The sequence below is a fragment of the Pecten maximus genome, chromosome 6, assembly GCF_902652985.1.
Source record: "Pecten maximus chromosome 6, xPecMax1.1, whole genome shotgun sequence".
NCBI classification, from domain to species: Eukaryota; Metazoa; Mollusca; class Bivalvia; order Pectinida; family Pectinidae; genus Pecten; species Pecten maximus.
Genome location: NC_047020.1, coordinates 46,437,331 through 46,720,648, shown reverse-complemented (window position 1 = coordinate 46,720,648; position 283,318 = coordinate 46,437,331). Strand labels below are relative to the sequence as shown.

The 283,318-nt window shown below is 39.2% G+C and overlaps 5 protein-coding genes and 1 long non-coding RNA gene across 17 annotated transcripts; 2 read left to right on the top strand and 4 right to left on the bottom strand.

Moving 5' to 3' along the window:
- The first annotated feature begins 3,067 nt into the window (after positions 1-3,067).
- LOC117329910 lies at positions 3,068-4,859 on the top strand. The gene is made up of 2 exons (XR_004533287.1): positions 3,068-3,226; positions 3,307-4,859. It is a non-coding gene; the product is annotated as an uncharacterized LOC117329910 (long non-coding RNA).
- An 18,121-nt stretch (positions 4,860-22,980) lies between these two features.
- On the bottom strand, positions 22,981-48,341 carry LOC117329909 (laccase-2-like). Its single transcript, XM_033888139.1, has 15 exons — positions 48,080-48,341; positions 43,499-43,599; positions 40,611-40,756; positions 38,250-38,358; positions 37,987-38,093; positions 37,254-37,360; positions 36,172-36,311; positions 35,684-35,851; positions 33,127-33,251; positions 32,530-32,672; positions 31,640-31,710; positions 31,366-31,492; positions 24,737-25,021; positions 23,761-23,928; positions 22,981-23,496 (listed from the first exon to the last, which is right to left on the bottom strand). Exons 1-15 carry the CDS (start codon positions 48,324-48,326, stop codon positions 23,192-23,194), a joined length of 2,349 nt encoding a protein of 782 aa, XP_033744030.1. The 5' UTR covers positions 48,327-48,341; the 3' UTR covers positions 22,981-23,191.
- A 15,392-nt stretch (positions 48,342-63,733) lies between these two features.
- LOC117329908 (fatty acid hydroxylase domain-containing protein 2-like) lies at positions 63,734-115,257 on the bottom strand. The gene is made up of 7 exons (XM_033888138.1): positions 115,115-115,257; positions 96,048-96,245; positions 93,803-93,906; positions 85,651-85,772; positions 84,455-84,660; positions 82,048-82,320; positions 63,734-64,973 (listed from the first exon to the last, which is right to left on the bottom strand). Exons 2-7 carry the CDS (start codon positions 96,233-96,235, stop codon positions 64,814-64,816), a joined length of 1,053 nt encoding a protein of 350 aa, XP_033744029.1. The 5' UTR covers positions 96,236-96,245; positions 115,115-115,257; the 3' UTR covers positions 63,734-64,813.
- Positions 115,258-124,522: 9,265 nt separating this feature from the next.
- Positions 124,523-199,975, top strand: LOC117329905 (protein WWC2-like). 12 transcript variants are annotated; one of them, XM_033888132.1, is made up of 27 exons: positions 124,523-124,725; positions 135,475-135,584; positions 140,360-140,454; positions 140,784-140,892; positions 142,566-142,725; positions 143,126-143,255; positions 145,206-145,328; positions 146,702-146,853; positions 147,249-147,413; positions 148,619-148,708; positions 149,009-149,848; positions 150,067-150,129; positions 157,612-157,698; positions 158,134-158,320; positions 163,128-163,331; positions 163,815-163,900; positions 165,453-165,598; positions 173,543-173,625; positions 174,676-174,933; positions 175,454-175,549; positions 176,722-176,881; positions 178,011-178,084; positions 178,924-178,953; positions 189,755-189,879; positions 191,200-195,156; positions 195,684-195,719; positions 195,844-199,975. In XM_033888132.1, exons 1-25 carry the CDS (start codon positions 124,598-124,600, stop codon positions 191,387-191,389), a joined length of 3,891 nt encoding a protein of 1,296 aa, XP_033744023.1. In that variant the 5' UTR covers positions 124,523-124,597; the 3' UTR covers positions 191,390-195,156; positions 195,684-195,719; positions 195,844-199,975. The 12 variants fall into 12 exon arrangements, with proteins under 12 accessions (XP_033744023.1, XP_033744024.1, XP_033744020.1 ...); XM_033888133.1 differs by having other exon boundaries at positions 191,200-194,960; positions 195,333-199,975; XM_033888129.1 differs by having other exon boundaries at positions 191,200-194,991; positions 195,054-199,975.
- Positions 196,381-197,064, bottom strand: LOC117330223 (RE1-silencing transcription factor A-like). The gene has a single exon (XM_033888445.1). It carries the CDS (start codon positions 197,062-197,064, stop codon positions 196,381-196,383), a length of 684 nt encoding a protein of 227 aa, XP_033744336.1.
- A 7,683-nt stretch (positions 199,976-207,658) lies between the features above and the next one.
- On the bottom strand, positions 207,659-278,266 carry LOC117329904 (sodium- and chloride-dependent GABA transporter 2-like). The gene is made up of 13 exons (XM_033888124.1): positions 277,994-278,266; positions 253,623-253,754; positions 252,610-252,865; positions 247,639-247,771; positions 242,696-242,830; positions 241,964-242,037; positions 239,753-239,895; positions 230,174-230,286; positions 228,361-228,498; positions 222,641-222,740; positions 221,422-221,522; positions 210,342-210,527; positions 207,659-209,877 (listed from the first exon to the last, which is right to left on the bottom strand). The coding sequence occupies exons 1-13, from the start codon at positions 278,181-278,183 to the stop codon at positions 209,614-209,616; spliced, it is 1,965 nt and encodes a 654-aa protein (XP_033744015.1). The 5' UTR covers positions 278,184-278,266; the 3' UTR covers positions 207,659-209,613.
- Between the last annotated feature and the right edge of the window lie 5,052 nt (positions 278,267-283,318).

Sequence of the window (283,318 nt, the reverse complement as noted above, 5' to 3'; positions counted from 1 at the left end):
TTTCAGTTACTCCGTTAAACCTGTACATCAATCAATCAAACAAAAAACGATGGTCTATTATAATCTGAAATTCTAATCTGAAAGCAGCGCACACGATGTTTTGTCAGTGAACATATTAAATAAAACAGTCAATTGGTCATATATCTATAAGCCTGATCGTCAGAAGAATTGATCTCGTAGCATTACAGCAGTGCTGCTACTGAAACATGTGCACAACATGTGTGTAAGGCTACCTCACGAAAAGTGGGTCCACACACCAAAAGTTGACTGACCCCGTCAGGCACAAGCTTTTCACCGAAGACCTCATCCCCGGGGCATTAATTAGAATATAATTAGCGGCAGTATACCGAACTCGATGAATTTCGTAAATACCTGTTTACCTGGGAAGTGTCCAGTTGACCTGCTGACCTAGCGGTGTCCTGGGGCGTTGATTAATTAGTCGTTGACATGCCTGACTTGCCTATGATTTGTTGCATTGGCCAGTTTACCTGGGTATCTCACCTGTGCACAATATTATCGGTTTCATGAATAAAACAGATCACATGACACGTTAGTCTCTCTGTACTGACACTATGCAGACGAATCTGTAATGGTTTACTTGAGTAATTAATAGCCGTTGATATCGATATTTTAAAAACATGTCAAAGTTATTATCAAAATACATGTCACCAAAGTTAAGTTCTTTATTACTTTAAGCCTTTCGGCTCATCCGTAGACATGTGAATATACCTAATATAACAAAAGCATTGATTACTTTCGCACCACACCCACACCGACAAAAGACCTGTCCAAGTACCAGGCAGTCTTCATCCAGGCCGGAGAGAATGATGTAATGGACAGTACATCGGCTGAAATCAAAACAACCACCATTCGAATCTATGACGTTTTGATTGCCCAGGGAGTTAACCAAGTATGTTTCCACGTCATGATCGGACCTTCAACAAACGGGTTATTACACACCTGACTCTAAAGATGGAATTTGCCTTCTCCAACAGCGGATACTGCAGTAACAATGGAAGGAAGATAGAAGTCAGTCGCTTTGATTCGTCTATAGCTACACTATAATGACGGCCCTTTTCAGGACCACCAAAAACACTCGAAAAACATCCAGCACTCGAATTTATGCAATAAAAACAACTATTATATATTTATTGCAAATGTTTATATATATAAAAACAATATATCAATTACCGAGTCGGTATCTATAATTGGGATAATTACGTCCACACATTACAGTTTCTGTAATGGCCGCCTTCCATAACATGATGCGCAGGGATTCGAAATTCTATCAATACTCAAGGTTCATATTTGAAATTTCTTAAAACGTATGAGTTTTCTTCTGCTTGGGGATATAATGAAATATATGAGATATGTTCAGTGGCAAATGTTGTTGTGAACGTGAATTTTGGCGACTTTGAAAATTGACATAAATTCCACACATAGTTTCTGTAATAGCCGCCTTCCATAACATGATGCGCGGGGTTCGAAATTCTATCAATACTCGAGGTTCATATTTGAAATTTGTTTAAACGTCTGAATTTTCTTCTGCTTGAGAGTATAATGAAAATCAAGTATGTAACTGTTGTATTTGTACTTATATTTGGGAACGTTATTTCAACACTGAAGCTCGTACTTTGGAACGACTTCCTAAAAACAGGTTGTTGTGTCAAATTCGAATAATTCAAAGTTGTGATAAACGTTGTCCCGAATCCCTTTTGCCAACACCAAATCTTGATATTCTATATAAAAAGTGTTGCGTTGACAATTAAATACAAGTCCCCGTGGGGTTTACACAGGTCGACAAAGAGACACGACCGCCCATCTTACAAATTCTATGGTACGATTAAATACATTGGATACAAAATATCCGGGTTAGTAGTTGGACACTTATTTCTTTGTATATATATTGTTTGATAACATATACAACAAATGGAAGGGTTTTGCTTTAATAGCTGTTAAACGCAGTGTGTTGATAGGATATATCTTACCTGAAGACACCCGTTAATGGATAGGATCGTCGATCTGCTCCAGGTAAGCTAATGAATATAACTGCATATAGATATACTGCTGATGACTATTTTATTGATTAATGAGATGTACGTTTCTATTCTCGAACCCACTTGAAAATATGATGAAGAACAACGTCATTCTACCTGGGTCATGGAATACCTGAAAGAGAAGATTGAAACAGTTAATATAAACGTTGAATACTTTACCTGCTACTGTACGTACGTCATCTCCGATACGTCCCGGGTAAGTATAAATAACAAAATGCAATATACTGGCGATATAACAATTTAATTGTATCATTAAACATGTTTATCAATCATCACATGTGGTGACGGTTTCTTGAACACGTAATACAGCAACGGCGATACTTCTCAGTTATGGATATCTGAAACAGGAAGATTGACACAGTTAATACACAGTGATTACATATGGATCCCGCCCGGGTCAAGTATTATAAATAAATAACAAAATACGATGTACAGTAGTCAACGTAACCGGTTTATTGCTTCAATACACTTTCTCATATGAACACTTCACATTATACGGGGTAAATCATAACATGGGTATTTTTTGGCAACACCACCGCCGTATTACCGAAAACAAGTACATCAAATATCACGACAATATCAGTCGATCTCGGAGCAAGTAAACGGAATAGGTGGGTTGTGATTAATTACAGGCGTAATTACAATAGATAACGATTGATCAGGGGTAAAGAATAACGTCCAAATCCGAGAGCAATAAATGTTGCTTCCAGTAATATTTCCCGTTTGCAAGAACACGTATTTCTACCGTACGATACACGAGGTCGCGCGCGGTGTTGGACGTTTCATCGATCGATCGGTACAGGTAATCCTATACTACTTGTCGAGTGCGCTGATGCGTAACGATCCACGGCACTCTGAATTTAAAAACGGCATACTGAATTTAAAAACGACACACTGAGAATACTCAATTATACTTAAAATACTCACGCCACGTTGAAAACGCTCACTTTCACTGAAAAATTCAAACTCGCGCGAGTAAATTCAAGGTTTTAGGGTTACCAGTGATTAGGTCAGTGACTTTGTGGAGTACGACACTGTAATGACACTAGGTCGGTGACTTTGGGGAGTACGACACTATAATGACATTAGGTCGGTGACTTTGAGGAGTACGACACTATAATGACATTAGGTCAGTGACTTTGAGGAGTACGACACTATAATGACATTAGGTCGGTGACTTTGAGGAGTAATACGCTATAGTGGCATTAGTTCGGTGACTTTGAGGAGTACGACACTATAATGACATTAGGTCGGTGACTTTGAGGAGTACGACACTATAATGACATTAGGTCAGTGACTTTGAGGAGTAAGACGCTATAATGACATTAGGTCAGTGACTTTGAGGAGTACGACACTGTAATGACATTAGGTCGGTGACTTTGAGGAGTACGACACTGTAATGACATTAGGTCGGTGACTTTGAGGAGTACGACACTATAATGACATTAGGTCGGTGACTTTGAGGAGTACGACACTATAATGACATTAGGTCGGTGACTTTGAGGAGTAAGACACTGTAATGACATTAGGTCGGTGACTTTGAGGAGTACGACACTATAATGACATTAGGTCGGTGACTTTGAGGAGTACGACACTATAATGACATTAGGTCGGTGACTTTGAGGAGTACGACACTGTAATGACATTAGGTCGGTGACTTTGAGGAGTACGACACTGTAATGACATTAGGTCGGTGACTTTGAGGAGTACGACACTATAATGACATTAGTTCGGTGACTTTGAGGAGTACGACACTATAATGACATTAGGTCGGTGACTTTGAGGAGTACGACACTGTAATGACATTAGGTCAGTGACTTTGAGGAGTACGACACTGTAATGACATTAGGTCGGTGACTTTGAGGAGTAAGATGCTATAATGACATTAGGTCGGTGACTTTGAGGAGTACGACACTGTTATGACACTAGATCAGTGACTTTGAGGAGTACGACACTATAATGACATTAGGTCGGTGACTTTGAGGAGTACGACACTGTTATGACACTAGGTCAGTGACTTTGGGGAGTATGACACTATAATGACATTAGGTCGGTGACTTTGAGGAGTACGACACTGTAATGACATTAGGTCGGTGACTTTGAGGAGTACGACACTATAATGACATCAGGTCGGTGACTTTGAGGAGTACGACACTGTAATGACATTAGGTCAGTGACTTTGAGGAGTACGACACTAAAATGACATTAGGTCGGTGACTTTGAGGAGTACAACACTATAATGACATTAGGTCGGTGACTTTGAGGAGTACGACACTATAATGACATTAGGTCGGTGACTTTGAGGAGTACGACACTAAAATGACACTAGGTCAGTGACTTTGAGGAGTACGACACTATAATGGCATTAGTTCGGTGACTTTGAGGAGTACGACACTATAATGACATTAGGTCAGTGACTTTGAGGAGTACGACACTGTAATGACATTAGGTCAGTGACTTTGAGGAGTACGACACTGTAATGACATTAGGTCAGTGACTTTGAGGAGTACGACACTGTAATGACATTAGGTCGGTGACTTTGAGGAGTACGACACTATAATGACATTAGGTCAGTGACTTTGAGGAGTACGACACTATAATGACATTAGGTCACTGACTGAGTACGGTATGACAATGTTATGTAGGTCACTACATTTTCCCCAACTTCCCAAATTTTAGCTACAGGTCGAGGTTTTGTATCAGTTGAACAAAAATATGGAGATGTATATAGTGTTTGAAATGTGATTATCAGGAATGTGACATTAAGCAATGTAACATTAAATGGAATATTTTAAATGTAAATTGTATAGTTTTCTTAGATGCAGTTCAGGTTTAAGTTACAAATATATTGGGCCCTGTATCAGAGATACAGGTTCCCTATAGTAATCACTCTGTTTGTCCTTTTTCACTGATAACCATTTTGTTGTGACATTATGAATCAAAATCGGTCCGAGTTAAAGTTAAAGGTTTAAGTCAGCTGACCAAAGGTCAAGGTCACTGGTTTATAGTTTGTTGAGTTTATTGTCCTGGGACAGGAGAGGGGAGGCCGTCTCCGACCATTCAGAGCCATTAGGGTAATATGTCTTATTGAAGTTACCATTTCTTAGCTTCTCAAAAAACAAAAAAACCACCACAGGTAGGAAACACCGAACCACTCGCCTCAGATCTTTAACCGAGGTTATATGTGGCCGACTCACCTCAGATCTTTAACCGAGGTTATATGTGGCCGACTCACCTCAGATCTTTAACCGAGGTTATATGTGGCCGACTCACCTCAGATCTTTAACCGAGGTTATATGTGGCCGACTCACCTCAGATCTTTAACCGAGGTTATATGTGGCAGACTCACCTCAGATCTTTAACCAAGGTTATATGTGGCTGACGCTTTAACCAACTGAGCTATTACAGCCCCTGACTTGACTAAGGTCAAGGTCATTTGGGTCAAAAAGTAAAAAACAGTGGGTCTCTGACTACGAGTGTGGCTCTCGATTCGTGTGGTCTTCAAATAAAACAAATCAAAATTAACAAATGAATATTGCGCCAGAATTTACATTTCTGTTAACATGTTAGCCCAGTAAATATGGAGGTGGAAGGAAACAAGAGTCACATCATAGTATAATAATTGCTTCCTTGCCATTGTTTTTAGCCGACCATCATCAGATGGTGGGCTATTCAAATCGCCCTGCGTCCGTGGTCCCTCCGTCCGTAAACAATTCTTGTTATTGCTATTTCTCAGAAAGTACTGAAGGGATCTTTCTCAAATTTCATATGGAGGTTCCTCTTGGTGCCTAGTTATGCATATATTGCATTTTGAGACCAATCGGAAAACAACATGGCCGACAGGCAGCCATCTTGGATTTTGACAATTCGCTATTTCTCAGAAAGTACTGAAGGGATCTTTCTTAAATTTCATATGTAGGTTCCCCTTGGTGCCTAGTTATGCATATTGCATTTTGAGACTAATCGGAAAACAACATGGCCGACAGGCAGCCATCTTGGATTTTGACAATTGAAGTTTGTTATCGCTATTTCTCAGAAAGTACTGAAGGGATCTTTCTCAAATTTCATATGTAGGTTCCCCTTGGTCTGTAGTTATGCATATTGCATTTTGAGACCAATCGGAAAACAACATGGCCGACAGGCAGCCATCTTGGATTTTGACAATTGAAGTTTGTTATCGCTTTTCCTCAGAATGTATGGAAGGGATCTTTCTCAAATCTTTTTTTGTAGGTTCCCCTTGGTCTGTAGTTATGCATATTGCATCTTGGGACCAATAGCAAAACAACATGGCCGACAGGCAGCCATCTTGGATTTTGACAATTGAAGTTTGTTATCGCTATTTCTCAGAAAATACTAAAGGGATCTTTCTCAAATCTCATTTGTAGGTTCCTCTTAGTTTCTTGACAATTTTTTTGACAATGTACGTTAATTGTAAATGAATTGTTTCATTTGTAGGTTCATCTTGGTTTCTTATTATGCATATTGCATTTTGGGACTGATCGGAAAACAACATGGCCGACAGGCAGCCATCTTGGATTTTGACAATTGAAGTTTGTTATCGCTATTTCTCGGAAATTGCTGAAAGGATCTTTCTGAAATTTCATTTGTAGGTTGGTCCCTGGTATTGCATTTTGGGACCAATCCGAAATCAACATGGCCAACAGACAGCCATTATCGCTAAATCTTAATTTTTAAACGAACATTAATGTTCGGTTATTGCCATCAAGAACTGGACTGAGAAATATGACCATATTTGGTAACCACATTCACCAATACGCCATCAACTGTCTGTTTCAATGAAATATGGCTGCCCCCATTGCCTTACGCTTCAAATAATTTACTTGCAAAAACATCTTCGTTTTATGTAGTAGTTTTACCGAAAATGTTGAAATGTATTCAGTAGATGTTTTCAAGATGCATACGATTTGAGAAATACATAATGCTAGCGAAATGTGAAGACTAAATGAACCTGAACTTTGCGAATAACTCCAGGTCAATATATTTATGTAAACAAATATTGCGCAGGCGCATTCGTCTCCGAATGTTTAGAAAGTTTTGCTCTTCCGTGTTCATTCCAATACGGCTTACATTGTAGCATCGGTCTGCAAATATGTCCGCGATTTACTTAAATGTGTATTATATATATTCTAGAATGTTACATCATTATCAACTAGATGAGTATTTCTATAATTTAGAGAAAGAAATATATCAATAACGGCATACGAGACGATACATTGTATCATACTATAGGTTACTGTACAGTACATGTTTGCGAGAAAGGTAGATACTAGGTGGCATTTGTGGTCAGGGTGACTGGTCATAGCGTTAACATTGTCATCGATTTCCATATTCCATTTTCCTTTGACGAAAACGACCAATAAATCAAATGCAAATGATAATATCTTGTTGCCATGTGCACGGGATTGGTTGTTGTAGGCGATACTTAGAACGTATTTACTGTTGTAAGGGAGGTAACTGCAAGATTACGGAAATCAAACGTTAAACCAATTTGATTGGTCGATTCTTCCATGACTTTGGCAATGGGTTTACAATCGAAGTGACAGATAACTACGGCAATATTCAGAAGATATCAACAATAACACTTTTAGATACGTGTGGTCGGCAGTTGTCATGTTTAAAATGAACAATTATATAGCTTGTTTTTATTTCGGCAAAGTCGAGAATATTTACTGAAACGGACCACAGGTGAAGCAGACTTGGAAATACCGAAACGAAGAAAAATGGGGCTTAATTATAATATAAATTGGCATTATTTTCATAGAATTGACCCACATATATGTTTTTCAATGCCTAATTGTATCATATGTAAAATATTAGAGGTTTACGAATTTTAAATTAATTTTTCATTTGCGAATCGCGGCCCGATTGTCGTTAGAGTTGAATTACCGAAATGGCCGATAGTGGACCCAAATCGATATTTTTACGAGAGAATGGACCCAATATAGGATCTATTAATCTTTGGTGTGTGTATAGAGACCATATGCATTTTTTTCCTTTACCTGGAAGTATTTTGAAAGAATTTGCAAAATACCGAATTCACGATCAAATTTTCGATTGTGACGAACTACTGAGACGGTGTTAAGTTCATGTTAAGTCCATCTGATTGAAATCAGCTGTTACATATGTACACATGGCTACGTTTACTATGCAATACGCCTACGTAATTTTTTTTCAAAGACGGAAAACGGAAATCCGGATTATCTAAAAACAAATGCAAAAAGACTTGTGATATTCACTTAATTTGACATTACTTGTGTGAACTATAAATCAATAACAAAAATGGTTCATATATTTCTATATATGACTTCACAAATTATGCGGTGTCTGAAGATCTGAATGAAGTGAATAAACGATGTATTACATTATTTTTATGAAATGTTCAAGTCATAGATCTTTTTCTTTTTTTAAATACTGATTTCAGGTCCATTTTGGTAATTCAACTATAACGGCAATTAAAATACTTCTCGTTTTTTTTTAAAGCCGGAGAACCGAAATCCGGATTATCTAAAAACAAATGCAAAAAGACTTGTAATATTCACTTAATTTGATATTCAGCCGTTAATTGTTATTTGTAGTTTTATAACTTTTGATATATTGTGATTGATTCTCTATATAATATTGCTGTGGAACTTGTGTTATTTTTCAAACAAATTCATTTCAATAATTTGTTAATTTAAAATTTTCATCAAGTCATGATCAAGACTTGCAATTCTCACTACACCATACTTCAAACACGGAGTAATCAATGAATTGATAAACTGAAAATTTACCTTAAATAATTTTTCAATATACAACACATGTTCAGATGACTATTTGTGCCATGCTGTTACAAGATTTCAGTTACAATTCTAAAATTGAATTAGTATGTAAATATATGTTATCCTGTCAATATCCACAAAGCGAGTGTAGTTTACTGTACTCAAAGTCATGCCAGTAGATAGAAGTACATATACTTACTGCTTACATCTAGTGCTTACTTGTGTGAACTATAAATTAATAACAAAATGGTTCATATATTTCTATATATGACTTCACAAATTATGTGGTGTCTGAAGATCTGAATGAAGTGAATAAACGATGTATCACATTATTTTTATGAAATGTTCAAGTCATAGATCATTCTCTTAAAAATATTGATTTCAAGTCCATTTTGGTAATTTTACTATGACGGCAATCAGGCCTAGAATGGCGAATAAACCCCTAATATTTTACATATGATTAATTTTGACATTGGGAGAACATAAAATTGTGTCCATTCTCTAAGCACTGGTAGAATGTACAGAATGGAGCTTCATAAATATATTCTCAAAATTACTAATTACCCCGGTGAATATAACATTTTACATAAACCTCCCACGACTGATGGTGAACTTAAACTTGCAAATCTCCAGTGTCATTCCAATTTTGATATGTGTAAATATATACACGTACTGTATATATATATATAGTTATAAATATGGAATGCTTCACAATTTGCATACAGTTATGGAATCTTATAACACCCCCAAAAATGTTCTCACCACATAAAGGTGTGATTTGTGCAATTACATTGCTGAATTGTGTGGTTCAGTATGATTGGATGATCAACATTGGAAAAGGACAATAAATAGGGAATGTGTCGTCCCATCGAATGGACTGTAATCTTTGTGATCAGGTTTGAAGTTGAAAATGAATCTTGAAGTTTTCTTTTCCTGTTTGCTGAATTATTCGATGAAGATAGTCTTTATCTGGTTGTTATTCTTTATCACATTGTTTACAATACTGTAATTATAACAGAAGTTTATCTTCTCATATACAGATTTATTAACGTCAAATGATTCCTGAACAAAAGGAGTCAGTTTTTTTTGTTTTGAAGTACCATACATGCTTGAGTACAGTTTCAATAGGATACATTCCTAATTCGGGCCTTGATTAGCAGCTCTGGTTTTGGTTTTCAGTAATTCTTTATGTGTGTTTCGTCATATTTAGTTGAACATCAACTATGCATGCTAAACTAACGATGGAACTAGCCTAAATTTAGGGCATATTAGAAGTTTGCATCAATAAGGTCATAGAGTCCTGACTGTATTATAACTGATGATGCCTTCCCGAAAGAAAGAAGACATATTTTATTTTCATCGATCCAAGATAGATCAACAAACTTCCAATTTCAATTAGGACCTTACAGAAACCTGCATGTGTACAATCAAATCAGAACAGCTGCAAACATTTCAAATTATTTGCAATTAATTCCTTAAACCGATATCAGTAAATTTATCAACTTAAAACTAAGAAGATTACTGATTTTGCATTAAACAATAATGTTCGTTTACAGTACTTCCAGTACTTTGATTAGCTATTCAAATCGCCTTGCGTCTGTGGTCAGTGGTCGGTCCGTCCCTCAGTCCGTAAACAATTCTTGTTATCACTATTTCTGAAAAAGTACTGAAGGAATCTTTCTCAAATTTCATATGTAGGTTGCCCTTGGTCCCTAGTAATGCATAATGCATTTTGGGACGGATCGGAAAACAACATGGCCGACAGGCAGCCATCTTGGATTTTGACAATTGAAGTTTGTTATCGCTATTTCTCAGAAAGTGCTGAAGGTATATTTCTCAAATTTCAGATGTAGGTTGCCCTTGGTCCCTAGTTATGCATATTGCATTTTGGAACCGATCGGAAAACAACATGGCCGACAGGCAGCCATCTTGGATTTTGACAATTGGAGTTTGTTATCGCTATTTCTGAAAAAGTACAGAAGGGATCTTTCTCAAATTTGATATATCGGTTGCCCTTGGTCCCTAGTTATGCATATTGCATTTTGGGACCGATCGGAAAATAACATGGCCGACAGGCAGCCATCTTGGATTTTGACAATTGAAGTTTGTTATCGCTATTCTGAGAAAGTACTGAAGGGATCTTTCTCAAATTTCATATGTAAGTTCCCCTTGGTTTGTAATTATGCATATTGCATTTTGGGACCGATCGGAAAACAACATGGCCGACAGGCAGCCATCTTGGATTTTGACAATTGAAGTTTGTTATCACTATTTCTGAGAAAGTACTGAAGGGATCTTTCTCAAATTTCATATGTAGGTTCCCCTTGGTCTGTAGTTATGCATATTGCATTTTGTTGCATTTTGGGACCGATCAGAAAACAATATGGTCGACAGGCAGCCATCTTGGATTTTGACAATTGAAGTTTGTTATCGCTATTTCTGAGAAAGTACAGAAGGGATCTTTCTCAAATTTGATATATCGGTTGCCCTTGGTCCCTAGTTATGCATATTGCATTTTGGGACCGATCGGAAAATAACATGGCCGACAGGCAGCCATCTTGGATTTTGACAATTGAAGTTTATTATCGCTATTTCTCAGAAAGTACTGAAAGGATCTTTCTCAAATTTCATATGTTGGTTCCCCTTGGCCTCTTGTTATGTATATTTCATTTTGGGACCAGTCGGATAACAACATGGCCAACAGACAGTCATCTTGAAATTTGGCAACCTAAGTTTGTTATCGCTATTTTACAGAAGGTACTGAAGGGATCTTTCTCAAATTTCATATGTAGGTTCCCCTTGGTCCGTCGTATTGCATTTTTGGACCAATCTGAAAACATTGTCGACAGACAGCCATTATCGCTAAATCTCAAATTTCATATATAAGTCCCCCTTGTTTAAAAAGTACTGGAGGGATGTTTCTCAATTTACACAGATTAGTAAGAGGAAGGGAAAAATAGAGAAAAGATCAATCTGACACGGAACCTATAAAGATCATTCAATGGTGGGCGCCAAGATCCCTCTGGGATCTCTTGTTTTATATAGGTTCCCCTTGTTTGAAAAGTACTAGAGGGCTGTTTCTGAATTTACACAGATTAGTAAGACTTAGAGGAAGGGAAAAGTAGAGAACCTACAGTAATCTCTCTGTCCGTCCATAACCTACAGTAATCTCTCTGTCCGTCCATAACCTACAGTAATCACTCTGTCCGTCCACAACCTACAGTAATCACTCTGTCCGTCCACAACCTACAGTAATCTCTCTGACCGTCCACAACCTACAGTAATCTCTCTGTCCGTCCATAACCTACAGTAATCACTCTGTCCGTCCATAACCTACAGTAATCACTCTGTCCGTCCACAACCTACAGTAATCTCTCTCTGTCCGTCCATAACCTACAGTAATCACTCTGTCCGTCCACAACCTACAGTAATCTCTCTATGTCCGTCCACAATCTACAGTAACCACTCTGTCCGTCCACAACCTACAGTAATCACTCTGTCCGTCCACAACCTACAGTAATCTCTCTCTGTCCGTCCACAACCTACAGTAATCACTCTGTCCGTCCACAACCTACAGTAATCTCTCTGTCCGTCCACAACCTACAGTAATCTCTCTCTGTCCGTCCACAACCTACAGTAATCACTCTGTCCGTCCACAGCCTATAGTAATCACTGTCTGTCCGTCCACAACCTACAGTAATATCTCTGTCCTTCCACAACCTACAGTAATATCTCTGTCCGTCCACAGCCTACAGTAATCACTGTCTGTCCGTCCATAACCTACAGTAATCACTGTCTGTCCGTACACCACCTACAGTAATATCTCTGTCCGTCCACAACCTACAGTAATCAGTCTGTCCGTCCACAACCTACAGTAATCACTGTCTGTCCGTCCACAACCTACAGTAATCTCTCTGTCCGTCCACAACCTACAGTAATCACTCTGTCTGTCCACAACCTACAGTAATATCTCTCTGTCCATCCACAACCTACAGTAATATCTCTGTCCGTCCACAACCTACAGTAATCACTCTGTCCGTCCACAACCTACAGTAATATCTCTCTGTCCGTCCACAACCTACAGTAATCTCTCTGTCCGTCCACAACCTACAGTTATCTCTGTCCGTCTACAACCTACAGTAATATCTCTCTGTATTTATCTCGATAGTAATTTTGAATGGTGCAATTGTTTGGTATCTTTATTTTCATTATTAAATCGTGAAAAAGAAATATATTTGATTTTACATCGACTTTGAATGACATCAGGACCTATTATAGATTATAACCATATATTCCACTTAGGCACACATACCCAGTTGACAGACGATCGAATATTTTACGTTTATAAATCTGATTGTAAGAAGAAACCAACGACATATATGAATGGGAAAAATAATAATTGAAAGCAAAGATAATAATTCAATCACCATACAATGTGTTTATATTTTAATCGATTCGTTTACGCCTGCTATCACCTACGAGATGTTACGTCACAGCCTTTCGCTTTCATCTTCATTATATTTCCTTTCACAGTTTATTTTGGTTGGAGATATATTTCTCTCCCGCGGAAGAAGTCTGGTGTTCTGTTTGGCTAGTCTGCTAAAAACTCATCGCGGAGTTCAAAGTGCAAGTAGGCCTAATAGGCACCCGGCTCGGTACCAGTACCGTACCGACACTCGTTTTACAAAATACAGGTATTTGCAAGAAAAAACCATTAAAATCTGACGTAAAAAACAGACAAAACAGTTATTTTGTTCTATAAATATTTCAAACACTTCCCAAAATGATATAAACATCGATCCTAGCTTTACTTGTAGTTTCGTATGCAAATGTTTCATGTTTGTTGTGCGTGTTTGAAAGTCGAAATCAGAAATCAATAACTGACTTAAGATTTAATTCTTTTTAGATGGCCTTTATATATTTTCGTATCAAAACTATGAAAATTTTAGATCACATGATCCGTCTGTTCACGTGATCACTCTATCAAAATTTGGTGATATCGATTTAACGACTTCATCTCTGAAACTTAAACAATGTATCACATTGATATTTCATTGTGGTAACATCCCTAGGAGTCTGGAATTCAAAATACAAATGATCGGACTAACTCCCTAGTAGCCTGAGGGGCGGGGCCCTAAGTGGTCCATTTGGCAATATTGATATTAACGACTTCTTCTCTGAAAATATGCAATGTAAGACATTGATATCGCAGTGGTAACATCCCTAGGTGGTTGGGATTCAAATTTATGTAAATAATAGGGCTGACCCCCAGGAGCCTCAGGAGCTGGACAAGAGAGCAATTTGACTATTATTGCTATAAAGAACTTCTTGTTTTTTTGGAAACTATTGATATCCCCACCCCATAACCATATATTGATAATATTGCTGGGCATCAAGAGATAAACACAATCTTGATGTAAAAATCGGGGTCTTTCCCGACCTCCGAGGGTTTTCAGGTTTCTTTAAACACGATCATGTTGAGTGTTGACTTTATTTCTGGGTTATTTCTTTGAAGTAGTTGAGATCCCCACCCCATAATCATACATATAGCATTATTAGACATCAACAAATAAAGCTATTAACAAATTGAACATGAACATTATTTTGATGTTTTCTCAAATAAACCAGGTGAGCGATACAGGCCCTCTGGGCCTCTTGTCATTGTGTTTGGTATTTTCATTGTTCTCTAATTCATACTCAAAAGTTGTAACTGTGACTATATTTACCTCATCTTTTCAACATATCAACAATTGTCTATGTTCTTGTTAGTTCTGTTTCAAATTGAATCATACTGAAATGCACAGATTACATCTTCAATGTAAAAAATACTTTGTAAATGATTCATAACAGGTAACCTGTCATGTAAAACAATATTAACTGAACCCTGTGAATAACAATACTATTCTATTACACAAAAGTATGCTTGGAATATGTTTGTAGATCAGTATAATGATTAGTCTTTGATAAATAAATTAAATAGTAACTTATCAGTGTGCGTTAACTGGTTAAATAAGTAGAAGTTTGTTTGAAACTTAGACAATTAAAACCATTCTGTTCACCTGGACGGTTAAAAGCAATATGTTCATCAGGACGTTAAAACCATTATTTTCATCATATTTGTTTGAAACACTTGCGTTTGAATGTTAACTACTTCAGTAGAAATTTGTTTGAAAGACTTCAGTAGAAATGTTTAACTGTTCTAGTGGAAGTTGGCTTTAAACAATAAGTAGAAATGTTAAACAACCTAAGTAAAAGTTGACTTTAAACACTTTAACTACTTAAAACCTCACTCTTGAATGTATATCATTGAATGTATGTCGACAATCATGTTGACATCAGATTATTTTCTATTCTTGCTTTATTTCAAACATCCCCTTTTAATCTGACTAACGCCTCCCTCAGTACTTTCAGTACTTTGATTTCTATCTTGGCTCCTGGCTTTATGGGTGAATGTGGTCAGTATTTATACGGAATCCAGCACATTTATATAGGAGATATTTAAAAGGTCAAGGACAAAGTGGATCTCTGACAATGACCCTTGCTGTTAGTTGGGGAGATGTTTAAGGTTTAACTAATAAACTAATAAAACTAATAGATGACAACTAGTATTTATCCGTAGTTAAATTTCCGTAAGTCCAGTAGTCACATATGGATACGAAGTACATATATCATTAATATTTTGCGAGTCAACGGAGTGGACAGCAGCGAGTCAACGGAGTGGACAACAGCGAGTCAGTGGAGTGGACAACAGTGAGTCAAGGGAGTGGACAACAGTGAGTCAACGGAGTGGAAAACAGCGAGCCAACGGAGTGGACAGCAGCGAGTCAACGGAGTGGACAACAGCGAGTCAACGGAGTGGACAACAGCGAGTCAACGGAGTGGACAACAGCGAGTCAGTGGAGTGGACAACAGTGAGTCAACGGAGTGGACAACAGCGAGTCAGTGGAGTGGACAACAGCGAGTCAGTGAAGTGGACAGCAGCGAGTCAACGAAGTGGACAACAGCGAGTCAACGGAGTAGACAGCATCGAGTCAAGGGAGTGGACAACAGCGAGTCAAGGGAGTGGACAGCAGCGAGTCAGTGGAGTGGACAACAGTGAGTCAACGGAGTGGACAACAGCGAGTCAACGGAGTGGACAGCGGTGAGTCAACGGAGTGGACAGCAGTGAGTCAACGGAGTGGACAACAGCAAGTCAGTGGAGTGGATAACAGTGAGTCAAGGGAGTGGACAACAGAGAGTCAAGGGAGTGGACAGCAGCGAGTCAACGGAGTGGACAGCAGCGAGTCAACGGAGTGGACAACAGCGAGTCAGTGGAGTGGACAACAGTGAGTCAACGGAGTGGACAACAGCGAGTCAACGGAGTGGACAACAGCGAGTCAACGGAGTGGACAACAGCGAGTCAACGGAGTGGACAACAGTGAGTCAACGGAGTGGACAACAGTGAGTCAACGGAGTGGACAACAGTGAGCCAATGTAGTTAGACAGCAGTGAGTCAACGGAGTGGACAGCAGTGAGTCAACGGAGTGGACAGCAGTGAATCAACGGAGTGGACAGCAGTGAGCCAATGTAGTTAGACAGCAGTGAGTCAACGGAGTGGACAACAGTGAGTCAACGGAGTGGACAGCAGTGAGTCAACGGAGTGGACAGCAGTGAGTCAACGGAGTGGACAGCAGTGAGTGAACGGAGTGGACAACAGCGAGTCAACGGAGTGGACAACAGCGAGTCAGTGGAGTGGACAACAGTGAGTCAACGGAGTGGACAACAGCGAGTCAGTGGAGTGGACAACAGCGAGTCAGTGAAGTGGACAGCAGCGAGTCAACGGAGTGGACAACAGCGAGTCAACGGAGTAGACAGCATCGAGTCAAGGGAGTGGACAACAGCGAGTCAAGGGAGTGGACAACAGCGAGTCAGTGGAGTGGACAACAGTGAGTCAACGGAGTGGACAACAGCGAGTCAACGGAGTGGACAGCGGTGAGTCAACGGAGTGGACAGCAGTGAGTCAACGGAGTGGACAACAGCAAGTCAGTGGAGTGGACAACAGTGAGTCAAGGGAGTGGACAACAGAGAGTCAAGGGAGTGGACAGCAGCGAGTCAACGGAGTGGACAGCAGCGAGTCAACGGAGTGGACAACAGCGAGTCAGTGGAGTGGAAAACAATGAGTCAACGGAGTGGACAACAGCGAGTCAACGGAGTGGACAATAGCGAGTCAACGGAGTGGACAACAGTGAGTCAACGGAGTGGACAACAGTGAGTCAACGGAGTGGACAGCAGTGAGCCAATGTAGTTAGACAGCAGTGAGTCAACGGGGTGGACAGCAGTGAGTCAACGGAGTGGACAGCAGTGAATCAACGGAGTGGACATCAGTGAGCCAATGTAGTTAGACAGCAGTGAGTCAACGGAGTGGACAACAGTGAGTCAACGGAGTGGACAGCAGTGAGTCAACGGAGTGGACATCAGTGAGCCAATGTAGTTAGACAGCAGTGAGTCAACGGAGTGGACAACAGTGAGTCAACGGCGTGGACAGCAGTGAGTCAACGGAGTGGACAGCAGTGAGTCAACGGAGTGGACAGCAGTGAGTCAACGGAGTGGACAACAGTGAGTCAACGGAGTGGACAGCAGTGAGTCAGTGTAGTTAGACAACAGTGAGTCAACAGAGTGGACAACAGTGAGCCAACGGAGTCAGAGTGGGGGCCGCGGTGGCCGAATGGTTAAGGTGTCCCGACACTTTAACACTAGCCCTCCACCTCTGGGTTGCGAGTTCGAAACCTACGTGGGGAAGTTGCCAGGTTGTTGTGTACATGTATATGGTAGTATGGGTGTGATGAGATTACATAATTGTAACGGTGTGGTCTAGGGGGAGATAATTTGTAACTCGTATTGTATGAGTTATTCCCCTTTCTCGAATTCTCTTCATGTAAAAGATATATTTGTCAGTCAATACACAGGTGCCTGACTCGTTTTATAAAATAATAACATATAGAGTACATATAAATGAGAAAGGTTCTGAACTCCCTCAGGCTTGAAATCTGATGTATTTATTTCTAAGTACCGTAGCTTCGGTTGTATTGGGTGGATTTTTTCGAAGTAGGACTTAAATTGAAGAGAAATGGTCAATCTTTAAAATAAGCCATAACATGTTGTCGATTTCTCGATATTAGTTTACGAAATCGGGCGTGAAACTTCAAAATCCCCTCGATTTTGTTTAGTCGGACAAGTTGACGTATCGGGGTCACCACACTTTGACTCTATTGGACATAGCTTTAAATACGAAGTCCACGGGTTTTATCAAGAGGTACGCTTCATCAGATCACCGAATACAACTATTACATACACTTACTTTATGTATACGAGCACCCTATCGACGGCCCCGGGACTTTTTATGCATACTGATAGCAGATTTTCCCCTTGAGTAGCCATGTTGTGTCAGTCGCGGTAAATTTGAACAAGCATTCTGATTGGTTATAGAAATATTGTTTAACCAATCAGAATGCTTGTTCAAATTTACCGCGACTAACATGGAACTGGAAACATGTGTTTGCGTTTTATGATGTGATTCATAAGCGAGTTCCCCACTCACCTCGCACATTGACATAACATGGTGGAGAATCCAAATCCGGTGACTATTTATTTCAAAATGTAACTTTTATATTGTGTATTCGCCTGTGTGGCCGGCGAGTCTTACTCGTCGGTCATGTCTCGCCGGCCAGACGTCAGACATTTTATATACGCCATGTGCTTTTTGGCGGGAATATTTTAACATGCTGTTTGTATTGAACTATATCATTTATTGACTTTTGTGTATTATATCAAAGCACAATGCATTGAAATTTCATGACTATAACTATTTTTCGTCATTTTTGCATACCATGTCTACTGATGTGTGATGGCGTCATCGATATTTTAATTCACTATAGCTAGTGAAGTGTGTCGTAGATTATTATATGGCGAAGGATGGGCTTCAATGGGCTTCCCAACGATGTATGAGTGACACTCGAAACTGCAGAATATTTTACCTGTTGTCTTTTACTTTCAACGGAAAAGAATTCCTTCATGTTTGCAGTCTACATTTTCATCAGAATATTTGGTGTTTTACATGTGAATTATCCTGACATTGCCTACGTCAGACGTCAGTACGTGACAACCGGCATATATATGAAGATGCTGATTCGACATGTTTCTAAATAATCCTGGCATGATCTTTCCTGTATGCGGCTTTTATAGGATGTGTTTGCTGTTTGATTTATTAACTATAAACAATACAGTTCCAGTCTGACAACTTGAATTTTACTTGTCCCCATACAGATATTTGAACTCTCCATTCAGATGTTGAACTCTCCATACATAAATGCAGTCTGTCTAGTAATTTACTATCAGCGACTTTATTAACAACATGTGAAGACTGTTTAAACTTCGATACAACTAATTATCAATATAATGATATATATATACCTTTTATCGAGCCTTTGATTTATTGTTATAGATTATTATTGCTCTTTTGCCATTTCTCGATTATATTGCACAACATCATTGTTTTCCGAATGCTAGTGAATGTTTTTCTCAGTTATATTATATCAGAAATATACTAATAATTAAGAGCGAAATATCTGCTGATATTACTGTTGATTACATGTCATATTCGGTTTACATTTTTAAGGATGAGCATATATATAATTCATAAATCATACCAACTTTATACTGTTGATGAATGGCTAAGGGTAATATTATATTTTAGTACATTATAATGTTTTTGGAACTGTTGTGATGTTACGCTTGTAGTACTTTATGATAATTGATATATGTAGAATATTATGGTATGATATTGTGATTTTTTATTGAAGAACCATAAGGCCATGCTGAGGTATTTTTCAGCACGTATATAAAGCTACGATAAGGCTGATAGGGATAGATATAAAGCTGGCAGGTTAATGTATATTTTGTTGAATTATTGTAGGTTTTATTATGGTTCATTACTCTATAACTTTTAATCACATGGTCTTATGACACAACATGATGATACTGCGAATGATAGTAGCAGTTAGTTGAGTATTAACAAGGTACTGACCGTAGGCCGGTGGTTTTTCTCCGGGTACTCCGGCTTTCCTCCACCTTTAAAACCAGGCACGTCCTTAAATGACCCTGGCTGTTAATAGGACGTTAAACAAAACAAACCAAAGTCAACGGAGTGGGCAGCAGGGAGTCAACGGAGTGGACAGCAACGAGTCAGTGGAGGAGACAAAGGACGGTGAGAACGAAACTGTTATACCCCGACATATCATTCCGGCACGACTCGGATCAAATCATTCACCTGCTAGGAAATTTACGGAAAAAAAAGACTTTGAAATTGGGTTCAACAACTTGTTGGTCAGAGCAACTTGTCTGAGAACGAGGAGATATTTATGTAAATAGGCTTTCTGTAGTACATCGGTACTAGAGTATTTGATGTTTCATTTAAGTGACAATGTTGACGTTTTAAGTACATTTTGTATTTTGCTGTTTCTTTTTCAGGGGAGCAGGCATATACATTTATATCTAGTTATATGTACAGATATGGTAAAGTAGATTTCTATATGGGACACTGGATCTCACAACTCCTTAATTGAACTTACTAGTGTTCGGTTGATGTATAGATTTTTCCTTTTCAGCATAGTGACTAGGAATCTACTATACTTAGTTGGATTAACTTGAGTTCACCCTTGCTATGTGACGACACTAATTGTCAATTCTAACGAATTCCCCTTTTTCATTTACAGGATGTGTTTGTTAATAATAGTATTAATGACAGTTCTTTATTTTCGTTTCAGAGCCAGTAAAGTCTTAATAATTCAATCCAATTAAGCATTTATTTCAGTATAGAATGCGCGTGTCGGGTGTGTGTTGTGTGTAGTGACCCGTGTCTATACATTGTATATAGTGTATGTGATGTGTGTGTACAGTGTCATGTCACAGTCTTGTCACAGTGTCCAGTCTTAGGTGTGACCCGTGTCTATATATAGTGTATGTGGTCCTGTCACAGTCTTGTCACATTGTTCAGTCTTAGGTGTGACCCGTGTCTATACATTGTATATAGTGTATGTGATGTGTGTGTACAGTGTCTTGTCACAGACTTGTCACATTGTTCAGTCTTAGGTGTGACCCGTGTCTATATATATTGTATGTGATGTGTGTGTACAGTGACCTGTCACAGTCTTGTCACATACTTGTCACATTGTTTAGTCTTAGGTGTGACCCGTGTCTATATATAGTGTATGTGATGTGTGTGTACAGTGACCTGTCACATACTTGTCACATTGTTTAGTCTTAGGTGTGACCCGTGTCTATATATAGTGTATGTGATGTGTGTGTACATTGACCTGTCACAGTCTTGTCACAGACTTCAGTCTTAGGTGTGACCCGTGTCTATATATAGTGTTGTGATGTGTGTGCACAGTGACCTGTCACAGTCTTGTCACAGACTTGTCACATTGTTCAGTCTTAGGTGTGACCCGTGTCTATATATATTGTATGTGATGTGTGTGTACAGTGTCTTGTCACAGACTTGTCACATTGTTCAGTCTTAGGTGTGACCCGTGTCTATATATAGTGTATGTGATGTGTGTGTACAGTGTTCTGTCACAGTCTTGTCACATTGTCCAGTCTTGGGTGTGACCCGTGTCTATATTAGTGTATGTGATGTGTGTGTACAGTGACCTGTCACAGTCTTGTCACAGTGTCCAGTCTTAGGTGTGAAGTGTGTCCAGGTAAGAGTGACGGTTGGGTGTGGTTATCGGGAATGAGTTTTGATTGGTTGTCGGTGTGACGTGTATCAAGATAAGAGTGGTGATTGGGTGTGGTTATCGGAAATGAGTTTTGATTGGCTGTCGATGTGAATGTGCGTGCATACTTGTTACCATGTTACCTGTCCTGTCCGTGTCACTCGCAGGCCTGGGACTGTCCTGTACAGACGGTCAACTGTCATATCAACATGTTTACGATTATCCAGCTGTGTTAGGGTAATTTATAATTGTTACAATATAGTACATTGTGCATCATTTCTCAATTCCATTGGTGAAACGTTTCGTTGTCGTGCTGTAAGTTGTTAAAACTATACCCACAAGAAGTTGTACCACGATATACTTGTTCTAGTGTCGTCGTTATAAACGTATGTAATTATGTATGTATAATTTGTCATTGTCTTTTCATATTTGTATCAATGCTATAGGTTATCGTTGGAATGGAAAAAAATAATCAAAAAACGTACATCTCCAAAAGATATCAAGACTTTGTCGTGAATACCCCACGGAGAGTCACGTGACACTATAGTACGCCATTTTGTATAGGTTTCTTTTGTGGGTTTTGTGTGAAACTGTAGTAGTAGTAGTACGCCGATTTTTACGCCATTTCGTACTTTTTTGTAGATTTTGTCTGAAACTATAGTACGCCATTTTGTACAATTTTCTTTTGTTGATTGTGTGTGAAACTACAGTACAGGTTTGTACAGATTTCTTGTGCGCATTTTATGTTAAACTATTGCACACTATTTTGTACAATTTTCCTTTGTGGATTTTGTTTGAGGCTATAGTACGCCACTTGGTACAATTTTTGTGTGGATTTTGTATGAAATTGGTACGCCATTTTGTACAGTTTTCTTTTGAAGATTTTGTGTTACACTTTAGTACGCTACTTTATACAGATTTCTTGTGCATTTTGTGTGAAACTACAGTACGCCTTTTTGTAAAGATTACTTGTAATTTTGTGTGAAATTATAGCGCGCAATTTTGTACAACTTACTTTTGTGAATTTTGTATGAACTACAGTACGCCACTTTGTAAAGATTACAAGTGTACTTGTAATTTTGTGTGACACTATAGTATTTTGTATAGCCTTCTTTTGTGGATTTTGTTTGAGGCCACATTACGCCATTTTGTACACTTTTTTTGAGTTGTTTTTGGTGAAATGATAGCACGCAATTTTTTCATGGTTCAATTTTCTTTTGTAGATTTTGTGTAAAACTATAGCAAGTCATTTTGTACAGTTTTTTTGTTTGTTTTGCTTGATGCAAACATTGTGTGCTATTTGGAGCAATTCAACGATTTTGTCGAAGTTGACATTGATATGTGATATCAATACCAAGTTATCAGATGTAAATTAGAAAGACAAACCGTACATGCCATATTGAACTTTTTTAATTTTTCATTATCTAAAAAGTTGTAATGTAAATACTAGATCTGAGCTGACCATACTGTTAAGACTCTCCACTGGAAATCTTGGTTCATCTTATTTTCTTGGACATTTTACTAATCATAATATGAATCATTAGGTTAATTTTCTTTTAAAGACTATTGTTTGTATTGTACACGTTTCTACAACAGACATGATTCACGCCAGTAGCTTTTGTTTCGATACACTGGAACCAAAGCTTTTGTTGGGATGTTCCATGGAATCAAATACCAACGCCTTGTTTATCTCCTCGCGTTTGTGAGGCAGTGACTCCTGCTTTTGAGACAGTTTTCGTTTGAGCATTCCGATAATTATAAGTGTAGCGATATTCACAGCCAAAAGTACACAGATAATGATGACGTATACTCTCCTATGATGTAGATATTTCCTCCAGTGCGCATGACGGAACCAGTGATGGTGACGATGTTTTCCGTCTGAAGTTTTATTGTGCCTCGGACTAATCTCTGAAATCGAAGAACCATCCGGTGTTTAACTTTTATCTGGCATATTTATAGATATTGAATTATTTTTAACTTTGTCAAAATACATCCCTATTATTTTGATAGCAAATGTTATTTTGAACGATCAATACGCAGAGTAAAAACCATACAATGGCTGGTACTGAAATATTCCAAACACTTTAATGTTTATCATATCATATAGATAAATAGATAGATAAATCATCTTATGTTCTGACGTCACCAATTTATATATTAACCAATCCTTACTTCTATTAGCCGTTAACCTGGCGAACTCTTCTTCAGAGAATTGAAAGTCCCCACATGTTGGGAATCCTTCAGGGGTCGGAGTCATTTCGGAGATTTCCCCTTCTTGGAACAGGACAGCCATTCCCGAGATCTGGTGCATCTCGATGTGGCAGTGCATGAACCAGTACCCTTAAAACGAGAGGTAAACCTGTGTAGGTAGACTGTCCTGGTCTCCGGAGGGCAGATCAATTCATGTGTAAAAGATTTGTCGTATAAATGCGCATACCATATACCGTATCTAATAAATCACAAACGATGATGGATTACCACTAACTTTGGTTATAACTAACCTGGATTATAAATAACCTGGATTATCACTAATCTGGATTATAACTAACCTGGATTATCACTAACCTTGATTATATAACTAACCTGGATTATCACTAACCTGGATTATCACTAACCTGGATTATCACTAACCTGGATTATATAACTAACCTGGATTATCACTAACCTGGATTATCACTAACCTTGATTATATAACTAACCTTGATTATCACTAACCTGGATTATATAACTAACCTGGATTATCACTAACCTGGATTATATAACTAACCTGGATTAATTATCACTAATTTTGGTTAGCACTAACATGGATTATCACTACCTTGCATTATCACTAACCTGGGTTACCACTAACTTTGGTTAGCACTAACATGGATTATCACTAACCTGGGTTATCTCTAACCTGGCTTGTCACTAACTTTGGTTATCACTAACATGGATTATCACTAACCTGGGTTATAACTAACCTGGCATGTCACTAACTTTGGTTATCACTAACCTGGATTATAACTAACTTGGCTTGTCACTAACCTGGGTTATCAGTACTTATCACTAACCTGGGTTATAAATAGCCTGGCTTTCACTAAATTGGATTATCACTAACCTGGGTTATAACTAACCTGGCTTGTCACTAACTTGGATTATCACTAACCTGGGTTATCTGATCGGATGCGCGCGACGACGTATCCCTTCCTTGGCACTATAATCGTGTCTTTCATTGGTGGGTTGTCGAGGTTCAGCCCCGGTACGTTTCCTTGTTCCCACGAGCTGTTTCTCCAGTGTGGATTGTTACAGCTTTGAGTGTTACACTGAATATCCTGATTATCCGCCTCGACCCTTCCCGTCTCTGGGTCGTACGTAGGATAAACAGTTTTCAACACGTGGAAGTGATGGCCGTGCATGTGAACAGGATGTGCCATTCCGAAAACTGCATCATCTGAAATTAAAACATAAAATATTCTCAACATGTGTTCTTTTACAAACACTGGAAAGTATTCCAGTATTAAGAGAATAAAAGTAACGCTAGAAAAATAAAAGTACATTTACAATTGTTATCATTCATGAAAAGGTTAAACAAAATATTAATAGATAATTAAGCAATGCACGTAAAAACAAAGAAAAACCAAACAGTATTAACAGATCATGTTCTGAATATCTTATATAGTTTGATAAATTACGAATGTAACTAAGGTAAAGTAACAAGATTTAACAATTAAGAGCCTTTATAACTAAGCATCAAAAATTAGACTGAAACAATATTTCCCTGTAAAAAAATCCCAGCTTTTGACGAGGAACGAGTTGTATAGTTTAGGGAGGTAAACCTTGATTGAGGAGTTGTATAGTTTAGGGAGGTAAACCTTGATTGAGGAGGAGTTGTATAGTTTAGGGAGATAAACCTTGATTGAGGACGAGTTGTATAGTTTAGGGAGGTAAACCTTGATTGAGGACGAGTTGTATAGTTTAGGGAGGTAAACCTTGATTGAGGACGAGTTGTATAGTTTAGGGAGGTAAACCTTGATTGAGGACGAGTTGTATAGTTTAGGGAGGTAAACCTTGATTGAGGACGAGTTGTATAGTTTAGGGAGGTAAACCTTGATTGAGGACGAGTTGTATAGTTTAGGGAGGTAAACCTTGATTGAGGACGAGTTGTATAGTTTAGGGAGGTAAACCTTGATTGAGGACGAGTTGTATAGTTTAGGGAGGTAAACCTTGATTGAGGACGAGTTGTATAGTTTAGGGAGGTAAACCTTGATTGAGGACGAGTTGTATAGTTTAGGGAGGTAAACCTTGATTGAGGACGAGTTGTATAGTTTAGGGAGATAAACCTTGATTGAGGAGGACGAGTTGTATAGTTTAGGGAGGTAAACCTTGATTGAGGACGAGTTGTATAGTTTAGGGAGGTAAACCTTGATTGAGGACGAGTTGTATAGTTTAGGGAGGTAAACCTTGATTGAGGACGAGTTGTATAGTTTAGGGAGATAAACCTTGATTGAGGAGGACGAGCTGTATAGTTTAGGGAGGTAAACCTTGATTGGGGAGGACAAGTTGTATAGTTTAGGGAGGTAAACCTTGATTGAGGAGGACGAGCTGTATAGTTTAGTAGTCCGGTTGCCAAACCCCGATTTCTCTCTTAACCTTGTATTTTCGTCCACATAATGTCTTTCAGTGATTTTTGCATGTTGGAGGGGTGCTGATCCCAGAACTGCTTAGTGCCACTCTGGCACCCTTGAGCATTTTGAAATATTCAAGATGGCGGCCAAGATGGCTGAAAAATCTAAAAATGGCAATAAGTTACTCATTTATTACTCTAGAGTTACATTTTTTGTGTGTACACTGGGGTTTTTAGGGTCATAGATACCACTAAAATCATGTTAAATACAATGCAATAATCAATACTTTAATTCAATCTAAAATAGTCTCCAAAATGGCCGCCGAAACCTCAAAATTGCAATAAGTCATGTATTGTTTCTTTAAAATGGTTATTGGTGTTTATGATTTGATATGGAGATTGCTCTATAGTAACACAATCACAATCAAAATATTGTTCAGTATGAATGGAAATTATGTTATGATTAAATGTTATGCCAGGTATTGATTATATTATATGCGACCCATAGAAGCCCTTCCATATGCAGTTCTCTAAAGCATTCTTGGAGGTCAGCATGTGAAGCGTCATTAACCTTGATTGTGGAATAAAATGTGGTTAGACATGTTTATCATAACATTCATGCGGTATGGCAATGGTCCTGGATGACTTGTCGGAATAATTGTTAACCAATCTGCTCTAAATGATGGGCACTGAGCCTTCATGTCTGCAGTCGCCTAATCAAAGACATAGCAGACATGCGCAAGGAAGACACAAAACCATAAGTTATTTCACACAGGGAGGATATGCCAGCTCGTATACGTACCTTAGGTTCGACAGACATTACAAGTATAGCATCAAGAGTGGCACTTGAAATTTGTGTGCAGGGGAAAGGGCAACAAGATGTCACATGATTGCGCTCATTACTCCCTTACCTTTTCAACAAGTTATCTGTACAGTCACAGAAAACAGATTGCAGGTCACAGACCTTATTTGTCTGCAGAAGTTAGAACGGGTGCGTAATCTTCAGCCTACAGACATTGCGTTCAATCACAGACTAGTGGTAACTGGACTTGACCCTGCGCCACATGAGGTCCATATGATTGTCTTGAAAGAACTGGCATGAGAATAACTCACGAGGAGGCAGACGCGACTATTCCACATCAAATGACGTGCCTTGCAACACAATGGCGCAAATGCATCAAAGTGCAGTAGGACGATTCATCTTACTGGTTTACCTGTACCACATCCAGAATCCGACATGCTCTGTCATAATGGAAGCAACCAGTCCACAATGGTAATCAGTAGATGAACGAGCACCGGCAAAGAAACATGCTAATATAGTACAACATCTTTTGTGCAGCACATGCTTTGTCAGGATGTGACACTATTGCCAACATGTTTTGCAAAAGGGACAGTACTGAAGGTTCTTAAAAAAGAACACACACTCAGATAGCTTGGGGAGCAGGCAGCAGATATAAAAGAAGTAATTTCAGAGCTCACATCATTTGTTGCAACATGTTATGGCAGCAAAATTATAGATAGCATCTCCAAACCTCACTTTCAAAATTAATATTGATATCTTAACTGACGAAGAATCAAGAAATTAAAGTCACTGTCACCAACACTAAGTCATTTGCTGAAAACGTAAAACGTGCTCATATACAGGTGTGCATTTAGAAGGCAGTACTAAAGAAAGGCCCATCTGATCTTGATGCGAGAGGCATTGGCTGGATCCGGGATGAAGCGTCAAAAACTCGTTCACCCGTTACACTGCCTTCCAACGTACCCCCAACACCCCCTGGAATTCTTTTTTTGTTTTTTGTTTTTTAATTTTTTAAGATTTTTTTCATAAATACAAAACATTTGAAACATATATGCACACACATTCTCACACTTACACCCACAGTAACTATAGTCCAGACTCATGATTCAATAACATCATCATCATCATCATATCATCATCATCATCGTACATAATCAAACATCATCCTCATCATCATATCAGCATCATCATCATCATCATCCTACTCCTCCTCATCATCATCGGTTCATCACCATCATCATTATCATCACCACCTTCATCACCCTCATCACCATCCATTCATCATCATCATCATCATCATCAAAAGAATCACACTTAACCATCATCATCTTCTATCATGATATCATCATCCATACTTAAATTATTATCATTTTTTTCTTCACAATAAAACATCATCATCCTTATCATCACACAAAAAACATCATCTTCATCACGATTATTTTAAGCTTGAACCACAAGCCTCACATCTACTTACATCATTTACATATTAACACACATACATAACCTAACCTGAATTTATACCGAGTGAGAAAGAAGCAGACAGACATACCATCACACAGACAAGACAGACAGATAGACACAGACAGACGCACCATTACAGACAAACACACACACACACACACACACACACACACAGACACCGACAGACACACACATAGACACACCATCACACAAGACAAAACAGACACACACACACAGACAGACGCATAATCGGACACACCATCACACAGATAATGCACACACACACAGACAGACAAAAATAAACACGACAGAAGCATGGGAGAAAATTTCTTTAAATGGTAAAAATAAAAAGTATTGGAAAGGAGCTAGAACAGGCGATGTCAGTCTTTGGGGACCCCCTGGAATTCTGAAGATGATCAGATGTGGTTGCACTAGTGATCATCCGTATGCAACAGCCTAGGTTTTCGCTGTCAGAAGGCTCAGTTGACATGCACAGTTTTCTGTGACTGCGCCATGGAACACATCTGTGAGAATCAGTGGACAACATATACAGATCAGCTGAGTGATACTGGAAATGGAACTGAGGATGGATGAGGACAGAGCTGAGTGAATATTATATAATGCAATTAAAGTGGATGTTATTATTCGCACAGTGTGTGCATTCGAACAATAGTCGTGAAAAAGGATGAAGTAACACAGATAGTTTCTTTTGTACTGGTGTGGTTGGGTGTCATTGGTACGCCTATACCCCAACACATCTGAAGTCTATGTATATGGGCTGTGGTTGGTGTCATTGGTACGCCTAAACCCCCCTACAATTGAAGTTTATATGTATGGGCCGTGGTTGGTGTCATTGGTACGCCTATATCCCATACATTTGAAGTTTATATGTATGGGCTGTGGATGGTGTCATTGGTACGCCTAATATAAACCCCCCTACAATTGAAGTTTATATGTATGGGCCGTGGTTGCTGTCATAGGTACGCCTATACCCCCATACAACTGTATGTGTATGGGCTGTGGATGGTGTCATTGGTACGCCTATACCCCATACATTTTAAGTTTGTATATTGGCTGTGGTTGGTGTCATTGGAACGCCTATACCCCCATACAACTGTATGTGTATGGGTTGTGGTTGGTGTCATTGGTACGCCTATACCCCCATACAACTGTATGTGTATGGGTTGTGGTTGGTGTCATTGGAACGCCTATACCCCCATACAACTGTATGTGTATGGGTTGTGGTTGGTGTCATTGGAACGCCTATACCCCCATACAACTGTATGTGTATGGGCTGTGGATGGTGTCATTGGTACGCCTATACCCCCATACATCTGAAGTCTATGTATATGGGCTGTGGTTGGTGTCATTGGAACGCCTATACCCCCATACAACTGTATGTGTATGGGTTGTGGTTGGTGTCATTGGTGCGCCTATACCCCATACATTTTAAGTTTATGTATATGGGCTGTTGTTGGTGTCATTAGTACGCTTATACGGCAACATCTTTAACGCTTAAAAACAAATCATTTGACTGATAAACATGATTATGATTTCGACAACCATCGTCATTGCGAGCTCTGAGTTCGTATATTGTAATTTTGGTAATTTGATTTTCATGATGGTCATTAAAATTCTTGGATTTGACTAAACACTCTAGGGAAACAATAACTTATTGCAATTTTGAGGTTTCGGCGGCCATTTTGGCGGCTTTTTTTAGATTTTAGATTCAGTTAAAGAATTGATTACTGCTTTGTACTTTACATGATTTTAATGGTATCTATGACCCTAAAACCCCCAGTATACACACAAACAATGTAACTCTAGAGTAATAAATGAGTAACTTATTGCCATTTTTAGATTTTTCAGCCATCTTGGCGACCATCTTGAATATTTCAAAATGCTCAAGGGTGCCAAAGTGGCACCAAGCAGTTTTGGAATCAGCACTCATCCAACATACAAAAAACACTAAAAACTATTATGTGGACGCTACTGCAAGGTTTAGTGGGCTGCTGCTGGACTATAGGGAGGTAAACCTTGATTGAGGACGAGTTGTATAGTTTAGGGAGGTAAACCTTGATTGAGGAGGACGAGTTGTATAGTTTAGGGAGGTAAACCTTGATTGAGGAGGACGAGTTGTATAGTTTAGGCAGGTAAACCTTGATTGAGGACGAGTTGTATAGTTTAGGGAGATAAACCTTGATTGAGGACGAGTTGTATAGCTTAGGGAGATAAACCTTGATTGAGGACGAGTTGTATAGTTTAAGGAGGTAAACCTTGATTGAGGACGAGTTGTATAGTTTAGGGAGGTAAACCTTGATTGAGGACGAGTTGTATAGTTTAGGGAGGTAAACCTTGATTGAGGACGAGTTGTATAGTTTAGGGAGGTAAACCTTGATTGAGGAGGACGAGTTGTATAGTTTAGGGAGGTAAACCTTGATTGAGGACGAGTTGTATAGTTTAGGGAGGTAAACCTTGATTGAGGACGAGTTGTATAGTTTAGGGAGGTAAACCTTGATTGAGGACGAGTTGTATAGTTTAGGGAGGTAAACCTTGATTGAGGACGAGTTGTATAGTTTAGGGAGGTAAACCTTGATTGAGGACGAGTTGTATAGTTTAGGGAGGTAAACCTTGATTGAGGACGAGTTGTATAGTTTAGGGAGGTAAACCTTGATTGAGGACGAGTTGTATAGTTTAGGGAGGTAAACCTTGATTGGGGACGAGTTGTATAGTTTAGGGAGATAAACCTTGATTGAGGAGGAGTTGTATAGTTTAGGGAGATAAACCTTGATTGAGGACGAGTTGTATAGTTTAGGGAGATAAACCTTGATTGAGGAGGACGAGCTGTATAGTTTAAGGAGGTAAAGTTTGATTTCAGAAGACGATTGTACGGTTTTAGAAAACAAACCTTGATTGAGGAAGACAAGCTGTATAGTTTTCCCGAGATCTAACTTGATTTTATAAGAACAATGACAGTTATCGCTGCAATCCTGGTCTTCACACGACGCATGCGTGTCATTTCCGGCGGGGTAAATCTGCAAAGAGGCACTACTTCAGTTAAATAACCATGAGAAAACAGTTCTGTGGTTTTGTTTTTAATTGATATTGATTTACCTAATTCTCACTGTAGTTAGAATACTAATACGAGGTTTTAAAGATAACCAATACAAGGATTACGTTACCTGTGGAGGGGCGGAGAAGGGAATGAACTTATGTCCATTGACAGAAGCCGTAAATGGAACTTCCGCTCCAGCTGTAAATATACAAGATATCTATTCATCAGGGAATGAATAAATACACAAAAATGCTGTTATTATCATTTGAATATTACCTCTACAATAAAAATACTGAATGTCACTCACATCTAAGAATTCACGTTCAATCTTATTTTTTTTTTTTTTTTTTTTTTGGTGTGTGTGTTTTTTTTTGTAATGGAATGAATGGACAGAAGTTTAAGGTTTTCGTTAATATTTGAAATCATTTTGAAACCACCAACATCTGACAACATGAAGCTGATAAAAGTAAGCAAATGATGACATTGAAATGTCTTGATAATAAAAAAAATCGGAGTTGTTTTAATGAGTTCCGAGAAGAACATTCTTTTTCACATATTTTGTTTCATCAAGATTCGTTCATGTAAATAAGTACATGTTGATTACTAAAACAAATTGCTCTACAAGACAGAAGCGTAATCGACAATTCTAATAATTGTTTGTAAAAACGTAGTTATTTTACAACAATTACGAAACAAGTTAATTTACTTTATACTTATCATGCTTGTTGTCCTGGATGGAAGCTCATGAGGAATCTTACAGTTTCTGTAGTACCCGGATAAACCCATGTAGTCGGATAGGTGACCTAATACATGTACCTTTTCACGTCCGATCGGGGAATCGAGCCCCGGCCGCCTAAGTGACAGGCGTGTGTTATCACTGCGCCACCCGACCACCCATGTGTCCCGATACAGACACCGTAATAGAAGTATCCACATTCTGGCGACTATATTTATAAGGAAACATTTGTAAAAAGAACGGCTCATTCAACGTTTGTTGATTTACAATTTAGTACTAACACGAAAAATGAAAATTGACGAATATTTCGTCAAAATCCTCTTCAGGTTCCGCTGATGGTACTGGGTAAATTGCCATTTGTTCCGTAGTAGATTTCAGGTCAGAAATAGGCGTACACTGGCGGTTATAACTTTCCGGATATTGTCTGAAAACGACAGTTTCACAATAAGTCACAATAATGGACTGACCCAAAAAGAGAGCTCATGGACTGACCCAAAAGGAGAGTTGATGGACTGACCCAAAAAGAGAGTTGATGGACTGACCTAAAAAGAGAGTTGATGACCCTGCCACCAAATTATACAGTTGAGGTCCCTACCTAAGTGGTCTGTCAATGACTCCACAAAATACGATAGTTGATGGACCTACCTAATCATTATACCCAAATGGACAGTTGATCTTACCCAAATGGACAGTTTATCTTACCCAAATAGACATTTTATCTTACCCAAATGGACAATTTATCTTACCCAAATAGACAGTTTATCTTACCCAAATAGACAGTTGATCTTACCCAAATAGACAGTTGATCTTACCCAAATAGACAGTTGATCTTACCCAAATAGACAATTTATCTTACCCAAATAGACAGTTTATCTTACCCGAATGGACAGTTGATAATCCTACATGGATCCTCGTTTGTACAGTTAACTCTGTCAGTTGTTGGGAGGTCATCGTTAACACCTGAGTAATGGAGGACAGCGACTGCCTTACCAGGGACCACGTCCTTTAAAACATGATGGCGGTGTGATAGTCAACGTAAAACGACAAATTAGTATTACACAATATAGATAGGAATGAAATAAACATCTCTCGTTTCCCTGGTAACGGGATCAGTATTTGTTATCACCTTGATAGTATCGATATAATTGTTCATCCTTCCATTAACAGTGCACACTTTTGTTCTCTTGTAGTATCCTTATTAAAATTGATAGCGGTCATTCTCGTTTCCATGGTAACGTTTTGACAACACACAAAATATATAAACAGTTTGTATTCTCGTTTCCTAGGTGGAACTTTAATACATATGACAACAGTTGACAGTCAACAGTTCTACATGAACAAAGTAACTAATTATCCCCATTAAAGGTGACAATCTCCTTTATCATGAACTAGGTAACTGATTCATCCCCATTAAAGGTGACAATCTCTTATATCATGAACTAGGTAACTGATTCATCCCCATTAAAGGTGACAATCTCTTATATCATGAACTAGGTAACTAATTATCCCCATTAAAGGTGACAATCTCCTTTATCATGAACTAGGTAACTGATTCATCCCCATTAAAGGTGACAATCTCTTTTATCATGAACTAGGTAACTGATTCATCCCCATTAAAGGTGACAATCTCTTATATCATGAACTAGGTAACTGATTCATCCCCATTAAAGGTGACAATCTCTTTTATCATGAACTAGGTAACTGATTCATCCCCATTAAAGGTGACAATCTCTTATATCATGAACTAGGTAACTAATTATCCCCATTAAAGGTGACAATCTCCTTTATCATGAACTAGGTAACTAATTATCCCCATTGAAAGTGGACATTCTCGTTTCCCTACACATCCATTTATTAGGAAACAACACGAAACCTTTAGGTCATCCTTCACTACAGAAAGTAAAAGTACGTAGTGTTAACTACTTATATAGTCACATGATCTGTGTCATTAGAGTACTATGTGTTGGGGGGGGGGGGGGGGGGGGGGGGGGGGGGGTGTTGTTGTTGTGATTCTTGCTATTGTTGGCGACGTGTTGCACCCGAAAGCTCATCGGTCCGGAGATCGGTTGCTGTGTATCAGGGAGAGAAATGTTCCTTGAGTTCGCCCGCAACGGGTCAAGTATCTGGTACAGATAGGCCTTCATGTTCTCTCGGGAAGCTGTTACTTAGGCTTGTGTGGATCTTAAGTTGGTGGAAATGACATTTCGTGTTGGCAAGATTTTCGCGTCTCTTATGAAGACCTAGCTGGGTTTAATTCTAACATGAGTATGTTGGTGAGGGGAGGTAAGTCCGCGATGTAGACTGGATACTCAGATTCTGTACAGTTGCTGAGTGGAATGACAACCCTAGGGTTTGAAGCTAAAAGGGAAGGTCATATCACTATGTTTATCTTGAGAGTGGCGGGAGAGATCGGTCATGGTTCCTTTGATGTAAAGGTGTGCCGTTACTGATTGCTGGTTGGGTGCGATGGTCGTCCACGGCCTCCGCGGGGCAGTCGTCATGGCTGGAGGTGTTCGGTTGGTTTTCCGGTTTCTGATATGCTTCACACCTGATCAGATGGTCGAGGATCCACTTTACTGGGTGTGACGTTTATGGAGCCCTGCCTGCGGTCGTTGTTTTTAAGTCTATTGCGGCTCTACCATTGGGGAAACATTGGTTCAGTGATGATAGGGAAGGGAAGGGTAACCATGTAGTCATTAAAACCAAGGAGTAATGCCAATTCTTATGTGAATGTTGCCGATAAAATCCAAACAAATGGCTGGTATCGTATAATATAAGGTTGATTATCGACATGGAAGGAAACACCCTTGGAAAACGTATAAATGTCCTAATTAGGTATCATTATGATTGTCTAACAATCGTATAAATGTCCTAATAAGGTATCATTATGATTGCCTAACAATCGTATAAATATCCTAATAAGGTATCATTATGATTGTCTAACAATCGTATAAATATCCTAATAAGGTATCATTATGATTGTCTAACAATCGTATAAATATCCTAATAAGGTATCATTATGATTGTCTAACAATCGTATAAATATCCTAATAAGGTATCATTATGATTGTCTAACAATCGTATAAATATCCTAATAAGGTATCATTATGATTGTCTAACAATCGTATAAATATCCTAATAAGGTATCATTATGATTGTCTAACAATCGTATAAATGTCCTAATTAGGTATCATTATGATTGTCTAACAATCGTATAAATATCCTAATAAGGTATCATTATGATTGTCTAACAATCGTATAAATGTCCTAATAAGGTATCATTATGATTGCCTAACAATCGTATAAATATCCTAATAAGGTATCATTATGATTGTCTAACAATCGTATAAATATCCTAATAAGGTATCATTATGATTGTCTAACAATCGTATAAATGTCCTAATAAGGTATAATTATGATTGTCTAATAACTTACCTCCCCGTTAGCAGTGGCCTCTAGTGTCTCTCCTCGAATCCAGTAATTTTGCTGATGTGCGCCTGCGTAAAGAACGATGTCGACTCTTTCTCCGGTGTTGACAATGATCGACTCTGCCGCCATTGTGATGACGTCATTTCCGTCCACCGCTATAACTTGTACGTCGTGCTGGGGAGAGGATTGAATGAGAATCAGGAATGCTTCATTGTGTATTCAATACCCTAAATCATCAGATAATTGCAAAACTGGGAAATATTTGTTTTTAATCGCCACATTATAATTTTGGGAATATCTGTCACCGACTCTCTTTTCATCACCAGATAAGCGTTAAGTGAATTGAAGTCTTTATTGATGTTAAAGATATATTTCATAAGATTTACCGGAAGATTCCCACATCCCAGTCAGCAAACATCATTCCGTTCCGTGACGTTCCTCAGTTAAAACTGATAGATATACGCTCAACGTGATCTGACATTGTGTCTACGTACCTGATCTATTGAAAACCGGAAGGCAAACAACATCCCGGCATTTATCAACCGGAACCGGTAGTAGGAGTTTCGTTTGACCTCGAATCTCTCTAGGGGTAGAGCCTCGATGTCGCCAGTGTCTGAATTGTGGAAAGTGTGGCCTAAACAGAAAACGGCGAGGTGTAAAGTGATTAATCTGACAGTAACGACTACATAGAAACCGTACCTATTGTCATAGTAGTTTGTCGATATCAGGATAATAAATAATTTTCATTCATAAACAAAAAATATCTTTAAAAAAGATAAACGGCATAGTTTTAATGCTGGTAGTTATAATGTAAAACTGCTGTAAAACTGTGTTGAAATTAATTAACGAACTAAAGCGTTTCAGCACGTGTAACAAAATTATATCAGTTTGAATCATTTTTGGTGATAATAAGACTGCATTTGAATCAGGAATATGATTTTATTAATGTGTCATTTGATAAGATACATCCACTTATTTAGCTTGCATTCAATCTTAACTTTGTTTCGTTTTTAACTGCATATCTGCATTTTGCATTTACCGCTACATTGACCGATCACATACTTCATATTGACCAGTAACGCCACCTGTTGCGTCATATCCGGGGCCAAAAGAATATTATACGGAAATGCAGAAAAAATTACCATGTGACTTAGTAAAATGTCACATAATGCATTACGGAGTTTGGAAGAAGAAACGCTATCTGGCTTCTTTAGAGCCGGTAATAAAGTCAATGAATGTGACAGAGCGCATGATTAATTAAATCTCCGCTAGGTATCGAACCTGGGACCTCTGGCTTACTAGACTTACGCTAATCCGATCAGGGTAAAAAGAAGCCGAGCGTTATATTGCTACTAGTACTTACCAGGGTTACATCGAAACAATAAATATGGTATATAAAACACAGAAAGAACAGTGGGATGCCGAGAGGTGGTCTCTATTTAGTATAGTTATGTATCATGATGTATTAGTCAGTTGAACTTTGTAATTTTCGGCTTAGGACGCGTTCTCCTTCAGATGATCGGACACAAACAGAACCTTTTCCACCTCACTAGTAAGGTACCATGTAGGATCCTACCTTTTCCATTGATGAGCCCTGATTCGAAAGGTGTGAACCCCACACCTCCCCCGTCTGTGCTGGACGTTGTGGTGTAGCACTGCGATTCATTCAAACCGTAAGAATAGCTGGAAATGAACACTTGAATTAACTTCCAACATATGTTTCACACATTTTATTTTCATTTTTATCTGTTTTTCTTACGAACTATATAAACATGTTGACTGTTGACAGTATACTAACAAACAACACTGGTGTACTTTTATGTTTCTCTGCAGATAAAATATCGTTTTTGAGCTAAATAGAAGGTATTTACCAGGGTAACATTGAAACAACAAATAAGCTAAAAAAAACCCCACAAACACACACACTCACAGACACACCCACACACACACAGAGAAAGATTGAACATAGAGCAAAATGCAAAATAAGAAAATGATGAAAACAATACACATTATTATGCTTCTCTGAAGAAAAGATAACCCCTAAGACGTCGTTTAAATTTCGTTTGATTGTTTCTCTATTCGGATTGAAATACTTTTATAAAAAATTAAGTGAGTTACGAGTATTTATCCAGAGAGAGAAGTTGTGAAATCTGCCAGTGTGTTCTTCTTTCCACTCCTGCATCAACTGTACAGCTGCTGGAAAAGTCAGTGACGTCACACGGATATCTGTGACGTCACAATGGGCAGAGTAACTGGGAATATTAATTTAGGAAATATTGATTTATATTCTTGATTATATATAGACTTACCTCGTGAGACCCCAGTCCAACTCCCGGTTGATTTCAATGGATTGGAACGGAAACCAGTCATGCAGAAACACAATGTAGTCCTTATCAAACGTGTACTCATCCACTTTCTACGGAAAATATGACATTTGTTGATGATTTCATTTTATCATATACAGATTTGAGTGGCTTAATTAACTTTTCAAAGAACAATAGTTAGTGTTAAAGAGTTATTGAAGACCTAGTTACCTCCCTTGAAATATGAAAATAATGACGTAGAAACTAACCTCCAGTTTGGGCCTTGGGAGGACAATTAGGGCCCCGGCCAGGCCATCAGTGCGCTCCACTCCGAGATGAGAATGATACCAATGAGTACCTTGAGGATCAGCCATCCACCTACGTCACATATGATAAATACGTCAGAGACAAAAATACGTCACAGACACAAATACGTCACAGACACAAATACGTCACAGACACAAATACATAACAGACTCAAATACGTCACAGACACAAATACGCCACAGACACAAATACATCATAGACACATAGTATACACTGCTAGGGAGTGTGACAAGGTCACTACAGTATGACACACTGCTATGAAGTGTAACAAGGTCACTACAGTATGACACACTGCTATGAAGTGTAACAAGGTCACTACAGTACAGACGGACTCTATGCTTAGCTGGCTATCCTTCCTTTATCTTTCCTATCTATGAGACTGGCATGATTACATGGTGATAACAGTACCCGGATGATAGATAATAAGCTACTTTGTATGTATACATGTGTATTAGACATATCCCCTTCCGTTCAACTCCTACAAGGTCAGGGGTACAGATGGACAACAACAGGTCGTGATTTTAATGTCCACCCAGTTTCACTAAAGGTCGTGAGTGTACACGTAGACGTTAACGTAGACGTTAACGTAGACGTTGGTGTATCTCTCGTCTAAAACGAGTTTCACTAAAAGTCGTAACTCCGTAAGGCGTAAAGTTACCCTTAAATCTACACGTAGGTCTATGTCTGCTCTTGAGTACACTTAAAATAAAACGTAAGTGAATACAGGAACTTTTTAAAAGAAATACTACTAGATGAAATTACTGGAAAGACCATTCTTCAACCATGATCTATGAACACTTAATTGAACCATTCAATTGAAATGATAAGTTAAAACTGTTCCTGTCGTAAAGTCTAATTACGGAATTTAAAAAAAAAGAAAGAAGATAAATCAATGAAATATGAATAGACTGATATTATAACGATTTGTTTCTCTACCAGCATCTGAAAACATCGATTCTTTTAAAGCTGATAAAATAGTGTACCACATAACAGCCACAGGGACATTAATATATTTTTGTTACGTGTTCTTTGTTCTTAACGTGAATAACAATTCCGAAATGAGAAAATGCATGTTTTATTTCAGTAGAATCAAATAGTTAGTTTAAATGACTTACTATCGTAATAAATGAAGGAATGTGTAAGAAACTGACTGGGTTACGCCCTGGAAATCACGGCTGATTCAACGCCATTGATGTTAGCACCAACGTTGTTAACGGGATCTATGTAATTACCATTCATTAACGGGATCTATGTAATTACCATTCATTAACGGGATCTATGTAATTACCATTCATTAACGGGATCTATGTAATTACCATTCATTAACGGGATCTATGTAATTACCATTCATTAACGGGTTCTATGTAATTACCATTCATTAACGGGATCTATGTAATTTCCATTCATTAACGGGATCTATGTAATTACCATTCATTAACGGGATCTATGTAATTACCATTCATTAACGGGATCTATGTAATTACCATTCATTATTCATGCACAAAATTGTTTAAATGGAAATCGAACTCCCATTAATATGTATTAGAAATAACGCGCTCTTTTCATTCTTAGTATTTCCGTTGTTTCCTCTAAATTTTAAGAGTAAGAGGAATAAAGTACAATACAAATACATCTCAAACAACATCAAAAGAAAAGACAATACATTCAGACTCATGATCACACCCTTACATTGTGACACACACATGGACAGACACACAGGTGGACACACACACACATGGACAGACAAGAATTTATGACAACCCAATCCGGTATAATATTTGTGACAACCCAATCCGGTATAATATTTGTGACAACCCAATCTGGTGTAATATTTGTGACAACCCAATTCGGTATAATATTTGTGACAACATAGGTTTAAATTCAACGATACACACTTGGATAAGTTAATTAATTTTGATATATCTTTTGAAAAGGTACATGCTTTTACATCCATTGTAACCACTCACCTATGTGTTACTAATTATAGCCACTCACCTATGTGTTACTAATTATAGCCACTCACCTATGTGTTACTAATTATAACCACTCACCTATATGTTACTAATTATAGCCACTCACCTATATGTTACTAATTATAACCACTCACCTATGTGTTACTAATTATAACCACTCACCTATATGTTACTAATTATAGCCACTCACCTATGTGTTACTAATTATAACCACTCACCTATATGTTACTAATTATAGCCACTCACCTATATGTTACTAATTATAGCCACTCACCTATATGTTACTAATTATAACCACTCACCTATATGTTACTAATTATAGCCACTCACCTGTACGTAAAACTCTCCCCGGGGTTGATCGGACAATGAGACACTGTCCCTACCCCGTCCATCCAGGGGGTCAGCCACTGGACCATTCCGTGCCAATGTATCGTGATACCTTCATATAAAAGGTTGTTCTGTATCTTCACAGCAACCTACAGCAACAAAAACAGTGTCACAAAATTCACAGTAAGTCCTAATTCTATACAGCCTCCTACAACACGGTCGACGTCACAAAGTTTCCATCTAGTGATTGGCTACAGATTAGATGGAAATTCGGGACGTTTTGTATTTCATAGACGGCAGTGATTGGCCACAGACCAGATGAGCATTTCGGGACGTTTTGTGTGTTATAGACGGCAGTGATTGGCTACAGATTAGATGGAATTTCGGGACGTTTTGTGTGTTATAGACGGCAGTGATTGGCTACAGACTAGATTGGAATTTCGGGACGTTTTGTATGTTATAGACAGCAGTGATTGGCTATAGACTAGATTGGAATTTCGGGACGTTTTGTGTGTTATAGACGGCAGTGATTGGCTACAGACTAGATTGGAATTTCGGGACGTTTTGTATGTTATAGACGGCAGTGGTTGACTACAGACTAGATTGGAATTTCGGGACGTTTTGTGTGTTATAGACGGCAGTGATTGGCTACAGATTAGATGGAATTTCGGGACGTTTTGTATGTTATAGACGGCAGTGATTGGCTACAGATTAGACGGAATTTCGGGACGTTTTGTGTGTTATAGACGGCAGTGATTGGCTACAGACTAGATTGGAATTTCGGGACGTTTTGTGTTATAGACGGCAGTGATTGGCTACAGATAAGATTGGAATTTCGGGACGTTTTGTGTGTTATAGACGGCAGTGATTGGCTACAGACTAGATGAGAATTTCGGGACGTTTTGTGTGTTATAGACGGCAGTGATTGGCTACAGATTAGATGGAATTTCGGGACGTTTTGTATTTCATAGACGGCAGTGATTGGCCACAGACCAGATGAGCATTTCGGGACGTTTTGTGTGTTATAGACGGCAGTGATTGGCTACAGATTAGATGGAATTTCGGGACGTTTTGTGTGTTATAGACGGCAGTGATTGGCTACAGATAAGATTGGAATTTCGGGACGTTTTGTATGTTATAGACGGCAGTGATTGGCTATAGACTAAATTGGAATTTCGGGACGTTTTGTGTGTTATAGACGGCAGTGATTGGCTACAGACTAGATTGGAATTTCGGGACGTTTTGTATGTTATAGACGGCAGTGATTGACTACAGACTAGATTGGAATTTCGGGACGTTTTGTGTGTTATAGACGGCAGTGATTGGCTACAGATTAGATGGAATTTCGGGACGTTTTGTATGTTATAGACGGCAGTGATTGGCTACAGATTAGACGGAATTTCGGGACGTTTTGTGTGTTATAGACGGCAGTGATTGGCTACAGACTAGATTGGAATTTCGGGACGTTTTGTGTTATAGACGGCAGTGATTGGCTACAGATAAGATTGGAATTTCGGGACGTTTTGTGTGTTATAGACGGCAGTGATTGGCTACAGACTAGATGAGAATTTCGGGACGTTTTGTGTGTTATAGACGGCAGTGATTGGCTACAGACTAGATTGGAATTTCGGGACGTTCTGTGTGTTATAGACGGCAGTGATTGGCTACAGACTAGATGAGAATTTCGGGACGTTTTGTGTGTTATAGACGGCAGTGATCGGCTACAGACTAGATTGGAATTTCGGGACGTTTTGTGTGTTATAGACGGCAGTGATTGGCTACAGACTAGATTGGAATTTCGGGACGTTTTGTGTGTTATAGACGGCAGTGATTGGCTTCAGATCTAGACTAGATTGGAATTTCGGGACGTTTTGTGTGTTATAGACGGCAGTGATTGGCTACAGACTAGATGAGAATTTCGGGACGTTTTGTGTGTTATAGACGGCAGTGATCGGCTACAGACTAGATGAGAATTTCGGGACGTTTTGTGTGTTATAGACGGCAGTGATTGGCTACAGACTAGATGGGAATTTCGGGACGTTTTGTATGTTATAGACGGCAGTCAGTGATTGGCTACAGATTAGATGGAATTTCGGGACGTTTTGTATGTTATAGACGGCAGTGATTGGCTACAGATTAGACGGAATTTCGGGACGTTTTGTGTGTTATAGACGGCAGTGATTGGCTACAGACTAGATTGGAATTTCGGGACGTTTTGTGTGTTATAGACGGCAGTGATCGGCTACAGACTAGATGAGAATTTCGGGACGTTTTGTGTGTTATAGACGGCAGTGATCGGCTACAGACTAGATTGGAATTTCGGGACGTTTTGTGTGTTATAGACGGCAGTGATTGGCTACAGACTAGATTGGAATTTCGGGACGTTTTGTGTGTTATAGACGGCAGTGATCGGCTACAGACTAGATGAGAATTTCGGGACGTTTTGTGTGTTATAGACGGCAGTGATTGGCTACAGACTAGATGAGCCTAATCACATCCATTTATAACACGAAAAATGTCACAAAGTTCCCGTAAAGTCGGACTGTTGATGTATATTATCAAAGTGTTTATTTTGAAACCCTCAAACTTATAAATGAATTTTTACATATTGGTGAATTGGCCTAACTGTAGAACTTGTCATTGAAGCCATCTATAGGACTAAAATTAAAACAATATTTTAAGCGGAAAGTTTTCAACACGAATATCGATAAGATTTCGGTAATAATATTTTACAGTACTGGAATACCATCTTGTATTAGTGAGGCCGGAATACACGCAATTCTTCAATCCAACCACCAAAGAAGATTTTATGTTTTAATTCCAGGACGGTTGGTTTTGGTTTTGAATTACATCTACATGTTGTAAGACCATGGTCAGTGAGCAAATGTTACCTGTTGACCCTCGTAAACAACGATGGACGGGCCGGGCACTTGACCATTTATGGCATACACGATCTTGTAATGTCCGTCAGCCATGATAGTATTGTCCATTTCTGAAAAAAAGAATTGAATACATTATAAGTACCACCTCGTACACTTACGTACCACATCGTCCACTTCCGTACCACATCGTCCACTTCCGTACCACATCGTACACTTCCGTACCACATCGTACACTTACGTACCACATCGTACACGTCCGTACCACATCGTACACTTACGTACCACATCGTACACTTACGTACCACATCGTACACTTCCGTACCACATCGTACACTTACGTACCACATCGTACACTTCCGTACCACATCGTACACTTACGTACCACATCGTACACGTCCGTACCACATCGTCCACTTCCATACCACATCGTACACTTCCGTACCACCTCGTTCACTTCCGTACCACATCGTCCACTTCCGTACCACATAAACTTTCGTAACTAGGCGTTTTACAAGAATTCCTCTGGAATCGACTTGAATTTTGCCTAATAATTTCAACATGTTTCAGGTTTTAAGCTTCTACGAACTATAGAAACATTAATATAACAAAATGGAGAGGTAATTTGCAAAGCAAAATATAATAACATTCCATAAAAACTATTTAGCTTTTGTACGTGGCGTGGTACAGTGTCTCTGTAGTTAACCAGACAGGTTAATGGATCAGACAACTCGTTAACTACACAAACCAGACAGGTTAATGGATCAGACAACTCGTTAACTACATCCAAACCGGACAGGTTAATGGATCAGACAACTAGTTAACTACATCCAAACCAGACAGGTTAATGGATCAGACAACTAGTTAACGACATCCAAACCGGACAGGTTAATGGATCAGACAACTAGTTAACTACATCCAAACCGGACAGGTTAATGGATCACACAACTAGTTAACTACATCCAAACCGGACAGGTTAATGGATCACACAACTAGTTAACTACACACAAACCAGGCAGGTTATTGGATCACACAACTAGTTAACCACACAAACCAGACAGGTTAATGGATCAGACAACTAGTTAACTACATCCAAACCGGACAGGTTAATTGATCACACAACTAGTTAACTACATCCAAACCGGACAGGTTAATGGATCACACAACTAGTTAACCACACAAACCAGACAGGTTAATGGATCAGAAAACTAGCTAACAACACATAACCAGGCAGGTTAATGGATCAGACAACTAGTTTACCACACACAAACCAGGCAGGTTAATGGATCAGACAACTAGTTTACCACACACAAACCAGACAGGTTATTGGATCACACAACTAGTTAACCACACACAAACCTGACAGGTTAATGAATCAGAAAACTAGTTAACTACATCCAAACCAGGCAGATTAATTGATCAGACAACTAGTTAACTACACCCAAACCAGGCAGGTTAATGGATCAGACAACTAGTTAACTACACAAACCAGACAAGTTAATGGATCAGACAACTAGTTAACCACACACAAACCAGACAGGTTAATGGATCACACAACTAGTTAACTACACACAAACCAGACAGGTTAATGTATCAGACAACTAGTTAACTACACCCAAACCAGACAGGTTAATGGATCGGACAACTAGTTAACCACACAAACCTGACAGGTTAATGGATCAGAAAACTAGTTAACGACATCCAAATCTGACAGGTTAATGGATCAGACAACTAGTTAACTACACCCAAACCAGACAGGTCAATGGATCGGACAACTAGTTAACCACACAAACCTGACAGGTTAATGGATCAGACAACTAGTTAACGACATCCAAATCTGACAGGTTAATGGATCAGACAACTAGTTAACTACACCCAAACTAGGCAGGTTAATGGATAGAGACCAGAAAACTAGTTAACTACACAAACCAGGCAGGTTAATGGATCAGACAACTAGTTAACCACACACAAACCAGACAGGTTAATGGATCAGACAACTAGTTAACCACACACAAACCAGGCAGGTTAATGGATCAGACAACTAGTTAACCTCACCCAAACTAGGCAGGTTAATGGATCGAACAACTAGTTAACTACACACAAACCAGGTAAGTTAATGGATCAGACAACTAGTTAACTACACACAAACCAGGTAGGTTAATGGATCAGACAACTAGTTAACCTCACCCAAACTAGGCAGGTTAATGGATCGAACAACTAGTTAACCACACACAAACCAGACAGGTTAATGGATCAGACAACTAGTTAACCACACAAACCAGGCAGGGTAATGGATCGCACAACTAGTTAACTACATCCAAATATCGGCAGCTTTGCTTTTGATATTGACTGACAAAATATCAGAAACATGCACAATTTCTATTGATGAAATCTATACAGAACGATGATTATACGAGTGTCGTTGCCTACAAATAATGTAATTAACACCGAAATGTACAGGGAAAAGGTGTATCATATACAAATACCGTATATTTTAGAGGTAATTAGTGATATTTCGGGTCGAATTTCAGGACTTATTACTCGAAGAACTTTGGTTTATCTTGAGAGTAAAACTGCCTGATCAATGTAAAGATCATAACCTTTACTATTTAAAAAAAAAAACATATTTCTCAGAGAACATTATATTGTATGCGAATACTTCAAACAGTGTCGCTTTATGACATATTACCAGGTATGACCTATTACCAGGTATGACCTATTACCAGGTATGACATATTACCAGGTATGACCTATTACCAGGTATGACCTATAACCAGGTATGATCTATTACCAGGTATGACCTATTACCAGGTATGACCTATTACCATGTATGACCTATTACAAGGTATGACCTATTACCAGGTATGATCTATTACCAGGTATGACCTATTACCAGGTATGACCTATTACCAGTTATGACCTATCACCAGGTATGACCTATTACCAGGTATGACCTATCACCAGGTATGACTGTATTACCAGGTATGACCTATTACCAGGTATGACCTATTACAAGGTATGACCTATTACCAGGTATGACCTATTACCAGGTATGACATATTACCAGGTTTGACATATTACAAAGTATGACATATTACCAGGTATGACCTATCACCAGGTATGACCTATTACCAGGTATGACCTATCACCAGGTATGACCTACTACCAGGTATGACCTATTACCAGGTATGACCTATTACCAGGTAGGACCTATTACCAGGTATGACCTATCACCAGGTATGACCTATCACCACGATGACCTATTACCAGTTATGACCTATTACCAGGTTTTATTGTTGAAGTCAATGTACATCATTCAGTTTTATTTTTCATTGTAAAAACTTTGAAAATGTCGACATCCTTTCATGTTTTCTGATCGAGAAAGCATAAAACCTGTTTGTGAAATGATTCAAGATGGCGGATAACGTGTGATGACTTAAAATTGAGATTTGATAAAAGACATTTTACAGGAACAATGGAATTTTGTCCACGAACAAATTTTACCAAAACAAATGTGGACAACCCGTTTAAATTTGTTTAAATGTCCCAGAGAACTGCGCTATGATGTGCATAGTGTGGTCATCTGAGGTGTACGACATGGTTCACTTTTTAATAAAACAAACAAACAACAACAACAAAAAATCAATGTCGTATGCTGTAAAATGATGTTAAATTCTCTAGAGTATGATTTGCTGTAAATTATGAGGTAAATGTTTTGCCATGTCAATATCTTATGGAAGTTATACACCCACTTCTGGTTCTTTTTAGAGAGTTCCAATAATTACCGGCCTATGTTCGTGTTTGATAACTAAACACAAAAATCACTCAAAGTTATCATTCCAAAATGATAATTATTGATATTAAATGATTTAACAAATGTCTTCATCAAATCTGTACAATTCCTTTATTATCAATCAAAACTTGAGAAAGTCAACTCTTATCAGAGTTATCTCCCCCGAGGGAAATAGGTAGTCCGAACCATCTTCAGCATCATGCAATTTTTCTTTCATGGATTTTGCATTAATCTCCTCCAGGTGCCTTTGTCATTTGTCTAGCACTTGATCAAAATGTTTTGCCAACAATTTACCAAGATATAATCACAACTTTTAGATGAGAATTTGGCTAAATATCAGATGAAAGGATCGTTTTTTGGAGGTCGCTGTAAAATAATTATCATGATTGATTTCTCAGACTTTCACTCTGTACTTTAATCACTCCTAGGATCATTGTCATTCCAACTGTACAATATTTTGTGGTACAGCCGAGCCCTCAATTTCTAACACAAACGATGTGCAGAGTTTAAGTGTGCTAGATCAACGTGTGTTCGTGTTTATGTCTCAAAATGTAGACATCGAATTGTTTGCCTAACTTTATATATTAAGCGTTAAAAAGGTAATTTACAGGCCCTGTAGACCTTTTACATTTTACATATTCAGGTATGTTTCAGTAAACACCAAAATACTGCAAAGTTGTTTTTTATAATCGGATGATGGGAACCCCACCTTTTCAAGCGGGTCATATATCAATTAGTTTTATTTTTCTAATCGAACAAATTTTTAGCTTTTGTCAGCTATTGAATGGGAATATTTTTACCTTCTTGCGTCAATTCTTCGTAGTCATCACAACCAGTCCGTTTGTACAGAGAGCCATTCCTGTTAACAACTGGGTTGCCGTTTCCGCCTTCTTCATAAACAACCATCGTTTCCAAATAATCAATCGTCCACTCAAATTCACAAACTTCTACTTCCGGTGGACATTTTGGAACAACCTCCTGTTCAAAAGCTGCAGTAAAAGTTAACAAAACACAGAGTAGAGAAACACAGCTGACTGGGCCCTTCATTTTGAATATTAACGAGTTAATATGACTTTGTTTATATATATACGTGCACCATCAGCGTCCTAGCTTTCTTATCTGTGCCCCCGGTATCACTTGTCACCAGATTAACAAAACATGCAGATAAATAAATTGATCGGCTCATTCAGGGTGAATTAAAGTACAAAAGTGTAATATATTGGCATTCCACGTGCTGTAAATGATTTGTCGACGGACCATAAAGAAACAAGAAAACACTCAATTCTATTTTACTATTGATCAACATTCCAGATCTCACCTAGGCATGATGACGTCATGTGGTTACGATACCATTTCAGTTGTTTCACGTTTCGTCAAACGCTTCACATGTCATACATAGATATTTAACACAAACCTGTGATAGGTCATACCTGGTGATAGGTCATACCTGGTAATAGGTCATACCTGGTGATAGGTCATACCTGGTAATAGGTCATACCTGGTAATAGGTCATACCTGGTAATACGTTATACCTGGTAATACGTCATACCTGGTAATACGTCATACCTGGAAATAGGTCATACTAGGTCATACCTGGTTATAGGTCTCATCTGGTAATATGACATATGTGTTTACACCAAAATCTTAGTGACACCAAACGGTGTCGGAGAATTCCACGTTTTCATATAGTAGTGCGCTCTGGTCCTACACCAGACATGGTGTCAGGGCCAGAGGAAACTCATTTGAACATTCATTATGCTTTCGAAATAACAATGGCGATCACACATTATCAAGTTACAAGTTTAAACCTTTCCCTTCCAATCTGACTATTAGTCAGTTATTGTTTTACAATCAAAGGATGATGAAACTGTCAGACTCTAGGCGTACGTGACAAGTTAGCCCATCGGACCATATCACCCATCGCTTATCTCCTTACATCACGTAGTGGAGGTGTGACGAGTTATCGTCCCTCTGATTACAAAGTTTATTGCACAACTTGCACCTCATGTGACTCAGTAATATACAGTATTTAAAAAGGACACGGAAGAGCATATCTTCTCATATCTGGTTATTAAATATAGAAGTTGATATCATAGGTATTAAATTTCATAAGCAACCAATGTTTGTTTCCCCGAAACAGAACTGACATCACAGGATGATTAATTTGTCCCCGATATTTAATCATTCCCCGTTTCCAATTAAACCCTGATCAGAATGAAATACCAAAATGTAGATGTTTGTTTGTTTTGTTTGTTTGTTTTTGTTTAACGTCCTACTAACAGCCAGGGTCATTTAAGGACGTGCCAGGTTTGGAGGTGGAGGAAAGCCGGAGTACCCGGAGAAAAACCACCGACCTACGGTCAGTACCTGGCAACTGCCCCACGTAGGTTTCGAACTCGCAACCCAGAGGTGGAGGGCTAGTGATAAAGTGTCGGGAAACCTTAACCACTCGGCCACCGCGGCCCCTTAAATGTAGATGTAATTAGTTGAACAGCTTTGTCACATTTATAGCATCGTTTTTAAGAAGCCATTGAAAACCGATCTATTTTAGATTTCTCCTGGAGAAAAGTTCTCAGCATATCCGTAATAAAACGTTAAAATCTCAACGCCTATATTATTTACGATACATATGGTATTGATATCAATACATAAAAGTAAGAATTAAATACCCGTTAACACATTTATGATAATTTTCAAAACTTATTTAAAACATAACATAATTGGAATTATGTAAACATCTGGGGCCAGCTAAGGTAATTAGGCTAATCACAGTATAAAACCAATTTTAAAATTCTGATTAAATCATTTCTGATCGAACTGGGGGAAAAAATCACACGCGACAGTCTTTTCCTACCTGCCTTTTTAAAGGAATAGACACACCCACACAATCAGGTTTTGAAGTAAATGAGATGTTCACTAATTAAGTGAATAAGGTGATAATCTTTTTAACAACATAGTTTTATATACATGGATACTTGGTAAAAAGATATAGATTTTGTTCAGTGAAAAATGATGTTATTGTACTTAATGGGAAGGAAATGGTAAGTCAAAGTGTTTCAAACTGTATCAAACAGTTCTGTATCTCCTAACATTCAAATATGTGTTGTGTCCTTCTTAATTGAACAAGAATAAAGTCCGGTAATGTAGAAATGATAATTAGCTTTTAAATTATGGTGAAATTATGACAAGTTTGCGTCATATTAACATCATAATGGTTTTAATGGAGAAAGTCTGGAGTTAGCTCATGTTATATTGATACAATATATTGTAATGGTTGAAATTATCTGTTCATAAAATTACACCGACAGGTACAGTGTGCACAGGTAATAAGCGGTGATCTGTTAATCAAATCCGTTAACGATTTGTAAAATAATTAAACCAAAAGTACATGTTTTGGACTTTTAATGTTTAATCTGAATGTTTCTGATGTTTAATCGACATTTTAAAAATCTGATATGGGCCGACTAACATCAAAACCCCGACCATAGTGAAAACAGGGGGAATACCGACACGCACACATCTTATAATACAAATCCGAGATCTGGCGAGATCTCGCGTTATAATTCCATGTGAGACTCTAATCACGTGATTCACATTACAAATATGGCCGCGAAATATTTTGAAACTCGTAGTTGGATTATAAAATGATTTGATTTAAACATATAACTTATATAAAGCCCTTTCCCGATATAATTACACATAATCATTACAACAAGATGGCATATTTACATATTTACAATATCTAAATTGAGAGAGAGAGAGAGAGAGAGAGAGAGAGAGAGAGAGAGAGAGAGATACCCACCCAAGCATTTAGATAAGAGCTAATATACACTCCTTGTGCTGTGGAAGGAAGGAAGGAAGGAAGGAAGGAAGGAAGGAAGGAAGGTGTTTGATGAGTATGCATTCTATAAAAAAGATGTAGCTTTTTTCCCTTCTGGCAGATATGTTTCTCAAACGGAAATCAAAAGTCACGGCTGCAGAATCAAGAAATCTAAACCAATGAACTCACAAACTGGCGCTAGATGGCGTTGTGTTTCAGTATACCTCATCGATACAGGTTCGTGTGATTTCGTGTACGCCGCACCCGGACCCGGACCTGATCCCCGTACTAGGAATATTGATTTTTTTCTCAACAACGACTCCATGATTAAATCTCATATCTTTCTTATAAATCCTGATTAATTTCGTTGCGAAAATGTTGTGTGTTTGAGGGTATGCACTACGACTGAAACCAGCTACAACAGCACAGAGACGTGTGATAAACTTGTACACATCAGCAGCAGCACAAATCCGTCATACAGGTGATGACCATTGAGTGGTGTCGGTTATAGAGGTAGATGGTAACGAAGTATATATACATGTACTTGATAGTTTGATAAGTAAATCTAAACATAAGGGCCATTTGTCAGCGATCACAAAAAAGGTAGGATTTGAAATTAATTGAATAGTTTTTGTATTTAAAACTTCTATTTGTATCAACATCTATGTTTACTTGAAACGTGGAATAAAAAAAATCATGAAAATAAACCGTTTTTTTTACGAATAAATAGCCAAAAACCGTAAATTTTCACTGTTTAGTGCGGGGTACACAAAATCACGCTCTGAAAAATGTCGATTGACGATTACAAAAATTCTAGGAATCGCTTCCTTTTTGTTTAAAATGTCCAATTTTTTAAATCGAATTCAAGGAGACCTGAATCGATGACGTATACTGAAACACAACGCCATCTAGCGTCAGTTTGTGAGTTAATTGATGTGTTTAAGTACCTACGTCAATTAAGTATGAAAATGTGAGTTATGTGTTTAACTACCTACGTCAATTAAGTATGAAAATGTGAGTTATGTGTTTAACTACCTACGTCAATTAAGTATGAAAATGTGAGCGATGTGTTTAACTACCTACGTCAATTAAGTATGTAAATATGAGCGTTGTGTTTAACTATCTACATCAATTAAGTATGAAAATGTGAGTGATGTGTTTAACTATCTACATCAATTAAGTATGAAAATGTGTTTAACTACAAACGTCAATTAAGTATGAAAATGTGAGTTATGTGTTTAACTATCTACATCAATTAAGTATGAAAATGTGAGCGATGTGTTTAACTACCTACGTCAATTAAGTATGTAAATGTGAGTTATGTGTTTAACTACCTACGTCAATTAAGTATGTAAATATGAGTTATGTGTTTAACTATCTACATCAATTAAGTATGAAAATGTGGGCGATGTGTTTAACTACCTACGTCAATTAAGTATGTAAATATGAGCGTTGTGTTTAACTATCTACATCAATTAAGTATGAAAATGTGAGTGATGTGTTTAACTATCTACATCAATTAAGTATGAAAATGTGTTTAACTACAAACGTCAATTAAGTCTGAAAATGTGAGTTATGTGTTTAACTATCTACATCAATTAAGTATGAAAATGTGAGCGATGTGTTTAACTACCTACGTCAATTAAGTATGTAAATGTGAGCGTTGTGTTTAACTATCTACATCAATTAAGTATGAAAATGTGAGTGATGTGTTTAACTATCTACATCAATTAAGTATGAAAATGTGTTTAACTACAAACGTCAATTAAGCATGAAAATTTGAGTTATGTGTTTAACTATCTACATCAATTAAGTATGAAAATGTGAGTGATGTGTTTAACTATCTACGTCAATTAAGCATGAAAATGTGTTTAACTACAAACGTCAATTAAGTATGAAAATGTGAGCGTTGTGTTTAACTACCTGCGTCAATTAAGTATGAAAATGTGAGCGATGTGTTTAACTATCTACATCAATTAAGCATGAAAATGTGAGCGATATGTTTAACTACAGACGTCAACTAAGTATGAAAATGTGGTTGATAAGATTAACTACCAACGTCAATTAAGTATGAAAATGTGAGTGATGTGTTTAACTACCTACGTCAATTAAGTATGAAAATGTGAGTTATGTGTTTAACTACCTACATCAATTAAGTATGTAAATATGAGCGTTGTGTTTAACTATCTACATCAATTAAGTATGAAAATGTAAGTGATGTGTTTAACTATCTACGTCAATTAAGCATGAAAATGTGTTTAACTACAAACGTCAATTAAGTATGAAAATGTGAGTTATGTGTTTAACTACTTACGTCAATTAAGTATGAAAATGTGAGTGATGTGTTTAACTACCTACATCAATTAAGTATGAACATGTGTTTAACTACCTACGTCAATTAAGTATAAAAAAAATGTGAGCGTTGTGTTTAACTACCTACGTCAATTAGGTATGAAAATGTGTTTAACTACAAACGTCAATTAAGTATGAAAATGTGAGCTATGTGTTTAACTATCTACGTCAATTAAGTATGAAAATGTGTTTAACTACAAACGTCAATTAAGTATGAAAATGTGAGCGTTGTGTTTAACTACCTACGTCAATTAAGTATGAAAATGTGAGTGATGTTTAACTACCTACATCAATTAAGCATGAAAATGTGAGCGATATGTTTAACTACAGACGTCAACTAAGTATGAAAATGCGGTTGATAAGATTAACTACCAACGTCAATTAAGTACGAAAATGTGAGTGATGTGTTTAACTACAAATGTCAATTAAGTATGAAAATGTGAGTTATGTGTTAAACTACAAACGTCAATTAAGTATGAAAATGTGAGCAATGTGTTTAATTACAAACGTCAACTAAGTATGAAAATGTGGTTGATGTGATTAACTACCAACGTCGATTAAGTATGAAAATGTGGGTGGTGTGTTTAACTATCTACATATATTAAGTATGAAAATGTGAGCGTTGTGTTTAACTACCTACGTCAATTAGGTATGAAAATGAGGTTGATGTGTTTAATTACAAACGTCAATTAAGTATGAAAATGTAAGTTAAGTGTTTAACTACAAACGTCAATAAGAATGAAAATGTGAGCGTTGTGTTTAACTACCTACGTCAATTAAGTATGAAAATGTGAGCATTCGGTTTAACTACCTACGTCAATTAAGTATGAAAATGTAAATTAACTGTTTAACTACAAACGTCAATTAAGTATGAAAATGTGGGTGATGTGTTTAACTACCTACGTCAATTAAGCATGAAAATGTGAGCGATGTGTTTAACTACCTACGTCAATTAAGTATGTAAATATGAGCGTTGTGTTTAACTATCTACATCAATTAAGTATGAAAATGTGAGTGATGTGTTTAACTATCTACATCAATTAAGTATGAAAATGTGTTTAACTACAAACGTCAATTAAGTCTGAAAATGTGGGTTATGTGTTTAACTATCTACATCAATTAAGTATGAAAATGTGAGCGATGTGTTTAACTACCTACGTCAATTAAGTATGTAAATGTGTTTAACTACAAACGTCAATTAAGTATGAAAATGTGAGTTATGTGTTTAACTACTTACGTCAATTAAGTATGAAAATGTGGGTGATGTGTTTAACTACCTACGTCAATTAAGCATGAAAATGTGAGCGATGTGTTTAACTACCTACGTCAATTAAGTATGTAAATATGAGCGTTGTGTTTAACTATCTACATCAATTAAGTATGAAAATGTGAGTGATGTGTTTAACTATCTACATCAATTAAGTATGAAAATGTGTTTAACTACAAACGTCAATTAAGTCTGAAAATGTGGGTTATGTGTTTAACTATCTACATCAATTAAGTATGAAAATGTGAGCGATGTGTTTAACTACCTACGTCAATTAAGTATGTAAATGTGTTTAACTACAAACGTCAATTAAGTATGAAAATGTGAGTTATGTGTTTAACTACTTACGTCAATTAAGTATGAAAATGTGTATAACTACCTACGGCAATTAAGTATGAAAATGTGAGTGATGTGTTTAACTACCTATATCAATTAAGTATGAAAATGTGTTTAACTACCTACGTCAATTAAGTATAAAAAAATGTGAGCGTTGTGTTTAACTACCTACGTCAATTAGGTATGAAAATGTGTTTAACTACAAACGTCAATTCAGTATGAAAATGTGAGCTATGTGTTAACCTACCTACGTCAATTAGGTATGAACATGTGTTTAACTACAAACGTCAATTAAGTATGAAAATGTGAGCGATGTTTAACTACCTACATCAATTAAGCATGAAAATGTGAGTGATATGTTTAACTACAGACGTCAACTAAGTATGAAAATGCGGTTGATAAGATTAACTACCAACGTCAATTAAGTACGAAAATGTGAGTGATGTGTTTAACTACAAATGTCAATTAAGTATGAAAAGGTGAGTTATGTGTTAAACTACAAACGTCAATTAAGTATGAAAATGTGAGCAATGTGTTTAATTACAAACGTCAACTAAGTATGAAAATGTGGTTGATGTGATTAACTATCAACGTCGATTAAGTATGAAAATGTGGGTGGTGTGTTTAACTATCTACATATATTAAGTATGAAAATGTGAGCGTTGTGTTTAACTACCTACGTCAATTAGGTATGAAAATGAGGTTGATGTGTTTAATTACAAACGTCAATTAAGTATGAAAATGTAAGTTAAGTGTTTAACTACAAACGTCAATAAGAATGAAAATGTGAGCGTTGTGTTTAACTACAAACGTCAATTAAGTATGAAAATGTGAGCGATGTGTTTAACTACCTACGTCAATTAAGTATGTAAATGTGAGTTATGTGTTTAACTACCTACGTCAATTAAGTATGTAAATATGAGTTATGTGTTTAACTATCTACATCAATTAAGTATGAAAATGTGAGTGATGTGTTTAACTATATTCATCAATTAAGTATGAAAATGTGTTTAACTACAAACGTCAATTAAGTATCAAAATGTGAGTTATGTGTTTAACTATCTACATCAATTAAGTATGAAAATGTGAGTGATGTGTTTAACTATCTACGTCAATTAAGCATGAAAATGCGGTTGATAAGATTAACTACCAACGTCAATTAAGTACGAAAATGTGAGTGATGTGTTTAACTACAAATGTCAATTAAGTATGAAAAGGTGAGTTATGTGTTTAACTACAAACGTCAATTAAGTATGAAAATGTGAGCGTTGTGTTTAACTACCTGCGTCAATTAAGTATGAAAATGTGAGCGATGTGTTTAACTATCTACATCAATTAAGCATGAAAATGTGAGCGATATGTTTAACTACAGACGTCAACTAAGTATGAAAATGTGGTTGATAAGATTAACTACCAACGTCAATTAAGTATGAAAATGTGAGTGATGTGTTTAACTACCTACGTCAATTAAGTATGAAAATGTGAGTTATGTGTTTAACTACCTACATCAATTAAGTATGTAAATATGAGCGTTGTGTTTAACTATCTACATCAATTAAGTATGAAAATGTAAGTGATGTGTTTAACTATCTACGTCAATTAAGCATGAAAATGTGTTTAACTACAAACGTCAATTAAGTATGAAAATGTGAGTTATGTGTTTAACTACTTACGTCAATTAAGTATGAAAATGTGAGTGATGTGTTTAACTACCTACATCAATTAAGTATGAACATGTGTTTAACTACCTACGTCAATTAAGTATAAAAAAAATGTGAGCGTTGTGTTTAACTACCTACGTCAATTAGGTATGAAAATGTGTTTAACTACAAACGTCAATTAAGTATGAAAATGTGAGCTATGTGTTTAACTATCTACGTCAATTAAGTATGAAAATGTGTTTAACTACAAACGTCAATTAAGTATGAAAATGTGAGCGTTGTGTTTAACTACCTACGTCAATTAAGTATGAAAATGTGAGTGATGTTTAACTACCTACATCAATTAAGCATGAAAATGTGAGCGATATGTTTAACTACAGACGTCAACTAAGTATGAAAATGCGGTTGATAAGATTAACTACCAACGTCAATTAAGTACGAAAATGTGAGTGATGTGTTTAACTACAAATGTCAATTAAGTATGAAAATGTGAGTTATGTGTTAAACTACAAACGTCAATTAAGTATGAAAATGTGAGCAATGTGTTTAATTACAAACGTCAACTAAGTATGAAAATGTGGTTGATGTGATTAACTACCAACGTCGATTAAGTATGAAAATGTGGGTGGTGTGTTTAACTATCTACATATATTAAGTATGAAAATGTGAGCGTTGTGTTTAACTACCTACGTCAATTAGGTATGAAAATGAGGTTGATGTGTTTAATTACAAACGTCAATTAAGTATGAAAATGTAAGTTAAGTGTTTAACTACAAACGTCAATAAGAATGAAAATGTGAGCGTTGTGTTTAACTACCTACGTCAATTAAGTATGAAAATGTGAGCATTCGGTTTAACTACCTACGTCAATTAAGTATGAAAATGTAAATTAACTGTTTAACTACAAACGTCAATTAAGTATGAAAATGTGGGTGATGTGTTTAACTACCTACGTCAATTAAGCATGAAAATGTGAGCGATGTGTTTAACTACCTACGTCAATTAAGTATGTAAATATGAGCGTTGTGTTTAACTATCTACATCAATTAAGTATGAAAATGTGAGTGATGTGTTTAACTATCTACATCAATTAAGTATGAAAATGTGTTTAACTACAAACGTCAATTAAGTCTGAAAATGTGGGTTATGTGTTTAACTATCTACATCAATTAAGTATGAAAATGTGAGCGATGTGTTTAACTACCTACGTCAATTAAGTATGTAAATGTGTTTAACTACAAACGTCAATTAAGTATGAAAATGTGAGTTATGTGTTTAACTACTTACGTCAATTAAGTATGAAAATGTGTATAACTACCTACGGCAATTAAGTATGAAAATGTGAGTGATGTGTTTAACTACCTATATCAATTAAGTATGAAAATGTGTTTAACTACCTACGTCAATTAAGTATAAAAAAATGTGAGCGTTGTGTTTAACTACCTACGTCAATTAGGTATGAAAATGTGTTTAACTACAAACGTCAATTCAGTATGAAAATGTGAGCTATGTGTTAACCTACCTACGTCAATTAGGTATGAACATGTGTTTAACTACAAACGTCAATTAAGTATGAAAATGTGAGCGATGTTTAACTACCTACATCAATTAAGCATGAAAATGTGAGTGATATGTTTAACTACAGACGTCAACTAAGTATGAAAATGCGGTTGATAAGATTAACTACCAACGTCAATTAAGTACGAAAATGTGAGTGATGTGTTTAACTACAAATGTCAATTAAGTATGAAAAGGTGAGTTATGTGTTAAACTACAAACGTCAATTAAGTATGAAAATGTGAGCAATGTGTTTAATTACAAACGTCAACTAAGTATGAAAATGTGGTTGATGTGATTAACTATCAACGTCGATTAAGTATGAAAATGTGGGTGGTGTGTTTAACTATCTACATATATTAAGTATGAAAATGTGAGCGTTGTGTTTAACTACCTACGTCAATTAGGTATGAAAATGAGGTTGATGTGTTTAATTACAAACGTCAATTAAGTATGAAAATGTAAGTTAAGTGTTTAACTACAAACGTCAATAAGAATGAAAATGTGAGCGTTGTGTTTAACTACAAACGTCAATTAAGTATGAAAATGTGAGCGATGTGTTTAACTACCTACGTCAATTAAGTATGTAAATGTGAGTTATGTGTTTAACTACCTACGTCAATTAAGTATGTAAATATGAGTTATGTGTTTAACTATCTACATCAATTAAGTATGAAAATGTGAGTGATGTGTTTAACTATATTCATCAATTAAGTATGAAAATGTGTTTAACTACAAACGTCAATTAAGTATCAAAATGTGAGTTATGTGTTTAACTATCTACATCAATTAAGTATGAAAATGTGAGTGATGTGTTTAACTATCTACGTCAATTAAGCATGAAAATGTGTTTAACTACAAACGTCAATTAAGTATGAAAATGTGAGTTATGTGTTTAACTACTTACGTCAATTAAGTATGAAAATGTGTATAACTACCTACGTCAATTAAGTATGAAAATGTGAGTGATGTGTTTAACTACCTATATCAATTAAGTATGAAAATGGGTTTAACTACCTACGTCAATTAAGTATAAAAAAAATGTGAGCGTTGTGTTTAACTACATACGTCAATTAGGTATGAAAATGTGTTTAACTACAAACGTCAATTAAGTATGAAAATGTGAGCGATGTTTAACTACCTACATCAATTAAGCATGAAAATGTGAGTGATATGTTTAACTACAGACGTCAACTAAGTATGAAAATGCGGTTGATAAGATTAACTACCAACGTCAATTAAGTACGAAAATGTGAGTGATGTGTTTAACTACAAATGTCAATTAAGTATGAAAAGGTGAGTTATGTGTTAAACTACAAACGTCAATTAAGTATGAAAATGTGAGCAATGTGTTTAATTACAAACGTCAACTAAGTATGAAAATGTGGTTGATGTGATTAACTACCAACGTCGATTAAGTATGAAAATGTGGGTGGTGTGTTTAACTATCTACATATATTAAGTATGAAAATGTGAGCGTTGTGTTTAACTACCTACGTCAATTAGGTATGAAAATGAGGTTGATGTGTTTAATTACAAACGTCAATTAAGTATGAAAATGTAAGTTAAGTGTTTAACTACAAACGTCAATAAGAATGAAAATGTGAGCGTTGTGTTTAACTACCTACGTCAATTAAGTATGAAAATGTAAATTAACTGTTTAACTACAAACGTCAATTAAGTATGAAAATGTGGGTGATGTGTTTAACTACCTACGTCAATTAAGCATGAAAATGTGAGCGATTTGTTTAACTATCTACATCAATTAAGTATGTAAATGTGAGTTAAGCGTTTAACTATCTATATCAATTAAGTATGAAAATGTGAGCGATGTGTTTAACTATCTACGTCAATTAAGCATGAAAATGTGAGCGATTTGTTTAACTATCTACATCAATTAAGTATGAAAATGTGAGCGATGTATTTAACTATCTACATCAATTAAGTATGAAAATGTGAGTGATGTGTTTAACTACAAACGTCAATTAAGTATGAAAATGTGAGCGATGTGTTTAAGTACCTACATCAATTAAGTATGAAAATGTGAGTGATGTGTTTAACTACCTACGTCAATTAAGTATGAAAATGTGAGCGTTGTGTTTAACTACCTACGTCAATTAAGCATGAAAATGTGAGCGATTTGTTTAACTATCTACATCAATTAAGTATGAAAATGTGAGCGATGTGTTTAACTATCTACATCAATTAAGTATGAAAATGTGAGTGATGTGTTTAACTACAAACGTCAATTAAGTATGAAAATGTGAGCGATGTGTTTAACTACCTACGTCAATTAAGTATGTAAATGTGAGCGTTGTGTTTAACTACCTACGTCAATTAAGTATGAAAATGTGAGTGATGTGTTTAACTACAAACGTCAATTAAGTATGTAAATGTGAGCGATGTGTTTAACTACCTACGTCAATTAAGTATGAAAATGTGAGCGATGTGTTTAACTACCTACGTCAATTAAGTATGTAAAGGTGAGATTTGTGTTTAACTATCTACATCAATTAAGTATGAAAATGTGAGTTATGTGTTTAACTACCTACGTCAATTAAGTATGAAAATGTGAGTGATATGTTTAACTATCTACATCAATTAAGTATGAAAATGTGAGTGATGTGTTTAACTATCTACATCAATTAAGTATGAAAATGTGAGTGATGTGTTTAACTACCTACATCAATTAAGTATGACAAGAGATCCCAGAGGGATCTTGGCGCCCACCATTGAATGATCTTGATAGGTTCTATGTCAGATTGATCTTCTCTCTACTTTTTCCTTCATTTTACTAATCTGTGCAAATTGAGAAACATCCCTCCAGTACTTTTCAAACAAGGGAATCCTAGCTATATAAGAAATTTGAGATTTTGCGATAATGGCTGTTTGTTTGCCAGGTTGTTTTCAGGACAGACTGGTCCAAAAATGCAACACAAGGGACCAAGGGGAACCTACTTATGAAATTTGAGAAAGATCCCTTCAGTACTTTCTCAGAAATAGTGATAACAAACATCAATTGTCAAAATCCAAGTGGCTGCCTGTCAGCCATGTTGTTTTCAGATTGGTCTCAAAACGCAATAAGCATTACTAGGCACCAAGGGAAACTTACATATGAAATTTCAGAAAGATCCATTCAGTACTTTCTCAGAAATAGTGATAACAAACTTCAATTGTCAAAATCCAAGATGGCTGCCTGTCGGCCATGTTGTTTTCTGATTAACCTCAAAACGCAATATGCATAACTAGGCACCAAGGGAAAATTACATATGAAATTTCAGTAAGATCCATTCAGTACATTCTCAGAAATAGCGATAACAAACTTCAATTGTAAAAATCCAAGATGGCTGCCTGTCGGCCATGTTGTTATCCGATTGGTCTCAAAACGCAACATGCATATCTAGGCACCAAGGGGAACCTGCATATGAAATTTGAGAAAGATCCCTTCAGTACTTTCTCAGAAATAGTGATAACAAACTTCAATTGTCAAAATCCAAGATGGCTGCCTGTCGGCCATGTTGTTTTCTGATTGGTCTCAAAACGCAATATGCATAACTAGGCACCAAGGGAAACCTACATAATAAATTTTAGAAAGATCCCCTATATTCTTTCTCAGAAATAGTGATAACAAACTTCAATTGTCAAAATACAAGATGGCTGCCTGTCGGCCATGTTGTTTTCTGATTGGTCTCAAAACGCAATATGCATAACTAGGCACCAAGGGAAAATTACATATGAAATTTCAGTAAGATCCATTCAGTACATTCTCAGAAATAGCGATAACAAACTTCAATTGTCAAAATCCAAGATGGCTGCCTGTCGGCCATGTTGTTATCTGATTGGTCTCAAAACGCAATATACATAACAAGGCACCAAGGGAAACCTACATATGAAATTTCAGAAAGATCCCCTATATACTTTCTCAGAAATAGTGATAACAAACTTCAATTGTCAAAATCCAAGATGGCTGCCTGTCGGCCATGTTGTTTTCTTATTGGTCTCAAAACGCAATATGCATAACTAGGCACCAAGGGAAACTTACATATGAAATTTCAGAAAGATCCATTCAGTACATTCTCAGAAATAGCGATAACAAACTTCAATTGTCAAAATCCAAGATGGCTGCCTGTCGGCCATGTTGTTTTCCTATTGGTCTCAAAACGCAATATGCATAACTAGTCACCAAGGGGAAACTTACATATGAAATTTCAGAAAGATCCATTCAGTACTTTCTCAGAAATAGCGATAACAAACTTCAATTGTCAAAATCCAAGATGGCTGCCTGTCGGCCATGTTGTTTTCTGATTGGTCTCAAAACGCAATATGCATAACTAGGCACCAAAGGGAACCTACATATGAAATTTCAGAAAGATCCCCTATATACTTTCTCAGAAATAGTGATAACAAACTTCAATTGTCAAAATCCAAGATGGCTGCCTGTCGGCCATGTTGTTTTCTTATTGGTCTCAAAACGCAATATGCATAACTAGGCACCAAGGGGAACCTACATATGAAATTTCAGAAAGATCCCCTATATACTTTCTCAGAAATAGTGATAACAAACTTCAATTGTCAAAATCCAAGATGGCTGCCTGTCGGCCATGTTGTTTTCTTATTGGTCTCAAAACGCAACATGCATAACTAGTCACCAAGGGAAACTTACATATGAAATTTCAGAAAGATCCATTCAGTACATTCTCAGAAATAGCGATAACAAACTTCAATTGTCAAAATCCAAGATGGCTGCCTGTCGGCCATGTTGTTTTCTGATTGGTCTCAAAACGCAATATGCATAACTAGGCACCAAGGGGAACCTGCATATGAAATTTGAGAAAGATCCCTTCAGTACTTTCTCAGAAATAGCGATAACAAACTTCAATTGTCAAAATCCAAGATGGCTGCCTGTCGGCCATGTTGTTTTCTGATTGGTCTCAAAACGCAATATGCATTACTAGGCACCAAAGGGAACCTACATATGAAATTTGAGAAAGATCCCTTCAGTACTTTCTCAGAAATAGCGATAACAAGAATTGTTTACAGACGGAGGGACGGACGGACCACGGACCACGGACGCAGGGCGATTTGAATAGCCCACCATCTGATGATGGTGGGCTAAAAATGTGAGCGATGTGTTTAACTACCTACGTCAATTAAATATGAAAATGTGAGTTATGTGTTTAAGTACCTACATCAAAGTCATTGTAACTTGACCGGCTAGCTGTATCAGGACTATTGTAAGGACCAACCAAGAGAACAGTGAATGTCGCACATTACACAATGGCTATCGCTCAAATCAGTCTTAAATCTGAAACCTAGTTGTTCTCCCTGAAACAAATGAGCATACTGTAGAGCTGATAAAAAAGACACCAGAGAATTCTGATATTAATTAGGTACAGTATCTGATAACATGGGCAGTTGGATTCGGTTTTTATAGCAAAATCAAAAATGACAAACTCCAGTATTATGTCAATTTTCTTTTTTTATTTGCAACCATATTACAATTTCTAATAACACATATATGCAATTTTGAGAGAAATAATATAGAGTTCAATCATTTTAATTACATATGTTACCATAAAATATTGTTTTGTCGCCAGCTGTAAATCCCAGTAGAGTTGACATAAAAATAAACATGACTAAATTTTATGTCTACATTTGTACCAGCTGCATATGATTATACAAAATAAATATGATCTTGTTCCAAATATATAACTAGAATATTGTTTCATAGCTTTGAGACAGGAATATTGTACCCAAGACACAAGAAATCTGAAGGATCTGGCGCCCATCATTAAAACACGGGGTCTAAGTAAGACTAGTAATTTCTCTGTTCCTCTTAACGATGAAATCCGACGAAGATCCATGGAGAATTTTCCAGGTATAGTAGATAAGAAAGAACATACAAATTATCACAACTTTAAAACCAACAAAGCCTTGCCTAGCCGGCACTTTTTCTACCCTCTCTTCTATAAAACATTATCTGATCTAACCTCTCTTCTATAAAATATTACCTGATCTATGTTGTATTTACAAAGTATTACTTCTGATCGGTCCCAAAATTGTAAAATGCACAAAAGAATATTAAGAGATCCTAGAGGGATCATGTCACCAACCATTGAATGATTGGTACTCAATCTATGTAAGACACATATTTCTCTACTTTTCTCATCTTTTTCTCTTAACTTGAGAACTTACACCAGAAATCTGATAAATATCAATCAAGAACTAGCGGTAATATATTTCAACTAACATCCAAGATGGCTGCAGGTCGGCCATTTTATTTTCCAAATATGAGTAAAAATTCAAGATTGAGATATATCCCTCCGTTACATCTAACGAAATAGGGATAACAAGCAATAATCATGATATCAAACATGGCTCGAAATTAAATGAGGACACAAGCGACCAAGCGACACTTACAAATCAAGTTTGAGAAGTATTAATTCAGTACTTTTCAAGAAATAGCAATAACACGAACCACAAACGTAGAGTGATTTGAATAACACATCTGATGATCGTGGCTTGAGAAGCTTCCTCAGAATTACTTGCCCTTGACATGTGTGGGATTTGGGAACTGCTGTGACATGGGAACTGAGCTCAGAGACAGGATGTGACGTTTGTATGCGATGTGCTCACGGAACTGGTTGTCGGTGCCGTGAAGACGATCAAGGACTCCCAAGACGCCAAAGTTGTTTGTAAACCTGAATAACAATTCATGATTTAAAGTCATAGTATCTACCATATTCAAGTAAAAATGACGTCCAAGTTTTAAGGGAAAAGACAAGTTAAATAAATTAATAAAATAACACATTAAAATATATTTTCACTTTCATAATTAATGACATATTGACTGCTGTTTTCCACTAACTGAAAACTGAAGCTTTATATACTGATGGTCGATCGATCAGAATGTGAAATAATCTACAAAAATCTGCCTTTAAATTGTATACAACAATATGCATACTAGATATCCATCTGATTTCTGAAAGAAAGACCCCGAGGTGATCCGGATGTGTGATTTCAGGTTTGATTGTATCATTAGAATGGGTGAAATAAAACAAGTTTGATGTGTAATTAGAATGAGTGAAATACTACAGGTTTGATGTATAATTAGAATGGGTGAAATACTAAAGGTTTGATATATAATTAGAATGGGTGAAATATTACAGGTTTGATGTATAATTAGAATGGGTGAAATACTAAAGGTTTAATTGTGTAATTAGAATGGGTGAAATACTAAAGGTTTGATATATAATTAGAATGGGTGAAATACTAAAGGTTTGATATATAATTAGAATGGGTGAAATACTAAAGGTTTAATTGTGTAATTAGAATGGGTGAAATACTAAAGGTTTAATTGTGTAATTAGAATGGGTGAAATACTACAGGTTTGATATATAATTAGAATGGGTGAAATACTACAGGTTGGTGTATCATTAGAATGGGTGAAATACTAAAGGTTTAATTGTGTAATTAGAATGGGTGAAATACTAAAGGTTTAATTGTGTAATTAGAATGGGTGAAATACTAAAGGTTTGATATATAATTAGAATGGGTGAAATACTAAAGGTTTGATATATAATTAGAATGGGTGAAATACTAAAGGTTTAATTGTGTAATTAGAATGGGTGAAATACTAAAGGTTTAATTGTGTAATTAGAATGGGTGAAATACTACAGGTTTAATTGTATAATTAGAATGGGTGAAATACTACAGGTTTGATGTATAATTAGAATGGGTGAAATACTAAAGGTTTAATGTATAATTAGAATGGGTGAAATACTACAGATTTGATGTATAATTAGAATGGGTGAAATACTACAGGTTTGATGTATAATTAGAATGGGTGAAATACTAAAGGTTTGATTGTGTAATTAGAATGGGTGAAATACTACAGGTTTGATGTATAATTAGAATGGGTGAAATACTACAGGTTTGATGTATAATTAGAATGGGTGAAATACTACAGGTTTGATGTATAATTAGAATGGGTGAAATACTACAGGTTTGATGTATAATTAGAATGGGTGAAATACTAAAGGTTTGATTGTGTAATTAGAATGGGTGAAATACTACAGGTTTGATTGTATAATTAGAATGGGTGAAATACTATAGGTTTGATGTATAATTAGAATGGGTGAAATACTAAAGGTTTAATGTATAATTAGAATGGGTGAAATACTACAGGTTTGATGTATAATTAGAATGGGTGAAATACTAAAGGTTTAATTGTGTAATTAGAATGGGTGAAATACTACAGGTTTGATTGTATAATTAGAATGGGTGAAATACTAAAGGTTTGATGTATAATTAGAATGGGTGAAATACTACAGGTTTGATGTATAATTAGAATGGCTGAAATACTACAGGTTTGATGTATAATTAGAATGGGTGAAATACTAAAGGTTTGATTGTGTAATTAGAATGGGTGAAATACTACAGGTTTGATTGTGTAATTAGAATGGGTGAAATACTAAAGGTTTGATGTATAATTAGAATGGGTGAAATACTAAAGGTTTGATATATAATTAGAATGGGTGAAATACTACAGGTTGGTGTATAATTAGAATGGGTGAAATACTACAGGTTTGATGTATAATTAGAATGGGTGAAATACTAAAGGTTTAATGTATAATTAGAATGGGTGAAATACTACAGGTTTGATGTATAATTAGAATGGGTGAAATACTAAAGGTTTAATGTATAATTAGAATGGGTGAAATACTAAAGGTTTAATTGTGTAATTAGAATGGGTGAAATACTAAAGGTTTAATTGTGTAATTAGAATGGGTGAAATACTACAGGTTTGATTGTATAATTAGAATGGGTGAAATACTACAGGTTTGATGTATAATTAGAATGGGTGAAATACTAAAGGTTTAATGTATAATTAGAATGGGTGAAATACTACAGGTTTGATGTATAATTAGAATGGGTGAAATATTACAGGTTTGACTGTATAATTAGAATGGGTGAAATACTAAAGGTTTAATTGTGTAATTAGAATGGGTGAAATACTACAGGTTTGATGTATAATTAGAATGGGTGAAATACTAAACGTTTGATGTGTAATTAGAATGGGTGAAATACTAAAGGTTTGGTGTATAATTAGAATGGGTGAAATACTACAGGTTTGAAGTATAATTAGAATGGGTGAAATACTAAAGGTTTGATATATAATTAGAATGGGTGAAATACTAAAGGTTTAATTGTGTAATTAGAATGGGTGAAATACTACAGGTTTAATTGTATAATTAGAATGGGTGAAATACTACAGGTTTGATGTATAATTAGAATGGGTGAAATACTAAAGGTTTAATGTATAATTAGAATGGGTGAAATACTACAGATTTGATGTATAATTAGAATGGGTGAAATACTACAGGTTTGATGTATAATTAGAATGGGTGAAATACTAAAGGTTTGATTGTGTAATTAGAATGGGTGAAATACTACAGGTTTGATGTATAATTAGAATGGGTGAAATACTACAGGTTTGATGTATAATTAGAATGGGTGAAATACTACAGGTTTGATGTATAATTAGAATGGGTGAAATACTACAGGTTTGATGTATAATTAGAATGGGTGAAATACTAAAGGTTTGATTGTGTAATTAGAATGGGTGAAATACTACAGGTTTGATTGTATAATTAGAATGGGTGAAATACTACAGGTTTGATGTATAATTAGAATGGGTGAAATACTAAAGGTTTAATGTATAATTAGAATGGGTGAAATACTACAGGTTTGATGTATAATTAGAATGGGTGAAATACTAAAGGTTTAATTGTGTAATTAGAATGGGTGAAATACTACAGGTTTGATTGTATAATTAGAATGGGTGAAATACTAAAGGTTTGATGTATAATTAGAATGGGTGAAATACTACAGGTTTGATGTATAATTAGAATGGGTGAAATACTAAAGGTTTAATGTATAATTAGAATGGGTGAAATACTACAGGTTTGATGTATAATTAGAATGGGTGAAATATTACAGGTTTGACTGTATAATTAGAATGGGTGAAATACTAAAGGTTTAATTGTGTAATTAGAATGGGTGAAATACTACAGGTTTGATGTATAATTAGAATGGGTGAAATACTAAAGGTTTGATGTGTAATTAGAATGGGTGAAATACTAAAGGTTTGGTGTATAATTAGAATGGCTGAAATACTACAGGTTTGAAGTATAATTAGAATGGGTGAAATACTAAAGGTTTGATATATAATTAGAATGGGTGAAATACTAAAGGTTTGACTGTATAATTAGAATGGGCGAAATACTAAAGGTTTGATATATAATTAGAATGGGTGAAATACTACAGGTTTGACTGTATAATTAGAATGGGTGAAATACTAAAGGTTTGATATATAATTAGAATGGGTGAAATACTAAAGGTTTGATGTGTAATTAGAATGGGTGAAATACTACAGGTTTGATGTATAATTAGAATGGGTGAAATACTAAAGGTTTGATGTATAATTAGAATGGGTGAAATACTAAAGGTTTGATGTATAATTAGAATGGGTGAAATACTACAGGTTTGATGTATAATTAGAATGGGTAAAATACTAAAGGTTTGATTGTGTAATTAGAATGGGTGAAATACTAAAGGTTTAATTGTGTAATTAGAATGGGTGAAATACTACAGGTTTGATGTATACTTAGAATGGGTGAAATACTAAAGGTTTAATGTATAATTAGAATGGGTGAAATACTAAAGGTTTGATATATAATTAGAATGGGTGAAATACTACAGGTTGGTGTATAATTAGAATGGGTGAAATACTAATGGTTTGATGTATAATTAGAATGGGTGAAATACTAAAGGTTTGATGTTTAATTAGAATGGGTGAAATACTACAGGTTTGATGTATAATTAGAATGGGTGAAATACTACAGGTTTGACTGTATAATTAGAATGGGTGAAATACTAAAGGTTTGATATATAATTAGAATGGGTGAAATACTACAGGTTTGATGTATAATTAGAATGGGTGAAATACTACAGGTTTGATGTATAATTAGAATGGGTGAAATACTAAAGGTTTGATTGTGTAATTAGAATGGGTGAAATACTACAGGTTTGATTGTGTAATTAGAATGGGTGAAATACTAAAGGTTTGATGTATAATTAGAATGGGTGAAATACTAAAGGTTTGATATATAATTAGAATGGGTGAAATACTACAGGTTGGTGTATAATTAGAATGGGTGAAATACTACAGGTTTGATGTATAATTAGAATGGGTGAAATACTAAAGGTTTAATGTATAATTAGAATGGGTGAAATACTACAGGTTTGATGTATAATTAGAATGGGTGAAATACTAAAGGTTTAATGTATAATTAGAATGGGTGAAATACTAAAGGTTTAATTGTGTAATTAGAATGGGTGAAATACTAAAGGTTTAATTGTGTAATTAGAATGGGTGAAATACTACAGGTTTGATTGTATAATTAGAATGGGTGAAATACTACAGGTTTGATGTATAATTAGAATGGGTGAAATACTAAAGGTTTAATGTATAATTAGAATGGGTGAAATACTACAGGTTTGATGTATAATTAGAATGGGTGAAATATTACAGGTTTGACTGTATAATTAGAATGGGTGAAATACTAAAGGTTTAATTGTGTAATTAGAATGGGTGAAATACTACAGGTTTGATGTATAATTAGAATGGGTGAAATACTAAACGTTTGATGTGTAATTAGAATGGGTGAAATACTAAAGGTTTGGTGTATAATTAGAATGGGTGAAATACTACAGGTTTGAAGTATAATTAGAATGGGTGAAATACTAAAGGTTTGATATATAATTAGAATGGGTGAAATACTAAAGGTTTAATTGTGTAATTAGAATGGGTGAAATACTACAGGTTTAATTGTATAATTAGAATGGGTGAAATACTACAGGTTTGATGTATAATTAGAATGGGTGAAATACTAAAGGTTTAATGTATAATTAGAATGGGTGAAATACTACAGATTTGATGTATAATTAGAATGGGTGAAATACTACAGGTTTGATGTATAATTAGAATGGGTGAAATACTAAAGGTTTGATTGTGTAATTAGAATGGGTGAAATACTACAGGTTTGATGTATAATTAGAATGGGTGAAATACTACAGGTTTGATGTATAATTAGAATGGGTGAAATACTACAGGTTTGATGTATAATTAGAATGGGTGAAATACTACAGGTTTGATGTATAATTAGAATGGGTGAAATACTAAAGGTTTGATTGTGTAATTAGAATGGGTGAAATACTACAGGTTTGATTGTATAATTAGAATGGGTGAAATACTACAGGTTTGATGTATAATTAGAATGGGTGAAATACTAAAGGTTTAATGTATAATTAGAATGGGTGAAATACTACAGGTTTGATGTATAATTAGAATGGGTGAAATACTAAAGGTTTAATTGTGTAATTAGAATGGGTGAAATACTACAGGTTTGATTGTATAATTAGAATGGGTGAAATACTAAAGGTTTGATGTATAATTAGAATGGGTGAAATACTACAGGTTTGATGTATAATTAGAATGGGTGAAATACTAAAGGTTTAATGTATAATTAGAATGGGTGAAATACTACAGGTTTGATGTATAATTAGAATGGGTGAAATATTACAGGTTTGACTGTATAATTAGAATGGGTGAAATACTAAAGGTTTGATGTATAATTAGAATGGGTGAAATACTACAGGTTTGATGTATAATTAGAATGGGTAAAATACTAAAGGTTTGATTGTGTAATTAGAATGGGTGAAAAACTAAAGGTTTAATTGTGTAATTAGAATGGGTGAAATACTACAGGTTTGATGTATACTTAGAATGGGTGAAATACTAAAGGTTTAATGTATAATTAGAATGGGTGAAATACTAAAGGTTTGATATATAATTAGAATGGGTGAAATACTACAGGTTGGTGTATAATTAGAATGGGTGAAATACTAATGGTTTGATGTATAATTAGAATGGGTGAAATACTAAAGGTTTGATGTTTAATTAGAATGGGTGAAATACTACAGGTTTGATGTATAATTAGAATGGGTGAAATACTACAGGTTTGACTGTATAATTAGAATGGGTGAAATACTAAAGGTTTGATATATAATTAGAATGGGTGAAATACTACAGGTTTGATGTATAATTAGAATGGGTGAAATACTACAGGTTTGATGTATAATTAGAATGGGTGAAATACTACAGGTTTGATGTGTAATTAGAATGGGTGAAATAATAAAGGTTTGATGTATAATTAGAATGGGTGAAATACTACAGGTTTGATGTATAATTAGAATGGGTGAAATACTCCAGGTTTGATTGTATAATTAGAATGGGTGAAATATTAAAGGTTTGATTGTGTAATTAGAATGGGTGAAATACTAAAGGTTTGATGTATAATTAGAATGGGTGAAATACTACAGGTTTGATGTATAATTAGAATGGGTGAAATACTAAAGGTTTAATTGTGTAATTAGAATGGGTGAAATACTAAAGGTTTGATGTATAATTAGAATGGGTGAAATACTACAGGTTTGATGTATAATTAGAATGGGTGAAATACTAAAGGTTTAATGCATAATTAGAATGGGTGAAATACTAAAGGTTTGATGTATAATTAGAATGACTGAAATACTACAGGTTTGATGTATAATTAGAATGGGTGAAATACTACAGGTTTGATGTGTAATTAGAATGGGTGAAATAATAAAGGTTTGATGTATAATTAGAATGGGTGAAATACTACAGGTTTGATGTATAATTAGAATGGGTGAAATACTCCAGGTTTGATTGTATAATTAGAATGGGTGAAATACTAAAGGTTTGATTGTGTAATTAGAATGGGTGAAATACTAAAGGTTTGATGTATAATTAGAATGGGTGAAATACTACAGGTTTGACTGTATAATTAGAATGGGTGAAATACTACAGGTTTGATTGTATAATTAGAATGGGTGAAATACTAAAGGTTTGACTGTATAATTAGAATGGGTGAAATACTGCAAGTTTGACGTATAATTAGAATGGGTGAAATACTAAAGGTTTAATTGTGTAATTAGAATGGGTGAAATACTACAGGTTTGATGTGTAATTAGAATGGGTGAAATACTACAGGTTTTACTGTATAATTAGAATGGGTGAAATACTGCAAGTTTGATGTATAATTAGAATGGGTGAAATACTAAAGGTTTGATATATAATTAGAATGGGTGAAATACTACAGGTTTGATGTATAATTAGAATGGGTGAAATACTAAAAGTTTAATTGTGTAATTAGAATGGGTGAAATACTAAAGGTTTGATATATAATTAGAATGGGTGAAATACTAAAGGTTTGATATACAAGAGGCCCAGGGGCCTTAACGGTCATCTGACTCTAAATCAAAACCCTGATATTATTGTAGTATGCATTCTCTGTAGCAAGTATATAGTGGCACTGTTGGCCATGGTGGCCATCTTGGATTTCTGACCGACCCAATAAATAACAACACTTGATAAGGACCATCTCAGGATCATTTCTGGTAAGTTAGAGCTGAATCCCGCCGGTGGAATAAGTTTGAAATAGATGTTGTTTAGGAAAACCATGATTGTGCAATCATGTTACAAAATGGCTGCCATTGCTGCCATGTCAAAGTTTTTACGAGGCTGAAAAATAACAACACTATGTCAGCTCGCCGTCCTTGAGATCCTCACCCATTTCCAGCTCAATGGCACCAATGGAACTTGAGAAGAAGTTTAAAATGTGTTTTTGCAGATGGTGGTTATGGCGGCCATCTTGGATTTCGGATCGGCCCGAAAAATAACAACACTTGGTGGGGATCATCTCAGGATCATTTCAGGCAAGTTTCAGCTCAATTGCACTGGTGGAACTTGAAAAGTTTAAAACATGTTTTTCAAGATGGCGGCTATGGCAGCCATCTTGGATTACGGACCGACCCGAAAAATAACTACACTTGGTCGGGATCATATCAGGATCATTTCAGGCAAGTTTCAGCTCAATAGCACTGGTGAAACTTGAGTAGAAGTTCTAAATGTGTTTTTCAAGATGGCGGCTATGGCGGCCATCTTGGATTTCGGACCGACCCGAAAAATAACAACACTTGGTCGGGTTCATATCAGGATCATTTCAGGCAAGTTTCAGCCCAACAGCACTGGTGGAACTTAAGAAGAAGTTTAAAATGTGTTTTTCAAGATGGCGGCTATGGCGGCCATCTTGGATTTCGGACTGACCCGAAAAATAACAACACTTGGTCAGGATCATCTCAGGATCATTTCTGGCAAGTTTCAGCCCAACAGCACTGGTGGAACTTGAGAAGAAGTTTAAAATGTGTTTTTCAAGGTGGCGGCTATGGCGGCCATCTTGGATTTCAGACCGACCCGAAAAATAACAACACTTGGTCGGGATCATCTCAGGATCATTTCTGGCAAGTTTCAGCCCAACAGCACTGGTAGAACTTGAGAAGTTTGAAATATGTTTTCAAAATGGCGGCTATGGCGGCCATCTTGGATTTCGGACTGACCCGAAAAATAACAACACTTGGTCAGGACCATCTCAGGATCATTTCAGGCAAGTTTTAGCTTAATCCCACTGGTGGAACTTGAGAAGAAGATTGAAATGTGAAAAGTTTACGCACGGCGCACGGCGGACGGCGGACAGCGGACGACGCACGGCGGACGGCGCACGACGACGGACGAAGCATGATGACTATAGGTCATCCTGACCCTTCGGGTCAGATGACCTAATAATTAGAATGGGTGAAATACTAAAGGTTTAATTGTGTAATTAGAATGGGTGAAATACTAAAGGTTTAATTGTGTAATTAGAATGGGTGAAATACTAAAGGTTTGATGTATAATTAGAATGGGTGAAATACTAAAGGTTTGATATATAATTAGAATGGGTGAAATACTACAGGTTGGTGTATAATTAGAATGGGTGAAATACTACAGGTTTGATGTATAATTAGAATGGGTGAAATACTAAAGGTTTAATGTATAATTAGAATGGGTGAAATACTACAGGTTTGATGTATAATTAGAATGGGTGAAATACTAAAGGTTTAATGTATAATTAGAATGGGTGAAATACTAAAGGTTTAATTGTGTAATTAGAATGGGTGAAATACTAAAGGTTTAATTGTGTAATTAGAATGGGTGAAATACTACAGGTTTGATTGTATAATTAGAATGGGTGAAATACTACAGGTTTGATGTATAATTAGAATGGGTGAAATACTAAAGGTTTAATGTATAATTAGAATGGGTGAAATACTACAGGTTTGATGTATAATTAGAATGGGTGAAATATTACAGGTTTGACTGTATAATTAGAATGGGTGAAATACTAAAGGTTTAATTGTGTAATTAGAATGGGTGAAATACTACAGGTTTGATGTATAATTAGAATGGGTGAAATACTACAGGTTTGATGTATAATTAGAATGGGTGAAATACTCCAGGTTTGATTGTATAATTAGAATGGGTGAAATACTAAAGGTTTGATTGTGTAATTAGAATGGGTGAAATACTAAAGGTTTGATTGTGTAATTAGAATGGGTGAAATACTAAAGGTTTGATGTATAATTAGAATGGGTGAAATACTAAAGGTTTAATTGTGTAATTAGAATGGGTGAAATACTAAAGGTTTAATTGTGTAATTAGAATGGGTGAAATACTACAGGTTTGATGTATAATTAGAATGGGTGAAATACTACAGGTTTGACTGTATAATTAGAATGGGTGAAATACTAAAGGTTTGATATATAATTAGAATGGGTGAAATACTACAGGTTTGATGTATAATTAGAATGGGTGAAATACTACAGGTTTGATGTATAATTAGAATGGGTGAAATACTACAGGTTTGATGTGTAATTAGAATGGGTGAAATAATAAAGGTTTGATGTATAATTAGAATGGGTGAAATACTACAGGTTTGATGTATAATTAGAATGGGTGAAATACTCCAGGTTTGATTGTATAATTAGAATGGGTGAAATATTAAAGGTTTGATTGTGTAATTAGAATGGGTGAAATACTAAAGGTTTGATGTATAATTAGAATGGGTGAAATACTACAGGTTTGATGTATAATTAGAATGGGTGAAATACTAAAGGTTTAATTGTGTAATTAGAATGGGTGAAATACTAAAGGTTTGATGTATAATTAGAATGGGTGAAATACTAAAGGTTTGATGTATAATTAGAATGGGTGAAATACTAAAGGTTTAATGTATAATTAGAATGGGTGAAATACTAAAGGTTTGATGTATAATTAGAATGACTGAAATACTACAGGTTTGATGTATAATTAGAATGGGTGAAATACTACAGGTTTGATGTGTAATTAGAATGGGTGAAATAATAAAGGTTTGATGTATAATTAGAATGGGTGAAATACTACAGGTTTGATGTATAATTAGAATGGGTGAAATACTCCAGGTTTGATTGTATAATTAGAATGGGTGAAATACTAAAGGTTTGATTGTGTAATTAGAATGGGTGAAATACTAAAGGTTTGATGTATAATTAGAATGGGTGAAATACTACAGGTTTGACTGTATAATTAGAATGGGTGAAATACTACAGGTTTGATTGTATAATTAGAATGGGTGAAATACTAAAGGTTTGACTGTATAATTAGAATGGGTGAAATACTGCAAGTTTGATGTATAATTAGAATGGGTGAAATACTAAAGGTTTAATTGTGTAATTAGAATGGGTGAAATACTACAGGTTTGATGTGTAATTAGAATGGGTGAAATACTACAGGTTTTACTGTATAATTAGAATGGGTGAAATACTGCAAGTTTGATGTATAATTAGAATGGGTGAAATACTAAAGGTTTGATATATAATTAGAATGGGTGAAATACTACAGGTTTGATGTATAATTAGAATGGGTGAAATACTAAAGGTTTAATTGTGTAATTAGAATGGGTGAAATACTAAAGGTTTGATATATAATTAGAATGGGTGAAATACTAAAGGTTTGATATATAATTAGAATGGGTGAAATACTAAAGGTTTAATTGTGTAATTAGAATGGGTGAAATACTAAAGGTTTAATTGTGTAATTAGAATGGGTGAAATACTAAAGGTTTGATGTATAATTAGAATGGGTGAAATACTAAAGGTTTGATATATAATTAGAATGGTTGAAATACTACAGGTTGGTGTATAATTAGAATGGGTGAAATACTACAGGTTTGATGTATAATTAGAATGGGTGAAATACTAAAGGTTTGATATATAATTAGAATGGTTGAAATACTACAGGTTGGTGTATAATTAGAATGGGTGAAATACTACAGGTTTGATGTATAATTAGAATGGGTGAAATACTACAGGTTTGATGTATAATTAGAATGGGTGAAATACTAAAGGTTTAATGTATAATTAGAATGGGTGAAATACTAAAGGTTTAATTGTATAATTAGAATGGGTGAAATACTAAAGGTTTAATGTATAATTAGAATGGGTGAAATACTAAAGGTTTAATTGTGTAATTAGAATGGGTGAAATACTAAAGGTTTAATTGTGTAATTAGAATGGGTGAAATACTACAGGTTTGATTGTATAATTAGAATGGGTGAAATACTACAGGTTTGATGTATAATTAGAATGGGTGAAATACTAAAGGTTTAATGTATAATTAGAATGGGTGAAATACTACAGGTTTGATGTATAATTAGAATGGGTGAAATATTACAGGTTTGACTGTATAATTAGAATGGGTGAAATACTAAAGGTTTAATTGTGTAATTAGAATGGGTGAAATACTACAGGTTTGATGTATAACTAGAATGAGTGAAATACTAAAGGTTTGATGTGTAATTAGAATGGGTGAAATACTAAAGGTTTGGTGTATAATTAGAATGGGTGAAATACTACAGGTTTGATGTATAATTAGAATGGGTGAAATACTACAGGTTTGATATATAATTAGAATGGGTGAAATACTAAAGGTTTGACTGTATAATTAGAATGGGTGAAATACTAAAGGTTTGATATATAATTAGAATGGGTGAAATACTACAGGTTTGATGTGTAATTAGAATGGGTGAAATAATAAAGGTTTGATGTATAATTAGAATGGGTGAAATACTACAGGTTTGATGTATAATTAGAATGGGTGAAATACTCCAGGTTTGATTGTATAATTAGAATGGGTGAAATACTAAAGGTTTGATTGTGTAATTAGAATGGGTGAAATACTAAAGGTTTGATGTATAATTAGAATGGGTGAAATACTACAGGTTTGATGTATAATTAGAATGGGTGAAATACTAAAGGTTTAATTGTGTAATTAGAATGGGTGAAATACTAAAGGTTTGATGTATAATTAGAATGGGTGAAATACTAAAGGTTTGATGTATAATTAGAATGGGTGAAATACTAAAGGTTTAATGTATAATTAGAATGGGTGAAATACTAAAGGTTTGATGTATAATTAGAATGGGTGAAATACTAAAGGTTTGATGTATAATTAGAATGGGTGAAATACTACAGGTTTGATGTGTAATTAGAATGGGTGAAATAACAAGGGCCCAATGGGCCCAAATCGCTCACCTGCAATGCAGTGATCTTTTCATATATGGATCCTGCAGTTATTTGAAAGCATGCTACAGGACCAATATAATGTCTCTCTGCACTTTGGCTTTTCACTAAAAGTCATTTAAAGATTTAAGCATACTTGATCGACGTGACCTTGAATGAAGGTCAAGGTCATTCATTTGAACAAACTTGGTAGCCCTTTACCCCAGCATGCTACAGACCCAATATCAACTCCCTGGGACTCTTGGTTATTGAGAAGAAGTTGTTTAAAGATTTTAGCCTTTTTGACCCCTGTGACCTTGAATGAAGGTCAAGGTCATTCATTTGAACAAACTTTGTAACCCTTTACCCCAGCATGCTACAGACCCAATATCAACTCTCTGGGACTCTTGGTTATTGAGAAGAAGTCGTTTAAAGATTTTAGCCTTTTTGACTCCTGTGACCTTGAATGAAAGTCAAGGTCATTCATTTGAACAAACTTGGTAGCCCTTCACCCCAGCATGCTACAGGCCAAATATTAGGTCTCTGGGACTCTTGGTTATTGAGAAGAAGTCGTTTAAAGATTTTAGCCTTTTTGACTCCTGTGACCTTGAATGAAAGTCAAGGTCATTCAGTTGAACAAACTTGGTAGCCCTTTACCCCAGCATGCTACAGGCCAAATATTAGGTCTCTGGGACTGTTGGTTATCGAGAAGAAGTCGTTTAAAGATTTTAGCCTTTTTGGCCCCTGTGACCTTGAATGAAGGTCAAGGCCATTCATTTGAACAAAATTGGTAGCCCTTTACCGCAGCATGCTACAGACCCAATATCAACTCCCTGGGACTCTTGGTTATTGAGAAGAAGTCGTTTAAAGATTTTAGCCTTTTTGACTCCTGTGACCTTGAATGAAAGTCGAGGTCATTCATTTGAACAAACTTGGGAGCCCTTCACCCCAGCATGCTACAGGCCAAATATTAGGCCTCTGGGACTCTTGGTTATTGAGAAGTCGTTTAAAGATTTTAGCCTTTTTGACTCCTGTGCCCTTGAATGACGGTCAAGGTCATTCATTTGAACAAACTTGGTAGCCCTTCACCCCAGCATGCTACAGACCCAATATCAACTCCCTGGGACTCTTGGTTATTGAGAAGAAGTCGTTTAAAGATTTTAGCCTTTTTGACCCCTGTGACCTTGAATGAAAGTCAAGGTCATTCATTTGAACAAACTTGGTAGCCCTTCACCCGAGCATGCTACAGACCCAATATCAACTCCCTGGGACTCTTGGTTATTGAGAAAAAGTCGTTTAAAGATTTTAGCCTTTTTGACTCCTGTGACCTTGAATGAAAGTCAAGGTCATTCATTTGAACAAACTTGGTAGCCCTTCACCCCAGCATGCTACAGACCCAATATCAAGTCCCTGGGACTCTTGGCTATTGAGAAGAAGTCGTTTAAAGATTTTAGCCTTTTTGACTCCTGTGACCTTGAATGAAGGTCAAGGTCATTCATTTGAACAAACTTGGTAGCCCTTCACCCCAGCATGCTACAGACCCAATATCAAGTCCCTGGGTCTTTTGGCTATTTAGAAGAAGTCGTCTAATTTTTTTTTAGCCTTTTTGACTCCTGTGACCTTGAATGAAAGTCAAGGTCATTCATTTGAACAAACTTGGTAGCCCTTTACCCCAGCATGCTACAGACCCAATATCAACTCCCTGGGACTGTTGGTTGTTGAGAAGAAGTTGTTTGAAGATTTTAGCCTTTTTGACTCCTGTGACCTTGAATGAAGGTCAAGGTCATTCATTTGAACAAACTTGGTAGCCCTTCACCCCAGCATGCTACAGGCCCAATATTAGGTCTCTAGGCCTTTTGGTTATTGAGAAGAAGTTGCTTGAATGGAAAGTTGACGCCGGACGGACGGCCGGACGGCCGGACGGCCGGACGGACGACGGACGGACGACGGACGCCGCGCCACGGCATAAGCTCACTTGCCCTTCGGGCAGGTGAGCTAATAAAGGTTTGATGTATAATTAGAATGGGTGAAATATTACAGGTTTGATGTATAATTAGAATGGGTGAAATACTCCAGGTTTGATTGTATAATTAGAATGGGTGAAATACTAAAGGTTTGATTGTGTAATTAGAATGGGTGAAATACTAAAGGTTTGATTGTGTAATTAGAATGGGTGAAATACTAAAGGTTTGATGTATAATTAGAATGGGTGAAATACTAAAGGTTTAATTGTGTAATTAGAATGGGTGAAATACTAAAGGTTTAATTGTGTAATTAGAATGGGTGAAATACTAAAGGTTTGATGTATAATTAGAATGGGTGAAATACTACAGGTTTGATGTATAATTAGAATGGGTGAAATACTAAAGGTTTAATTGTGTAATTAGAATGGGTGAAATACTAAAGGTTTGATGTATAATTAGAATGGGTGAAATACAACAGGTTTGATTGATAATTAGAATGGGTGAAATACTGCAGGTTTGATATTTAATTAGAATGGGTGATTACTAAAGGTTTGATGTATAATTAGAATGGGTGATATAAAACAGGTTTGATTGATAATTAGAATGGGTGAAATACTACAGGTTTGATGTATAATTAGAATGGGTGAAATACTACAGGTTGGTGTATAATTAGAATGGGTGAAATACTAAAGGTTTGATGTATAATTAGAATGGGTGAAATACTACAGGTTTGATGTATAATTAGAATGGGTGAAATACTACAGGTTTGGTTGTATAATTAGAATGGGTGAAATACTAAAGGTTTGATGTATAATTAGAATGGGTGAAATACAACAGGTTTGATTGATAATTAGAATGGGTGAAATACTGCAGGTTTGATATTTAATTAGAATGGGTGATTACTAAAGGTTTGATGTATAATTAGAATGGGTGATATAAAACAGGTTTGATTGATAATTAGAATGGGTGAAATACTACAGGTTTGATGTATAATTAGAATGGGTGAAATACTACAGGTTGGTGTATAATTAGAATGGGTGAAATACTAAAGGTTTGATGTATAATTAGAATGGGTGAAATACTACAGGTTTGATGTATAATTAGAATGGGTGAAATACTACAGGTTTGGTTGTATAATTAGAATGGGTGAAATATTACAGGTTTGATTGTATAATTAGAATGGGTGAAATACTACAGGTTTGATGTATAATTAGAATGGGTGAAATACTAAAGGTTTGATGTATAATTAGAATGGGTGAAATACTAAAGGTTTGATGTATAATTAGAATGGGTGAAATACTACAGGTTTGATTGTATAATTAGAATGGGTGAAATACTACAGGTTTGACTGTATAATAAGAATGAGTGAAATACTAAAGGTTTAATGTATAATTAGAATGGGTGAAATACTAAAGGTTTAATTGTGTAATTAGAATGGGTGAAATACTACAGGTTTGACTGTATAATTAGAATGAGTGAAATACTACAGGTTTGATGTGTTATTAGAATGGGTGAAATACTACAGGTTTGATGTGTAATTAGAATGGGTGAAATACTAAAGGTTTGATTGTATAATTAGAATGGGTGAAATACTAAAGGTTTAATTGTGTAATTAGAATGGGTGAAATACTACAGGTTTGGTGTATAATTAGAATGGGTGAAATACTAAAGGTTTGATGTATAATTAGAATGGGTGAAATACTACAGGTTTGATGTATAATTAGAATGGGTGAAATACTCCAGGTTTGATTGTATAATTAGAATGGGTGAAATACTAAAGGCTTGATTGTGTAATTAGAATGGGTGAAATACTACAGGTTTGATGTATAATTAGAATGGGTGAAATACTACAGGTTTGATGTATAATTAGAATGGGTGAAATACAACAGGTTTGATTGTATAATTAGAATGGGTGAAATACTACAGGTTTGACTGTATAATTAGAATGGGTGAAATACTCCAGGTTTGATTGTATAATTAGAATGGGTGAAATACTAAAGGTTTAATTGTGTAATTAGAATGGTTGAAATACTACAGGTTTGATGTATAATTAGAATGGGTGAAATACTAAAGGTTGGTGTATAATTAGAATGGGTGAAATACTAAAGGTTTGATGTGTAATTAGAATGGGTGAAATGCTACAGGTTTAATTGTGTAATTAGAATGGGTGAAATGTTACAGGTTTGATTGCATAATTAAAATGGATGAAATACTACAGATTTGACCTTATAATTAACTGATTGATCCTTACTTTAAGTGATGGAAGTCATGAGCCTCAGGTGATGGTAGTCCAGGGAAATGATACCCACTGTGTGATACTGTAGTAGACCAAAGAGCAAGGGCAAACCACATCCAGGCTGTAGCTACGTGAGAGCCCATCAGAAGAGGGCCAAGTGCGATGGGGGCAAGGTTGCTGAGGCAGTGCTCCACAGGGTGGGAATACAGTGCTATGATCCCAATAGGGGCGGTCCACTCATGGTGGCGTTTGTGGATGAAGCGGTACAGCTTTGGGTGGTGGAACAGCCTGGAGGAGGAGTGGAAATAATGTTATTATTACATTTGATATACTTGTTAGCCACTAAACCATGCTACAATATCAGGTCTCTAGGCATCTAGTTATTATTTTAACCATGTGACCTTGACTGAATATCAAGGTCATCATTCATTTGAACAAATTTGGAAGTCCTTCACCCCAGCATGCTACAGACCCAATATCAAGTACGTGGGCCTCTTGGTGATTGAGAAGAAGTTGTTTGAAAATTTTAGACTATTTGACCCATGTGACCTTGAATGAAGGTCAAGGTCATTCATTTGAACAATCTAGGGAGACCTTCAACCCAGCATGTAACAGGCCCAATATCAAGTCCCTAGGCCTCTTGGTTATTAAGAAGTAGTTTAAAGAATTCAGCATATTTGACCCCTGTGACCATGAATGAGGGTCAAGGTCATTCATTTGAACAAATTTGGTAGCCCTTTATCCCAGTATGACACATGACCAATATCAGGTCTCTAGGCCTCTTGAAGAAGTTGTTTAAAGGAAAAAGTTGACGCTTGATGGCAGGACAGACGGACGATGGACGCCACCCCACGGCATAAGCTTACTTGCCCTTCGGGCAGGCGAGATAACTACCGGTAGTTTATGTGACTTGGTTACCATGATAAGAATTTCTGGAAAAATTAAAAAAAAAAAAAATGAAAATTTAACATAAACAGATTCAAATAATTCGTCTATCATTAGGTAGATATTTATAGGTGGATTTTAAATCATTATTAGACAGAGCCTAGAGTATCATTTCCCGATAATAAACTTAAAGATTCCTTACATGATTTGTTCTTGATTCTACAGTATAACTTGGCCTTGATTCTACAGTATAACTTGGCCTTGATTCTACAGTATAACTTGGTCTTGATTCTACAGTATAACTTGGTCTTGATTCTACAGTATAACTTGGTCTAGATTCTACAGTATAACTTGGTCTAGATTCTACAGTATAACTTGGTCTTGATTCTACAGTATAACTTGGTCTAGATTCTACAGTATAACTTGGTCTAGATTTTACAGTATAACTTGGCCTTGATTCTACAGTATAACTTGGTCTTGATTCTACAGTAAAACTTGGTCTTGATTCTACAGTAGCTTGGTCTTGATTCTACAGTAGCTTGGTCTTGATTCTACAGTATAACTTGGCCTTGATTCTACAGTATAACTTGGTCTTGATTCTACAGTATAACTTGGTCTTGATTCTACAGTATAACTTGGTCTAGATTCTACAGTATAACTTGGTCTAGATTCTACAGTATAACTTGGTCTTGATTCTACAGTATAACTTGGTCTAGATTCTACAGTATAACTTGGTCTAGATTTTACAGTATAACTTGGCCTTGATTCTACAGTATAACTTGGTCTTGATTCTACAGTAAAACTTGGTCTTGATTCTACAGTAGCTTGGTCTTGATTCTTCAGTAGCTTGGTCTTGATTCTACAGTATAACTTGGCCTTGATTCTACAGTATAACTTGGTCTTGATTCTACAGTATAACTTGGTCTTGATTCTACGGTATAACTTGGTCTTTGCTTCTACAGTATAACTTGGTCCTGGTTCTACAGTATAACTTGGTCTTGATTCTACAGTATAACTTGGTCTTGATTCTACAGTATAACTTGGTCTTGATTCTACAGTATAACTTGGTCTTCAGGAAATATTTCTAATTGCCATTAGGGTACTGAAAGTTAAGCCATTTTGGGACCTGTTTATGTATCACTATGACCTCTGAGTAACTACCAAGAGAGCGGTAACCATTCCCACTAATACCTCTGAGTAACTACCAAGACAGCGGTAACCATTTCCACTAATACCTCTGAGTAACTACCGAGACAGCGGTAACCATTCCCACTATGACCTCTGAGTAACTACCAAGAGAGTGGTAACCATTCCCACTATGACCTCTGAGTAACTACCGAGACAGCGGTAACCATTCCCACTATGACCTCTGAGTAACTACCAAGAGAGTGGTAACCATTCCCACTATGACCTCTGAGTAACTACCGAGACAGCGGTAACCATTCCCACTATGACCTCTGAGTAACAACCAAGACAGCGGTAACCATTCCCACTATGACCTCTGAGTAACTACCAAGAGAGCGGTAACCATTCCTACCTGTGACTGTAGTAGAAGCCGACTTCTTCTACGAGGGAGAAGATGATGAGCTCCATAATGACCCAGGTGAAGGTTGGGAGTCCTCCGTGGAATTGACAACCCCGCCATATCATGAAGCGAGTGAACGTGTAGCAGAATGGTATCCCCACAATGATTTGATTAAAGAGCACAACCTTCACAGCTTTCATCAGCTTCTTTCTATCAACCTGATCAAGCAACAATTGTCACAAAAATAATGCAATATGAAAACAAGTTTTCATTAAAATTAGGGTTATTTTGCATACAAAATACAGATATAAGCAAGTAATATTTTCTTTCATTCATGTCAGTTTCAAATTCTTATAAAAGAAAATTACAAAGGGGCCACAAATAACTGAAACAGTTCTTTAAATATATATTCAAGACCCACTATGTATATGTAAAGGAAAATACAAATTAATGAACTGATTCTGTATTTACTGCAGATAACAGAAACTCATATAGTGATATGTACTCACGGTGACATGTACTCACGGTGACGTGTACTCACAGTGACGTGTACTCACAGTGACGTGTACTCACGGTGACATGTACTCACAGTGACGTGTACTCACAGTTACATGTATGCGGTGACATGTACTCACAGTGACGTGTACTTACGGTTACATGTATGCGGTGACATGTACTCACAGTGACGTGTACTCACAGTGACGTGTACTCACGGTGACATGTACTCACGGTGACATGTACTCACAGTGATGTGTACTCACGGTACATGCACTCACAATAACATGTACTCACGGTGACGTGTACTCACGGTGACATGTACTCACGGTGACATGTACTCACGGTGACGTGTACTCACGGTGACATGTACTCACGGTGACATGTACTCACGGTGACGTATACTCACCGTGACGTGTACTCACAATAACATGTACTCACGGTGACGTGTACTCACGGTGACATGTACTCACAGTGACATGTACTCACGGTGACATGTACTCGCGGTGACATGTACTCACAGTGACGTGTACTCACAATAACATGTACTCACGGTGACGTGTACTCACGGTGACATGTACTCACAGTGACATGTACTCGCGGTGACATGTACTCACAGTGACATGTACTCACAATAACATGTACTCATGGTTATGTGTACTCACAGTGACATGTACTCACAGTGACATGTACTCACAATAACATGTACTCACGGGGACATTCTGATCCTCCTGTATTTTGTACTTCAGCAGAAATCCAGGCCAGCCTGTTGTGTCCAGTATCAGCAGCAAAATGTTTCCGGCCCAGAAAACAACGAAGGTGAATACGGTAGTCCCTATCCAAGTGAAAAAGAGGACATGGAAAGAATGTGGTGCCTAACACAACATTGACAGACATTAACAGTAGCACAAGTCATCTGATCAATGGGTAACAGAAGTGAGATAATGTAACTATGATTGAACCTCTCACAGGACAAAATACAATGTTACTACAATGGAACCTCTCTCACAGGACAAAATACAACGTTACTACAATGGAACCTCTCACAGGACAAAATACAACGTTACTACAATGGAACCTCTCTCACAGGACAAAATACAATGTTACTACAATGGAACCTCTCTCACAGGACAAAATACAATGTTACTACAATGGAACCTCTCACAGGACAAAATACAACGTTACAACAATGGAACTTCTCTCACAGGACAAAATACAACGTTACTATAATGGAACCTCTCTCACAGGACAAAATACAACGTTACTACAACGGAACCTGTCACAGGACAAAATACAACGTTACTACAATGGAATCTCTCTCACAGGACAAAATACAATGTTCCTACAATGGAACCTCTCTCACAGGACAAAATACAATGTTACTACAATGGAACCTCTCTCACAGGACAAAATACAATGTTCCTACAATGGACCTCTCTCACAGGACAAAATACAATGTTACTACAATGGAACCTCTCTCACAGGACAAAATACAATGTTCCTACAATGGAACCTCTCTCACAGGACAAAATACAAAGTTACTACAATGGAACCTCTCTCACAGGACAAAATACAATGTTTCTACAATGGAACCTCTCTCACAGGACAAAATACAACGTTACTACAATGGAACCTCTCTCACAGGACAAAATACAACGTTACTACAATGGAACCTCTCTCACAGGACAAAATACAATGTTACTACAATGGAACCTCTCTCACAGGACAAAATACAATGTTACTACAATGGAACCTCTCTCACAGGACAAAATACAACGTTACTACAATGGAACCTCTCTCACAGGACAAAATACAATGTTACTACAATGGAACCTCTCTCACAGGACAAAATACAACGTTACTACAATGGAACCTCTCTCACAGGACAAAATACAATGTTACTACAATGGAACCTCTCTCACAGGACAAAATACGTTACTACAATGGAACCTCTCTCACAGGACAAAACACAACGTTACTACAATGGAACCTCTCACAGGACAAAATACAATGTTACTACAATGGAACCTCTCTCACAGGACAAAATACAATGTTCCTACAATGGAACCTCTCTCACAGGACAAAACACAACGTTACTATAATGGAACCTCTCTCACAGGACAAAATACAACGTTACTACAATGGAACCTCTCTCACAGGACAAAATACAATGTTACTACAATGGAACCTCTCTCACAGGACAAAATACAACGTTACTACAATGGAACCTCTCTAACAGGACAAAATACAATGTTCCTACAATGGAACCTCTCTCACAGGACAAAATACAATGTTACTACAATGGAACCTCTCTCACAGGACAAAACACAACGTTACTACAATGGAACCTCTCTCACAGGACAAAATACAATGTTACGACAATGGAACCTCTCTCACAGGACAAAATACAATGTTACTACAATGGAACCTCACTCACAGGACAAAAAACAATGTTACTACAATGGAACCTCTCTCACAGGACAAAATACAATGTTACTACAATGGAACTTCTCTCACAGGACAAAATACAACGTTACTACAATGGAACCTCTCTCACAGGACAAAATACAACGTTACTACAATGGAACCTTTCTCACAGGACAACATACAACGTTACTACAATGGAACCTCTCTCACAGGACAAAATACAATGTTACTACAATGGAACCTGTCACAGGACAAAATACAATGTTACTACACTGGAACCTCTCTCACAGGACAAAAAACAATGTTACTACAATGGAACCTCTCTCACAGGACAAAATACAATGTTACTACAATGGAACCTCTCTCACAGGACAAAATACAACGTTACTACAATGGAACCTCTCTCACAGGACAAAATACAACGTTACTACAATGGAACCTTTCTCACAGGACAACATACAACGTTACTACAATGGAACCTCTCTCACAGGACAAAATACAATGTTACTACAATGGAACCTGTCACAGGACAAAATACAATGTTACTACACTGGAACCTCTCTCACAGGACAAAATACAGTCAAACCTCGATGATTCGAACTTCGTTGATTCGAATTTCTCGCTGTATCGAACTTTTTGCTTGGTCCCGAATTTTCTCACTATATAACACTACTAACAAAACTATGTATGATTCAAATTTTTATAAATCGAAGTTTTCGATGTATCGAACTTTTTTCGTGACCCGTTAGCTATGATATTATAGGTAATTGACATCTCATGATTCGAACAAAAAATTCACCTGTACTGACCACTGGACAGGTGTTTGTCGTGACCCCCGCGGCAAGATTTCACACCTCTCCCCCAAATGCCCTGACTGACAATAGGGATAACGATAGCGTGTGTTGTCACTCCCGGTCATGGGGTTAATTAATAATCAGACCAAATTGATAGATAAAAGGTGTATTTAGGAGCCATGACATTTAATCACTCCGGTAAAACATTTCGGTAGTCGCCTCTGATAATCTCCGCCGCCATTGAAATCAGCGGTCGGTGAGTAAATTTTACGGAACTGTAAAACAACCGGACCAATTTTAAACACAAACAGTTAGCGATGGCTTCACTCATATTCAAAGTGTCACGTTTCAAACTTATACATAAATATCCAAGTAAATCGATTATTTGTCATTCAATCATGCATTCTCCAACCGATCGGCATTCCGTATTTTATACGCACATAACGTAAACGCACGTGTCTTTAGCAGAAAAGCCTAACGACTTACGTAAGTGTGCATTGTACTTCTTTTGCTTTATCTGTTAAACGCGATATAAGTGTTTTGTAACCAATACATATTTTGTTTAATTAATAAAATGCTTAGGTATAATTAATGAAAAGAATTTATATTTTGTTTTGTTTGAGGTATACATTAACTAAACTTTTCGATGTGAGCCTGACAGGCGACGATCAACGTGAAGACACTGAGGACATGTAACGTTAACAGATATGGTCATTATCAAGAAAACATCGATCTATTGTCAACTATGAATAATTCGAAGTCCCGCTGTTTCGAAGTTTTTCTGTTAGTCCCTTGAACTTCGAAACATCGAAGTTTGACTGTACAACGTTTCTACAATGGAACCTCTCTCACAGGACAAAATACAACGTTACTACAATGGAACCTCTCTCACAGGACAAAATACAATGTTACTACAATGGAACCTCTCACAGGACAAAATACAATGTTTCTACAATGGAACCTCTCTCACAGGACAAAATACAACGTTACTACAATGGAACCTCTCTCACAGGACAAAATACAATGTTACTACAATGGAACCTCTCTCACAGGACAAAATACAACGTTACTACAATGGAACCTCTCTCACAGGACAAAATACAATGTTACTACAATGGAACCTCTCTCACAGGACAAAATACAATGTTACTACAATGGAACCTCTCACAGGACAAAATACAACGTTACTACAATGGAACCTCTCTCACAGGACAAAACACAACGTTACTACAATGGAACCTCTCTCACAGGACAAAATACAATGTTACTACAATGGAACCTCTCTCACAGGACAAAATACAACGTTACTACAATGGAACCTGTCACAGGACAAAATACAACGTTACTACAATGGAATCTCTCTCACAGGACAAAATACAATGTTCCTACAATGGAACCTCTCTCACAGGACAAAATACAATGTTACTACAATGGAACCTCTCTCACAGGACAAAATACAATGTTCCTACAATGGACCTCTCTCACAGGACAAAATACAATGTTACTACAATGGAACCTCTCTCACAGGACAAAATACAATGTTCCTACAATGGAACCTCTCTCACAGGACAAAATACAAAGTTACTACAATGGAACCTCTCTCACAGGACAAAATACAATGTTTCTACAATGGAACCTCTCTCACAGGACAAAATACAACGTTACTACAATGGAACCTCTCTCACAGGACAAAATACAACGTTACTACAATGGAACCTCTCTCACAGGACAAAATACAATGTTACTACAATGGAACCTCTCTCACAGGACAAAATACAATGTTACTACAATGGAACCTCTCTCACAGGACAAAATACAACGTTACTACAATGGAACCTCTCTCACAGGACAAAATACAATGTTACTACAATGGAACCTCTCTCACAGGACAAAATACAACGTTACTACAATGGAACCTCTCTCACAGGACAAAATACAATGTTACTACAATGGAACCTCTCTCACAGGACAAAATACGTTACTACAATGGAACCTCTCTCACAGGACAAAACACAACGTTACTACAATGGAACCTCTCACAGGACAAAATACAATGTTACTACAATGGAACCTCTCTCACAGGACAAAATACAATGTTCCTACAATGGAACCTCTCTCACAGGACAAAACACAACGTTACTATAATGGAACCTCTCTCACAGGACAAAATACAACGTTACTACAATGGAACCTCTCTCACAGGACAAAATACAATGTTACTACAATGGAACCTCTCTCACAGGACAAAATACAACGTTACTACAATGGAACCTCTCTAACAGGACAAAATACAATGTTCCTACAATGGAACCTCTCTCACAGGACAAAATACAATGTTACTACAATGGAACCTCTCTCACAGGACAAAACACAACGTTACTACAATGGAACCTCTCTCACAGGACAAAATACAATGTTACGACAATGGAACCTCTCTCACAGGACAAAATACAATGTTACTACAATGGAACCTCACTCACAGGACAAAAAACAATGTTACTACAATGGAACCTCTCTCACAGGACAAAATACAATGTTACTACAATGGAACTTCTCTCACAGGACAAAATACAACGTTACTACAATGGAACCTCTCTCACAGGACAAAATACAACGTTACTACAATGGAACCTTTCTCACAGGACAACATACAACGTTACTACAATGGAACCTCTCTCACAGGACAAAATACAATGTTACTACAATGGAACCTGTCACAGGACAAAATACAATGTTACTACACTGGAACCTCTCTCACAGGACAAAAAACAATGTTACTACAATGGAACCTCTCTCACAGGACAAAATACAATGTTACTACAATGGAACTTCTCTCACAGGACAAAATACAACGTTACTACAATGGAACCTCTCTCACAGGACAAAATACAACGTTACTACAATGGAACCTTTCTCACAGGACAACATACAACGTTACTACAATGGAACCTCTCTCACAGGACAAAATACAATGTTACTACAATGGAACCTGTCACAGGACAAAATACAATGTTACTACACTGGAACCTCTCTCACAGGACAAAATACAGTCAAACCTCGATGATTCGAACTTCGTTGATTCGAATTTCTCGCTGTATCGAACTTTTTGCTTGGTCCCGAATTTTCTCACTATATAACACTACTAACAAAACTATGTATGATTCAAATTTTTATAAATCGAAGTTTTCGATGTATCGAACTTTTTTCGTGACCCGTTAGCTATGATATTATAGGTAATTGACATCTCATGATTCGAACAAAAAATTCACCTGTACTGACCACTGGACAGGTGTTTGTCGTGACCCCCGCGGCAAGATTTCACACCTCTCCCCCAAATGCCCTGACTGACAATAGGGATAACGATAGCGTGTGTTGTCACTCCCGGTCATGGGGTTAATTAATAATCAGACCAAATTGATAGATAAAAGGTGTATTTAGGAGCCATGACATTTAATCACTCCGGTAAAACATTTCGGTAGTCGCCTCTGATAATCTCCGCCGCCATTGAAATCAGCGGTCGGTGAGTAAATTTTACGGAACTGTAAAACAACCGGACCAATTTTAAACACAAACAGTTAGCGATGGCTTCACTCATATTCAAAGTGTCACGTTTCAAACTTATACATAAATATCCAAGTAAATCGATTATTTGTCATTCAATCATGCATTCTCCAACCGATCGGCATTCCGTATTTTATACGCACATAACGTAAACGCACGTGTCTTTAGCAGAAAAGCCTAACGACTTACGTAAGTGTGCATTGTACTTCTTTTGCTTTATCTGTTAAACGCGATATAAGTGTTTTGTAACCAATACATATTTTGTTTAATTAATAAAATGCTTAGGTATAATTAATGAAAAGAATTTATATTTTGTTTTGTTTGAGGTATACATTAACTAAACTTTTCGATGTGAGCCTGACAGGCGACGATCAACGTGAAGACACTGAGGACATGTAACGTTAACAGATATGGTCATTATCAAGAAAACATCGATCTATTGTCAACTATGAATAATTCGAAGTCCCGCTGTTTCGAAGTTTTTCTGTTAGTCCCTTGAACTTCGAAACATCGAAGTTTGACTGTACAACGTTTCTACAATGGAACCTCTCTCACAGGACAAAATACAACGTTACTACAATGGAACCTCTCTCACAGGACAAAATACAATGTTACTACAATGGAACCTCTCACAGGACAAAATACAATGTTTCTACAATGGAACCTCTCTCACAGGACAAAATACAATGTTACTACAATGGAACCTCTCTCACAGGACAAAATACAACGTTACTACAATGGAACCTCTCTCACAGGACAAAATACAACGTTACTACAATGGAACCTCTCACAAGACAAAATACATTGTTCCTACAATGGAACTTCTCTCACAGGACAAAATACAACGTTACTACAATGGAACCTCTCTCACAGGACAAAATACAATGTTACTACAATGGAACCTCTCTCACAGGACAAAATACAATGTTACTACAATGGAACCTCTCTCACAGGACAAAATACAACGTTACTACAATGGAACCTCTCTCACAGGACAAAATACAATGTTACTACAATGGAACCTCTCTCACAGGACAAAATACAATGTTACTACAATGGAACCTCTCTCACAGGACAAAATACAACGTTACTACAATGGAACCTCTCTCACAGGACAAAATACAATGTTACTACAATGGAACCTCTCTCACAGGACAAAATACAACGTTACTACAATGGAACCTCTCTCACAGGACAAAATACAATGTTACTACAATGGAACCTCTCTCACAGGACAAAATACAATGTTACTACAATGGAACCTCTCACAGGACAAAATACAACGTTACTACAATGGAACCTCTCTCACAGGACAAAACACAACGTTACTACAATGGAACCTCTCTCACAGGACAAAATACAATGTTACTACAATGGAACCTCTCTCACAGGACAAAATACAACGTTACTACAATGGAACCTCTCTCACAGGACAAAATACAATGTTACTACAATGGAACCTCTCACAGGACAAAATACAATGTTACTACAATGGAACCTCTCTCACAGGACAAAATACAACGGTACTACAATGGAACCTCTCTCACAGGACAAAATACAACGTTACTACAATGGAACCTCTCTCACAGGACAAAATACAACGTTACTACAATGGAACCTCTCTCACAGGACAAAATACAACGTTACTACAATGGAACCTCTCTCACAGGACAAAATACAACGTTACTACAATGGAACCTCTCTCACAGGACAAAATACAATGTTACTACAATGGAACCTCTCTCACAGGACAAAACACAATGTTACTACAATGGAACATCTCTCACAGGACAAAACACAATGTTACTACAATGGAACCTCTCTCACAGGACAAAATACAACGTTACTACAATGGAACCTCTCTCACAGGACAAAATACAACGTTACTACAATGGAACCTCTCTCACAGGACAAAATACAATGTTACTACAATGGAACCTCTCTCACAGGACAAAATACAATGTTACTACAATGGAACCTCTCTCACAGGACAAAATACAATGTTACTATGATTGAACCTCTCACAGGACAAAATACAACATTACTATGATTGAACCTCTCACAGGACAAAATACAATGTTACCTAAAGTTCCCAGCAATACGTTGTTATCACCAAACAGGTGATAGGTCGAGTCCCAGATACTCTGCCAGAAATGTCCTGATGCTCCCCACACGTTCTGCAGGTGCCTGCAAGTAACAACAAAAACAGTCAAACAAGATGCTCAGAGGGCCTGCATCATTTGCTTGAATATTTCAGTCATCATGGCAAAATACTCTCATTAAAGTTACATTACAAATATTTTCCTATGTCATAAGCTGTCTCTCGTAATAATGGTTCAGACAACCGCTAGACCAAATCCTGTCATTCTTTTTTCTTGCTAGACCAAATCCTGTCATTCTTTTTTCTTGCTATTTCTTGACAACTACCTGAAGGATTTTTCTGAAACTTCATTAGATTTCCCTTAGTCCCAAGCTGTGCCCATTTGATTTTGATTCTGATCCAAATGATTACAAGAGGCTCATTGGGCCTGTATCACTCACCTGGTTGGATTTGACCAAATGTCAAAATAATGTTCATGATCATTTCCTTAATAGCTTTATTTGTTGATTTCGAACAATGCTATATATGGTTATAGTGTGGGGATCTTAACTGCTTTAAAGAAATAACCCAGAAATGAAGTCTAGACTCTCTACCGTATATGACCTAATAAGGGCGCAGGGCGCGGGTAATTGACAGTTAGGGCGCCCTTATTAAGATTCGCTATTCTGAAGTTTTATGAAACAGACTATATCTTATAGCAGAATACTCAGGGCTGTGGAAACGGTAAAATATGCAGTCATAAAAATATTCCAGATGAATATATTTATTCGTTATCATATATTAGTTAAACATCACTTGAATATTCCTGTAAACTTGTAAACCATGCCAGCTGATCTTTAGAACAGAGAGCGTGTGTTCCACCATTTATGTTCAAATGGAACTCTTTTGTGTTTTCTGTTCTTAACAACATTTAGCTAACAACATGAATTAAGTCTGTTAAATGTACTTCATCTTCAAATAAATATGGTAGTTTATATATAGATAAGTAAATTGTAATGATTGAAATTGTATGTGTGTTTAGTATAAGGAAGTGTTGGGCACACTTTAATTAGTACTGACATCTGTATCAATAAACAAAATGTGGCAAAAACTTCTGTTCTAGTGACTTAATTTGCTAAAGAAAATAAAGGAGCAAAACATTTCACATGGATTATTACTTTTTAACACCATTTTATAAAAAAAATGACTTTTTTCTTTGAAATAAAGGTAGGGGCGCCCTTATTAGGTCATATACGGTAAATGAGTTTGAGCTAGTTTACAGTGAGGTAAACAATCAACGTCAAGGGTCAAGGTCAGCTTTCTAAGTAACTATCTAACAGGGATGACAAACTATCTAACAGGGATGACAAACTAACTGGATGACACAGGATAATGTTGGGAGAACTTGACCCGTGTTAAGAGAACTTGACTTGTGTTGGGAGAACTTGACCCATGTTTGGAGAACTTGACCCGTGTTGGGAGAACTTGACCGTGTTGGGAGAACTTTACCCAAGTTGGGAGAACTTTACCCAAGTTGGGAGAACTTAATTGATCCATGCTGGGAGAACTTGACCCGTGTTGGGAGAACTTGACCGTGTTGGGAGAACTTGACCCAAGTTGGGAGAACTTAATTGATCCATGCTGGGAGAACTTGACCCATGTTAGGAGAACTTGACCCGGGTTTGGAGAACTTGACCCGTGTTGGGAGAACTTGACCCGTATTCTTAATCACAGAGGTCACTTGTTACAGTACAATAGCTTAAAGAAGTGAATGACAGGAGATCTATGCAGGCACATTGGGCCTCTTGTTAGTAAGTGTGATCATGAACATCTTTGACATTCAGGCCAGCGCTTCAAACTGTAACACCATGTTAAACAGCACCAAATCACAACATAATGACCATACGATTTTAAGAGTTTTGACACCAAGGTAAATGTCAATGTACGTTTCTTGGGTAAATCAAATAAAACTTCATCATCATTCCAGCTGCGAAATATGTAAAAAAAATACCACACAGGCTAATCCAATGGATTACAGGCTGATTGTGTGATCAATTAAAATTGGTAAAACACTTAATTTATCTTGATTAGTTGATGGATAAGAGCTCTACATGATTCCATTATCATAAACTATATATTGATCAAAGTTTTAATATCTGTGATAGAAGACATCTCTAAACAGCTGTGATGATGAAGCCAATGTTTCTAATTACAGATAATAATTGTTGTCTATAGACTAAACACTCACCATGTTACAGAGTTTCTGAACGCAGAGAAAACTATGAGAGCACTGCCTACCACAAACAGACCCTTCTTGATGGAATCCATGAGAGTAACTCCTTGGGCCTTTATCCTGTCTGTACAAGACAGGCCCTGATTGGGGACATCCTTACTCCGGGAAGGCCCCGACACTGGATCCTCGCTCTTGGCAAGCATGATTTTCCCACTGAAACCAAACATGTATTTATAAGATATATGTATATATATTGACGATATAAGGACCTGTGGTTGAGTAAACCTCAAATCTGATCAATCAATACGATATTCACCTCCAACTATAGGACAACTGTTATCTGAATATGTAAAAGATCTATTAAGTCAACGACATCAAACATGTAACGATAAATAAATGTACATGTAAAGACAATCTATATATATGTAAACAAGCCAGAGACTTAAATACAAGTCATCAACAAAATCAGTATAATGGAATTCTTAAAAACAGTAGAAGACTCAAATGATTTTCTGTGGGACATCCACTACAGACTATTGGAAACATCCACTACAGACTATTGGAGACGTCCACTACAGACTATTGGAGACGTCCACTACAGACTATTGGAGACATCCACTACAGACTATTGGAGACGTCCACTACAGACTATTGGAGACGTCCACTACAGACTATTGGAGACGTCCACTACAGACTATTGGAGACATCCACTACAGACTATTGGAAACATCCACTACAGACTATTGGAGACGTCCACTACAGACTATTGGAGACGTCCACTACAGACTATTGGAGACATCCACTACAGACTATTGGAGACGTCCACTACAGACTATTGGAGACGTCCACTACAGACTATTGGAGACGTCCACTACAGACTATTGGAGACATCCACTACAGACTATTGGAAACATCCACTACAGACTATTGGAGACGTCCACTACAGACTATTGGAGACGTCCACTACAGACTATTGGAGACATCCACTACAGACTATTGGAGACGTCCACTACAGACTATTGGAGACGTCCACTACAGACTATTGGAGACATCCACTACAGACTATTGGAGACATCCACTACAGACTATTGGAGACGTCCACTACAGACTATTGGAGACATACACTACAGACTATTGGAGACGTCCACTACAGACTATTGGAGACGTCCACTACAGACTATTGGAGACATCCACTACAGACTATTGGAGACACTACAGACTATTGGAGACATCCACTACAGACTATTGGAGACATCCACTACAGACTATTGGAGACGTCCACTACAGACTATTGGAGACATCCATTACAGACTTATGATTGGAGAAACTATAGACTATTGGAGACGTCCACTACAGACTATTGGAGACATCCACTACAGACTATTGGAGACGTTCACTACAGACCATTGGAGACGTCCACTACAGACTATTGGAGACGTCCACTACAGACTATTGGAGACGTCCACTACAGACTATTGGAGACATCCATTACAGACTATTGGAGACATCCACTACAGACTATTGGAGATACTACAGACTATTGGAGACATCCACTACAGACTATTGGAGACATCCACTACAGACTATTGGAGACGTTACAGACTATTGGAGACGTCCACTACAGACTATTGGAGACGTTCACTACAGACTATTGGACTCGCCCAACTAATGACTATTGGAGACATCCACTACAGACTATTGGAGACATCCACTACAGACTATTGGAGACGTCCACTACAGACTATTGGAGACATCCATTACAGACTATTGGAGACGTTACAGACTATTGGAGACGTCCACTACAGACTATTGGAGACGTTCACTACAGACTATTGGACACGTCCACTACAGACTATTGGAGACATCCATTACAGACTTATGATTAAAGAAACTATAGACTATTGGAGACGTCCACTACAGACTATTGGAGAAATCCACTACAGACTATTGGAGACGTTCACTACAGACCATTGGAGACGTCCACTACAGACTATTGGAGACGTCCACTACAGACTATTGGAGACGTCCACTACAGACTATTGGAGACATCCATTACAGACTATTGGAGACATCCACTACAGACTATTGGAGATACTACAGACTATTGGAGACATCCACTACAGACTATTGGAGACATCCACTACAGACTATTGGAGACGTCCACTACAGACTATTGGAGACGTTCACTACAGACTATTGGACACGTCCACTACAGACTATTGGAGACGTCCACTACAGACTATTGGACACGTCCACTACAGACTATTGGAGACATCCACTACTGACTATTGTAGACGTCCACTACAGACTATTGGAGACACTACAGACTATTGGAGACGTCCACTACAGACTATTGGAGACGTTCACTACAGACTATTGGACACGTCCACTACAGACTATTGGAGACGTCCACTACAGACTATTGGAGACGTCCACTACAGACTATTGGAGACATCCACTACAGACTATTGGACACGTCCACTACAGACTATTGGACACGTCCACTACAGACTATTGGAGACATCCACTACTGACTATTGTAGACGTCCACTACAGACTATTGGAGACACTACAGACTATTGGAGACGTCCACTACAGACTATTGGAGACGTTCACTACAGACTATTGGACACGTCCACTACAGACTATTGGAGACGTCCACTACAGACTATTGGAGACGTCCACTACAGACTATTGGAGACATCCACTACAGACTATTGGAGACGTCCACTACAGACTATTGGAGACACTACAGACTATTGGAGACATCCACTACAGACTATTGGAGACGTCCACTACAGACTACTGGACACGTCCACTACAGACTATTGGAGACGTCCACTACAGACTATTGGAGACGTCCACTACAGACTATTGGAGACATCCACTACAGACTATTGGAGACGTCCACTACAGACTATTGGAGACGTCCACTACAGACTATTGGAGACGTCCACTACAGACTATTGGAGACGTCCACTACAGACTATTGGAAACATCCACTACAGACTATTGGAGACGTCCACTACAGACTATTGGAGACGTCCACTACAGACTATTGGAGACGTCCACTACAGACTATTGGAGACGTCCACTACAGACTATTGGAGACGTCCACTACAGACTATTGGAGACATCCACTACAGACTATTGGAGACATCCACTACAGACTATTGGAGACGTCCACTACAGACTATTGGAGACGTCCACTACAGACTATTGGAGACATCCACTACAGACTATTGGAGACGTCCACTACAGACTATTGGAGACGTCCACTACAGACTATTGGAGACGTCCACTACAGACTATTGGAGACATCCACTACAGACTATTGGAAACATCCACTACAGACTATTGGAGACGTCCACTACAGACTATTGGAGACGTCCACTACAGACTATTGGAGACATCCACTACAGACTATTGGAGACGTCCACTACAGACTATTGGAGACGTCCACTACAGACTATTGGAGACATCCACTACAGACTATTGGAGACTTCCACTACAGACTATTGGAGACGTCCACTACAGACTATTGGAGACATACACTACAGACTATTGGAGACGTCCACTACAGACTATTGGAGACGTCCACTACAGACTATTGGAGACATCCACTACAGACTATTGGAGACGTCCACTACAGACTATTGGAGACATCCACTACAGACTATTGGAGACATCCACTACAGACTATTGGAGACGTCCACTACAGACTATTGGAGACATCCATTACAGACTTATGATTGGAGAAACTATAGACTATTGGAGACGTCCACTACAGACTATTGGAGACATCCACTACAGACTATTGGAGACGTTCACTACAGACCATTGGAGACGTCCACTACAGACTATTGGAGACGTCCACTACAGACTATTGGAGACGTCCACTACAGACTATTGGAGACATCCATTACAGACTATTGGAGACATCCACTACAGACTATTGGAGATACTACAGACTATTGGAGACATCCACTACAGACTATTGGAGACATCCACTACAGACTATTTGAGACGTTACAGACTATTGGAGACGTCCACTACAGACTATTGGAGACGTTCACTACAGACTATTGGACACGTCCACTACAGACTATTGGAGACATCCACTACAGACTATTGGAGACATCCACTACAGACTATTGGAGACGTCCACTACAGACTATTGGAGACATCCATTACAGACTATTGGAGACGTTACAGACTATTGGAGACGTCCACTACAGACTATTGGAGACGTTCACTACAGACTATTGGACACGTCCACTACAGACTATTGGAGACATCCATTACAGACTTATGATTGGAGAAACTATAGACTATTGGAGACGTCCACTACAGACTATTGGAGACATCCACTACAGACTATTGGAGACGTTCACTACAGACCATTGGAGACGTCCACTACAGACTATTGGAGACGTCCACTACAGACTATTGGAGACTTCCACTACAGACTATTGGAGACATCCATTACAGACTATTGGAGACATCCACTACAGACTATTGGAGATACTACAGACTATTGGAGACATCCACTACAGACTATTGGAGACATCCACTACAGACTATTGGAGACGTCCACTACAGACTATTGGAGACGTTCACTACAGACTATTGGACACGTCCACTACAGACTATTGGAGACGTCCACTACAGACTATTGGACACGTCCACTACAGACTATTGGAGACATCCACTACTGACTATTGTAGACGTCCACTACAGACTATTGGAGACACTACAGACTATTGGAGACGTCCACTACAGACTATTGGAGACGTTCACTACAGACTATTGGACACGTCCACTACAGACTATTGGAGACGTCCACTACAGACTATTGGAGACGTCCACTACAGACTATTGGAGACATCCACTACAGACTATTGGAGACGTCCACTACAGACTATTGGACACGTCCACTACAGACTATTGGAGACATCCACTACTGACTATTGTAGACGTCCACTACAGACTATTGGAGACACTACAGACTATTGGAGACGTCCACTACAGACTATTGGAGACGTTCACTACAGACTATTGGACACGTCCACTACAGACTATTGGAGACGTCCACTACAGACTATTGGAGACGTCCACTACAGACTATTGGAGACATCCACTACAGACTATTGGAGACGTCCACTACAGACTATTGGAGACACTACAGACTATTGGAGACATCCACTACAGACTATTGGAGACGTCCACTACAGACTACTGGACACGTCCACTACAGACTATTGGAGACGTCCACTACAGACTATTGGAGACGTCCACTACAGACTATTGGAGACATCCACTACAGACTATTGGAGACGTCCACTACAGACTATTGGAGACGTCCACTACAGACTATTGGAGACGTCCACTACAGACTATTGGAGACGTCCACTACAGACTATTGGAAACATCCACTACAGACTATTGGAGACGTCCACTACAGACTATTGGAGACGTCCACTACAGACTATTGGAGACGTCCACTACAGACTATTGGAGACGTCCACTACAGACTATTGGAGACGTCCACTACAGACTATTGGAGACGTCCACTACAGACTATTGGAGACATCCACTACAGACTATTGGAAACATCCACTACAGACTATTGGAGACGTCCACTACAGACTATTGGAGACGTCCACTACAGACTATTGGAGACATCCACTACAGACTATTGGAGACGTCCACTACAGACTATTGGAGACATCCACTACAGACTATTGGAGACATCCACTACAGACTATTGGAGACGTCCACTACAGACTATTGGAGACATACACTACAGACTATTGGAGACGTCCACTACAGACTATTGGAGACGTCCACTACAGACTATTGGAGACATCCACTACAGACTATTGGAGACACTACAGACTATTGGAGACATCCACTACAGACTATTGGAGACGTCCACTACAGACTATTGGAGACATCCATTACAGACTTATGATTGGAGAAACTATAGACTATTGGAGACGTCCACTACAGACTATTGGAGACATCCACTACAGACTATTGGAGACGTTCACTACAGACCATTGGAGACGTCCACTACAGACTATTGGAGACGTCCACTACAGACTATTGGAGACGTCCACTACAGACTATTGGAGACATCCATTACAGACTATTGGAGACATCCACTACAGACTATTGGAGATACTACAGACTATTGGAGACATCCACTACAGACTATTGGAGACATCCACTACAGACTATTGGAGACGTTACAGACTATTGGAGACGTCCACTACAGAATATTGGAGACGTTCACTACAGACTATTGGACACGTCCACTACAGACTATTGGAGACATCCACTACAGACTATTGGAGACATCCACTACAGACTATTGGAGACGTCCACTACAGACTATTGGAGACATCCATTACAGACTATTGGAGACGTTACAGACTATTGGAGATGTCCACTACAGACTATTGGAGACGTTCACTACAGACTATTGGACACGTCCACTACAGACTATTGGAGACATCCATTACAGACTTATGATTGGAGAAACTACAGACTACTGGACACGTCCACTACAGACTATTGGAGACGTCCACTACAGACTATTGGAGACGTCCACTACAGACTATTGGAGACATCCACTACAGACTATTGGAGACATCCACTACAGACTATTGGAGACGTTCACTACAGACCATTGGAGACGTCCACTACAGACTATTGGAGACGTCCACTACAGACTATTGGAGACGTCCACTACAGACTATTGGAGACATCCATTACAGACTATTGGAGACATCCACTACAGACTATTGGAGATACTACAGACTATTGGAGACATCCACTACAGACTATTGGAGACATCCACTACAGACTATTGGACACGTCCACTACAGACTATTGGAGACGTCCACTACAGACTATTGGACACGTCCACTACAGACTATGGGAGACATCCACTACTGACTATTGTAGACGTCCACTACAGACTATTGGAGACACTACAGACTATTGGAGACGTCCACTACAGACTATTGGAGACGTTCACTACAGACTATTGGACACGTCCACTACAGACTATTGGAGACATCCACTACAGACTATTGGAGACGTCCACTACAGACTACTGGACACGTCCACTACAGACTATTGGAGACGTCCACTACAGACTATTGGAGACGTCCACTACAGACTATTGGAGACATCCACTACAGACTATTGGAGACGTCCACTACAGACTATTGGAGACGTCCACTACAGACTATTGGAGACGTCCACTACAGACTATTGGAGACGTCCACTACAGACTATTGGAGACATCCACTACAGACTTATGATTGGAGAAACTATAGACTATTGGAGACGTCCACTACAGACTATTGGAGACACTACAGACTATTGGAGACGTCCACTACAGACTATTGGACACGTCCACTACAGACTATTGGAGACATCCACTACAGACTATTGGAGACGTCCACTACAGACTACTGGACACGTCCACTACAGACTATTGGAGACGTCCACTACAGACTATTGGAGACGTCCACTACAGACTATTGGAGACATCCACTACAGACTATTGGAGACGTCCACTACAGACTATTGGAGACGTCCACTACAGACTATTGGAGACATCCACTACAGACTTATGATTGGAGAAACTATAGACTATTGGAGACGTCCACTACAGACTATTGGAGACACTACAGACTATTGGAGACGTCCACTACAGACTATTGGACACGTCCACTACAGACTATTGGAGACATCCACTACAGACTATTGGAGACATCCACTACAGACTATTGGAGACATCCACTACAGACTATTGGAGACGTCCACTACAGACTATTGGAGACGTCCACTACAGACTATTGGAGACATCCACTACAGACTATTGGAGACGTCCACTACAGACTATTGGAGACGTCCACTACAGACTATTGGAGACGTCCACTACAGACTATTGGAGACGTCCACTACAGACTATTGGAGACGTCCACTACAGACTATTGGAGACGTCCACTACAGACTATTGGAGACGTCCACTACAGACTATTGGAGACGTCCACTACAGACTATTGGAGACGTCCACTACAGACTATTGGAGACATCCACTACAGACTATTGGAGACATCCACTACAGACTATTGGAGACATCCACTACAGACTATTGGAGACAGTCCACTACAGACTATTGGAGACGTCCACTACAGACTATTGGAGACGTCCACTACAGACTATTGGAGACGTCCACTACAGACTATTGGAGACATCCACTACAGACTATTGGAGACATCCACTACAGACTATTGGAGACATCCACTACAGACTATTGGAGACATCCACTACAGACTATTGGAGACATCCATTACAGACTATTGGAGACATCCACTACAGACTATTGGAGACATCCACTACAGACTATTGGAGACGTCCACTACAGACTATTGGAGACATCCATTACAGACTATTGGAGACACTACAGACTATTGGAGACATCCACTACAGACTATTGGAGACGTCCACTACAGACTATTGGAGACGTCCACTACAGACTAATGGAGACGTCCACTACAGACTATTGGAGACGTCCACTACAGACTATTGGAGACATCCACTACAGACTATTGGAGACATCCACTACAGACTATTGGAGACATCCATTACAGACTATTGGAGACATCCACTACAGACTATTGGAGACATCCACTACAGACTATTGGACACGTCCACTACAGACTATTGGAGACATCCATTACAGACTATTGGAGACATCCATTACAGACTATTGGAGACATCCACTACAGACTATTGGAGACGTCCACTACAGACTATTGGAGACATCACTACAGACTATTGGAGACGTCCACTACAGACTATTGGAGACGTCCACTACAGACTATTGGAGACAGCCACTACAGACTATTGGAGACGTCCACTACAGACTATTGGAGACGACCACTACAGACTATTGGACACGTCCACTACAGACTATTGGAGACGTTCACTACAGACTATTGGAGACATCCACTACAGACTATTGGAGACGTCCACTACAGACTATTGGACACGTCCACTACAGACTATTGGAGACGTCCACTACAGACTATTGGAGACGTCCACTACAGACTATTGGAGACATCCACTACAGACTATTGGAGACATCCACTACAGACTATTGGAGACGTCCACTACAGACTATTGGAGACGTCCACTACAGACTATTGGAGACGTCCACTACAGACTATTGGAGACGTCCACTACAGACTATTGGAGACATCCACTACAGACTATTGGAGACATCCACTACAGACTATTGGAGACGTCCACTACAGACTATTGGAGACGTCCACTACAGACTATTGGAGACGTCCACTACAGACTATTGGAGACGTCCACTACAGACTATTGGAGACATCCACTACAGACTATTGGAGACAGTCCACTACAGACTATTGGAGACGTCCACTACAGACTATTGGAGACGTCCACTACAGACTATTGGAGACAGTCCACTACAGACTATTGGAGACATCCACTACAGACTATTGGAGACATCCACTACAGACTATTGGAGACGTCCACTACAGACTATTGGAGACGTCCACTACAGACTATTGGAGACGTCCACTACAGACTATTGGAGACGTCCACTACAGACTATTGGAGACATCCACTACAGACTATTGGAGACGTCCACTACAGACTATTGGAGACGTCCACTACAGACTATTGGAGACATCCACTACAGACTATTGGAGACATCCACTACAGACTATTGGAGACGTCCACTACAGACTATTGGAGACGACCACTACAGACTATTGGACACGTCCACTACAGACTATTGGAGACGTCCACTACAGACTATTGGATACATCCACTACAGACTATTGGAGACATCCACTACAGACTATTGGAGACGTCCACTACAGACTATTGGAGACGTCCACTACAGACTATTGGAGACATCCACTACAGACTATTGGAGACACTACAGACTATTGGAGACGTCCACTACAGACTATTGGAGACGTCCATTACAGACTATTGGAGACATCCACTACAGACTATTGGAGACATCCACTACAGACTATTGGAGACACTACAGACTATTGGAGACGTCCACTACAGACTATTGGAGACATCCAGTACAGACTATTGGAGACACTACAGACTATTGGAGACGTTCACTACAGACTATTGGAGACGTCCACTACAGACTATTGGAGACGTCCACTACAGACTATTGGAGACGTCCACTACAGACTATTGGAGACGTCCACTACAGACTATTGGAGACGTCCACTACAGACTATTGGAGACGTCCACTACAGACTATTGGAGACGTCCACTACAGACTATTGGAGACGTCCACTACAGACTATTGGAGACGTCCACTACAGACTATTGGAGACATCCACTACAGACTATTGGAGACGTCCACTACAGACTATTGGAGACGTCCACTACAGACTATTGGAGACGTCCACTACAGACTATTGGAGACGTCCACTACAGACTATTGGAGACATCCACTACAGACTATTGGAGACATCACTACAGACTATTGGAGACGTCCACTACAGACTATTGGAGACGTCCACTACAGACTATTGGAGACATCCACTACAGACTATTGGAGACGTTCACTACAGACTATTGGAGACGTCCACTACAGACTATTGGAGACATCCACTACAGACTATTGGAGACGTCCACTACAGACTATTGGAGACGTCCACTACAGACTATTGGAGACGTCCACTACAGACTATTGGAGACGTCCACTACAGACTATTGGAGACGTCCACTACAGACTATTGGAGACATCCACTACAGACTATTGGAGACACTACAGACTATTGGAGACATCCACTACAGACTATTGGAGACATCCACTACAGACTATTGGAGACGTCCACTACAGACTATTGGAGACGTCCACTACAGACTATTGGAGACGTTCACTACAGACTATTGGACACGTCCACTACAGACTATTGGAGACATCCACTACAGACTATTGGAGACATCCACTACAGACTATTGGAGACGTCCACTACAGACTATTGGAGACATCCACTACAGACTATTGGAGACATCCACTACAGACTATTGGAGACATTCCACTACAGACTATTGGAGACATTCCACTACAGACTATTGGAGACATCCACTACAGACTATTGGAGACATCCATTACAGACTATTGGAGAAACTATAGACTATTGGAGACATCTACTACAGACTATTGGAGACATCCACTACAGACTATTGGAGACGTCACTACAGACTATTGGAGACGTCCACTACAGACTATTGGAGACGTCCACTACAGACTATTGGAGACGTCCACTACAGACTATTGGAGACATCCATTACAGACTATTGGAGACATCCACTACAGACTATTGGAGACTCACTACAGACTATTGGAGACATCCACTACAGACTATTGGAGACATCCACTACAGACTATTGGAGACGTCCACTACAGACTATTGGAGACGTCCACTACAGACTATTGGACACGTCCACTACAGACTATTGGAGACGTCCACTACAGACTATTGGACACGTCCACTACAGACTATTGGAGACATCCACTACAGACTATTGGAGACGTCCACTACAGACTATTGGAGACACTACAGACTATTGGAGACGTCCACTACAGACTATTGGAGACGTCCACTACAGACTATTGGACACGTCCACTACAGACTATTGGAGACGTCCACTACAGACTATTGGAGACGTCCACTACAGACTATTGGAGACATCCACTACAGACTATTGGAGACGTCCACTACAGACTATTGGAGACACTACAGACTATTGGAGACATCCACTACAGACTATTGGAGACGTCCACTACAGACTACTGGACACGTCCACTACAGACTATTGGAGACGTCCACTACAGACTATGGGAGACGTCCACTACAGACTATTGGAGACATCCACTACAGACTATTGGAGACGTCCACTACAGACTATTGGAGACGTCCACTACAGACTATTGGAGACATCCACTACAGACTTATGATTGGAGAAACTATAGACTATTGGAGACGTCCACTACAGACTATTGGAGACACTACAGACTATTGGAGACGTCCACTACAGACTATTGGACACGTCCACTACAGACTATTGGAGACATCCACTACAGACTATTGGAGACGTCCACTACAGACTATTGGAGACATCCACTACAGACTATTGGAGACATCCACTACAGACTATTGGAGACATCCACTACAGACTATTGGAGACGTCCACTACAGACTATTGGAGACATCCACTACAGACTATTGGAGACGTCCACTACAGACTATTGGACACGTCCACTACAGACTATTGGAGACGTCCACTACAGACTATTGGAGACGTCCACTACAGACTATTGGAGACATCCACTACAGACTATTGGAGACGTCCACTACAGACTATTGGAGACGTCCACTACAGACTATTGGAGACGTCCACTACAGACTATTGGAGACATCCACTACAGACTATTGGAGACACTACAGACTATTGGAGACATCCACTACAGAATATTGGAGACATCCACTACAGACTATTGGAGACGTTCACTACAGACCACGTCCACTACAGACTATTGGAGACACTACAGACTATTGTAGACGTCCACTACAGACTATTGGAGACGTCCACTACAGACTATTGGAGACATCCACTACAGACTATTGGAGACATCCACTACAGACTATTGGAGACGTCCACTACAGACTATTGGAGACGACCACTACAGACTATTGGACACGTCCACTACAGACTATTGGAGACGTCCACTACAGACTATTGGATACATACACTACAGACTATTGGAGACATCCACTACAGACTATTGGAGACGTCCACTACAGACTATTGGAGACATCCACTACAGACTATTGGAGACATCCACTACAGACTATTGGAGACACTACAGACTATTGGAGACGTCCACTACAGACTATTGGAGACATCCAGTACAGACTATTGGAGACACTACAGACTATTGGAGACGTTCACTACAGACTATTGGAGACATCCACTAAAGACTATTGGAGACGTCCACTACAGACTATTGGAGACACTACAGACTATTGGAGACGTCCACTACAGACTATTGGAGACGTTCACTACAGACTATTGGAGACGTCCACTACAGACTATTGGAGACATCCACTACAGACTATTGGAGACGTTCACTACAGACTATTGGAGACGTTCACTACAGACTATTGGAGACGTCCACTACAGACTATTGGAGACGTTCACTACAGACTATTGGAGACGTCCACTACAGACTATTGGAGACGTCCACTACAGACTATTGGAGACGTTCACTACAGACTATTGGAGACGTCCACTACAGACTATTGGAGACGTCCATTACAGACTATTGGAGACATTCACTACAGACTATTGGAGACGTCCACTACAGACTATTGGAGACGTCCACTACAGACTATTGGAGACATCCACTACAGACTATTGGAGACATCCACTACAGACTATTGGAGACGTCCACTACAGACTATTGGAGACGTCCACTACTGACTATTGGAGACATCCACTACAGACTATTGGAGACGTCCACTACAGACTATTGGAGACGTCCACTACAGACTATTGGAGACGTCCACTACAGACTATTGGAGACATCCACTACAGACTATTGGAGTCGTCCACTACAGACTATTGGAGACGTCCACTACAGACTATTGGAGACATCCACTACAGACTATTGGAGACATCCACTACAGACTATTGGAGACGTCCACTACAGACTATTGGAGACGTTCAGTACAGACTTGGCGTATAGGTAAATCAATGTTAGAACTGTGCCAGAGGACTAAACAAGAGCACCAACGACACAGATGCTGTCAGGTGGTAATCACATGTCATTTGACAGATAACTTTGTGGTAAAGGTACTGGTATAGTAACTATTAAATATTCACCACAAAATGCTCAAACGGCATTAACTTATAATACTATACTGGATATCTGAATCGTTTAGCTGCTTTAATTTGTAGGCTTATATAAAGCTTAGATAGGGTCAATGCACTGAAACATCAGAAAGGCCAAAACAATATGGTGAAAAACTTGCCACATCATCAACGACCAATACACAGATCAAGACATCGCAATTTAAAGAAGTTACCTCTATTTCCCCTATTGAGCCCAACCCCTTTGGACCCTTTGGGGTTGGAGTCATCATTGATGCAAAATCTGTTCTCCTTCCCCAAGGATGCTTCGGACCAAATTGGGTTCAAATCCATCAATAACTTGGTGACTAGAAGAGATTTAAAGGCATTACCTCTAATTCCCCTATTGGGCCCTGCCCCTTTGGCCCCTTGGGGGTCAGAGTCACCAATTATGCAAAATCTGTTCCCCTACCCCAAGGATGCTTCAGACCAAATTTGGTTAAAATCTATTCAGTACTATATGACAAGTAACAATTTAAAGGACTTACCACTGTTTCCCCTATTGGGCCCTGCCCTACTTCTGTAAGTATTGGAGAAACATTGAAAACTGTGGAATAGTCAAGATAATGGATAGTTTGAGGCCCGTTTGCTGCTATCAAACATTTACTCAGTTAATTTTGCACTGTTTAACATGGAGGACATACAGTACTGTTGTATTGAAGTTCTCAACAAAACAAAAAAGAACATTTCGACTTCAGAAGTGATCTTCTTTTGGATATATATTGTGTGCAATCGATTCAGAACAAGAATATAATCAAGCAATGCAGGAAACAGAGCATAAATTGGAGAACAATGTTAACAATAACCGCCAGTTTCAGAAATATCGTGGCAAACTGGACAAACAGTCATTTGAGACCTAATTATAAAAAGACTGATAGAAACAACAAGGGCCCAATGGGCCCAAATCGCTCACCTGCAATGCCGTGATCTTTTCATATATGGATCCTGCAGTTATTTGAAAGCATGCTACAGGACCAATATAATGTCTCTCTGCACTTTGGCTTTTCACTAAAAGTCATTTAAAGATTTAAGCATACTTGATCTACGTGACCTTGAATGTGAGTCAGGGTCATTCATTTGAACAAACTTGGTAGCCCTTCACCCCAGCATGCTACAGAACCAATATTAACTCCATGGGACTCTTGGTTATCAAGAAGAAGTCATTTAAAGATTTTAGCCTTTTTGACTCCTGTGACCTTGAATGAAGGTCAAGGTCAAGGTCATTCATTTCAACAAACTTGGTAGCCCTTCACCCCAGCATGCTACAGACCCAATATCAACTCCCTGGGACTCTTGGTTATTGAAAAGAAGTCATTTAAAGATTTTAGCCTTTTTGACCCCTGTGACCTTGAATGAAAGTCAAGGTCATTCATTTGAACAAACTTGGTAGCCCTTCACCCCAGCATACTACAAACCCAATATCAACTCCCTGGGACTCTTGGTTATTGAGAAGAAGTCGTTTAAAGATTTTAGCCTTTTTGACTCCTGTGACCTTGAATGAAGGTCAAGGTCATTCATTTGAACAAATTTGGGAGCCCTTCACCCCAGCATGCTACAGGCCAAATATTAGGTCTCTGGGACTCTTAGTTATTGAGAAGAAGTCGTTTAAAGATTTTAGCCTTTTTGACTCCTGTGACCTTGAATGAAGGTCAAGGTAATTCATTTGAACAAAATTGGTAGCCCTTCACCCCAGCATGCTACACACCCAATATCAACTCCCTGGGACTCTTGGTTATTCAGAAGAAGTCGTTTAAAGATTTTAGCCGGTTTGATTCCTGTGACCTTGAATGAAGGTCAAGGTCATTCATTTGAACAAACTTGGTAGCCCTTCACCCCAGCATGCTACAGACTCAATATCAACTCCCTGGGACTGTTGGCTATTTAGAAGAAGTAGTTTAAATTTTTTTTAGCATATTTGACCCCTGTGACCTTGAATGAAAGTCAAGGTCATTCATTTGAACAAACTTGGTAGCCCTTCACCCCAGCATGCTACAGACCCAATATCAACTCCCTGGGACAGTTGGTTATTGAGAAGAAGTCGTTTAAAGATTTTAGCCTTTTTGACCCCTGTGACCTTGAATGAAGGTCAACATTATTCATTTGAACAAACTTGGTAGCCCTTCACCCCAGCATGCTACAGACCCAATATCAACTCCCTGGGACTCTTGGTTATTGAGAAGAAGTCGTTTAAAGATTTTAGCCTTTTTGACTCCTGTGACCTTGAATGAAGGTCAAGGTCATTCATTTGATCAAAATTAATAGCCCTTCACCCCAGCATGCTACACACCCAATATCAACTCCCTGGGACTGTTGGTTATTGAGAAGAAGTAGTTTAAAGATTTTAGCCTTTTTGACCCCTGTGACCTTGAATGAAGGTCAACATTATTCATTTGAACAAACTTGGTAGCCCTTCACCCCAGCATGCTACAGGTCCAATATTAGGTCTCTGGGCCTTTTGGTTATTGAGAAGAAGTTGTTTGAATGGAAAAGTTGACACCGGACGGACGGCCGGCCGGACGGACGGCCGGACGACGGACGCCGCGCCACGGCATAAGCTCACTTGCCCTTCGGGCAGGTGAGCTAAAAAGGCTTCAAACCGTCAAAAAGGGTTTATATGAAGTAAAAGGGAAAATGTTCTGTTTTTCTGACAAAGATCTTGATTTATAACAGAAATACACAAAAAGAACAAAGTATCAAGGGAGTATATACTTTATGAAATAATTACTGGAATTCAGTGGTATTCTCGTGAAATGTGTCGATACTAAGATGGAAAATGTTGAGCTTTTGTGATTTCTTTTGGGGAGAAAATGTTGTGTTATTGGAATTCTGGATTTATTAAATGTGAACTTCCTCAGGGATTATGGAGATGTTTTTATTATTAAATGTTATTTTTTCATTTTTTGTTTTTTTCAAAATCAAAACAATCTATTATTATAGCATAAAATAGAGTTGAGACAGATCTACTTTTATCACCTTCAACTGTGGAATAGTTCTTGGATTACTGGTGAATAGTTTCCAACTATTCCACAGCTGTAGGTGATAATAGAAGCCATGTCTCAACTTCATCGCTATAACAATAGATGATATCACTACCATGTTTTAACATAAGTTCTGTAAAAGTAGAGACTATAAGGTCACCTTACTAGCTCAGACTAGTGGGAAATTCCCTTTAGTCTAGTGGTAGGATGTTTGCCTTGAGAGCAAGAGGTCGCAATTTTTCTTAATTCCTTTCAGTATTTATAATGGCCAACACTCATTTTTGTTTACAACTTGGTAGTTTTTTTCCCACAAGATTTATCACATTGGGCTAAATTTAGCGATCATGTGATCTGTCCCTTCACTTGATCTCTCGGTCAAAATGGTGCCTTTTGGGCATGGGCTTCACACGACGCTCTGGTTATTAATTGTGATGTTTGTTGCTAGAATATCTATCAACATGAATAAATGGTTAGTTGCTTACAAACTTTAAATCTGTTTATTAACAGGCTTAAAATTATTCTTTTTTTTATTAAAGATGAAACTTTGTTTACGTTTATGATCAGTGATTCAGAGCCTGGATGGTCAGACTGAAAAATCCCATGTGCTTAATATAAAACATATAGATCAGTGATAGTTTGATGAAAACTAATCATTTATTAATAAAGCTTACAAAACTAATGTTGACTGTACTGTACAATGTATATATGCACTTGGTATTGTTTTTACACTGATTGTACTCTCCCTGACAGATATACAGAATCTGGAATTTCTGATGTAAGATTTACTACATTGGGTTACATTCAGTTCATGTCTTCTTTCACTTGGGATAGTTTTAGATCTAAATGGTGCATCATAATTAGGGACCCCACCAGAAAGACAATTTTTACAACTGATGTGTTTCCAAAGAGAAAAACATTTTAAGGAAAATTCAAACTGATAAATGAACAAGCTTGTCTTAGTCTCCAACCACATGTATTTTTTTCAAATCCTTTTATTCAATATGCACAAAACTGTGAAACTTTTTGTGTAAAATGAAAAAATGATTTTTTTTTAAATTATCATAATGTATACTTTTAAACTACATTATTACCCTATACAATTTTTTTGTTGTTTTCATATATAGAATATGATTTATGTCTCCAATAAAAATCAATATCGGCGTTATTTCAGGGAAAAAACCTTTAAAACAATCATTGATCTCCCTTATTGGTCTCCAAATAGTATAAATAACAAACAAATCCTTAACTTACAAATCTAATTCAGATGAGAGTTGAATCTGAACTAACCTAGTGACACAGGGTATCATTTTTAAGGAAGAGAAACCACTGCATAACATGACAGATGTATGGCATTTACTCTGCAATTTTTGAAGGCTTGCCATTACATTAAATAAAATAACATATATATGCTAAATTTCAAAAGATTTTTTTAAAATCAGCTATCTAAATTTAGGTAAAAATGGAATTATTATGTGAAAGTAACCACAGGTACTTGTGGACATGATTATGATGTTTCTATTAAGTTTAAATATATTGTACCATGGCCTTAGTATTCATAAGGCCAAGGTACGATATATTTTTTTTTACAAATTAAGCATGCGATTGCAATTGTAATACAGTAATTTACTCGTCTATAATATAACATTTAAATTAAAAACATCATAACCATGTCCACAAGTACCAGTGAATGTAACTGAATAAACAGGTATGGTACATGTTCATATTTCGCTTCAAGAACTAGGAATACTGTTTTGTATCAAATTTGACTGCAATATGACCAGATGTTGTTCATAAACATGCACATGCATTTGAGGATCGCATTTTACCCCCAAAACGGTTTTTTTCGTAAGTTTGGTGAAAATAGATATACAGCTAGATATCTATAATATAACGATAATTAATTTGTATCTAACAAGATAAATCACAATCGCAATATGTCTAATTTGCGATGTTGATATCGATCGTTGCTGCACTCAGCCTGCAGTGTGTCATTCATTTTGACAGATTTCAACGATTTTTTTATTATTTCGTTTTTCAACGTTTCTGCATACTTATGACATATTATTAGCATCTAAATAGATAATACTGACTCACCTTCACAACTCAGATAATTTGTCTTGCCCTTCTAACTGTCTTACGGACTTGAAGCAAGTGTGTAACCCGTAACCGTCTCGCTGTCAAAACGTAAACAAAACTTCTGACAGACGGAAGCGTCCAGTGGGTCTAGCAGACCAGCCTAGTAGACGGAACGCATTTATTAAAATTGTACAAAATTTAAAACAAAAAATCTTCATTAAAATTGGTATAGTCATTTTTAAGCGAACAATACAAGTTTTCATAATGTTTAATGATATAAAATTTGTTTTGGTTCAAGATCGGCTACTTTCGAATCTACTCCCACACAAGAAAAGCTAGCTTTATAGGAGAAGTGTAGAATTTTCTCACCTCCAGCGCATGAGAAGATTTTTTTTAGACTGGTTATCTCCCTTAGTTTCGCTTGTGTTGCATACCCAGTTTTCGAGTTAAAATAACTATTGCTTACCCAACTGTTTTGTGTATGGCAAACCAAACTGTCAAGTCAAATGATATGTACATAAAGTGAATAAGATTGTTCTTAAGGTCATTTATTTTGTCATTATGTGTTTTAGCGCTGAAGTCAAATGATTTGACCTTTAGTAAAAAATGGTTTATTTTACGTTAAGATCAAATCTAAACCTTATAGTGTACTCGAGTCTTGGTCTATACAGAGACTTGTATATCAGGTATATACGTCTCTGGTCTATGTATTATACCTGCAGATAAATACAATCAGAGACTTGTATATCAGGTATATACGTCTCTGGTCTATGTATTATACCTGCAGATAAATACAATCAGAGACTTGTATATCAGGTATATACGTCTCTGGTCTATGTATTATACCTGCAGATAAATACAATCAGAGACTTCTATATCAGGTATATACGTCTCTGGTCTATGTATTATACCTGCAGATAAATACAATCAGAGACTTGTATATCAGGTATATACGTCTCTGGTCTATGTATTATACCTGCAGATAAATACAATCAGAGACTTGTATATCAGGTATATACGTCTCTGGTCTATGTATTATACCTGCAGATAAATACAATCAGAGACTTGTATATCAGGTATATACGTCTCTGGTCTATGTATTATACCTGCAGATAAATACAATCAGAGACTTGTATATCAGGTATATACGTCTCTGGTCTATGTATTATACCTGCAGATAAATACAATCAGAGACTTGTATATCAGGTATATACGTTTTATTTAAATATCACAAACGTAGGTAAACCAACTGCTGAATCTTTCTCCCAACTTTTTTTTACCTATTTTTCTTGAAAAGTATAAAGTATAAAATGAATATTCAAATTATGTATATTCCAAGATCAATAGTTTTAATGAGTGACCAGGGGAGCCCTTAGCTGGGCACTCGTTAGATGCTGTTTTTGGTACTCTAGTACAATTAACGACTTAAACTATCATGAATATCATGACTCCGCCCACCTGCGGTGTTGTCTAAATTGGATTAGTTTACATAACTTTGGCGCCTGTCTAGCTGTCAACTAACCCGCGTTTCCGCCTACTTGTGTTCAATGGAAGATGATGACAGGTGACGAAATCTATCAATAGGCGGAGTCACGTAACTAACAAATTAGGGGTCGTGCTGTATTTCTATTCTAGTATAAAAAGAATATTCTGTTGCTACCAGAAACATAAAAAAAAATAAAGTCAGTTTAATACCAAATGTAATATTCTCCATCTTGTACTGCTGCAACAACACGTGCACAAAAATAGTAGTCACGTGGACAACGCAAGCAGCTTATGTGTGACGTAATAGCACCCGCTTCAGTTTGTTGCCCGAGTGAATAATCATCATTATCGATGTTACAAATGAATTCTGTATATACTAATAGGCTGTATGGCCTAAAGTGAATAAAAAATTGAATTGAATAGAAAATTGAATAGCATGTACGACACGTGTGTTCATTACACACACATCATTTATATTTGCCGGTATCCAAAAAGGACAACAAAGAAAACAACAATTGGTCATTGTTCATTTTGTCAGATTGAAATCATAGTTTTGAAAAAATACAAGCTGACTGGCTTCATGTAGTGCATGCTTATTCATAGAACGTATATGTACCTAAAACAATGAGATACATGCTGGGATAGATAAATAGATAAAAATAAAAACATTTTATACAAACTCAATTTTCAATTTCAATTTCTTTATTGACTGTAGGCCATATGGCCCATAAGTACATATTATAAACAAAACAATACATGATAATGGCATAGAACAGCAATGCTACACTACAAATACAAAGTGGAGTACGGATTAAAGATATAAAGATCGGATTTTGTTTGCTTTAAATATAAATTTGCCTAAGCGACTTAATTCTTTGATATTTTGTACACTTAATAACTGTATTAATTTAAACATTGAAGGCTTTTGCCAATAGTATTTCTTAATGAGGCGTTTTCTTAAATTGGTATACTTATTACATATTAATACAAAATGGTATTCATCTTCTATCTCAGTCGTTGATTTACAAATTAAACAGTGTCTCAAATTTCGATCAATATTGTTAAAGCGGCCAGTTTCGATTGCTAAGGAATGCGCAGACATGCGTAGTTTTGATAGACATATTCTGAATTTCATAGGTATATACTTAGTTAAATAAACCTGAATAGAAAAATTATCCACAATATGTTTATATAAAACACATTTCGAGGACTTTTCTAATGCATCTCTCAAATACTGTTGGGCTTGGTCAAAAATTCTTTGTCGTATACAAGGTAAAATAGTTTCAGAGTTATTTGGTGATTGACTGAACCATATTTCGCCGAAACCTAAAGAGCATAATAACTCCTTTACACCGTGTACCCAATTAAAACATAAACCAGTGTTTTTACTTAATAAAAAATCATATGCAGTATTCAAAATACAGTTTTTTGTGTCGAGTAGTTTGAACCAATATTTAATAATTCTATATCTGCGTGTATATTCTAAGGGCAAACACACCAGAGCTGTAATTTTATATGAATTATATATAAGTCTAAAAGACATGTCGAATGGTTGAGATGGTATAATTATATGATATAAAGTATATATCACTGTACTTCCTAGCTACCAATCAGTGGTCCTTATTAAGCTAATATGAACCAATTTTTAATTGAATATGTAAAATTCTATATAATCGCTAAACACTGGAATTAATGGTTAAGTACCAGTGTATAAACACTATGATTATCATTTAATATGAATGATATCATTTAAGGAAATGTACTGCGTTCTGCTATTATTTAATGATATACCATGCAATGTGTTTTTCTGTAGAAAGATGTAAATATATGTATAACATGTTGATTGATATAATGGTATGATTGTCCATCACTATCTGTACTATTGTATTATTGTATATGTATATGTCTACTCTCCAATGTGTCTTGTAACACAAGGAAATAAAAGAATCTGTAGAATCAAAATCTGTACTGGTATTGAAGATACATGTTTAAAGATTTGATACAAAACATTTTAAACCAATTCTGTTTAATGTATATGGAATTCACAGTTTCAAGGCAATTTGAACCCTCAATGGGTAAAAGTTAAAGTAAAGCAAACATTGTACGATCGTTTTTTACAATAATGGGAAAGTGATATTTTTAACACTTCGATGTCAGTTTGTTATAGAATATATATATAAAAAAAAAAGAATGCAATTTTGAAAAATACTTTGATATACTAAATGACAACGAAAGAAAGTTGCCCTGTAAATTTAGAACAAGTAACCATAAATTCATTGTAGAAACTGGAAGATGGCACAATGTAAATTATCAAATAGAATTTGTCCACACTGCGATACCAATGACATCGGTGATGAATTTTATTATTTATTAAAATGCACATTTTTGACTGTTGAACGAAAATTATATATTCAGAAATACTTTTATACTATACCTAATATTGTTAAGTTTCAAAGCTAATGAACTCTATACCAATATCAAAACTTTAAGGAATTTATGTAAATTTATCAACGTAACGTTTAAAAAAGTTATATGATTTGTCCTCCATATGTATTGTATTTGTTGAATGTTGTAAACATGTTCTTTCTATACATTATATTTTCGTAAAGAGAAGGAATAAACAAAGTTGAAAAGTTAGTTGTAGGTAAAATCTTCCATGGCCGGAGGAAGGGGGTGGTGGGGGATTAATACGATGATACGGTGTCTTCTCACTTAGCCAACATTCTGAATTTTGCTTCTGCAATGTAACAACTACTTCAAATCAATCAAATTCTTTATTGCATTTAGCTTTACAGCTCATTTGCATTGTACAGATGTAATAGTACAAAATTCAGTTGGCGTACATACGGGACACTGCACATATAATTATATCAATTAATTAGAGAATGGACAACATCATTACATCAGAGATTTTCTCAAATTATTTGCGTCGTACACAAATTTACTTAAAAGATTTAGTTCCTTTACATTTGTTGTGCTTAATAGTTGGAAAAGCTTAAATACACATGGCTTTTTCCAATAATATTTTTTGTATAAATTTCTGCCTTAGATATTGATAAACTGGACATACAAGGAAAAAATGGAATTCATCCTCAAGATCACGATTAGGATCACAACATTTACAGATACGTTCACTCCTAACTATATTAGAATAACGTCCTGACTCAATACACAAGTTATGTGCTGATAACCTCATTTTTGTCAATACAATACGATTTTTCTTTGGTATATATTTAGTCAAATAACTTTGTAATACAACATCACTTACCAAGTGTCGATATAAATGGCACTTAGGCGAATTTTCTAAAATAACAGAACTGGTACATAAACAATAAGCTGTTAAACAGGTGTTTGGTATGTTTTTCATTGGTGTTGTATTCTCCTGAAAAGAAATATATTAATTTCGTCCGGAGGGGATTTTGTCCCAGGGGCTAATGTCCGAGGGGGCTTTTGTCGTACACTCATACAGGTAAGGTATTCTGCTGGCCAAGTGAGACTAGGTGTTAAAGGTAGAGCAATAGGAGATAATTACAGGTAAGGCTATAGACTGCTTCATAAAACTTCTTACATTTTTGAGAATGTCATCATGATATATTAAGGGAAACAATTCAGTAATACATGTATTTTTATTTCACATAGAACATGTTTTCAGTAACAACACAAAATCAACCAGATTTTCAATATACAGTGTACATATATATGCAAGCATACATGAGAAAGGACACATAAAGTAACTAGATTTTTGAACATAGCCACTATTTTTCAATTATTTTGAATATAAATATATATTAACTAAACACTAAAAAACATATATAAGAAGAGTTGAACTAATTTCACTCAGCACTAGAATGTTTTTTCACGATGCATATTAAACAGTACATGAATGCACTCGCTTTTCGTGTGTAACATAGTTAATGAAACTAGTTCTTTCACTGTATATGCAGCATCAGCATAATTAAGTAAGCACATCAATTTTACCATTTCTGTACCGGTCCGACCCTTCAGATGACTTAACCGAGAGTCAATGTGGCGGTATTTCCTCTTATTTGGTCTTTGTTTACCTCCTGCCGAAAGCTGGATCATCTTGGCTTCATCGGTAGCTTGAATCTTCTCCAGCAGTTGAACAGCAACGAAGATGTTTGGGTGAGCATGCTGACAAAGCTTGTTGACCTTGCTGTACCATCCCTCAATATTATTTGTTGTTTGTGGGCCATCATTGTCGTAGTGGTTCCACAAATATGTGCTGTCCCTCAACCCAAGTTTCCTTAACATAGTCGTTAAATCGGGTAGTTACAGGGCTAATGTCTTCGTTGTCGTCAAGGGCAGAAACCCACACATCCTCTACTTTACCAAGGGACACCAATGGTAGCACAGCTACACGTCTAACAAGGGACACCAATGGTAGCACAGCTACACGTCTAACAAGGGACACCAATGGTAGCACAGCTACACGTCTAACAAGTGACACCAATGGTAGCACAGCTACACGTCTAACTAGAGTTTTTAGTTGATCATCCTGTCTATAGCGCCCAGCCAGCCCACATCCTCTACTTTATCAAGGGGCACCAATGGTAGCACAGCTACACGTCTAACTAGAGTTTTTAGTTGATCATCCTGTCTATAGCGCCCAGCCAGCCCACATCCTCTACTTTACCAAGGGGCACCAATGGTAGCACAGCTGTTCGTCTAACTCGAGTTTTTAGTTGATCATCCTGTCTATAGCGCCCAGCCAGCCCACATCCTCTACTTTATCAAGGGGCACCAATGGTAGCACAGCTGCTCGTCTAACTCGAGTTTATAGTTGATCATCCTGTCTATAGCGCCCAGCCAGCCCACATCCTCTACTTTACCAAGGGGCACCAATGGTAGCACAGCTGTTCGTCTAACTCGAGTTTATAGTTCATCATCCTGTCTGTAGCGCCCAGCCAGCCCACATCCTCTACTTGATCAAGGGGCACCAATGGTAGCACAGCTGCACGTCTAACCAGAGTTTTTAGTTGATCATCCTGTCTATAGCGCCCAGCCAGCCCACATCCTCCACTTGATCAAGGGACACCAATGGTAGCACAGCTACACGTATAACTAGAGTTTTTAATTGATCATCCTGTCTATAGCGCCCAGCCAGCCCACATCCTTGTACTTTCCTCCAGATCCACTGTGTGTAATGGAAAAAGCATGCTTTCACACTCACTGTAGGAAACAGTTTACACGGCATTCCTCAAATCCTGATATCTCAAAATCCTACATGACTGTCTCTGGAGCAAAAACTAAGTTCCTCTGAGCCACAGAATCTATATAAGTAAAGTCTCCTGAACGTCTGTTTGGTAGTACAGACAACAACAAGGGGAACCAAGTTTATAACTGGCTAAAATCTCCTGGGCAAAAATAAAATTCCGTCTCCAAACACAATAGAAGAATCACACAATTTTCTCAGACTGTCATCAGTAGCAAAAATCATGATTCGGTGACCATTATTGTCAGTATCATCACAGAGTCTCCTGCTAACGTTTCCGACCAGGCGCCCTGTATGTCCACTTCTGGTTGTGTAGAAGGAAGTGTTGGCAAAGTCTTGGAACGGGCTCTGTAGAGGGATGCTTTACAACTCTCAATGCATGGTGGAATCTTCGAAATCATCTCACCACGTACATACCACGTGACACAGGTAGACACATTTTCCATTAAGGTGTAAAATGCTGCAATTAATAAATTTTATGGTAAATCGGAAAGTATTCTGTTTAAAAGTGCACGTTTCCTATTAAACTCATGAACGGTTTAGTGTTGTATTGTTTATAACGTCCTATCAACATCTATGAGGACGTCCTATCAACATCTATGAGGACGTCCTATCAACATCTATGAGGACGGCCTATCAACATCTATGAGGACGGCCTATCAACATCTATGAGGACGGCCTATCAACATATATGAGGACGGCCTATCAACATCTATGAGGACGGCCTATCAACATCTATGAGGACGGCCTATCAACATCTATGAGGACGGCCTATCAACATCTATGAGGACGGTCTATCAACATCTATGAGGACGGCCTATCAACATCTATGAGGACGGTCTATCAACATCTATGAGGACGGCCTATCAACATCTATGAGGACGGCCTCTCAACATCTATGAGGACGGTCTATCAACATCTATGAGGACGGTTTAGTGTTGTATTGTTTATAACGTCCTATCAACATCTATGAGGACGGCCTATCAACATCTATGAGGACGGCCTATCAACATCTATGAGGACGGCCTATTAACATCTATGAGGACGGTCTATCAACATCTATGAGGACGGCCTATCAACATCTATGAGGACGGCCTAGTGTTGTATTGTTTATAACGGCCTATCAACATCTATGAGGACGGTCTATCAACATCTATGAGGACGGTCTATCAACATCTATGAGGACGGCCTATTAACATCTATGAGGACGGTCTATCAACATCTATGAGGACGGCCTATCAACATCTATGAGGACGGTCTATCAACATCTATGAGGACGGCCTATCAACATCTATGAGGACGGTCTATCAACATCTATGAGGACGGCCTAGTGTTGTATTGTTTATAACGGCCTATCAACATCTATGAGGACGGTCTATCAACATCTATGAGGACGGTCTATCAACATCTATGAGGACGGTCTATCAACATCTATGAGGACGGTCTAGTTTTGTCATCATCATCATCATCATCATCACCATCACCACCACCACCACCACCACCATCATCATCATCATCATCATCATCACCATCACCACCACCACCACCACCACCATCATCATCATCATCATCATCACCATCATCATCCAAATCGTTCATCATCGTTATAATCATTTTCAAAATAATTCCAAAAGTTATCATCACCATTATCGTAATAATTCTACTCACGGGGAAAATGAAAATGAACAGGACGTGAAATAAAGGAATATATATATTTTTTTGGTTTGTTTTTGTTTAACGTCCTATTAACAGCCAGGGTCATTTAAGGACGTGCCAGGTTTTGAACTCGCAACCCAGAGGTGGAGGGCTAGTGTTAAAGTGTCGGGACACCTTAACCACTCGGCCACCGCGGCCCCTGAACATATATATATTTGTCATCATGTAGAATTAATTTCTTTATTATTGTTTAATGGTTATGTCCGACCATGTTATCAAGCATTTATAAAGCATACAGCCAATGATACTCGGGTATTTTGTCTCTGTATACACACGGATAAGTCGAACCATCGGATAAGTCGAATATTTTGCTTGGTCCCGTCGACTTCGATTTATCAGAGTTTTACTGTATCAAAGAACTTATTCATCAATATCATAATTAATATAAAAAATAATTCATAATAATTAGAAATCATCCCTTAATATTAATTCAATTATTAAAACTAGAAATTAATTGATTAGATCTATTATATTATCTAAATATTTTTTTTTATTGACGCCGACAGAGGAATCTAATAGATTATTAAAATCTCTGATAATTAATTTATAATCAATTAATGCATCTGTTCCACAATGTATTGTCATATTGTATACATATCTATGCCTGATAGTGTAGTCCGTGTCGCGACGTTGTGTACCTGTAATAGTATATCTTATATAATTCCGAAACTGATGTCAATCCGACCAGAGACGTATAATAAAACATATAAACGTCTCTAGTAATATTGGTGATCAAAGTATATTATTAATTAAATGTCTGGCCAAGTCTTTATGGCCAGGACGTATAGGATAGCATACTGTGCAGTATATAGTTACATTGATTGACAGTTCATGCATAAATTATGCATAAATTGTAGGACGTATGTTCGTGGTTAATTCTTAATTTAAAACTTTGAAATAATATCTGGAAGGAATTCCAGGATCGCTCTGATTGGCTGACCCCGTGACGAAATGAATGGATTCTGTGACGTCACGCATGCTAATCAGGAATGGCAGAAAAGAAAAATGGAGGATCGGTTGAAAGAGATTACGATTCGGAGGTAAAACAAAACCGTTGTCGATGAAATATGCCAAGGAATCGTGCCGGGGTATTACCCCTGCCAGATGGATGGGAGGAATGCCGTGACTACGACGGAAAACTGTTCTTTATAGACCATTCCAATCGGCAAACAACCTGGATCGACCCGAGGGACAGGTGAGTGTTGTGTTTTAACATAACATGCAACAGGCTCGTGTGGTGAATTCGGCGGTTACAGACAAAGATTGGTGTATTTTATAATTCTGATGACTCTAACATGTAAAATGATACACATTGCGACTGTAAAACATCGAATCCCGGCCAGAAACAACACGGACAGCTTGAAAATAACTCGCATTCCAGCATGTGTTTTTGGTCTAAATGAGTAAGGGGAGATAACTTGTAGTTGTTATTGGTCAAATGTCAACAAAATGTTAGATTGTTTAAACACGTGTTGACATGTAAAATAGTACAATAACATGTGATATATTGTATTTAAATGTGTTGACATATAAGATAGTTAAACAACACAAAATATATTGTATTTAAACGTGTTGACATGTAAAATAGTTAAACAACACAAAATATATTGTATTGAAACATGTTGACATGTAAAATAGTAAAACGACATGTTATATATTAAATTTACACGTGTTGGCGTGTGAAATAGTAAAAGAACTATTTATAAATGCCGTTAGCAAGTGTCGGGTGTTGCTTTAGCAGAGCATTGTGAGAAAAATATTTTTGAAAGCACTCATCTAAGGGGACGAGTGCCTCATGAGAACTACTCGTGCCTTTGACTTCTAATTTTCAATTTAAAAAAAACACACAAAACCCATGTAAATATGTTTTCAATGTGTTAAATAAAGTTTAATCATATATTCGCCTGTGATACTTTTTTATATCAGGTATTAGAATACACAAAAACTTGATAGAATACACAAAAATGAGATATAAAAGTGTATAGAAGTGTGACTCGCTAGTGTTCAAATATTGTCATTCTGAGTGCCATTAGAAATTGTCGTATTTGATATGATATCGGGTCCGGATTTATTTGTCATTTACCTGTATTAGTCTCGCCCTTCTTGATCACATGAATGCATCAGTATCACGTAGACACTTCTGCAGAGCAATCACGGAGAGAGAGCTCACTGCTCGATGGCGCTTACTTTAAGTATGATTTAATCCTAAATTGTTTAGAAATTTGTCTAGATTTCGTGGAATAAAGACAGTATCTATAAACACGATATATTTATTATTTTCTTTTGAAATTTACTCGTCACCAGGGACAAGTGCACGACGACATTGATTCACTTGTCCCCAGCCAAATTTAACTCGTCCAGGACGAGTGGACCAGTGCTTTTTCGCACCCTTCAGAGCTTCAAATGATTTGACATTAACACGGGTCATTGGGCGTATCTAGACCAGAAAGTAGGGCTAATTTCCCAAACCATGGGCCAGCATTTTTTATGACTATATACTTCTGCACTTATCATGTTTTTACCTTTGACTGGATTTACTTCGCTTTTAGCTTGATCGGTTGAGCGTAAGACTAGTAAGCCAGAGGTCCCGGGTTCGATCCCTAGCGGAGGCAGTGATTTAAATTTAATTAATCCTGTGCTCTATTACATTGGCGCCCATGTAGGGACCCGGGGAAAATACTCAGGATTGCTCCAGAAGCATCGCTGTTACTCCTGGAAACTCCTGGACGAGTTCTTTCATGGAGGGGGAGTATGTAACCGTGGTAAATACTAGCCGCAATATACCGCTCAGGTAAAGAGAGATCTTCTCTTTAGCTCGACCAGTTCAGCGTAAGACTTGTAAGCAAGAGGTCCAAGGTTCGATCCCTAGCGGAGGCAGTGATTTAAATTTAATTAGTCCTGCACTCTGTTACAAAAAGTCCATATAAAAAATTATTCATTTGATATTAAATGAATAGAAAATATTAACAATCCATGATTGAAAGAAAAGATTATGTATTTTAATTCAAAATGCAGTTATATATTATTGTCTCTTTTTCTTATTTTTTGTTAATTCCTTAATTCTGCTACGGTTTCCACTCCGAATATTACAGGGTTAGCACTGGCCTTGAGAAAGTCTTGAATTTCACCTTAGGCCTTGAAAAGCCTTGAATTTCACCATAGGCCTTGAAAAGCCTTGAAAATTGGTTTACAGCCTTGAAAAAGCCTTGAATATTAAGGTTTCATTAGGATAAGTGAAACCCTGGCCACTGATCATTTGGATTCAACTTTGTCCATGTCGCCTCCCCTACAGACGTTAATAATTACCATGTCAAGTTGTATTTTTATCAAGTGGATAGTTATAAGTTTCCTTTTTGTTCTCGTTTCCTCTCAAGATGACTTAGATGATGGGTAAAATGGGCCTTGAATATTTAATTAAGACATTGAAAAAGCCTTGAAAAGGCCTTGAATTTGGTTTGACAAAATCCGTATGAACCCTGTATTAGTCACACAAATCAAACTTCTGTTTGATAAACAAAGATTGTTTTACAGATAAAAAATTATTGCCTTTGTCTAATAAGAACATTTGGTCAAGTATTACAGTAAGTAACCTCTTTCAAACATTATTTCATACTTCAGCTACAGTTTCTTTTATTTCATCAGTTTGAAAGTCATAAAAACGTTCGTGAAGTGGAGGCTCCAGAGTGCCACCAGCGACCTACTTTTCCCACCTCGAAAATTTGATCTATCAACAAGGAAAATAAAGATAATTCAACTAATAATTGTTTATTTTAATATGTTTAAGCATATTTCTACACTACTGTCATTCTGATAATTCCTAATCACACAGAATTCAGGAAATCAAACACAAAAATCATTTTAGAGATAGAAAAATCTTACTTGTCCCGGAGAAGTGTACAAACATTTTTGGCTTGCCCGAACTCAGATTTTGGTCGCCCGGGGCGTCAGGCAAGTGAAATTTTTACACCCCTGTATTTAATTTTGGCAAACAGATCAGACTGAATATAACTTTAGTGAGATAAATAGGGTTTTCTGATAATTCAATTGTCTACTTTAATTACTGACTGAATGTTGTTAAAATCGAACTTTTAAACATCAGGCGACAGCTGCAGATACCCCATTTAGGGGCTCCAAAAGACAGCTGCCAGACCGATATCGACAAATGTCTACAACTTTCAAATGAAATATTTGTGACCTAGATACTCCAGACTTTAATTCCGATACTGTAATATCGTTTAGATATAGTTTTCTTTGTGTTCACAGACCGTTTTCATTCAACACTTTCCATAATTGATCGTTCAAACACCAAACCCACTGACCCAAATAATGATGACCTGGCATGGTCAATTCGCTAAGAGCCAAAATAAATCTGATATAATGCAAATAGCCATTCCAGTTTATGTATCTTTTATAGTGATATGTTTTATCCCAGAGTATTCCGAACTGTTTTCTGTGCAAACTATTACGCTTGCATCCTGGAGTGTGCGAGGGGAGGTAACTCATATACACTCTAGTTTATGCGACATTGGAAAGTCACCTCAAGCTGTTGTGTTGATAAAAATTGCCCTCGACAATCAAATACCGTTTTTAGTCTCGGATTTTCGAAATGGAAATTGATAAATGAAATCTCAATATGTTTTTACATTCGATATTTAAAATGAAAGTAGAATACTTTCGATTAGTTTGTCATTGCTGAGATTTAGGTGACACAAAAATGGCCGAGCTGGTTGATAGTGTACATATGTTTGAAGTGATTATTAGGCGAAACCTAACGTGAGCTTGTTTCCACAACAAAGGACGAAAGGGAGCTTATGCCATACCATGGCGTCCAACATCCGGCGCCCGTTCGTCTGTCAACAATAACCTTGTGAACATGATAACTGGAGTGAATATCAACCAAGTTTGATGAAACTTTGAATGTAGCCAAATATCGACAACATCTCGGACGATTTTGAAAATGGGAATTTTCCGACTGTAATTTACACATTATAGGTATACGTAATTGCCTTTATAGTATATTATAACAATTTTTTACCTCACCTTGTCTGAAGGCTAAATATTTTTCAAATGCTACTAGTCCTGAACAACTTAATGGATTTTGATGAAATTTGTTCTGGAGAATTATTAAGCAATGTTGTATGTTATATAAATGAAGGATGTGACACCATTGGGGTGGGAGAAATTAGGGCCAAATAAGGGATATATAGCCAGAAAAAAAGAGAAAAAGAATGACAAGATTTAGTCCACCTGTAGTTTGAACTCTTGTTGGGAAAGCTGGAAAGGCAGTTCAAAAGTAGGAAAATATACTTCATTACTTGAAATATAACTGAGAATACAGTATTTTGCCATGATTACTGAAATATCCAGGTGGGCGATGCAGGCCCTGTAGGCCACTTGTCTTGATCTTTTTCACTTGATTATGAATTCGAACACTACAACTAAAAAGTTTACAATTTCAGTTGCTATCAAAACATGTTTCAGGCCTCTCCTGCAGATTTGTTTAAAGCTGACAGTGTAAGCTAAAAAGCTTCAAATTAAAATTTAAAAAAATACATACAGAATTTTAGTTTTCAGAAATCCATATTCCCCTATGATTAGTTGATTACAGTGTGTTCCGGGCATTGTATCTAAAGAATTGCCAACATTTTAGTTTGTGCTTCTGATCTCCTTGGAGATGCATGTATACCCGGATCCGACCCCTATATAAAGCCCATGAATAGTCAAATAAGTAGCACTCTTTCAATATATGTACAAAGCGCCTTCAACCACCTTCCATCCACATTACAATATCAACCACCTCCCACCAACATACCAAAGCAGAATATGGACAAGGAAATCAAACAAATAAAATTATTGTAATGAATTAAAAAAAAAATCACAATTTAGATTATATTAGAATATGAAATGTTCCACTGTGAAAGAAAAAACGATTAGTTGGAAAATGATAGCAAAACCGACACAAGTCCCTCCTAGCTTGGATGTTTCAGTATTATATCCTTACATGTTAGAATGTGTAAAAACGGGTTTAGTTTAGTTAAATCTATCAGAAAGCGAATTGCTAACATGTAGCCTGGTGGTCACTTTGCGTGTATTTTATAATTACAGGTAATTTAACGTGAATATGATGCAGATCATACTCATGAATGTGTTTTACAACAGGGGCTAGCAACAATTTAAATGGGATAAAAAAGATACAGATAGAAAAAATACAGAAAAAATACATAAAAGCTCAAAGCATAATACCATATATCTTGGTCTTGTTTTTAGGTCACCTGTGATGTTACAAGTCTCAAGTGGCCAAAATTTGCCTTTTGTCCGTCGTCCCTCAATAAACAATTTACACTTTTAACTTAAACTTCTCAATTACCATGATGCCCAGGGCTAGGATATTGTGCAATTAGCATGCTGGAATGAAAGACTATGAAGTTTGTTCAAATGAATGACCTTGACCTGATTTCAAGGTCACAGTGGTCAAATGGCTTAAAAACTTTGATGACTTCATTAATAACCAAGAGGCCCTGGGCTAGGATTTTGATATTGGGCTAGTAGCATGTTTGAATGAAGGGCTACCAAGATTGACATTGACCTTCTTTGAAGGTCTTAGGGGTCAAATGTGTTAAAACCTTTTAATGAATTCTTCTTCATAACCAGGAGGCCCATGATAATGATATTGGACCAATAGCATGCTGGGATGAAGGGTTACCAGTTTGTTCAAATGAATGACCTTGACCTACTTTCAAATAGGTCAGGCTGAGATGTATTTAATGGTGGTTTTATAGCAAAACATCTATCAGTGTGGCACAGTGTCTGCTGTCCATTTTTAGGTTTCAACCAAATTTAATGTGGAGCATCCTTGGGTGAAAAAAGACCTAGGGGTCTGAGGGGCAGGACTAAACAGGGGAAATTTACACCAACTTCTTCTGTATGAATGAAAGGATCCTTAATTGGGTGAATAAGAACCAATTTTGTATAAACGGTGGGTCTTGCTCCCTAGGGGTCTGAGGCTGAGGGACAGGACGTACGTCCCAATAGAGAAAATAAAGTAATTACTTTTAAATTGATCTTCTTCTGTAGGAATGAATGGATTTATTCTGAAGCACTCTTGAGTAGAGGAGAACCAATTACTTCTGTATTAATGGTGGGTCCTGGCCCTGCAAGGGGAACAGTTTGTTTGGTCCGACCAAGTTCATACTACATATTCTATGTAAAATAACCCCAGATTAGTTGTTACTCCTCGGATACCCTGTATTCCTCCCAACGAATATATCCCCTTCTCTTCATAATCATAGTATTAATCCTATTTATTTGTTGAAGAGCTTTCACCTGTTCTGTCAGACATATTTTTTTTACCAATTTACAATTTACAATCCTTCAGACAATATTAAATGAATCAAAATAAACAATATTCAAACAATAAATAAATTTATGAATTAAAAGAAATGACCATTTTGTACTATGATATATTTTACTGAAACTGTAAGATGTTCCATTTGTTTCAATAATAGAGATAATTTTTAACTAGTAGTGTACTAGGAAGACTTTAATGTGGGCACAAGGAAGGTAGACCAATTTAAGTATAATTCAAATAAATTGAACATTTTATGAGAATTTCATGGTAAATTGACAGGTAAGTTACCTATTAAAACACAGGGTCTCTTTGAATTCTGACGAGCCCTGCCCCTGTTCTGTACCCCCTGATATATATAATAGTGGTATCAGTGTCCTGTGTAGAGCCCTGCCCCTGTCCTGTACCCCCTGATATATGTATTAGTGGTATCAGTGTCCTGTGACGAGCCATGCCCCTGTTCTGTACCCCCTGATCTATGTATTAGTGGTGTCAGTGTCCTGTGTAGAGCCCTGCCCCTGTCCTGTACCCCCTGATATATGTATTAGTGGTATCAGTGTCCTGTGTAGAGCCCTGCCCCTGTTCTGTACTCCCTGATATATGTATTAGTGGTATCAGTGTCCTGTGACGAGCCCTGCCCCTATTCTGTACCCCCTGATATATGTATTAGTGGTATCAGTGTCCTGTGTAGAGCCCTGCCCCTGTTCTGTACCCCCTGTTATATGTACATGTATTAGTGGTGTCAGTGTCCTGTGACGAGCCATGCCCCTTTTCTGTACCCCCTGATATATGTATTAGTGGTATCAGTGTCCTGTGACGAGCCCTGCCCCTGTTCTGTACCCCCTGATATATGTATTAGTGGTGTCAGTGTCCTGTGACGAGCCCTGCCCCTGTCCTGTACCCCCTGATATATGTATTAGTGGTGTCAGTGTCCTGTGACGAGCCCTGCCCCTGTCCTGTACTCCCTGATATATATAATAGTGGTATCAGTGTCCTGTGACGAGCCATGCCCCTTTTCTGTACCCCCTGATATATGTATTAGTGGTGTCAGTGTCCTGTGACGAGCCCTGCCCCTGTTCTGTACTCCCTGATATATGTATTAGTGGTGTCAGTGTCCTGTGACGAGCCATGCCCCTGTTCTGTACCCCCTGATATATGTATTAGTGGTATCAGTGTCCTGTGACGAGCCCTGCCCCTGTTCTGTACTCCCTGATATATGTATTAGTGGTATCAGTGTCCTGTGACGAGCCCTGCCCCTTTTCTGTAGCCCCTGATATATGTATTAGTGGTGTCAGTGTCCTGTGACGAGCCATGCCCCTGTCCTGTACCCCCTGATATATGTATTAGTGGTGTCAGTGTCCTGTGACGAGCCCTGCCCCTGTTCTGTACTCCCTGATATATGTATTAGTGGTATCAGTGTCCTGTGACGAGCCCTGCCCCTGTTCTGTACTCCCTGATATATGTATTAGTGGTGTCAGTGTCCTGTGACGAGCCCTGCCCCTGTTCTGTACTCCCTGATATATGTACATGTATTAGTGGTGTCAGTGTCCTGTGACGAGCCATGCCCCTGTTCTGTACTCCCTGATATATATAATAGTGGTATCAGTGTCCTGTGACGAGCCCTGCCCCTGTTCTGTACTCCCTGATATATGTATTAGTGGTATCAGTGTCCTGTGTAGAGCCCTGCCCCTGTTCTGTACTCCCTGATATATGTATTAGTGGTGTCAGTGGCCTGTGACGAGCCCTGCCCCTGTTCTGTACCCCCTGATATATGTATTAGTGGTATCAGTGGCCTGTGTATCTCGGGATCGCTTCAGGCTGTGAGATAGTTACAGCTTATGGAATGCTATCTATGCGAGTCTACTATACTGTAGTATAGCAAGTAAATCTACAAGAGGCCAAGTCAAGGGAAAACAGGACAACATGTACACTCAAAGGGAAAAACAGGACAACATGTACACTCAAAGGGAAAAACAGGACAACATGTACACTCAAAGGGAAAAACAGGACAACATGTACACTCAAAAGGAAAAACAGGACAACATGTACACTCAAAGGGAAAAACAGGACAACATGTACACTCAAAGGGAAAAACAGGACAACATCGACCCCAACAATCTGTCTACTAATCAAAGCATAGTGTTATTTATTGTCGGCCATAGCTACATGTAACTATCTGTTGGTAGAGACTGTGGCAGTATTTGTTTAAACTCAGAGTTAAATAAAATCACTTGAGGTAAAATCTAAGCATGAGCATCTTAGCAAATTTCAATTATGATTTTTGACATTAATGGGTCTTTGTTAATTTTATAAAACTTTGTATAGCATTCAGGTCTGTTAATTTGGCAGGGAATTAAAAGTATCTTACATGGGTCTGTTCTGTGGACAAGCATTCCAACATTAAAGGCTTGACCAGAGTTTAAGAGTTTGGCTGGTCAGCATGAGGCTTGGCCAGAGTTTAAGAGTTTGGCTGGTCAGCACGAGGCTTGACCAGAGTTTAAGAGTTTGGTTGGTCAGCATGAGGCTTGGCCAGAGTTTAAGAGTTTGGCTGGTCAGCACGAGGCTTGACCAGAGTTTAAGAGTTTGGCTGGTCAGCATGAGGCTTGGCCAGAGTTTAAGAGTTTGGCTGGTCAGCACAAGGCTTGACCAGAGTTTAAGAGTTTGGCTGGTCAGCACGAGGCTTGACCAGAGTTTAAGAGTTTGGTTGGTCAGCATGCATGAGGCTTGGCCAGAGTTTAAGAGTTTGGCTGGTCAGCATGAGGCTTGGCCAGAGTTTATGAAGAGTTTGGCTGGTCAGCACGAGGCTTGACCCGAGTGTTCCCCTATATGAGACAGTGTGGCTACCCCTGTATGAGGTAGTGTGGCTCCCTGTGTGAGGTAGTGTGTCTCCCCCTGTATGAGGTAGTGTAGCTCCCCCTGTATGGGCCCCTATATGAGGTAGTGTGGCTCCCCCTGTATGAGGTAGTGTGGTTCCCCCTGTTTGAGGTAGTGTGGCTCCCCCTATATGAGGTAGTGTGGCTCCCCTGTATGAGGTAGTGTGGCTCCCCCTGTATGAGGTAGTGTGGCTCCCTCTGTATGAGGTAGTGTGGCTCCCCCTGTATGAGGTAGTGTGGCTCCCCCTATATGAGGTAGTGTGGCTCCCCTGTATGAGGTAGTGTGGCTCCCCCTGTATGAGGTAGTGTGGCTTCCCCTGTATGAGGTAGTGTGGCTCCCCTGTATGAGGTAGTGTGGCTCCCCCTGTATGAGGTAGTGTGGCTCCCCTGTATGAGGTAGTGTGGCTCCCCTGTATGAGGTAGTGTGGCTCCCCCTGTATGAGGTAGTGTGGCTCCCCCTGTATGAGGTAGAGTGGCTCCCCCTGTGTGAGGTAGTGTGGCTCCCCCTGTATGAAGTAGTGTGGCTCCCCCTGTATGAGGTAGTGTGGCGCCCCCTGTATGAGGTAGTGTGACTTCCCCTGTATGAGGTAGTGTGGCTCCCCTTGTATGAGGTAGTGTGGCTCCCCCTGTATGATGTAGTGTGGCTCCCCCTGTATGAGGTAGTGTGGCGCCCCCTGTATGAGGTAGTGTGGCTCCTCCTGTGTGAGTTAGTGTCGCTCCCCCTGTATGAGGTAGTGTGGCTCCCCCTGTATGAGATAGTGTGACTTCCCCTGTATGAGGTAGTGTAGCTCCCCCTGTATGAGGTAGTGTGGCTCGCCCATATGAGGTAGTGTGGCTCCCCCTGTATGAGGTAGTGTGGCGCCCCCTGTATGAGGTAGTGTGACTTCCTGTATGAGGTAGTGTGGCTCCCCCTGTACGAGATAGTGTGGCTCCCCCTGTGTGAGGTAGTGTGGCTCCCCCTGTATGAGGTAGTGTGGTTCCCCCTGTATGAGGTAGTGTGGCTCCCCCTGTATGAGGTAGTGTGGCTCCCCCTGTATGAGGTAGTGTGGCTCCCCCTGTACGAGATAGTGTGGCTCCCCCCATATGAGGTAGTGTGGCTCCCCCTGTATGAGGTAGTGTGGCGCCCCCTGTATGAGGTAGTGTGGCTCCCCCCATATGAGATAGTGTGGCTCCCCCCATATGAGGTAGTGTGGCTCCCCCTGTATGAGGTAGTGTGGCGCCCCCTGTATGAGGTAGTGTGACTTCCCCTGTGTGAGGTAGAGTGGCTCCCCCTGTATGAGGTAGTGTGGCTCCCCCATATGAGGTAGTGTGGCTCCCCCTGTGTGAGGTAGTGTGGCTCCCCTGTATGAGGTAGTGTGGCTCCCCCTGTATGAGATAGTGTGGCTCCCCCTGTATGAGGTAGTGTGGCTCCCCCTGTATGAGGTAGTGTGGCTCCCCCTGTCTGAGGTAGTGTGGCTCCCCCTGTATGAGGTTGTGTGGCTCCCCCTGTATGAGGTAGTGTGGCTCCCCCTGTATGAGGTAATGTGGCTCCCCCTGTATGAGGTAGTGTGGCTCCCCTGTATGAGGTAGTGTGGCGCCCCCTGTATGACGTATAGATGTCCTGTGTATTTAAAGCTATGTTACTCCGACTTGCAATTTAATCTTTGACCTATTTGCCCCTCCTTTTGATTTATGATAAATGTATGATATCTGTCACCATTTATAATACTGGCGTTTATTCCTTCAGATTTACCAAGCCCCAGACATTTGCAGACTGTGTCGGAGATCAGCTTCCCTATGGATGGGAACAGTGTGTTGATGAGCAGCTGGGGCCATACTTCATCAACCACCTAAATCGTAAGTCACATCAACCACCTAAATCGTAAGTCACATCAACCACCTAAATCATCATATCAACCACCTAAATCATGACATCAACCACCTAAATCATCATATCAACCAACTAAATAATCACATCAACCACCTAAATCATCACATAAACCACCTAAATCATCACATCAACCACCTAAATCATCACATAAACCACCTAAATCATCACATCAACAACCTAAATCATCACATCAACCACCTAAATCATCATATCAACCACCTAAATCATCACATCAACCACCTAAATCATCACATCAACCACCTAAATCATCACAACAACCACCTAAATCATCACATCAACCACCTTAATTATCACATCAACAACCTTAAATAGTAAGTCACATCAACCACCTAAATCATCACATCAACCACCTAAATCATCACATCAACCACTTAAATCATCATATCAACCAACTAAATCATCACATCAACCACCTAAATCATCACATCAACCAACTAAATCATCACATCAACCACCTAAATCATCACATCAACCACTTAAATCATCATATCAACCACTAAATCATCACATCAACCACCTAAATCATCATATCAACCACTAAATCATCACATCAACAACCTAAATCATCATATCAACAACCTAAGCAGACAGCAACCAACGAAACCCGCACAGCAACCAGAAAGCGCAGCAACCACCGGGAAAGCGAAAAGGGAAACCCACCGAAAGCAGCAGAGAAACCCAGAAAGCAGCAAGCAACCACCAAAAGAGAAAAACCCCCGAAAGCAGCGAGCAACCAAAAAAGAGCACAGCAACCACCGAAAGAGCACGCAACCCGAAAGAAAAAGCAACCCCCAAAAGAGCAGACAACGAAAAAGGAAGCGCGGGCCCCACAGAAAGAGAACAGCAACCACCGAAACAGCAAGAAACCCACCGGGAAGGAGAGAGGAAGGGAAACCACCAAAAGCAACAGCAACCCCCGGGAAACAGCACAGCAAACCGAAAGAGCAAAGAAACCCCACCAAAAGCAGCGAGAAACCACCGAAAAGCAGAAAGGCAAGCCCGAAACAGAGAGCAACCAAAAAGCAGACAGCAACCACCGAAAGAGCACGCAACCCCCGGAAAGGGCCAGAGCGCAGAAACCCCCGAAAAAGCACAGCAACCCCCGGGAAAAGAACACCAGCACCACCGAAAGAAGCACAGAAACCACCGAAAGAGCACAGCAACCACCAAACACAGAGAAAACCACCGAAAGCAGCAGAGCAACCACAAAAACCCACAGCAACCACCAAACACACAGCACCACCGAAAGCAGCAGAAAACCCACCGAAAGCAGCAGAGCAACGACCGAAAGCAGAGAGCAACCACCAAACACGTCAACAACCATCAAACACATCAACCACCAAATCAGCAAGCAACCACCGAAACAGCACACAACCACCAAAGCACACAGCAACCACCGGAAACAGAGACAGCAACCACCGAAACAGCAAGCAACCACCGAAGCAGCACAGCAACCCCCTAAACAGCACTAGCAACCACCGAAGCAGCAGCAAGCAACACCGAAAGCAGCACAGAACCACCGTAACAGCACAGCAACCACCGAAAGCAGCAAGCAACCACGAAAGCAGCAAGCAACCACCTAAATCATCACATCAACCACCTAAATCATCATATCAACCACCTAAATCATCACATCAACCACCTAAATCATCACATCAACCACCTAAATCATCACATCAACACCTAAATCATCACATCAACCACCTAAATCATCACATCAACCACCTAATCATCATATCAACCACCTAAATCATCACATCAACCACCTAAATCATCATATCAACCAACTAAATCATCATATCAACCACCTAAATCATCACATCAACCACCTAAATCATCACATCAACCACCTAATCATCATATCAACCACCTAAATCATCACATCAACCACCTAAATCATCATATCAACCACCTAAATCATCACATCAACCACCTAAATCATCACATCAACCACCTAAATCATCATATCAACCACCTAAATCATCACATCAACCACCTAAATCATCATATCAACCACCTAAATCATCACATCAACCACCTAAATCATCATATCAACCACCTAAATCATCATATCAACCACCTAAATCATCACATCAACCACTAAATCATCACATCAACCACCTAAATCATCACATCAACCACCTAAATCATCACATCAACCACCTAAATCAGCATATCAACCACCTAAATCATCACATCAACCACCTAAATCAGCATATCAACCACCTAAATCATCACATCAACCACCTAAATCATCACATCAACCACCTGAATCGTCACATCAACAACCTAAATCATCACATCAACCACCTTAATCATCACATCAACCACCTAAATCATCATATCAACCAACTAAATCATCACATCAACCACCTAAATCATCATATCAACCAACTAAATCATCACATCAACCACCTAAATCATCATATCAACCACCTAAATCATCATATCGACCAACTAAATCATCATATCAACCACCTAAATCATCATATCAACCAACTAAATCATCACATCAACCACCTAAATCATCATATCAACCACCTAAATCATCATATCAACCAACTAAATCATCACATCAACTACCTAAATCATCATATCAACCACCTAAATCATCATATCAACAACCTAAATCATCACATCAACCACCTAAATCATCACATCAACCACCTTAATCATCACATCAACCACCTAAATCATCATATCAACCACCTAAAATCATCACATCAACCACCTAAATCGTCATATCAACCACCTAAATCATCATATCAACCACCTAAATCATCACATCAACCACCTAAATCATCACATCAACCACCTAAATCATCATATCAACCACCTAAATCATCACATCAACCACCTAAATCATCATATCAACCACCTAAATCATCATATCAACCACCTAAATCATCACATCAACCACCTAAATCATCATATCAACCACCTAAATCATCATATCAACCACCTAAATCATCATATCAACCACCTAAATCATCATATCAACCACCTAAATCATCACATCAACCACCTAAATCATCACATCAACCATCTAAATCATCATATGAACCACCTAAATCATCACATCAACCACCTAAATCATCACATCAACCACCTAAATCATCACATCAACAACCTAAATCGTAAGTCACATCAACAACCTAAATCGTAAGTCACATCAACAACCTAAATTGTAAGTCACATCATCACATCAACCACCTAAATTGTAAGTCACATCAACCACCTTAATAAAAAAACACGTCAACCACCTAAATTGGAAGACTTATTTTAATCCCCTGCCCAACAAAGTTCGTGGGGTGGTATACAAATGGGTTCCGTCCGTGCAGCTGTCCAGGCCGTCCTTCCGTCCATCCGGATTTGCTTTCCGTACGATATCTTTTGAAGGAATGATCGGATTTTGATGAAACTTGTGTGGTAGGCTTATTACCTAAATTCCTTGCTCAAGTATAATTATCGGCATATTTTGCGTATATTTAATGGAATGCTTGGATTTTGATGAAACTTGCTTAGTACACTTATAACCTAAACTTCTCGCTCAAGTTCGATTGTCCACATGCCGCGCATATTTAATGAGGCTACTATGATCTGATTGGCTGAAATCTTTCCACACAATATCTTTTGAAGGAATTTTGATGAAACTCGCTCGGTAGACTTGTTACTAATTATGTTAATTACTTGATGACTGAACACAAATACATGTAATGATCCTAAATACTTTGTCATGTGTTTCATGGTTTTATGCATGTTGCCCTGCAGGGGGGTATTAGTCAGCCATCCTGGTGACAGTTCTAGTTTCACCCCCTATATAGTACAGGTCCATTGGGCCTCTTGTATATTTATTTATGTACTACTTGCTTTATTCTGTTGTTAAATGATCTTAATGCTTAGAGGGAGAAAATGCTCTGTAGTAAAGAAAATGTTTGATTTCGGAAGTAGAAAAAACGCTCTGAAGTAAAGAAAATGTTCGATTTCGGAAGTAGAGAAAACGCTCTGGAGTAGAGAAAATGCTTGGAAGTAGAGAAAACGCTCTGTAGTAGAGAAAACGCTCTGGAGTAGAGAAAATGCTTGGAAGTAGAGAAAACGCTCTGGAGTACAGAAAATGCTCTGGAGTAGAGAACACTCTGCAGTAGAGAACGCTCTGGAGTAGAGAAAACGCTCTGGAGTAGAGAACACTCTGGAGTAGAGAAAACGCTCTGGAGTAGAGAACACTCTGGAGTAGAGAAAACGCTCTGGAGTAGAGAACACTCTGGAGTAGAGAAAACGCTCTGGAGTAGAGAAAACGCTCTGGAGTAGAGAACACTCTGGAGTAGAGAAAACGCTCTGGAGTAGAGAACACTCTGGAGTAGAGAAAACGCTCTGGAGTAGAGAACACTCTGGAGTAGAGAAAACGCTCTGGAGTAGAGAACACTCTGGAGTAGAGAAAACACTCTGGAGTAGAGAACACTCTGGAGTAGAGAAAACGCTCTGGAGTAGAGAACACTCTGGAGTAGAGAAAACGCTCTGTAGTAGAGAAAACGCTCTGGAGTAGAGAAAACGCTCTGTAGTAGAGAAAACGCTCTGTAGTAGAGAAAACGCTCTGGAGTAGAGAAAACACTCTGGAGTAGAGAACACTCTGGAGTAGAGAAAACGCTCTGTAGTAGAGAAAACGCTCTGGAGTAGAGAAAACGCTCCCTTATAATTCTCAAAATATATGTCTCGGTTTCAGAAAGCAACCAGCTTGAGGACCCACGGGAACAATGGCGCAGTCAACAGGAAGTGATGCTCAAAGAGTATCTGGTCACGGCCCAGGAAGATCTCGCTGTACGTACCAACATTTATCTGTCAATCTCAAACCAAGATCTAGCTTTGTAATAATCCCCAACGTGTATGTTTTTACTTAATATAGGCGAGTGTTGATTACAGTTTAAGGTTAATATTGATTACAGTTTAATCAGATATTGATATTTCTCTGAGGTTAGTATTGATAACTCTATAGCCTGGATTTCCAGCTCAGCTTTGTAAGACATACTCAACTCAGCTGGTCAGTGATTCAATGAACTTTCTTACCTGTCCGTACATTTTCTATGTTTGGATATTTTTAGCCTACCATTTCAAAATGTGTCATTAATATTGTAACGTGTGGATTGTAGGCCAAGCGCGAGATTTATACAGTGAAGGAGCAGAGACTGATGCTGGCACAGGATGAATACCAACACCTCAACGACACACTCGCCAGTTGGAAGTCATCTCGTACAAGTTGTGAGTAGGACACCTGTATGCTGTAATGCCAGGCTTTCTTCTGTCTTTGTTTCATTTCCTAACAAATTTGATATTTATTATTTTAATTTTGTGAGAATTTGCTGCTATCAGAACACAGTTAATCTATTTCCTCATCCCTAATATTGGGAAATGATTAAAAAACTAAACCTCAGCTAAGGTACAGACAAAGTTAACTATGAAACAAAATGATTCTGTTTTAGTTAACTGGAGTGTGAATCATGTGACCCTGAATGTCCACATGTTTATCACGTGACCCTGAATGTCCACATGTTTATCATGTGACCCCGAATGTCGTCATGTTTATCATGTGACCCTGAATGTCGTCATGTTTATCATGTGACCCCGAATGTCGTCATGTTTATCATGTGACCCTGAATGTCCACATGTTTATCATGTGACCCCGAATGTCGTCATGTTTATCATGTGACCCCGAATGTCGTCATGTTTATCATGTGACCCTGAATGTCGTCATGTTTATCATGTGACCCTGAATGTCCTCATGTTTATCATGTGACCCTGAATGTCCACATGTTTATCATGTAACTCTGAATGTCCTCATGTTCATCATGTGACCCTGAATGTCCACATGTTTATCATGTGACCCTGAATGTCCACATGTTTATCATGTGACCCTGAATGTCGTCATGTTTTATCACGTGACCCTGAATGTCCTGTGACCCTGAATGTCCACATGTTTATCATGTGACCCTGAATGTCATGTGACCCTGAATGTCCTCATGTTTGTCATGTGACCCTGAATGTCCACATGTTTATCATGTGACCCTGAATGTCCACATGTTTATCATGTGACCCTGAATGTCCTCATGTTTTATCACGTGACCCTGAATGTCCTGTGACCCTGAATGTCCACATGTTTATCATGTGACCCTGAATGTCCACATGTTTATCATGTGACCCTAAATGTCGTCATGTTTATCATGTGACCCTGAATGTCCTCGTGTTTATCATGTGACCCCGAATGTCGTCATGTTTATCATGTGACCCCGAATGTCGTCATGTTTATCATGTGACCCTGAATGTCGTCATGTTTATCATGTGACCCTGAATGTCCTCATGTTTATCATGTGACCCTGAATGTCCACATGTTTATCATGTAACTCTGAATGTCCTCATGTTCATCATGTGACCCTGAATGTCCACATGTTTATCATGTGACCCTGAATGTCCACATGTTTATCATGTGACCCTGAATGTCGTCATGTTTTATCACGTGACCCTGAATGTCCTGTGACCCTGAATGTCCACATGTTTATCATGTGACCCTGAATGTCATGTGACCCTGAATGTCCACATGTTTATCATGTGACCCTGAATGTCCACATGTTTATCATGTGACCCTGAATGTCCTCATGTTTTATCACGTGACCCTGAATGTCCTGTGACCCTGAATGTCCACATGTTTATCATGTGACCCTGAATGTCCACATGTTTATCATGTGACCCTAAATGTCGTCATGTTTATCATGTGACCCTGAATGTCCTCGTGTTTATCATGTGACCCTGAATGTCCTCGTGTTTATCATGTGACCCTGAATGTCGTCATGTTTATCATGTGACCCTGAATGTCGTCATGTTTATCATGTGACCCTGAATGTCATGTGACCCTGAATGTCCTCATGTTTGTTTTCCAGTAAACTCCAACTCCAGCGTAGGTAGTACAAAGTATGACCCAGATTTGTTGAAAGCTGATGTCCATCATGCTAAGAATCGTGTATCAAGGCTGCGTCGGGAGTTGGAGCAGATCCGCACTGAAATGCATTACAAGGAACAGGGGGTGGAGACCCTCACGAGGTAAATATAGTAGATTGTATGTTAACAATATCTCCATCATGTATACAAAGTTCTCACCTCATTGAAAGAAGTGGCGGGATATTTCACAAAGTTTTAAAAGTATAGACTCCACTTGATTCCATTTTGGACCCATTCAATTTTGTGTCTGACAAACATGTATCCAATGGGTGACCATCTTGGATTTTGACAGATGAAGTTTGTTATAACTACTGGAAGGATTGTCAGGACGACCTCAACGCCAAAGAAAACCGTCTTTGGTCATGAAACTTGGAACACATGCTTTGAGGGCTTTGATTTTTCTCAAAGAATAATTGACTGGAAAAATCTAATGATTGACGTCATTTAATGAGGGAAAAAGTAGAATTCTGTGTCTAACAATGTGATACGGTTATGCTTGTAGAGTGGATCAGAAGCTGTCGGGACAGAACGGAACATACAATGTGTCGCAGGCCCACGCTATTGTACAGGAGATCAAACAGATACAAACCTCTATGTCTACAAAGGAACAAGAGAAACAGTCTCTGATTGCGGTAGGGCCGAATTTGTAGTTCCCCATTTCTATTCAAACATTGCTAGTTAAAAAAGAGCCAGTCTCTTATATCAACAAAGTTTATAAAAAGTTTGAAGTCGGACATCAAACGGAATCGGCCTGTACAACCGGCTGTACATTTTCTATGGAAAAAATCATTTCCATGAAAAACCATCTTTTATAATATACAGTGGAACTTCGTTAACTCAAAGTCAACGGGACCACGAAAAAACTTTGAGTTATCCGAGTGTTCGAATTAACCGAGTTGTCATTTTTGGTGAAAAGTTTGGTCAATATTTGCCCACATAATATAATCATTATAACTCCGCTCTGTCGCTCATCCGTTTAGTGTGAAGACTGGTCAATACATGTAAATATATATGTAATGTTTCGTTATGTTACTTGTAATTTGGTGTAGTTTTGCCGATATACAGTCACGATAAAGTTTCTTTCACTTAGTCACTTCAATAACGATCTGATGTGCAAAAGGAATAACGATAAAACGGAATTCGACAGAATAGCAATTTATTCATGTCAAATCAAATAACCGTTTATGTTTAACACAGATTGTATGTAAAACGTAACAGAACCATTACCTTAAATTGGACATATAAAATACTGTTTGATAGGCCTACTTACATTTTATTGATAACCACGCCATTTCCATGTGTATTAGCACCGGAAGTTGGGCTGCGCATGTGTGTATAAAATGTTACTGTTACTGAGTTGGCATGTTATCCGATTTAATAGACAGCGCTGACCGTTACAGTCGTACTCTGAATACCTCGGCAGTAATTACGCTATTGTTTCAGCAGTTTAAAGATTTAATAGGCACCGGTGACTGTTTCATTTCTACACCTGTAAAAACATCAGCCGAGTAGATCTGCCTGTGTGTCAGAGATTAGTTCCGCTTGAGCGAGCGGGTAGATGAAACGGAATTTCGCTGTTAAAACATGTCGGCGTTTACCAGATCGTTGTTGGACACGAAAATTATACTTCGAGTTATTCGATCATTTCAAATAGGATTTTTATTGTTGGGACCAAATTTTCACTTCGTATTATATGAGTTTTTCGAGTTTTCCGAGTTCGAGTTTTCTGAGTTTTCTTTACTAAGATAAAGAGAGAATTCGGCCGGGAATGACGAGGTACTTCGAGTTAAGCGGGGTATTCGAGTTTTCCGAGTTCGAGTTAACGAAGTTCCACTGTACAGCGGAATTTCATGAACTCGAAAAAATTTGAGTTATCCAAGTATTCAAATTAAGAGAGTTGTCATTTTTGGTCAAAAGTTTGATCAATATTTGTCAACATTATATAATCATTATAACTCCGCTCTGTCACTCATTAGTTTAGTGTAAAGACTGGTCAATACATGGAATGTATTGTTCTGTCACTTGTAGTTTGGTATAGTTTTGCCGGTATACAGTCATGATAAAGTTTTTTTTTTCACTTATGCACATCAATAACGTATTTTTTTTGTAAAATAATTAAATATTCAGTTTAGGCCCCACCACATGGCCAAGCTTCAGCCCGATGTAACAGAATGTAGGTCGATTGTGAAGTGCAGTTTGTGTACAAATACTGTACAAAAACTACAGTTATAAATATTTTTATTTTTTATATAATCTGCAATATATGCATTGATTGACTTTCGTGATATTCATATTCTTCAGACAAATCAAATTGTCTACAGGCCTAGTGCCGGTTTGTAATCGGGTACAAAATAACAAAACATCGCCCAACCAATTATATTCAAAACTCGACCGGTTATTTCGATCAACTTTTCGAAACCAAACCCTCTGTAAATCGAACAAATATCCATGTCCCATGCATGTTCAGTTTATAGAGGTTCCACTGTATAATCTAGGACCACCGGGGTATCTGTCATACACATTATAACTGGCAATACAGGAATTGTTGCATCGTTGATCTGCACTGAAATTCTTTGTTACAGTCTCTTGCCCGCCTTAAGGACGACTTCCTATTGTCTAAAAATGGTGGGTCGTCTCCGGATGTTTCCACGCTCTCCATACCACTCAAGTCTAACACAGCATCCCAAACAGACCTGCGAGGAGAGGTATACTTTAGTCTGTAGGACCAGTGAGCTTGTGTCATTGGGTACTAAGTCTGTAGGACCAGTAAGCTTGTGCCATTGGGTACTAAGTCTGTAGGACCAGTGAGCTTGTGCCATTGGGTACTAAGTCTGTAGGACCAGTGAGCTTGTGTCATTGGGTACTAAGTCTGTAGGACCAGTAAGCTTGTGTCATTGGGTACTTAGTCTGTAGGACCAGTGAGCTTGTGTCATTGGGTACTAAGTCTGTAGGACCAGTAAGCTTGTGTCATTGGGTACTAAGTCTGTAGGACCAGTGAGCTTGTGTCATTGGGTACTAAGTCTGTAGGACCAGTAAGCTTGTGTCATTGGGTACTAAGTCTGTAGGACCAGTGAGCTTGTGTCATTGGGTACTAAGTCTGTAGGACCAGTAAGCTTGTGTCATTGGGTACTTAGTCTGTAGGACCAGTGAGCTTGTGTCATTGGGCTCCGTCCTTCGTCTGTCATCCGTCAACATTTCCTTTAAATTACTACCAGTCCTGAACAGCTGAATAATTTTGTAAAAACTAGGTCCACATTCAGTTTGTACCATTATTGGGAGAGGCTGCTAAAAAATTAGGATAATATTTGTTACAAAACTATTTTGCCATCATTACTGAAATATTCTGGTGAGCGGTACAGGCCCTCTTTGCCTGTTTTTAAAAAGTGTTGGGGGCAGATTTGGAATCTTGGGGATTTAGGAACGGGATAATCCAGCCATCCTGGTGACTAGTTATGCCTTTTCCATTTTTGGTCAGGCCAGGAAATCAAAATGGTGGACAGTGGTTAAAGGAGGACACATCTAGTTAAAGTTGACTTAATGACAGAGAATTTTAACTCTGTTTAAAAAAATTTGGACTCCCAACTTCTGCTATGGAAGATAAAAGGAATTTAATGTTACATATTTAACATTACAGCTTGGTCCTGTTTGTAGTTCAGGAATTTAATGTTACATATTTAACATTACAGCTTGGTCCTGTTTGTAGTTCAGGATGTTACATATTTAACATTACAGCTTGGTCCTGTTTGTAGTTCAGGATGTTACATATTTAACATTACAGCTTGGTCCTGTTTGTAGTTCAGGAATTTAATGTTACATATTTAACATTACAGCTTGGTCCTGTTTGTAGTTCAGGATGTTACATATTTAACATTACAGCTTGGTCCTGTTTGTAGTTCAGGATGTTACATATTTAACATTACAGCTTGGTCCTGTTTGTAGTTCAGGAATTTAATGTTACATATTTAACATTACAGCTTGGTCCTGTTTGTAGTTCAGGAATTAAATGTTACATATTTAACATTACAGCTTGGTCCTGTTTGTAGTTCAGGAATTTAATGTTACATATTTAACATTACAGCTTGGTCCTGGTAGTAGTTCATATATCCAGGAGATTACACAGCTACGCCTACAGTACCAAGAATCCCGCAGCCGATTACTGGACCTGAAACACAAGTTGGCAAACGTAGAGGACCAAATGATTCCTGGGCAAAATGAGTCGGATAAAGACAGGTAAGGGGAGATGGTTCCAGGGTAAAACGAGTCAGATAAGGACGGGTAAGGGGAGATGGTTCCAGGGTAAAACGAGTCGGATAAAGACAGGTAAGGGGAGATGGTTCCAGGGTAAAACGAGTCAGATCAGGACAGGTAAGGGGAGATGGTTCCAGGGTAAAACGAGTCAGATCAGGACAGGTAAGGGGAGATGGTTCCAGGGTAAAACGAGTCAGATCAGGACAGGTAAGGGGAGGTGGTTCCTGGGTAAAACAAGTCAGATAAGGATGGGTAAGTCACATTTCTATATAAACAGACTTATGTTAAGTCACATTTTGATGTTAAGTGACATTTCTATATAAACAGACTGATGTTAAGTCACATTTTGATGTTAAGTGACATTTCTATGTAAACAGACTGATGTTACTACAAGAGAAGGAACAGCTTCTGAGAGAACTCAAGAGTATCGATCCAAAGGGTCGCAGTGAGGGCGAGATATTCTCCATCCGTACTCAGATACAGCAGCTGGAAAATGACCTTGTCATCGCCATAGATACGTCTAATAAACAGATAGCTGACAGGTAAAGGTCACAATGTCAAAGTTCAGGTATTGAATATTTTATGACATAAATCAGAATGATACAAATAGAATGTTTGAATGTATGATACAAGTTCGTTGTCAGAGGTCAAGGTCAAGTTTCAATCTTGTTAGCTTGTAAATATTTTCTGTTGCAACATAATTGATTGAAAATGATTTTAATAAAACAAATCACATGACCAAAACTCAAGGTTATGAATCAAATATCAAGGTCAAGTGTATGTCTAATGTCTGTGATGATTATATCCCCGCAACGAAGTTAGGGGGGGGGGGGGGGGGTATACTGGAATCTCCTAAACCGATGGGCCAATTCCGATGAAACTTCACACAAATATTAATGATCATGTGTAGATGTGCATGCCACTTTATTTTTCTCAAAATTATGGTTGCTATGGCAACTGGTCACTATAAACAGGTTTTCTGATAAGAACCATAACTTTAAGTTTGTCCGGACAACTCCTCCTAAACCGAAGGGCCAATTTCAATGAAACTTCACACAAATATAGAGGACCATACATAGATGTGCATGCCACTTTCTTTTTTTCTCGAAATTATGGTTGCTATGGCAACTGGTCACTATAAACAGGTTTTCCGATAAGAGCCATAACTTTATGCTTGTCCGGACAACTCCTCCTAAACCTAAGAGCCGATTTCAATGAAACTTTACACAAATATAGAGGACCATGGGTAGATGTGCATGCCTCTTTCTTTTTCTCAAAATTATGGTTGTTATGGCAACTGGTCACTATATTACTGGGTTATTTTAGTTAGCCTCTAATTAACAGTTCCAATTCACCATTGACTCGTGCAGATTGCGGGAGTATTAGTCAGCCATCCTGGCGACAGTTCTAGTTTTGTTTGAGTTTAACAGCCCATCGTATGGTCATTTAGGGGTGGTTCATTAACATGGGTTTAACAGCCCATCGTATGGTCATTTAGGAGTGGTTCATTAACATGGGTTTAACAGCCCATCGTATGGTCATTTAGGGGTGGTTCATTAACATGGGTTTAACAGCCCATCGTATGGTCATTTAGGGGTGGTTCATTAACATGGGTTTAACAGCTAAATTTAAACAACCTTTTTCTTAGTTTCTGACCATTTAATGTTAGTGTGCCAGTTGATGTATAAACTATACAGCATCACTATCTGTAGAATTGACCAACATTCAAAAACCTTTTTTTTTCCAGAATTCAGCTTCAAGAGCAGAAGTCTTCACTCATGCAGGAGTTATCCGAGGCTACAAGGCTGACAACCTTACTGGAGTCCCAACTTCGGAGGTCAGTGATTCCATGAACTTTCTTACCTGTCCGTACATTTTCTATGTTTGGACATTTTTAGCCTACCATCTCACATGTTGTTTATATCATGGCAGGATCAGGAAAACAAAATGGCCGACAAGGATAAGGATCTGAGTATTGTCCTAATTATAAGGATCTGTTAGAGCGATGTCCTAAGGATGAGGATTTGCTAGAAATTCCTTGCTCATGATTTACACTGCTGTCATTATTTCAGATACATGTCGACTTACTGTTTCAGCCTGTCGGTGATTTTGACCTTATGTCTTCTTACTGTTTCAGCCTGTCGGTGAGCACCCTGTCCATGTCATCCGGTTCTAGTCTGGGATCCCTAGGGTCCTTGTCCTCTTGTAGCCATAGTTCTCTCACCTCTCTCAGCATGCTGGACATCTACCCGCAGCCATCCGAAACCAACCTTTACGACCTTCATCGAAGGTTGGAAAAGTTGTTAAAAGGACACAGTATATCACCGATACATGAAAACCCACAGGCGACCCCGGCTAGTTTGGACATTACGTCGGCGGCAACCCGTGGCTACATGGAAAGTATCAAAGCCAGTAATACAGAACTGTCTTCATCCATGAGATCAATATCATCGCGATCGTCTTTGTCATCTGTTTCTCCGCCAGTGTCGCCCTATGATGTGGGTCCGCCTCCATCTTACCATGAACATATCACATCAGTGGAGCGACAACGAGTGGGATTCTTTGGTAGTAACAGTAGTCTGAGCCCTGGTACGGCTAATAGTGTCGAAACTGAGCAATCAAAAGTAGTGTTAGATTCATCATCCTCATATCATCAACTCGGCTCCGAAAATAATACACAGACTAATCTGTTCCTCGGGGCCTCCCTCAATAAGAAGCCAGTAATGGGGGCGAGTGAGCAGCTCATGGATTCTGCTACACAAGTTTTGTCTGGCCCCAAGAAGGTGGCCCAGCCTCAGTACCCAGATAACATGGATGTTATGTCAAATCCCCCACTGAGCCCTATCAGTGAGAGTAGCTCAGGGGTAGGGAACAATTTGTCAGGGGCTAATACCCGTAGTGTTTCTGCTGCTGTTAGTGACGAGTCTGTGGCGGGTGACAGTGGAGTGTTTGAGGCATCCATGAACATCACCAAAAGGTAGGTGGTAAAGCTTCGAAATGTTTCATCTATTACAATTAATGAGTTGGTAAGATCATTTGGTTTCAAATTTGACAATGTATAGGAATGTTCCTGTTAAAATTGAAGTATATTTTGAAAAAGTAAAATTTGTTATAAAGGGAAGGAGACAATGGCCGTGGTAGATAAAGCTGTGTAAAGATTTGTTTCCATCTTTGAAATGTTGTTTGTTCTTACAGGGATGTACTAGATGAGGCACTGGAGATGAATTTAGAAAGTGCTCAAATACAGATCAAACTGAGGTAAGTACATACCAAGTTATAGTGGTGCTCAAATACAGATCAAACTGAGGTAAGTACATACCAAGTTATAGTGGTGCTCAAATACAGATCAAACTGAGGTAAGTACATACCAAGTTATAGTGGTGCTCAAATACAGATCAAACTGAGGTAAGTACATACCAAGTTATAGTGGTGCTCAAATACAGATCAAACTGAGGTAAGTACATACCAAGTTATAGTGGTGCTCAAATACAGATCAAACTGAGGTAAGTACATACCAAGTTATAGTGGTGCTCAAATACAGATCAAACTGAGGTAAGTACATACCAAGTTATAGTGGTGCTCAAATACAGATCAAACTGAGGTAAGTACATACCAAGTTATAGTGGAGGTAAGACTCAACAACAGTCTGGTGTTTATTGTCAAGTTAATAGAGTGGAAATCAAGAATTTTACACGAATTTCATTTTCATATGAGATTTATGTAACATGTATGAACTATGTACCCATAGAATTTCAATGTTGTATATGTTCAGATAATGCATTATTGTCCCAGGAATATTCTTGTGGGTACCTGTAGTCTCCTCCTCTTAGACAATTTTAGGGTCCGTCCGTCCATCTGTCCGTCTGTTGAGAGGTCTATGTTCAGATAATGTACTGTGGGGTTAACAGTTATTTATTGATTGTAATACAATGTACCTATAGCCCTCTCCTCTTAGACAATGTTCATACAGATCACTCATCACAGGAGAAGTACCCATTCTGTAACCAAGAGAAAATTATATTTCTTACAAAACTGATACTTGTGAGTGATCAAATTTCCTCTGGATAATATTTTAGACGTGTTGGAGAGAGCTGTTAACTTCCCATTATAGATTACTGTCTCAAGTCCTGACATTTCTCTGACTTAGTTAATCACTACTGTCTCAAGTCCTGACATTTCTCTGACTTAGTTAATCACTCCTGTCTCAAGTCCTGACATTTCTCTGACTTAGTTAATCACTACTGTCTCAAGTCCTGACATTTCTCTGACTTAGTTAATCACTACTGTCTCAAGTCCTGACATTTCTCTGACTTAGTTAATCACTACTGTCTCAAGCCCTGACATTTCTCTGACTTAGTTAATCACTACTGTCTCAAGTCCTGACATTTCTCTGACTTAGTTAATCACTACAGTCTCAAGTCCTGACATTTCTCTGACTTAGTTAATCACTACTGTCTCAAGTCCTGACATTTCTCTGACTTAGTTAATCACTACTGTCACAAGTCATGACATTTCTCTGACTTAGTTAATCACTACTGTCTCAAGTCCTGACATTTCTCTGACTTAGTTAATCACTACAGTCTCAAGTCCTGATATTTCTCTGACTTAGTTAATCACTACTCTCTCAAGCCATGACATTTCTCTGACTTAGTTAATCACTACTCTCTCAAGTCCTGATATTTCTCTGACTTAGTTAATCACTACAGTCTCAAGTCCTGACATTTCTCTGACTTAGTTAATCACTACTGTCTCAAGTCCTGACATTTCTCTGACTTAGTTAATCACTCCAGTCTCAAGTCCTGATATTTCTCTGACTTAGTTAATCACTACAGTCTCAAGTCCTGATATTTCTCTGACTTAGTTAATCACTACTGTCTCAAGTCCTGACATTTCTCTGACTTAGTTAATCACTACAGTCTCAAGTCCTGACATTTCTCTGACTTAGTTAATCACTACTCTCTCAAGCCCTGACATTTCTCTGGCTTAGTTAATCACTCCAGTCTCAAGTCCTGACATTTCTCTGACTTAGTTAATCACTACTCTCTCAAGCCCTGACATTTCTCTGGCTTAGTTAATCACTCCAGTCTCAAGTCCTGACATTTCTCTGACTTAGTTAATCACTACTCTCTCAAGCCCTGACATTTCTCTGGCTTAGTTAATCACTCCAGTCTCAAGTCCTGACATTTCTCTGACTTAGTTAATCACTACTCTCTCAAGTCCTGATATTTCTCTGACTTAGTTAATCACTACTCTCTCAAGTCCTGACATTTCTCTGACTTAGTTAATCACTACTGTCTCAAGTCCTGACATTTCTCTGACTTAGTTAATCACTCCAGTCTCAAGTCCTGACATTTCTCTGACTTAGTTAATCACTACTCTCTCAAGTCCTGATATTTCTCTGGCTTAGTTAATCACTCCAGTCTCAAGTCCTGACATTTCTCTGACTTAGTTAATCACTACTGTCTCAAGTCCTGACATTTCTCTGACTTAGTTAATCACTACTATCTCAAGTCCTGATATTTCTCTGACTTAGTTAATCACTACAGTCTCAAGTCCTGACATTTCTCTGACTTAGTTAATCACTACTCTCTCAAGTCCTGACATTTCTCTGACTTAGTTAATCACTACTCTCTCAAGCCCTGACATTTCTCTGACTTAGTTAATCACTACTGTCTCAAGTCCTGATATTTCTCTGACTTAGTTAATCACTACTCTCTCAAGTCCTGACATTTCTCTGACTTAGTTAATCACTACTCTCTCAAGCCCTGACATTTCTCTGACTTAGTTAATCACTACTCTCTCAAGCCCTGACATTTCTCTGACTTAGTTAATCACTACTGTCTCAAGTCCTGACATTTCTCTGACTTAGTTAATCACTACTGTCCCAAGTCCTGACATTTCTCTGACTTAGTTAATCACTACAGTCTCAAGTCCTGACATTTCTCTGACTTAGTTAATCACTCCAGTCCCAAGTCCTGACATTTCTCTGACTTAGTTAATCACTACAGTCTCAAGTCCTGACATTTCTCTGACTTAGTTAATCACTCCAGTCTCAAGTCCTGACATTTCTCTGACTTAGTTAATCACTACAGTCTCAAGTCCTGACATTTCTCTGACTTAGTTAATCACTCCAGTCCCAAGTCCTGACATTTCTCTGACTTAGTTAATCACTACAGTCTCAAGTCCTGACATTTCTCTGACTTAGTTAATCACTACTATCTCAAGTCCTGACATTTCTCTGACTTAGCTAATCACTACTATCTCAAGCCCTGACATTTCTCTGACTTAGTTAATCACTACTGTCTCAAGTCCTGACATTTCTCTGACTTAGTTAATCACTACTGTCTCAAGTCCTGACATTTCTCTGGCTTAGTTAATCACTACAGTCTCAAGTCCTGATATTTCTCTGACTTAGTTAATCACTACTCTCTCAAGCCCTGACATTTCTCTGACTTAGTTAATCACTACTCTCTCAAGTCCTGATATTTCTCTGACTTAGTTAATCACTACAGTCTCAAGTCCTGACATTTCTCTGACTTAGTTAATCACTCCAGTCCCAAGTCCTGACATTTCTCTGACTTAGTTAATCACTACAGTCTCAAGTCCTGACATTTCTCTGACTTAGTTAATCACTACTATCTCAAGTCCTGACATTTCTCTGACTTAGTTAATCACTACAGTCTCAAGTCCTGACATTTCTCTGACTTAGTTAATCACTCCAGTCCCAAGTCCTGACATTTCTCTGACTTAGTTAATCACTACTGTCTCAAGTCCTGACATTTCTCTGACTTAGTTAATCACTACTGTCTCAAGTCCTGACATTTCTCTGGCTTAGTTAATCACTACAGTCTCAAGTCCTGATATTTCTCTGACTTAGTTAATCACTACTCTCTCAAGCCCTGACATTTCTCTGACTTAGTTAATCACTACTCTCTCAAGTCCTGATATTTCTCTGACTTAGTTAATCACTACAGTCTCAAGTCCTGACATTTCTCTGACTTAGTTAATCACTCCAGTCCCAAGTCCTGACATTTCTCTGACTTAGTTAATCACTACAGTCTCAAGTCCTGACATTTCTCTGACTTAGTTAATCACTACTATCTCAAGTCCTGACATTTCTCTGACTTAGTTAATCACTACAGTCTCAAGTCCTGACATTTCTCTGACTTAGTTAATCACTCCAGTCCCAAGTCCTGACATTTCTCTGACTTAGTTAATCACTACAGTCTCAAGTCCTGACATTTCTCTGACTTAGTTAATCACTACTATCTCAAGTCCTGACATTTCTCTGACTTAGTTAATCACTACTATCTCAAGCCCTGACATTTCTCTGACTTAGTTAATCACTACTGTCTCAAGTCCTGACATTTCTCTGACTTAGTTAATCACTACTGTCTCAAGTCCTGACATTTCTCTGGCTTAGTTAATCACTCCAGTCTCAAGTCCTGACATTTCTCTGACTTAGTTAATCACTACAGTCTCAAGTCCTGACATTTCTCTGACTTAGTTAATCACTACTATCTCAAGTCCTGACATTTCTCTGACTTAGTTAATCACTCCAGTCTCAAGCCCTGACATTTCTCTGACTTAGTTAATCACTCCAGTCTCAAGTCCTGACATTTCTCTGGCTTAGTTAATCACTACAGTCTCAAGTCCTGACATTTCTCTGACTTAGTTAATCACTCCAGTCTCAAGTCCTGACATTTCTCTGACTTAGTTAATCACTCCAGTCTCAAGTCCTGACATTTCTCTGACTTAGTTAATCACTACTGTCTCAAGTCCTGACATTTCTCTGACTTAGTTAATCACTACAGTCTCAAGTCCTGACATTTCTCTGACTTAGTTATTCACTCCAGTCTCAAGTCCTGACATTTCTCTGGCTTAGTTAATCACTACTGTCTCAAGTCCTGACATTTCTCTGGCTTAGTTAATCACTACAGTCTCAAGTCCTGACATTTCTCTGACTTAGTTAATCACTACTCTCTCAAGCCCTGACATTTCTCTGGCTTAGTTAATCACTCCAGTCTCAAGTCCTGACATTTCTCTGACTTAGTTAATCACTACTCTCTCAAGCCCTGACATTTCTCTGGCTTAGTTAATCACTCCAGTCTCAAGTCCTGACATTTCTCTGGCTTAGTTAATCACTACAGTCTCAAGTCCTGACATTTCTCTGACTTAGTTAATCACTCCAGTCTCAAGTCCTGACATTTCTCTGGCTTAGTTAATCACTACAGTCTCAAGTCCTGACATTTCTCTGACTTAGTTAATCACTCCAGTCTCAAGTCCTGACATTTCTCTGACTTAGTTAATCACTACAGTCTCAAGTCCTGACATTTCTCTGGCTTAGTTAATCACTCCAGTCTCAAGTCCTGACATTTCTCTGGCTTAGTTAATCACTACAGTCTCAAGTCCTGACATTTCTCTGACTTAGTTAATCACTCCAGTCTCAAGTCCTGACATTTCTCTGGCTTAGTTAATCACTACAGTCTCAAGTCCTGACATTTCTCTGACTTAGTTAATCACTACTATCTCAAGCCCTGACATTTCTCTGACTTAGTTAATCACTCCAGTCTCAAGTCCTGACATTTCTCTGACTTAGTTAATCACTCCAGTCTCAAGCCCTGACATTTCTCTGACTTAGTTAATCACTCCAGTCTCAAGTCCTGACATTTCTCTGACTTAGTTAATCACTACTATCTCAAGTCCTGACATTTCTCTGACTTAGTTAATCACTACTGTCTCAAGTCCTGACATTTCTCTGACTTAGTTAATCACTCCAGTCTCAAGTCCTGACATTTCTCTGACTTAGTTAATCACTACTGTCTCAAGTCCTGACATTTCTCTGACTTAGTTAATCACTCCAGTCTCAAGTCCTGACATTTCTCTGACTTAGTTAATCACTACAGTCTCAAGTCCTGACATTTCTCTGACTTAGTTATTCACTCCAGTCTCAAGTCCTGACATTTCTCTGACTTAGTTAATCACTACTATCTCAAGTCCTGACATTTCTCTGACTTAGTTAATCACTACTATCTCAAGTCCTGACATTTCTCTGACTTAGTTAATCACTACTGTCTCAAGCCCTGACATTTCTCTGACTTAGTTAATCACTACTGTCTCAAGTCCTGACATTTCTCTGACTTAGTTAATCACTACAGTCTCAAGCCCTGACATTTCTCTGACTTAGTTAATCACTACTGTCTCAAGCCCTGACATTTCTCTGACTTATTTAATTAATTACTGCCTGTTTCTTTTGTCACAATGGTAAATCACCATTAATTACTGTAAGATATGTGATGTCAAAAGGAAGACGATGGAAAAATCCATTTACAGCCCCTATATAAGATGTTTTAATTAAACAGATCTTACATTGATATCATTTCCCAGTATACATTGTGTGTGACCCTGTGTTATTTGTGGTATACATTGTGTGTGACCCTGTGTTATTTGTTGTATACATTTTGTGACCCTGTGGTATTTGTGGTATACATTGTGTGTGACCCTGTGGTATTTGTGGTATATATTGTGTGACCCTGTGTTATTTGTGGTATACATTGTGTGTGACCCTGTGGTATTTGTGGTATATATTGTGTGACCCTGTGGTATTTGTGGTATATATTGTGTGACCCTGTGTTATTTGTGGTATACATTGTGTGACCCTGTGGTATTTGTGGTATACATTGTGTGTGACCCTGTGTTATTTGTTGTATACATTGTGTGACCCTGTGTTATTTGTGGTATATATTGTGTGACCCTGTGGTATTTGTGGTATACATTGTGTGTGACCCTGTGTTATTTGTGTTATTTGTGGTATACATTGTGTGACCCTGTGTTATTTGTGGTATACATTGTGTGACCCTGTGTTATTTGTTGTATACATTGTTTGTGACCCTGTGGTATTTGTTGTATACATTGTGTGACCCTGTGGTATTTGTGGTATATATTGTGTGACCCTGTGTTATTTGTGGTATACATTGTGTGTGACCCTGTGGTATTTGTTGTATACATTGTGTGACCCTGTAGTATTTGTTGTATACATTGTGTGACCCTGTGTTATTTGTGGTATACATTGTGTGACCCTGTGTTATTTGTGGTATACATTGTGTGACCCTGTGTTATTTGTGGTATACATTGTGTGACCCTGTGTTATTTGTGGTATACATTGTGTGTGACCCTGTGGTATTTGTGGTATATATTGTGTGACCCTGTGTTATTTGTGGTATACATTGTGTGTGACCCTGTGGTATTTGTGGTATACATTGTGTGACCCTGTGGTATTTGTGGTATATATTGTGTGACCCTGTGGTATTTGTGGTATACATTGTGTGACCCTGTGGTATTTGTGGTATACATCGTGTGTGACCCTGTGGTATTTGTGGTATATATTGTGACCCTGTGTTATTTGTGGTATACATTGTGTGTGACCCTGTGTTATTTGTTGTATACATTGTGTGACCCTGTGGTATTTGTGGTATATATTGTGTGACCCTGTGTTATTTGTGGTATACATTGTGTGTGACCCTGTGTTATTTGTTGTATACATTGTGTGACCCTGTGGTATTTGTGGTATACATCGTGTGTGACCCTGTGGTATTTGTGGTATATATTGTGACCCTGTGTTATTTGTGGTATACATTGTGTGACCCTGTGTTATTTGTGGTATATATTGTGTGACCCTGTGGTATTTGTGGTATACATTGTGTGTGACCCTGTGTTATTTATGTTATTTGTGTTATTTAGGTATGATCACATGGAGGGCAGTCTTGTTGTGGTACTGGAGCAGGCCCGGAATCTATCAGCATTAGCTTTCTCTGTAGGAAGCAAAGTGTGAGTACCAAACCCTCTCAAAACAGGATCAGTAAAACTCTTATAACAGAGGTCAGATCAGTGAAACTCTTGTAACAAAGGTCAGATCAGTGAAACTCTTGTAACAAAGGTCATTTGACTTCTGTCTGTTCAGTGAAACTTTTATAACAAAGGTCAGATCAGTGAAACTCTTGTAACAAAGGTCATTTGACTTCTGCCAGATCAGTGAAACTCTTATATCAAAGATTATTTGACTGATGTCAGATCATTGAAACTCTTATATCAAAGATTTTTTGACTGAATTGTCAGATAAGTGAAACTCAAGATTATAACAAAGGTCATTTGACTGATGTCAGATCAGTGAAACTCTTATAACAAAGGTCATTTGAATGCTGTGACATTTGTGAAATTAACAATCCCCTAGTTATTAATCAATATTTTTTTTCGTTGATTCAGATATATAAAGGCTGCTCTCCTGCCCCACAACATGGATCTGCTGTGGGAAACACAGCCTTCTTCTGACCTCAAGAATCCTCGTTTTTATCAGGCCTTCCGAGCAAAAGTTGCTGAATCAAAACTGCTGAATAAAACACTGCAGGTTCATGTGTGGAGTGTACATCAGCAACTCGGCAAGGAGTGTCTGGTATGTCTCTCGCGAAGTTACAGGAGCCATGACAGTGGTGCAGGCTGAAACTGCATATTAACCCTGATCAGATCTTAATACAGATTCAGCTTACTCCAAACCACATATTGTGTGAATTGTGTACTTTTATGATAAATATGAAAATGAGACTAAATTCAAAACTCTATGGTACATTAAAGTATCACATTGTGTGCATGAGAATATAATGGTAAAATGTAGGTTGTCACAATCTATATCATCCCCAATCCACAGTGCTGTCAATCTCCACTACTTCATCGACTTTACTGCTCAATTTTTAGCTCACCTGGTCCGAAGGACCAAGGTGAGCTTATGCCATACCGTGGCGTCCGTCGTCGTCCGTCCGTAAACAATTGACTTCTTCATAACCGCTGATCAGAATTTAATCAAATTTGGTCAGAAGCATCCCTATGGGTAGGGGACTCAAAATTGTACAAATGATGGGGCTGGCCCCCCAGGGGCCTGAGGGGCGGGGCCAAAAGGGGTCAATTTGGCTATATTGATATAAACGACTTCTTCTCTGAAACCGAGCAATGGATATCGCTAATACTTGCCTGGTAGCATCACTATGGGGTGAGGATTCAAAATTGTACAAATGATGGGGCTGGCCCCCCAGGGGCCTGAGGGGCGGGGCCAAAAGGGGTCAATTGGGCTATATTGATATAAACGACTTCTTTTCTGAAACTGAGCAATGGATATTGCTCATATTTGCCTGGTAGCATCACTATGGAGTTAGTATTCAAAATTGTACAAATGATGGGGCTGGCCCCCCAGGGGCCTGAGGGGCGGGGCCAAAAGGGGTCAATTGGGCTTTATTGATATAAACGACTTCTTCTCTGAAACTGAGCAATGGATATTGCTCATATTTGCCTGGTAGCATCACTATGGGGTGAGGATTCAAAATTGTACAAATGATGGGGCTGGCCCCCCAGGGGCCTGAGGGGCGGGGCCAAATGTGGTCAATTTGGCTATATTGATATAAACGACTTCTCTGAAACTGAGCAATGGATATCGCTCATATTTGCCTGGTAGCATCACTATGGGATGAGGATTCAAAATTGTACAAATGATGGGGCTGGCCCCCCAGGGGCCTGAGGGGCGAGGCCAAATGTGGTCAATTTGGCTATATTGATATAAACGACTTCTTCTCTGAAACCAAGCAATGGATATCACTCATATTTGCCTGGTAGCATCCCTATGGGGTGGGGATTCAAAATTGTACAAATGGTGGGGCTGACCCCCAAGGGGCCTGAGAGGCGGGGCCAAAATTGGTCAATTTGTTTAAACAACTTCTTCTCTGAAACTAAGCAATGGATATTACTCACATTTGTATGGTAGCATGGTTATTGGGTGGGGATTCAAAATTGTACAAATGTTGGGGTTGACCCAGGCCGCCAGGGGGCTGAGGGTTGGGGCCAAGTGGGGTCTATTTGGCTAAATTGATTTAAACAAATTATTCTCTGAAACTTAGCATTGGTTTGACTGGTAGCATCCTATAGGGGTAGGGATTCAAAATTGTATAAAGGAAGGAGCTGACCCCCCCAGGGGGCAAAGGGCAGGGTCAAAAGGGGTCAATTAGTCTTAACAAGATCTTCTCTGAAACTAAGTAATATGGATATCACTCACATTTGTGTGGTAGCATCCCTATGGGGTCGGGCCAAAAGTCAATTTCATTTCATGGATTATGCACTTTTTGGCATTTTTAGCATTAAAATAAAACCAATGTACATGTACCCATATAAAATGCTTATGATATATATTGACATAGCAATACTAGCGACAAATATACTGAAGCATCATTCTTGTTTCATATCTCATGAAACCAGGTGAGCGATACAGGCCCTCTGGGCCTCTTGTTAGCTCACCTGGTCCGAAGGACCAAGGTGAGCTTATGCCATACCATGTCGTCCGTCGTCCGTCCGTCGTCCGTCCGTCCGTCAACAATTCACTTCTTCTTCATAACCGCTGATCAGAATTTAATCAAATTTGGTCAGAAGCATCCCTATGGGTAGGGGACTCAAAATTGTACAAATAATGGGGCTGACCCCCCAGGGGCCTGAGGGGCGGGGCCAAAAGGGGTCAATTTGGCTATATTGATATAAACGACTTCTTCTCTGAAACCGAGCAAAGGATATTGCTCCTATTTGTCTGGAAGCATCACTATAGGGTGGGGATTCAAAATTGTACAAATGGTGGTGCTGACCCCCTAGGGGCCTGAGGGGCGGGGCCAAATGTGGTCAATTGGGTTATATTGATATTAACAACTTCTTCTCTGAAACCGAGCAAAGGATATTGCTCATATTTGCCTGGTAGCAACATTATGGGGTGGGGATTCAAAATTGTACAAATGGTGTGGCTGACCCCCGGGGGGCCTGAGGGGCGGGGCCAAGAGTGGTCAATTTGGCTAAATTACTATGAACAACTTCTCCTCTGAAACTAAGCAATATATATTGCTCAATTTTGACTGTGAGAATCCCTTTGGGGTAGGGATTCAAAATTGTACAAATGGTGGGGTCTACCTCCCTGGGGGCTGAGGGGCGGGACCAAAAGGGGTCAATTCGGCTAAATTGATATAAACAACTTCTTCTCTGAAATTAAGCAATGTATATCACTCATATTTGCCTGGTAGCAACCCCCTAGGGTAGGGATTCAAAATTGTACAAATGACAGGGCTGACCCCTCAGGGGCCTGAGGGGCGGGGCCAAAAGGGGTCAATTTGGCTATATTGATATAAACGACTTCTTCTCTGAAACCAAGCAAAGGATATTGCTCCTATTTGCCTGGAAGCAATCACTATGGGGTGGGGATTCAAAATTGTACAAATGGTGGTGCTGACCCCCTAGGGGCCTGAGGGGCGGGGCCAAATGTGGTCAATTGGGTTATATTGATATTAACAACTTCTTCTCTGAAACCGAGCAAAGGATATTGCTCATATTTGCCTGGTAGCAACATTATGGGGTGGGGATTCAAAATTGTACAAATGGTGTGGCTGACCCCCGGGGGCCCTGAGGGGCGGGGCCAAGAGTGGTCAATTTGGCTAAATTACTATGAACAACTTCTCCTCTGAAACTAAGCAATATATATTGCTCAATTTTGACTGTGAGAATCCCTTTGGGGTAGGGATTCAAAATTGTACAAATGGTGGGGTCTACCTCCCTGGGGGCTGAGGGGCGGGACCAAAAGGGGTCAATTCGGCTAAATTGATATAAACAACTTCTTCTCTGAAATTAAGCAATGTATATCACTCATATTTGCCTGGTAGCAACCCCCTAGGGTAGGGATTCAAAATTGTACAAATGACAGGGCTGACCCCTCAGGGGCCTGAGGGGCGGGGCCAAAAGGGGTCAATTTGGCTATATTGATATAAACGACTTCTTCTCTGAAACCAAGCAAAGGATATTGCTCCTATTTGCCTGGAAGCAATCACTATGGGGTGGGGATTCAAAATTGTACAAATGGTGGTGCTGACCCCCTAGGGGCCTGAGGGGCCGGGCCAAAATGGGTCAATATAGCTATATTGATAATACCGACTTCTTCTCTGAAACCGAGCAATGCATATTGCTCATATTTGCCTGGTAGCATTACTTTGGGGTGGGGATTCAAAATGGTACAAATGATGGGGCTGACCCCCAGGGGCCTGAAGGGCGGGGCCAAATGTGGTCAATTGGGCTATATTGATATAAACAACTTCTTCTCTGAAACTGAGCAAGGGATATTGCTCATATTTGCCTGGTAGCAACACTATGGGGTGGGGATTCAAAATTGTACAAATGGTGTGGCTGACCCCCGCGGGGCCTGAGGGGCGGGGCCAAGAGGGGTCAATTTGGCTAAATTGATATGAACAACTTCTCCTCTGAAACTAAGCAATATATATTGCTCAATTTTGACTGTGAGAATCCCTTTGGGGTAGGGATTCAAAATTGTACAAATGGTGGGGTCTACCTCCCTGGGGGCTGAGGGGCGGGACCAAAAGGGGTCAATTCAGCTAAATTGATATAAACAACTTCTTCTCTGAAACTCTGATATCACTCATATTTGCCTGGTAGCAACCCCCTAGGGTAGGGATTCAAAATTGTACAAATGACAGGCTGACCCTAGGGGACCTAAGAGGCGGGGCCAATCGGGGTTATTTTGGCAGAATTGATATAAACAACTTTTTCTCTGAAACTAAGCAATGGATATCTTTAATATGTGACTGGTAACATTCCCTTGGGTTAAGGACTCAAAATTGTACAAATGATGGGGCCAACCCCCTGGAGGCTGAGGGGCTGCGCCAAAAGGGGTCAATTTGGCTAAATTGATATGAACAACTTCTCTGAAACAGCTCATATTTGACTATTAGCATCCTATTGGGGTAGGGATTCAAAATTGTATAAAGGAAGGAGCTGACCCCCAGGGGGCAGAGGGCAGGGTGAAAAAGGGCCAATTGGTCTAAACAAGATCTTCTCTGAAACTAAGCAATGGATATCACTCACATTTGTGTGGTAGCATCCCTATGGGGTCGGGCCAAAAGTCAATTTCATTTCATGGATTATGCACCTTTTGGCATTTTTAGTATTAAAATAAAACCAATGTACATGTACCCATATAAAATGCTTATGAGATATATTGACATAGCAATACCAGCGACAAATATACTTAAGCATCATTCTTGTTTCATATCTCATGAAACCAGGTGAGCGATACAGGCCCTCTGGGCCTCTTGTATTCAAAGAAGTGTTATATAGATGTTTGTAACTTTAAGAAAAGTTTGAACAAAATGGTTGATAATTTTGTTTTTTTATTAAAGGGATGTGCACAAGTAAGCTTGGCAGACTTTGATCCTCGGATCACGTCCATTAGATGGTACAACGTACTCAGCTTTAAGTTTATGCAGTCAGATTCTGTCGCTACTAAACCCGTCCTGGAGAGTAAGAAAGAAGACGATGTCTCGGAACCATCACAAAAATCATCATCACCACCCTCAAACATCTTGCCACCCTCATCACAACAGGTTTGATATTATATTTATCAAGAAGCTTATATAAACACCTTAGCAGCCTGATCTGTTTATGTATGGTGACGTGTGTATGAATTGTCATGAAGGTAAAAAAATGGTCTATGTTTCTATTTATACGAGAGCTGATTGATAAGTTGTGAGCCTCGTATTGAAGGAGGTACTCAAAGATGTTCTCTTTAAGTCCTGCTATTCTCTGACTATATAGGGCCGTGTACCCAAGGACTGGTTTCATTTGGTTAGTTTATATATTGACGAGGTAGCACTCTTAAGTAAACAAGACAATCTTAGTTAAAATGCTGAAAACATTTTCTGAATGAGGTCTAGCATACCAATCTATACCAGATGCCCATTTGGCCTCTTGTTACTGAAATGCTGATAATCATGAAAATGTGAAAAAGTCTTTGATGTTAAACCCTTTGAATTATTTAATATGCATCAGATTTGTATATAATAGTCCACTGACAATGATTGTTACAGACGGAACCTGTTGACAAAGTGAAACAGCTGCTGGAGGCATCATCGGCACGGTTACAGAGGACGGTGGAAGACCGTGTAATTAACAGGTATGTTAACACATACATAATCCATAGATCATATGGTAACACTTACGTAATCCAAAGCTCAAGTGACCTATTCTAATCGCCTTTTGTGAGTCATTGTGTCATCCCTCCGTAACCAATTTACATTTTTGACTTCTTCTCCAAAACCGCTGAACCAAATTCAATGAAATTGTGGAGGAAGCTTCTATAGCTCAAGGTCAAACAAAATTGTGAATTATATGGTCCCCAACCCCCAGGGGCCTGAGGGGCGGGGCCAAAAAGGGTCAAATAAACTAAAACTTCAAAAATCTTCTTCCCTACTCTCAGATATGGTGGAATCAAACACTCTTCATAGATGGAAGGGTCTTAGGGTGCTTTACCAAATTTGTGAATTTCATGACCCTGGGGTCTCACGTTTGCCCCTGGGGAGGGGGTAAACTCTACTATTATAGTTTACATATTAGGGAAATCACATTTTTGACTATGATTTGTTGGATTTCCTTTGGAATTCATTCTAATTTGGTTAACATTATCAGCATGGGATGGCAGTTTGATGGTAGGCACATGTTGGCCCTGACTGACCCCCAGGGGCTGATGGGCGGGGCTAAAAAGGGCCAAATTGACTGAAATTTCAAAAATCTTCTCTACTCTCAGATATGGTGGAATCAAACACTTTTCTTAGATGGAAGGGTCTTATGGTGCTTTTCCAAAATTGTGAATTTCATGACCCTGGGGTCTCATGTTTGCCCCTGGGGAGGGGGTAAACTTTACTATTATAGTTTACATATTAGGGAAATCACATTTTTGACTATGATTTGTTGGATTTCCTTTGGAATTCATTCTAATTTTGTTAACATTATTAGCTTGGGATGGCAGTTTGATGGTATGCACATGTTGGCCCTGACTGGCCCCCCTGGGCGGGGCCAAAAAGGGTCAATTAGATTAACTTAAATACTTCAAATCTCAGGTCTCAGCCCATTGGCCTCTTGTCAAATCATCTGACCAAAAGGGTCAGGATGACCTATAACTATTTGCTTTGTCCGTCATCGTCCATCGTCCATAAACTTTACACACATCAAACTTCTTGTCAAGTTCTACCAGTGAGATTCAGCTAAAAATTGCCTGAAATGGTCTTGACCAAGTGTTGTTATCTTTTAGGTTGGTCTGAAATCCAAGATGGCCACCATGGCAGCCATCTTGAAAAATACATTTTATACTTGTCCAGTTCCATTGTTGCCATTGAGCTGAAAATTTGTAGGGTGTTAAGGAAGGGGACTCAAAATTGTTGTTATTTTTCGGTTTTGCAAAAAGAAATTTTGCTAGTAGATGGTCCTGACCAAATGTTGTTATTTTTCGGGTGGTCAGAAATCCAATATGGCGGCTAAGACCAACAGCACTACTATACTAATAGAAGATTCTTTAGAGTCTGAAGCTCTTGTTCCAAATGTTTCAGATATTACATATGTGTGACTGTTAGTATTATGACCTTGACCTTGTGGAAATCGACTGACCTACAGTGATATCCGTGATATATTTGTATTTCAAGACAAAACTTTTAAAATTGATTTCATTTCAGAAATACTCATCCTACAATAGCCTCATTAAAGGAGGAAAGCAGTGACGAGTCAACCGTCATCTCCTCGCAGACCTCTACTCTTACAAGGAATCAGGGTAGGTCCAACGTCATCTCCTCGCAGACCTCTACTCTTACAAGGAATCAGGGTAGGTCCAACGGCATCTCCTCACAGACCTCTACACTAACCAGGGGCCAAGGTAGGTCAAACGGCATCTCCTCACAGACCTCTACACTAACCCTAGTCTAGGTAGGTCAAACAGCATCTGCTCACAGACCTCTACACTAACCAGGGGCCAAGGTAGGTCACACGGCATCTCCTCGCAGACCTCTACACTAACCAGGGGCCAAGGTAGGTCCAACGTCATCACCTCACAGACCTCTACACTAACCCTAGTCTAGGTAGGTCAAACAGCATCTCCTCACAGACCTCTACACTAACCCTAGTCTAGGTAGGTCCAACGTCATCTCCTCACAGACCTCTACACTAACCCTAGTCTAGGTAGGTCAAACAGCATCACCTCACAGACCTCTACACTAACCAGGGGCCAAGGTAGGTCCAACGTCATCTCCTCGCAGACCTCTACTCTTACAAGGAATCAGGGTAGGTCCAACGGCATCTCCTCACAGACCTCTACACTAACCAGGGGCCAAGGTAGGTCAAACGGCATCTCCTCACAGACCTCTACACTAACCCTAGTCTAGGTAGGTCAAACAGCATCTGCTCACAGACCTCTACACTAACCAGGGGCCAAGGTAGGTCACACGGCATCTCCTCGCAGACCTCTACACTAACCAGGGGCCAAGGTAGGTCCAACGTCATCACCTCACAGACCTCTACACTAACCCTAGTCTAGGTAGGTCAAACAGCATCTCCTCACAGACCTCTACACTAACCCTAGTCTAGGTAGGTCCAACGTCATCTCCTCACAGACCTCTACACTAACTCTAGTCTAGGTAGGTCAAACAGCATCACCTCACAGACCTCTACACTAACCAGGGGCCAAGGTAGGTCAAACAGCATCACCTCACAGACCTCTACACTAACCAGGGGCCAAGGTAGGTCAAACAGCATCACCTCACAGACCTCTACACTAAACAGGGGCCAAGGTAGGTCACACGGCATCTCCTCACAGACCTCTACACTAAACAGGGGCCAAGGTAGGTCCAACGTCATCACCTCACAGACCTCTACACTAACCAGAGGCCAAGGTAGGTCCAACGGCATCACCTCACAGACCTCTACACTAACCAGGGGCCAAGGTAGGTCCAACGTCATCTCCTCACAGACCTCTACACTAACCAGGGGCCAAGGTAGGTCAAACGGCATCTCCTCACAGACCTCTACACTAACCAGGGGCCAAGGTAGGTCCAACGGCATCTCCTCACAGACCTCTACACTAACCAGGGGCCAAGGTAGGTCACACGGCATCTCCTCACAGACCTCTACACTAACCAGGGGCCAAGGTAGGTCAAACGGCATCTCCTCACAGACCTCTACACTAAACAGGGGCCAAGGTAGGTCCAACGTCATCTCCTCACAGACCTCTACACTAACCAGGGGCCAAGGTAGGTCAAACGGCATCTCCTCACAGACCTCTACACTAACCAGGGGCCAAGGTAGGTCACACGGCATCTCCTCACAGACCTCTACACTAACCAGGGGCCAAGGTAGGTCAAACGGCATCTCCTCACAGACCTCTACACTAACCAGGGGCCAAGGTAGGTCCAACGGCATCTCCTCACAGACCTCTACACTAACCAGGGGCCAAGGTAGGTCAAACGGCATCTCCTCACAGACCTCTACACTAACCCTAGTCTAAGTAGGTCAAACAGCATCTCCTCACAGACCTCTACACTAACCCTAGTCTAGGTAGGTCAAACAGCATCTCCTCACAGACCTCTACACTAACCAGGGGCCAAGGTAGGTCCAACGGCATCTCCTCACAGACCTCTACACTAACCAGGGGCCAAGGTAGGTCAAACGGCATCTCCTCACAGACCTCTACACTAACCAGGGGCCAAGGTAGGTCCAATGTCATCTCCTCACAGACCTCTACACTAACCAGGGGCCAAGGTAGGTCCAACGTCATCTCCTCACAGACCTCTACACTAACCAGGGGCCAAGGTAGGTCAAACGGCATCTCCTCACAGACCTCTACACTAACCAGGGGCCAAGGTAGGTCAAACGGCATCTCCTCACAGACCTCTACACTAACCAGGGGCCAAGGTAGGTCAAACAGTATCTGCTCACAGACCTCTACACTAACCAGGGGCCAAGGTAGGTCACACGGCATCTCCTCACAGACCTCTACACTAACCAGGGGCCAAGGTAGGTCAAACAGCATCTCCTCACAGACCTCTACACTAACCCTAGTCTAGGTAGGTCAAACAGCATCTCCTCACAGACCTCTACACTAACCAGGGGCCAAGGTAGGTCCAACGGCATCTCCTCACAGACCTCTACACTAACCAGGGGCCAAGGTAGGTCAAACGGCATCTCCTCACAGACCTCTACACTAACCAGGGGCCAAGGTAGGTCCAATGTCATCTCCTCACAGACCTCTACACTAACCAGGGGCCAAGGTAGGTCCAACGGCATCTCCTCACAGACCTCTACACTAACCAGGGGCCAAGGTAGGTCACACGTCATCTCCTCACAGACCTCTACACTAACCAGGGGCCAAGGTAGGTCCAACGGCATCTCCTCACAGACCTCTACACTAACCAGGGGCCAAGGTAGGTCACACGGCATCTCCTCACAGACCTCTACACTAACCAGAGGCCAAGGTAGGTCCAACGGCATCTCCTCACAGACCTCTACACTAACCAGGGGCCAAGGTAGGTCACACGGCATCTCCTCACAGACCTCTACACTAACCAGGGGCCAAGGTAGGTCCAACGGCATCTCCTCACAGACCTCTACACTAACCCTAGTCTAGGTAGGTCCAACGGCATCTCCTCACAGACCTCTACACTAACCCTAGTCTAGGTAGGTCAAACAGCATCTCCTCACAGACCTCTACACTAACCAGGGGCCAAGGTAGGTCCAACGGCATCTCCTCACAGACCTCTACACTAACCCTAGTCTAGGTAGGTCAAACAGCATCTCCTCACAGACCTCTACACTAACCAGAGGCCAAGGTAGGTCCAACGGCATCTCCTCACAGACCTCTACACTAACCAGGGGCCAAGGTAGGTCCAACGTCATCTCCTCACAGACCTCTACACTAACCAGGGGCCAAGGTAGGACTAGGTGAGGTCAAAATGACTAAGGGTTAGACTTTCACCACTTTTATTCAAGTTCACAAATACATTTTATATTTGTATATCAGATGCATTAATTTGGCATTGAGAATTCATATCCTGAGAAGTTCCGAAATTTTAGGAAAGCATTTTGTGATGACTGCCACGGATGATCTTCACAATAATAAAATCATTGATTACACTTGACTGTATGTTGGTGTTTGTCACTTTGAGTTACCTCCTGGTCCCCCTGACTGTATGTTGGTGTTAGTCACATTGAGTTACCTCCTGTTGTTGGTCCCCCTGACTGTATGTTGGTGTTAGTCACATTGAGTTACTTCCTGTTGTTGGTCCCCCTGACTGTATGTTGGTGGTTGACACATTGAGTTACCTCCTGTTGTTGGTCCCCCTGACTGTATGTTGGTGGTTGACACATTGAGTTACCTCCTATTGTTGGTCCCCCTGACTGTATGTTGGTGTTTGACACATTGAGTTACCTCCTGTTGTTGGTCCCCCTGACTGTATGTTGGTGTTAGTCACATTGAGTTACCTCCTGTTGTTGGTCCCCCTGACTGTATGTTGGTGGTTGACACATTGAGTTACCTCCTGTTGTTGGTCCCCCTGACTGTATGTTGGTGGTTGACACATTGAGTTACTTCCTGTTGTTGGTCCCCTGACTGTATGTTGGTGTTTGACACATTGAGTTACCTCCTGTTGTTGGTCCCCCTGACTGTATGTTGGTGTTAGTCACATTGAGTTACCTCCTGTTGTTGGTCCCCCTGACTGTATGTTGGTGGTTGACACAATGAGTTACCTCCTGTTGTTGGTCCCCCTGACTGTATGTTGGTGGTTGACACATTGAGTTACTTCCTGTTGTTGGTCCCCTGACTGTATGTTGGTGGTTGACACATTGAGTTACTTCCTGTTGTTGGTCCCCCTGACTGTATGTTGGTGGTTGACACATTGAGTTACCTCCTGTTGTTGGTCCCCCTGACTGTATGTTGGTGGTTGACACATTGAGTTACTTCCTATTGTTGGTCCCCCTGACTGTATGTTGGTGTTAGTCACATTGAGTTACCTCCTGTTGTTGGCCCCCCTGACTGTATGTTGGTGGTTGACACATTGAGTTACCTCCTGTTGTTGGTCCCCCTGACTGTATGTTGGTGGTTGACACATTGAGTTACCTCCTGTTGTTGGTCCCCCTGACTGTATGTTGGTGGTTGACACATTGAGTTACCTCCTGTTGTTGGTCCCCCTGACTGTATGTTGGTGGTTGACACATTGAGTTACCACCTGTTGTTGGTCCCCCTGACTGTATGTTGGTGGTTGACACATTGAGTTACTTCCTGTTGTTGGTCCCCCTGACTGTATGTTGGTGGTTGACACATTGAGTTACCTCCTGTTGTTGGTCCCCCTGACTGTATGTTGGTGTTAGTCACATTGAGTTACCTCCTGTTGTTGGTCCCCCTGACTGTATGTTGGTGGTTGACACATTGAGTTACCTCCTGTTGTTGGTCCCCCTGACTGTATGTTGGTGGTTGACACATTGAGTTACTTCCTGTTGTTGGTCCCCCTGACTGTATGTTGGTGGTTGACACATTGAGTTACTTCCAGTTGTTGGTCCCCCTGACTGTATGTTGGTGTTTGACACATTGAGTTACGTCCTGTTGTTGGTCCCCCTGACTGTATGTTGGTATTTGACACATTGAGTTACGTCCTGTTGTTGGTCCCCCTGACTGTATGTTGGTGTTAGTCACATTGAGTTACCTCCTATTGTTGGTCCCCCTGACTGTATGTTGGTGGTTGACACATTGAGTTACCTCCTGTTGTTGGTCCCCCTGACTGTATGTTGGTGGTTGACACATTGAGTTACCTCCTGTTGTTGGTCCCCTGACTGTATGTTGGTGGTTGACACATTGAGTTACTTCCTGTTGTTGGTCCCCCTGACTGTATGTTGGTGGTTGACACATTGAGTTACCTCCTGTTGTTGGTCCCCCTGACTGTATGTTGGTGTTAGTCACATTGAGTTACCTCCTGTTGTTGGTCCCCCTGACTGTATGTTGATGGTTGACACATTGAGTTACGTCCTGTTGTTGGTCCCCCTGACTGTATGTTGGTGTTAGTCACATTGAGTTACCTCCTGTTGTTGGTCCCCTGACTGTATGTTGGTGGTTGACAAATTGAGTTACCTCCTGTTGTTGGTCACCTGACTGTATGTTGGTGGTTGACACATTGAGTTACCTCCTGTTGTTGGTCCCCTGACTGTATGTTGATGGTTGACACATTGAGTTACCTCCTGTTGTTGGTCCCCCTGACTGTATGTTGGTGTTAGTCACATTGAGTTACCTCCTGTTGTTGGTCCCCCTGACTGTATGTTGGTGGTTGACACATTGAGTTACCTCCTGTTGTTGGTCCCCCTGACTGTATGTTGGTGTTAGTCACATTGAGTTACTTCCTGTTGTTGGTCCCCCTGACTGTATGTTGGTGGTTGACACATTGAGTTACCTCCTGTTGTTGGTCCCCCTGACTGTATGTTGGTGGTTGACACATTGAGTTACCTCCTGTTGTTGGTCCCCCTGACTGTATGTTGGTGTTAGTCACATTGAGTTACCTCCTGTTGTTGGTCCCCCTGACTGTATGTTGGTGGTTGACACATTGAGTTACCTCCTGTTGTTGGTCCCCCTGACTGTATGTTGGTGGTTGACACATTGAGTTACTTCCTGTTGTTGGTCCCCTGACTGTATGTTGGTGGTTGACACATTGAGTTACCTCCTGTTGTTGGTCCCCCTGACTGTATGTTGGTGGTTGACACATTGAGTTACCTCCTGTTGTTGGTCCCCCTGACTGTATGTTGGTGTTAGTCACATTGAGTTACTTCCTGTTGTTGGTCCCCCTGACTGTATGTTGGTGTTTGACACATTGAGTTACCTCCTGTTGTTGGTCCCCCTGACTGTATGTTGGTGGTTGACACATTGAGTTACCTCCTGTTGTTGGTCACCTGACTGTATGTTGATGGTTGACACATTGAGTTACTTCCTGTTGTTGGTCCCCCTGACTGTATGTTGGTGTTAGTCACATTGAGTTACCTCCTGTTGTTGGTCCCCCTGACTGTATGTTGGTGGTTGACACATTGAGTTACCTCCTGTTGTTGGTCCCCCTGACTGTATGTTGGTGGTTGACACATTGAGTTACTTCCTGTTGTTGGTCCCCCTGACTGTATGTTGGTGGTTGACACATTGAGTTACCTCCTGTTGTTGGTCCCCCTGACTGTATGTTGGTGGTTGACACATTGAGTTACCTCCTATTGTTGGTCCCCCTGACTGTATGGTGGTGTTTGACACATTGAGTTACCTCCTGTTGTTGGTCCCCCTGACTGTATGTTGGTGTTTGACACATTGAGTTACCTCCTGTTGTTGGTCCCCCTGACTGTATGTTGGTGTTAGTCACATTGAGTTACCTCCTGTTGTTGGTCCCCCTGACTGTATGTTGGTGGTTGACACATTGAGTTACCTCCTGTTGTTGGTCCCCCGGACTGTATGTTGGTGGTTGACACATTGAGTTACTTCCTGTTGTTGGTCCCCTGACTGTATGTTGGTGGTTGACACATTGAGTTACTTCCTGTTGTTGGTCCCCCTGACTGTATGTTGGTGGTTGACACATTGAGTTACTTCCTGTTGTTGGTCCCCCTGACTGTATGTTGGTGTTTGACACATTGAGTTACGTCCTGTTGTTGGTCCCCCTGACTGTATGTTGGTGTTAGTCACATTGAGTTACCTCCTGTTGTTGGTCCCCCTGACTGTATGTTGGTGGTTGACACATTGAGTTACCTCCTGTTGTTGGTCCCCCTGACTGTATGTTGGTGGTTGACACATTGAGTTACCTCCTGTTGTTGGTCCCCCTGACTGTATGTTGGTGGTTGACACATTGAGTTACCTCCTGTTGTTGGTCCCCCTGACTGTATGTTGGTGGTTGACACATTGAGTTACCACCTGTTGTTGGTCCCCCTGACTGTATGTTGGTGGTTGACACATTGAGTAACTTCCTGTTGTTGGTCCCCCTGACTGTATGTTGGTGGTTGACACATTGAGTTACCTCCTGTTGTTGGTCCCCCTGACTGTATGTTGGTGTTAGTCACATTGAGTTACCTCCTGTTGTTGGTCCCCCTGACTGTATGTTGGTGGTTGACACATTGAGTTACCTCCTGTTGTTGGTCCCCCTGACTGTATGTTGGTGGTTGACACATTGAGTTACTTCCTGTTGTTGGTCCCCCTGACTGTATGTTGGTGTTTGACACATTGAGTTACGTCCTGTTGTTGGTCCCCCTGACTGTATGTTGGTGTTTGACACATTGAGTTACGTCCTGTTGTTGGTCCCCCTGACTGTATGTTGGTGTTTGACACATTGAGTTACGTCCTGTTGTTGGTCCCCCTGACTGTATGTTGGTGTTAGTCACATTGAGTTACCTCCTATTGTTGGTCCCCCTGACTGTATGTTGGTGGTTGACACATTGAGTTACCTCCTGTTGTTGGTCCCCCTGACTGTATGTTGGTGGTTGACACATTGAGTTACCTCCTGTTGTTGGTCCCCCTGACTGTATGTTGGTGGTTGACACATTGAGTTACCTCCTGTTGTTGGTCCCCCTGACTGTATGTTGGTGGTTGACACATTGAGTTACCTCCTGTTGTTGGTCCCCCTGACACTATGTTGGTGGTTGACACATTGAGTTACTTCCTGTTGTTGGTCCCCCTGACTGTATGTTGGTGGTTGACACATTGAGTTACCTCCTGTTGTTGGTCCCCCTGACTGTATGTTGGTGGTTGACACATTGAGTTACCTCCTATTTGTAGGTCCAGAGGATATGGAGCATCACAGAGACATGGGCTTCACCATGGGACCTGACGAAGACGAGGAAGACGAGGAAGATGAAGGGGTAAGTTAGTGTAACAGAGCGCAGGATAAATTTAATTCAAATCACTGCCTCCGCTAGGGATCGAACCCGGGACCTCTGGCTTACTAGTCTTACGCTCAACCAATCGAGCTAAAGAGAAGATCTCTCTAGCCGAGCGGTATATTGCGGCTAGTATTTACCAGGGTTACATACTCCCCCCTCCAGGAAATTACTTGTCCTCGAGTTTCCAGGGGTAACAGCGATGCTTTCGCAAGCAGCGATGAGTATCATTCCCGAGTCCCTACATAGGCGCCAATGTAACAGAGCGCAGGATTAATTAAATTTAAATCACTGCCTCCGCTAGGGATCGAACCCGGGACCTCTGGCTTACTAGTCTTACGCTCAACCAATCGAGCTAAAGAGAAGATCTCTCTAGCCGAGCGGTAGATTGCAGCTAGTATTTACCAGGGTTACATTAGTACAGCAAAGAAATCATTATACATCAAAATTTGAGTCAGGAAAAACATTGTAGGGGATAAAAAAGCATCTTTACTTGATTGTTAGAGATATCGGTCACCTAATAGAGATATCGGTCACCTAATAGAGATATCGGTCACCTAATAGATATATCGGTCACCTGCTAGAGATATCAGTCACCTGCTAGATTAGTCCAGTAGGCCAAGATCTTTAAACAGCTTCTTAATAACCTGAGAGGCCCAAGGCTAATATTGAGCTTGAAGCAAGCTTGATTAAAGGGATACCAAGTTTGTTCAAATGAATGACCTTGATCTACAGAGATCAAATATGCAAAAATCCTTACTAAACAATTTCTTCTTAATAACCAAGAGGCCCGGGACTTGATATTAGGCCTGTAGTATGATGGGTTGAAGGGATACTAAATCTATTGACATGAATAAACTTAGCCTACTCTGATATTTGAATAAATTGGTTATCAGCATAGTATCTGCAGAAATGACCTCAATCAACTTCAAAGTTCTGTTAAGCCAGGTGGGTGATACAGGCCTCCTGTCATTTTGGCAATTAGTGCTGTGTAAATTTCAAACTATGATAATTATTGAATTTCTTTTCCAGGAAATAAATGATCATCTGCATATTCAACAAATTCTGAACCAGTTTGACCAAGCGGTGGACAGTGAGAACTCGGACCAGGAAGATTTGGTGGTGACTTGTGACAAAGAGACCAATACTGATGGTATATATGCCACAACCCAGCCGACCATCAAACGCCGTCCTCCACAGCCCAGTGTGGCCAGTTCCCGTGGTAGTACGATACGCCGCTCTCAAACATTCTCTCCTGCCTGTAGGCCTGGTAACAACTACGTCTGTAAGGTAGGTAGACATTTGTCCTCTGTGGCTCGGTAGTGTAGTAAGATTTAAAACTTGAAAAGGGACAGATGTTTAAACTTCTCTATCATCCACCAATGACTTCTTCTTTACAAAACAACCTCATAATACACAAATGTTTCACCTTAAACCAACTTTTCAGATTAATGCCAGGTGAGAGATACAGGTCCATTGGGACTCTTTCCTGTGTCCTTAGACAGAATTTTGTTAATTTTTAAGAAGACTTCTTCTTAAAACCCAAAAAGCCTACAATCATGATAGTAGGATGGTTGGTTCCTGAGATGGAGCCCAACAAAGTTTGCAAAACTAAATGACCTTGACACATATCCAAGGTTCGGGAATTAGTCAACCGTCCTGGTGACAGTTCTAGTTAAAGCCAGGAAGTAAACCTATAAGAATATTTTCAGAATTGTGCCTTCCATGTTAGAATGCTTTATCTATAGATTGATCAGTAGCCAGTGAAGGGCAAAGTCAGAATCTTTAAATGGTTATGTATTGTTTTTAGCTTAACCGCAGTGACAGTGATAGTTCTATGCCACACTTTAAGAAGGGCCCTTTCCAGAGACATTCTGCGGAGCGCCGGAGCTTGAGGTGGAAAAGGGTATGTATTACTGCAGAAAATGTATTATAAAATTTATCCTATCAACATTGATATAAAAGAAATGACCAGCACACAGAATAGTTTCCGTACATACAAAATGGCGGCCAGTGTTACATGACGTAGCCCAGTACTGTACTCAGCTTACAAGTCAGTCTTGTTACAACTGGGCCTAATTAGCTTTGTATCGTGTACAGATACCACAAATGTTCATACTAGCGTGACAATCACAAATGATCATACTAGTGTGACAATCACAAATGATCATACTAGTGTGACAACCACAAATGATCATACTAGTGTGACAATCACAAATGATCATACTAGCCTGACAATCACAAATGATCATACTAGCCTGACAATCACAAATGATCATACTAGCCTGACAATCACAAATGATCATACTAGTGTGACAACCACAAATGATCATACTAGCGTGACACTCACAAATGATCATACTAGCGTGACAACCACAAATGATCATACTAGTGTGACAATCACAAATGATCATACTAGCCTGACAATCACAAGCTAATAAGGGTAGGATTCATAACTTTGTACAAACTTCGTTGATAGGACCGCTCAAATTCATAACTTTGTACAAACTTCGTTGATAGGACCGCTCAAATTCATAACTTTGTACAAACTTCGTTGATAGGACCGCTCAAATTCATAACTTTGTACAAACTTCGTTGATAGGACCGCTCAAATTCATAACTTTGTACAAACTTCGTTGATAGGACCGCTCAAATTCATAACTTTGTACAAACTTCGTTGATAGGACCGCTCAAATTCATAACTTTGTACAAACTTCGTTGATAGGACCGCTCAAATTCACAAGCTGACTAGGCTTATCACAGTGTAATGTAAACAACCTGTCGATCCACTTTGTCAAATATGACCGGTGATTCCAATTAAAAAATTGTAATGTAGCTTTGATAAGTTACAGATCTTTATCCTCTTATGATTGGGTATTCAGCTACAGTGCAGATATATTTTTTTTTTGTCTGAAAATAAACTTCAAAAACAAACCTGTATACTATACACGTGTCTGCATTATACACACAAATTGATGGGATTTATCGTATGAGATATCAGGTGACCAGTAAAGTCAATGAACATATAACGGTAACGCTCATTGTAACATAGAACTGACTTTTTTTCACATGCTATAGGCGACTATCTGTGGTACAAAGGGAGAGAAGATTCCGCTGCGGACGTCCATCGACCTTGAGCTTGACCTTCAGGCTTCACAGATGAAGTTGAGCCACCTGGACGATGACATTAATCGCCTGCGAGAACTCACAGTCACCCTGGAACAAGCCAAGGCAAAAGGTTGACACTAGTTCCAACATTATTAGTAGATTATATTAGCAAACTCAAAATGGATGCAGGAAATAACTGCTGACATTTTTTTTTCCAACCAATATTGTACAAGATTTCTTATTATTTTTGTGACAAATCTGTTGTAATATATTAAGCCCCTAACTTTAAAAGGCTGGTGGTTTTTCTCTGTGTAGTGACGTAGGCCGGTGGTTTTCCTCTGGTACTCCGACATTCCTCCACTTCCAAAAATAGGCCCGTCCTTAAATAACCCTGGCTGTTAATAGGATGTTAAACAAAATAAACCAAACCAAAGTATAGAGTTATGAATGGATTGGAACCCAATATGATCTGAAACATCCTTGGGGTAAAGGGAAGAGATTTTACATAAACAGTGACTCTTACCTCCAAGGGGTCAGAGTGGTGGGACCAAACAGGAGAAATACAGGTTATTCCTATGAATCGCTACTAGTCATAAAGTTATCAATGGATTTGGACCCAATTCCCAGATTTGAAACAACCTTAGGTAAAGAGGAACAGATTTTGCATATATGGGAACACTGACCCCCATGGGGCCAGAGGGGGCAGAGCCCAAAAGGGGAAATTTAATAGGTAAATTCTTTAAATCCCTGCTACATATATATGTAGTCCTAAGAAACTAAATAGATTTTAATGAAATTTAGTTTGAAGCATTATTGGGCAAAGGAGATCTGTAATGTATAAATTGAGGGTGTGAGTCCCTTGGGGCTGGAGAGAGGGGGCCTAATAGGGGTAATATTGTAATGGAGGGTATGTGTTCCTTGGGACTGGAGAGAAGGGCCTTAATAGAGAAATGTTGCAAAGCAGAAAAAAGAACGACTTTAGAAGATGCAGCAAAAAAAAGGTAGAAAAATAATTATACTGTAACTTAAAATAGTTTTGATATGATTACTGAAATATTCAGGTTAGCCATGCAGGCCCTTTGGGCCTCTTGTTTATAAAATGAAATTTGGTACATTTGTTGGGAAGTCGTCTTTTTTTTTAACAAATATTTGGAAATTCAAAGGTTTGAATATGCATTTTTTTTTGGTTTTTGAATGTAGAACATTCATCTTTTTCTAGATAATTATCGTATATGACTTGTATTTTTTGTATTTTGTAGGCGAGACAGAACTTCCTTCGTGGCTTACAGACGATGAACACTTTCAGAAACTTTTAACGGATGCTGATAGAATGGTGAGTATCTGTAGGTATTGTAGGACTAGGTCAGTAGGTAGTGGGTGATATATATAGTATTGGGGCTATAAATGGTCCTAGACACAAGTTCAAGATTTGATTTTTATAAATAAGTTAAAGTGAAAGTTACTGAACATTTAACAACATATCTCCATGACAAGAATTAAAAGTCATTAACCAAGAAACTTAGATCGGTTTATCCAGGGGTAGTTTATAGGTGATGCTGCCTCTTTTCCATGTGACAATTTTTTTGACTTGGTAGCAGCAACGTCAAAAACTGTCATTGTTTTTCCAACTGAATAAACTAGTTAGCAGTTTATAGTACTTGACTGGCAATAAACCCCTCGCTCCTAGGAGAAAATACAATGATTTATAGAGTGACTTAGTTACTGAGTGGCCCACTTGATAAAAAACAAGTTTCATACCAACAGCAAATTGGAAAAAAAGGAGAGGCAGTAATATACACATCACAGAACTTATTAATTATATCCCACAATGGAAGGGAAGTAACTCTAGTTGAAATAAAGTATTTTTCTGGTTTCAAAAACTTGATAGAAATGGGAAGGTGCTTATTGCCGAATGTAGGCCTGGTTTCAAAAGATTTCATAGAAAGAGGAGGGGGCTTATTGCCAGTCAAGTTCAGTAATTAAAACAAAGAACGAGGAGCCTGTGTGACCTACATTTCTACGGCTCTGTACAAAGAATTAAATGTACGATATAAACTTATACATATGTATAAAGGTAGTAATAACATTTCTATTGAGAATAGAGAGGACTCTCTATAATTACCTGCGATGAAGGATGATTGTTGCTGAGTAAAGTTACAAATTTTGTTACAGATATTGTTAAGGCCTCAGTCGTCACCAGAAGTAAGATATGGACCTCGATAATATAGCATGTCCTGTTATCTGTGAATGCTAACCCCTGTCAGTACTCCAACCTCTAATTACCAGGGATCATGTACCTTTATATTGCTTTATTAATGTCAGTTTATAACCGAAATATCACTAAAAGCCTTGTTGTCGCTAATTTTACATGTAACCAGAATATATTCCACAAGGACAAGTGAGACCATGGTGCTGTATCTGTCGTCTGCCTAGACATCCAGTCGCTGGGTCAAGTTTTCCATTTAAATAACTTGTGAATGTTTCAATAACCAAGAGACCCAGACTACTGGTATTGAGCTGGGGTGAATGGCCACCAAGTTTGTTCAAATGAATTGTATTCAAGGTCACAGAGGTCAAATTTGTTCAAACATACCAAGGACTTCTTCTGATTAAACTGAGAAGCCTAGAATCAAGTTCTTCTAATCAAATTAAAGGTATAGTATCATCAAGTAAGTGCATACCAGATGAGTGATACAGGCCAATTGGACCTCCTGTTTGTTTAAATTTCATTGGTAGTAATTCAAACTTGGTAGAATCACAATTTTTCATCAGTATGGGATGGGAGTTTGATGGTATGCCCATACATGTCTTCACCCTGACTGACCCCAGGGCCTAATTGGTGGGGCTAAAGAGGGTTAAATTGACAGAAATTTTAGATTTTCTTCTCTTTTATCCAGATATAATATAGCATCAAATATTCCTCATAAATGGAAGTTTCTTCAGATGTATTTAAAAATTGTGAATTTCATTATTATCCCTTGCTTTCCCATCAAACAATCCTTACAGGGGCAGTGGTGACATTTTCTATTATAGTAATAGTTTGTATTGAAAAATGATACATTTGGCAATTTTTTTTCCTCTTTCGTTCAATTTTTATTGGGCAAAAAAAATCTTTTTTTTGGAAATATACGCTTGACTTGACAAATATTTTTAAAAATTCGGGTCATGTCACCCTATCTACAGGAGCTGAAGGGGCCCAAAGGATTCCAATTTGATTTTATTACAACAATCTCCAGCCCCAGATAATAGTGGAAGGAAAAACCTGGTAATCTTTATTGTAGAAAGGGTAGAGATAATTTAAATTGTGAATTCCGTCACCTTAGCCTTCATATTTACCTGTGTGGAGGAGTTCAGTTCACTTTAAACAGATAACTGATGTTTGTTCCAAACTCGATTGCAAAATTTGTGGTTACTGCTATGAATATTTAACTGTAACATTCCGCCCCCAAGGGCAGGGCACAAAGTTGTCACCCCCTAGGGGCTGAAGGGCAGGGCACAAAGTTGTCAGATTTGCAAACATTTCTACAATTTGCCAGTTTAGTCCCAGACATTGATTGAATGTTAAAATCAAATTCTCTTCAGTCTGTAAGCTAGATATTTAATACTTTTAATTCATTTTGAAAACAAATCATCAACTACCAGTATATCTGCAGAGGTCTCTTGTTAATTGCCAGGTTATCAGGAAATCTGTTGATGACATATCTGTATTATTATAACTATCACTGGACAATAGTTATATAACAATAACATTTTCACAATAATACAAACATCAATTTGAGAGTTTTCACTGAATTCTCATAACACATGTTGGGTCTATATACTACACATGTAGGGTCTATATACTACACATGTAGGGTCTATATACTACACATGTAGGGTCTATATACTACACATGTAGGGTCTATATACTACACATGTAGGGTCTATATACTACACATGTTGGGTCTATATACTACACATGTAGGGTCTATATACTACACATGTAGGGTCTATATACTACACATGTAGGGTCTATATACTACACATGTAGGGTCTATATACTACACATGTTGGGTCTATATACTACACATGTTGGGTCTATATACTACACATGTTGGGTCTATATACTACACATGTTAGGTCTATATACTACACATGTTGGGTCTATATACTACACATGTAGGGTCTATATACTACACATGTAGGGTCTATATACTACACATCTTGGGTCTATATACTACACATGTAGGGTCTATATACTACACATGTTGGGTCTATATACTACACATGTTGGGTCTATATACTACACATGTAGGGTCTATATACTACACATGTAGGGTCTATATACTACACATCTTGGGTCTATATACTACACATGTAGGGTCTATATACTACACATGTTGGGTCTATATACTACACATGTTGGGTCTATATACTACACATGTTGGGTCTATATACTACACATGTAGGGTCTATATACTACACATGTTGGGTCTATATACTACACATCTTGGGTCTATATACTACACATGTTGGGTCTATATACTACACATCTTGGGTCTATATACTACACATGTTGGGTCTATATACTACACATGTAGGGTCTATATGCAACACATGTTGGGTCTATATACTACACATGTTGGCAGAGTTCTTTACTAGGTATATACAATGATGTTCGGCCTCAGCAGATTAGGTGCCCTATATGTCTGTTGACTTGTGTTAGAATCTTTCATTCTTAATTGGTTAGGATTTTAACAATCATTGATCATACAACTCATTATGCTGATCCTCTCTGTCGACCAGGGTTTAATATAACATTGTCAACATGTATCCACAAGACTGACTTGGTATAACTTGTTAAGCAGTTGTTGTAAAATAGATATAAGTTTACATAAATGATGAAATAACAACAGCTATGTTTGAGCAGATTGATATTCTGTTTATTGGTTATTGTGTTCACCAGACAAGGTTTTCAGTATAAATCACCCTTTTTTGATTGCAATGAGAGGCGTGGCTAGGTGAATTAAGTAAGTGTTACATTTCCCACATTATTTCTCCTCTCAGTTTCTCTCCATCTGGTTTGCCTGATGAGTGCATGATACTATTGTCCCTAAGTATGACTTGACTGCATGCAAGATAAGATGATGGCATTGAGATGTACAGGCAAATAGCATGATTTGATACAGTGGATTCCACTTATTATAATATTGGATAATATCATGATTATTGAAATATTAAGTGATATCCCAATTAATAGAACTTTTTTTTCCATGTATCAAATATTTTTCTTTATAAATGAAGTGAAAACATCTTGTTTATTTAAGCATGGTCCAACTGGAATCCCAGTAATTCTGATTTTATTCTGTCCTAATTATCGCCAGAGGCCAGGGTCCATTGGGGAAATAGGCCAGGGTCCAATGGGGAAATAGGCCAGGGTCCAATGGGAAATAGGCCAGGGTCCAATGGGAAATAGGCCAGGGTCCATTGGGGAAAAAGGCCAGGGTCCAATGGGGAAATAGGCCAGGGTCCAATGGGGAAATAGGCCAGGGTCCAATGGGGAAATAGGCCAGGGTCCAATGGGAAATAGGCCAGGGTCCAATGGGGAAATATGCCAGGGTCCATTGGGGAAATAGGCCAGGGTCCAATGGGGAAATAGGCCAGGGTCCAATGGGGAAATAGGCCAGGGTCCAGTGGGAAATAGGCCAGGGTCCAATGGGGAAATATGCCAGGGTCCATTGGGGAAATAGGCCAGGGTCCAATGGGGAAATAGGCCAGGGTCCAATGGGGAAATAGGTCTAGGTCCAATTGGAAAACAGGTCTGGGTCCTATGGGGAAATAGGCCAGGGTCCAATGGGGAAATAGGCCAGGGTCCAATGGGAAAATAGGCCAGGGTCCAATGGGGAAATAGGCCTGGGTCCAATGGGGAAATATGTCTGGGTCCAATTGAACAATAGGTCTGGGTCCTATGGGGAAATACGCCAGTGTCCATTGGGGAAATAGGCCAGGGTCCAATGGGGAAATAGGCCTGGGTCCAATGGGGAAATAGGCCAGGGTCCAATGAGAAAATAGGCCAGGGTCCAATGGGGAAATAGGCTAGAGCGCAATGGGAAAATAGGCCGGGGCCCAATGGGAAAATAGGCCAGAATCCAATGGGAAAATAGAGGGCAGAGGGACAGGGCCAATTAGGAAAGGACTTAATCTAATTTGGTCGGGAACACTATTGGACAGGGATCCCCAACATATCCAGTGTTTGTATGGATGAGTAATGTGGCCGTCCTGGGATGGAGGAGCGGGCCCAATTGCAAATTCTTTGAAATTCTTCTTCATCATGACAGGATTTGTTCTGCATGCAGTTTGAACCATTACTATGAGAGGCAGCTCAAAAATAAGAAAAATGATAATTAATTATTAGATTTCTATTACCTAAATGGGAGTATTTTGCCATGATTACTGAAATATCCAGGTGTGTGATACAGGCCTTTTTGGCCTCTTGTTATACTATTCTGGCTCTCATAGTCAAAATATTCTAAAGTAGCATATTGATGATAAGTGGGATCTGTCAGAGGTTGGTATGTATGTATGATGGAAGTATTCACCAACATTAAATTATATGTTAAACATTATACTAAGAACAGTTTATAGAGTTATACGACTGTCAGCATGTTTTGTGTCTGTGTTACCTGTGGAGAGGGACGTGTACACAATCTGGAGACCTAGCCGTTCCTCCCAGCCGTCGGTCCCAGCCGTCGCTCCCAGCTGTCGGTCCCAGCCGTCGGTTCCAGCTGTCGGTCCCAGCTGTCGGTCCCAGCCGTCGGTTCCAGCTGTCGGTTCCAGCCGTTGGTCTAGGAAGTTCATTTAGGTTTCAATTTTCCCGAGTTAAACAGTGAAAGTAATGAATATGAAAATTAACTAATGTCATCATAAATGACACATAATAATTACTACAATATTTACAATTATATAAAATTAACTAAATGTCGTGATAAATGATACATATTAATTATTACAATATTTAACATGCTAAAGTAACTACTGCATTAAAGATGGTGTGGTATCCATCATGTCATTAATTTATTAAACCATTAAAATGTTTCTTGTATACATACTCGAGGTTATAGGAGCTAACATTGTTAAAACACTTTAAAAAACATTTTCATCCAATGAAACACCAAGAATCAGCAATGTATTGGTGTAAACCACTAGATGGGAAATACAGTCATTAAAATAACAGGAAATACGGAGTCATTAAAATTACATCTCAATAACGAAACAGCTTAGAATGATGATATCAAGCTGGTTAATGATACAGTCATTAAAATTACATCTCAATAACCAAACGGCTTAGAATGGTGATATCAAGCTAGTTAATACCCTATAAAGAAATCACTTATATACGAACTCACAGGATCGAACTTTGAAACTTTCGATTTCATTTGATTTACCAAGGATAATTGCCAAAATAGTGACTACCAGGTATGGCATGAGGCACACAGAACTTTTTGATTTAAGTTATTATTATTTAGTAGCATGACTTTGTTATCTGTCTCCATGAGTTGGAATGCTATGTATGATGACGGTAATTATTACTATTACAATGCCTGGAAAATATTTAACTGTCACAAACTCAACATCGGGGTACATCAGGTCGTCCTCACCAATACAACACTGGGGTACATCAGGTCGTCCTCACCAATACAACACTGGGGTACATCAGATCGTCCTCACCAATACAACACTGGGGTACATCAGGTCGTCCTAGTACTTAACTATCACCAATACAACACTGGGGTACATCAGGTCGTCCTCACCAATACAACACTGGGGTACATCAGGTCGTCCTCACCAATACAACACTGGGGTACATCAGGTCGTCCTCACCAATACAACACTGGGATACATCAGATCGTCCTCACCAATACAACACTGGGGTACATCAGGTCGTCCTCACCAAAACAACACTGGGGTACATCAGGTCGTCCTCACCAATACAACACTGGGGTACATCAGGTCGTCCTCACCAATACAACGCTGGGGTACATCAGATCGTCCTCACCAATACAACGCTGGTGTACATCAGGTCGTCCTCACCAATACAACGCTGGGGTACATCAGGTCGTCCTCACCAATACAACACTGGGGTACATCAGGTCGTCCTCACCAATACAACACTGGGGTACATCGGGTCGTCCTCACCAATACAACACTGGGGTACATCGGGTCGTCCTCACCAATACAACACTGGGGTACATCAGATCGTCCTCACCAAAACAACACTGGGGTACATCAGGTCGTCCTCACAATACAACACTGGGGTACATCAGGTCGTCCTCACCAATACAACACTGGGGTACATCAGGTCGTCCTCACCAATACAACACTGGGGTACATCAGGTCGTCCTCACCAATACAACGCTGGGGTACATCAGGTCGTCCTCACCAATACAACACTGGGGTACATCGGGTCGTCCTCACCAATACAACGCTGGGGTACATCGGGTCGTCCTCACCAATACAACACTGGGGTACATCGGGTCGTCCTCACCAATACAACACTGGGGTACATCGGGTCGTCCTCACCAATACAACACTGGGGTACATCGGGTCGTCCTCACCAATACAACACTGGGGTACATCAGGTCGTCCTCACCAATACAACACTGGGGTACATCGGGTCGTCCTCACCAATACAACACTGGGGTACATCGGGTCGTCCTCACCAATACAACACTGGGGTACATCGGGTCGTCCTCACCAATACAACACTGGGGTACATCGGGTCGTCCTCACCAATACAACACTGGGGTACATCGGGTCGTCCTCACCAATACAACACTGGGGTACATCAGGTCGTCCTCACCAATACAACACTGGGGTACATCAGGTCGTCCTCACCAATACAACACTGGGGTACATCAGGTCGTCCTAGTACTTAACTATCACCAATACAACACTGGGGTACATCAGGTCGTCCTCACCAATACAACACTGGGGTACATCAGGTCGTCCTCACCAATACAACACTGGGGTACATCAGGTCGTCCTCACCAATACAACACTGGGGTACATCAGATCGTCCTCACCAATACAACACTGGGGTACATCAGGTCGTCCTCACCAAAACAACACTGGGGTACATCAGGTCGTCCTCACCAATACAACACTGGGGTACATCAGGTCGTCCTCACCAATACAACACTGGGGTACATCAGATCGTCCTCACCAATACAACACTGGGGTACATCAGGTCGTCCTCACCAATACACCGCTGGGGTACATCAGGTCGTCCTCACCAATACAACACTGGGGTACATCAGGTCGTCCCCACCAATACAACACTGGGGTACATCAGGTCGTCCTCACCAATACAACGCTGGGGTACATCAGATCGTCCTCACCAATACAACGCTGGGGTACATCAGGTCGTCCTCACCAATACAACGCTGGGGTACATCAGGTCATCCTCACCAATACAACGCTGGGGTACATCAGGTAATACAACACTGGGGTACATCGGGTCGTCCTCACCAATACAACACTGGGGTACATCGGGTCGTCCTCACCAATACAACACTGGGGTACATCAGATCGTCCTCACCAATACAACACTGGGGTACATCAGGTCGTCCTCACAATACAACACTGGGGTACATCAGGTCGTCCTCACCAATACAACACTGGGGTACATCGGGTCGTCCTCACCAATACAACACTGGGGTACATCGGGTCGTCCTCACCAATACAACACTGGGGTACATCGGGTCGTCCTCACCAATACAACACTGGGGTACATCGGGTCGTCCTCACCAATACAACACTGGGGTACATCGGGTCGTCCTCACCAATACAACACTGGGGTACATCGGGTCGTCCTCACCAATACAACACTGGGGTACATCGGGTCGTCCTCACCAATACAACACTGGGGTACATCGGGTCGTCCTCACCAATACAACACAGGGGTACATCGGGTCGTCCTCACCAATACAACACTGGGGTACATCGGGTCGTCCTCACCAATACAACACTGGGGTACATCGGGTCGTCCTCACCAATACAACACTGGGGTACATCGGGTCGTCCTCACCAATACAACACTGGGGTACATCGGGTCGTCCTCACCAATACAACACTGGGGTACATCGGGTCGTCCTCACCAATACAACACTGGGGTACATCGGGTCGTCCTCACCAATACAACACTGGGGTACATCGGGTCGTCCTCACCAATACAACACTGGGGTACATCGGGTCGTCCTCACCAATACAACACTGGGGTACATCGGGTCGTCCTCACCAATACAACACTGGGGTACATCGGGTCGTCCTCACCAATACAACACTGGGGTACATCGGGTCGTCCTCACCAATACAACACTGGGGTACATCGGGTCGTCCTCACCAATACAACACTGGGGTACATCGGGTCGTCCTAAACACTTGGGTACGTCAGGTTGCCCTTTGCCTCCTCTTGTTGATTATTTATATAGATGCCTGTGTTCTATATTATTTCATCTTTTTGTTATTTACATCATATTAGCCACTTATGAAATATATTTAGCTCTCAAAGTACCCTGCATAATTATGTACCCAAGAATATATTATACTTGTACTTTTAATGGTGTTGTTTAAAAAAATGTATACTATCAAGTTTATGAAATGATCAATTGTTTTTGATAATTTGTTTTCATTAGAATATTGATGTCATTGAAGGAAAAACTATCTTTTTCTTAAGTTATTTATGTCTGTAGTTCTCTCAAAGAGAGGGAAAAAGCTGATGATGTCACGTCGCCATTGGTTTCTGAATATTCAGTTTTTGGTGCAAGTGTTGAAAGGTCTCAGTAAACTCCCTTGTATGAACTGTTGTCTGGAGAGACAGCTAAAAAAGGAAAGAAAATGTTTGTAATATAGCTTTTATTAATGGGATTATTTTGCCATAATAACTGAAATATTCATGTGAGTAATGCAGGCCCTCTAGACCTCTTGTCCTCATTTTAATGTGAGTTTAGTTAATAGGTAAACTCGTTTGTTCTGACTATTAATTGCTGAGAATACAACTCTCCCCCCCATCTCCCCACCATCGTCGCATAAAAATGTTTATTACAATTGACAGATAGAGGGATGGAGGTATTACGATTGCCATTTCAAGCTTGATAATGATTTTTACCTGGTTTGCCTCTAAATAATAACATTCATAGCTGTATAATCTACATCTTAATGGCATATCTTGTCATTTGAAAGAATTTTTTTTCAGCAAATCTCTGAAGTTATGAGAAGTTTACCAACATATAATTATGAAGCAGTGAAGCAGAAAGAGATTGGTCTCACCAATTCCCCGGTACATACTGGGTATTTTCTACATTTCCATGACTTTTTCCATTGTTTACATCAGAACTAAATTTACCATGATATAAAATAACCTTAACTACACATTCCTATAATTTACCATGATATAAAATAACCTTAACTACACATTCCTATAATTTACCATGATATAAAATAACCTTAACTACACATTCCTATAATTTACCATGATATAAAATAACCATAACTACACATTCCTATAATTTACCATGATATAAAATAACCATAACTACACATTCCTATAATTTACCATGATATAAAATAACCATAACTACACATTCCTATAAATTGAGCACCTGTCCTTATCCAAGTTTTACCCCAGACATCATTGTGATTGATATATAATGATAAACCATTGTTGGTTACCTGTACATCGTTAACTCACCTGGAGTTTATAATATGTCAATGATAAACCATTGATGGTTACCTGTACATCGTTAACTCACCTGGTGTTTATAAGATGTCAATGATAAACCATCGTTGGTTACCTGTACATCGTTAACTCACCTGGTGTTTATAAGATGTCAATGATAAACCATTGTTGGTTACCTGTACATCGTTAACTCACCTGGTGTTTATAAGATGTCAATGATAAACCATTGTTGGTTACCTGTACATCGTTAACTCACCTGCAGTTTATAAGGTGTCAATGATAAACCATTGTTGTTGAACCTGTACATCGTTAACTCACCTGAAGTTTATATGGTGTCTATCACCAAACTGTTTGTTCTCCATCAATTTTTCCCTTTAAATTACTACAAACCTAAAGGCCCTAGATATTTGATAGGTAAGTTCCTTAGGTTAGAACCCCAAAAAGTTTGAAAAAGAAATGTCCTTGTCATGTGAAAGGGGTCAAATTTATAAAAACAACTTCTTCTCAGAAACCAAAAGGCCTAGAATTATTTTATTTGACTCATAGGTTCCAGTGAAAGAGTTATATCAAGTTTGAAAATGAAATTATATTGAACTGTATACAAGATCAAATGGGTGATTTTTAGGTCACCTGAGATGAAGTCTCAAGTGACCTATTCTAATCGCATTTTGTCCGTCGTCATTCGTCCGTTCATAAATAATTTACATTTTCGACTTCTTAATAACCAAGAGGCCTAGAGACTTGATATTGGGTAAATAGCATCCTGGCATGAAGGGATATCTAGATTATTCAAATGAAAGACCTTGACCTTCATTCAAGGTCACAGGAGTCATATAAGCTAAAATCTTCAAACAACTTCTCAATAACCAAGAGGCCCATGGACTTGATATTGCGCCTGTAGCATGCTGGAGTGAATGGTTACCAAGTTTGTTCAAATGAATGAGCTTGACTTTCATTCAAGGTCACATTGGTCAAATTGGCTTAAATCAATGATTTCATGATAGCCAAGAGTCTCCCAGACCTGATATTAGGCCAGTAGTATACTGAAATGGAGGACTAGAAAATGTATTGACATGAATAAACCTAGCTTACTCTGATATTCTAGTAAAGTGGTAATCAGCATAGTATCTGTAGAAATGACCTCAATCAACTTCAAAGTTGCTGTAGATCCAGGTGAGCAATACAGGTCCATTGGGCCTTTTGTCAAGGTTTGGATGAGTTAGACTTTAATGCTAAGTTACTTCTATCTGGTGCAGTTGATTAATGTTTTTTTTTTCAAATTGGTAGGTGAAAAAAGATGGCCAGAAACTGTCAAAGCACGATCGAAGAGCAGAACAACTCCTGAAAAAAGTGACAAAGGACATTCAAAAAATAAAACGCACAAATCCGAACTGTAATGTCAACACCTTCAGGTACGTGAAGCTCTTTATGACAGTAACACTTGTATATGGTGAGCTTGTGTTTAAATTGTGGAGCTTTTTATGACAGTAACACTTGTATATGGTGAGCTTATGTTTAGATTGTGGAGCTCTTTATGACAGTAACACTTGTATATGGTGAGCTTATGTTTAGATTGTGGAGCTCTTTATGACAGTAACACTTGTATATGGTGAGCTTATGTTTAGATTGTGGAGCTCTTTATGACAGTAACACTTGTATATGGTGAGCTTGTGTTTAAATTGTGGAGCTTTTTATGACAGTAACACTTGTATATGGTGAGCTTATGTTTAGATTGTGGAGCTCTTTATGACAGTAACACTTGTATATGGTGAGCTTGTGTTTAGATTGTGGAGCTCTTTATGACAGTAACACTTGTATATGGTGAGCTTATGTTTAGATTGTGGAGCTCTTTATGACAGTAACACTTGTATATGGTGAGCTTATGTTTAGATTGTGGAGCTCTTTATGACAGTAACACTTGTATATGGTGAGCTTATGTTTAGATTGTGGAGCTCTTTATGACAGTAACACTTGTATATGGTGAGCTTGTGTTTAAATTGTGGAGCTTTTTATGACAGTAACACTTGTATATGGTGAGCTTATGTTTAGATTGTGGAGCTCTTTATGACAGTAACACTTGTATATGGTGAGCTTGTGTTTAGATTGTGATAGCTCTTTATGACAGTAACACTTGTATATGGTGAGCTTGTGTTTAGATTGTGGAGCTTTTTATGACAGTAACACTTGTATATGGTGAGCTTATGTTTAAATTGTGGAGCTTTTTATGACAGTAACACTTGTATATGGTGAGCTTGTGTTTAAATTGTGGATCTCTTTATGACAGTAACACTTGTATATGGTGAGCTTATGTTTAAATTGTGGAGCTTTTTATGACAGTAACACTTGTATATGGTGAGCTTATGTTTAAATTGTGGAGCTCTTTATGACAGTAACACTTGTATATGGTGAGCTTATGTTTAAATTGTGGAGCTCTTTATGACAGTAACACTTGTATATGGTGAGCTTGTGTTTAAATTGTGGAGCTCTTTATGACAGTAACACTTGTATATGGTGAGCTTGTGTTTAGATTGTGGAGCTCTTTATGACAGTAACACTTGTATATGGTGAGCTTATGTTTAAATTGTGGAGCTCTTTATGACAGTAACACTTGTATATGGTGAGCTTGTGTTTAAATTGTGGAGCTCTGTATGACTATAATCCTGTTTAGGTTGCTGAAGGTTTTTTTTGTTTTTGTTGATGTAATAAATTTGATACTATTTTCTGGTAAACAGGGAGAAGATGGCGTTCTTTACAACTGTAAACATGCTGGTACCGGTCGTAGGACCCGAGACAAGCAGTGACGATCCTCATGTTGATAAGTTTGTACAAACACCTGTTGTAACATCAGAGGCAGCGGGTAAAAGTGAAGAGTCACGCTTCGATGAGTTTCTCAAAGACGAACGTCTTGGACAAGAAGTTTAACAGTCATCTGAAATGTGAACCAAAAAGTGTTTGTACAAAACTGGCCGGTGGTCACTGATAGCTGATGGATACCTACTGACCAGTGGTCACTGATTCCTGATGGATTCCTACTGACCGGTGGTCACTGATACAGTATCTCTGTTGTAGAGATATAATTCCCTACATAAATTAAACAAGGAGTGATCATGATGACATCACAAAACACTGGGAACGGGTCACAAACATCAAGTTTAAATCATTCTATGTATGTTTGTGAGGTATTCACACCAATTCTTGTTGGTGAATGATCCCTGCTGGAACGGTGTTGGGCATTGAAGACAAATTTACATTTGAACGGGTATTGTGGAAGGGATTTTACCTTTCTCTATATTTTTGTTTTGATCCGGTTATGATATTGTGAGTTTAGAGCCAAAGTACTCAGAAACAGGTGATGACTGACGGGAGGCGTTTCTACTAGAGACAATTCATTCCAAGTGTTTTTATAAGTGTGCCCTGTTTCAACATTACCCTCACAAACATTAATGACCTGTATTGGGAAAGAATGGAAATTTAGACAATGTGACTTGTAAATATCGAGGATAATATTAAAATATGGAGAAGTTGTCAGAGACCCATCAATAGGGAGGTCACTTCTCTGTGACGTAGTGTTGGAACAGGGCCGTGTGTGTGAGTGTCCCATACTGAGTGACTTGGTATATCTAATATGTCTGAGGGAGAAATGTAAGGTTGTATCATAATGTCTGACATCTCAGTATGTTTAAACAGCTTTTTAAAAATTCAAATTGTTTGTAAAATCACAAATATATTGTCTCAAGGTGGAAAGTGTTCTGACGGTAGTATGTGATTGTGTGATCACATTTAACACATGTTTGACGGTAGTATGTGATTGTGTGATCATATTTAACACATGTTTGACGGTAGCATGTGATTGTGTGATCACATTTAACACATGTTTGACGGTAGTATGTGATTGTGTGATCATATTTAACACATGTTTGACGGTAGCATGTGATTGTGTGGTCATATTTAACACATGTTTGACGGTAGTATGTGATTGTGTGATCATATTTAACACATGTTTGACGGTAGTATGTGATTGTGTGATCATATTTAACACATGTTTGACGGTAGCATGTGATTGTCTGATCACATTTAACACATGTTTGACGGTAGTATGTGATTGTGTGGTCATATTTAATACATGTTTGACGGTAGCATGTGATTGTCTGATCACATTTAATACATGTTTGACGGTAGCATGTGATTGTGTGATCATATTTAACACATGTTTGACAGTAGCATGTGATTGTGTGATCACATTTAACACATGTTTGGCGGTAGCATGTGATTGTGTGGTCATATTTAACACATGTTTGACGGTAGCATGTGATTGTGTGATCACATTTAACACATGTTTGACGGTAGTATGTGATTGTGTGATCACATTTAACACATGTTTGACGGTAGTATGTGATTGTGTGATCATATTTAACACATGTTTAATGTATTTTTGATGAGCTGTTAGGTTAACAAACTGGACAAGTGCAGTGTTTTTATTAAGTCAGAAAATTATATGTTCAGAGTTTTGGATGGTTGAGTTTATTTTTTGGTAAACAATTAATTCTTAGCTCACCTGGCCCGAAGAATACGGCTTCTCAAATGGCCCGAAGGGTATGGCGTTTCACCCGGCCTGAAGGGTATGGTGTCTCAACTGGCCCGAAGGGTATGGCGTTTCACCCGGCCTGAAGGGTATGGTGTCTCAACTGGCCGAAGGGTATGGCGTCTCAACCGGTCTGAAGGGTATGGCGTATCACCTGGCCCGGAGGGTATGGCGTTTCACCCGGCCTGAAGGGAAGGGTGTCTCACCTGGCCCGGAGGGTATGGTGTTTCACCCGGCCTGAAGGGTTGGCGTCTCAACCGGTCTGAAGGGTATGGCGTATCACCCGGCCCGGAGGGTATGGCGTTTCACCCGGCCTGAAGGGAAGGGTGTCTCACCTGGCCCGGAGGGTATGGTGTTTCACCCGGCCGGAAGGGAAGGGTGTCTCACCTGGCCCGGAGGGTATGGTGTTTCACCCGGCCGGAGGGTATGGCGTTTCACCCGGCCTGGAGGGTATGGCATTTCACCTGACCTGAAGGGTATGGTGTCTCATCTGCGTGAAGGGTATGGCGTTTCACCCGGCCTGAAGGGTAACGGCCCGGAGGGTATGGCGTCTCACCCGGCCTGAAGGGTATGGCGTATCACCCGGCCTGAAGGGTATGGCTTATCACCCAGCCCGAAGGGTATGGCGTCTCACCAGGCCTGAAGGGTAACGGCCTGGAGGGTATGGTGTCTCACTTGGCCAGAAGGGTATGGTGTCTCACCTGGCCTGAAGGTAATGGTGTCTCACCTGGCCTGAAGGGTAACGGCCTGGAGGGTATGGTGTCTCACCTGGCCTGAAGGTAATGGTGTCTCACCTGGCCTGGAGGGTATGGTGTCTCACCTGGCCTGGAGGGTATGGTGTCTCACCTGGCCCGGAGGGTATGGTGTCTCACCCGGCCTGGAGGGTATGGTGTCTCACTTGGCCAGAAGGGTATGGTGTCTCACCTGGCAGGGAGGGTATGGTGTCTCACCTGGCTGTCCAAAAAAAACCACTACTAGTAAGACTCTTGTGTGGATTTTAACCAAATTGGATCTAAAGCATTCTTGGGTGAAGGGAAACCAATTTTATATTAAAGGAGGGGTAAAGCTAAATAGAGGAAATTCTGATGAAATCCTCCTATAGGAATATAGAAGTGTTTCACCATATTCACTGCAATAGCCAGGTGAGTGATACAGGCCCCCTGGGCCTCTTGTTTGTTTGCTAGAAGACAAGGTATGATATGCATGAATGCAATCAAATTAGCAATAACTCAATCCGTGTCAGACTTCAATAAAACTTTGTGTGATTTGTTGTGACTTTAGAGAGATTTATCAAAATTTTCATCAGATATGCTGGCATACACTGAACTGTCCCTTCATACAAGGGAACTTTTTTTTTGATGACTTTGACGTCCTATGATTGATGGTGTGCTGGCGTATATCAGTGTGTTTCAGCAGGCTGTTAACAAATCTTACTTTAACTATTTGACGTACATGTCAGTGTTATTGCCAAAGCTTTTATCATCAAGGTGTGACAGGTGTGACAAGGTGTGACAGGTGTGACAAGGCCTTCAGCCAACATATTGTGCCTTGGTCCAAAACTTACCAGCAGCGTCATTGTTAAATACTACCAGTAACCACCCCAGTTTATGTTGTATAGTTGTCAGAATTCTGTCATCATGTGTGGAGGGATGTGAGGTCACAGTTTATCTTACCAGGCAAATTTTACCTGAGAACTACAAGTCATTATATGTAGAAAACTTGCAATTATATATTTTATCGAAAGATATTGTCACATGTGGCAACAGAATCTGTAAATATTTTTTTTGTTACTTGGTGAACAAAATCAAAGATCATTGTCACTGTAGTTTATGTGGCTTACAGTTTGTGATTGTAAAAACTTTGAGTAATCTGAAAATCCTGATTTGATCCAAGTCAGAGTGGGAGTTGGAGGTTAGGCCAGGTTGGGCTTACCGAGGACGAGGTTAGGCCAGGTTGGGCTTTCCAAAGTCGAGGTTAGGCCAGGTTGGGCTTACCAAAGTCAAGGTTAGGCCAGGTTGGGCTTACCAAAGTCGAGGTTAGACCAGGTTGGGCTTACCAAAGTCGAGGTTAGGTCAGGTTGGGCTTACCAAAGTCAAGGTTAGGCCAGGTTGGGCTTACCAAAGTCAAGGTTAGACCAGGTTGGGCTTACCAAAGTCAAGGTTAGGCCAGGTTGGGCTTTCCAAAGTCGAGGTTAGGTCAGGTTGGGCTTACCAAAGTCAAGGTTAGGCCAGGTTGGGCTTACCAAAGTCAAGGTTAGACCAGGTTGGGCTTACCAAAGTCGAGGTTAGGCCAGGTTGGGCTTACCGAGGACGAGGTTAGGCCAGGTTGGGCTTTCCAAAGTCGAGGTTAGGCCAGGTTGGGCTTACCAAAGTCGAGGTTAGGCCAGGTTGGGCTTACCGAGGACGAGGTTAGGCCAGGTTGGGCTTACCAAAGTCGAGGTTAGACCAGGTTGGGCTTACCAAAGTCAAGGTTAGACCAGGTTGGGCTTACCAAAGTCGAGGTTAGACCAGGTTGGGCTTACCGAGGACGTGGTTAGGCCAGGTTGGGCTTACCAAAGTCGAGGTTAGACCAGGTTGGGCTTACCGAGGATGTGGTTAGGCCAGGTTGGGCTTACCGAGGACAAGGTTAGGCCAGGTTGGGCTTACAATGGTCGAGCTTACCGAGGTCAAGGTAAGGCCAGGTCGGGCTTACTGAGGTCAAGGTTAGGCCAGGTTGATCTTACTGAGGTCAAGGTAAGGCCAGATCAGGCTTACCGAGGTCAAGGTAAGACCAGGTTGGGCTTACCGAGGTCGAGGTAAGGCCAGGTCGGGCTTACCAACTCTTTTCTGTTAATGAAAGAATCATGCCACAATCATTTTCATATGAGAACAAAACGCACAATTACTTGTATCATTGTTGAATTTGATGAGGTTGATAATTTTCCTTAGAAGGTTCATTATAGACAGGAATGATTGACACAAAACAACAATATCAATATGTCACATAACCTCATAATAATGTGCTGAGATCAAAATCAAAATTTAAATAATTCATGAGCTCAAATCATTAAATCTAAAGCTAATCACAATCAAACAGAATCGAAATGTAGAGAATGTCCAGTACATTATCTGCTGATTTAGGGTAATCCCCGAGGTTCAGTATACCTGCTGTTTTAGGGTAATCCCCGAGGTTCAGTATACCTGCTGTTTTAGGGTAATCCCCGAGGTTCAGTATACCTGCTGTTTTAGGGTAATCCCCGAGGTTCAGTATATCTACTGTTTTAGGGTAATCCCCGAGGTTCAGTATATCTACTGTTTTAGGGTAATCCCCGAGGTTCAGTATATCTACTGTTTTAGGGAATCCCGAGGTTCAGTATATCTACTGTTTTAGGGTAATCCCCGAGGTTCAATATATCTACTGTTTTAGGGTAATCCCCAAGGTTCAGTATATCTGCTGTTTTAGGGTAATCCCCGAGGTTCAGTATATCTACTGTTTTAGGGTAATCCCCGAGGTTCAGTATATCTACTGTTTTAGGGTAATCCCCGAGGTTCAGTATATCTGCTGTTTTAGGGTAATCCCCAAGGTTCAGTATATCTACTGTTTTAGGGTAATCCCCGAGGTTCAGTATACCTGCTGTTTTAGGGTAATCCCCGAGGTTCAGTATATCTACTGTTTTAGGGTAATCCCCGAGGTTCAGTATACCTGCTGTTTTAGGGTAATCCCCAAGGTTTAGTATATCTGCTGTTTTAGGGTAATCCCCGAGGTTCAGTATATCTGCTGTTTTAGGGTAATCCCCCAGGATCAGTATACCTGCTGTTTTAGGGTAATCCCCGAGGTTGGGTATATCTACTGTTTTAGGGTAATCCCCAAGGTTCAGTATACCTGCTGTTTTAGGGTAATCCCCGAGGTTGGGTATATCTACTGTTTTAGGGTAATCCCCGAGGTTCAGTATATCTACTGTTTTAGGGTAATCCCCGAGGTTCAGTACATCTGCTATTTTAGGGTAATCCCCGAGGTTCGGAGTGTATATAAACATCAGGTGTTTATTTTTCATGTTTACATACAATATTATACTTTTATAATGCCAGTAAACAACATATTAAACTTTCTAAGTGTAAGATACAGGTGTAGGGCCTATGCTGAGTCATGTCTGTACACATCGGTCAGATCGGTCAAGTCTGTACACATCGGTCAGATTGGTCATGTCTGTACACATCGGTCAGATCGGTCATGTCTGTACACATCGGTCAGATCAGTCAGATCGGTCAAGTCTGTACACATCGGTCAGATTGGTCATGTCTGTACACATCGGTCAGATCAGTCAGATCGGTCAAGTCTGTACACATCGGTCAGATCGGTCATGTCTGTACACATCGGTCAGATCAGTGAGATCGGTCAAGTCTGTACACATCGGTCAGATCGGTCATGTCTGTACACATCGGTCAGATCGGTCAAGTCTGTACACATCGGTCAGATCGGTCATGTCTGTACACATCGGTCAGATCGGTCAAGTCTGTACACATCGGTCAGATCGGTCATGTCTGTACACATCGGTCAGATCGGTCATGTCTGTACACAACGGTCAGATCTGTCATGTCTGTACACATCGGTCAGATCGGTCATGTCTGTACACATCGGTCAGATCGGTCATGTCTGTACACATCGGTCATGTCTGTACACATCGGTCATGTCTGTACACATCGGTCAGATCGGTCATGTCTGCCCACTATGTTTATTGCAGTTTGTCAAAATGCTGGAAAAAACAGGCTTGTTACAGGATACCTAGACTAGATACAGGGTACCCGGACTTGTTACAGGGTACTGGGACTTGTTACAGGATACCTAGACTTGTTACAGGGTACTGGGACTTGTTACAGGGTACCCGGACTTGTTACAGGGTAATGGGACTTGTTACAGGATACCTAGACTAGATACAGGGTACCCGGACTTGTTACAGGGTACTGGGACTTGTTACAGGATACCTAGACTTGTTACAGGGTACTGGGACTTGTTACAGGGTACCTGGACTTGTTACAAGGTACCCAGACTAGTTACAGGGTACTGGGACTAGTTACAGGGTACTGGGACTTGTTACAAGGTACCCGGACTTGTTACAGGGTACTGGGACTTGTTACAAGGTACCCGGACTTGTTACAGGGTACTGGGACTTGTTACAAGGTACCCGGACTAGTTACAGGGTACTGGGACTTGTTACAGGGTACCCGGACTTGTTACAGCGTACCCGGACTTGTTACAGGGTACCTAGACTAGTTACAGGGTACCAAGACTTGTTACAGGGTACCCGGACTTGTTACAGCGTACCCGGACTTGTTACAGGGTACCTAGACTAGTTACAGGGTACCAAGACTTGTTACAGGGTACTGGGACTTGTTACAGGGTACCCAGAGTTGTTACAGGGTACTGGGACTTGTTACAGGGTACCCGGACTTGTTACAGCGTACCCGGACTTGTTACAGGGTACCTAGACTAGTTACAGGGTACCAAGACTTGTTACAGGGTACCCGGACTTGTTACAGCGTACCCGGACTTGTTACAGGGTACCTAGACTAGTTACAGGGTACCAAGACTTGTTACAGGGTACCCGGACTTGTTACAGGGTACTGGGACTTGTTACAGGGTACCCGGACTTGTTACAGCGTACCTGGACTTGTTACAGGGTACCCAGACTTGTTACAGGATACCTAGACTTGTTACAGGGTGCCCGGACTTGATACAGGGTACTGTGACTTGTTACAGGATACCCAGACTAGTTACAGGGTACTCGGACTTGTAACAGGGTACCTGAACTTGTTACAAGGTACCTAGACTTGTTACAGCGTACCCTGTGCAGACATTTCTACATGGTTATGTTAGATCTGTATATAAAATGTTAATCTTTTGATGTCAGATTTTCATATTTCAATTTTTTTACCCGAGTGATTATATGTATGTACTTCAAATTCTTTTGTAATGTTTAACAAATAGCCCGTAATTCTACATCAGTCGGGCGAGACAAATAGCCCGTAATTCTACATTAGTCGGCCGAGACATGACTCAGTATGGGGTGTTTGTCTCATCATTTATCACGTTACTTCAGCATTTGTATATAGCCCTGTGTCGATGTATATTTGTACATTATTTTAGCCAAATCTGTTAAATTGTACATAGATTTTGTATATAAAGACATCAATCGAGATTATTCCTTTACTTGGTACATTTCCAGTTGAGGATAGCAGAGTGACAGACCAGTCTGACATGGTGCATTAGAGATGCTGGGGGAGGAAGCTCGGAGAGATTTTATCATTGTTGTTATACATCTAGTGTGCACACTCTGTTTTAATGTACATATTACATCAATGTGATTTTGGTATTTACCCATATATCTCTTATATATCTATAACTATATACGTATCATTAATATCATATTTATTATCTCATTGTCTTATGTATTCTCTCTACCAAACATCTTAGTCTAGGAGCCTCCTGGAAATATCTTAGTCTAGGAGTCTCCTGGAAATATCTTAGTCTAGGAATCTCCTAGAAATATCTTAGTCTAGGAGTCTCCTGGAAATATCTTTGTCTAGGAGTCTCCTGGAAATATCTTAGTCTAGGAGTCTCCTGGAAATATCTTAGTCTAGGAGTCTCCTGGGAATATTTTTACCAACATGATACTTTCCTGTGGACCATTTCATCAGCTCGACCTTTTTTACTGGTTAAATGAGTACATCAAAATAAACAACATACATCTTCTATCATCAATTATCCACGAGCATAATTGTTTGAGGAATTCATTCCGTAACCTGGAGTTATATGTTGTTTGAAATGGTCTAATCAACTATGCAATGTGGTGATATTATTATTTTGTCTTGATTTAAACAAGGTTGGTATTGATGGCCAATATTTAACGAAGATAAGTGATCATTAAAATCAGCAAATGGTGAATTTGAGATTTAAATTTGAGTTTTTGTGAGATCGTTTTTGAGAGCAATATTAGGGTTTGACTAGTGAATCCCAAGCTAATTAGTCACATAGCTTTGGTTTCTATAGTTACACGTTTTCACCATGTTGTTTGATGATTTTATATTCCATAGAAATTTATATATTTTTTCTCACATGAGAAAAGTGTCATAATCTATGAAAAGAAAGAGTTTCTCTTTAATTAAAAACATGTAAATTTCAATATTGTACTGCTGAACCTAACAAGGCCATGACATGATTTTAATGGGAGAGTTTAAACTCATACTACACTCAAAAAGATGAGGGGGTCACAACAAGTTAATGGTTACACAAGGCTTGTACCATAAATAGATCTATGTGGATGTCAAAGTAATACAGGCCTCATATTCATCACCTTGAGATTCCTCTTTCAATGTTGACCTTTGAGTGTGACCTTGACCTTTTATTGTGTTAACATTGTAAATGATAATTTGCTGGTACCGCAGTACTATCTTAATAACTAAACAGTCTACATCACACATAATCATTAAATATTAAGATATTAATTACTACATGGTTTACATAGCAACTTGTTATCAATGATAAATTCACAGTGATAACATGTTATTGACTACAGTGATAACATGTTATTGACTACACTGTGATAACATGTTATTGACTTCACAGTGATAACATGTTATTGACTACACAGTGATAACATGTTATTGACTACAGTGATAACATGTTATTGACTACAGTGATAACATGTTATTGACTACACAGTGATAACATGTTATTGACTACAGTGATAACATGTTATTGACTACAGTGATAACATGTTATTGACTACACAGTGATAACATGTTATTGACTACAGTGATAACATGTTATTGACTACAGTGATAACATGTTATTGACTACAGTGATAACATGTTATTGACTTCACAGTGATAACATGTTATTGACTACACAGTGATAACATGTTATTGACTACACAGTGATAACATGTTATTGACTACAGTGATAACATGTTATTGACTACAGTGATAACATGTTATTGACTACACAGTGATAACATGTTATTGACTACAGTGATAACATGTTATTGACTACAGTGATAACATGTTATTGACTACAGTGATAACATGTTATTGACTACAGTGAATAACATGTTATTAACTACAGTGATAACATGTTATTGACTTCACAGTGATAACATGTTATTGTCTTCACAGTGATAACATGTTATTGACTTTACAGTGATAACATGTTATTGACTACTGTGATAACATGTTATTGACTTCACAGTGATAACATGTTATTGTCTTCACAGTGATAACATGTTATTGACTACACTGTGATAACATGTTATTGACTACACTGTGATAACATGTTATTGACTTTACAGTGATAACATGTTATTGACTACACTGTGATAACATGTTATTGACTTCACAGTGATAACATGTTATTGACTACACTGTGATAACATGTTATTGACTACACTGTGATAACATGTTATTGACTACAGTGATAACATGTTACTACAGTGATAACATGTTATTGACTACAGTGATAACATGTTATTGACTACACTGATAACATGTTATTGACTACACTGTGATAACATGTTATTGACTTCACAGTGATAACATGTTATTGACTTCACAGTGATAACATGTTATTGACTACACATTGATAACATGTTATTGACTACAGTGATAACATGTTATTGACTACACTGTGATAACATGTTATTGACTACAGTGATAACATGTTATTGACTTCACAGTGATAACATGTTATTGACTACACTGTGATAACATGTTATTGACTACACTGTGATAACATGTTATTGACTTCACAGTGATAACATGTTATTGACTACACTGTGATAACATGTTATTGACTTCACAGTGATAACATGTTATTGACTACACTGTGATAACATGTTATTGACTTCACAGTGATAACATGTTATTGACTACACTGTGATAACATGTTACTACTGTGATAACATGTTATTGACTTCACAGTGATAACATGTTATTGACTTCACAGTGATAACATGTTACTACAGTGATAACATGTTATTGACTACACTGTGATAACATGTTATTGACTACACTATGATAACATGTTATTGACTACAGTGATAACATGTTATTGACTTCACAGTGATAACATGTTATTGACTACACTGTGATAACATGTTATTGACTACACTGTGATAACATGTTATTGACTTCACAGTGATAACATGTTATTGACTACACTGTGATAACATGTTATTGACTACACTGTGATAACATGTTATTGACTACACTGTGATAACATGTTATTGACTTCACAGTGATAACATGTTATTGACTACACTGTGATAACATGTTATTGACTTCACAGTGATAACATGTTATTGACTACACTGTGATAACATGTTATTGACTTCACAGTGATAACATGTTATTGACTACACTGTGATAACATGTTATTGACTACACTGTGATAACATGTTATTGACTACACTGTGATAACATGTTATTGACTACACTGTGATAACATGTTATTGACTACACAGTGATAACATGTTATTGACTACAGTGATAACATGTTATTGACTACACTGTGATAACATGTTATTGACTTCACAGTGATAACATGTTATTGACTACACTGTGATAACATGTTATTGACTACACACTGATAACATGTTATTGACTTCACAGTGATAACATGTTATTGACTACACTGTGATAACATGTTATTGACTACAGTGATAACATGTTATTGACTACACTGTGATAACATGTTATTGACTACACTGTGATAACATGTTATTGACTACACTGTGATAACATGTTATTGACTACACAGTGATAACATGTTATTGACTACAGTGATAACATGTTATTGACTACACTGTGATAACATGTTATTGACTTCACAGTGATAACATGTTATTGACTACACTGTGATAACATGTTATTGACTACACACTGATAACATGTTATTGACTTCACAGTGATAACATGTTATTGACTACACTGTGATAACATGTTATTGACTACACTGTGATAACATGTTATTGACTTCACAGTGATAACATGTTATTGACTACAGTGATAACATGTTATTGACTACACTGATAACATGTTATTGACTACACTGTGATAACATGTTATTGACTACAGTGATAACATGTTATTGACTACACTGTGATAACATGTTATTGACTACACTGTGATAACATGTTATTGACTTCACAGTGATAACATGTTATTGACTACACAGTGATAACATGTTATGGACTACACTGATAACATGTTATTGACTACACAGTGATAACATGTTATTGACTACACTGTGATAACATGTTATTGACTACACAGTGATAACATGTTATGGACTACACTGTGACTATCATTGATAACTTCACATGGTATTCTAAAACTGTCCGATACTCAGGTAAGATCCAACACCAAGTCAGCAACGTCAGTGTAACATTTATATTTTGCATAAATAAAGCAAAATATTAAAGTATAAATAGTTTGTTGTTGTTTTTTTAGATCTATTGCAAAAAAAATCGCCATTTGTCCGGCGTCGTCCGTCGTGCGGTGTGCGTCTTAAACAATTTACATTTTCAACTTCTGAATTGCCAACAGGCCCCAGAGACCTGATATTAGGTTTGAAGCATAATGCGATGAAGGGCTACCAAGTTTGTTCAAATGGATGACCTTGACCTTCATTCAAGGTCACAGGGGTCAACATGCTAAAATCTTTAAACGACTTCTTCTTGATAACTTGATGAACTTGGGCTGTGTACATCTTGGATTTTAACTTTAGTTGTATATTCAACTGTTAATTGACCAATTTGTCCTTCAGTTGATTTTTTTCAAACTTTAAAAACAGCTTTACTGATTCAGAAGTATATCAATAATCTTCCACAGACATTTAAGAAATGGGTCAGGGAAAGAACTATACTCAGCTATTGGAAAGTTTTCAGGAGATAAATATGTTACACATGTATAACCAGATTAAGACATTTCATCTGATATAAATGTAACTGTCTGACTATAAAATTCTATTTTAAATTTCTTGTTTTATGCCTGACGTTTCTCAGGGCCTTTGTTCGAAATAGGTTACATGAAGCGATAGAATGATGTGGCAAAGTGGTTTCTGTCAAAGTGTTAACCATTTGGTGTGAGTTAGTGATTTGACTGTTTAAATGAGATATATACTTTAGTAATACCTAAACTGTAAGCACACACCTGAAATCAGGGTGGAACTTACGCAGTGGCAAATAGGGTTCGGTTGCTAAAGGTCGGTTGGCGTCAGAACCAAAAGAAACAGCCAGAGACGTTTAGGTAGCTGAAGTAGACAGGGCGGTATTACTCAAACAACTAAATATTTACATCGTTTGTTTATATATATATATATATATATATATATTTATTTTTTTTAATTTCATAATCATATACTTTGGTTTGGTTTAGTTTGGTTTAACGTCCTATTATCAGCCAGGGACATTTAAGGACGTGCCAGGTTTTGGAGGTGGAGGAAAACCGGAGTACCCGGAGAAAAAACACCGACCTACGGTCAGTACCAGGCAACTGCCCAACGTGAGTTTCGAACTCGCAACCCAGAGGTGGAGGGCTAGTGATAAAGTGTCGGGGACACCTTAACCACTCGGCCACTGTGGCGGCCAAACAACAATATACAAAGATTTCACGCGTAATCAATGGATTGTTTCCTTAAGCATATTAAGCAGGGATTTCCATGTACATAAGATATTTCGTTCTAATGTTCTCATAATTTCTAAACATTGTATTTACTTGGTCTTCCTAGACTGCATTCTGTTGTTGAAAAAAAGAAGCTGAACTTCCTTTCTACACTCATTTTCCTCGGATCAGAAACTCTTTCCAAAAATATATTTCTGCTAAGATTATATCAGTACATTTAAGACCCAAACAATAACCAGCTTGGATTTATACCTGATATTTGGTCTATCTTATGTAAATACAACTTAAAGCAATTCCTGCAAGGGTACATAACAATAAACTTCTTCCCGTCAAACGTGGTATGGAAACGAATTGCAGATTACTCATTAGTTCGATGGAGGGCGCTCTCCTGAAATAGAGACTTGATGGCGATCTTGGCTTTAGTCGATACAGTGACATTCATAGTACAAACACGTCTCCAAACATTCTGTGGAAAACACCGAAAACAGGTAAAGACCTCAAAACTGTCAAGTTTATATGTAAAATGGTGACATGTTCCCCTCAGTGCATAGAGCAACTGTGTAAATTATGTAAATTATTTCATATAGATGTTATTTTACACTATGTGACTGTTTGTCGAGCTACAGCTGACCTTCATGATGTATATATGACACTGGCTATAGTTAAGCAATGAACAGCGGTTTTAATGTTGTTATTGTCGATACGGCAGCAAGATGTAGGGTTCCCATGCTACATTTGCCCACCATACATCTTGCTGCCATATCGATTATAAAAACACTAAAACCACTGTTCAATACTTACATTTACATTGTCTTAACATTTCCGTCCTTTTTTAATGTCACATGACCCACTGGGTATTATAGGCGTATGATGGCAACTGCCTCTTAGCATTGTGTCAATGGGGAAATGCGGAGCAAATGTAAATATATAAATATGGTATACCATTATTACTCTATCTTGACAACCTGCAACACGAGGAATTCTTAAGGACTCTTCTCCTCGGCAAACACTTCCAGAAGGAACATTACAAAATATAGAGGAATACCAGGAATTTCTTTTAGACAGATATAAGAAGTGCTGCTCATGTGTTCTTAGCAAATGAAAATCCGTCATGACTTTGTAGTTTTATACCGTAAGAATGTCCCACAAAATCAAGCAATTTAACTCGAATGTACTATTCGAGGAAGTTATGCGCGAAGAAATAATATTAATGCTGTCAAAATTGATCTGATGTAAAAAAAAAATTACATTGTGTTTCCTTTTGTACATCATTATACATAAGCATTACTCTTTTTATAAATCTCTTAACAGAGGAATAAAAAAAAAAAAGATTGATTGATTGATTGATTTGTCATCAAAAAGAATTAAACATAACCTTGGGGACAATATTATTTAGTTTCCATACAATGTATTGAAATAGATATTGGTACAGGTAAACCCAGATTAACTAGAATACAGAAACATTGACAAAATATCGGAAAGTTCTCTATGATAAAAACATTAGCGTTATGTATCATACTCAAAACATGTTCCACAGCAACATCAAACCTCGGAGCCATTGCTCGTCGATTGAAACAAGACATACCGGACGATATCACATTAAGTTCGTCTACCCGGGAGAATATATGTAGGTATATTCTGTTTAATTAAATGTTACAAATGAACCGAAAGAAAAAGACGTTTCGACATCGGAAAACAAGCCATAGAATTGAATTTTTTAAGCCACGCTAAACCTAGTGTCAGAAAAGCGATCATAGAAAAGGCGGACGAGAGCTTGATTAATTTTATTTGTGAATGCTAATGTTCGTTTCTTTGCAAGATGTTTTTGCAAAGAAACGAACACTATAAGAAGAAACAGCGCACAACTTTCAAACGACACAAAGCGAGACTAAGACAAGTCTAAAGACAAAAATGAGTTAGAAATATAAAGAAGAAAATCCTCCAGAAATGTGTCCTTTTATCCTAATTAGTGGTCACGGTTACAGTCCGTCCATGTCCGTGATGTCGCTGTCCGCACTGGGTGGGGAAATGAACAGGACATTAGATCGAGGCGACCTGCCAAATGGTGAAAAAGTCACGATTTATGATCAATACAAAAAATACATCGATTGCTATGCACATTTCTTGGATAGAGACAATGTTACGAAGGCGCCGAAGCCTACAGCAGCTACCAAGCAGCTACCAAGCCTCAGGTAGAATCGCCAAACGGAAATGCAATTTTAGAAAGCATACCTCGCGGAGCGCATTCCAAAACTAGAATGTTGCTGGGAAGACTAAAAGACGTCATTTAATGGAACGATAGTGGCGATTGGCGGATATAAAGGAACCTCCGTAATACCGGGTTCGAATCTGGTTAATTAAATTGGCAATCCTGCACGGCCGACCTAACTCAGGTGTACCAAACGGCTACAACAAACTACAGGGTGTACTCAAAAGGTCGAATGTCCTTCAAAGTTGGATACGTAATACAACGTACACCTCAGGACTACTGTCCACTACGCCGACTAGGAGATCAGCTGTCACTCCTCTGTGTACGGTAGTTTTACCTAACATACCCGAAACGTGGAGTGAAGATGATTTCGGTTTTCTCTAGACTTTTCACACGCAAAATAAGGTGGTCGACTTTGTTGTTGTGTACAGTAGGCCATATCATCGATACCCGTTTCAGACATTTTTTGGTGAGTAACCAAATTAGTTTCTTTTCATAGATATTTAGATGACTCAACTGGCACAGATTACATAATGACATTTTAAAGTCAGCAACAGGTTGATATCTCAACACGTTTACACAATTGTGTAAAGAAAGCAACATTCAGCATCTTCTTGAACTGTGAAACTGGAACGCCTGGTCTAGTACCACATGTTATGTGTGTCTTCGTTCTCGCGATATTTCGCGAGACCACACAACAGACTGACATATATTGAACATATCCAGTTAAATAACAAAGACGTATAGTATTCAAAATATATAGTGTTTTATTTTAATATAGGTCATTGTATAAAATAAAAATCTTTGGATAAAAATCTAAGTATTATGTTACAACACGGTATTAGTATAGTTAGTCTACAAGTTTTCTACAGAAACAGCTTAAACGGTTTTTTTGTTACGTATTGAAGTTTTGGAATTAGGTTAGAGCAGTGTCGTGTCTGATAAACACGTCTCTGGTTAGAGCATTTATATAAAAAAAATTATATAGAATTTATATAAACAAACAGTTATCATCTGACATGTTTAGTTTGGACAAGTTGTTCTATAAAATAGTGAATCCTTTGTTTTAGAGATATTACTATAATTGATCATTGTTTCGGCCTTTTATCCTTTGTTTTAGAGATATTACTATAATTGATCATTGTTTCGGCCTTTTATCCTTTGTTTTAGAGATATTACTATAATTGATCATTGTTTCGGCCTTTTATTACTCTTTGCTATATAGATATTAATATTACTAAAAATGGAATCATTGTTTTGGCAAACATCACTTAAAGCTAGGAAATGGATAAGGACGTTAGATCATTATATGTTACAGTTGAACACCCCTCGGGTTTGTTTCAGCTGTGAGAAAACTTGTGATGTTTTCTCTTTAATCATTTTTGTGAAGTACTGAAAAAAATCTGTTGAATTTAGAAAAAAACGTGTCAGTTTAACAATGGATTTAAGATGAATTGCTGACAGCAGCTGTACAATTATCAAAAATAAACATTATAATTAATATCAGTACAATTTTATCACTGAATACGACATACTTTCAATTGTAACGCATAGACAATGTCATTATCTGTCTTTTTAAGGAGTCTCGATAAAGCGGTGTCTCCCGATTGTAACACATAGACGATGCCATTTTCTGCCTTATAAAGTGGAATCTCCCAATTGCTATTCTCTAGCATCACATTTTAAATTATGTGCGACTTTAAATTGTTCTCGCGAAATATCGCGAGACCACACAACAGACTGACATATATTGTACACATCCGGTTAAATAACAAAAACATGTAGTACACAAAATATATAGTGTTTTATTTTAATACAGGTCTTGTATAAAATATAAATCTTTGGATAAAATCTAGGTTTTATGTTACAACACGGTATTAGTAGAGTTAGTCTACTAGTTTTGTACAGAACGATCTTTAACAGTTTTCTTGTAACGTATTGAAGTGTTCGAATAAGGTTAGAGCACGATATGTCACAAATTTATATTGACAAACATTTATCATCCTGTTCTGGCATGTTTGGTTTGGACAACTTGTTCTATGAAATGGCTTTGTACTCTCATTTTTTCAGAGATATTGCTATAATTGAATCATTGTTTCAGACAAACACCAATTATTAAAAATAAACATTACAATTAATTTTATTACAATAATATCAATGAATAAAATATAGTCACTATTATACATGTAACAATAGAAATAGCGATTTTTTTGTGTCTGTCATTGTTAGGGAAGGAACTGAGATAAAATCGGCAATTTAATTAAAAAAAAAAAAAAATCATCAAGGCAGATTGCATGTATTATTTGAAAATCCATTATTTAAGGTAGATTAAATGTCTTGTTGTTAATCCATATCATTGCACTAGTAATTAAGCTTCCTCTTTATCTCCTCCATGTTCCAATAATGTTAATTTATACGAAACTATCAGAAATATTACCCATACATTGATGTACTGACCAACAAGCTCGCGAAATCCACACATTTTACCGTGATTTATTGAGCTATGCCTAAATGTCTAAAGTTTGGTGAACTTTGTCCTATGATGACAATGTCTAAAGTTTGGTGAACTTTGACCTGATGATAACAATGTCTAAAGTTTGGTGAACTTTGAGCTATGATAACAATGTCTAAAGTTTGGTGAACTTTGACCTATGATAACAATGCCTAAAATTTGGTAAACTTTGACCTATGATAACAATGTCTAAAGTTTGGTGAATGTTGCGCCGCCTGTTTCGTCTGAGAATGTTGGATTTTGATGTCCAGTCGAACTTCCGTTGTATCTCCTATCCGGAGTCTGGTCTATATATTGTTTAGGTACTTGTGCAGATGGAGGGATCGCTTGTCTCCCCTCCAATGTTTGGAGATCCTTATCATTCCAGTATTCTACAAGACTTATCTCCCCTCTGTCCTGGGGGCGGAATTGGTGAGGTCGCAGTCCACACGGCATCAGCATCCGACGTGCCACCTGGAAACAAGGACAAGTAATTCATTAAAACAAGGCGAACTCGGTACAAATACACCATTGACCAGAATATTTACGTATATCATCACGTGTGTGAGTGAAGATGATTCCACTTGATGACCATCACTACTTTGGTGACATATTATACTGGATGTTTTGACATTGTGACATTGTATTCCTTTATTGTTTTGATATTGTAACGTATTCCATTATTGTTTTGACATTGTGATATTGTGACATTGTGACATTGTGATATTGTGACATTGTGACATTGCATTATATTATTGTATTGATATTGTGACATTGTGATATTGCATTCTATTATTGTATTGATATTGTGACATTGTGACATTGTGACATTGTGATATTGTGACATTGCATTATATTATTGTATTGATATTGTGACATTGTGATATTGTGATGTTGTGATATTGTGACATTGTGACATTGTTATATTTGGTCCTCACCTCTCCTATAGGATGCTCTCGGCTGTAGTAGAATAATTTGAATATGGCGGTCAATGGTATCCAAATAGCAGCAAATCCGGCCATGGTCCAGCCGATACCTACAGCCCACTGTGGATATACGTACGTGGAGTCCGGCCGACGGTAGTCCAGCTCCGCATAATTAATGGCACTCATTATGAATATACTCTGGAAAAGAAACATTGACTATATAGAGACCAGAATAGAGAAAAAGAGTGACCAGTACATTGGCTGATGAAAACTGACCAGTACATTGACTGATGAAAACTGACCAGTACATTGGCTGATGAAAACTGACCAGTACATTGGCTGATGAAAACTGACCAGTACATTGGCTGATGAAAACTGACCAGTACATTGGATGATAAAAACTGACCAGTACATTGGCTGATGAAAACTGACCATTACATTGACTGATACAAATTGATAATGACAGTGACTGACGAGAACATATCCTCATATACCTACCATACAGAGATAGACAGTACAGTCCAACAGATCCCCATATACCTACCATACAGAGATAGACAGTACAGTCCAACACATCCCCATATACCTACCATACAGAGATAGGAGACAGTACAGTCCAACACATCCCCATATACCTACCATACAGAGATAGACAGTACAGTCCAACAGATCCCCATATACCTACCATACAGAGATAGACAGTACAGTCCAACAGATCCCCATATACCTACCATACAGAGATAGACAGTACAGTCCAACAGATCCCCATATACCTACCATACAGAGATAGACAGTACAGTCCAACAGATCCCCATATACCTACCATACAGAGATAGACAGTACAGTCCAACAGATCCCCATATACCTACCATACAGAGATAGATAGTACAGTCCAACAGATCTCCATATACCTACCATACAGATATAGGAGACAGTACAGTCCAACACATCCCCATATACCTACCATACAGAGATAGACAGTACAGTCCAACACATCCCCATATACCTACCATACAGAGATAGCAGACAGTACAGTCCAACAGATCCCCATATACCTACCATACAGAGATAGACAGTACAGTCCAACAGATCCCCATATACTTACCATACAGTGATAGGAGACAGTACAGTCCAACAGATCCTCATATACCTACCATACAGAGATAGACAGTACAGTCCAACACATCCCCATAGACCTACCATACAGAGATAGACAGTACAGTCCAACAGATCCCCATATACCTACCATACAGAGATAGACAGTACAGTCCAACAGATCCCCATATACTTACCATACAGAGATAGGAGACAGTACAGTCCAACAGATCCCCATATACCTACCATACAGAGATAGACAGTACAGTCCAACAGATCCCCATATACCTACCATACAGAGATAGACAGTACAGTCCAACAGATCCCCATATACTTACCATACAGAGATAGGAGACAGTACAGTCCAACACATCCCCATATACCTACCATACAGAGATAGACAGTACAGTCCAACAGATCCCCATATACATATATGTACCTACCATACAGAGATAGACAATACAGTCCAACAGATCCCCATATACCTACCATACAGAGACAGGAGACAGTACAGTCCAACACATCCCCATATACCTACCATACAGAGATAGACAGTACAGTCCAACAGATCCCCATATACCTACCATACAGCGATAGACAGTACAGTCCAACAGATCCCCATATACTTACCATACAGAGATAGGAGACAGTACAGTCCAACACATCCTCATATACCTACCATACAGAGATAGACAGTACAGTCCAACAGATCCCCATATACCTACCATACAGAGATAGATAGTACAGTCCAACAGATCTCCATATACCTACCATACAGAGATAGGAGACAGTACAGTCCAACACATCCCCATATACCTACCATACAGAGATAGACAGTACAGTCCAACACATCCCCATATACCTACCATACAGAGATAGCAGACAGTACAGTCCAACAGATCCCCATATACCTACCATACAGAGATAGACAGTACAGTCCAACAGATCCCCATATACTTACCATACAGTGATAATAGACAGTACAGTCCAACAGATCCTCATATACCTACCATACAGAGATAGACAGTACAGTCCAACACATCCCCATAGACCTACCATACAGAGATAGACAGTACAGTCCAACAGATCCCCATATACCTACCATACAGAGATAGACAGTACAGTCCAACAGATCCCCATATACTTACCATACAGAGATAGGAGACAGTACAGTCCAACAGATCCCCATATACATATATGTACCTACCATACAGAGATAGACAGTACAGTCCAACACATCCCCATATACATATATGTACCTACCATACAGAGATAGACAGTACAGTCCAACAGATCCCCATATACCTACCATACAGAGACAGGAGACAGTACAGTCCAACACATCCCCATATACCTACCATACAGAGATAGACAGTACAGTCCAACAGATCCCCATATACCTACCATACAGCGATAGACAGTACAGTCCAACACATCCCCATATACCTACCATACAGAGATAGGGGACAGTACAGTCCAACAGATCCCCATATACCTACCATACAGAGATAGGGGACAGTACAGTCCAACACATCCCCATATACCTACCATACAGAGATAGGGGACAGTACAGTCCAACACATCCCCATATATCTACCATACAGAGATAGACAGTACAGTCCAACATATTCCCATATACCTACCATACAGAGATAGGGGACAGTACAGTCCAACACATCCCCATATATCTACCATACAGAGATAGACAGTACAGTCCAACAGATCCCCATATACCTACCATACAGAAGATAGGATACAGTACAGTCCAACACATCCCCATATACCTACCATACAGAGATAGACAGTACAGTCCAACAGATCCACATATACCTACCATACAGCGATATACAGTACAGTCCAACAGATCCCCATATACCTACCATACAGAGATAGACAGTACAGTCCAACAGATCCCCATATACCTACCATACAGAGATAGGGGACAGTACAGTCCAACAGATCACCATATACCTACCATACAGAGATAGGGGACAGTACAGTCCAACAGATCCCCATATACCTACCATACAGAGATAGACAGTACAGTCCAACAGATCCCCATATACCTACCATACAGAGATAGACAGTACAGTCCAACAGATCCCCATATACCTACCATACAGAGATAGGGGACAGTACAGTCCAACACATCTCCATATACCTACCATACAGAAGATGGGAGACAGTACAGTCCAACAGATCCCCATATACCTACCATACAGAGATAGACAGTACAGTCCAACACATCCCCATATACCTACCATACAAAGATAGACAGTACAGTCCAACAGATCCCCATATACCTACCATACAGAGATAGACAGTACAGTCCAACAGATCCCCATATACCTACCATACAGAGATAGACAGTACAGTCCAACAGATCCCCATATACCTACCATACAGAGAGAGACAGTACAGTCCAACAGATCCCCATATACCTACCATACAGAGATAGACAGTACAGTCCAACACATCCCCATATACCTACCATACAGAGATAGGGGACAGTACAGTCCAACAGATCCCCATATACTTACCATACAGAGATAGGGGACAGTACAGTCCAACAGATCCCCATATACTTACCATACAGATATAGGAGACAGTACAGTCCAACAGATCCCCATATACCTACCATACAGCGATAGACAGTACAGTCCATCAGATCCCCATATACCTACCATACAGAGATAGGAGACAGTACAGTCCAACACATCCCCATATACCTACCATACAGAGATAGACAGTACAGTCCAACAGATCCCCATATACCTACCATACAGAGATAGACAGTACAGTCCAACAGATCCCCATATACCTACCATACAGAGATAGGAGACAGTACAGTCCAACACATCCCCATATACCTACCATACAGAGATAGACAGTACAGTCAAACAGATCCCCATATACCTACCATACAGAGATAGACAGTACAGTCCAACAGATCCCCATATACTTACCATACAGAGATAGGGGACAGTACAGTCCAACACATCCCCATATACCTACCATACAGAGATAGACAGTACAGTCCAACAGATCCCCATATACCTACCATACAGAGATAGACAGTACAGTCCAACAGATCCCCATATACCTACCATACAGAGATAGGAGACAGTACAGTCCAACACATCCCCATATACCTACCATACAGAGATAGACAGTACAGTCCAACAGATCCCCATATACCTACCATACAGCGATAGACAGTACAGTCCAACAGATCCCCATATACCTACCATACAGAGATAGGGGACAGTACAGTCCAACACATCCCCATATACCTACCATACAGAGATAGACAGTACAGTCCAACAGATCCCCATATACCTACCATACAGAGATAGACAGTACAGTCCAACAGATCTCCATATACCTACCATACAGAGATAGGAGACAGTACAGTCCAACAGATCCCCATATACCTACCATACAGAGATAGACAGTACAGTCCAACAGATCCCCATATACCTACCATACAGAGATAGACAGTACAGTCCAACAGATCCCCATATACCTACCATACAGAGATAGACAGTACAGTCCAACACATCCCCATATACCTACCATACAGAGATAGGGGACAGTACAGTCCAACACATCCCCATATACCTACCATACAGAGATAGACAGTACAGTCCAACAGATCCCCATATACCTACCATACAGAGATAGGAGACAGTACAGTCCAACAGATCCCCATATACCTACCATACAGAGATAGACAGTACAGTCCAACACATCCCCATATACCTACCATACAGAGATAGGGGACAGTACAGTCCAACAGATCCCCATATACCTACCATACAGAGATAGACAGTACAGTCAACAGATCCCCATATACCTACCATACAGAGATAGGACAGTACAGTCCAACAGATCCCCATATACCTACCATACAGAGATAGGGACAGTACAGTCCAACAGATCCCATATACCTACCATACAGAGATAGGAGACAGTACAGTCCAACACATCCCCATATACCTCCATACAGAGATAGACAGTACAGTCCAACAATCCCCAAAACTACCATACGAGAAACAGTACAGCCCAAACAGCCCATAACTACCATACAAGATAGGGGACATCAAAAGATCCCCATATACCTACCATACGAATGGGGGACAGTACAGTCCAAAACCCCATACCCCCCAAATACAAGATGGGACAGTCCCAAAAAACCCCCCATATACCTACCAAAAGGGGAATAGACAGTAAGCCAACAATCCCCTATACCTCCCATACAGAGATGATACAGCCCCAACAATCCCATATATTACCATACAAAAATTAGGAACATTACAGTCCAACAATCCCCATATACCTACCATACAGAGTAGCAGTCCCCAACAATCCCAAAACCCTCCCATAAGGATAAAAACAGTACGTAAAAACCCCCCCCCAATACTACCAAAAATAGACAGTACAGTCAAACAACCCCCATAACCTACCATACAGAGAAGGGGACAGTACGCCCAACAGATCCCCATATACCTACCATACAGAGATAGGAGACAGTACAGTCCAACAGATCCCCATATACCTACCATACAGAGATAGGACAGTACAGTCCAACAGATCCCCATATACCTACCATACAGAGATAGACAGTACAGTCCAACAGATCCCCATATACCTACCATACAGAGATAGACAGTACAGTCCAACAGATCCCATATACCTACCATACAGAGATAGACAGTACAGTCAACAGATCCCCATATACCTACCATACAGAGATAGGACAGTACAGTCCAACACATCCCCATATACCTACCATACAGAGATAGACAGTACAGTCCAACAGATCCCCATATACCTACCATACAGAGATAGGACAGTACAGTCCAACAGATCCCCATATACCTACCATACAGAGATAGACAGTACAGTCCAACAGATCCCCATATACCTACCATACAGAGATAGACAGTACAGTCCAACAGATCCCCATATACCTACCATACAGAGATAGACAGTACAGTCCAACAGATCCCCATATACCTACCATACAGAGATAGAGACAGTACAGTCCAACAGATCCCCATATACCTACCATACAGAGATAGACAGTACAGTCCAACAGATCCCCATATACCTACCATACAGAGATAGACAGTACAGTCCAACAGATCCCCATATACCTACCATACAGAGATAGACAGTACAGTCCAACAGATCCCATATACCTACCATACAGAGATAGGAGACAGTACAGCCCAACAGCATCCCCATATACCTACCATACAGAGATAGACAGTACAGTCCAACAGATCCCCATATACCTACCATACAGAGATAGACAGTACAGTCCAACAGATCCCCATATACCTACCATACAGAGATAGACAGTACAGTCCAACAGATCCCCATATACTTACCATACAGAGATAGGAGACAGTACAGTCCAACACATCCCCATATACCTACCATACAGAGATAGACAGTACAGTCCAACAGATCCCCATATACCTACCATACAGAGATAGACAGTACAGTCCAACAGATCCCCATATACCTACCATACAGAGATAGACAGTACAGTCCAACAGATCCCCATATACCTACCATACAGAGATAGGACAGTACAGTCCAACAGATCCCCATATACCTACCATACAGAGATAGACAGTACAGTCCAACAGATCCCCATATACCTACCATACAGAGATAGACAGTACAGTCCAACAGATCCCCATATACCTACCATACAGAGATAGGGGACAGTACAGTCCAACAGATCCCCATATACCTACCATACAGAGATAGACAGTACAGTCCAACAGATCCCCATATACCTACCATACAGAGATAGACAGTACAGTCCAACAGATCCCCATATACCTACCATACAGAGATAGGAGACAGTACAGTCCAACAGATCCCCATATACCTACCATACAGAGATAGGACAGTACAGTCCAACAGATCCCCATATACCTACCATACAGAGATAGACAGTACAGTCCAACAGATCCCCATATACCTACCATACAGAGATAGACAGTACAGTCCAACAGATCCCCATATACCTACCATACAGAGATAGACAGTACAGTCCAACAGATCCCCATATACCTACCATACAGAGATAGACAGTACAGTCCAACAGATCCCCATATACCTACCATACAGAGATAGACAGTACAGTCCAACAGATCCCCATATACCTACCATACAGAGATAGACAGTACAGTCCAACAGATCCCCATATACCTACCATACAGAGATAGACAGTACAGTCCAACAGATCCCCATATACCTACCATACAGAGATAGACAGTACAGTCCAACAGATCCCCATATACCTACCATACAGAGATAGACAGTACAGTCCAACAGATCCCCATATACCTACCATACAGAGATAGACAGTACAGTCCAACAGATCCCCATATACCTACCATACAGAGATAGGACAGTACAGTCCAACAGATCCCCATATACCTACCATACAGAGATAGACAGTACAGTCCAACACATCCCCATATACCTACCATACAGAGATAGACAGTACAGTCCAACAGATCCCCATATACCTACCATACAGAGATAGACAGTACAGTCCAACAGATCCCCATATACCTACCATACAGAGATAGACAGTACAGTCCAACAGATCCCCATATACCTACCATACAGAGATAGGGGACAGTACAGTCCAACAGATCCCCATATACCTACCATACAGAGATAGACAGTACAGTCCAACAGATCCCCATATACCTACCATACAGAGATAGACAGTACAGTCCAACAGATCCCCATATACCTACCATACAGAGATAGGGACAGTACAGTCCAACAGATCCCCATATACCTACCATACAGAGATAGGACAGTACAGTCCAACACATCCCCATATACCTACCATACAGAGATAGACAGTACAGTCCAACACATCCCCATATACCTACCATACAGAGATAGACAGTACAGTCCAACAGATCCCCATATACCTACCATACAGAGATAGACAGTACAGTCCAACAGATCCCCATATACCTACCATACAGAGATAGGGGACAGTCCAACAGATCCCCATATACCTACCATACAGAGATAGACAGTACAGTCCAACAGATCCCCATATACCTACCATACAGAGATAGACAGTACAGTCCAACAGATCCCCATATACCTACCATACAGAGATAGACAGTACAGTCCAACAGATCCCCATATACCTACCATACAGAGATAGGACAGTACAGTCCAACAGATCCCCATATACCTACCATACAGAGATAGACAGTACAGTCCAACAGATCCCCATATACCTACCATACAGAGATAGACAGTACAGTCCAACAGATCCCCATATACCTACCATACAGAGATAGACAGTACAGTCCAACAGATCCCCATATACTTACCATACAGAGATAGGACAGTACAGTCCAACAGATCCCCATATACCTACCATACAGAGATAGGACAGTACAGTCCAACAGATCCCCATATACCTACCATACAGAGATAGACAGTACAGTCCAACAGATCCCCATATACCTACCATACAGAGATAGACAGTACAGTCCAACAGATCCCCATATACCTACCATACAGAGATAGGGGACAGTACAGTCCAACAGATCCCCATATACCTACCATACAGAGATAGGGACAGTACAGTCCAACAGATCCCCATATACCTACCATACAGAGATAGACAGTACAGTCCAACAGATCCCCATATACCTACCATACAGAGATAGACAGTACAGTCCAACAGATCCCCATATACCTACCATACAGAGATAGACAGTACAGTCCAACAGATCCCCATATACCTACCATACAGAGATAGACAGTACAGTCCAACAGATCCCCATATACCTACCATACAGAGATAGACAGTACAGTCCAACAGATCCCCATATACCTACCATACAGAGATAGACAGTACAGTCCAACAGATCCCCATATACCTACCATACAGAGATAGACAGTACAGTCCAACAGATCCCATATACCTACCATACAGAGATAGACAGTACAGTCCAACAGATCCCCATATACCTACCATACAGAGATAGACAGTACAGTCCAACACATCCCCATATACCTACCATACAGAGATAGACAGTACAGTCCAACAGATCCCCATATACCTACCATACAGAGATAGACAGTACAGTCCAACAGATCCCCATATACCTACCATACAGAGATAGGAGACAGTACAGTCCAACAGATCCCCATATACCTACCATACAGAGATAGACAGTACAGTCCAACAGATCCCCATATACCTACCATACAGAGATAGACAGTACAGTCCAACAGATCCCCATATACCTACCATACAGAGATAGACAGTACAGTCCAACACATCCCCATATACCTACCATACAGAGATAGGGGACAGTACAGTCCAACACATCCCCATATACCTACCATACAGAGATAGGGGACAGTCCAACAGATCCCTATATACCTACCATACAGAGATAGACAGTACAGTCCAACAGATCCCCATATACCTACCATACAGAGATAGGAGACAGTACAGTCCAACAGATCCCCATATACCTACCATACAGAGATAGGGGACAGTACTGTCCAACAGATCCCCATATACCTACCATACAGAGATAGGGGACAGTACAGTCCAACACATCCCCATATACCTACCATACAGAGATAGACAGTACAGTCCAACACATCCCCATATACCTACCATACAGCGATAGACAGTACAGTCCAACAGATCCCCATATACCTACCATACAGAGATAGACAGTACAGTCCAACAGATCCCCATATACCTACCATACAGAGATAGACAGTACAGTCCAACAGATCTCCATATACCTACCATACAGAGATAGACAGTACAGTCCAACACATCCCCATATACCTATCATACAGAGATAGACAGTACAGTCCAACAGATCCCCATATACCTACCATACAGAGATAGATAGTACAGTCCAACAGATCTCCATATACCTACCATACAGAGATAGACAGTACAGTCCAACACATCCCCATATACCTATCATACAGAGATAGACAGTACAGTCCAACAGATCCCCATATACCTACCATACAGAGATAGACAGTACAGTCCAACAGATCCCCATATACCTACCATACAGAGATAGGAGACAGTACAGTCCAACAGATCCCCATATACCTACCATACAGAGATAGGGGACAGTACAGTCCAACAGATCCCCATATACCTACCATACAGAGAGAGACAGTACAGTCCAACAGATCCCCATATACCTACTATACAGAGATAGACAGTACAGTCCAACAGATCCCCATATACCTACCATACAGAGATAGACAGTACAGTCCAACACATCCCCATATACCTACCATACAGAGATAGACAGTACAGTCCAACACATCCCCATATACCTACCATACAGAGATAGGGGACAGTCCAACAGATCCCTATATACCTACCATACAGAGATAGACAGTACAGTCCAACAGATCCCCATATACCTACCATACAGAGATAGGAGACAGTACAGTCCAACAGATCACCATATACCTACCATACAGAGATAGGGGACAGTACTGTCCAACAGATCGCCATATACCTACCATACAGAGATAGGGGACAGTACAGTCCAACACATCCCCATATACCTACCATACAGCGATAGACAGTACAGTCCAACACATCCGCATATACCTACCATACAGAGATAGGGGACAGTCCAACACATCCCCATATACCTACCATACAGAGATAGACAGTACAGTCCAACAGATCCCCATATACCTACCATACAGAGATAGACAGTACAGTCCAACACATCCCCATATACCTACCATACAGAGATAGACAGTACAGTCCAACAGATCTCCATATACCTACCATACAGAGATAGACAGTACAGTCCAACAGATCCCCATATACCTACCATACAGAGATAGACAGTACAGTCCAACAGATCCCCATATACCTACCATACAGAGATAGACAGTACAGTCCAACAGATCCCCATATACCTACCATACAGAAGATGGGAGACAGTACAGTCCAACAGATCCCCATAAAAGGATTGATTTTGTATCCCATCATCATTTCAATGTTGTTATAGAAACGTCTGATACCTAAAACAAACACGACATCGTTAATAAAGGGAATTAGCTAGTTGCTTGTTGATATGTTGTGATCCTGATATTGAAGGATTTAAATTTTGCCGGACATATTGTATTTTTTTTTTATAACATAATCCTCTTTCAGTATCTATACACTATTTCCAGCAGTATTTAAGGGCCTCAATGCCTATTTTATAGAAATCCTTTTCTTGGCTCTTCATAAAGTCATCTACTATATGTTAGGGTTAGGGTTAGGGTGCCTGAATTAGCTGTTTTCTGTTTTAAAAATAGATGAAAGTCTGATGGGTCGAGATCAGGTGAATAAAGCGGATGATCAATCAATTTAAAGCCACAATCGTGAATGGCAGCCATGACAATAATAGACTTGTGAACAGGAGCATTGTCCTGATGGAATAACACACCTTTAGTGAGCTTTTCGCGGCTCTTAAGTTTAATATTTTCCCGTAACTGACTCAGAAGTGAAGCATACTATGTGCCATTGATTGTTTGTCCCTTTGGAGATTATCTGTCAACAGAATACCATTCGCATCCCAGAATACCGATGCCATAACCTTCCCAGCTGATGGAACAGTATTTTCCGTTGTTTCGATTGTTGTTTGGCCTCTGGGGTAAAATGTTGGACCCATGTTTCATCCATAGTGACGAATCTCAAATATCATATGAATGGGTATCTTTCCCTAGTGTTACTAACATATAATATATAGTAGTATATGATACCATCATTAAAGGTTTGACACCTACCAAAAGTGTTCAACTTTTTTTGGGAAATATTAGATCGCTGCTCTTGTCCATTTTGCAAAAGCCGCTTGTCTTGTTTACTTTAGAGTGCTACCTCGTCGATATAAACTAACCAAATGAGACCAGTCCTTGGGTACACGGCCCTATATAGTCAGAAAATAGTAGGACTTAAAAAGAACATCCTTGAGTACCTCCTTCAATACGAGGCTCACAACATATCGATCAACTCTCGTATCAGATCAGAAAAGTAAGACAATGGAAATATTTTATATACGCTAGTTAAAGATCACAGAACCAGTAAACGGCTTTGCAAATTAAAGAATGCAGGAATGACCATGGATTATTATCTGATAATGGTAACAATTACTTACCGTAAATCCAGGCGACCGCTACACATTCGAAGAAGGCAACAAACAAAATAATCCGACTTCCAGAATAGTAGTCAAACAGCTGGAACACGTACATTCCGCCCTGGGAACAAAAAAATAGCATGTGCACACATTCCCGGTAATAACCCATTCATAATTCTTTGGCAACATATCAATCACCCGAACATCCCTCCCTACCAGCTTATCAATAACCAATAAACTCCTTAACTATCTATAAATAGCTCAAACATCCCTCTCTTGGTAGGAGACAATGAACATACCTCTGTTACCATGGAGAGCCCCACTAAGTAGGAGACAGGGAACATACCTCTGTTACCATGGAGAGCCCCACTAGGTAGGGGAAAGATAACATACCTCTGTTACCATGGAGAGCCCCACTAGGTAGGAGACAGGGAACATACCCCTGTTACCATGGAGAGCCCCACTAGGAAGGGGATAGATAACATACCTCTGTTACCATAGAGAGCCCCACTAGGTAGGGGATAGATAACATACCTCTGTTACCATAGAGAGCCCCACTAGGTAGGGGATAGATAACATACCTCTGTTACTATGGAGAGCCCCACTAGGTAGGGGATAGATAACATACCTCTGTTGCCATGGAGAGCCCCACTAGGTAGGAGATAGATAACATACCTCTGTTACCATGGAGAGCCCCACTAGGTAGGAGATGGATAACATACCCCTGTTACCATGGAGAGCCCCACTAGGTAGGAGTTAGATAACATACCTCTGTTACCATGGAGAGCCCCACTAAGTAGGAGACAGGGAACATACCTCTGTTACCATGGAGAGCCCCACTAGGTAGGAGATAGATAACTTACCTGTTACCATGGAGAGCCCCACTAAGTAGGAGATATGGAACATACCTCTGTTACCATGGAGAGCCCCACTAGGTAGGAGACAGATAACATACCTCTGTTACCATGGAGAGCCCCACTAGGTAGGAGATAGATAACATACCTCTGTTACCATGGAGAGCCCCACTAGGGAAGAGATAAATAACATACCTCTGTTACCATGGAGAGCCCCGCTAGGTAGGAGATGGATAACATACCTCTGTTACCATGGAGAGCCCCACTAGGTAGGAGTTAGATAACATACCTCTGTTGCCATGGAGAGCCCAACTAAGTAGGAGACGGGGAACATACCTCTGTTACCATGGAGAGCCCCAATAGGTAGGAGATAGATAACAAACCTCTGTTACCATGGAGAGCCCCACTAGGTAGGAGACAGGGAACATACCTCTGTTACCATGGAGAGCCCCACTAGGAGGGGGTAGATAACATACCTCTGTTACCATAGAGAGCCCCACTAGGTAGGAGACAGGGAACATACCTCTGTTACCATGGGGAGCCCCACTAGGAGGGGGTAGATAACATACCTCTGTTACCATGGGGAGCCCCACTAGGTAGTGGATAGGGAACATACCTCTGTTACCATGGAGAGTCCCACTAGGTAGGAGACAGGGAACATACCTCTGTTACCATGGGGAGCCCCACTAGGAGGGGGTAGATAACATACCTCTGTTACCATGGGGAGCCCCACTAGGTAGTGGATAGGGAACATACCTCTGTTACCATGGAGAGCCCCACTAGGTAGGAGATGGATAACATAACTCTGTTACCATGGAGAGCCCCACTAGGTAGGAGATAGATAACATACCTCTGTTACCATGGAGAGCCCCACTAGGTAGGAGATAGGGAACATACCTCTGTTACCATGAAGAGCCCCACTAGGTAGGAGACAGGGAACATACCTCTGTTACCATGGAGATCCCCACTAGGTAGGGGATAGATAACATACCTCTGTTACCATGGAGAGCCCCACTAGGTAGGAGACAGGGAACATACCTCTGTTACCATGGAGAGCCCCACTAGGTAGGGGATAGATAACATACCTCTGTTACCATGGGGAGCCCCACTAGGTAGTGGATAGGGAACATACCTCTGTTACCATGGAGAGCCCCACCAGATAGGGTATAGATAACATACCTCTGTTACCATGGAGAGCCCCACTAGGTAGGAGAGAGATAACATACCTCTGTTACCATGGAGAGCCCCACTAGGTAGGGGATAGAGAACATACCTCTGTTACCATGGAGAGCCCCACTAGGTAGGAGACAGGGAACATACCTCTGTTACCATGGAGAGCCCCACTAGGTAGGAGATAGATAACATACCTCTGTTACCATGGAGAGCCCCACTAGGGAAGAGATGGATAACATACCTCTGTTACCATGGAGAGCCCCACTAGGTAGGTGTTAGATAACATACCTCTGTTACCATGGAGAGCCCCACTAGGTAGGGGATAGGGAACATACCTCTGTTACCATGGAGAGCCCCACTAGGTAAGAGACAGATAACATACTTCTGTTACCATGGGGAGCCCCACTAGGTAGTGGATAGGGAATATACCTCTGTTACCATGGAGAGCCCCACTAGGTAGGGTATAGATAACATACCTCTGTTACCATGGAGAGCCCCACTAGGTAGGGGATAGAGAACATACCTCTGTTACCATGGAGAGCCCCACTAGGTAGGAGACAGGGAACATACCTCTGTTACCATGGAGAGCCCAACTAGGTAGGAGATAGATAACATACCTCTGTTATCATGGAGAGCCCCACTAGGGAAGAGATGAATAACATACCTCTGTTACCATGGAGAGCCCCACTAGGTAGGGGATAGAGAACATACCTCTGTTACCATGGAGAGCCCCACTAGGTAGGAGACAGGGAACATACCTCTGTTACCATGAAGAGCCCCACTAGGTAGGAGTTAGATAACATACCTCTGTTACCATGGAGAGCCCCACTAGGTAGGGGATAGGGAACATACCTCTGTTACCATGGAGAGCCCCACTAGGTAGGAGTTAGATAACATACCTCTGTTACCATGTAGAGCCCAACTAGGTAGGAGACAGGACACATACCTCTGTTACCATGGAGAGCCTCACTAGATAGGAGAGAGATAACATGCCTCTGTTACCATGGGGAGCCCCACTAGGTAGGAGATAGATAACATACCTCTGTTACCATGGAGAGCCCCACTAGGTAGGAGATAGATAACATACCTCTGTTACCATGGAGAGCCCCACTAGGTAGGAGACAGGACACATACCTCTGTTACCATGGAGAGCCCCACTAGGGAAGAGATAGATAACATACCTCTGTTAGCATGGAGAGCCCCACTAGGTAGGAGATAGATAACATACCTCTGTTATCATGGAGAGCCCCACTAGGTAGGGGACAGATAACATACCTCTGTTACCATGGAGAGCCCAACTAAGTAGGAGATAGATAACATACCTCTGTTACCATGGAGAGCCCCACTAGAGAAGAGATAGATAACATACCTCTGTTACCATGGAGAGCCCCACTAGGTAGGAGTTAGATAACATACCTCTGTTACCATGGAGAGCCCCACTAGGTAAGGGATAGAGAACATACCTCTGTTACCATGGAGAGCCCCACTAGGTAAGGGATAGAGAACATACCTCTGTTACCATGGAGAGCCCCACTAGGTAAGGGATAGAGAACATACCTCTGTTATCATGGAGAGCCACTAGGTAGGAGTTAGATAACATACTTCTGTTACCATGGAGAGCCCCACTAGGTAGGAGATAGATAGCATACCTCCGTTACCATAGAGAGCCCCACTAGGTAGGGGATAGATAACATACCTCTGTTACCATGGAGAGCCCCACTAGGTAGGGGATAGAGAATATACCTCTGTTACCATGGAGAGCCCCACTAGGAGGGGGTAGATAACATACCTCTGTTACCATAGGGAGCCCCACTAGGTAGTGGATAGGGAACATACCTCTGTTACCATGGAGAGCCCCACTAGGTAGGAGATGGATAACATACCTCTGTTACCATGGGGAGCCCCACTAGGTAGTGGATAGGGAACATACCTCTGTTACCATGGAGAGCCCCACTAGGTAGGGGATAGATAACATACCTCTGTTACCATGGGGAGCCCCACTAGGTAGTGGATAGGGAACATACCTCTGTTACCATGGAGAGCCCCACTAGGTAGGGGATAGGGAACATACCTCTGTTACCATGGAGAGCCCCACTAGGTAGGAGACAGATAACATACCTCTGTTACCATGGAGAGCCCCACTAGGTAGGAGACAGATAACATACCTCTGTTACCATGGAGAGCCCCACTAGGTAGGAGACAGATAACATACCTCTGTTACCATGGAGAGCCCCACTAGGTAAGAGACAGATAACATACCTCTGTTACCATGGAGAGCCCCACTAGGTAGGAGACAGATAACATACCTCTGTTACCATGGAGAGCCCCACTAGGTAGGAGACAGATAACATACCTCTGTTACCATGGAGAGCCCCACTAGGGAAGAGATAAATAACATACCTCTGTTACCATGGAGAGCCCCACTAGGTAGGAGACAGATAACATACCTCTGTTACCATTGAGAGCCCCACTAGGTAGGAGACAGATAACATACCTCTGTTACCATGGAGAGCCCCACTAGGTAGGAGACAGATAACATACCTCTGTTACCATGGAGAGCCCCACTAGGTAAGAGACAGATAACATACCTCTGTTACCATGGAGAGCCCCACTAGGTAGGAGACAGATAACATACCTCTGTTACCATGGAGAGCCCCACTAGGTAGGAGACAGATAATATACCTCTGTTACCATGGAGAGCCCCACTAGGGAAGAGATAAATAACATACCTCTGTTACCATGGAGAGCCCCGCTAGGTAGGGGATAGATAACATACCTCTGTTATCATGGAGAGCCCCACTAGGTAGGAGATAGAGAACATACCTCTGTTACCATGGAGAGCCCCACTAGATAGGAGACAGATAACATACCTCTGTTACCATGGAGAGCCCCACTAGGTAGGAAATAGATAACATACCTCTATTATCATGGAGAGCCCCACTAGGTAAGGGATAGAGAACATACCTCTGTTACCATGGAGAGCCCCACTAGGTAGGAGTTAGACAACATACCTCTGTTACCATGGAGAGCCCCACTAGGTAAGGGATAGAGAACATACCTCTGTAACCATGGAGAGCCCAACTAGGTAGGAGTTAGATAACATACCTCTGTTACCATGGAGAGCCCCACTAGGTAAGGGATAGAGAACATACCTCTGTTACCATGGAGAGCCCCACTAGGTAGGAGTTAGATAACATACTTCTGTTACCATGGAGAGCCCCACTAGGTAGGAGTTAGACAACATACCTCTGTTACCATGGAGAGCCCCACTAGGTAGGAGTTAGACAACATACCTCTGTTACCATGGAGAGCCCCACTAGGTAGGAGATAGATAGCATACCTCCGTTACCATAGAGAGCCCCACTAGGTAGGAGTTAGACAACATACCTCTGTTACAATGGAGAGCCCCACTAGGTAGGGGATAGAGAACATACCTCTGTTATCATGGAGAGCCCCACTAGGTAGGAGTTAGATAACATACTTCTGTTACCATGGAGAGCCCCACTAGGTAGGAGTTAGACAACATACCTGTTACCGTCGATAGCCCCACTAGGTAGGAGACAGATAACATACCTCTGTTACCATAGAGAGCCCCACTAGGTAGGGGACAGGGAACATACCTCTGTTACCATGGAGAGCCCCACTAGGTAGGAGACAGATAACATACCTATGTTACCATGGAGAGCCCCACTAGGTAGGAGATAGATAACATACCTCTGTTACCATGGAGAGCCCCACTAGGTAGGAGACAGCACACACGCAACCAATGAAGACTTCCTTCCTGTAACCTTGCCTCAGGTAGTTTGGCCACTGGTCAACTATAGCGGTCACTACGCCTTCTACCCCCACAAACTGTGGAGATTAAAAGATTCCAGGTATTACACCACGCCCTATCATGATAATACAAAGTAGGACGTATAAAAGAAGATTACTTATACAGGTTACATCTGTAGTTACCTAGGAGATAACGTATATAGTTATATCTGTAGTTACCTAGGATATAACATATATAGTTATATCTATAGTTACCTAGGAGATAACGTATATAGTTATATCTGTAGTTACCAAGGAGATAACGTATATAGTTATATCTGTAGTTACCTAGGAGATAACGTATATAGTTATATATGTAGTTACCAAGGAGATAACGTATATAGTTATATCTGTAGTTACCTAGGAGATAACGTATATAGTTATATATGTAGTTACCAAGGAGATAACGTATATAGTTATATCTGTAGTTACCTGGGAAATAACGTATATAGTTATATCTGTAGTTACCTAGGAGATAACGTATAGTTATATCTGTAGTTACCTAGAAAATAACGTATAGTTATATCTGTAGTTACCTAGGAGATAACGTATATAGTTATATCTATAGTTACCTAGGAGATAACGTATATAGCTATATCTGTAGTTACCTAGGAGATAACGTATATAGTTACATCTGTAGTTACCTAGGAGATAACGTATATAGTTATATCTATAGTTACCTAGGAGATAACGTATATAATTATATCTGTAGTTACCTAGGAGATTACGTATATAGTTATATCTGTAGTTACCTAGGAGATTACGTATATAGTTATTTATATATAGTTACCTAGGAGATAACGTATATAGTTATATCTGTAGTTACCTAGGAGATAACATATCTAGTTATATCTGTAGTTACCTAGGAGATAACATATCTAGTTATATCTGTAGTTACCTAGGAGATAACGTATATAGTTATATCTATAATTACCTAGGAGATAACGTATATAGTTATATCTGTAGTTACCTAGGAGATAACGTATATAGTTATATATGTAGTTACCTAGGAGATAACGTATATAGTTATATCTGTAGTTACCTAGGAGATAACGTATATAGTTATATCTGTAGTTACCTAGGAGATAACGCATACAGTTATATATATAGTTACCTAGGAGATAACGTATATAGTTATATCTGTAGTTACCTAGGAGATAACGTATATAGTTATATATGTAGTTACCTAGGAGATAACGTATATAGTTATATCTGTAGTTACCTAGGAGATAACGCATATAGTTATATATATAGTTACCTAGGAGATAACGTATATAGTTATATCTGTAGTTACCTAGGAGATAACGTATATAGTTATATCTGTAGTTACCTAGGAGATAACGTATATAGTAATATCTGTAGTTACCTAGGAGATAACATATCTAGTTATATCTGTAGTTACCTAGGAGATAACGTATATAGTTATATCTGTAGTTACCTAGGAGATAACGTATATAGTTATATCTGTAGTTACCTAGGAGATAACGCATACAGTTATATATATAGTTACCTAGGAGATAATGTATATAGTTATATCTGTAGTTACCCTGGAGATTAAGTATATTGTTATATCTGTAGTTACCTAGGAGATAACGTATATAGACTCTATCTGTAGTTACCAAAGAGATGACATATATTTTTGTCTTATCCAAAAAAGATATTGATAATAAAAGAATCCTTTGGATACCTAAAAATATTAAATGTTAAAACCTACCTGGCTGTCTAGACCGAGGAGGATCACCATCAAGAAGAAGAGAACGGACCAGATAGGAGCTCCAGGCATGAGTGACACGGCCTTGGGATAGGCTATAAAGGCTAGGCCTGGACCTATGCAAAGAATAATGGCGAGAAAATAACATTTTGAAATAAACATCTACATATTGATTTGACCGCCACTTAGTGATGATGACGATATGTTGAGACGAGATTAAGTTACTCACACTTTGGTCATTTCCTAATGTCTGTTTGGTATACATCTAATGTCTGATGGGTATACATCTAATGTCTGATGGGTATATATCTAATGTCTGATGGGTATATATCTGATGTCTGATGGGTATATATCTAATGTCTGATGGGTATATATCTAATGTCTGATGGGTATACATCTAATGTCTGATGGGTATATATCTAATGTCTGATGGGTATACATCTAATGTCTGATGGGTATATATCTAATGTCTGATGGGTATATATCTAATGTCTGATGGGTATACATCTAATGTCTGATGGGTATATATCTAATGTCTGATGGGTATACATCTAATGTCTGATGGGTATATATCTAATGTCTGATGGGTATATATCTAATGTCTGATGGGTATATATCTAATGTCTGATGGGTATATATCTAATGTCTGATTGGGTATATATCTAATGTCTGATGGGTATATATCTAATGTCTGATTGGTATATATCTAATGTCTGATGGGTATACATCTAATGTCTGATGGGTATACATCTAATGTCTGATGGGTATATATCTAATGTCTGATGGGTATATATCTAATGTCTGATGGGTATATATCTAATGTCTGATGGGTATATATCTAATGTCTGATGGGTATACATCTAATGTCTGATGGGTATATATCTAATGTCTGATGGGTATACATCTAATGTCTGATGGGTATACATCTAATGTCTGATGGGTATACATCTAATGTCTGATGGGTATATATCTAATGTCTGATGGGTATATATCTAATGTCTGATTGGTATACATCTAATGTCTGATGGGTATATCATCTAATGTCTGATGGGTATACATCTAATGTCTGATGGGTATATATCTAATGTCTGATGGGTATATATCTAATGTCTGATGGGTATACATCTAATGTCTGATGGGTATACATCTAATGTCTGATGGGTATATATCTAATGTCTGATGGGTATACATCTAATGTCTGATGGGTATATATCTAATGTCTGATGGGTATATATCTAATGTCTGATGGGTATACATCTAATTTCTGATGGGTATATATCTAATGTCTGATGGATATACATCTAATGTCTGATGGGTATACATCTAATGTCTGATGGGTATACTATCTAATGTCTGATGGGTATATATCTAATGTCTGATGGGTATATATCTAATGTCTGATGGGTATATATCTAATGTCTGATGGGTATTATATCTAATGTCTGATGGGTATACATCTAATGTTGATGGGTATACATCTAATGTCTGATGGGTATACATCTAATGTCTGATGGGTATATATCTAATGTCTGATGGGTATATATCTAATGTCTGATGGGTATATATCTAATGTCTGATGGGTATATATCTAATGTCTGATGGGTATATATCTAATGTCTGATGGGTATATATCTAATGTCTGATGGGTATACATCTAATGTCTGATGGGTATACATCTAATGTCTGATGGGTATATATCTAATGTCTGATGGGTATATATCTAATGTCTGATGGGTATATCATCTAATGTCTGATGGGTATACATCTAATGTCTGATGGGTATACATCTAATGTCTGATGGGTATACATCTAATGTCTGATGGGTATACATCTAATGTCTGATGGGTATATATCTAATGTCTGATGGGTATATATCTAATGTCTGATGGGTATACATCTTATGTCTGATGGGTATACATCTAATGTCTGATGGGTATACATCTAATGTCTGATGGGTATACATCTAATGTCTGATGGGTATATATCTAATGTCTGATGGGTATACATCTAATGTCTGATGGGTATATATCTAATGTCTGATGGGTATACATCTAATGTCTGATGGGTATACATCTAATGTCTGATGGGTATACATCTAATGTCTGATGGGTATATATCTAATGTCTGATGGGTATATATCTAATGTCTGATGGGTATATATCTAATGTCTGATGGGTATACATCTAATGTCTGATGGGTATACATCTAATGTCTGATGGGTATACATCTAATGTCTTATGGGTATATATCTAATGTCTGATGGATATACATCTAATGTCTTATGGGTATACATCTAATGTCTGATGGGTATATATCTAATGTCTGATGGGTATATATCTAATGTCTGATGGGTATACATCTAATGTCTGATGGGTATATATCTAATGTCTGATGGGTATATATCTAATGTCTGATGGGTATACATCTAATTTCTGATGGGTATATATCTAATGTCTGATGGATATACATCTAATGTCTGATGGGTATACATCTAATGTCTGATGGGTATATATCTAATGTCTGATGGGTATATATCTAATGTCTGATGGGTATATATCTAATGTCTGTTTGGTATATATCTAATGTCTGATGGGTATACATCTTATGTCTGATGGGTATATATCTAATGTCTGATGGGTATACATCTAATGCCTGTTTGGTATATATCTAATGTCTGATGGGTATATATCTAATGTCTGTTTGGTATATATCTAATGTCTGATGGGTATATATCTAATGTCTGATGGATATACATCTAATGTCTGATGGATATACATCTAATGTCTGATGGGTATATATCTAATGTCTGATGGGTATATATCTAATGTCTGATGGGTATATATCTAATGTCTGATGGATATACATCTAATGTCTGATGGGTATATATCTAATGTCTGATGGGTATATATCTAATGTCTGATGGGTATATATCTAATGTCTGATGGATATACATCTAATGTCTGATGGATATACATCTAATGTCTGATGGGTATATATCTAATGTCTGATGGGTATATATCTAATGTCTGATGGGTATATATCTAATGTCTGATGGGTATATATCTAATGTCTGATGGGTATATATCTAATGTCTGATGGGTATATATCTAATGTCTGTTTGGTATATATCTAATGTCTGATGAGTATATATCTAATGTCTGATGGATATACATCTAATGTCTGATGGGTATATATCTAATGTCTGATGGGTATATATCTAATGTCTGATGGGTATATATCTAATGTCTGATGGGTATATATCTAATGTCTGATGGGTATATATCTAATGTCTGTTTGGTATATATCTAATGTCTGATGGGTATATATCTAATGTCTGATGGATATACATCTAATGTCTGATGGATATACATCTAATGTCTGATGGGTATACATCTAATGTCTGATGGGTATATATCTAATGTCTGATGGGTATATATCTAATGTCTGATGGGTATACATCTAATGTCTGATGGGTATATATCTAATGTCTGATGGGTATATATCTAATGTCTGATGGGTATATATCTAATGTCTGATGGGTATATATCTAATGTCTGATGGGTATACATCTAATGTCTGATGGGTATATATCTAATGTCTGATGGGTATACATCTAATGTCTGATGGGTATATATCTAATGTCTGTTTGGTATATCTAATGTCTGATGGGTATATATCTAATGTCTGATGGGTATACATCTAATGTCTGATGGGTATATATCTAATGTCTGATGGGTATATATCTAATGTCTGATGGGTATACATCTAATGTCTTATGGGTTTATATCTAATGTCTGATGGATATACATCTAATGTCTTATGGGTATACATCTAATGTCTGATGGGTATATATCTAATGTCTGATGGGTATATATCTAATGTCTGATGGGTATACATCTAATGTCTGATGGGTATATATCTAATGTCTGATGGGTATATATCTAATGTCTGATGGGTATACATCTAATGTCTGATGGGTATATATCTAATGTCTGATGGGATATACATCTAATGTCTGATGGGTATACATCTAATGTCTGATGGGTATATATCTAATGTCTGATGGGTATATATCTAATGTCTGATGGGTATATATCTAATGTCTGATTGGTATATATCTAATGTCTGATGGGTATACATCTAATGTCTGATGGGTATATATCTAATGTCTGATGGGTATACTATCTAATGTCTGATGGGTATATATCTAATGTCTGATGGGTATATATCTAATGTCTGATTGGTATATATCTAATGTCTGATGGGTATATATCTAATGTCTGATGGATATACATCTAATGTCTGATGGTATATATCTAATGTCTGATGGGTATATCTAATGTCTGATGGGTATATTTATATCTAATGTCTGATGGGTATATATCTAATGTCTGATGGGTATATATCTAATGTCTGATGGGTATATATCTAATGTCTGATGGGTATATATCTAATGTCTGATGGGTATATATCTAATGTCTGATGGGTATATATCTAATGTCTGATGGGTATATATCTAATGTCTGATGGGTATATATCTAATGTCTGATGGGTATATATCTAATGTCTGATGGGTATATATCTAATGTCTGATGGGTATATATCTAATGTCTGATGGGTATATATCTAATGTCTGATGGATATACATCTAATGTCTGATGGGTATATATCTAATGTCTGATGGGTATATATCTAATGTCTGATGGGTATATATCTAATGTCTGATGGGTATATATCTAATGTCTGATGGGTATATATCTAATGTCTGATGGTATATATCTAATGTCTGATGGGTATATATCTAATGTCTGATGGGTATATATCTAATGTCTGATGGGTATATATCTAATGTCTGATGGGTATATATCTAATGTCTGATGGGTATATATCTAATGTCTGATGGGTATATATCTAATGTCTGATGGGTATATATCTAATGTCTGATGGGATATACATCTAATGTCTGATGGTATATATCTAATGTCTGATGGGATTATATATCTAATGTCTGATGGGTATATATCTAATGTCTGATGGGTATATATCTAATGTCTGATGGGTATACATCTAATGTCTGATGGGTATATATCTAATGTCTGATGGGTATATATCTAATGTCTGATGGGTATATATCTAATGTCTGATGGGTATATATCTAATGTCTGATGGGTATATATCTAATGTCTGATGGGTATACTATCTAATGTCTGATGGGTATACATCTAATGTCTGATGGGTTATACATCTAATGTCTGATGGGTATATATCTAATGTCTGATGGGTATATATCTAATGTCTGATGGGTATATATCTAATGTCTGATGGGTATAATCTAATGTCTGATGGGTAAGGTCTGATGGGTATACATCTAATGTCTGATGGGTATATCTAATGTCTGATGGTATACATCTAATGTCTGATGGGTATACATCTAATGTCTGATGGGTATATATCTAATGTCTGATGGGTATATATCTAATGTCTGATGGGTATATATCTAATGTCTGATGGGTATACATCTAATGTCTGATAGGTATATATCTAATGTCTGATGGGTATACATCTAATGTCTGATGGGTATATATCTAATGTCTGATGGGTATATATCTAATGTCTGATGGGTATATATCTAATGTCTGATGGGTATACATCTAATGTCTGATGGGTATATATCTAATGTCTGATGGATATACATCTAATGTCTGTTTTTCAACAACACAGATTCTGTATCTCAGATTTGGCATTCGCCATACTGCTTTGTCATTACAAAGTCTCACTTGCCACGTTCAACTTTTGTTAATGTTGTCAACGTTGTCACTCTCACTCCCAATCTTCTCACTCTCCCTCCCAATCTTCTAACTCTCACTCCCAATCTTCTCACTCTCATTCCCCAACTTCTCACTCTCACTCCCAGTCTTCTTACTCTCTCTCCCAGTCTGCTCACTCTCACTCCCCTTTTCCCCACTCTTTCCCTTTTCTTACTCCAAGTCTTTTCACTCTCCTCCTATCTTCTCATACATTCACTCCCAATCTTCCCCTCTTATTTCCCAATCCGTTCACTTACTCCCAATCTGTCAACTCTCACTCCCATCTTCTCACCCCACTCCGTCTTCTTACTCTCTTCTCCAATCTTCTCACTTGCACTCTCACTCCCAATCTTCCTCACTCTCCTCCAATCTTCTCACTCTCACTCCCATCTTCTCACTCTCACTCCCACTTCACCTCTCCCCATCTTCTATCTCTCCTCCATATCTTTCACTTCACCCCCTCCCCCTCTCTCACTCTCACTCCCTATCTTCTCACTCTCACTCCCTATCTCAACTCTCCCTCCCAATTTTCTCACTCTCACTCCCAATCTCCTCACTCTCACTCCCTATCTTCTAACTCTCACTCCATATCTTTTCACTCTCACTCCCAATCTCTCACTCTACTCCTCTTCTCCCTCAATCTTCTCACTCGCACGCCCATCTCCTCACTCTCACTTCCACTCCCACTCTCACTCTCCCCAAATTCTCACTCTCCACTCCCATCTTCTAACTCTCCCCTATCTCTAACTCTCACTCCCTATCTTTCACTCTCACTCCCAAGTCTCTCACTCTCACTTCCTCATCTTCTCCTCCCCCATTCTTTCTCACGTCTCACTCCCAATCTCACCTCCCTCCCAATCTTTCTTCACTCTTCCCAATTTTATCTCCCTCCAATCTTCCTCACTCTCACTTACCCTATCGTTCTAACTCTCACTCCATGTCTTCTCACTCTCACTCCCAATCTTCTCACTCTCACTCCCATCCTTCTTCTCCTCCCAATCGTCCTCAGTCTCCTCCCATCTCCTCACTCCAACCCTATCTTCTACTTCCTCACTCTCATATCTTTCACTCTCACTCCCCAATCCTCTCACTTACACTCCAATTTCTCATCCTCAATCCCAATCTTCTCACAAACACTCCCAATCTTCTAACTCTCACTCCCTATCTTCTCACTCTCACTCCCTGTCTTCTCACTCTCACTCCCAATCTTCTCACTCTCACTCCCAGTCTTCTCACTCTCCCTCCCAATCTTCTCACTCTCCCTCCCAATCTTCTCACTCTTCCTCCCAAATTTCTCACTCTCCCTTCCAATCTTCTCACTCTCACTCCCTATCTTCTCACTCTCACTCCCTGTCTTCTCACTCTCACTCCCAATCTTCTCACTCTCACTCCCAGTCTTCTTACTCTCTCTCCCAATCTCCTCACTCTCACTCCCAATCTCCTCACTCTCACTCCCTATCTTCTAACTCTCACTCCATATCTTTTCACTCTCACTCCCAATCCTCTCACTTACACTCCCAATTTTCTCATCCTCAATCCCAATCTTCTCACAAACACTCCCAATCTTCTAACTCTCACACCCAATCTTCTCACTCTCACTCCCAATCTTCTCACTCTCCCTCCCAATCTTCTCACTCCCCTCCCAATCTTCTCACTCTAACTCCCAATCTTCTCACTCTAACTCCCAATCTTCTCACTCTCACTTCCAATCTTCTCACTCTCAACCCCAATCTTCTTACCCTCACTGCCAATCTTCTCACTCTCACTCCCAATCTTCTCACTCTCCTTCCCAATCTCCTCACTGTCACTCCCACTCTTCTCACTCTCACTCCAACTCTTCTCACTCTCCCTCCCTATCTTTTTACTCTCACTCCCTATCTTCACACTCTTACTCCCAATCTCGTCACTCTCACTCCCAATCTCGTCACTCTCACTCCCAATCTCCTCACTCTTACTCCCAATATCGTCACTCTCACTCCCTATCTTCTCACCTTCACTCCCAATCTTCTTACTCTCTCTCCCAATCTTCTCACTCTCACTCCCTATCTCCTCACTCTCACTCCCAATCTTCTCACTCTCACTTCCAATCTCCTCACTCTCACTCCCAATCTTCTCACTCTCACTCCCAGTCTTCTAACTCTCTCCCTATCTTCTCACTCTCACTCCCAATCTTCTCACTCTCACTCCCAATCTTCTCACTCTCACTCCCTATCTCCTCACTCTCACTCCCAATCTTCTCACTCTCACTCCCAGTCTTCTAACTCTCTCTCCCAATCTCCTCACTCTCACTCCCAATCTCCTCACTCTCACTCCCTATCTTCTAACTCTCACTCCATATCTTTTCACTCTCACTCCCAATCCTCTCACTCTCACTTCCTATCTTCTCACTCCCTATCTTCTCACTCTCACTCCCTATCTTCTAACTCTCCCTCCCAATTTTCTCAGTCTCACTCCTAATCTTCTCACTCTCACTCCCAATCTTCTCACTCTCACACCCAATCTTCTCACTCTCACTCCCAATCTTCTCACTCTCCCTCCCAATCTTCTCACTCCCCCTCCCAATCTTCTCACTCTAACTCCCAATCTTCTCACTCTCACTTCCAATCTTCTCACTCTCACTCCCAATCTTCTCACTCTAACTCCCAATCTTCTCACTCTCACTCCCAATCTTCTCACTCCCCCTCCCAATCTTCTCACTCTAACTCCCAATCTTCTCACTCTAACTCCCAATCTTCTCACTCTCAACCCTAATCTTCTCACCCTCACTGCCAATCTTCTCACTCTCACTCCCAATCTTCTCACTCTCACTCCCTATCTTCTCACTCTCACTCCCAGTCTTCTTACTCTCTCTCCCAATCTCCTCACTCTCACTCCCACTCTTCTCACTCTCCCTCCCAATCTTTTCACTCTCACTCCCTATCTTCTCACTCCCAATCTTCCCACTCTTACTTCCAATCTCCTCACTCTCACTCCCAATCTCGTCACTCTCACTCCCAATCTCGTCACTCTCACTCCCAATCTCGTCACTCTCACTCCCTATCTCCTCACTCTCACTCCCAGTCTTCTTACTCTCTCTCCCAATCTCCTCACTCTCACTCCCAATCTCCCCACTCTCACTCCCTATCTTCTAACTCTCACTCCATATCTTTTCACTCTCACTCCTAATCCTCTCACTTACACTCCCAATTTTCTCATCCTCACTCCCAATCTTCCCACTCACAATCTCAATTTTTTCGCATGTTCTCTTTATGATGGACCTAATTATACAAATCTTATTTGCATTACTACATCAACACACTTGACCAAAAATCTACACGTGTACCTAAACATATCTAATTTACATTATTACATCAATACATTAACACACCTGACAAATGATCTACACGTGTACCTAACCAAATCTAATTGACATTACTACATCAACACACCTGACAAATCATCTACACGTGTACCTAACCATATCTAATTTACATTACTACATCAACACACCTGACAAGTAATATACATGTGTACCTAACCATATCTAATTTACATTATTACATCAATACATCAACACACCTGACAAATCATCTACACGTGTACCTAACCATATCTAATTTACATTACTACATCAACACACCTGACAAGTAATATACACGTGTACCTAACCAAATCTAATTTACATTACTACATCAACATACCTGACAAATAATCTACACGTGTACCTAACCATATCCAATTTACATCATTACATCGACACACCTGACCAATAATTTACATCATTACATCAACACACCTGAAGCTGCCACCTTGTCCACGGTTGTCTCCTGTAAGAATGCCATATGTCCTAATATGGTGAAGATAAGGAAACCAGCAAAAATGCTCGTACCGCTATTGGCTAGGGCAAATATAATGGCGTCCCTGGGGGATAGAGAGACACTGGTTAGTTTAATGAAACACACATAAACCTCACATGGAATTCAAACGTATGTATGATATACTGTTACCATTATAAGCAATGGTATCTAGGTTGTATGAGTTTGGTATTAAGTTGTATGAGTTTGGTATTTAAGTTGTATGAGTTTGGTATTTAAGTTGTATGAGTTTGGTATTAAGTTGTATGAGTTTGGTATTTAAGTTGTATGAGTTTGGTATTTAAGTTGTATGAGTTTGGTATTTAAGTTGTATGAGTTTGGTATTTAAGTTGTATGAGTTTGGTATTAAGTTGTATGAGTTTGGTATTGCTGTTGTATGGCTTTGGTATTTATGTTGTATGAGTTTGGTATTTAAGTTGTATGAGTTTGGTATTTAAGTTGTTACGTTTGGTCTTCGTTGTCTGCGTTTGCTCTTACGTTGTATGAGTTTGGTCTTCCGTTTGTCTGCGTTTGGTCTTCCGTTGTCTGAGTTTGGTCTTTCCGTTGTCTGCGTTTGGTCTGCCGTTGTTGCGTTTGGTATTGTTGTCTGCGTTTGGTCTTTCCGTTGTCTGCGTTTGGTCTTTCCGTTGTCTGTGTTTGGTTTTCCGTTGTCTGCTTTTCGTCTTCCGTTTCTCGTTTGGTCTTTCCGTTGTCTGTGTTTGGTCTTTCCTTGTCTGCGTTTCGTCTTTCCGTTGTCTGCGTTTGGTCTTTCCGTTGTCTGCGTTTGGTCTTCCGTTGTCTGCGTTTGGTCTTCCGTTGTCTGCGTTTGGTCTGCCCTTGTCTGTGTTTGGTCTTTCCGTTGTCTGCGTTTGGTCTTCCGTTGTCTGCGTTTGCTCTTCCGTTTGTCTGCGTTTTGGTCTTCCGTTGTCTGCTTTTTGGTCTTCCGTTGTCTGCGTTTGGTCTTTCCGTTGTCTGCGTTTGGTCTGCCGTTGTCTGCGTTTGGTCTTTCCGTTGTCTGCGTTTGGTCTTGGCCGTTGTTTTGCGTTTTGGTCTTCCTTGTCTCGTTTTTTTTCCCTTTGTCTGCTTTTTGGTCTTCCGTTGTCTGCGTTTGGTCTTCCCGTTGTCTGCTTTTGGTCTTCAGTTGTCTGCGTTGGGTTTACCGTTGTCCTCTTTGGTCTTTCCGTTTTGTTTGTCTTTAACCTTTTGGCCTCGTTTGCTTCCGTTGTCTGCGTTTGTTTCCGTTGCCCTTTTTGCGTTTCTCTTGGTCTTTCCTTTCTGCGTTTTTGGTCTTCCGTTGTCTGGTTTTGGTCTTCTTGTCTGCGTTTGCTCCGTTGTCTGCGTTTGGTCTTCTTGTTGGTTTGTCTTCCGTTGTTGCGTTTGCTTTTCCGTTGTCTGGTTTGGTCTTCCTTTGTCTGTTTGGTTTTTCCGTTGTCTGCGTTCGTTCTTTCCGTTGTCTGCGTTTTGTTTTTCCGTTGTCTGTTTTGGTCTCCGTTGTCTGCGTTTGGTCTTTCCCGTTGGGTTGCTTTGGTCTTCCGTTTGTCTGCGTTTGGTCTTTCCGTTGTCTGCTTTTGTCTTTCTTTTTCCCTGCTTTTGGTCTTTCCTTTGGGTCTGCGTTTTGTTTTGTGTTTGTTTGGTTTTTGTATTGTTTGGTATTTAATTTGTATGATTCGTATTAATTGTTTTTGGTATTTAAGTTGTCTGAGTTTTGGTATTCGGTTGGTTTCGTTTTTTGTTCTTTTGGTTTGTTTTATCGTTTGTTTTCTTCCTTTGTCTGCGTTTGGTTTTCCTTTCGCTTTTTCCTGTTTTTGTTGCGTTTGGTTTCCTTTCTGCTTTTGTCTTTCCTTTCCTGTTTTTGGGTTTTCGTTTTCTTTGGTCTTTGTTGTAGTGTTTGGTTTTCCGTTTGTCTGCGTTTGGTCTTCCTTGTCTTTTGGTCTTTCCCCGTTGTTGGTTTTGGTTTCCTTTGTCTGCTGTTTGGTCTCCTTGGCTGTTGGTCTTCGTGTCTGCGTTTGGTTTTTCCCCCTTGTCTCGTTTGGTCTTCGTTGTCTGCTTTTTCTTCCGTTGTTGGTTTTTGTCTTCAGTTGTTGCGTTTTGGTCTTTTCCGTTCTCTTGTCGTTGGTCTCGGTCCCTTTGGTCTTACCTTAGTTTTGGTGAACTTTAGTAACTGCCTCGCTGTAACACCATGCGGGGATTTGGAGAAGAAAATCTGTGTCCCAGCATCCACCCATACCTGACAACAATACAAACCAGAACATTATTTATTGTTGTTTTAATACATAAATATCAGTGTATCAGTTATTTATTCCACTCTGGGATAATAGACAATGAATGGTAAATCTGACCTCGATCTAACCAGCGTTAATTTTGACGTTGAATAGTAAATCTGACCTCGACCTAACTAACGTTAATTTTGATGTTGAATGGTAAATCTGACCTCGATCTAACCAGTGTTAATTTTGACGTTGAATGGTAAATCTGACCTCGACCTAACTAACGTTAATTTTGATGTTGAATGGTTAATCTGACCTCGATCTTACCAGCGGTAATTTTGATGTTGAATGGTAAATCTAACCTCGATCTAACCAGCGTTAATTTTGATGTTGAATGGTAAATCTGACCTCGATCTCGGATAACTTTGTGATGTTGAATGGTAAATCTGACCTCGATCTCGGATAACTTTGTGATGTTGAATGGTAAATCTGATCTCGATCTAACCAGCGTTAATTTTGATGTTGAATGGTAAATCTGACCTCGATCTAACCAGTGTTAATTTTGATGTTGAATGGTAAATCTGACCTCGATCTAACCAGTGTTAATTTTGATGTTGAATAGTAAATCTGACCTCAATCTGACCAGCGTTAATTTTGATGTTGAATAGTAAATCTGACCTCTATCTCGGATAACTTTGTGATGTTGGGTTTCAGGTAGAACTCGACTCCATCTATAGCACCCTCCAGTAGCGAGTTACGTATCAACAGGGCCGTCATAAACAGGTAAGGTGACGTAGCAGTGACGTACATGACCTGAATTGAGCAAAGAAAATATGGAATATACAAAGATTGACGCGTGGGAGTGCTTCCAGTCTAGCTCATGCTAAACAATTATCAGTCTGTTGTTCTATAAAACATGAACTATAGCATGGATTAGGCGAATAGCATGAGCTATTTTATGGACTTAAGCCCTTTGTATGAACTATATCATGGACTTGGGCCATAAGCATGAACAAGAGGAGGGCTCTTAGCGATTAGTATGAACTATATCATGGACCTATAAGCGATTAGCATGAACTAAATCATGGATCTATAAGTGATTAGTATGAACTATATCATGGATCTATAAGTGACAAGTATGAACTATATCATGGATCTATAAGTGATTAGTATGAACTAAATCATGGATCTATAAGTGATTAGCATGAACTATATCATGGATCTATAAGTGACAAGTATGAACTATATCATGGATCTATAAGTGATTATCATGAGCTATATCATGGATCTATAAGTGACAAGTATGAACTATATCATGGATCTATAAGCGATTAGCATGAACTAAATCATGGATCTATAAGTGATTAGCATGAACTATATCATGGATCTATAAGTGATTAGTATGAACTATATCATGGATCTATAAGTGACAAGCATGAACTATATCATGGATCTATAAGTGACAAGCATGAACTATATCATGGATCTATAAGTGACAAGTATGAACTATATCATGGATCTATAAGTGATTAGCATGAACTATATCATGGATCTATAAGTGATTAGCATGAACTATATCATGGATCTATAAGTGATAAGTATGAACTATATCATGGATCTATAAGTGACAAGCATGAACTATATCATGGATCTATAAGTGACAAGTATGAACTATATCATGGATTAGCATGAACTATATCATGGATCTATAAGTGATTAGTATGAACTATATCATGGATCTATAAGTGAAAAGTATGAACTATATCATGGATCTATAAGTGATTAGCATGAACTATATCATGGATCTATAAGTGACAAGCATGAACTATATCATGGATCTAAGTGACAAGTATGAACTATATCATGGATCTATAAGTGACAAGCATGAACTATATCATGGATCTATAAGTGATTATCATGAGCTATATCATGGATCTATAAGTGAAAAGTATGAACTATATCATGGATCTATAAGTGATGAGTATGAACTATATCATGGATCTATAAGTGACAAGCATGAACTATATCATGGATCTATAAGTGATTAGTATGAACTATATCATGGATCTATAAGTGATTAGCATGAACTATATCATGGATCTATAAGTGACAAGCATGAACTATATCATGGATCTATAAGTGACAAGCATGAACTATATCATGGATCTATAAGTGATAAGTATGAACTATATCATGGATCTATAAGTGATTATCATAAACTATATCATGGATCTATAAGTGACAAGCATGAACTATATCATGGATCTATAAGTGATTAGTATAAACTATATCATGGATCTATAAGTGACAAGCATGAACTATATCATGGATCTATAAGTGATTAGTATGAACTATATCATGGATCAATAAGTGATTAGTATGAACTATATCATGGATCTATAAGTGATTATCATAAACTATATCATGGATCTATAAGTGACAAGCATGAACTATATCATGGATCAATAAGTGATTAGTATGAACTATATCATGGACCTATAAGTGATTATCATGAACTATATCATGGATCTATAAGTGACAAGCATGAACTATATCATGGATCTATAAGTGATAAGTATGAACTATATCATGGATCTAAGTGACAAGCATGAACTATATCATGGATCTATAAGTGAAAAGTATGAACTATATCATGGATCTATAAGTGATTAGCATGAACTATATCATGGATCTATAAGTGACAAGCATGAACTATATCATGGATCTAAGTGACAAGTATGAACTATATCATGGATCTATAAGTGACAAGCATGAACTATATCATGGATCTATAAGTGATTATCATGAACTATATCATGGATCTATAAGTGAAAAGTATGAACTATATCATGGATCTATAAGTGATGAGTATGAACTATATCATGGATCTATAAGTGACAAGTATGAACTATATCATGGATCTATAAGCGATTAGCATGAACTAAATCATGGATCTATAAGTGATTAGCATGAACTATATCATGGATCTATAAGTGATTAGTATGAACTATATCATGGATCTATAAGTGACAAGCATGAACTATATCATGGATCTATAAGTGACAAGCATGAACTATATCATGGATCTATAAGTGACAAGTATGAACTATATCATGGATCTATAAGTGATTAGCATGAACTATATCATGGATCTATAAGTGATTAGCATGAACTATATCATGGATCTATAAGTGATAAGTATGAACTATATCATGGATCTATAAGTGACAAGCATGAACTATATCATGGATCTATAAGTGACAAGTATGAACTATATCATGGATCTATAAGTGATTAGCATGAACTATATCATGGATCTATAAGTGATTAGTATGAACTATATCATGGATCTATAAGTGAAAAGTATGAACTATATCATGGATCTATAAGTGATTAGCATGAACTATATCATGGATCTATAAGTGACAAGCATGAACTATATCATGGATCTAAGTGACAAGTATGAACTATATCATGGATCTATAAGTGACAAGCATGAACTATATCATGGATCTATAAGTGATTATCATGAGCTATATCATGGATCTATAAGTGAAAAGTATGAACTATATCATGGATCTATAAGTGATGAGTATGAACTATATCATGGATCTATAAGTGACAAGCATGAACTATATCATGGATCTATAAGTGATTAGTATGAACTATATCATGGATCTATAAGTGATTAGCATGAACTATATCATGGATCTATAAGTGACAAGCATGAACTATATCATGGATCTATAAGTGACAAGCATGAACTATATCATGGATCTATAAGTGATAAGTATGAACTATATCATGGATCTATAAGTGATTATCATAAACTATATCATGGATCTATAAGTGACAAGCATGAACTATATCATGGATCTATAAGTGATTAGTATAAACTATATCATGGATCTATAAGTGACAAGCATGAACTATATCATGGATCTATAAGTGATTAGTATGAACTATATCATGGATCAATAAGTGATTAGTATGAACTATATCATGGATCTATAAGTGATTATCATAAACTATATCATGGATCTATAAGTGACAAGCATGAACTATATCATGGATCAATAAGTGATTAGTATGAACTATATCATGGACCTATAAGTGATTATCATGAACTATATCATGGATCTATAAGTGACAAGCATGAACTATATCATGGATCTATAAGTGATAAGTATGAACTATATCATGGATCTAAGTGACAAGCATGAACTATATCATGGATCTATAAGTGAAAAGTATGAACTATATCATGGATCTATAAGTGATTAGCATGAACTATATCATGGATCTATAAGTGACAAGCATGAACTATATCATGGATCTAAGTGACAAGTATGAACTATATCATGGATCTATAAGTGACAAGCATGAACTATATCATGGATCTATAAGTGATTATCATGAGCTATATCATGGATCTATAAGTGAAAAGTATGAACTATATCATGGATCTATAAGTGATGAGTATGAACTATATCATGGATCTATAAGTGACAAGCATGAACTATATCATGGATCTATAAGTGATTAGCATGAACTTTATCATGGATCTATAAGTGACAAGCATGAACTATATCATGGATCTATAAGTGACAAGCATGAACTATATCATGGATCTATAAGTGATAAGTATGAACTATATCATGGATCTATAAGTGATTATCATGAACTATATCATGGATCTATAAGTGACAAGCATGAACTATATCATGGACCTATAAGTGATTAGTATGAACTATATCATGGATCTAAGTGACAAGCATGAACTATATCATGGATCTATAAGTGACAAGCATGAACTATATTATGGATCTATAAGTGATTATCATGAACTATATCATGGATCTATAAGTGACAAGCATGAACTATATCATGGACCTATAAGTGATTAGTATGAACTATATCATGGATCTAAGTGACAAGCATGAACTATATCATGGATCTATAAGTGACAAGCATGAACTATATTATGGATCTATAAGTGATTATCATGAACTATATCATGGATCTATAAGTGACAAGCATGAACTATATCATGGATCTATAAGTGACAAGCATGAACTATATCATGGATCAATAAGTGACAAGCATGAACTATATCATGGATCAATAAGTGACAAGCATGAACTATATCATGGATCTATAAGTGACAAGCATGAACTATATCATGGATCTATAAGTGATTATCATGAACTATATCATGGATCTATAAGTGACAAGCATGAACTATATCATGGACCTATAAGTGATTAGTATGAACTATATCATGGATCTAAGTGACAAGCATGAACTATATCATGGATCTATAAGTGACAAGCATGAACTATATTATGGATCTATAAGTGATTATCATGAACTATATCATGGATCTATAAGTGACAAGCATGAACTATATCATGGATCTATAAGTGACAAGCATGAACTATATCATGGATCAATAAGTGACAAGCATGAACTATATCATGGATCTATAAGTGACAAGCATGAACTATATCATGGATCTATAAGTGACAAGCATGAACTATATCATGGATCTTAGTGGTTCACTTATCAAATTTCAGTGGTAATACAATAATACAGACAATGGTTGGTTAAACAGACCGTACCTTTCCCGAAGATTTAATTCCTTTACAAATACAGAGATACACGACGATCCAGGCAAACAGAAGTGTGAGGGCCAGATCCCACTTTACTGGTCCCATGTGTTCTATACCATCAGAAATGTTCAGCACTTTCCGTCTGAAAGGCATTTACAATGTAAAGAACAATTAAACATTTCCTATTCTTAATTAGCATTGGTGCTACTATCAAAATTCCAATACACTAACTTGTCTATCTGAGACAGGAACTGACTATCTCTAGGGTAACATAATATTCAACATCGTCACTTCACTACTATAATATACTAATCCTGGAGTTACTAGAAGTCATAAGGAGTACCATGTCACTGATACAAAATGTCCCTTAATCTTCTGATGCCTCAAAAAAGACATGCAATATTTATCAAGTATCAAACTACTCTTGGTGACAACTTACTCTTACAAACAACACATAAACACCAAGCCATCAGACTTACTCTTACAAACAACACATAAACACCAAGCCATCAGAATTACTCTTACAAACAACACATAAACACCAAGCCATCAGACTTACTCTTACAAACAACACATCAACACCAACCATCAGACTTACTCTTACAAACATCACATAAACACCAAGCCATCAGACGTACTCTTACAAACAACACATAAACAACAAGCCATCAGACTTACTCTTACAAACAACACATCAACATCAAACCATCAGACTTACTCTTACAAACAACACATAAACAACAAGTCATCAGACTTACTCTTATAAACAACACAAACACCAAACCATCAGAATTAGTCTTACAAACATCACATAAACACCAAGCCATCAGACGTACTCTTACAAACAACACATAAACAACAAGCCATCAGACTTACTCTTACAAACAACACATCAACATCAAACCATCAGACTTACTCTTACAAACAACACATCAAACACCAAACCATCAGACTTACTCTTACAAACAACACATAAACACCAAGTCATCAGACCTACTCTTACAAACAACACATACTACCAAACCATCCGACTGACTCTTACAAACAACACATAAACACCAAGCCATCAGACGTACTCTTACAAACAACACATAAACACCAAGCCATCAGACGTACTCTTACAAACAACACATCAACACCAACCATCAGACGTACTCTTACAAACAACACAAACACCAACCATCAGACGTACTCTTACAAACAACACAAACACCAAGTCATCAGACTTACTCTTACAAACAACACATCAACACCAACCATCAGACGTACTCTTACAAACAACACAAACACCAACCATCAGACGTACTCTTACAAACAACACAAACACCAAGTCATCAGACTAACTCTTACAAACAACACATAAACACCAAGCCATCAGACGTACTCTTACAAACACATAAACACCAAGCCATCATACGTACTCTTACAAACAACACAAAAACACCAACTATCAGACTTACTCTTACAAACAACACATAAACACCAAGTCATCAGACTTACTCTTACAAACAACACATCAACATCAAACCATCAGACTTACTCTTACAAACAACACATAAACACCAAGCCATCAGACTTACTCTTACAAACAACACATAAACACCAAGCCATCAGACTTACTCTTACAAACAACACATAAACACCAAGCCATCAGACGTACTCTTACAAACAACACACCAACACCAACCATCAGACGTACTCTTACAAACAACACAAACACCAAACCATCCGACTGACTCTTACAAACACATAAACACCAAGCCATCAGACTTACTCTTACAAACACATAAACACCAAGTCATCAGACTTACTCTTACAAACAACACATAAACAAATCATCAGACTTACTCTTACAAACAACACATAAACAACAAGTCATCAGACTTACTCTTACAAACAACACATAAACAACAAGTCATCAGACTTACTCTTATAAACAACACAAACACCAAACCATCAGAATTAGTCTTACAAACATCACATAAACACCAAGCCATCAGACGTACTCTTACAAACAACACATAAACAACAAGCCATCAGACTTACTCTTACAAACAACACATAAACACCAACCATCAGACTTACTCTTACAAACAACACATCAACATCAAACCATCAGACGTACTCTTACAAACAACACATAAACACCAACCATCAGACTTACTCTTACAAACAACACATCAAACACCAAACCATCAGACTTACTCTTACAAACAACACATAAACACCAAGTCATCAGACCTACTCTTACAAACAACACATACTACCAAACCATCCGACTGACTCTTACAAACAACACATAAACACCAAGCCATCAGACGTACTCTTACAAACAACACATAAACACCAAGCCATCAGACTTACTCTTACAAACACATAAACACCAAGCCATCAGACGTACTCTTACAAACAACACATAAACAACAAGTCATCAGACTTACTCTTATAAACAACACAAACACCAAACCATCAGAATTAGTCTTACAAACATCACATAAACACCAAGCCATCAGACGTACTCTTACAAACAACACATAAACAACAAGCCATCAGACTTACTCTTACAAACAACACATCAACATCAAACCATCAGACTTACTCTTACAAACAACACATCAAACACCAAACCATCAGACTTACTCTTACAAACAACACATAAACACCAAGTCATCAGACCTACTCTTACAAACAACACATACTACCAAACCATCCGACTGACTCTTACAAACAACACATAAACACCAAGCCATCAGACGTACTCTTACAAACAACACACAAACACCAAGCCATCAGACGTACTCTTACAAACAACACATCAACACCAACCATCAGACGTACTCTTACAAACAACACAAACACCAACCATCAGACGTACTCTTACAAACAACACAAACACCAAGTCATCAGACTTACTCTTACAAACAACACATCAACACCAACCATCAGACGTACTCTTACAAACAACACAAACACCAACCATCAGACGTACTCTTACAAACAACACAAACACCAAGTCATCAGACTTACTCTTACAAACAACACATAAACACCAAGCCATCAGACGTACTCTTACAAACACATAAACACCAAGCCATCATACGTACTCTTACAAACAACACAAAAACACCAACTATCAGACTTACTCTTACAAACAACACATAAACACCAAGTCATCAGACTTACTCTTACAAACAACACATCAACATCAAACCATCAGACTTACTCTTACAAACAACACATCAACACCAAGCCATCAGACTTACTCTTACAAACAACACATAAACACCAAGCCATCAGACTTACTCTTACAAACAACACATAAACACCAAGCCATCAGACGTACTCTTACAAACAACACATCAACACCAACCATCAGACGTACTCTTACAAACAACACAAACACCAAACCATCCGACTGACTCTTACAAACACATAAACACCAAGCCATCAGACTTACTCTTACAAACACATAAACACCAAGTCATCAGACTTACTCTTACAAACAACACATAAACAAATCATCAGACTTACTCTTACAAACAACACATAAACAACAAGTCATCAGACTTACTCTTATAAACAACACATAAACAACAAGTCATCAGACTTACTCTTATAAACAACACAAACACCAAACCATCAGAATTAGTCTTACAAACATCACATAAACACCAAGCCATCAGACGTACTCTTACAAACAACACATAAACAACAAGCCATCAGACTTACTCTTACAAACAACACATAAACACCAACCATCAGACTTACTCTTACAAACAACACATCAACATCAAACCATCAGACGTACTCTTACAAACAACACATAAACACCAACCATCAGACTTACTCTTACAAACAACACATCAAACACCAAACCATCAGACTTACTCTTACAAACAACACATAAACACCAAGTCATCAGACCTACTCTTACAAACAACACATACTACCAAACCATCCGACTGACTCTTACAAACAACACATAAACACCAAGCCATCAGACGTACTCTTACAAACAACACATAAACACCAAGCCATCAGACTTACTCTTACAAACACATAAACACCAAGCCATCAGACGTACTCTTACAAACAACACATAAACACCAAGCCATCAGACGTACTCTTACAAACACATAAACACCAATCCATCAGACTTACTCTTACAAACAACACATAAACACCAAACCATCAGACTTACTCTTACAAACAACACATAAACAAGTCATCAGACTTACTCTTACAAACAACACATAAACAAGTCATCAGACTTACTCTTACAAACAACACATAAACACCAAGCCATCAGACTTACTCTTACAAACAACACATAAACACCAACCATCAGACTTACTCTTACAAACAACACATAAACAAGTCATCAGACTTACTCTTACAAACAACACATAAACACCAAGCCATCAGACTTACTCTTACAAACAACACATAAACACCAAACCATCAGACTTACTCTTACAAACAACACATAAACAAGTCATCAGACTTACTCTTACAAACAACACATAAACACCAAGCCATCAGACTTACTCTTACAAACAACACATAAACACCAAGCCATCAGACTTACTCTTACAAACAACACATAAACACCAAGCCATCAGACGTACTCTTACAAACAACACATCAACACCAAGCCATCAGACTTACTCTTACAAACAACACAAACACCAAACCATCAGAATTAGTCTTACAAACAACACAAACACCAACCCATCAGACGTACTCTTACAAACAACACAAACACCAAGCCATCAGAATTAGTCTTACAAACATTACATAAACACCAAGTCATCAGACTTACTCTTACAAACAACACATAAACACCAAGCCATCAGACGTACTCTTACAAACAACACATAAGCACCAAGTCATCAGACGTACTCTTACAAACAACACATACTACCAAGCCATCAGACGTACTCTTACAAACAACACATACTACCAAGCTATCAAACTTACTCCCAGAATTCCGTGACAGCGTCCAGTTTTTTCAGTCCAGTTGTGTTGCTGGTGATGTTACTGATGGTAGCGTTGATTGTCGCCCCAGCCTCCTTGGAAAATGTGGAACAGCGATCGGTATTCCACCAGTTATCACAGGTCGCCCAGGGCAGTTCCCAGGTAAAGGAACTGAACATGTAGTAAAACGCCCAGCACAGAATCACATTGTAGTAACAGTTGAGGAAGAAGACAATGATCGTCGTTGATATACCGAGACCTGGGGATAGAGAGAGTGTCACGTGACCGTCAACAGTCGTAGATAAAATGTTTAGGAAATACATGTACATCTAACATGGCCATTACCAGGTCGGGGAATTTCTCAGATTCTACATTAAATCTTCACTGTTTGTTTCTGTGTTCAGTACATTAAATTCTGTGATTAAATAAAAATACAGAAACAGTAACATTCTAAGCGAGAGGCCGGTTGATATAGAGGTATTATTGGCCATGGAGGCCATCTTGGATTTCTGACCGACCCGCAAAATAACAATACTCGATCAGAACTATCTCAAGATCATTCCAAGCAAGTTCGGGCTGAATCCCACTTGTGGAACCGGAGAATGGCGAATATTTGGTCAAGGCCATTTCTGGATCATTTCAGGCAAGTTTGAGTTGAATTCCTTCTGTGGAACTTGAGAAGAAGATGAAATAAGGCACTTGTTTTATCGACTTTCCTTTCTTATCATCCTCACAAATTTCCAGCTCAACGGCATCAAGTTTAAGGTGTTTTCTAAAACGGCGACAATGGCGGCCATGTTGGAGTTGGGCAGATCAAAAAACAACAACAACAACCAAAACCTTACGCACGACGAACTACGACTGGAGAAACATGATGGCTATAGGTCATTCTGACCCTTCGTGTCAGATGACTGTAAAATCACAGTTTCCTGATTCTAACTTTATACTTAAAAGGGACTCATTAAGCGTTCAAGTTGACTACAAATTCATACACATGTAAAATTGACAGAATGTACCCTGAAGGAGAGGACAGATGTTCCACGCTCCAAGTCCACTGGTTCCCATAAACTGTCCCACGGCCACCTCAAGGTAGAACAGTGGTATACCACCTACTACCACACAGATCAGGTAGGGGATGAGGAAGGCTCCTACAACAGAATAAAAGTGATATGTCAAGGTAAGGGATAAACTAGGAGTCGGGGAGGGGATGAGGAAGGCTCCTACAATACAATAAAGGTGATATGTCAGGGTGGTAGGGTAAACTAGGGGTCAGATAGGGGATGAGGAAGGCTCCTACAATACAATAAAGGTGATATGTCAGGGTGGTAGGGTAAACTAGGGGTCAGGGAGGGAATGAGGAAGGCTCCTACAATACAATAAAGGTGATATGTCAGGGTGGTAGGGTAAACTAGGGGTCAGGGAGGGGATGAGGAAGGCTCCTACAATACAATAAAGGTGATATGTCAGGGTGGTAGGGGGGTAAACTAGGGGTCAGGGAGGGAATGAGGAAGGCTCCTACAATACAATAAAGGTGATATGTCAGGGTGGTAGGGTAAACTAGGGGTCAGATAGGGGATGAGGAAGGCTCCTACAATACAATAAAGGTGATATGTCAGGGTGGTAGGGGGGTAAACTAGGGGTCAGGGAGGGGATGAGGAAGGCTCCTACAATACAATAAAGGTGATATGTCAGGGTGGTAGGGTAAACTAGGGGTCAGGGAGGGGATGAGGAAGGCTCCTACAATACAATAAAGGTGATATGTCAGGGTGGTAGGGTAAACTAGGGGTCAGGGAGGGGATGAGGAAGGCTCCTACAATACAATAAAGGTGATATGTCAGGGTGGTAGGGGGGTAAACTAGGGGTCAGGGAGGGGATGAGGAAGGCTCCTACAATACAATAAAGGTGATATGTCAGGGTGGTAGGGTAAACTAGGGGTCAGATAGGGGATGAGGAAGGCTCCTACAATACAATAAAGGTGATATGTCAGGGTGGTAGGGGGGTAAACTAGGGGTCAGGGAGGGAATGAGGAAGGCTCCTACAATACAATAAAGGTGATATGTCAGGGTGGTAGGGTAAACTAGGGGTCAGATAGGGGATGAGGAAGGCTCCTACAATACAATAAAGGTGATATGTCAGGGTGGTAGGGTAAACTAGGGGTCAGGGAGGGAATGAGGAAGGCTCCTACAATACAATAAAGGTGATATGTCAGGGTGGTAGGGGGGTAAACTAGGGGTCAGGGAGGGGATGAGGAAGGCTCCTACAATACAATAAAGGTGATATGTCAGGGTGGTAGGGTAAACTAGGGGTCAGGGAGGGGATGAGGAAGGCTCCTACAATACAATAAAGGTGATATGTCAGGGTGGTAGGGGGGTAAACTAGGGGTCAGGGAGGGGATGAGGAAGGCTCCTACAATACAATAAAGGTGATATGTCAGGGTGGTAGGGTAAACTAGGGGTCAGGGAGGGAATGAGGAAGGCTCCTACAATACAATAAAGGTGATATGTCAGGGTGGTAGGGTAAACTAGGGGTCAGGGAGGGGATGAGGAAGGCTCCTACAATACAATAAAGGTGATATGTCAGGGTGGTAGGGGGGTAAACTAGGGGTCAGGGAGGGGATGAGGAAGGCTCCTACAATACAATAAAGGTGATATGTCAGGGTGGTAGGGTAAACTAGGGGTCAGATAGGGGATGAGGAAGGCTCCTACAATACAATAAAGGTGATATGTCAGGGTGGTAGGGGGGTAAACTAGGGGTCAGGGAGGGGATGAGGAAGGCTCCTACAATACAATAAAAGTGATATGTCAGGGTGGTAGGGTAAACTAGGGGTCAGGGAGGGGATGAGGAAGGCTCCTACAATACAATAAAGGTGATATGTCAGGGTGGTAGGGGGGTAAACTAGGGGTCAGGGAGGGGATGAGGAAGGCTCCTACAATACAATAAAGGTGATATGTCAGGGTGGTAGGGTAAACTAGGGGTCAGATAGGGGATGAGGAAGGCTCCTACAATACAATAAAGGTGATATGTCAGGGGGGTAGGGGGGTAAACTAGGGGTCAGGGAGGGGATGAGGAAGGCTCCTACAATACAATAAAAGTGATATGTCAGGGTGGTAGGGTAAACTAGGGGTCAGGGAGGGGATGAGGAAGGCTCCTACAATACAATAAAGGTGATATGTCAGGGTGGTAGGGTAAACTAGGGGTCAGGGAGGGAATGAGGAAGGCTCCTACAATACAATAAAGGTGATATGTCAGGGTGGTAGGGGGGTAAACTAGGGGTCAGGGAGGGGATGAGGAAGGCTCCTACAATACAATAAAGGTGATATGTCAGGGTGGTAGGGTAAACTAGGGGTCAGATAGGGGATGAGGAAGGCTCCTACAATACAATAAAGGTGATATGTCAGGGTGGTAGGGTAAACTAGGGGTCAGATAGGGGATGAGGAAGGCTCCTACAATACAATAAAGGTGATATGTCAGGGTGGTAGGGGGGTAAACTAGGGGTCAGGGAGGGGATGAGGAAGGCTCCTACAATACAATAAAGGTGATATGTCAGGGTGGTAGGGGGGTAAACTAGGGGTCAGGGAGGGGATGAGGAAGGCTCCTACAATACAATAAAGGTGATATGTCAGGGTGGTAGGGTAAACTAGGGGTCAGGGAGGGGATGAGGAAGGCTCCTACAATACAATAAAGGTGATATGTCAGGGTGGTAGGGGGGTAAACTAGGGGTCAGGGAGGGGATGAGGAAGGCTCCTACAATACAATAAAGGTGATATGTCAGGGTGGTAGGGGGGTAAACTAGGGGTCAGGGAGGGAATGAGGAAGGCTCCTACAATACAATAAAGGTGATATGTCAGGGTGGTAGGGTAAACTAGGGGTCAGATAGGGGATGAGGAAGGCTCCTACAATACAATAAAGGTGATATGTCAGGGTGGTAGGGGGGTAAACTAGGGGTCAGGGAGGGGATGAGGAAGGCTCCTACAATACAATAAAGGTGATATGTCAGGGTGGTAGGGGGGTAAACTAGGGGTCAGATAGGGGATGAGGAAGGCTCCTACAATACAATAAAGGTGATATGTCAGGGTGGTAGGGTAAACTAGGGGTCAGATAGGGGATGAGGAAGGCTCCTACAATACAATAAAGGTGATATGTCAGGGTGGTAGGGGGGTAAACTAGGGGTCAGGGAGGGGATGAGGAAGGCTCCTACAATACAATAAAGGTGATATGTCAGGGTGGTAGGGGGGTAAACTAGGGGTCAGATAGGGGATGAGGAAGGCTCCTACAATACAATAAAGGTGATATGTCAGGGTGGTAGGGTAAACTAGGGGTCAGATAGGGGATGAGGAAGGCTCCTACAATACAATAAAGGTGATATGTCAGGGTGGTAGGGTAAACTAGGGGTCAGGGAGGGGATGAGGAAGGCTCCTACAATACAATAAAGGTGATATGTCAGGGTGGTAGGGTAAACTAGGGGTCAGATAGGGGATGAGGAAGGCTCCTACAATACAATAAAGGTGATATGTCAGGGTGGTAGGGTAAACTAGGGGTCAGGGAGGGGATGAGGAAGGCTCCTACAATACAATAAAGGTGATATGTCAGGGTGGTAGGGTAAACTAGGGGTCAGATAGGGGATGAGGAAGGCTCCTACAATACAATAAAGGTGATATGTCAGGGTGGTAGGGGGGTAAACTAGGAGTCAGGGAGGGGATGAGGAAGGCTCCTACAATACAATAAAGGTGATATGTCAGGGTGGTAGGGTAAACTAGGGGTCAGATAGGGGATGAGGAAGGCTCCTACAATACAATAAAGGTGATATGTCAGGGTGGTAGGGGGGTAAACTAGGGGTCAGGGAGGGAATGAGGAAGGCTCCTACAATACAATAAAGGTGATATGTCAGGGTGGTAGGGGGGTAAACTAGGGGTCAGGGAGGGGATGAGGAAGGCTCCTACAATACAATAAAGGTGATATGTCAGGGTGGTAGGGTAAACTAGGGGTCAGATAGGGAATACATAGGTATGCCATACTTATATTTTATCTAATTATGTTTAACAAGTCTTTAATATCTAGTGGCAGAATTAAACCTTGTCATTAATGGAGTTGTATAAGTTCATGCAATAGAGCCAAAAGTAAATATGTGTAAGAGTTGCCTCCCCTACCTCATGTTTGATGGGATTGTGTGTCGACACCCTCCGTCATTATTCCTCTCGTTTTATCTAACCGAGGTTCTGATATGACGTAATCAAATTGGATTCTATTAAGGTCCAATGGAAATTATCATTTTGGAACCAAGTCTCAAAATATTTTTTAAATATTAATGAAGTTTCAAAAGAATCCTTTTCAAATAGCTGACTCGTACCCCCTGACCACGGCACTTATAGAAATGGGGCCTGACCGGTCTTAGTTACAGGTAGGTACCGGTTTCAGTTACAGGTAGGTACCGGTATTAGTTACAGGTAAGTACCGGTTTTAGTTACAGGTAGGTACCGGTTTTAGTTACAGGTAGGTACCGGTTTCAGTTACAGGTATGCACCAGTCTTAGTTACAGGTAGGTAACGGTCTTAGCTACAGGTAGGTACCGGTCTTAGTTACAGGTAGGTACCGGTCTTAGTTACAGGTATGTACTGGTCTAAGTTACAGGTAGGTACCAGTCTTAGCTACAGGTAGGTACCGGTCTTAGTTACAGGTAGGTACCAGTCTTAGTTACAGGTAGGTACCGGTCTAAGTTACAGGTAGGTACCAGTCTTAGTTACATGTAGGTACCGGTCTTAGTTACAGGTAGGTACCGGTCTTAGTTACAGGTAGGTACCGGTCTTAGTTACAGGTATGTACTGGTCTTAGTCACAGGTAGGTACCGGTCTTAGTTACAGGTAGGTACCGGTCTAAGTTACAGGTATGCACCAGTATTAGTTACAAGTAGGTATCGGTCTTAGGTACAGGTTGGTACCAGTCTTAGTTACAGGTAGGTACCAGTCTTAGTTACAGGTATGTACCGGTCTTAGTTACAGGTAGGTACCGGTCTTAGTTACAGGTAGGTACCAGTCTTAGTTACAGGTAGGTACCGGTCTTAGTTACAGGTAGGTACCGGTTTTAGTTTCAGGTAGGTACCAGTCTTAGTTACAGGTAGGTACCGGTTTCAGTTACAGGTATGCACCAGTCTTAATTACAGGTATGTACCGGTCTTAGTTACAGGTAGGTACCGGTCTAAGTTACAGGTATGCACCAGTATTAGTTACAGGTATGTACCGGTCTTAGTTACAGGTAGGTACCGGTCTTAGTTACAGGCAGGTACCGGTCTTAGTTACAGATAGGTACCGGTCTTAGTTACAGGTAGGTACCGGTCTTAGTTACAGATAGGTACCGGTCTGAGTTACAGGTAGGTACCAGTCTTAGTTACAGGTATGTACCGGTCTTAGTTACAGATAGGTACCGGTCTTAGTTACAGGCAGGTACCGGTCTTAGTAACAGATAGGTACCGGTCTTAGTTACAGGTAGGTACCAGTCTTAGTTACAGATAGGTACCGGTACTAGTTACAGGTAGGTACCGGTACTAGTTACAGGTAGGTACCGGTCTTAGTTACAGGTAGGTACCGGTCTTAGTTACAGGTAGGTACCAGTCTTAGTTACAGGTAGGTACCGGTCTTAGTTACAGGTAGGTACCGGTGTTAGTTTCAGGTAGGTACCAGTCTTAGTTACAGGTAGGTACCGGTTTCAGTTACAGGTATGCACCAGTCTTAATTACAGGTAGGTACCGGTCTTAGTTACAGGTAGGTACCGGTCTAAGTTACAGGTATGCACCAGTATTAGTTACAGGCAGGTACCGGTCTTAGTTACAGATAGGTACCGGTCTTAGTTACAGGTAGGTACCAGTCTTAGTTACAGGTAGGTACCGGTCTTAGTTACAGGTAGGTACCGGTTTTAGTTACAGGTAGGTACCAGTCTTAGTTACAGGTAGGTACCGGTCTTAGTTACAGGTAGGTACCGGTGTTAGTTTCAGGTAGGTACCAGTCTTAGTTACAGGTAGGTACCGGTTTCAGTTACAGGTATGCACCAGTCTTAATTACAGGTAGGTACCGGTCTTAGTTACAGGTAGGTACCGGTCTAAGTTACAGGTATGCACCAGTATTAGTTACAGGCAGGTACCGGTCTTAGTTACAGATAGGTACCGGTCTTAGTTACAGGTAGGTACCAGTCTTAGTTACAGGTAGGTACCGGTCTGAGTTACAGAAAGGTACCGGTCTGAGTTACAGGTAGGTACCAGTCTTAGTTACAGGTATGTATCGGTCTTAGTTACAGATAGGTACCGGTCTTAGTTACAGGCAGGTACCGGTCTTAGTTACAGATAGGTACCGGTCTTAGTTACAGGTAGGTACCGGTACTAGTTACAGGTAGGTACCGGTACTAGTTACAGGTAGGTACCGGTCTTAGTTACAGGTAGGTACCGGTACTAGTTACAGGTAGGTATCGGTCTTAGTTACAGGTAGGTACCGGTACTAGTTACAGGTAGGTACCGGTCTTAGTTACAGGTAGGTACCGGTACTAGTTACAGGTAGGTATCGGTCTTAGTTACAGGTAGGTACCGGTACTAGTTACAGGTAGGTACCGGTACTAGTTACAGGTAGGTACCGGTCTTACTTACAGGTAGGTACCGGTCTTAGTTACAGGTAGGTACCGGTACTAGTTACAGGTATGTACCGGTACTAGTTACAGGTAGGTACCGGTACTAGTTACAGGTAGGTACCGGTATTAGTTACAGGTAGGTATCGGTCTTAGTTACAGGTATGTACCGGTCTCCGTTACAGGTAGGTACCGGTACTAGTTACAGGTAGGTACCGGTACTAGTTACAGGTAGGTACCGGTACTAGTTACAGGTAGGTACCGGTCTAAGTTACAGGTAGGTACCGGTCTTAGTTACAGGTAGGTACCGGTATTAGTTACAGGTATGTACCGGTCTAAGTTACAGGTAGGTACCGGTACTAGTTACAGGTAGGTACCGGTACTAGTTACAGGCAGGTACCGGTATTAGTTACAGGTAGGTACCGGTCTTAGTTACAGGTATGTACCGGTCTTAGTTACAGGTAGGTACCTGTACTAGTTACAGGTAGGTACCGGTTTTAGTTACAGGTAGGTACCGGTATTAGTTACAGGTAGGTACCGGTATTAGTTACAGGTAGGTACCGGTACTAGTTACAGGTAGCCCTCTATGTAATCCTTACACGTATAACATCTCGAAATATATAAACTCAACACATTAATAGCAGTAAGCTGTTCGGCCATTAGCACGGAGAGAGTCGGCATTTATTCAACAAGCGACCCTTGGGTCTTAACGGTCACCTGAGTTTTGAAATATTTCAGTTAATATGACCCTTTTACTTCCGCCCATGAGCTCCTTGTGGTCAGTCAGGGGCAATATGTGCATATCATCAATTTGTTATCCCATGCTGATAATGTTAACCAAGTTATAATAAATTCCAATAGAAATGGAACAATAGTCAAAAATGAGATTTCTCTATATAAACTATAGTAAAGTTTACCCCCTCCCCAGGGGAAAACGTGAGACCCCTGGGTCAAGAAATTCACAATTTTAGTAAAGCATCTTAAGACCATTCCATCTATGAAGAGTATTTGATTCTACCATATCTGGTAGTTGAGAAGATTCTTGAAATGTCAGTAAATTTGACCCCTTTTGGACCCGTCACTGAGTCCCCTGGGGGTTGGAGTCTATAAAATTCACAATTTTGGTTGACCTTTTGCCATGCAAAGTTTCTTCAATATTTCATTGAAATTGTTTTAGAAGTTTCTCAGAAGTCGAAAATGTAAATTATTTACGAACACACGACGCACGACGACGGACAAAAGGCGATAAGAATAGGTCATTTGAGAATTTGGGTGTAACAGCCCGACACTGCTTCAGGTTTTTCACAAAAATCATGCTTGAATTTTTTTTATTAAGAAGCCTGGCTCCGACAAGCACCCATTGAAACAAGTGACATTAAATGTATACATAAAACATACAAAAAACCTACCGAACCGGGCGACGGTCACAGCTAGAATGACTATTCACGTACCCTTATCAAACCCGTAACATGTGCTTTAATCTGATTGGCCGAAAACCCTTGCACGATACAGGCATCTGCCAACTTATACTCCGTGTGTACAGGGCTAGTATTTCCCGCCATATTCCAACACGCGGGAAAATAATGATAGTACTAATGGAAGTCAACGTTACTATACAAATTGGTCTTGTATCTAGTTGATGACTTTTTCTGATGTCAGGTTAGAATTCCTTAAAAAGTCAGTGGTTTCTCTCCGAGTGCGCGTGCGCATGCGCGACACGTCCTTAGCAAATGTCGAAGGCTCTAGTGTAGGATCGGCATTCATCAGACAGGCGGTAATCATCGGACAAAAAAGTTTGAAACTTCGCTCCGTATCGTTTCTGGTTGAAAGAATCGTAAGTGTCCTTCGGAAACGATCGCCATTCTGCATTTTAAAGCGATAAGTCCGATAAAACACAACCTGTCTTTAATTGTCTGATATTCCCTAAAACTTCTGTCCGATATATACCTGACATGTCCGATAAAACAAGAAATCACATTCGGAAATTAGTCGTAGCCACCTGCTTATCTTATAGGATAAATACCGAAAAGTTCTGAATGAAACGGCAAATGAAGATAGCTTACGTGTGTAGATATTGGTTTGTATCAGACAACACGATATTTCTGGGGCCATTTCTTGTGAATTGTCCGAATGTGTCCGATGAATGCCTAACCTACTCTACTGCCATATTTTTATGTGTTTTAATGATTTCTTTAATGTGATTAAGAACTGTAATGACCGTTATGATGTGTGAGGTATGTGATTAATAACTGTAATGGCCGTTATGATGTGTGAGGTATGTGATTAATAACTGTAATGGCCGTTATGATGTGTGAGGTATGTGATTAATAACTGTAATGGCCGTTATGATGTGTGAGGTATGTGATTAAGAACTGTAATGGCCGTTATGATGTGTGAGGTATGTGATTAAGAACTGTAATGACCGTTATGATGTGTGAGGTATGTGATTAATAACTGTAATGACCGTTATGATGTGTGAGGTATGTGATTAAGTAATGACCGTTATGATGTGTGAGGTATGTGATTAAGTAATGACCGTTATGATGTGTGAGGTATGTGATATAAGTAATGACCGTTATGATGTGTGAGGTATGTGATATAAGTAATGACCGTTATGATGTGTGAGGTATGTGATATAAGTAATGACCGTTATGATGTGTGAGGTATGTGATTAAGAACTGTAATGACCGTTATGATGTGTGAGGTATGTGATTAAGTAATGACCGTTATGATGTGTGAGGTATGTGATATAAGTAATGACCGTTATGATGTGTGAGGTATGTGATATAAGTAATGACCGTTATGATGTGTGAGGTATGTGATATAAGTAATGACCGTTATGATGTGTGAGGTATGTGATTAAGTAATGACCGTTATGATGTGTGAGGTATGTGATATAAGTAATGACCGTTATGTGTGAGGTATGTGATATAAGTAATGACCGTTATGATGTGTGAGGTATGTGATATAAGTAATGACCGTTATGATGTGTGAGGTATGTGATATAAGTAATGACCGTTATGATGTGTGAGGTATGTGATATAAGTAATGACCGTTATGATGTGTGAGGTATGTGATATAAGTAATGACCGTTATGATGTGTGAGGTATGTGATATAAGTAATGACCGTTATGATGTGTGAGGTATGTGATTAAGTAATGACCGTTATGATGTGTGAGGTATGTGATATAAGTAATGACCGTTATGATGTGTGAGGTATGTGATATAAGTAATGACCGTTATGATGTGTGAGGTATGTGATATAAGTAATGACCGTTATGATGTGTGAGGTATGTGATATAAGTAATGACCGTTATGATGTGTGAGGTATGTGATATAAGTAATGACCGTTATGATGTGTGAGGTATGTGATATAAGTAATGACCGTTATGATGTGTGAGGTATGTGATATAAGTAATGACCGTTATGATGTGTGAGGTATGTGATATAAGTAATGACCGTTATGATGTGTGAGGTATGTGATATAAGCTGGTGAGTCACGACTGTTCAGACTGTACAATATTTTCCTAATAATGAAGCATCAGTAAAGAGGAGCTGGTATCATCGCCAATAAACAAACAAGATAAACACTATCAACCAAGAAACCATTAAATCACGTGATTAGGCCTAGTCTTTAATTATAACGGAAGATTTACCATGACACAGAAAACATTAGCATCACAGGGAAGGGAAGCGTTTTATCTTCTTAAAAGTAGAATAAAAATGATATGCTTAATGCTGAAACTGAATTATAACTAGTTGATACTGTTGTGAGGTGTGGAATCATCACCCAGCACCAAAAATAGAATCTGTGCACCTTTTATTCCTTAAAGGACTACTAAATGTGAAGAAAACAGTCAATAGCTCCATGGTGTATTTCGAGACTGGTAGATATACTTTACATGTACATCGTAAAATAATGATCATAAAAGATTGGTTGAAGTTGATAAGATAAGAACAGATAATTGTATATTAAAGTCGTGCTATGATGCTCTATTTGAGCTCAATATTAGAAGACCTTATCATAAATTGAACTGGGTCTATGAGATAAAAAATGAGTTATGTAGACATTGCTTTAACTATGTTTGGATTGCTCAAAAGGTACATAATGAAAAACAGACTTTGAAAACATATATGCAACGTCTGCATGATATATTTATTCAGGAATTACATAGTGAATTCGATAATTCTTCAAAATGTCAAATTTATAAATACCTTGCTGATTGCTTTGAAATTCAATATTATTTGAAAAAGCTCTTAACTCCAAAACTAAACAAATATTAAGTCAATTTCGTATGCATGCTCACTCTCTTTATATTGAGTCCGGACGCTATAATTCTGTTCCGAGAAGCGAAAGAATTTGTACATTCTGTAACTAAAATGATGTAGAAGATGAAATGCATTTTATTCTACTTTGCCAAGCTTATGCAGAGTTAAGATTTAAGTTTATAAAACAATATTATTATAGACATCCGAGTGTTTATAAGCTTATGGAACTACTTTCATGCAAACATGTTAAAACTTTGGTAAATTTGGTAAATTTTTGATTCAAGCAACAGATAAAAGAAAATGTCTTATGAATTTATAGTTAGTGATTATATAAAGTAATAGTAATAATGTAAGGAATTATGTTCCGCCTTCTTGAGAAGTACGTTCAGTATGCTTATTGTATTATGTATTTGTATAACCTATATGCTGTATTGCATTTGGTGAATAAAAAACTTGAAACTTGAAATCACGTGATTAGTGAGAACCTCGTGTCTCCTTTACTGTGTCTGTAAAAATATACAGGTAAGTATCTGAAGAGTAATATACAGGTAGTTCCGTAACATCTAGTACATAGTTCAACAAAAATGTTTTATAAAGATGTTAAATTAGTTGTAAAACTTCGATAAGCCTAATCCCCTTTTGAACAATTAACTTTGCCGAGGTTTAACAGATGACGTCATACATGTATTTGGTTTAGTTCAATATATCGCTGTATATTTCGTGTCAGGTGAAAACTCTGACCATTACATCCACATAAAATTCACCTGAAACATGTACCCTCATATAAACAGTTGACTTCGTATTTATAATGAATGTAAAATCATGATCCCCGCCCTGGAGACCAGCTTTATAATCGTGTGGGCCGTGCCATCAAACATATTAATTGTACAATGTCAATATTGGTTCTCTTTCCTTTATAACCTTGACTACCCATAATTAACCTTCGAACAAAGTCTGTTCTAAATTCACAACCTTGACAAACTAAATATAACGACTCTTTATCAACAGGAGGTGAGTGTCTGACATTGTACAGTGTCTGACATTGTACAGTGTCTGACATTGTACAGCACGTGTCGGTTTATACAGGTGGCGAGTGTCTGACATTGTACAGTGTCTGACATTGTACAGTGTCTGACATTGTACAGTGTCTGACATTGTACAGTGTCTGACATTGTACAGCACGTGTCGGTTTATACAGGTGGTGAGTGTCTGACATTGTACCGTGTCTGACATTGTACAGCACGTGTCGGTTTATACAGGTGGCGAGTGTCTGGCATTGTACAGTGTCTGACATTGTACAGTGTCTGACATTGTACAACACGTGTCGGTTTATACAGGTGGTGAGTGTCTGACATTGTACAGTGTCTGACATTGTACAGCACGTGTCGGTTTATACAGGTGGTGAGTGTCTGACATTGTACAGTGTCTGACATTGTACAGCACTTGTCGGTTTATACACCACTATAACAGGTGGTGAGTGTCTAACATTGTACAGTGTCTGACATTGTACAGCACGTGTCGATTTATACAGGTGGTGAGTGTCTGACATTGTACAGTGTCTGACATTGTACAGCACGTGTCGGTTTATACATCACTATAACAGGTGGTGAGTGTCTGACATTGTACAGCGTCTGACATTGTACAGTGTCTGACATTGTACAGTGTCTGACATTGTACAGCACGTGTCGGTTTATATATCACTATAACAGGTGGTGAGTGTCTGACATTGTACAGCACGTGTCGGTTTATATATCACTATAACAGGTGGTGAGTGTCTGACATTGTACAGCGTCTGACATTGTACAGCACGTGTCGGTTTATATATCACTATAACAGGTGGTGAGTGTCTGACATTGTACAGTGTCTGACATTGTACAGCACGTGTCGGTTTATATATCACTATAACAGGTGGTGAGTGTCTGATATTGTACAGTGTCTGACATTGTACATCACGTGTCGGTTTATACATCACTAGAACAGGTGGCGAGTGTTTGACATTGTACAGTGTCTGACATTGTACAGCACGTCGGTTTACACAGGTGGTGAGTGTCTGACATTGTACAGTGTCTGACATTGTACAGCACGTGTCGGTTTATATATCACTATAACAGGTGGTGAGTGTCTGACATTGTACAGTGTCTGACATTGTACAGCACGTGTCGGTTTATACATCACTATAACAGGTGGTGAGTGTCTGACATTGTACAGTGTCTGACATTGTACAGCACGTGTCGGTTTATATATCACTATAACAGGTGGTGAGTGTCTGATATTGTACAGTGTCTGACATTGTACATCACGTGTCGGTTTATACATCACTAGAACAGGTGGCGAGTGTCTGACATTGTACAGTGTCTGACATTGTACAGCACGTGTCGGTTTACACAGGTGGTGAGTGTCTGACATTGTACAGTGTCTGACATTGTACAGCACGTGTCGGTTTATATATCACTATAACAGGTGGTGAGTGTCTGACATTGTACAGTGTCTGACATTGTACAGCACGTGTCGGTTTATACATCACTATAACAGGTGGTGAATGTCTGACATTGTACAGTGTCTGACATTGTACATTGTCTGACATTGTACAGCACGTGTCGGTTTATATATCACTATAACAGGTGGTGAGTGTCTGACATTGTACAATGTCTGACATCGTACAGTGTCTGACATTGTAGTGTCTGACATTGTACAGCACGTGTCGGTTTATATATCACTATAACAGGTGGTGAGTGTCTGATATTGTACAGTGTCTGACATTGTACATCGCGTGTCGGTTTATACATCACTATAACAGGTGGTGAGTGTCTGACATTGTACAGTGTCTGACATTGTACAGCACGTGTCGGTTTATACAGGTGGTGAGTGTCTGACATTGTACAGTGTCTGACATTGTACAGCACGTGTCGGTTTATATATCACTATAACAGGTGGTGAGTGTCTGACATTGTACAGTGTCTGACATTGTACAGTGTCTGACATTGTACAGCACGTGTCGGTTTATATATCACTATAACAGGTGGTGAGTGTCTGACATTGTACAGTGTCTGACATTGTACAGCACGTGTCGGTTTATATATCACTATAACAGGTGGTGAGTGTCTGACATTGTACAGCGTCTGACATTGTACAGCACGTGTCGGTTTATATATCACTATAACAGGTGGTGAGTGTCTGACATTGTACAGTGTCTGACATTGTACAGCACGTGTCGGTTTATATATCACTATAACAGGTGGTGAGTGTCTGATATTGTACAGTGTCTGACATTGTACATCACGTGTCGGTTTATACATCACTATAACAGGTGGCGAGTATCTGACATTGTACAGTGTCTGACATTGTACAGCACGTGTCGGTTTATACAGGTGGTGAGTGTCTGACATTGTACAGTGTCTGACATTGTACAGCACGTGTCGGTTTATATATCACTATAACAGGTGGTGAGTGTCTGACATTGTACAATGTCTGACATCGTACAGTGTCTGACATTGTAGTGTCTGACATTGTACAGCACGTGTCGGTTTATATATCACTATAACAGGTGGTGAGTGTCTGACATTGTACAGTGTCTGACATTGTACAGCACGTGTCGGTTTATACATCACTATAACAGGTGGTGAGTGTCTGACATTGTACAGTGTCTGACATTGTACAGCACGTGTCGGTTTATATATCACTATAACAGGTGGTGAGTGTCTGATATTGTACAGTGTCTGACATTGTATATCACGTGTCGGTTTATACATCACTAGAACAGGTGGCGAGTGTCTGACATTGTACAGTGTCTGACATTGTACAGCACGTGTCGGTTTACACAGGTGGTGAGTGTCTGACATTGTACAGTGTCTGACATTGTACAGCACGTGTCGGTTTATATATCACTATAACAGGTGGTGAGTGTCTGACATTGTACAGTGTCTGACATTGTACAGCACGTGTCGGTTTATATATCACTATAACAGGTGGTGAGTGTCTGACATTGTACAGTGTCTGACATTGTACAGTGTCTGACATTGTACAGCACGTGTCGGTTTATATATCACTATAACAGGTGGTGAGTGTCTGACATTGTACAGCACGTGTCGGTTTATATATCACTATAACAGGTGGTGAGTGTCTGACATTGTACAGCGTCTGACATTGTACAGCACGTGTCGGTTTATATATCACTATAACAGGTGGTGAGTGTCTGACATTGTACAGTGTCTGACATTGTACAGCACGTGTCGGTTTATATATCACTATAACAGGTGGTGAGTGTCTGATATTGTACAGTGTCTGACATTGTACATCACGTGTCGGTTTATACATCACTATAACAGGTGGCGAGTATCTGACATTGTACAGTGTCTGACATTGTACAGCACGTGTCGGTTTATACAGGTGGTGAGTGTTTGACATTGTACAGTGTCTGACATTGTACAGCACGTGTCGGTTTATATATCACTATAACAGGTGGTGAGTGTCTGACATTGTACAATGTCTGACATCGTACAGTGTCTGACATTGTAGTGTCTGACATTGTACAGCACGTGTCGGTTTATATATCACTATAACAGGTGGTGAGTGTCTGACATTGTACAGTGTCTGACATTGTACAGCACGTGTCGGTTTATACATCACTATAACAGGTGGTGAGTGTCTGACATTGTACAGTGTCTGACATTGTACAGCACGTGTCGGTTTATATATCACTATAACAGGTGGTGAGTGTCTGATATTGTACAGTGTCTGACATTGTATATCACGTGTCGGTTTATACATCACTAGAACAGGTGGCGAGTGTCTGACATTGTACAGTGTCTGACATTGTACAGCACGTGTCGGTTTACACAGGTGGTGAGTGTCTGACATTGTACAGCACGTGTCGGTTTATATATCACTATAACAGGTGGTGAGTGTCTGACATTGTACAGTGTCTGACATTGTACAGCACGTGTCGGTTTATATATCACTATAACAGGTGGTGAGTGTCTGATATTGTACAGTGTCTGACATTGTACATCACGTGTCGGTTTATACATCACTATAACAGGTGGTGAGTGTCTGACATTGTCCAGTGTCTGACATTGTACAGCACGTGTCGGTTTATACAGGTGGTGAGTGTCTGACATTGTACAGTGTCTGACATTGTACAGCACGTGTCGGTTTATATATCACTATAACAGGTGGTGAGTGTCTGACATTGTACAGTGTCTGACATTGTACAGTGTCTGACATTGTACAGCACGTGTCGGTTTATATATCACTATAACAGGTGGTGAGTGTCTGACATTGTACAGTGTCTGACATTGTACAGCACGTGTCGGTTTATATATCACTATAACAGGTGGTGAGTGTCTGACATTGTACAGCGTCTGACATTGTACAGCACGTGTCGGTTTATATATCACTATAACAGGTGGTGAGTGTCTGACATTGTACAGTGTCTGACATTGTACAGCACGTGTCGGTTTATATATCACTATAACAGGTGGTGAGTGTCTGATATTGTACAGTGTCTGACATTGTACATCACGTGTCGGTTTATACATCACTATAACAGGTGGCGAGTATCTGACATTGTACAGTGTCTGACATTGTACAGCACGTGTCGGTTTATACAGGTGGTGAGTGTCTGACATTGTACAGTGTCTGACATTGTACAGCACGTGTCGGTTTATATATCACTATAACAGGTGGTGAGTGTCTGACATTGTACAATGTCTGACATCGTACAGTGTCTGACATTGTAGTGTCTGACATTGTACAGCACGTGTCGGTTTATATATCACTATAACAGGTGGTGAGTGTCTGATATTGTACAGTGTCGGACATTGTACATCACGTGTCGGTTTATACATCACTATAACAGGTGGTGAGTGTCTGACATTGTACAGTGTCTGACATTGTACAGCACGTGTCGGTTTATACAGGTGGTGAGTGTCTGACATTGTACAGTGTCTGACATTGTACAGCACGTGTCGGTTTATACATCACTATAACAGGTGGTGAGTGTCTGACATTGTACAGTGTCTGACATTGTACAGCACGTGTCGGTTTATATATCACTATAACAGGTGGTGAGTGTCTGACATTGTACAGTGTCTGACATTGTACAGCACGTGTCGGTTTATATATCACTATAACAGGTGGTGAGTGTCTGACATTGTACAGTGTCTGACATTGTACATTGTCTGACATTGTACAGCACGTGTCGGTTTATACACCAGTATAACAGGTTGCGAGTGTCTGACATTGTACAGTGTCTGACATTGTACAGCACGTGTCGGTTTATACACCACTATAACAGGTGGCGAGTGTCTGACATTGTACAGTGTCTGACATGGTACAGTGCCTGACATCGTACAGTGTCTGACATCGTACAGCACGTGTCGGTTTATACAGGTGGTGAGTGTCTGACATTGTACAGCGTCTGACATTGTACAGCACGTGTCGGTTTATACAGGTGATGAGTGTCTGACATTGTACAGCGTCTGACATTGTACAGCACGTGTCGGTTTATGCATCACTATTACAGGTGGCGAGTGTCTGACATTGTACAATGTCTGACATTGTACATTGTCTGACATTGTACAGTGTCTGACATTGTACAGCACGTGTCGGTTTATATATCACTATAACAGGTGGTGAGTGTCTGACATTGTACAGTGTCTGACATTGTACAGTGTCTGACATTGTACAGCACGTGTCGGTTTATATATCACTATAACAGGTGGTGAGTGTCTGACATTGTACAGTGTCTGACATTGTACAGCACGTGTCGGTTTATATATCACTATAACAGGTGGTGAGTGTCTGACATTGTACAGCGTCTGACATTGTACAGCACGTGTCGGTTTATATATCACTATAACAGGTGGTGAGTGTCTGACATTGTACAGTGTCTGACATTGTACAGTGTCTGACATTGTACAGCACGTGTCGGTTTATATATCACTATAACAGGTTGCGAGTTTCTGACATTGTACAGTGTCTGACATTGTACAGCACGTGTCGGTTTATACACCACTATAACAGGTGGCGAGTGTCTGACATTGTACAGTGTCTGACATGGTACAGTGTCTGACATCGTACAGTGTCTGACATCGTACAGCACGTGTCGGTTTATACAGGTGGTGAGTGTCTGACATTGTACAGCGTCTGACATTGTACAGCACGTGTCGGTTTATACAGATGGTGAGTGTCTGACATTGTACAGCGTCTGACATTGTACAGCACGTGTCGGTTTATGCATCACTATTACAGGTGGCGAGTGTCTGACATTGTACAATGTCTGACATTGTACATTGTCTGACATTGTACAGTGTCTGACATTGTACAGTGTCTGACATTGTACAGCACGTGTCGGTTTATATATCACTATAACAGGTGGTGAGTGTCTGACATTGTACAGTGTCTGACATTGTACAGCACGTGTCGGTTTATATATCACTATAACAGGTGGTGAGTGTCTGACATTGTACAGTGTCTGACATTGTACAGCACGTGTCGGTTTATATATCACTATAACAGGTGGTGAGTGTCTGACATTGTACAGTGTCTGACATTGCACAGCACGTGTCGGTTTATATATCACTATAACAGGTGGTGAGTGTCTGACATTGTACAGTGTCTGACATTGTACAGTGTCTGACATTGTACAGCACGTGTCGGTTTATATATCACTATAACAGGTGGTGAGTGTCTGACATTGTACAGTGTCTGACATTGTACAGCACGTGTCGGTTTATATATCACTATAACAGGTGGCGAGTGTCTGACATTGTACAGTGTATATTTCCTGTATATTATTGTTATATTTTATGTTATATCATTTGCGAGACTTTTCTCGAGGACCAAATTTGCATCCTTTAGTAGAAAAGATCAAGTAAACTAGGCTGAAGGTCCTGACTGTGTTGAGCGTACAATGCATGTGAAATCCAACACAGCCGAGAAAAAAATCCCATTACCTTTAATATTGGTTAAAACGTGGAAATATGATATCGTGAATCGTGTCGAAAAAGTTAGACTTCATTGTCTAACCTACTTTACTGGGGACATTCCTATTTCTCTGATTTACTGAATAAAGTAGGTCACGGTCAGGGTCTGTGAGAGGGAACTGAGTTTCGCGTTTTGTTAATTTTCATGAGGTTTTAAATTACAGAATAACTCGCGAAACAGGTAACCTGTACTTATGGTGTACATTATTTCATCCATGAAATAAAATGGTCGCGTCAATCCTCTGTCCTGTCGGCCTTTTCAAGAATACCGAGTACCGAGTACCGAGTACCGAGAACCGAGTACCGAATACCGAACACCGACTACCGAGTACCGAATACCGAATACCGAATACCGAGTACCGAAAACCGAGTTCCGAGTTCAGTGACGAGTACCGAACACCGAACACCGAACACCGAACACCAAACACCGAAAACCGATTACCGAGTACCGAGTACCGAGTACCGAGAACCGAGTACCGAATACCGAACACCGACTACCGAGTACCGAATACCGAATACCGAATACCGAGTACCGAAAACCGAGTTCCGAGTACAGTGACGAGTACCGAACACCGAACACCGAACACCGAAAACCGAATACCGAGTACCGAGTACCGAGTACCGAGAACCGAGTACCGAATACCGAACACCGACTACCGAGTACCGAATACCGAATACCGAATACCGAGTACCGAAAACCGAGTTCCGAGTACAGTGACGAGTACCGAACACCGAACACCGAACACCGAACACCGAACACCGAACACCAAACACCGAAAACCGATTACCGAGTACCGAGTACCGAGAACCGAGTACCGAATACCGAACACCGACTACCGAGTACCGAATACCGAATACCGAATACCGAGTACCGAAAACCGAGTTCCGAGTACAGTGACGAGTACCGAACACCGAAAACCGAATACCGAATACCGAGTACCGAGTACCGAATACCGAATACCGAGTACCGAATACCGAACACCAAACACCGAGTACCGAGTACCGAATACCGAACACCGAACACCGAGTACCGGGTACCGAGTACCGAATACCGAATACCGAACACCGAACACCGAGTACCGAGTACCGAGTACCGAACACCGAGTACCGAGTACAGTGACGAGTACCGAACACCGAACACCGAACACCGAAAAAAGAATACCGAGTACCGAGTACCGAGTACCGAATACCGAGTACCGAGTACCGAGTACCGAATACCGAATACCGAACACCAAACACCGAGTACCGAGAACCGAGTACCGAATACCGAGTACCGAGTACCGAGTACCGAACACCGAATACGGAATACCGAAAACCGAGTACCGAGTACAGTACCGAATATCGAGTATAGTACCGAGTACCGAATATCGAGTACAGTACCGAGTACCGAATATCGAGTTCCGAATATCGAATACCGAGTAACGAGTACAATACCGAATATTGAGTACAGTACCGAGTACCGAGTACCAAGTACTGAATACCGAGTAACGTGTACCGAATACCGAGTATCGAGTAACGAGTACAGTTAAATAAGTTATAAAGAACACCTCTATAAAAAGGACACTTGTCTATAAAGGACAGACTCATCAGACCCACTCCTCCCAACTTACTATAACATTAACCTCCGTATAAATGACACCTGTCTATTAAGGACACTATTGATCTGTCCCTTTGATGTCCTTTATGGACAGGTTTGACTGTAGATAAAAAAAACTTTGAATTATTCTCAAAGTTGAACGGACTGTTGAACTCGGCATTGAGGCGTGTTTCTCCTTGAATTTTCGCCAAAATACGTAAATTAGTGAGACCTATTCTGTATATGACAGGTATATATTAAGATAGAAGAATTAAAGAGAAAGTTTATCAACGATTAGATATTCATATGATAACATTTAGGTGATGTATCACAAGTAGCTCGTAGAGTTTGCTCCCCTTGATAAAACAGTCTCGGTTTAATCTCTAGAAGAGTTAATTTTTGATTACATATATATTGAATGGGTGCCACCAAGCCTCACCAAATCCTAGTTTATTCAAATAATCCCTAATAATATTTTCCCAGTTGAATACAATGTACATTTCTATCTCCACTCAAAACCAAAAAATAAAAACTGTTATAGATAAAACTGTTCTCACTTTAAACCAGTATTTTATTCTCTTATAAAGCTGAAGCGTAGGTTTTATATCAAGATTTAAATTTGAGCATTTTAAAAATAATGAAACATGGCTTTCCGTGCTTGAACAGAAACATTAATAAATTTATTATTGTAACTTAACATTACTCCTAAGTATGAAAAATTATCCACACATTCAACAATTCTACGAGGGATGATTGATATGTTGTGAGCCTCGTATTGAAGGAGGTACTCAATGGTGTTCTTTTTAAGTCCTACTATTTTCTGACTATATAGGGCTGTGTACCCAAGGACTGGTCTCATTTGATTAGTTTATATCGACGAGGTAGCACTCTAAAGTAAACAAGACAAGCGGCTTTTGCAAAATGGACACAATCGGTGAAAGAGCAGTGATCCAATATTTGCATAAAATAGGCTTAACACCTAAGGATATCCATAATGATATGGTAGCAACACTATGGAAAGATGCCCCTTTACATACTACAGTGAAAAGGTGGGTGGCGGGATTTCAGCGCGGCCGCCAAAGCCTTGATGATGACCCCGACCTGGATGGCCTGTCAATGTTGCAAACCCCAGAAATGGTCAATAAAGTTCATGATATTGTTATGACTGACAGACGAGTCACAGAAAGATATATAGCCAGTAGAGTTGGCAGTTCACAGGAAAGAGTACTTTCCATTCTGATCGAGGTTCTTGCAATGAGAAAGCTTTCGGCCCGATGGGTACCAAGACTTCTGACAGTTGATCAGAAGCACACCAGGCGCAAATTATCGCGTGCTAATCTTAATCTTTTCTAGGAAGATCCTGCCAACATTCTTCAGAGATTTGTCACTATGGATGAAACATGGGTCCATCATTTCACCCCAGAGGTCAAACAACAATCGAAACAAAGGAAGCACCCTGGCTCTCCCCCGCCAAAGGAAGCACCCTGGCTCTCCCCCGCCAAAGGAAACACCCTGGCTCTACCCCGCCAAAGGAAGCACCCTGGCTCTCCCCCGCCAAAGGAAGCACCCTGGCTCTCCCCCGCCAAAGGAAGCACCCTGGCTCTCCCCCGCCAAAGGAAGCACCCTGGCTCTCCCCCGCCAAAGGAAGCACCCTGGCTCTCCCCCGCCAAAGGAAACACCCTGGCTCTACCCCCGCCAAAGGAAGCACCCTGGCTCTCCCCCGCCAAAGGAAGCACCCTGGCTCTCCCCCGCCAAAGGAAGCACCCTGGCTCTCCCCCGCCAAAGGAAGCACCCTGGCTCTACCCCGCCAAAGAAGGCAGAGACTGTTCCGTTAGGGTAAGGGAAAAGATTAAACTTAAGCGCCGCGGAAAGCTCACTAAAGGTGTGTTATTCCATCAGGACAATGCTCCTGTTCACAAGTCTGTCATTGGCATGGCTGCCATTCACGACTGTGGCTTTAAATTGATTGAACATACGCCTAATTCACCTGAGCTCGATCCATCAGACTTTTTTCTACTATTTCTATTTATATGTGTTTATTTAATTGTGTTGCCGCGGTGGCCGAGTGGTTAAGGTGTCCCGACACTTTATCACTAGCCCTCCACCACTGGGTTGCGAGTTCGAAACCTACGTGGGGCAGTTGCCAGGTACTGACCGTAGGCCGGTGGTTTTTCTCCGGGTACTCCGGCTTTCCTCCACCTCCAAAACCTGGCACGTCCTTAAATGACCCTGGCTGTTAATAGGACGTTAAACAAAAACAAACCAAACAAACAAAAGTGTTGTCCTTGTAGAGAATATAATATGGTACTAGGTATTTAAAATACAACCATATTTGGCCGACTACCACCGACTTTTCCGAGACAGACGAATTTATAGCATACTACACACGTATGCCCCAGAACTGTATACATGTATAATTACCAGGAAAGTCCTTTGATTTTTTACAGGACAAACCTGATCCTCGTCAGATAAATGACAATACCTGACTAGATAAGTTGGTCTGCAGTTCGAGTTGAGAAATGATTAAATTACATGGATGTACATCCAGAGACTGATTTTTAACGTTTAGTTATTTTATCCACTGCGCATGTCAATATATCAGTTTGATCTATAGGTTTAAATCACCTTTACCACAATGGTAATTATTGTTTATCCTGCTATAGCGATTTGCAGAAATTTCCTTATCCGTGGTAAAGGCTGAAGGTGTGAAGGGGTCTATATTTACAACGTACAGAGTAAACACACACATCACTATATACTACGTATACAGTACACACACATCACTATATACTACGTACACAGTACACACATCACTATATACTACATACACAATACACACACATCACTATATACTATATACACAGTACACACACATCACTATATACTACATACACAGTACACACATCACTATATACTATATACTACGTACACAGTACACACATCACTATATACTATATACACAGTACACACACATCACTATATACTACGTACACAGTACACACATCACTATATACTACGTACACAGTACACACACATCACTATATACTACGTACACAGTACACACACATCACTATATACTACGTACAAAGTACACACACATCACTATATACTACGTACACAGTACACACACATCACTATATACTACGTACACAGTACACACACATCACTATATACTACGTACACAGTACACACACATCACTATATACTACGTACAAAGTACACACACATCACTATATACTACGTACACAGTACACACACATCACTATATACTACGTACACAGTACACACACATCACTATATACTACGTACACAGTACACACATCACTATATACTACGTACACAGTACACACACATCACTTTATACTACATACACAATTCACACACATCACTATATACTACGTACACAGTACACACACATCACTATATACTACGTACACAGTACACACATCACTATATACTACGTACACAGTACACACACATCACTATATACTTGTCATTTTCTATTCTGATTTATGATAATGAGCTCTCTCCCTTTACATATTACATCATAAAGAACATGCCAAAACGGGCCAATCAGTTATGTAGCTGTAGGGCCTGTATGTGGTGATGATACCGCCCCGATACAAATATACCTACACATGCATGTAGGTAAAATATGTCTCTCCACACCTACAACAATTTAACCTAAATAAAACATCTGTCTGTAGACTTTCATGACGGCTATCAGTTCTCTCCTTATTTATTAAACGAGCATTAAAGGAATTCATGTGCTCACCATTCAAACAAAGTTCATGGTGTCTTTAATGTTACTTTATGACCAACTGGAGAATACTCTAACGCTGTATTTGTAAGCTTGATATCAAGATAAAATATCTCAGGCATACAAAAAATGTAAAATATATCAGGCATAGAGAATATAACAAAATCGGGGAACATAAAAATCTCCACCAACCTCCTCCGTTTTTGTAGCACAGGTACGGGAACCTCCACACGTTTCCCAATCCCACCGAAAATCCGATACAGGCCAGGAGGAAGTCCATTTTTGTTGACCATGTTTCCCTCTTATTAAGCTTTTCTCCACCATCCTCAACTTCCAAAGTGTTGGAAGTGTTTGACTCCATTTCTTTTTCTTTAGAAGACATTTTATAGAAATTCACAGCCGACCGAACGCCCTGTAGCTACCATGTACGTATTGCTGCTACTGTCGACTGAATTGTAGACCGCAAGCGTTCCGCAAGGGTGATTTTACTTGTCGGTGATGTTTGTAAACACGGAACAAGTTTGTGACATATACCTTACGCATGTCAATATAAATTATCATATCGATATATCATGGTTTTATAAACAGACTGAAGTTAAATCGTGTTACTTGTTATTTGTAAACAGTTTCATATATATGTAAAATATATTTAGGTTTTTATAACTTGACTGTGGGTACTTGTTACTTGTATAGTAAATGCTCTTAAGAAGTCTGTTACATAATAAAGTTGTCATTTGTCAGATCGCCATACGTCAACTTGTCACATAAACCAACATGGGACAATTTGATTCTGGTTCGCGGTGTTTTACATATATCTTAAAACCTAACAATACACTGTATCTAAACTTCAAGGAACCCGTGCTATTTCATAAAAGTCTCATAATTTGTCCTCCACATATGTTGTTATTTTGTTGAATGTTATATAAATAGTTTATTTATATGTTTTGTATAACTTTGTAAAGAAAATTGTGCACTAATACTTGTATTCTTCTTTTTGAATTTGTAGATCATATCGATATACATTATAAAGCCCGGTTCATGCCCCAACAGTACACGTCCCCGACTAAATTCACCTGTGTATGACGGTACGGTCTGTATAGGTGCCGCGCCCACACCAGATCTATATATGCATTCTAAGGCGGCCTGTTGACCTTTAAAATAACCGGTTTTGGTTAAGTACACTGATAGTCTCGACGCACAGAAACCTTAACAAAGACTGTTTGCTGAGAGTTTTCGACTGCGGTATTTTTGGCAGAAAATAGTCTAGCAGTTACTGTCATAGTTCTTCAGATTTTTAAGATTTTATTTCATTCATACCGACACATTACAATGTGTAACGTTAGTTGGGTACAAATCAATACGTTTTAAAACAGCACTTAACGAGATGGACACTTTTTGAACAGCACGTGACGAGATGGACATGCAAAACTATACGTTTTAAAACAGCACTTAAAACAACACGTGACGAGATGGACATACAAAATACTGGATGAGGGCACTAGCTCAGAAATATTGCCATATTTATTTCCAACTTTGTGGCGTTTTAAAACTGAACATCCTCATCTTTTGGACAATTTTTAGGATGATGTATCAGAGACCTATATACTAGGGATGTAGACTGGATTACCTGCCGTAGTTTTTCTACTCTCCGCTAGGCTTCGCTTCGAAAATACAAGTATCATGAGCGCAACCTAGCGGAGAGAAATGCTACTAAGGCAGGTAATCCAGTCTACCATGGATGTATCTGTATGAAGGCATATTTTGATTGACAGCACGTGACCAGATGGAATACCTTCCCAGTGAAAATCAACTGATTTTGGACAATAAAGACACCTGTATAAAAATTAAGTTAAATATTTATTTATGATACGGTTATTCCTTTCCAACTTATTTTATTGATAAAATTGTATAGATATGGTAACAGTTAACACAAGGCTAAGGGGAAGTAACTCATGAAGGAAATGTCTCACCTACCTCATACAGATAAAATTAATTCAGGAGAAAACAGATATTGACAGACTTAGACAAAATGTCCACGTGCACATATCGTGCAGGTCACTGTTACAAACAAGTGTTACAGTTAAACCCGCCTATAGAGTGATTATTATCGCTGTGAAGATCGTTACGTGTACATGTATAAGTCGGTGTTACTGTTGAACTAGAATCTATTATTATCTAGGTCCCGTTCAGCTAACTTGTCCTATTTAACATTGTACACAGGTAGGGGTGTGACAAGGGTGAGAACAATAGGTGCTAATTACAGGTACAGACTATTGTCTGTTTTGGGAAAGTGCCAGATTCCTCGTCGTTTTTGTCCTAAAACTGAACAATTATCCAACCTGGTTCAATTCCTTTTATTATTTTCGCTTGACAGCCAATCAGTTTTGTACAAACATAATACATAATACTTCATATTGTACAAAATACAAAGGATAACATATGGAGATCAACATACCTGATATACTTATCACATAAGGTACATAATATAAAGATCTATCTACATCATTATACTTATATATGTGATATTTATTACTTTTATCGTATAATCTTACCAATTTGGGAACATATATAATCAGAGACCTATATACAGTATATAGGTCTCTGATATAATGTACAATCAAAAAATTTGCAGTTTATAATTAACCACATATCACATCGTTCTCTTTTTATTTGCATGTACAACGAATTTACCTAATCTATGCAGTTCCTTTATTTATTTGAATTCAGGAAATCAAAACTTTAAAGACCGATGGTTTATACCAATAATATTTTGATAAATCTCTTCCTTAAATCTGAATACTTAGAACATATAAGTAAAAAGTGAAATTCATCCTCGACTTCGTTTTGAGAACAGTTGTTACAAAGTCTTTTATTCATAACAATGTTTCTACTTCTACCAACTTCTATAGCAAGACTATGTGCGGACAAACGTAGCTTAGTTATTGCAATTCTATGTCGTTTATGTAATGGCTTGGTTAGATAATATTGTAAAGTGACATTGTCTATTACATACTTATATAAATCACATTTACTAGAAATATCTAAAGAATTAAATATGGTTTGCTTAGCCTGATCCTGTAGAGGTTTTTTAATCAAGGGTAATAAACTGATGTCGGAAGGAGTATGTGTCACCCAAATAAAACCTAATCCAAGTACAACCTGATTTTCCCACAAACTTATGTATACAATGCAGGTAAGGATTGTAGGTCAACAAGATATATTACAGAAAAGTCAAAAGATTATATAAAAAAGTATGGTAACCAAGTATTTAAAAAGATTTATACGATAAGGAACGCATGTCGTAAAACGCTGAGGTCAGCGGTTACCGCTCATAAAACTCAGATGAAAACAGAAAAAATCAAAATTCCTTTTTTAGATTAGAGATAATAAGGTTTTTGGTGAAGATCTAGTATTTTCAAAGTTTATCTCAAGTTGTACGTAATGTTGTATGCCGATGATACCATTCTACTTGCAGAGTCAGTCAAAGATTTACAAATACAACTTTATGTATTTTACACCTACTCAAAATTGTGGCATCTTAAAGTTAACATTGACAAGACTAATGTAATGGTTTTTTGGGAGAGGGACGGTGTCCCAAAATATACATTTCATTGTGAAAATTTTAAATATCTCGGGGTTTATTTCACTAGAAATGGTTTCGAGATATCAAGTATCAATATAAAAGTTCGTATGATTGGATTTTGGGCAAAAATGATAGATTCAACTCATGCTAAACTGAGTAACAATCTTTTTTCAAATATCAAGAAATACACAATTGTCAAACTATATCAAAAATATTTGTGACGAATGTAATTTATTATATGTTTTGGAAAACCAAAAATTTACTAGTATACGTTGCTTAAAAATGCTGTTTTCCATACACTAAAAACATGTTCATTGGAAAAATGATGTTTTCAATTCTCTGAAAGGGACCAGTTACATAATTTATAAATATGACTTAGTTCTAGAAAAAGATCTACATGACCTCCCTCCTAGGCTAGCTAATTTCTTTTGTAAATTTCGAACTTGTAACATTAAATTATCAATTGAATACGGAAGATGAAATAACATCCCAAGAGAAAATAGAATCTGTAGTCTGTGTAACCTGAATGAAATAGGAGACGAGTTCCATTCTTTATTTAAACAGAAAAAAATATATATCTAGATATTATTATGAAAGACCCAGTACATTCAAGTTTGATACCATTTTTAATTTTGTGGTAGACGATGAATTGAAATCACTTGTGAAATTAATTAAACAAATAAGTATACGACTCAGCAATATTTAAGATAATCTCTTGCTTAACAAATATATCGATGTGTTATATAATATGTCCTGTACACATTTTGTATGTATATAATTCTCTACATTTTATATGTTTATGAGAATAAAATCTTGTCATTGTCATTGGTTGATTTAATAGGTACGGTACCTGTTTATGTACATGTAAATTCAATTCAATTCCTTTGACTTGACAGTTTTATACGGACATGATACACATCATTCAATATAATTCAAATCAAATTCAATTCAATTTTATTCAAATTTTATTCAAATGGCCTTTTGGCCACAAGGTTAACATGGATACAAAACATACAAATACATCATTTGGAGAGTGATATCCCGTAATTATATACATTGTTATCACATCCATCTTTCCGCCAGTCTCATACAACCGCTCACCCACACATATCATTAACGTTCACTCACCCACATATATCGTTAACGTTCTCTCACCCACACATATCATTAACGTTCACTCACCCACATATATCATTAACGTTCACTCACCCACACATATCATTCACGTTCTCTCACCCACACATATCATTAACGTTCACTCACCCACATATATCATTAACGTTCTCTCACCCACATATATCGTTAACGTTCTCTCACCCACACATATCATTAACGTTCACTCACCCACATATATCATTAACGTTCACTCACCCACACATATCATTCACGTTCTCTCACCCACACATATCATTAACGTTCACTCACCCACACATATCATTCACGTTCTCTCACCCACATATATCATTAACGTTCTCTCACCCACATATATCATTAACGTTCGCTCACCCACACATATCATTAACGTTCACTCACCCACACATATCATTCACGTTCTCTCACCCACACATATCATTAACGTTCACTCACCCACATATATCATTCACGTTCACTCACCCACACATATCATTAACGTTCTCTCACCCACACATATCATTCACGTTCTCTCACCCACACATATCATTCAGTTCTCTCCCCCCTATATCATTAACGTTCTCTCACCCACACATATCATTCACGTTCGCTCACCCACACATATCATTAACGTTCACTCACCCACACATATCATTAACGTTCACTCACCCACACATATCATTCACGTTCTCTCACCCACACATATCATTCACGTTCTCTCACCCACACATATCATTCACGTTCGCTCACCCACATATATCATTAACGTTCACTCCCCACACATATCATTACGTTCACTCACC

Coding starts and splice junctions, on each gene's coding strand:
- LOC117329909 (XM_033888139.1), bottom strand. CDS start 48,326: ATGAAGGGCCCAGTCAGCTGTGTTTCTCTACTCTGTGTTTTGTTAACT. Junction 43,600..48,079: donor CGAAGAATTGACGCAAGAAG/GTAAAAATATTC, acceptor TCTTTTTTTCAG/AAATGGACAATACTATCATG. Junction 35,852..36,171: donor TCCGGTTTTCAATAGATCAG/GTACGTAGACAC, acceptor TCCTCTCCCCAG/CACGACGTACAAGTTATAGC.
- LOC117329908 (XM_033888138.1), bottom strand. CDS start 96,235: ATGCTTGCCAAGAGCGAGGATCCAGTGTCGGGGCCTTCCCGGAGTAAG. Junction 93,907..96,047: donor TTCAGAAACTCTGTAACATG/GTGAGTGTTTAG, acceptor TGTTACTTGCAG/GCACCTGCAGAACGTGTGGG. Junction 82,321..84,454: donor GGCTTCTACTACAGTCACAG/GTAGGAATGGTT, acceptor CTCCTCCTCCAG/GCTGTTCCACCACCCAAAGC.
- LOC117329905 (XM_033888133.1), top strand. CDS start 124,598: ATGCCAAGGAATCGTGCCGGGGTATTACCCCTGCCAGATGGATGGGAG. Junction 158,321..163,127: donor AACTCGGCAAGGAGTGTCTG/GTATGTCTCTCG, acceptor TTTTTATTAAAG/GGATGTGCACAAGTAAGCTT. Junction 176,882..178,010: donor GGAACAAGCCAAGGCAAAAG/GTTGACACTAGT, acceptor TGTATTTTGTAG/GCGAGACAGAACTTCCTTCG.
- LOC117330223 (XM_033888445.1), bottom strand. CDS start 197,064: ATGTTTATATACACTCCGAACCTCGGGGATTACCCTAAAATAGCAGAT.
- LOC117329904 (XM_033888124.1), bottom strand. CDS start 278,183: ATGTCTTCTAAAGAAAAAGAAATGGAGTCAAACACTTCCAACACTTTG. Junction 242,038..242,695: donor CAAAGTTATCCGAGATAGAG/GTCAGATTTACT, acceptor TATTGTTGTCAG/GTATGGGTGGATGCTGGGAC. Junction 239,896..241,963: donor ACAGCGAGGCAGTTACTAAA/GTTCACCAAAAC, acceptor TAAACTAACCAG/TGTCTCTCTATCCCCCAGGG.